General features: G+C 49.4%; 1 long non-coding RNA gene across 4 annotated transcripts; it reads left to right on the forward strand.

Moving 5' to 3' along the window:
- Positions 1–59,512: 59,512 nt before the first annotated feature.
- LOC140389314 (uncharacterized) lies at positions 59,513–203,650 on the forward strand. 4 transcript variants are annotated; one of them, XR_011934338.1, is made up of 5 exons: positions 59,513–59,629; positions 131,498–131,649; positions 166,970–167,063; positions 196,972–197,053; positions 203,574–203,650. It is a non-coding gene; the product is annotated as an uncharacterized lncRNA (long non-coding RNA). The 4 variants fall into 4 exon arrangements; XR_011934337.1 differs by lacking the exon at positions 196,972–197,053; XR_011934339.1 differs by lacking the exons at positions 166,970–167,063; positions 196,972–197,053; positions 203,574–203,650 and adding an exon at positions 145,405–145,564.
- The last annotated feature ends 84,708 nt before the right edge of the window (positions 203,651–288,358 follow it).

A 288,358-nucleotide genomic window follows, 5' to 3' on the forward strand; every position in this document is an offset into this window, starting at 1 on the left:
GTCAGCAACAATGGGCAGGTTTCCCCCAGGTCCAGAGAGACAGACTGCAAGGCACTGGGTCCAGGAAAATAGTGGGAGCTCATATAGGGATGACTGTCCCCCAATATGGAAGTTTCCCAGTGGCTGGACTGGTGTGCAATGGAATGCACCATATAGGGAGGTCACCAGCTTCACAGAGACAGTCTTTGTGCATCTTTCGGTGGGTGTAGGGGCGGGGGCAGTGTCAGTGGACTTGGAATCACTGCCACAGGCAGGGTTGCCATCCCCACAAACCCAGCGTGGGAAGTTCTGCTACTTGGCTCTTCTTATTTTGAATTGATACTTATCTAAATTGAGGCACCTTGTGTTCTCCAGCAGCTTCAGCAGTGGCCATTTTTCCTGTGACACTTGAGATTTCAGAGCTAATGACCTTCTGATTAGGCAGCAGCATCAGTAGCCCACCCACCATACTTAATTGGATGGTGAGTCCAGAGACAGGCCACCCCTGGGTAGATTGTTGGGCCCATCTCACTGCCGGCAAGTGCAGGCATGGGGTTTCCACTTGATCCCGATGTCGGAGTCTCAAAGCCCACAGTAAATGTCAGTCCAGCGTGTCAATTTGAAAAAGAGATATGTGTTATCCCACTGAGCTACCTCACACTGTGTTTGTTGTGTGATTGTATCAGGAGGGTTTAAAACGTCTCTTAAAAATGGCAAATTCACTGATCCTATGCAATGTTCCCTGTAGTTTGTGTTAAATGTGTACACCTGCTTGTGCCCTATGTGCTCCATTCTAGAATGCTGCGTGGCTACCTACACAGTTTGGAGGAAACATTGATCCGATGCTTTCAGTGACGAATCATGGGCGGGATTCTCCCTTCTGACGGTAGAGTGTTGACGCCGTAGTAAAAATTGGAGAGTTTAATGACGGCGTCATCGGACCGCTAAGTGTAGCAATCCTTTGCCCTCCAGGAGGCTGGCATGGCACTGGAGTGACTCACGCCACTCCAGCTGACAATACCGGTGGCAAATGGGCATTGCAGGTCTGCGCATGGGCCGCCACCAGGAAAGGCCAGCCTGCCGATTGGTAGGCCCCGATCGTGGGCCAGGCATCGTGGAGCTCCCCCCACCCCCCACCCCCACCCCCCCCGGACCCACCTTCCCACCCCCACCAGGCCGCCCCCGACAGGATGGACGCCAAGGTCCCATCGGGTAAGCCCAGATGTGAACGGCGCTGGCGGGACTCGGGTTTTCTTTGGCAGCCACTCGTCCCATCCCGGGCGGAGAATCGCCGAGGGGGCCGCGTAGAGCGGCCCCCGACTGGCACCGCACCGACCACACCGGCGCCAATGGCGCCGATTCTCCGGGGACTGGAGAATCGGCGGACCGGCTTCGGGACGGCATCACGCGAATTGGGCCCGGTCCAGCGATTCTCCAAACCGGCGTGGGCTGAGAGAATCCCGCCCCATGTTCGAGGAAGCACAGGTACGAGATAGCTACATTGTTATATCTCAGTCATTGATTCACTTTTCTTTGGGAACACTAGAAATATGGAATCAGTGAGATGTTTTCAACTTTTGAGAAGTTTAACTCTTTAGTGACACAATGCACATGCACCTGATGCGTTACTGTGTAGAATTATGAGTATTAAATGCATCACAACCATATTTGTTCCAATTCTCTACTATTTTGGGATGCAAAGAGATAAATGAAGACTATCCACCCTGTTGTGGTTCAACGTCTTTTTAAAAATAGCATGGAATCTTACTGTGCAGAATGAGTATTTTTAGTCCATTGTGCGCCACTGATGGGACGGGGACCATGTAAAGGTCTGTTAACCTGCGGCAGGAATGTCCAGTCGCCGGGCATGTGCAGCCGAAGAATCCCACCCTTAACATAGTTGGCAAATGAGTGAGTGGCAATAACTTTTTTAAAATTTGACTATTGTGATGATCTGGAACACACTCATTGTTTACTACATTTCTGAGAATTGCATTAACTATAGGTTTTGAAATGATGCCCTGCACATCCAAGTTCAAGTCATTAATATATATTCGAAAGGACAGCAATCCTTCAACCAAATCCAGGGGATATCTTTCCCTCTAGTCTGAATAACAACCATTCACTATTATTCTTTGCTTCCTGTTCTTTGGTACGATTATCTCTTTAATACTATGGGCTAGCAAGTCTACTATATGGCACGATGAAAGTTCGACACACAATATCCACCACACTACCTTCATTAACTCTCTCCATTACTTTATTTAATAACCTGATCAAGTTAGTCAAATAATAATTTGCTTTTAACAAATCCTGGATTTAATATATTCACCCATACTTTTCTAAATGTCATTTGATTTTAACTGAAATAATTGCCTTTTTCCCCACCACTGATGTGAACCTGTAGCTGCTGACTTCATGCCCAACCCTTTTTTAAACAAACATGCAATATTTTCAATCCTCCGGTCCCCTGGTACTATCTCCTTGACTAAGGAAGATTGAAAGATTGTGAGCAGCGCCTATCCAATTTCTAACCAAACTTCCCTCAGTAATGTTGGCTCTATCTGGTCCAGATCAGGTATTTTTTCTACTTTGAGGACTGGCAAACTTTTAGAAACCTCCTATTCAATGATTTCCTCCTGTACAAAATCAATACTGCTTTGGCCTTCATTGCTACATTGGCAGCACCTTCTTGAAGACAGATACAAATTGCTAATTTAATGCCTCGGCTGCCCTCTGCCCCCACAGGAAGATTTATTTTTAATATATCAACCGCACCCTCCTTTGACTACGTTTTTACTATTTGTGTACTTACAAAACTCTTTTATTGTGTACCATTTTATGTTAGCTGTGTTGTGTTATGTTTCTTCATGTAGCATAAGCTACTTCCTTGATGTATGTTCTGACAAAGAAAGGTTCAAATTTGGAGATAGGTTTAACACATTTATTGAACAGTGAACAATTCTCCTACTTGAGTTTGACTCTCCTGCTTGTTGCTCGTTTTAGCCTTAGTTTATTTGCTCTAATTCTGTCACCTTTGCTCTTGAGTTGCCAGGTGTCTTTCTGATACCGCCACATGGTTCAAGTCCGAGTAATGATGAATAATCCAACGCACCGCTTAGTAAGAGTTAAATCAACGCTCATTTATTATATACAGCAATTAATACTTATACAATAATTCTACTTCTAAACTACTTCCTGCCACTAACAGGCCAATACTTAACTTTGAAAATGGCCCACCAGGTCAGGGAAACGAATGGCCTTTCGAATGGGTTCTGAGCCTGCGGAATTCAAAAGCTGGTACAGGTCGATAGTCAGGAGTGTCTATCTGGTAGCGATTGTTGGAGTAAAACTTACGTTCTCTTGTAGAAGGGTTTCGAAGGGTGCGGAGAGGAGAAGAAGGGTCGATTTGAATCCCGCCCCTGCTGGCTGCCGAATTATCCGGCGCCGGGGTTTTGGCGGGGGCGGAAATCGCGCCGCGCCAGTCAGTGGCCGCTGGCAGCGCCCTCCCCCCGGTGATTCTCCGGCCTGCGATGGGCCGAGTGGCCGCCCGTTTTCGGCGGGTCCCACTGGCATAAATCACAACAGGTCCTTACCGGCGGGACCTGGCTCCATGGGCGGCCTGCAGAGTCTTCGGGGGGGGGCGCGCGGGGGGATCTGGCCCCGGTGGGTGCCCCCACGGTGGCCTGGCCCGCGATCTGGGCCCACCGATCCGCGGGCGGGCCTGTGCCGTGGGGGCAGTCTTTCCCTCTGCACCGGCCGCTGTCAATCTCCGCCATGGCCAGTGCGGAGAAGAACCCCCCTGCGCATGCGCTGGGATGGCGCCAGCACACGCTGGCACTCCCATGCATGCACCAACTCGCGCCGGCCGGCGGAGGCCCTTTGGTGCCGGTTGCCGTGGCGCCAAGCCCTTCTGCGCCGGCTGGCGCGGCGCCAAACACACCGGCATCGGCCTAGCCCCTGAAGGTGCGGAGGATTCTGCACCTTCGGGGCGGCCCGGCCGGAGTGGTTCGTGCCACTCCTCGGCGCCGGAGTGGCCCGCCGGTTCGCGGAGAATCCTGCCCTACGTGTTTGATAACGTCCATATTTTTCTGTCCCTCTTCAACCTTCAGCATTTCAGTTGTAAGCGCATGACATTTGTAATCGATATTTTATCTGAATTTTGAACTGGAGTTAAAATTGTTTTGCTTTACATGGACATTACTTACTCATTGTTGGGCTATTCCCAGTATTTGCTCAAATATCTATTCAATTCACCTTCCAAAATCAGGATATCGCCTAAGATCAATTCCATAGCTATAGAGGCACGGTGGCCCTGCAGTGCTGCCTCATAGCCAGGGACCCAGAAACAATTCTGGCCTTGGATGACTGTCTGTGTGGAGGTTGCGTGTTCTACTGTGTCTGTGTGGTTTTCCTTCGGGAGCTCCGGTTTCCTCCCACAATCCAAAGATGCGCAGGTTAGGCGGATTTGCCATCCTAAATTGCCCCTTAGTGACCAAAGATGTGCAGGCAAGGTGGAATTATGGGGATAAGGTGTGGAAGTGGGCCTTAGGCAGGGTGCACTTTCAGAAGATCGGTGCAGACTCGATGGGCTGAATGGCCTCCTTCTGCATTGTAGGAATTCTATGAATATCATTTATCATTTCTGAAATTATGCACTGGAAAATTACTGTAGAGCATGTAACCCCCAAAGGGCATTCTAGTTTATGTTTACCAAATTGACTGAAACACAGCTATCACAAATCTTTTACCAAATGTACTTGTCAGGCACCATAATTTGCATTAAGTAACAACAAACAGCTTACTCAATATCATTGCTTTTGAAGACTGATACTATTTTCTCCATAGTCTATATATTTTCTTTGCAAGGTTTCATTTCAATATTTTGGGACAAGTTCTATTTTCACGTGTTTGCGTGGGTTTCGCCCCCAAAACCCAAAGATGTGCAGGGTAGGTGGATTGGCCACGCTAAATTGCCCCTTAATTAGGAAAAATTAATTGGATACTCTAAATTTATTTTTTTTAAATTATATTTTCGTATATTTTGTCAAACAGTCACCATTGGGCAACTATGCAACGCATCTTGTTACCTCAACTTTCTTTAGTACACAAAGTTTCTCAGAACTTTATTTTAGAAAGAACATCGATTGATATAATGAGTATCAGATTTGTTTTCTTGGAAGTAATTGAACTTTTCAGTTGGAAGGTTGTGGATTCAAGCCCGAAATCAGAGTTTGATCACATAATCTCAGCTAGTCACTGTTATATTACTTGTTTGTAATATGTTGTTACTCTTTGCTTTACTTCCAGAATGGTTTTATGGTTAGATTTCAAAAAACTACCAATTTTCATTTCAAAGCAAAATAGGTTTAATGAATAATAAATTAAATACTAATGAGTTTGTTCACTTTTACCAGAACTATAACTGGTGATAAAGTAAATCAGAATAAATATTAACTATATTTAACTACAATTATTAACTGTGCTATAACTCTCACTCTAACTGCTGTCTAGTCACTCCTGGTTCGAAGAGGACCAAGATCCTTTGAGGTCCCATATTTATACATGAATCTAGTGCTGCCATCTAGTGGTTGTTTTACAGTGATGTAGTTGTTCACTCCTTATATACCAGCATATATACATATCACTACAGTCACACCTCCATCTCTGCATTATCTCCTAAATTAACTGTTACATTTAGGCTATGCTTGCCTCTTTAGATGAATATAAAAGATCCCCCACTGAAAAGGAGCTAGGAATTCTTTCAAGTTAATAGATAAACCTCTTCATTGAGCTGACACTTGCAAAAACAGATTAACTGGTTTTCATATAATTTACCATTTGTTGGCTGTTCCTTTACGGATTTTACTGTCATCTTTGCCGACATAAAAACAGACACAACTTCAAAAGTAGCCGATTAGGTGAGAAATGCTGTGGGACACAATAAGGCACCGTATAAACATTCTTTCTTTGAGTGTTTGTCTTCAATTATATGATCTGTTTTCACAACGACGGCTGCATCAGTTACTTTGTCATTTCTAACACTCTGATAGCTAGCTATATACTTGATGCTCCAGAATTGAAATTAATCATTTTGTTATAACATCTAATCACAGACACAGTACAGTATCACCATTGCATTAGAATGTATCAATGCTGTAAGCTCTTGTAAATTGACTGATGCATAACATTACATCGAATTCCCATGTCTAGTTTAAAATGAACAGTCCTGTTATTCATCTTGAGCTCATCACCTGCCCATCGCCTACTATTGGATTCGTAACCATTAAAAATAATCTCTCACCCTTGCCGAGATGGCTCAAACTTCCTTCTTTATTTACTGCTTGTCTGATTAGAATAGCTACGGCTTTGCAAATGCTGTCGTTGTTTCATGCAATATATATGGTTGGCCTTACACTGGACATTTATTCATTCAGGTAATGTATTGAAGTACCTAAAAAACTGTGATCTGTTGATCAGCTTGGTTTGAATTTCGATGTGTGAAGTGGCATTTGTGCTCCATTTGCATTACTTATAGCATGGTTAGTCTTGCAAAACTGTGCTTCACTGCCTTCTACTGCTCTACAAATATCAATGGCTTTCTGTAATCTATACTCTTCTCCTTTGCAATCTTTTCTTTGGATAAATTTAGAGTACCCAATTCATTTTTTTTTCCAATTAAGGGGCAATTTAGTGTGGTCAATCCACCTAGCTAGCACATCGTTGGGTTGTGGGGGCAAAACCCACACAAACACGGGGAGAATGTGCAAACTCCACATGTGATGTGTTGGGTACTCTGCTACACAGACGAACCAACACGGTTGCGAATGGTACAACTCAATTTTATTACTAACATTTATTTACAGTGGTAAACTGGTTACTGAGGTTTGATCATAACCCTAGGATCTGTGGACCTATTCCGAATGCTATCTTGGAGTGGCACTCAGCACATGGTGGATGTCTGAGTGGCTTGCTATGAGCTCTGTGCCCTGAGCTGTCTCCTGCTGGAATGCTCAGGAAGTGTCGTGTTCCCTGTTTTGTACTGTGTATGCTCTTGCCTGTGATTGGCTGTGGTGTTGTGTGTGTTGATTGGTCCGTTGATCTGTCCATCAGTATGTATGTGCTATGATGTTTACCTGAATATCATGACAACATGGACAGTGATCCAGAGCCGGGATCGAACCTGGGACCTCAGAGCCGTGAGGGAGCAGTGCTAACCATTGCTCCACCGTGCTACGCTCTCTTTTGTAATCTTTGTGTGACTTTATCATCTTTTTACACCAACTGCAATGCTGTCTTTAAAGTTACCATCTATTAAAGATAGATAATCTCAAACTCTTGTGAGATATACTGGCCGTGATCCAACCAAAGAGCAACATGTCCCGTGGTGAGTGGTTTAGCCAGACATTTCCCAGTGCGCCTAGCGCCAAGAAAGACCACACTATCAATCGGGACTTTGTTGTAATTCGGTGGCTCAGCAGGGAACCCCAAGGTTGTACTTAGTCCTGTTTCCTGCACTGAGGAGTTTGGTGAATGGCGCTCCTCAGTACACGAGCAGATCGGTGATGTGTTAGGCAGGTAGGTTCGATGTGGACTGCACTCGATGCAGGGAAGCTAGAAACAGACGTCTAACACTGGAGAAGATCCAACACTGTTTTATTCAATTATAGAACTGATATACATATTCAACTGTGGGTCGACACTATACTGAACTGACTGGAGTCCTTGTAGTAGCCTGACCAGACTTACTAGCTACCGCATGGTGTTTGCACTTGCTAGCTCGTGGACTCTGACTGTCTCAATTGCTGGGTCCCGAGAGAGCGGGAAACCTAGTACCCTCTGGCTTTATAGTGGTAGTGTCCTGTCTGGTGATTGGCTGCACTGTGTTGTGTGCTTACTGGTCATCCTGTGTGTCAATCACTGCCTGTCTGCATCTCATTATATACATGAGTGGATATTATGACATCTCACCCTTTTTTTTGTAGATAAATAAATACTAAGTGTGCGTGCGTATATATATATGCCTGACTATATACAAAAATGTCTAAATGAACGTATATACATAGGAAGGTACAAAAGTTCAGTCTACAGATTCAGTCTTTGTGGTGGGCGACAAATTCTTGTCGATCGCCGCAGAGGTGCATCAGGAGCCGCCTGCACGTGGAGACGAGGGATCGCTGCCATCGCGGTGGTTGCATGGGCCGGCAGGATTGCTGGTAGATCGGTGGCCTCGTGGCAGGGTACGTCCGGAGGAAGTATCGTAGGTGGCGTAGCGGGTGTGGAACTCTTTGCAGTGCCCGTCTGTTGCGCCGTAGCAAGGAGCCATCAGCCATGCGGACAAGGAACGATCTTGGGGCCACGTGTTTGATCACAACAGCTGTAGCTGACCAGCCGCCCTCAGGCAACTGGACACAAACATGATCAGTTGGGGCCAGCTCGGGTAGATCCGTGGCATGAGCATCGTATATGGCCTTCCGTTGGGCCCGTGACTGCTGCATTTTCTGTAAGACCGTGAAGTGGTCAAGGTCTGGAACATGGATGGCTGGAACTGTGGTCCTCACAGTGCGATTCATGAGCATCTGCGCTGGAGAAAACCCAGTGGACAGTGGGGTTGCCCTGTATGTCAGCATCGCCAGGTTGAAGTCGGAGCCTGAGTCTGCAGCTTTGCACAGCAACCCTTTACAATATGGTCCCTTTTCTCGGCCTTCCCATTTGACTGCGGGTAGTGGGGACTGGAGGTTATGTGACGGAAGTTGTAGGACTGTGCAAAATCAGACCATTCCTGGCTGTAAAAGCAAGGACCGTTGTCGCTCACTACCGTGAGAGGAATCCCATGCCTGGCGAACGTTTCTTTGCAGGCTTTGATTACCGCCTTCGACGTGAGGTCGGACAGTTTCACCACTTCTGGGTAACTGGAGAAGTAGTTGACAAGGAATACGTAGTCACGCCCCTTGGCGTGGAAAAGGTCTACACCTAATTTGGACCACGGAGAGGTCACGATCTCGTGCTGTTGCAGCGTTTCCTTGGGTTGAGCTGGTTGAAACTTCTGACAGGTAGGGCAGTTGAGGACTGTGTCCTGGCTGATGCCCCGCCAATAGACAGCCTCCCAAGCTCTGCGTCGGCATTTTTTGACTCCAAGGTGACCCTCATGGAGTTGGCCCAGCACCATAGCCCGCATGCTCTGAGGAATTACGATCCTGTCGAGTTTCAGAAGGATTCCCTCCACCACCGTCAGGTCGTCTTTTATGTTATAGAACTGGGGACATTGTCCCTTCTGCCATTGGTAAGGTGCTGCATCACATGCAGCAGCAGAGGATCCTTGGCCGTCTCCTCTCGAATTTGGACCACCCGTTCGTCTGAGGCCGGAAGGTTGGTGGCAGACAACTGCATTTGCGCTTCTATGTGGCAGATGAAATCACTTTGTTCACACGGTGTGGTAATGGACCTGGATAGGGCATCTGTAACGATCAGTTCTTTGCCTGGCGTGTAGGCAAGTTTGAAGTCGTAGTGGCATAGCTTAAGAAGAATTCGCTGTAACCGAGGTGTCCTGTCATTTAAATCCTTCTGGATTACATGGACTAGAGACCTGTGGTCCGTTTCTACCGTGAATTTTGGCAGGCGTAGTCGTGAAACTTGACTATCCCTGTCAGGAGGCCCTGACACTCCTTCTCAATCTGAGCGTACCGTTACTCAGTGAGCGTCATGGCCCTGAAGGCATACGCCACTGGAGCCCAGGACGAGGAGTCATCTCGCTGAAGGAGTACTGCCCCAATGCCGTCCTGGCTTGCATCAGTCGATATCTTGGTTTCCTTGGTTGGGCCGAAGAACGCTAGGACTGGGGCTGTGGTGAGCTTTGCTTTCAGCTCACGCCATTCCTCTTCATGCGTGGGCAATCACTGGAATCCCGTCGACTTCTTGATGAGATGGCGGAGGGCCGTGGTGTGGGATGCCATATTGGGAATGAATTTCCCGAGGAAGTTGACCGTCCCGAGGAAATGGGGGACCGCTTTCTTGTCCTCCGGGGTCTTCATGGTGTTGATCGCCGAGACCTTGTCGGCATCTGGCCGCACGCCATGCTGCGAGATGTGGTCACCCAGGAACTTAATATCCGATTAACCAAATGAGCACTTGGCCCTGTTGAGCTGGAGACCATGTTCATGAGTTCTCTGGAATATCTTCTTGAGGTGAGCGATGTGTTCCTGGGGCATTGTGGATGAGATAATACGTCGTCAATGTATACTCGCACCCCCTCGATGCCCTCCATATTCTGCTCCATGATGCGGTGAAATACTTCGGAGGCAGATATGATCCCAAACGGCTTCCGGTTGCAGCAGTAGCAACTGAACAGGGTGTTGAACGTGCACAGCTTCTGACTGGACGCGTCCAGCTGTATTTGCCAAAAACCCTTGGAGGCTTCCAGCTTAGTAAAGAATTTGGCATGAGCCATCTCACTGGTCAACCCTTCACGTTTTGGTATCGGGTAATCTCCTGCATGATGTTGCGGTTTAGATCCTTAGGGTCAATGCAAATACGAAGCTCCCCTGACGGCTTCTTTACGCAGACCATGGAGCTGACCCAGTCTGTTGGCTCTGTGACCTTCGATATGATGCCCTGGTCTTGGAGGTCCTGTAATTGCTTCTTCAGACGATCCTTGAGGGGTGCCGGCACCCGGCGTGGTGCATGAATTACAGGGGTGGCATTCGGCTTGAGCAAGATTTTATATCGGTATGGGAGTGTGCCCATTCCATCGAATACGCTGTGGCACTGCGTGAAAATGTCATCTATGTCGGCTTGCAAGTTTCCATCGGGCTAGGCCGTCGCCGGTGATGATGACATGGTGTGGACTCGCTGAACCAGGTTCAGGAGCTTGCAGGCTCGAGCACCGAACAGGGACGCTCTGTCAGGCCTGACGATTTCAAACCGCAGTGTTGCCTTGATCGCCTTGTTGGATACCCCTAGTTGACAGGAGCCACTGGCAGCTATGGCATTGCCATTGTAGTCAAGGAGCTGGCAGGCCGGTGGAAGAATGCTTGGTCTGGTGCAGGTGGTGTTGAGGTCAGATTTTGAGATGAGGTTTGCTGATGCGCCGGTGTCCAGTTTAAATTGGATGTGAGCCTTGTTAACTGTGAGGACAGCACACCACTCGTCGTCGGGATACACACTGAGGATCGAGGAGCGTTTCGCCGTTGTGGCGGAAGGCAGCGCATGTGTAGTTATGATGCCCACCCGGTATGGGGACCTGAGGCACTCAGCATCTGGGTCTGTTGGGCTGTCGGGATCGGAATCTGGCATGCTTTGTTGTATTGAGTGGACACTTCTGCGCCGCAGCTGGGATCGCTGGCTGCTGAACGGTGGAGCAGATCTGCAAAGGGCTGTGTCGTGGCCAAGCTTGTCACACTGTAGGCACCGGCGTCCTTTTGCTGGACATTGTCACTTTAAATAGGCGGAGCCACAATTCGGACACGTCATGACGTCAACGTCAGCGCGTTCCATGCGCCATCGCACATGCGCAGTGCGGTCGGTCGATGTACGCACCTGCGCAGTCGGAGTGTCGGGCTCGTCGTCCACTCGGTCATGGCACGCATGCGCAGGGACCCGGGAAAAGCGCGCGAAACGGCCACTCTCCTCGATTCTCAGGCCCTGCATTTGTGCAATGGCCTGCACCCGTTCCGCCTTGTGGGAGGCCAGCTTTGCAGTTTCTGCCGCCCTGATGAGGGAGTAACGATTCTTAGCATGCTCTTGGACAACGCACGTCTCAATAGTGACAGAGAGGGTCAACTGTTTGACTTTCAGGAGCTGCCGCCGAAGGGAGTCGGAGTGGACCCCGAAAACGATCTGATCCCGGATCATGGAATCAGCCATCGAGTCATAGTTACATGACTGCGCTAAGATGCGGAGATGGGTCACGAAGGACTGAAAAGGTTCATCCTTACTCTGAAGCCTCTGCTGGAAAACGTACCGTTCAAAGCTCTCATTCACCTCAATGTCGCAGTGGCTGTCAAACTTCAGCAGGACTGTTTTGAATTTTGTTTTGTCTTTGCCGTCAGCAAACGTAAGGGAGTTGTAGATGTGGGTGGCATGGTCCCCCGCGGTGGAGAGAAATAGCGCGATCTTCCTGGCATCTGATGCTGCTTCGAGGTCGGAGGCCTCGATGTACAAGAGGATCTTTTGCTTGAAGATTTTCCAATTGGCGCCGAGGTTTCCGGAGATGCGGAGCTGCGGAGGAGGCTGGATGTTTTCCATTTCACCTGACAGCTGCTCGCTGGTCAATGCTGATTCACTCAAGGTAGGTCCGTCAAGATCAGTATCACTCTGGTACAATGATGTGTTCGGCAGGTAGGTTCGATGTGGACTGCACTCGATGCAGGGAAGCTAGAAACAGACATCTAACACTGGAGAAGATCCAACACTGTTTTATTCAACGATAGAACTGATATACATATTCAGCTGTGGGTCAACACTATACTGAACTGACTGGAGACCTTGTAGTAGCCTGACCAGACTGACTAGCTACCGCATGGTGTTTGCACTTGCTAGCACGTGGACTTTGACTGTCTCAGTGGCTGGGTCCCGAGAGAGCGGGGAACCTAGTGCCCTCTGGCTTTATAGTGGTAGTGTCCTGTCTGATGATTGGCTGCACCGTGTTGTGTGCTTACATGGTCATCCATATGTGTCATTCACTGCCTGTCTGCATCTCATTATATACATGAGTGGATATTATGACAATCGGATCATCATTTAAAACTGACACTGTGATCTCCCAATGCCCCCCAAAGTCCCAACGCAGCTATAAGGGGGTCCTCGAGCCCCCCCCCCTCACCCCTCATAGATGCAGGACATCCCCAGGCCTGAACTCCGGCGTGGGAAAAATAACAGAAAAATAACACATTGGCACTGCCAGCCTGGCAATGTCACCTGGCCATCTTGGCAGTGCCAGGATGGTACCCAGATGGCACTACTAGGGCACCATCAATGTCAGGGCGCCATTCTGCTTGGAGGGAAACCGTCTGGGTCCTCCGATCCCGTGGGAGACCCCCCGAAGTGCTGTATCATCTGGCCCCCATTTGTGGGAACCAGCACTGAATAGCGCTCGCCTGGGTTCTCCAAGGTGAAGGGGTTAGATCCCAAATCATTCATAGATCCGGCGAGTACATATTAGAGTGAGACTAGCTGTCTCGCCTAATGTGCAGGTTTGCCAGATAGTGATCCTGCCCACAATGGGTGGAATTCAGATCGCGACGTCTTGTAATATCGCATTCGAACTCGTGAGGCATGGCGAGCCGGGTATTTCCCGGAAGACGAATCTCCCATCTACACGTCGCACCACCTTTTGGGCCTAATCCGACTGGTAGATCACGCCTGCTGTATTCCAAATTGCAATATCTAACTGCATAATGTTATGGGCCAGGGTTTAGAGAACCCCAAAGTGTATCATGAAGTTCACCTGACCCACAACTTTTAATAGATTGTGGTATGGTGAGCACACGGTCCACTCTACAGGAGTGGTGCAGCAGACATGGAAAAGTATTTTTTAAAGCAAAACAATGTTTATTCCATGAACTCAAGTTAACCATTTTAAAACATACAGTGAACATCTTAGCAACCATTAATTCAAATACAATCCCCAAAGACTACAACACAAAGTAATCCTTCAAGCTTCCCTTTTAACATCCATACGACTTAAAAACAAAACCTTTATCAGAAGCACATTAGGTTTACATTCTCTACTGAGAACATTTATAATTCTGAATTCACCAAATGATCAAGAGATAGTCTTTTCATGGCAGAGAGATCAACAGTACACCTGCTCTGTCTGGCTTCAGCTCCAACACTGAAAACGAAACTAAAACACTCCCTGCAGCAAAAAGCCTAAAACGAAAGTAAAAAGCTGACAGACAGCCCAGCTCCACCCACTCTCTGACATCACTGCAGTAGTAAACACCCATTTCTTAAAGGTACTCTCATTACAGATATTTATATACACACCCAATTATAAACACCCATTTCTTAAAGGTACACTCACATGACAATAAGTTGAAGGGTATCGGAAGAATATCCTTTACTAATTGAAGCACATGAGAATAGCATTGCTATCTCTAAGTAAACAAGAGGACTATCCCATAAACTCCAATCTGAACCATATTTAGAATTACCAGAGCTGGAACAATTGATAGAAAGGATCAAATGAAACTCATGGATGGAATTCTTCCTGCTGCTACGATCGGGAATCCCGATTGTGCAGGGAACCTCGTGTCAGGCTAAAAATGGGATGGGCCCAAGGTGACAGACCAGTCTCCCGTCCCACTCCACCGGCCGTAACGGGCTTCCCGCCCTGTGCCAGCAGGAACATACAAACTGCTCATATGCATTCAATCAAATAAAATAAACGGCTGGAAGCCCGAATCTCCTACCCACTGTTATGCTTCACATCTCCCAGCCGGGAGTCATATGGCGTGATTTGGTGCAAGTATTTACAATATGCTCTGGCGCCTTGGCCTTTAAGGGGGAATAGGGGGTACATACCTTTTGCAGAGTCTTTGGACTTGCTGGGGTCTGTGTGCTTGGATCTCTGGGACTAGTGGGAACTGACTTGGTGGCAAGAGTGAGGACTCGGGGTGTCCCCCTTGGGATCGGTGTGTAGTGAATGAACCATCCATTCCTGCTGTAACACCCCATGGTGCTATTTACAAGCACCAGACTGTTAAAACTGTTGACTTCGGCCAGTATCCTTGAAATGCTCTGAAATCTCCTGATGACATAATATCCATCTATCCCATCAATCTGGAAACACTAATGTATCAGCAGTGTAATCAAGGGGATGGGTGCGGCCATGATCAATCACTGGACCACCAAGTGTTGGGACTCCTCATTGCACTCCTTAGGTGCACAGCTCCACAGCAGAGGATGCAGGGGATTGACAGAGCTAACCCCACACAAAGGACACAAGCACCGGAGACCGCTGGAACCCTCCTTGACAGACAGCCCCTCTCAGAGTAACAGCCTCACCAGTGAGATTATAAATTAACGCATTCCTAAGGATCAGGCAATTTCTCCAGGTCCTGCAGGTCATCCGTGCCCTATTGGTATCACAGGTTATGAGTGGGAGTATGGATTTGGGACTAGCCCAGGAAATCTGGGCAGCTCGCAGTCCCAACCTTTGTGTTAAACCCAGACTCCACATCACACTGCAACCAAGCTCCCAGCAAAGGCACACATCCCTCATTGACCCACATCTGTAGGATATGGCCGCACACCAGTCTCTTAGCATAGTGCCGCGTAGAGCATAGTTCAGACTGCACGGTATGAACATCGTCACCACACAGCCAGCTGCCACCATTCTGGTGGGAAGGCACAAGGCTCACTCAATGCCAGAGGGTGGGGGGTGACTGGGGGGAGGGGGAGGGGGGAAGGCCTTAGGTGATGTCCTAAGGCCATCCCGACATCGTGCAGCGTACTCAAAGAATACATCATTTTCGCATTGCAAAAGGGGCGCCGTCCCCGATTTCTGTGCAAACGGGGATTCTCCGGCCGATCGACGAATGCGATTTCGCCGTCGGCAATCTGATAATCCCGCCCAGTGTATTTCTTATGTCATGGGCCGCGCAGTTGCCATATCAGGCTGTGATGCAGCCAGATGGGATGTTTTCTATGCTACGTATGTAAAAATTGGCAAGAATCAATGTGTACATGCCGCTGGTGTGCTTTCTTCCTCGTTGCATCGACGTGGGTTTACACCTAGGAATTAAAGCTGCCCACCAACACCACCTCGGCACCGTTGATGCAGACAGTATGACACTTTGTTTCCTGAAGTCAATGCCCATCTCCATAGCTTTGCTGACATTGAGGGAGAGATTGTTGCCATTGCACATGCCACTAAGTTCTCTATCTCCCTCCTGTACTCTTACTCATTGTTGTTTGAGATCCGACCCACAACCGTCGCGCCATCAGCAAACATATAGATGGAATTGGAGCCAAATTTTGCCACACAGTCGTGTGTATATATAGAGTATAGTAGGGGGCTCAGTACACAGACTTGCGGGATTCCAGTATTGAGGACTATCGTGGAGGAGGTGTCATTGATTAGCCTTACAGATTGTGTTCTGTGAGTCAGGAAGTAGAATTTCTATATGTCTGACCATGTTACCCAGGTAGAATGCTCCACACATACATGCTGGTACACTCAGAGGTTCCCGGCACATTTGAGGCGCTCCCTGACTTGAGGGGTTGGCAAGTGGGTGACAAGGCCTACCCGCTGAGGTGAAAGCTGATTATGCCTGTGTGGATACCCCAGACTAAGGCGGAAAGGAATTATAACAATGCTCACTCAGCGACCAGCAGCGTTATTGAGCGGTGTGTTGGGCTGCTAAAGGTGCGTTTCCACAGCCTGGCCCTCTCTGGTGGGGCTCTCCAATAGAGCTTCCAGAGGGTCACGCACACTGTGGTGGCCTGCTGTGTTCTGCACAACATTATGCAGCAGTGGGGAAAAGTGCTAGAGGAGGGAGGTGAATGGCAGAGCTCGTCAGACGAGAACGGTCTCCAGGTTGAGCCAGGTGCGGAACTGGAGCTGGCTAAACAGGCCACGGAATGAGTCCTTCAGGGCGTTAAAACTAGGGAGAACCTGATCAGCTCTGAACCACTGACTCTGAGGCTGAAAGACTGGCAGCTCCAGCGCCATCACCCCCATTTCCCCTGCCTTGCCTCAGTCCCATAGTGCTGCCCCCCCCCCACATTCTACCTAGCCTTTCACCCCTTCCCACAACCACAGCTCCCCCCTCCAAGGGTCATCTCAGCTTGGCACCAGGGTGTTGGGACTGGGCTGGCATTGGCTGTGGGGTCTTGTCTGCGATACAGAGGATGGTGACAAATCACTGTGAGATGAGCTCTGCTGCTCCTCATTGTCTGACAAAGTCTGACTTCTGTCTTTTAGATAATACCCCACTGTCCACCCGGATGATCCCTGGTTGTGTGATGGGGACTCCTTCTTAGGGGCCACATTATTTGGTGAGGTGGGAGCAGTGGGAGATGGAGCAAGCTTTGGGGTCATAGTCTGGTGATGCTGTGATACTGGGCTGTCACACACTGCAGCTCCCATGGCCTGTCACTTCTCCGTGAGGGAGGGTGCCTGTGGGATGTCCATGGGTCTTAAGCGTCTCCTCCCCCCACCATCACAGCCGAAGGCCCAGACCCAGACAAACCTTTTCACCTGCGGGACAACAATGAGAGGCAGATCGGACCGGTTGGAGAAAAGTGTTTAATGGTGCATTTTTGCAGGTTGTGTTCCCTTCCCCCTGACTAACTATATTCAACTACACACACTTGTGCCAACTTAAGTGTCATCTAACTTTCTGATTTTTCTTGGCCTTCCGCTCCTTCTAGGTGTTCCCTCAGATTGTACATCAGGAGTGGATGTGGCATGGATATGTCGTTTTTTTGCAGATTCTACTAATGTCTTGGGTGTTTGAAACCGTTGGCTTGTTTCAGCTGTGGGGAGCTCTGTGCAAAACCTTGTTTCTTCCACTGAATTAATTTCTTGTTCTATAGATCCTTCCAGCATTGCCTGGGTCGATCGGCCGGAGAATCCCCGTTTGCACAGAAATCGGGGACGGCGCTGCTTTTGCAATGCAAAAATGGCGTATTCTTCGAGTACGCCGCACGCTGTCTTGCCCTCTGGCCTGGAATGTCTTTAGCAGCCGTCCTCTGGAGTGTCTGGGCCTAGATGGGCCCAGCTGACTTTTGGGTGTCACCCTGTTCTGCCCATTGTCCAGCAGGTACATTAGTGTCAGGGTGGGGGGGGGGGGGGAGGTTCAGGGATTCAGAAGGGTTGCAGTATTCTAGTGCCCACATCCCTTCCTCCTCCCTTGGTTCTGCTCGCTGGCCCCTGGGTGACTCCATGGGGCAGAGAGACAGCTGGAGTGAGCTCCAGAGGCCTCAATGTCACCTGGCACTGTCGATGCCCTCAGCCATGGTGTCCTGTGACTGGGACATGTCCCTCAGTGAGTGAGCCATGTCCCTCATTCCTTCAATCATGTCCCTCTATGACTGTGTGATATTCCTTTGTGAATGGTGAATAAAGTTTGGAGGCAGCCACAGGGTCCACATTGTGCAGAAGTCAGCTGTTCAAAATGCCCACCTCGATGGTGTAGATTTTCGTCCGAGTTATATTTTTAAAAATTAAGGCGTCCTATCCCTCATCCCTTGCACCCCAGCAACTCATAAACTCTCCATGCTCCATTCATTCCACCTCCTTACCTCACATATCCCCTCATGTGTCCTCATGCCTCCATGCAATGCCATGACACCTCCGTGCCATTTTGTTTTCTTTATTCATTTTATAGCATCACTCGACAGACCAGCATTTATTGTCCATGTCTAGTTGTCTTTGGGAAGGTGGTGGTGAGATGCCTTCTTGAACCGCTAGAGTCCCTGTGGTGTAGGTACACCGAGGAGAGAGTTCCAGGATTTTGACCCAGCTACGGTGAAGGATATATTTCCAAGTCAGGATGGCGAGCGGCTTGGAGGGAAACTTTCAGATGGCGGTGTTCCCAAGTGTCTGCTTCTCTTGTTCTTTTAGATGGTAAAGGTTGCAGGTTTGGAAGATGCTGCCCAAAGAAACTTGGTGAGTTCCTGCAGTGCATCAGTACATTGATACACTGCAGAACCAACTAACTATCCAGTGGCAGTAATATGCATGAGGAAACTTTAAAGAAAGCAATTCATTCATAACCTTCTAATATGTTAAAAATATAATTTCACTGGAAGGCAAGGAAGTGCCAATCAGCCAGACTCCGTGAAGTATTAATAATAAAACCCACAAGCCCCGAAACCACTTAACCTTGTGTAAATAAACCGCAGAGATCAGAGAGCATAAGCTGCCAATCAGACAATGTTTTCGCTGTGGTTCAGGAGTTTCGACAAAAGTAATTAGTTGTCTGGTCTCTCAGACAAGACTCATTATATATGCTGCCCTTATTACCATGCTGCACACACCATAATGGAATTGGTGTGGGCAAGCGGCAGTAGTGGCTAGGCCATTTTTTAAAGTTTAAAAGAGCAGGAAGGAAGGGAGTGCTGTCTCTGGGAGTGGTGCCCTTTGCGCATCAGGAGAAGCTTCCCCCAATATAGTATTCCCCACTTCCTTCCTTTCTACCCACTTGCTCACCAAACCCAACATCCCGGATATGCCTCACTCTGGGATCTATTGAACCATCTGATTGGGACTGTTTAGAGTCCCGGCACTGCTCACTGTTACAGTTAATCAGATTAGCCAACAGGTCCTGAGGGCGGGGCTTCCTCCCAAGCGAGGGGTAGAAGTCCCACTGTGAGCCAATTTAGCCCATCCACAAACTGCTTTGGCTGTGAGGTGAGCTAGCACAGAGCACATTGGCTTTCAGCAAACTGTCCTTCTGTGGGGGCATTGCCATTTATTGCAGCATGCGCAGATCAATACTGCACCTGGGACAGGGGAGCACAGGGGTCTCCTTCCCCACAGTTCCATGTACCAGTATCTATCTGGACAGCCCTGTTCTGCAGCGGTCATGCAGCCACTGCATCATAGGTCCGAAGTTCGATCAGGGGTGGGTTGCGAGGTGAGGGCGAGGCGTTGGGGTGGGCAAATGCAGATAAGGGGGGAAATGTGGAAGAGATGCTGTGCAAGGAGTGAGGTAGGGTTAGTGTAAAAACTAGGGGGCAATGTTGGAGGAAGGCTGTTCAAGGACCAGGATGGAGGAAGAACAAGGGCTCACATTGGTCAGAGTGGCTGCACACCCTTGGGATGTCCTGACTGGAGGTTGCCTGGATGTCCAGCTGATGTTCATCCTCCCTGTAGGTGCTAGAGGGACCTGGGCATGACTCCTGGAGGAGATAGAGCACATGGAGAGAGGTCAAGGTACCTGGTCCCCATGTGGCCTACATCCTGATAGAGCCCATCAGAGTGTGTCGCCATGGAGTGCATGGCCAAGAGCATATCCGACAGGACCAAGGTCACCTTCCCAAGGTGACCTCGGGGCACTCACATATCAGAGCCACGGCATCAGACAGAACACAGAGGAATCCCTCCATCGTGCGCTGTACTCTGACGTGTGACTTTCAAAGTTCTGTTGATGTTCTGTTTCCTCCCTTTGCATCTCCACCAGTGATCGGACAGCCGCCTCTAGAGGCCAATCATCTCACTGGGACCGAGCGGGTGGCTGGTCTCCAACAACTCTCTGCATGCCAGAGACTTGGGCTGTCCCTAAGTCTGATTGCTGCGGGAACGTGTCAGTGAGATCTTCTCCAGAAATGTACGCTGAGTCCAATCTAGAGCCACGCCCCATCGAGCTGTGTCTCTGTAGTGGTGGAGGTGTGACTGGGTGCTGTGATGGTTCTTCCTGAGCCCCTTCATGTGCTCCAGGGACTCAGAGAGCCATTGTGCTGGCTGGCTGGCTGTGGTCTGCTGGTACATGCTAAAGGACAGTTTTAGTGGATGAGCTGAACCTAATTCAGAGTATATTGCACTCACTTTGAATTGCTGGGTGAAATGATGGAACTGAGATCCATCCTCGGTTGTTTCAAGAGGCCAAGCTCAACATTGCCACAAGATCGATACCAATCCTTACCGTAGAGCTTTGCCTCCTTGAACTCGTTAGGTTCATATTCCCTGCTCTCCGTTCCCCTGTCTGGTCTCATTGTGCTTGTTGTTCACAGGTTTGGCCTGTATTGGAACAAAATAAAGAGATGGAATGAGAGGGGATGGATCAGAGGTTGGGTGAAATGTGCAGTGTCCCCCACCCAACAAGACATATGGGATGTTGTGAAAGTCTTGATGAGAGAGTAGGTGTTGATATGCATTCCCTCCTAATGGACGTGTGAGATCCGTGAAGAGAGTAGCCGTTTGAATGCATGATGTCATACTGAGAGTTTGATAGTAGAGGGAGCTGAAAGAGTATTTATCCTGGCAGAGTGGACAAAATCATTCATCCACTTTCTGCACTGGATGGTGCTTCGTGGGTGGGTAACAATTGCACTGACCTCCAGGGCAATGGCCTCCGAGTCCAGAGACGGGAGAAGAGGTTGGTTAGCCATCCTTGGGATAGGGCACATACTGATGGGCCCACACTCCCCGCATAAGGGAGCACCTGGAGGATAACTGCAGAATTTGACACTCTAATGTGTCTCATTTTATTCTGTACATCTGTTCTACCTCTGTCATGAAATTCAGAGGGGTTATCTCTTATCTGCAAAAGTTCAAATGAGTCAGGTACCAGCATATTATCTATAAAATATTTCTGTAGTCTTGAGCAAGTTGCTACTGTATCATTTTACCGCATATCATATGACATTCACTTTCCTCCAGGTCCTTATTCAGTTGCACATAAGTGAATTTATGATGTTCCTTCCAAAGAGTGTCCCCATCTGCTTTTGTGTACAACAGCAGTGAAATATCCAGATTAACAACTAGATGAGTGATCAAATAAATTGGATACCTACAGGTTGTGGCCAAACACTGACAGCCCGAGTTCCACAGTTCAATCCTCCCCAAAGAAATGGGACTGTAAGCACTTCAGATCTAAATAACAGAATGAAGGTATAAAGTGCATACTGACCAACAAAGACATAGATCCCAGTAAACATTACTTACTATTCCCAAGAAAGGAATACAAAGTGGGAGTCCTTAAATCGGATTAAATTGAATTACTCCATTTGTACTGCAATGACTCCAGGCAGTTTATAGGCCATAATCGAGAATTTGCACTGCAGTGGTTTGAGTGAGAAGAAATAGTGAATTATATGTTTTAGGCCTTAATAGTATCAACTACCAACTACAGGAATATATAAATATTTAATCACCCTTATTCAATAGGCATCAGGAGGGAAGTTATTTCTAACTACAGCTGATAAACCTGCCAACTCACAGACTATATGCGGAGAGACACTCTAATTATATAGCTGATAAGGTCAATTAGAGCCTAATTATGTTCAGGAATGTTCATGTGCAATAAAACTCAGAAGGGGAATGATTGATTAATCTCCTGATGTTTATAGATTAACAGCTACTTGCAAATCAACTCCTCTCTCCTTTGGGGCCATGAAGTTCAGAATAAATAGAAAAAGAAAACTATTTTAATACATTTTGTGAAGGATTATTTACAGAAATGTTGCTTTGTTTCAAATCAAGGAGCAGGCTGAATTGGATCGAATACAAGTTTTAAAAAACCCAACTACATCTTAAGAATGACTTTGGAGTTCTGGATATGAATTAATGCTGATTTAGAGAAGCAAAATTTGTGCAATTTGAATATTTATTTGTAATATAGAACAGGACTGTTGCCTTACACTGTTTAGAGTTTGACATAAAGAGAAATAGATATTTTGTCCTCTTACTAATATTAGAATTATAGATCTGACTATTTGCTTGGATAGATCAGACCGGAAACTGAACCTTTTTTGCACATCTTCAGTGCCGCTATATCTTTTCTTGGAAGACCCAAATGGATCAGCAGTCGAAGAACGATCTAATCTTTTAATTCTTTAACAATACTAGTTTTTGTTCTACAGATGTACATTTTTGAATTCTACTTCTTTAGTTTGACCACACATGTCATAGCTAGCATTTGATGAGAAGTTTTGTACATCCACCTTTAACCACATTGGCAAGTTCAGAGAATAATTGTATCTCTTTGTAGCCAGCATATTGTTTCCTGGATCTGCGTCTGAACAATTTAATGGGCACCGCACACAAATATTGCACTTAGGCTTCTGAGACATTTTATTTATAGTGGGACTACGGTCCACAAGGTACAGCTAGGGTTGCAATAGGAAATTTCCATAATAGAAAATTGATCTTCCAGGCATTGCCGGGAGCAAGCTGGAGGACACATTCAAAAATCATTAAAAGTAGCAATGAAAGTTAACAAGGTCGTAAAAAATGCAAAGAGCACTTGGTTCTTTTCTAGGGATAGGGTCCAAAAGTTATGCCAATCTCACTTAGGTCATAGTTCACTTAGCTAGACAGCTAGTTTGTGATGCAGAGTGAGTCATAGATTATCATAGAATTTACAGTGCAGAGGGAGGCCATTCGGCCCATCGAGTCTGCACCAGCTCTTGGAAAGAGCACCCTACCCAAGGTCAACACTTCCACCCTATCCCCATAACCCAGTAAAGACCCAACACTAAGGGCAATTTTGGACACTAAGGGCAATTTATCATGGCCAATCCACCTAACCTGCACATCTTTGGACTGTGGGAGGAAACCGGAGCACCCGGAGGAAACCCACGCACACACGGGGAGGATGTGCAGACTCCACACAGACAGTGACCCAAGCCGGAATCGAACCTGGGACCCTGGAGCTGTGAAGCAATTGTGCTATCCACAATGCTACCAATAGTGTGGGTTCAATATTCATACTGGCTGAGTTATTCATGAAGGCCCTGCCTTCTCAACCTTGCCCCTCACCTGAGGTGTGGTGATCCTCAGGTTAAATCACCACCAGTCATCTTTCCCCCTCAAAAAGGAGAGCCACCTATAGTCATCTGGGACTATGGCAACCTTACCTTATTACTTGGGAGTACTATGTGTAATTTTGGTCTCCGTATCACAAAAAGAATATAGCAGCCCTGAAAATGTGCAAAAAAGAATCAGACAGATGACATCAAAGCCGAGAGGCTGTAGCTGTTATCTTCTTCCCTTCCACATAAACAAACCAATCACACACAAGGATCAATGGCTGTGACTGTACATCGGTAGAGTTAACTGGGAGCCGATATGCATCTCACTCCTACCACTTGCAGCTGGAATACAAGTCATGGGATTAATACATCACATCCTGTCGGGGTGACTGACAGCAGTTTAAGACTTGCCCCCATAAAATGCATGTACCTTGTATTCTAACACCCCCCCTTTTTTAAACAAAACCCTTAAAAAACAAACTATTCACAAAATAAAGTAACACTAATGTAAGGATATAAGAAATAGAAGGAGTAAGCCATTCAGTCTTTTGGGCCCATCCACCATTCAATTAGATTGTAACTGATATTTTACCTCTACACCATTTTCCTGCAATTCCCTCATATGACTTGATGTTTTTAATATGTGGAAATCTATCAATCACAATCTTGAACATATTCAACAAATGAATATGGGGTAGAGAATTTCAAATATTCACCACCCTCTGAGTGAAGAAGTTTCTCCTCATTTCAGTCCTAAGTCTAGACTCCCAAGCCAGGGGAAACATCCTTCCTGCATTTACAAAATTGGCTCGACAGGGTATGTTTGAATGAGATATCCTCTCATTCTTCTCAACTGCAGAGAATAAAGACCCAGGCCCAAATTTTCCACTCCTATTCAGGTCAAGCGGGTTTGGCGAGAGGAGTGGAAAATATCAGGAGAATTGCAAAGTCGTGTCTTATTTCGGTGTGGAGGGGACAATTGCATCCAGTGATCGTCCCCTCGCCTGTCAGTGGCAGGCCGCATTTCTCAACATTCAATGTCTCGAACATTATTACAATACATTTGCTTCTCAATTTACGGCCTATGCGAAAGAATTATCACCCCCATCAAAAATTCCATTCATGGTGGTGCGATATAAGAGCAGCGTGAATCACAAAGCTTAGAAATGTAGTAGTGAGGAGGATCATAACAGACCTCAGGAAGATATAGACAGACCAGTGAAATGGGCAGACACCTGGAAGAATAAAAAATAGGACAGGAGTAGAGCATTCGGTCCTCCAAGCATACTGTGCCATTCAATATGATATTGGCTAATCCTCTATCTCAAAGCCATACTCCTGCAACACTGTAACGGAGGCCCTGTATGCCTAGTCAGCCCAAGCATCCACTTCAATGTGGACTGAGCCACCAGGATGACCAGGCAGCGGAGTTTGCTGCCATCGCTGAATGCCCTGGGTCCTGGGGATGATCGCTGGGATCTACACAAACCGAATGGGGTTCCGCTTGATGAACATACCGCCTGTGTGTGACCATCAGATGCGCATCATGCACGTCTGCGCACGATATCCAGGCAGTGTGCAGGACGCCTTCATCGTGGAACACTTGACGATTTTGGACCTCTTCAAGGCGCACCCCCATCTGGAGGGTTGGCTCCTGGGTGACAAGGGTTATCCACTACAGTCTGGCTGATGGTAGCTTTCCAAAGACCACAGACTGATGCAGAGACCCGCTACAATAATGGCCATGCCGTGACCAGGAGCATGATCGAGCGGTGCTTCGGCCTCCTGAAGATGCAGTTCAGGTGCCTGGACCTCTCTGGAGGGGCCTTCCAGTATAGCACTGGGAGGGTTGCACGCATTGTGGCGGCCTGCTGCATCCTCCACAACGTCGCACAACAGAGGGGGCAATGTGCTGGAGGAGGACGAACGGTCCATGGGATGGAGGATGATGACAACCTGCTCTGCGATGACCTTTACTGCTCCCCACCATCTGATTCCTGCCCACGAAAGCACTTTCCACCATCCACCAGGGTGATCCCTGCATGTGAACTGGCCATTCCATCACATGGTCCCATCGAATCCTGCGGTGACGGTAGGGGTGTGCGGCGGGAGAGGGTGCGCCGGCTGAACTGGGGTCCCTGAGCCCAGCCCACACACAACGTCCACCAATTCCCCCCTCCCTCTGCAGCCAATCCAGACCAGCCCACCCTCACACCCTTCTGACAGAGCACCGAGGCAGGTTCTAACAATGTGCAATGTGAAAACATAAATACAGATATCTCCACAGATACGTGCCCGAGCCCCCGTATCACTAAACTGTGCCTGAAAATCATGCAAAAACCTTCAGGGTCTGTGCAACATCAGCCAGTGACTGCACCATTCCTACTGGGACTGGGTCACCTCCCTCTGTGTCTGCACCACGTCAGCCAGCGCCTGGGCAATGACGCCGATATTCTCTGCCATGGCCTGCTGTGACTGGGCCACGCTTAGTTGAGCCACTGCAAGTCCAAGTAGCTCTGGCACATGGCTTTAGCGATTCTATGTAAGTCTATGGAAAAGCCCAAGTCGACAACCCCGAAGGTTTCATGTAGCTCCTGCCAAACTACCATGGGTAACATGAAAGGTGAAAGGGCAAGATGATTAAGCACTGGATGAATGCTTGTAAACACCAGAAACTTGTGACATGAACTGAAATTCTACTCAGGCCTCCTGATTAACACTAGAAATGGCAGGCTGTGGGTTCGGACATCAGTAAATTCCAGTTCTAAGGGCACATAGCCTTTGAAAACCAGCAAAGATAACTGCTTGCTATAATTCAGGTCATTGGAGTCCATATGAGGCATGAGGCAACATGTGCCACATTTAGCATGAACAATTTGGGATGCAAATTGTTAGGCACTTGCTTAGCACTCGGTTGCCTCAGAAACAACCAAGGGTGGCCAAGTTCCTATGGTGTGTAAAATATCCGTTAATTATAGAGAATGTTGGAAATTCACTGCAGGTCTACCAGCATTTAGCAAAGAAAGATAGGTTAACATTACCATTGGAAGCCTGCTATTCCCGAACATAATATTACTAAATTATTTTTAATTTTTCAACGATTGGATGCATAAATTATAGATCTGGGCCAATCTAGTGCTTCCCAAATTAAGGGCCCTTAAGCTTTTTACTGATGCCTTCATTACTATCCTTCTTTGCCAACAAATGCAAGTGGTTGAAATGTCAGTTCTGCAGATGGCTTACATTAAAGCAGGATTAGTAATGAAAGAAAGAATAAAAAGCTTCAGGCTTGCTAATTGAGGAAGCACTTGGATCAGTTTGTATCTATAATTTATCAAATAGTAGAATGTGAAAAAATAATTGAGCAATCCCATGTCAGGAAATGGAGCAAGATAGGGCCAAAGAAGCAAATAGATGAAAACATAAAATAATGATGATTTGAGAAATAACGATCAAACAAAGACGCTTGACGAATGCTGGTTTGTAATCATTCCAGAATAACACAATTATCAATTGTGATACAGAAGATTGTCTCTTCAACTGCTGTAATATTTATCTTCCTCAATACATTATTTTTTGCAAACCTTTTCCAAAACGGGCAATATTCGATAAGTACACATCCTCTGCAATCTAATTTTTTTTCTTTGCTTCATACCTCCATCTAACTTTGACTTCAAATTATATTAATGTCAAACTGTAAAATTAATTAACAAAGAGAATGCACCCAAAACATTTTTTAGAAATATTTTCTAGACTAAAAGTAACAACATACTCTGAGCTAAGCAACCCTTCTAATACAAATTCAAGTATGTGTAGGTAATTTCTGAGGATTAGTGATAGCAGCCAGTCTTGTAAGCAGTCTGTTAACACACGCTGCCCGATGTCTACTTCCACTATATGGTAACCTGGGGGTGTAACAGTATACTCTGGTGACCTGAACTTTATACTGATATTTTTCACACAAGCCCTTCTTTTATCTCTCCGATGACTGACTGAGCAAATACTCAGTAAGAGAGGCTTGACAGAAATCATTAAGCTACGTTATTTCACAGCAAGTGAACATACAGACCAACTGTTATCAGACTTGCTTAGATCAATCAGTATTATCTACTTTCATATGATGCTGCAGATGCACCATGCACAGATCAGTGTGTCATATTACTTGACTAAAACAAAAGGTTTCCTAACGATCTTTGCAAGATCACAATATCCTCATGATGAGGAAGGTCATTCAGCCCACCTTTAATTCATCGAAACAGAACAAACCTGTTAATTCCCCATAGCTGAATCTAATTGCTTTTTAAATTATTTTGTCATTTTCTCCTCCAGAACTTAGGCCGGAAGATGATTCAAGTGTTAATTATCCCCAGTCTGATGAATATGGTCCCGATAGCATACAAGGCATGCCGACCAAGTGCTATAAAATGGGATTTGAATAGATAGGTGCTCGATGGCTTGCGCAGACACAATGGGCTGAAGGGCCTTTTTCTCTATAGGCATGAATTACCGGCCGTGCCCTGCCGGAATCGGGATGAGACACAGCCGGTAAGTCTTGCGAGAGTCTTCTTCCAGGATTTGCAATGGTCAACATGCCTCACGAGATCTAATGACCCAAACTTGCAGAGTTAAGTGATCTGTCAATGCCAGATCTATCGACCTCGCCGAGGAAAACCCGGCCGGGTGCCATTTAGCACTCGTCCCAATAAACGGGGTTCAGCGGAATGGCACTTGGGGTGGGGGGCCCAGGCGACCGGAGGCCCCAGGTGGGTGGTATCTGGGCAGGGTGGCACCCTGGCACTGCTGATACCAGCATGGTACCCTGGCAGTGCCCCTGAGTGCTAGGACTGTCAGGGTCCAGATGGCACTGCAAGGTTGGCAGGGGCACTGCCATGGTGCCAGACTGGCAGTGCCAAGCCGCACAGGGGGCATTTTGCCTGTTTTGGGAATTGGGCCTGGGGTGCCCTATCCATGTGAGGTTGGGTGTGTGTGGGTGTGTGTGTGGAGGGGGGGGGGGGGCGGGGGGATCGAGAGATCAGAGTGCAATTTAGAAATAGCACTGAATGTGGCCTGGGCGGGGCCTTCCCTGTGACACCCTCCAAAAAACAGAGTGTCGTCAGATAGCGGGGTCATTTCCGGCACTACACGCGCGACACTCCCTCTAATCCTGCCTAGAATGGACTATGTTTGTTTTGGTTAGATCATGCCCATTATACTCTAATACGAACACTTAGGCCTTGATTTCTCAATGATGGAAAGCCTTTTGTGGGGTCGGAATGGGGCTGGGTCAGAATTTGTGCACCCGCATTTCGTGGAGGCAAGTACCCATCTAAAACTTCAGCTTGCTCCAGTCCTGTTTGATTTTAACCACCCAGTAGTGGGAAACATGACGAGCAATTTGGACCTGGTCGGAGCAGGTCTAAACTTTGTGGAATCATTTACAGAGTTGGGATATCCTTTTGCAGAGTGTAGTAAAGAAAGAATTGGTGACCACCAGTCAGTCTGTATAATGAATTATAACAACTACAAATTATATTTATACAGAATCTTTCACAATGTTATCACTACTAATTCTCGGATCTAATCTGGCTGCAAAAGCCTGCGTTGGGCACAGGGATCCCAAGATCCCTGTGCCTTCCCAATGTACGTCCCTTAAAGGGTCATCTACTGCATCCCTCCCCATTTAAGTCCCTTATTATATAATACATGTTATACCATTAACAAAACGTCAGTACTGATAAACACCTCTGGTACACTGTCCATCAAAAACCTAGACTGTCAGAGATTCCTCTGTGAGTGACATAGCTCAACTGGCTACGGCATCACTGTCGAGGTAGATTCTTCTGCAATTATCTCACTGGGACTCTCCTCTGGAATCTTTGTCTCACTTTCTTCAGTTTCATTAGGAGCAGAACTTCATCTCTTGAGCAAACAATCACGCTATTTTTAGACACAACTGGATTAGGCAGCAGCGCTGGCTCTTGGGATGGTTCTCGCCTTCTCAAATGGTCCACGTGTTTCTTCACTAACTTGTCTTGTACTCGCACCTCATATGATAGTGGCCCACTTCTGGCCACTACAACGCCAGGAACGCAATTCAAACCACTTCCAAAATTTTTCATGAAAACTGGGTCTTCAATCTCAAATGCTCTTTTTATTTTTGAAGAAACATGGTTCCCCATTTTTGGGTTAACTTACAAGCTCCACAAATTCTGATTTTCCTGTGTGGTTTAACTACTGGTATGGTGGGTGCTGCCCACTTGGCAAATTATATGGGTTTCATTATGCCCAGATCTTCCAGTTGCCATAAATCTGTTTCAACTTTTTCCATTAACACAAAAGGCATGGGCCTTGCCCTAAAAATCTCCATGGAACTTTTGCCTCTACGTAGATCCTAGCTTGTAATCCTTTCATCTTTCCAAGTTCTTCTTGGAATACTTTGTGATACTTCATTAAGCCCTCATTCAGACCACTCTTAAAGATCTCCAGCCAATTTAGTTTTATCTCCCAGAGCCAAACATGTCCCATCAAACTTGGTCCCTGGCCTGACACCACCATCAGTGGAGGCTGTCTGTAACTCACAGCAGTTATAGTATATATGTTCCTACTGTCTGAGAGCCTCTCTGGTATACGTGATTAATTTTATTGCTGTGTTCAGCAACTTTCGGGGTCGAACTCCTTTCAGGTACCAGTCAGTATGTTAATTTCTAATAGTAGCTGGCATCCCTGTGTCTACTTCCATTTTTAGTGGCCAGCCATTTACTATCAGCATGAACGTGATAGAGCTACCTTGCTTTCTTCCACATTGCTAAAGGACATGACATTGCATTCTCCCACTGGACTATCCCCTGTGTTATTTACCAAAGTTTGACTACTTGCTGTTTGTGTTGGGCTGACCCTGCTTGCTTCTGAATTTGTGCCTTAGATGGCCTCTTTTCCTGTACTTGTAGCACTCGGCTCCTTTGAATTTACTTCTGAGGAGTGGTTCCCCACATTGAAGTCACTCTGTGTTAATCTTAGGCTGCTTAAATCTGCGGTATTAAGTGATGCTTCCCGTTTCTGTACTCAATTCACTGATCCTGCGCCCTTGCTTCTGGCATCATTGCTACTCATGATTTCCCTCCCTAACAGGTGAACTTCAAAACTTTTTTCACCAAGTAACTCTTGGACTCCCTTCTCAGTGCTCTCGATGGCAGTCACCATTTCTGACTCCTTCTTGAAAGTCAACTCAGCCCGAGCCAACAGCTTTATTTGTATGGTTGTACTATTCACACCACATAGTAGCTGATCTCTTTGCATGTCATTTAAAGCTGATATAAAGTCGCAGTACTCAGAAACCTGCTTTAGCCTGGCTACAAATGCTGTGATGCTCGCCCCTGGGGTCCTTCCCATCAGGTTAACATATATTTGCAGTGTCAGGCCTTTACAGTGCCCCTTCGCTAGTTCCATTTGTTCTGCAAATGACTGGGTATCAGGGGTCTCCAGAGATGCTAAACTATGAATCAGATTGGAAGTCTGGGCCTTGCACAAGGTAAATAAAATGACTTTCTTTCTATCCTCCCCCTCTATTCTGTTTGCCCTGAAATAATACTCCAGCAATTTAATATGCTGCATCAAATTCTCAATAGTTGGGTCGATGAGTTCTAGCTTCCTGAAGAGAGGCTTGCCTGTTCTCTCTTCCTCAGGCCTTGAATGGGTGGCACGGTAGCACAGTGGTTAGCACTGTTGCTTCACAGCACCAGGGACCCAGGTTCGATTCTCGGCTTGAGTCACTGTCTCTGCAGAGTCTGCGTGTTCTCCCCGTGTCTGTGTGGATTTCCTCCGGGTGCTCCGGTTTCATCCTATAAGTCCCAAAAGACGCGCTGTTAGGTGATTTGGACATTCTGAATTCTCCCTCCATGTACCCGAACAGGCTCTGGAATGTGGCGACCAGGGAATTTTCACAGTAAGTTGCAGTGTTAATGTAAGCCTACTTGTGACAATAAAGATTATTATTATCTGATTCACATTGCAATTTTTAACAATGCTCTTGTTGAATTCCCCGCTGCTGACAAAGTTGCTTCAATTTGTCTCACAGCCAATGTAGTAAAGGAAGAATTGACAACCACTAGCCAGTATGTATAATGAATTATAATGGTTTATTTGCAATAGCATTTACAGAGTCTTTTGTGGTGTCATCATGATTAGCTGTATAGAAACATAGAAACAAAAAATAGGAGAAGGGGAGGCCATTCGGCCCTTCGAACTGCTCCATCATTCATTAAGGTCATGGCTGATCATACAACTCAATAGCCTCTGCTTTGTCCTGGTTGCTATCAAGCTTCTGGTATTATTTGAGCTGCACTCATTTGGTAAGTGGAGAGCATTCCATTACTCTCCTGACTTGTGCCTTGTAGATGGTGGAGAGGCGTTTTGGGGTCAGGAGGTAAGTTATTCGCCGTAGGATTCCTAGTCTCTGACCCTGTTCTGGTGGCCACAGTATTTGTTTGGTTAGTCCAGTTGGTTCTCGTCAATGGTAACCCTCAGGATGTTGACAGTGGGAGATTCAGCGATGCCAATGCTATTGAATGTCAAGGGGAGATAGTTACATCCTCTCTTGTGGGAGATGGTCATTACCTGACATTTGCATGATGCAAATGTTCCTTGCAGCATACATGACTGTGAATTGTTGTATCTGATGCTGACACCTTTTACCTGACCTGTACTGATCATAGATAGACAAGAAAGAAATCTTAAATGGATTTGCTTTCTCCAACTGTGCTCAGCACTCCATCAAAGCCTAATGTTAATAATAGACTGAATCTGCTGTTAAGAGTCACCCTGAAGTGTGCAGCATCTTCTAATACATGATATGACCATGTAAGAGATAAGAATGATTATATCGACCATATTGGCTTTAAAATATACCAGCTCAAAAGAATTTGTAATTATAAAAGTGAAGATTAAAGCAGTCTTTATGATTAAAATCTCACAGTGGTGCAGAATGATTTGTAGATGCTGGAAGGCTATAACTGTTAAATCATATCATGTTTGTTGACACCGATAGTCATTCACTTCAATGGAAGATTTTTTATGAGGAGAGGACAGGCAATCAAATTCAAGTTTCCTCATTCTTTCCTACTTTGGGTTATTTTGTTCTAGTCTCCTACAGTTAACTGTGCAGCCATGGAACACAACACTTTGGAACAGCATGGATGCAATCAGGATGGATGAATATGTTTCACAGCGGATAGCCAATGTGGTACCATTATTCAAGAAGGAAGGAAGCGATAAACCAGGAGACTACAGGCCAGTCAGTCCAACCTCTGTGGTGAGGAAATTATTGGAAGCAATTCTGAGAGACAGAATTAATCTGCATTTGGGGAGGCAGGGATAATCAAGAACAGCTAGCATAGTTTTGTTAAGGGGAGGTCATGTCTGACCTACTTGACTTAATTTTCTGAAGAGGTGACCAGGTGCGTCGATGAGGGCAATGCATTTGATAAGACGATAAGACCATAAGCCATAGGAGCAGAATTTGGCCATTCAGACCATCGGGTCTGCTTCACCCTTCGATCGTAGCTCGTATGTTCCTCATCCCCATTCTCCCGCCTTCTTGGACAAATAGTCTACTTGGACTTCAGCAATGATTTTGATAAGGTCCCATTTGGGAGACTGATATTGGAGGTAAGAGCTCATGGGATCCCAGGAAATTTGGCAAATTGGATCCAGAATTGGCTGAGTAGCAAGAAGCAGAGGGTGATGGTTCATGGGGGGGGCGGGGTTACTAACTGGAACAATGTGTCCAGTGGGGTCCAGCAGGGATCAGTGTTGGGGCCCTTGCTGTTTGTGGTTTATATAAATGATTTAGACATGAATGTAGGATAATTGATCAGTAGGTTCAGGGATGATATGAAAATTGGTGGAGTGACAAATAGTGAGGAGGATAGCCTTAGAGTATAGGAGGATATTGATGGGCTGGTCAGATGGACTGATCAGTAGCAAATGGAATTCAATACGGATACGTGGGAGGTGATGCACGTGGACAAACAAGACAAAAGAATACATAATAAAAGGCAAGACCCTGGGAAACACCGAGGATCAGAGGGACTTTGGTGTGCATATCCACCAATTCCTTAAGGTAGCAGTGCAGATGGAAACAATGGTTAAGAAGGCATATGATATACTTGCCTTTATTAGTCGAAGTATAAAGTTTAAGCGCAGGGAGGTTATGCTGGAACTGTAAAAATCATTGAGTAGGCCACAGCTAGAGTTATTGTGCGCAGTTCCGGAATCCATATTATAGCAGGGATGTGATAACACTGGAAAGGGTGCAGAGGAGATTTACCAGGATGTTGCCTGGGTTGGAGAGTTTTAGTTATGAAGAGAGATTAGATAGACTGAGGTTGTATTCCTTAGAGCAGAGGAGACTGAAGGTGGCTATGATTGAGATGTATTAAATTATGAGGGGCATAGATAGAGCAAACAGGAAGATTTGTTTTCCCTTGTGGAGGAATCAATGACCGGGGCATAGATTTAAGGTAAGGGGCAGGAGGTTTATAGGAGATGTGAGGAAAAGCATTATCACCCAGAGGGTGGTGGGAGTCTGGAACTCTCTGCCCAAAAAGGTGGTGGAGGCAGAGACCCTCATAACATTTAAGAAGTATTTAGATGTGAACATGCGATGCCAAGGGGTACAAGACTATGGACCAAGTACCGGAAAATGGTATTTGAATACTGAGGTGGTTGTTTTTGACTGGCGCAGGTGCAATGGGCTGAAGGGCCTTTTCTGTGCTGTAGAGCTCTATGACGATGACTCATTTTCTCTTTCTTTTCACCATCTGGAAACACTTGGAAACAAAGAGACAGTGTATTAAAAAAACTAGTTAGAAAAGCAGCTTCTCCCCGATTTAATGAAACCCCCACAGGGCTATATAAATAAACATCTTTAATTGTCCTTTTGAAACTGCCTGGACCTGTCAATTAAATAGCTTGTTTAAGGCAATTGTCCATGCAATTGAATGTAAACAATGCAGTTCAAAGCATTTAGGCTTCTAAGAATACAAACAGGCTAGAAAAAGTTAAAGGGCAATGAAATAGACTGTGAAAAAAATACCTCAATGGTTTACACCATATTAAAGGAAATACGTTTACCTTCATCACATAGACTGTGAAATTTGGTGTACTGACATACAGTTTAAAGGGTTTAAGGCTGCAGGTGGGACCACTTTCAATTTATTATCGGAGAAGTGTATTTTTGAGATACTAGCAGAATGCTTATGGGAAGAGCAGCAAAACGACCCGCATCCCAGGAAAGGTCCCTGACCTGAGACCCTCCAGCACAGCACAAGCCCGCTCTGACCCCTACCTCATATGAAGGACCCGTTTTGGAAGCCTGGAACATTTGTAGGGAGGGTACTCAACCTCTTGCCACTTCTCAGACTGCAAATGCCAGGTCCCTGTTTCTCAGGATTTGTACCATTTCATGCCAGCAGGTCTGTCGATTGGAGGATCTGGAGCATCCCAGGAGACAGGAACCTCCTTTAAATAAGATTCAAAACAGCTCAAACGAGCTAGTTGCATGTTTCTGCCAGGTCTGGGCACGAACCTCATCGTGGGAGGTCATTGGAGCCAGTGGGTGTCAGTTGAGAAACTCGCAATGGGTATGTGGGAGACTCTGAATCAGTAACATATTCACATGCACCGTATCAGCTAAGTAAATTAGGGTGCGATTTAATCACCGCGTTGCACCTGGTTTGAATCACAGCGTGCTAGTTAAATAGCGGGAAAGGCCCAAATCCAGATTCATGCTGGGCAAGAATCAGTATCTAACCAGCCCCCTCCCGATGGCTAGTCCTGGATCACACCCAAACATGGGGAGAATATCATTAAGTCCAATTTAATTAATTTCCATCTCATTAGCGAGATTGAAGTTGAATGTAATGGCCTCTTGGGAATTAACCAACTCCCCAGTAAGAAATCACGTGGGCTTCATTCAGTACTCCTTTTTAAAAATGTGAAGCTGGCTGCTGAGAGGCGAGTGGCCATTTCCATTCCCCCAGGGGAATTGGGCTCCAGGTCGGAGGTCACCCCTGGCTGGGAGGGTGGTGAGTGGATTAGGGGTTTCTCGTCCGTGAGGCTTTAAATATTGTGGATACCTAGAACAAGGGCAACTACAGCTGATGTCTGTCTGTCCTATGCGAGGTGGCGTAATGGTGGGGAGGCTTGGAGGACCCGAGGTGGAAGCCCTAAGTGATCATCTATCCCCTTCTCCAATCCCTTACAGATACCAAAATGGATAGTGTTGTCGGTCCCACAGAGGATGCCCTCGCAGTGCTGGTGGCAGCCCAGATGCCAGAGAAGGAGGCAGCAACGTCAATGCAGGCTGGAGGAGGCAACCTATGTGCAGGCTGATGCTGTACACCCTGAAGAGCTGGCCTCCTAGCAGATCGGGGAGGAGCCCAGAGGGCAACAACAGTGAGGGCTCAAGGTGTATGTAGGCGTTATTTGTCTTTCGAGGAGGTGATGGACAACATGTGCCGCAGTAGACTCTGTCTCAACAAAAAGGGAGTGTGGCACCTGTGCCATGTCCTCACTGACCTCATGGAAGAGGGGGACACCCGCTGGTGGCCATGAAGGTCACTGCAGCCCTGAGCTTTTATGCAACCAGTTCAGTCCAGGGTTCAAGGGAACATGTGCAGCATTTCCCAAGCTACAGCCCACAAGTGCACCTGTGAGGTCCCTGTATGAGTGGGCAGCTGCTTATATTTACTTTGAGCTGGACCAAATCCACCAAGGAGACCAGGCAGCAGGATTCTCCACCATTGCCAGGATGCCCTAGGTCTGGGGATAATTAGAACAAGAACAACGAACAAAAAAAAATTACAGCACAGGAACAGGCCCTTCGGCCCTCCAAGCCTGCGCTGATCCAGATCCTCTATCTAAAACTGTCTCCTATTTTCTAAGGATCTGTATCCCTCTGCTTAATTAATGGCACACATGTCGCCTGACACACACCAGGGCATCAGGGAGTCCCCATCAGTAACAGGAATGGGTTCCACTCCCTGAATGTTCAACTCGTGTGCGACCACCACCTTCGAATCACGCAAGTGTGCATGACAGCTACATCCTGGGACACTCTGAGATCCCTGGCGTCTTTGAGGATCACTCCAGGATGACGGGTTGACTCTTGGAGGACAAGAGGTATCTGCTGAGGTCCTGGCTGATGATACAGTGCGGAGGCCTGAGACAGAGGCCGAGACCTGATATAACAAGGCCCATGTTGCCAGCCGTGCTGTCATTCAGTAGTAAATGCAGTTCCAATGCCTGGACTGCTCCAGTGATGCCCTGCAGTACACCCCCGCCAGATGGTCTCCTGCTTTTGTAGTGGTCTGCTGTGCCCTCTGCAATCTGGTGCAGCAGCAGGGCAACATATTGGAGGATGGACATGCGCTTCGTCTTAGCAGATGGAAGAGATGGTGCCAGACCAGAAGGGGATGGTGGACTAGTCAGGAGGAGCTGCAGGAGGAACTGGAGGGTGGAGGGCAGGCAGCAGCCAGGGTTCGGCATGCCCTCATCCTCGCCCATTTCTCATAGGACAGGGGTGGCCGAGAGTTCCCCTCTCCTCTCGCATGCCCCTCCTCCTCCTCCTCCTCCTCCTCCCTCCAGTCCCCTCCTGCCCCCCATTCCCCTTCTTCCCCCAACCTTTGCACCTATTCACCTCCTTCACCCTCAATTCCCCCTCCCCCCTTGTCTCCCCCATTCCCCTCCTTCCTCCTCCCTTCCTCCTCTCCCTCTCAACTAACCTGTTCCACCCTTCTAGGGTCTGTGAAGCATCACCCCAGGGTGATGGGCCTGTGTCAGCACTGTGAGCGGGTCAATGTACAAGGCAGGAGAGTGATGATCACTTGCTGTGAGGTGAGCTCAGGTGCTCCTCAGTTTATGCTAAAGTCCAGCTCCTGTCTTTCTACTTACATCGCGCTCACACAAATCCATTTGATCTTGGACCACTGTGCCCAGGGGGCGGGCAGTGGGGGCCAATAGGGAGTGGGGTGCAGGCCGTCCCGGTGTGAAGATAAAAAGACAGAGGTTTCACATGTAAGTGGTGTAACATGTTTAATAGTGAACATTGGACATTTCCGTTCTGCCTAGCTCCAGATTCTGAGCCCCCCCCCTCCCCCCTCCCCCCATCCTCCCGCTGCACCAATGCTCATTCAGTGATCCTCGTTTGGTCTTACGTGGTCTACTGCTACATCTATGTGTGTCCCCAAGGTGCACAGAGGTGAAGGCACCCTGTGGCTTTGATGCTTTCTCTGGAGGCTCTGCAGCCAAAAGGCCTCGGCTGACTTATTGGTGTCACTGGCATTGCCATGCAACCCTGTTCTGCCCATTTCCCTTGAGGTGTACCGGTGTCAGGAGGGAAGGTACAGAAGAACTGAAGACCAGCAGCGTCTCGTTTGTGGCGGCCCCAGCTTGGCCTCCGGTGCTTCCTCCTTCCTGATGGTGTCAGTAGGGTCCTGGGATCTCCATGGAAAGGAAGGGCAGCTGGAGTGAGCGCCAAGAGTCTTTGCGTCATTTGGCTCTGTCAGCCCTGGTAGCTTCCCATTGTCTGCACCATGATGTTGATGCCTTCAATGATGCACATCTGTGACTGTGCCATGCTCTGATTTCTCAGCAATGTCCACCTGTGTATGGGACATGTCCCTCAATGACTGGGACATGATGTCTAGGCCCTCAGCCATGGTCGTGACAGAATGAGCCATTCCTTGGACACAACTATTCAAGACACTGACCTCGTGTTCCACACTTTCCAATGCGGTCACCACCCTAGCAGTGTTAGCCTCAGTGCTACGCATCGTCGGCATTGTCTCCTGCGCCCATAGGATTTGGATCCCCTCCAAATTGGCTCTGCACCTACTAGAATGTCGCTGAAATCCCCAGCTGAATCTCATGACTGTGTCCCAGAATCAACACCAGCTCTGGGGTAACCTTGTTCAGAGGCTGGGCATCTGACTGGGACTCAGCTGAGTCCCGGGATCCAGCAGACCTCCGACTGCTGTCTCCCTTGGGCACTCCTGCCTCCACCTGATCCATCAAGCACGCTGCTCACCAAGCCCTCTCTTTTTTCCCCACAGGAGAGGCGAGAGTCTGGCGAATCAGATGGCGAGGAAGCCAGTAATGGCCAGATGCTCGGGGGGGAGGGTATCATTTCCCGCACTAAGTGCCGTTAAATACAAGCCGCGATCTCGCCATCGTCGCTTTCGAGAAATACCCACCAGTCGCGCCCAGAATTACACTTGGAAATGTTTTGGTTCAATCACACCCTAGAGTTTTGTTTAAACTGAGAAACACTAACAGAACCTTGGGAATGACAATTGTTGATATCAGAGGATTAATGCTTAATCCAGTAACATCTCAAGCCTCGGTCTTATATTTCAATATCAAAAGCAACCTATTTATTTTAAATTGATTAAGCCTGTATTAAAAACACATAGGAATGACATACGTGTGTTCTGTGTTTCCTCACTAATGTCAAAAGCAGTATTTTCTGGATTATATCTCAGTAAAATATTATTGTGAAAGGAAGCTGCAAACTTTACATTAGAGGTTGTTAATTGTCATAAGGGTGACAGAATAGCCTCATCAGGAAGGGGGTGTCACCCTTACTGTCACTTTCAAGCCATGTCTCGGATGCCCAGCTGAGGGAATGAAGAGTCAAGTCCAACCTGGTCTTCCAGCGTCTCAGAATGTTCCTCACTTCTGCATCCACCTCCTCACCCTGGGGCTCCTCCGGCTCTTCATCAAACCCATCACATGAGTTCTGCTCTGTGACCTGTGAAGCTACCTTGCTGATTTTATTCTCCAATGGGCCCCGCTTGACAGATTTGCAGCACACAACGATGTCATGTTCTACAGACTGGCCACTATGAATGATGCACGACAGAACATCCAGATTAAATAATTTATTATTGGTAAACATAACTAGAATAAATATATAACAAACTACTAACATTAATTAACTATTCTAGAGCTACTGCAAAATACGTCTATTCATCAACATGACTTACTCCCAACTGCCTTGAGGCATAGAGCCACATGGTAGACGTATACTGCCACCTGCTGGTCGGAGGTCATGTACAATATTATATACAGAATTGCTTTATGTGTATCATCACAAACAACAATAAGCAACGTGTTGCTCTGGACAATATTACAGCACACCTTCTTATTGCCCAGGCAATGGAATCTCACCCTGAGCAGACCGATGGTTCTCTTAATTACTGCCCTTGTAAAGACATGACTTCCATTGCACCTCTCCTCTGCTTCTGTCCTTGGATGTCTAAGTGGCATCATGATCAACCTTTTCAGGAGGTAGCCTTTGTCACCCAAGGGTCAACCATTCAAACAAGCTGGACCCACAAACAGCCTTAGCATCTGGGAGTGTCACAGGATTTGTGCATCATGGGAACTGCGAGGGTACCTGGCGTAGACTTGCAGGATCTGTGTTTTGAGATCGCAAGCAATCTGAAAGTTCATGGCGTGGAACCTTTTCTGCTCATGAAGGCAGCAAGCTCACCTGCTGCTGCCTTGCTGGCCACAAGCATACAATTTATGGCTCACCAGGTGCGGGGAAACCCAGCCATTTCAACAAACATAGAACAGTACAGCACAGGAACAGGCCCTTCAGCCCGCGCTGATCACGATACCTGTCTCAACTGAAACCTCTGCACTTCTGAGGTTGGTATCCCTCTATTCCCACCCTATTTATGTATTCATCAAGATGCCTCTTAAACGTCGCTATTGTATCAGCTTCCACCACCTCCCCTGGCAGCCTGTTCTAGGCACTCACTATCCTCTGTGTAAAGTCTTGCCTCACACATTTCCTCAAAACTTTCCCCCTTGCACTTTAAAGCTATGTCCCCTAATAATTGACTTTTCTACCCTGGGAAAAAGCATCTGGCTCGTTTAGCGTGCCTGGCTTCGTCAGTCCAGAAATGAATAAAGTTCATGATCCACCTGAACAGAGCAACAGTGACCAGTTTGACACAGTTGTGGGCAGAATATCTGGAACACCATATAGTTCTCTCACTGACGCTTGGAAAGAACTGGAGGTGAAAATGTTCAGGGCCACTGTAACCTATAGAGCCACTGGCAAGAGCTGGCGACCTTCATAGATTGCTGTGTTCTCCAGGCCTATTGTCTGGCATATGGAGGTAAGGGTGTCCCTAGAGAGGCAGAGGCCCCTTTAACACTGGACCTCAGACATGCTCAGGTGGCTGGAGCACTGCCTGTAGACTCTGGCTGCAAGGTAACGGCATCTTCTGTGGACCCTTATGCCTTCCACTTCCTGCTGGCCCTGCACCCAGTCTGGCCACACCTCTCTTCCCACCGGTCGCTCTCTGGGACACCGCCTGCAAGCGCCGGGCCCTCACACCTTTTTTGGCCTTCTCCTCCTCTTCAGAGGAGGTCCCTCCAGTAGAGTAGATGATCCCTATTTGCTGGATTACAGATGGCACAGGATATTGAACTGAATGATATACTTGGCAGAAGGTCTCCAAGGAAGTTTGTAATCCAAAGAGCGCTCCATAAAACACAGGAGATGCAATGAACTATCGGAACAAAGTCTACAACAAGCTCTCAGCTGACTTCCTACCTACTCACGTTGAACCGTCTCTGGTTGTCTTTTATCCTACCCTGGATTAAGGCACAATTAAAAACCAGATAGCCGCCTGGGTCTGTGGTCCGTGCACTGACTGTTAAATCGCACGATCCATGTAAAATGTAATTCAATTGTCTTTTAAATTGCCTTAATTGGAAGTTGAATTGTCAGCCCATCGAGTCTGCACCGACCACTTAAGCCCTCACTTCCACCCTATCCCCGTAACCCAATAACTCCTCCTAACCTTTTTGGACACTAATGGGAATTTAGCATGGCTAATCCACCAACTCCCACCCACCAGCTGACTAATATCACATGATGTCACAATGATGTCGGGACACTCGCCCAATGTTTTCTTGCGTTGGTTCCAAGAGTTTGGGTCGGCGTCATGTCCGCTCGGAGTTCGTAAAATTCTGGCCCATGTTCAGGATGGTGATTCTAAGCAAAAACAAAATCACTAAACAAACTTGTTTAGTATTTTCACGACTATGAGCAAATTAACAATATGTTTTCTTAACCCCATTTTATATCACTTTTATTCTCAAGCTATAGTCACCTTTTATGTTTCAGTTCAAGTTAAAATTTTATTTCAAAGGTTTAGTAATAGGATTTTCATAATTTAGCAGATTAACTGATAAATTAACTAAAGTTGCCACAGTCCCAGATGACCATAGGCTGCATTCCCCTTTGAGGGGGTGGGGGGATTAACTGGTGGTGATTTAACCTGAGGATCACCACACCTCAGGTGAGTAGTAAGGTTGAGAAGGTGGGGCCTTCATGAATAGTATCAGCTGGAACGAGAATTGAACCCACACTGTTGGCCTCCCTCTGCATCACAAATCAGTTGTCCAGTCAACTGTTGTCTGGATTAGGGGCTGTTAGGGGCTGGTTTAGCTCACTGGGCTAAATCGCTGGCTTTTAAAGCAGACCAAGGCAGACCAGCAGCATGGTTCAATTCCCGTACCAGCCTCCCCGAACAGGCGCCGGAATGTGGCGACTAGGGGCTTTTCACAGTAACTTCATTGAAGCCTACTTGTGACAATAAGCGATTTTCATTCCCTGTAAACCTGTTTTCCCAGTCAATTACTTAACATACGATTTGTCTTAATTATTGTTAGTAGACTATACATCTATGCAAGTCTCTTTTCTATTTTAGGATGATATTTTTGGATGGAGATTGTAATCACTATGACACATTTAAAGACTAGGACTATTCTTGTGAGTGCAGTCTCAGCGCTACTTATTCAGAAGTGCAAGCAGGAACTGCTGAGTTATACAGGCTGCTTGCTGTTCAATGGAGGAGGAGGAGGAAGGTGGCAGAGCACCACTCAGCTGGCTCAAAAATGAACATATAGAATATAATTTATGCAGGATCCTGCAAAGCCGCTAAAAGAGACCGTTCTTTTCAATCAAAATAAAATAACGTGGCATCACAGGAGTGTAATTTAAAAGAAAAACACAAGTTAAAAGACAAGGAATGTGCTAGCTGCCTTCGGCGAGCAAGAGAAAATGCAAAATCTCCCCTTCAGCATGGTTTCACTGAGGGTAGTTTGAATTGATTTTGATTTGATTTATTGTCACATGTACCGAAGTACAGTGAAAAGTATTTTTACGCGGCCAAGGGAATGTACACAGTACGTACATAGTAAACAAAAAAAGAATAATCTATAGACTACATTGAGTACATGTACCATAAGTAAATAGTACATCGACAAACTGTGATTGGTTACAGTGTGGAACAAGGGGCCAAACAAAGCAAATACATGAGCAAGAGCAGCATAGGGAGTTGTGAATGGTGTAAGAATGGTGTTCTTACAGAGAACAGATCAGTCCGAGAGGGAGTTGTTGAAGAGTCTGGTAACTATGGGGAAGAAGCTGTTCCTATGTCTGGATTTGCGGGTCTTCAGACTTCTGTATCTTCTGCCTGATGAAAGGGTCTGGAAGAAGGCAAAGCTTGGTTGGGAGAGGTCTCTGATAATGCTGTCTGCCTTCCTGAGGCAGCGAGAGGTATCAATAGAATCAATGTGCGGGTGGCAGGTTTGTCTGATGCGTTGGGCTGAGTTCACCACACTCTGCAGTTTCTTGCAATCTTGGGCCGAGCAGTTGCCTTAGATGGTGGAAGATGCAATGTCTAGTTAACGCAATTTCATTATGCTGTGCTTTTAAGGTTGACACAAGACAAAATACCTTAATATCAATCTGAAAAAGTAAAGTATAGCAGGGTATCTATTACAAATCTTTTGTGCTTATTAATGCGCCGAACGTGGATTTTTTTCATGTGTAAATTTTCAACCGAAATGGTTTCATAATGTGCAAATTCACGAAAACATTAAATATCCTACTTGGAGGGATAATCCACAAAGCAAAAATAATGTATAAACCTGCAATGTTTATTTCTTTAGAATTATCTATATTAAGTGCTCAACCAGGGGTTGGTTTAGCACAGTGGGCTAAACAGCTGGCTTGGAAAGCAGAACAAGGCCAGCAGCGCGAGTTCAATTCCGTACCGGCTTCCCCGAACAGGCGCCGGAATGTGGCGACTAGGGGCTTTTCACAGTAACTTCATTGAAACCTACCTGTGACAATAAGTGATTATTATTATTCATTCTTCAAAGCAGACTATTCGTAGGTAGTATCCCACTAACATGAATAGATTTGTGTAACCTCCTTTATTCACATTCACATTCCTTTATTTATAAAAAAATCCCTGTTAGAGATGATTTAATGACTAGTTTTATCAGTATTTACTGATCCCAGCATTGCCAACTGGTAATATATATATACTTATTTTAGATGTAGTTCGATTAAATGGCACCAGATTAGATATTTTTTGAAAATATGTTGTATTTCAGGTGAGTCGAATACAGTAACACCTGCAGTTCCATGCTGATTATTTGATAAAAACAATGGCTAATTTAAAAAATTTGCTGCTTCTGGCTAGTGTCAGCAGCAGGAGAACTAACAGCAGGAATGATTAAAGGAAGATTTCTGATTTGCTCATCACAGGGGCTTTCTCATTAATAGTTTTCTCTGAGAAATAGATTTTGGTGCCAAGTACTAAGGTAAACAGGATTCATGGGCAAAGCATTTCATCAACCTAAACAGATATGGTTCAGTTAGTAGAAATTCAGCCTTTGGTTTAAACATGCAATTGTAGCCATTTAAGATGGAATATCAGAAACACGTGTTCTTTTATTTTTTGAAGTGAAATCTTCTAACGCTTGAGTTCTTCAAACAGGATTACCTTAATATAATCCTGGCAGGCTCCTTTAATAGCTGTTAAATTGGAAAGAGAAGCATCATTGCATATCCATTCTGTATACACTGTATATTGCATGAGCCAGCAGCCAAAGTCAAAGCCTAGCATTAGTTTTGGGGAAACAGGGGACAATGCACAAGACCTAACATTTAGACTCAGCCCCTTGCCTGCACAAAATTTCTTGCAGTGCAAGAGGTGACTGATTCCACTTTGATAATACAGTTTACGCTTTGTGGAATTGTGAAATAAAACAATTGGCTATTCCAGCTAAATTGTTGCTGATGGCTGGTTCAGCTCCAAACGTGCGAACGGTAAGTCGATAAAATAGCATCTAAAATATCCTTTGATCCAAATATAAGTTATTCAACTTATATTATGTTGTACAGCTGCTGTATTGTAGCCACCTGAGTTGGCCAAATCCCGAATTAAAATGGCGAACGGCAAAGGCTGAAGGGAAATTCAGCCAACACAGGTAGAAACCAACAGGTGAGAATTTGCTGTGTATTTAACTCTGCAAAGGCCCAGACAGCATCAATACTAGCAGCCATCTGTATAATAATGTAGCAACCATCTACATACTAATAAGCAATCCCCGGGAACAATAGCAACAATTGGGACAAACAAAACTAAGCCAGACTCCCCGGTGCCAGCAGGAGCCAACACAAAAGAGGTTAACGGACACCTCAAGACCGCCCATCGATCATGGAACCGCTCCAGTATTGGAGAAATCGAACTAAGCGATTGGAACAAAGTCCAATCACCTAGAACCAGGTACAGGGTCCGTCCCGAAAGGCGGGAAGCCCCTGGGGACTATAAAGTTAAGCCCCCAAGTTCAAATTGTTCTTCTTGACCTGATCACCCAGCTACGCGAACCAACATTGACCGTGACCGGTTCAACTGCCGCCGAGAGATCGTAAGTCTTAAGTCAACGCTCGCTACGAGATAGGCACTCCTAGCTATCAATCCGTACCAACTTCGAATCCCGCAGACTCAGAACCCGAATGAAAGGCCATTTGTTCCCCTGACCTGGTGGGCCAGTCCGAAGTTAAATACAGGCCTGTTAGTCGTACAAGTAGCTTAGATGTAGAATTTGTGCATGAGTAGCGATGACTGTGTATAATAAATGTGCTTTGATTTAAATCTTACTATTCAGTGTATTGAGTTATTGGTCATTACTTGAACCTGAACCTCGTGGTGGTATCATAAAGATACCTGGCGACTCGAGAGCAAAGGTTATAAAACAGAGCCAAGTGAACCAACCAAAAGTTAGCAACAGTATCATCTCACAAAATTGTGTGGAAATAAATTGATCTAATTTTATTCTTTCATGGGATATGGACGTCCCTGGCAAGGCCAGCATTTGCTGCCCATCCCTTGGGCCATTTCAGAGGGCAGTTAAGCGTCAACCAAGATCCCATTGTCCTCCCTTAATTTGGGAATGAATTATACTTTAAATCAAATATTCAGCTTTTAAACAAAGTCAACTTTCAAATATCTTAAAATAGATAGAAATTGCAGGCATTACATATGTGTATTAAAATTACACAAGTCAGTTCATGCAATGTCATGGCTCACTGCCTACTTCAAGCAAAGACAATGAGGATCAAATAGAAAACTGAAATGCAGCTTGCATTTATTATCAGGAACTCCCAAAGTGTAGGCAGTGTTGCTATGCGAGTAAGCAATACAACTAATTTGTGTTCAGTGGGGGGTTCCACGAACAACAGTAGAAATGGCAAATTAATTTGGTTTTGGTAATGGATGAGGGATGAAGGCTGGCCAGGGGAAGAAGAACATTCAATTACTGCTTAAGAGCCACATTATGGAGAGAAAACCAACAACTTGGTCACAATTCTCAAAGAACATATAACAGTGCTGATTGTGGAAATAAAGCCCAAATTAAATTACTCCTATCAATTAAGAAAATAAGTTGAATGCCTTGATAAAGCCACATTTGGATCAGGAAGTAGAAGAAGACTAAATGTACTTTTGGAGAGGGAAGGGAGGTGGAATCATGTGGTTGCAATTATAAGTTTTATGCTGATTATTGAACAACAGTCCTTGAATAAACACTTATAGTTACAGCCGTCTTCAAGAAAAGAAAACTGTGGGTATTTTCTATTCAAAAATTTAAATTTACAACTGCATGAACAAGTTCTTAAAGCAGTATGAAAAATCTTCCAATATTTCTCAGAGCTGAGGAGCAACTATTGGAGCACCTCGGGCCAGGAATCAGGGGTGAAATTCTCCATTATCGGCGCAAAGTCCGCCGATCGGCGCAAAAAACGGCGCAAATCCGACTTGCGTCACGCCGCAAAAATCGTTGCGAAGTCTCCGGCCCGAAATGGGCTAGCAGCGACGTGACGGGATCCGCGCTTGCTCATGTGGTTCACGCCGTGCAGCGTCATACACGCCCCACGGCGTGACGGCTCATAACGACACGCTGCTCCCCCCCACCAGACCGGAACACCTGACCGGATGGCCGGCCGCCGCACAGCCCCGAGGTTCTAGTCACGGGATGTGGAGGCGCTCCTGGACGTAGTGGAGCAGAGGAGCGAGGCCCTGTATCCCGGGCACGGCCGCAGAGTTGCCCCACGCCACAGCCGGCGTCTGTGGAGGGAGGTGGCAGAGGCAGTCACCGCTGCGGCCCTGACACAACGGACAGGCACCCAGTGCCACAAGAAGGTGAACGACATCGTCAGAGAAGGCAGGGTGAGCCTCCCCCCTGCCCGATATCCATATCCCCCTCCCCCATAACCCCATATCCCCTCTCCCCCATATCCCCCATATCCCCCCTCCCCCATATCCCCCATATCCCCCCTCCCCCATATCCCCCCTCCCCCATATCCCCCTCCCCCATATCCCACATATCCCCCTCCCCATATCCCTCTCCCCCATATCCCCCATATCCCCCCTCCCCCAAATCCCCCCTCCCCATGTCCCCCATATCCCCCCTCCCCATATCCCCCATATCCCCCCTCCCCCATATCCCTCATATCCCCCTCCCCATATCCCCCCTCCCCCATATCCCCCATATACCCCCTCCCCCATATCCCCCTCCCCATATCCCCCATCCCCCATATCCCCCCTCCCCATATCCCCCCTCCCCATATCCCCCCTCCCCCATATCCCCCTCCCCATATCCCCCATATCCCCCATATCCCCCTCCCCATATCCCCCCTCCCCATATCCCCCATATCCCCCCTCCCCATATCCCCCCTCCCCCATATCCCCCATATCCCCCCTCCCCCATATCCCACATATCCCCCCTCCCCCATATCCCCCTCCTCATATCCCCCATATCCCCCCTCCCCCATATCCCCCCTCCCCCATAGCCCCCATATCCCCCTCCCCATACCCCCTCCCCCATATCCCCCACATCCCCCCTCCCCCATATCCCCCCTCCCCATATCCCCCTACCCCATATCCCCCTCCCCATATCCCCCCTTCCCCCATATCCCCCATATCCCCCTCCCCCATATCCCCCATATCCCCAAGTGAATCCAGCCCTAGCCTTAACCTCTGCAATACACGCGCAACCGATGGCGTGCATTCATATACCTGTCTAACACTGTTGCCTTTTATCCCTGCCACCACCTCCCCCCCCCCGCCCCCCGCCCCCGCCACAGGAAAAAACCGCACACAAGACCAGGGAGCATGTGGGGACTGGAGGAGGCCCTGCTGATGAGAGGGCACTGACCGAACACGAGGAAAGGGCCCTGGAACTGGCTGGCGGACCTGAGGACCGGGAGGTTGCTGATGCAGAGGTCGGGGGCATACTAGCAAGTGAGCCACCGACAGCCCGTCCCCATATCCCCCCTCTCCTACATCCCCCTCTCCCATATCACCTGATCACTGCCTGCGTGTCTAACCATGCATGCTTCATTGTGTATCGCAGGAGCAAACGTCGAGGTACCCATCCCTGCAGATGCAGACCGCCCGCAGGATGCCCCTCGGAGGCCATGGGAGACGGAGAGACCCGGACCCTCCGGCATGCGACGCCCGCAGGATGTCCCTTGGAGACCACGGGAGACGGAGAGACCTGGAGCAACAGGGAGACGACGCCCCCGTCACGTGCCGGTGCGACGACGCAGGCGTGTGCCACCCAGCGATGAGAGGGGCAGCCACAGGCCCCCGTCACAGCCGAGCCAGGACACCACTACCCAGGACACCACTACCCAGGACAACACTACCCAGGACACCCCTACCCCGGACACCCCTACCCGGGACAGCACGACCCAGGAAGACAAAATACTGGACAGTGACACAGAGTGGATGGGTGGAGACGAACCCCCACCCCAAAGTGCCATGGACTCAGAGTGGGACGAAGAGCACGACACAACGCCACTGCTGTCACCAACACCCTCCACCATCGCAGAAACACTCACCTCGGTTGGGCACTTTAGTGATGAGGCGTCTGCTACACTCACTGGTGCGCACAACACAGCCGTCCCGGTACAGCAGGTGGAGGTAGGAGCAGCAGAGGGACCGGGCGGTCGGAGGGCAGCCCAGCCCAAGCGAACATCTGCCACCCAGATGGATCCCGGGTTCCTGGAGTTACCACACCCACAGATAGATCCGATGCAACCACCGACCTGGAGACGAGCGAAGAGGGTGACGGCCGGCTTGCGGCGGCAGTCGCAGGTGGAGGAGTCCACCCGCGTCCAGGAGCTGGGAGTGGTGCCGGTCATGCGTCCACCCGCAACTGTGTGAGCCCGGCCATTGTGCCGCAGGTGGATCGGCAATGGGGGGGGGGGGTGTGCATGCGGGTGGGGTGGGTGGGGTTGGGGAGGGGGGTGAGGGTGCTGGGTGGGTGGATGGGTGGGGGGTGTTGGTGGTCGGCTGTTACCATGGTGTGCGGTCTGTGGCCGTACTACCCGATTCCCACGCCCATCTAGTCAGTGAAGCGGGCGTCTATCAGCCTGTCCCGTGCCCGCTGGGCCAGCCGGTAACGGTGGACAGCCACCCGCCTGTGCCTAGCCCGTCTGCCCTGACCATTGCCCCCATCCCCCTCATCTGGGGAGGACTGCGCCCCTTCCTGCTGCTCCTCCACTCCGCCCTCCTCTGCCTGCGGCACATCGCCCCTCTGCTGGGCTATGTTGTGCAGGACGCAGCACACCACAATGATGCGGCTGACCCTATCTGACTGATACTGGAGGGCACCCCCAGAGAGGTCCAGGCACCTGAAACGCATCTTCAGCACGCCAAAGCACCTCTCGATCACTCCCCTTGTCGCTACATGGGCATCATTGTAGCGGTTCACCGCCTCATTGCGTGGCCTCCGTATAGGCGTCATCAGCCACGATCGCAATGGGTAGCCCCTGTCGCCCAGCAACCAGCCCCTCAGCCGGGGATGGCGTCCCTCGTACATGCCGTGAATGGATGACCGTGACAACATGTATGAGTCATGTACACTGCCTGGGTAACGGGCGCAGACGTGCAGGATCATCATGCGGTGGTCGCAGACCACCTATATGTTCATCGAATAGGTCCCCTTCCTATTGGTGAACACGGCCCTGTTATCTGCAGGTGGCCGCACGGCGACGTGCATCCCATCGATCGCGCCCTGGACCATGGGGAACCCGGCCACGGCAGAGAAGCCCACGGCCCGGGCATCTTGGCTGGCCCGGTCCACAGGGAAGCGGATGTAGCGGTGCGCCATGGCATATAGGGCGTCTGTCACTGCCCGGATGCACCGATGCACCGATGTCTGCGATATGCCGGACAGGTCCCCACTCGGTGCCTGGAATGACCCCGTTGCATAAAAGTTCAGGGCCACCGTAACCTTGACGGACACGGGGAGAGGGTGCCCCCGCCAGTGCCACGCGGTGACAGGTGTGCCAGCAGGTGGCAGATGTGTGCCATGGTTTCCCGCCTCAGTTTTTTGCACTGAGTGCTGAATTTGGTGCTTTTTGAGTGCTATAGTAAGAGTTTGGTGACCGAGGGAGTATAAGGCTTCATTTTTATCTAAAGTTTAGTCTTTCTTGTATTTAGTTAATTAACTTAAAAGTTGCTGTTTGGTTTAGAAGAAGGTGAATTTTCAATCAGCTTTAAACAAGCTTCTACTTGTAGGCACTTGCAGCTGGAGCTTATTAATTAGTTAATTGGATTAGGCCAGTTTTCCGAGGCTAGATTCACAGTATAAAAGTGACCCCCTACAGTGCAGACTTTGTTTGCACTGAGTGCTGAATTTGGTGCTTTTTGAGTGCTATAGTAAGAGTTTGGTGACCGAGGGAGTATAAGGCTTCATTTTTATCTAAAGTTTAGTCTTTCTTTTATTTAGTTAATTAACTTAAAAGTTGCTGTTTGGTTTAGAAGAAGGTGAATTTTCAATCAGCTTTAAACAAGCTTCTACTTGTAGGCACTTGCAGCTGGAGCTTGTTAATTAGATAATTGGATTAGGCCAGTTTTCCGAGGCTAGATTCACAGTATAAAAGTGACCCCCTACAGTGCAGACTTTGTTTGCACTGAGTGCTGAATTTGGTGCTTTTTGAGTGCTATAGTAAGAGTTTGGTGACCGAGGGAGTATAAGGCTTCATTTTTATCTAAAGTTTAGTCTTTCTTTTATTTAGTTAATTAACTTAAAAGTTGCTGTTTGGTTTAGAAGAAGGTGAATTTTCAATCAGCTTTAAACAAGCTTCTACTTGTAGGCACTTGCAGCTGGAGCTTGTTAATTAGATAATTGGATTAGGCCAGTTTTCCGAGGCTAGATTCACAGTATAAAAGTGACCCCCTACAGTGCAGACTTTGTTTGCACTGAGTGCTGAATTTGGTGCTTTTTGAGTGCTATAGTAAGAGTTTGGTGACCAAGGGAGTTAGGTGAGGAGGGAGTAAGGTGCTCCTTTCATTTTGTTTCCGACATTTCCGCAAAGAGTGCGAAGAGAGCCAGGAGTTTACAGACAGGGGAGCTGACTGGGAGCAGAGTCGGAGGGCGGAGATCTAGTTAGTCCACACGGCAGCTATATTCTGTAAGGTAAGAGGGGATGGAGGCTAGGCCAGTTGCATGCTCCTCCTGTAGGATGTGGGTGGTGAGGGATACCAATGGTGTCCCCGCTGACTATACCTGCGGGAATTGCACCCAACTTCAGCTCCTCAAAGACCGTGTTAGGGAACTGGAGCTGAAGCTGGATGAACTTCGGATCATCCGGGAGGCAGAGGGGGTGATTGAGAAGAGTTACAGGGAGGTAACCACACCCAAGGTACAGGACAAGAATAGCTGGGTTACAGTCAGGGGGAAAAAAACAAACAGGCAGACAGTGCAGGGATCCCTCGTGGCCGTTCCCCTTCAAAACAAGTATACCGTTTTGGATGCTGTTGGGGGGGATGACCTACCGGGGGAAGGCCCTAGCGGCCAGGTCTCTGGCACTGAGTCTGGCTCTGGGGCTCAGAAGGGAAGGGGGGAGAATAGAAAAGCAATAGTTGTAGGAGATTCACTGGCTAGGGGAATAGATAGGAGATTCTGTGGTCGCGAGCGAGACTCCCGGAAGGTATGTTGCCTCCCGGGTGCCAGGGCCAGGGATGACTCGGATCGTGTCTTCAGGATCCTTAAGGGGGAGGGGGAGCAGCCAGAAGTCGTGGTGCACATTGGTACCAACGACATAGGTAGGAAAAGGGGTGTGGAGGTAATAAACAAGTTTAGGGAGTTAGGCTGGAAGTTAAAAGCCAGGACAGACAGAATTGTCATCTCTGGTTTGTTGCCGGTGCCACGTGATAGCGAGGCTCGGAATAGGGAGAGAGTGCAGTTGAACACGTGGCTGCAGGAATGGTGTAGGAGGGAGGGCTTCAGGTATTTGGATAATTGGAGCACATTCTGGGGAAGGTGGGACCTGTACAAGCAGGATGGGTTGCATCTGAACCAGAGGGGCACCAATATCCTGGGAGGGAGGTTTTCTAGTACTCTTCGGGAGGGTTTAAACTAATTTGGCAGGGGAATGGGAACCAGATTTGTAGTCCAGCAACTAAGGTAGCCGATATTCAGGACGCCAAAGCGTGTAATGAGGCAGTGGGGAAGGGAACACTGACAAAGGAGAGTACTTGCAGGCACGGAGATGGGTTGAAGTGTGTATACTTCAACGCAAGAAGCATCAGGAATAAGGTGGGTGAACTTAAGGCATGGATCGGTACTTGGGACTACGATGTGGTGGCCATCACGGAAACTTGGATAGAAGAGGGGCAGAAATGGTTGTTGGAGGTCCCTGGTTATAGATGTTTCAATAAGATTAGGGAGGGTGGTAAAAGAGGTGGGGGGGGGGGCCGGGGGTGGGGGGGGGGGGGCCGGGGTGGGGGTGGCATTATTAATTAGAGATAGTATAACAGCTGCAGAAAGGCAGTTCGAGGAGTATCACCCTATTGAGGTAGTATGGGTTGAAGTCAGAAATAGGAAAGGAGCAGTCACCTTGTTAGGAGTTTTCTATAGGCCCCCCAATAGTAGCAGAGATGTGGAGGAACAGATTGGGAAACAGATTTTGGAAAGGTGCAGAAGTCATAGGGTAGTAGTCATGGGCGACTTTAACTTCCCAAATATTGAGTGGAAACTCTTTAGATCAAATAGTTTGGATGGGGTGGTGTTTGTGCAGTGTGTCCAGGAAGCTTTTCTAACACAGTATGTAGATTGTCCGACCAGAGGAGGGGCAATATTGGATTTAGTACTTGGTAATGAACCAGGGCAAGTGATCGATTTGTTAGTGGGGGAGCATTTTGGAGATAGTGACCACAATTCTGTGACTTTCACTTTAGTAATGGAGAGGGATAGGTACGTGCAACAGGGTAAGGTTTACAATTGGGGGAAGAGTAAATACGATGTTGTCAGACAAGAATTGAAGTGCATAAGATGGGAACATAGGCTGGCAGGTAAGGACACAAGTGAAATGTGGAACTTGTTCAAGGAACAGGTGCTACGTGTCCTTGATATGTATGTCCCTGTCAGGCAGGGAAGAGATGGTCGAGTGAGGGAACCATGGTTGACAAGAGAGGTTGAATGTCTTGTTAAGAGGAAAAAGGAGACTTATGTAAGGCTGAGGAAACAAGGTCCAGACAGGGCATTGGAGGGATACAAGATAGCCAGGAGGGAACTGAAGAAAGGGATTAGGAGAGCTAAGAGAGGGCATGAACAATCTTTGGCGGGTAGGATCAAGGAAAACCCCAAGGCCTTTTACACATATGTGAGAAATATGAGAATGACTAGAGCGAGGGTAGGTAAGATCAAGGACAGTAGCGGGAGATTGTGTATTGAGTCTGAAGAGATAGGAGAGGTCTTGAACGAGTACTTTTCTTCTGTATTTACAAATGAGAGGGGCGATATTGTTGGAGAGGACAGTGTGAAACAGATTGGTAAGCTCGAGGAAATACTTATTAGGAAGGAAGATGTGTTGGGCATTTTGAAAAACATGAGGATAGACAAGTCCCCCGGGCCTGACGGGATATATCCAAGGATTCTATGGGAAGCAAGAGATGAAATTGCAGAGCCGTTGGCAATGATCATTTCATCCTCACTGTCAACAGGGGTGGTACCAGGGGATTGGAGAGTGGCGAATGTCGTGCCCCTGTTCAAAAAAGGGACTAGGGATAACCCTGGGAATTACAGGCCAGTTAGTCTTACTTCGGTGGTAGGCAAAGTAATGGAAAGGGTACTGAAGGATAGGATTTCTGAGCATCTGGAAAGACACTGCTTGATTAGGGATAGTCAGCACGGATTTGTGAGGGGTAGGTCTTGCCTTACAAGTCTTATTGAATTCTTTGAGGAGGTGACCAAGCATGTGGATGAAGGTAAAGCAGTGGATGTAGTGTACATGGATTTTACTAAGGCATTTGATAAGGTTCCCCATGGTAGGCTTATGCAGAAAGTAAGGAGGCATGGGATAGTGGGAAATTTGGCCAGTTGGATAACGAACTGGCTAACCAATAGAAGTCAGAGTGGTGGTGGATGGCAAATATTCAGCCTGGATCCCAGTTACCAGTGGCGTACCGCAGGGATCAGTTCTGGGTCCTCTGCTGTTTGTGATTTTCATTAATGACTTGGATGAAGGAGTTGAAGGGTGGGTCAGTAAATTTGCAGACGATACGAAGATTGGTGGAGTTGTGGATAGTAAGGAGGGCTGTTGTCGGCTGCAAAGAGATATAGATAGGATGCAGAGCTGGGCTGAGAAGTGGCAGATGGAGTTTAACCCTGAAAAGTGTAAGGTTGTCCATTTTGGAAGGACAAATATGAATGCGGAATACAGGGTTAACGGTAGAGTTCTTGGCAATGTGGAGGAGCAGAGAGATCTTGGGGACTATGTTCATACATCTTTGAAAGTTGCCACTCAAGTAGATAGAGCTGTGAAGAAGGCCTATGGTGTGCTCGCGTTCATTAACAGAGGGATTGGATTTAAGAACCGTGAGGTGATGATGCAGCTGTACAAAACTTTGGTAAGGCCACATTTGGAGTACTGTGTACAGTTCTGGTCACCTCATTTTAGGAATGATGTGGAAGCTTTGGAAAAGGTGCAAAGAAGATTTACCAGGATGTTGCCTGGAATGGAGAGTAGGTCTGAAGAGGAAAGGTTGAGGGTGCTAAGCCTTTTCTCATTAGAACGGAGAAGGATGAGGGGTGACTTGATAGAGGTTTATAAGATGATCAGGGGAATAGATAGGGTAGACAGTCAGAGACTTTTTCCCCAGGTAGAACAAACCATTACAAGGGGACATAAATTTAAGGTGAAAGGTGGAAGATATAGGAGGGCTATCAGAGGTAGGTTCTTTACCCAGAGAGTAGTGGGGGCATGGAATTCACTGCCTGTGGAAAGTAGTTGAGTTGGAAACATTAGGGACCTTCAAGCAGCTATTGGATAGGTACATGGATTACGGTAAATTATATAGTGTAGATTTATTTGTTCTTAAGGGCAGCACGGTAGCATTGTGGATAGCACAATTGCTTCACAGCTCCAGGGTCCCAGGTTTGATTCCGGCTTGGGTCACTGTCTGTGTGGAGTCTGCACGTCCTCCCCGTGTCTGCGTGGGTTTCCTCCGGGTGCTCCGGTTTCCTCCCACAGTCCAAAGATGTGCAGGTTAGGTGAATTGGCCAATGATAAATTGCCCTTAATGTCCAAAATTGCCCTTGGTGTTGGGTGGAGGTGTTGAGTTTGCGTAGGCTGCTCTTTCCAAGAGCCGGTGCAGACTCAGGGGTCCGAATGGCCTCCTTCTGCACTGTAAATTCAATGATAATCTATGATTAATCTCGGAACAAAGGTTCTGCACAACATCGTGGGCCGAAGGGCCTGTTCTGTGCTGTATTTTCTATGTTCTATGTTCATCCGGAGTCTCCTCCTGCATTCGCAGTCTGTGAGGTCCTGGTATGACTGCCGGGGCCGGTACACACGGGGCGCCCTCGGGTGCCTCCATTGCCATGGGGCCGCGACGTCCTCTTCCCCCTCCTCGTCCTGTCGGTCAGGTGTCCCTCCAGCCTGGGCGGCTGCCGCCTGCCCCTCTGCGGCAGCCTGCGCCGCCTCTCTGGCACGCTCCTCCTCCTCCTCCTCATCCAGGGCAACATAGACATTAGCGGCTGCCGCCACGGCGGCCAACATCGCTGGATGATCGGAAAACGTGCCGGCCTGGTGGGGGGGGGGTGGGTGGGAACGACGACATGTCATCATTGCCCATATCCCCATCTCCCCCCAGCCAGGTGGCATGGACCGCATGGGTCCAACTGTTGGATGCTGGCACCTGGCCAGGTGGACCAACTCACTTGCCCTCGCATCCCCCTCCCCGGCACGGACCCCAACCTCCTCCCCGGCACGGACCCCCCATCCTCCTCCCCGGTACGGACCCCCCCCATCCCCCTCCCCGGCACAGACTCCCCATCCTCCTCTCCGGCACGGGCCCCCCATCCCCCGCCCCGCCACGGACCCCCCATCCTCCTCCCCGGCACGGACCCCCCCCCATCCCCCTCCCTGGCACGGACCCCATCCTCCTCCGCGGCACGGACCCCCCCCACCCCCCCATCCCCCTCCCAGGCACGGACCCCCCATCCCCCTCCCCGGCACGGAGCCCATCCTCCTCCCCGGCACGGACCCCCCCCTCCCCGGCACGGACCCCCTATCCAACATCCACGGCACGAACCCACTATCCTCCTCCCCGGCATGGACAACCCCCCATCCCCCTCCCCGGCACAGACCCCCCATCCCCCTCCCCGGCACGGACCCCCCATCCTCCTCCCCGGCACGGACCCCCCCCATCCCCCTCCCCGGCACAGACTCCCCATCCTCCTCTCCGGCACGGGCCCCCCATCCCCCGCCCCGCCACGGACCCCCCATCCTCCTCCCCGGCACGGACCCCCCCCATCCCCCTCCCTGGCACGGACCCCATCCTCCTCCCTGGCACGGACCCCCCCCATCCCCCCATCCCCCTCCCAGGCACGGACCCCCCATCCCCCTCCCTGGCACGGAGCCCATCCTCCTCCCCGGCACGGACCCCCCCCTCCCCGGCACGGACCCCCTATCCAACATCCACGGCACGAACCCCCTATCCTCCTCCCCGGCACGGACCCCCCCCATCTCCCTCCCCGGCACGGGCCCCCCATCCTCCTCCCTGGCACGGGCCCCCCATCCCCCTCCCCGGCACGGGCCCACCATCCCCCTCCCCGGCACGGACCCCCCATCCTCCTCCCCGGCATGGACCCCATCCTCCTCCCTGGCACGGACCCCCCTCTCGGCACTCCCCCGGAGCCCAGCCCACTCTAACCACCCCCCCGCCGCACACACACACACACAACCCTAGACACACCTCTCCCCACACATTCAGACTGCGGCCACGCCATCGCCTGCCCAGCGGCCAACCCCCCAGGCCGTCACTCACCTCCACGCTGGTCGGCGTGAACCTGGAGCACAGGTTGACGCCGATTAAAAGGAGGTTTGATTTACGTCGACGTGACCCATCATCACGTCGACGGGACTTCGGCCCATCCGGACGGGAGAATATCGGCAGGCCCAAAATCGGCTGCCTTGCGCACACCCGTGCCATTCTCCGACGTCTGCGGCGCCATTAACGCCCGCTGGGGGGGTCGGAGAATGACGCCCCAGATTGTTTCCATTCGTCATTGTGATGATATGCAGAAGCAGTTATGGGAATGTTAACAGATATGACCTCCAAGCAGCAGGTGGCAGTATAGCTACCTCGGGGAGTGTGGAGATAGTTGTTGAAGTGGCTCGTCGCAGTTGCAGTAGCTCTTGGATATTTAGATAGTAATAATGTAATAGTCAGTAGTTTTTCATAGTTTGATGTTTGTTATCTGATCCATGTTATTGTTTAACAATAAAACTCAACTAGTCACAAAGTAGACGTTCTCTAGTGCATGATTCCTACCGGCCTAGCATCAGAATGTAACTGTCCTTCTCTGAGGAGAATGGGCAGATTGATTTTTTTTTTGCACCAAGTCATGATACTCATTTATAGAGACGTTACAGACTCGATGGGCTGAATACCCTTCTTCTGGACCATAACGATTCTGTGAAAAACAACTGTAGGTGATACTGGGTAGAGGAGAAGGACAGTAGTATTCCGCTGGTGTGCACCCAGTTCCAGAAGAGACAAAAAACTATTTTAGAACAAAGGAACCATGATTGTACTGTTTCAGCTGCACCCAAACATACACAATGGCCCGTAACTGTTATGGAGTGGCAATCGCCGGTGAACTGCCACGCCAGAGGGCTTACCTTTGTTGTGATTCCAAAGCCCCTGTCTCGCCAACCTTACTCGCTCAGGCCGGGAGAGAAAGGAGCTGAGAAGCACACCCCTGGCTGGATCAGCATGGTATAAATGGAGTGCAGCGAGGAAGGGCACGCCCCTCTTTTCCAGCACTAGCTGCCACAAAGCAGATGCTTAAAAGAATGGTTGAAAGGGAGCAGTTAGGTTTAAAAGATAAGTGGGGGTGGGGCTGGGGGAGGAGCAGTGGAGAGCCGGACCACAAGGTGGGTGTGGACCAGGAGGAGGGATGGGGTCGGATGGGGCGGGGTCGGTCAGTGTCGGATCTAGGCAGGAAGGGGCGTGAGTTGGCCTGGGAGCGGGGGATTTGCGGGGCGGTGGGGGAGGGGGCGTATCGAATGTTAGGCCATGGGATGGGCAGCGCATATCTAATGCTGAGTCAGGCTGGTGCTAGTACAGAGGTGGCATGGGGGGCCTTCTGAGGGGTTGCGGGGGTGTGGGGTGTCCTGTAGGGGTTCAGACTGAGTCCTTAAAATAGTTACTATGAAGTTAGAAGTGCTTTTCTCTCTTCAAACTCTTTTTCAGAGTGACTATGAGAGTAAAACTGGTGGAACCATCCAAAGGTAGCGAGTTAAAACGCTTTGCCGGATGTTTCCCAGCCCAGCACAATTGTCCAGCGGAAGTTAGCCCATAATAATAACCTTTTATTGTCACAAGTATGAAGTTACTGTGAAAAGCCCCATATCACCACATTCCAGCGCCTGCTCGGGTAAGCTGGTACGGGAATTGAACCCGCGCTGCTAGCCTTGTTCTGCATCACAAACCAGCTGCCTAGCCCACTGAGCTAAACCAGCCTCTGAACCATTGCCAGGCAAACCTTTATGTGACAACTGCCAAGAGGAAATCCCTAGATCATCATTGGGGTAGCCATCCAACACTGGGGGAACCAGGAAGTTATGTCCCAATTGTAAATTTTTCGGGCAACACCAACACCTATAAGGGCTGTAAAACACACATTGGCCATTTTAAATGGTAGAAGTGGCCACGTTTGGCTGCAGAAACTGGCTGTTTCTCCCAGCAGGCTCAGCCCCAGTCAAATTCACAAATGGTCAGAGCCCAGACGGGCTGCTGATTAGATTAACTGAAACACAAAGGGACCAGATGACATCACCAGACCAGACCCGCATCGAGATTGGAAGATCGATACCAACCACAATGGACCTGGATAAGAAACAATAGACACGATAATGGGGCTATCCAGCAGTAAGGAGAAACCCATCTCCACGATGGGAAAGCAATCTGTAAGTCCCGGTAAAGTGATTAGGAACATCGATGGGGCCCATTCATACTGGGCAGGGCAGTCTCAGCCGTTTGTAATTTCAATAGACTGTGCTATCACTGAGGCTGATAACAATCGAGGCCCATTGTTCTCGCAATTACCGATGGGGCGGAGCTCACGGGACTTTTTGAAATCTGAACTTTAAAAAGTGTGGCTTGGTAGCCTTTTCGCTCTCTTTTCTCTTCGGACCCGCATGGCAGCTCTCTTTCTCTTCGGACTCTCCTGGACCGAGTCACAGACAGCAGTTTTTTTCACAGCACACAGCCAGCCCAGAAGGTCAAGCTCGACTCAACTGAGTAATTTATAATCCAGGATTGTGAGTATTTCCTAGTAATGCGCGAAGTTCCCGAGGGTAACATAGCAGTTGAGGCTTTGTGGGAATGGTGGGGGCGTGAACTTTTCATAGTGGAATACATTGCTAATACTGTTTACAGTTCGAATTTACGTTGTGTCCGTTTAGTTCTTATTCCCATAGTCATAGTTTATAGAGTATAAGATACCTACATGTTGTTTTCTGGTGTTGATGAGGTTTAATCTTGGTGGCTAATAAAAGATATATGATTTGAACTCGATTGGAGTCCATCTTGCTCTTTCATTTTCTCATCAGTTATCCCTGGTCGGGTCACAATTTAAATATCTCTGACCATAATTCCGGAGTTGAGAACCGAGTGCACTCTGGGCGATACAAACCCGTCCACTCAGGAAAGGCTGCCAGGTAGTGGATAGGCAGCAGTTTTCCTTTTCTCTCTCTTGGGGGGGGGGGGGGGGGGGGCTACTCTAGTGAAGTAGGCGCAAGGTGTCCACCGGAGAGAGAGAGAGAGAGAGAGAGAGAATCACTCGGGCATTGGGGGGGTTTGGGCAACAGGGAACCAAACCCAGAACAAGCCAGCGAGTGGAGTTAAAAAGAGGGAGCCCGCTACACAATGTATAACAGAGCTGTTTACATTTCCAGCCAAGAGCTGAATTTCTTGATATGATTTTAACGTGACCCCAAATGTCAGATTACTAGACAAAGAAGTAGCTGGTGTCAAAGTAACAAAAAAAAGCATTCTTTGAATTAAGCAACCTCGGCACTGAATAAGCAATAGCAACCAAGCAGTGTTGTTATGGAGACCTTTGCTTATTCAGTTATTGTGACCTTTAACTTTTATAGCAATTCATCTTGCTATTACAGAAGCTGACAATTACACCTCACTCAGACATGTTGGTGCCCTTGAGCAGTACCTTCACAATAGTTAGGTAACAAAATTGACCTTTTATTGGACACCTGAAATGGAATTATTTTATGTCTCAGAAGTTGAAGGAGTTTAAGAGGGCTGAGGTAAGGTCAGGGGTCATTGGCAATCTGGTATAGAGTTGAGGCGGTTGGGAAGAGTCAAAGGTTGAGGCAGACAATGCAGAGAGTGGTCAGATGCTGGCCAGAGATGAAAGGGCTAAAAATGCTGGAAGCGGAGATGGGTTGGAAATGGAAGGTGTCAAAGAAGACTATGGAGTACTTACAGGTTTGTTTGTTGGGCTTGAAACGAACAGGGCTGCTCCTCCTAACCTACACGCAGTCCTGTAAAAATACTTAACTCATAGATCCAATGCTTCGACATAATATTAAACATATGAGTGAGAGGAAGGCTCCACATTCCTGCTTTATATCCCTGTTTCCTATGATTCAAATAGTGTCCAAAAAAGCAAAACTGTACATAGTACTTTTGTGTGGTCTCACCTGCACAAATGTAGGAAACCTTTTTCCAATACGCCCTCATCCTTTTGTAACCACCCTTGTGCAGCACAGCAGCACAGGGCAGCACGGTAGCACAAGTGGATAGCACTGTGGCTTCACAGCGCCAGGGATCACTGTCTGTGCGGAGTCTGCACGTTCTCCCCTGTATACATGGGTTTCCTCTGGGTGCTCCGGTTTTCTCCCACAGTCCAAAGACATACAGGTTAGGTGGATTGGCCATGATAAATTGCCCTTAGAGACCAAGAATGTTGGGGGCGATTCTCCAAAATTGAGCCCAGGTCTTCGCGCCGTCATGAACGCCGTCATGTTTCAGAACGGCATGAAACGGGCACGGCGACGACCGGTTCCAGGGGGCCAGCATGGTGCTGGAGCGGTTCACGCCGCTCCAGCCTCCTTTCCCGGTGCCAAATGGGCACCGCGCCAACCCGCGCATGTGCAGTTGGGCCAAGCCAACCTGCGCATGCGCGGGGGACTTCTTCAGTGCGCCGGCCCCGACTCAACAGGGCGTTGGTGTTCAGGGGCCGGCCACGCAAGAAAGTAGACCCGGGAAGGGAGAGGCCGGCCCACCGATCGCTGGGTCCCCATCACGGGCCAGACCCCATCGGAGACCCCCTCCTGTGAACGGAGCCCCCCTCCCCCCCTCCCACAGGACGCCGGTGGAATTCTGTCGTATCCGTGCGGCTGCTCAGCCCGTCCGGGCCGAAGAATCGGAGGCCCCGCCGATTCCAGCAGCCTGCGGGCAAACGCGCCGGCACAAATGGCGGCGATTCTCCGCACCTCGGAGACTCGCGTGCCGGTGTCGGGGCGTCGTGGAGTGGTTGCGGCGATTCTCCGGCCCAGCGCGGGGCTCGCCCCCGTTAGGTGGGGTTATTGGGTTACGGGGATAGGGTGGAAGTGAGGGCTTAACTGGGTCGGTGCAGACTCGATGGGCCGAATGGCCTCCTTCTGCACTGTATGTTCTATGTTCTATTCTCCTTCCTAATTGCTTACTGTACTCGCATGTTAACTTCTGTGATTTGTGTACAAGGATACCCAAGTCACTCTGTATGCCGCCAGTTTCCAATCTTTCACTATTTAAAAAATATTCTTGCCTCCTATTTTCTGCTGGAATTCCTGACTCACAGGAAACCCAGACAGCATGAATTACAGCATTAAATAGAAATTCAGTTTAAATGCAGCCTTGTTAAAAGATTTCAACAACTGACCCAATCCCTCAGTGTGGGCTGGTCGCTCGCTCCTGGTCCTGCCTCCATTGAGACCAGAAGTTGTGGGGTTTGTGGATACCACTGTTGCACCTCTATTAGGTGATATATGGTAGGACCTGTGCTACATGTACGTTGGTAGTCCCTGCCTGCTGACTCCGCCCAGTAGGCAGAGTATAAATATGTGTGTCCTCCATGCTGCAGCCATTTCACCAGCTGTTGCGGGAGGCCACGTATCTTAGAGCAATAAAGCCTCAGTTGTACCCAACTCAAGTCTTTGTGCAATTGATCGTGCTTCAATTTATTGCTCTAAGATTTTCAGAAGATGGACCTCCGTATCAAACCGGATCGCCTGCAGCTGGATCTGCATTCAAGCGACGCCAAAAAGGACTTTCAACACTGGCTAGCTTGCTTCGAGGCGTACATCAACTCGGCGTCCACCCCTGTCTCGGAAGCTCAGAAGATACAGATCTTGTACTCAAGGTTGAGCTCCAACGTCTTTCTGCTAATCCAGGATGCGCCGAACTACGCCGAAGCCATGACGCTTCTCAAGGAGAATTACGCTCAGCAGACGAACACGCTCTTCGCCAGGCACGTACTCGCCACTCGCTCTCAACTCCCTGGTGAGTCCAGAGAAGACTTCTGGCGGGCCCTAATCCCACTCGTCCGGGACTGTGACTGTCAGGCCGTTATGGCCACTGAACTTTCAAACGTCCTTATGCCGGATGTATTTGTTATGGGGATTGGGTCGGACCTCATACGCCAGCGCCTGTTAGAGGGGGCCACGCTCAACCTAGCAGAGACAAAGAAAACTAGCGGCTCTCCATGGCGGTCGCCTTGCGCAACGTTCAGGCCTACACCCCAGCCACGCAGCCCACCCCTCCTATGCATCGTGGACCCCACAGATGGCTGCCCAGCGGGTGCCTTACCCAGCCAATACGCTTGCGCCACACGCCAGCCAGCAAACCCCGGGGGTCCCCGTTGTTATTTCTGCGGCCAGCAGAAACACCCCGACCAATGCTGCCCAGCCCGCGCTGCCCTTTGTAAGGCTTGCGGCAAGAAGGGGCACTTTGCCGCAGTGTGCCAGGCCCATGCAGTCACCGCTATCGCCCCCAGCCCCCTCAGTTTATGGACAATGGGCGCTATCATCTTCACCTCCCTGGACCACGCGCGGCCAGTGGGTGCCGCCATCTTCTCTCCCTCAGCCCAAGCGCGGCCAGTGGGCGCCGCCATCTTCCCCCCCGAGCTACACCTGCGGCCCATGGGCGCCGCCATCTTGTTCAACCCCGCCACGTGCGGCCCATGGGCGCCGCCATTTTGTACTCCTCTAGATCTTCAGCCGCCATCTTGTCTCCCCCACGGCACACGGGCACCACCAGCGTTCCAGGACCAGGGCCCTCCGGGCTCCCCGTCATCCTACACCAGCGACGACCGACCACGACTCGCCTCAGTGACCATCGACCAGTCTCGTCCACACAACCTGGCTACCGCATCGACCAGCGTTAAAATCAACGGACACGTGACGTCTTGCCTGCTGGACTCCGGGAGCACCGAAAGCTTTACCCACCCAGATATGGTAAGGCACTACTCCCTCGCGGTACACCCTGCCAACCAAAGAATCTCCCTGGCCTCCGGATCCCATTCCGTGGCGATCCGGGGGTACGGTACGGTCACACTCACGGTCCAGGGCATAGAATTTAGCGGCTTCTGCCTCTACGTCCTCCCTAACCTCTGGGCTGCTCTACTACTTGGCCTGGACTTCCTGTGCAACCTCCAGAATCTAACCCTGAAATTCGGCGGGCCCCTACCACCCCTTACTGTGTGCGGTCTCGCAACCCTAAAGGTCGATCCGCCTTCCCTCTTCGCAAATCTAACCTTGGATTTCAAACCCGGCGCCACCAGGAGCAGACGGTACAGCACCCAGGACAGGACCTTCATCAGGTCCGAGGTCCAGCGGCTGCTTCAGGAAGGCATCATTGAGGCCAGCAACAGCCCCTGGAGAGCCCGAGTGGTATTAGTTAAAACTGGGGAGAAACACAGAATGGTTGTGGACTACAGCCAGACCATCAATAGGTGCACGCAGCTCGACGCGTACCCCCTCCCACGCATATCTGATATGGTCAATCAGATTGCACAGTACCGGGTCTTCTCAACGGTAGACCTCAAATCCGCCTACCACCAGCTCCCCATTCGTAAATCGGACCGTCCATACACTGCCTTCGAGGCAGACGGCCGCCTCTATCACTTCCTCAGGGTTACCTTCGGCGTCACCAACGGTGTCTTGGTCTTCCAAAGGGAGATGGACCGAATGGTCGATCAGTACGGTTTGCGGGCCACCTTTCCGTACCTAGACAATGTCACCATCTGCGGCCATGATCAACAGGACCACGACGCCAACCTTGCCAAATTTCTCCACACCGCCACTCTCCTAAACCTCACCGACAACAAGGAGAAGTGCGTGTTTAGCACAACCCGCTTAGCCATCCTCGGCTATGTGGTCCAGAACGGAGTTCTGGGGCCCGATCCCGACCGCATGCGCCCTCTCATAGAGCTCCCCATCCCCCACTGCCCCAAGGCCCTCAAACGCTGCCTGGGGTTCTTTTCGTATTACGCTCAGTGGGTCCCAAACTATGCGGACAAGGCCCGCCCACTCATACAGTGTAGCACCATCGATCACACACGAGGCGAGACGTAGAGAACTTCAATCGAGGCTTTATTGGGCAGACTTGTTCAGACTTGTTCCCCAGCAGTTCAGTCACAGAATGCAGCTGCGGGGAGTAAACCGGGTTCTTATACCCCGCCTATCTGGGTGGAGCCCAGTAGGCGGCAGATCCAATCGGGACCCAGCATCTGTCCTCCAATAGCTCCTCGGCATTCATGGTGTACCGTATTACCCCTAATACATACCACCACATTCTCCCCTTGTTACAAAAGAACCCGGCGGGGTGGTGGGTGGTATGGTGGTCGGGGTTTACAGGGTCGGTGCTTTAACCATTGAACTATATACAATCATGCCGCTTTACTGGGCCACTGAATTATATACATCTTAAGTTGATTCGATGAGTCGAGATGGTGCTCTGGTCGCCCTTTCCGATCGTCTCAGCCCGGGTGGTGGTGCTGGCTCGGGTCCGGTCGACTCTGGGAGCATCGGGCTGTCCCCCTCTGTTTCCTTACTCCTGGACGGGCCTGGGAGGAGAACCGATTGCCCCAGGAAGGGGGTGGCTGTGGGGTGCACCGGCGGGAGTGAGAGGGAGGTGATTGGTGTTGGGGGGGTGTGGGAAGCTCCGGCGGGCGCCAGGTCCCGCAGAGAGACCGTGTCCTGTCGGCCGTCTGGGTACGCCACGTAGGCGTACTGCGGGTTTGCGTGGAGTAGATGTACCTTGTCCACCAGTGGGTCTGATTTGTGCGCCCGCACATGTTTCCGGAGCAGGATGGGTCCCGGGGCTGCCAGCCAGGTCGGAAGTGACGTTCCAGAAGCGGACTTCCTAGGGAAGACAAGGAGGTGCTCGTGAGGCGTTTGGTTAGTGGTGGTACACAGCAGGGACCAGATAGGATGAAGCGTATCCGGGAGTACTTCCTGCCAGCGGGAAGTTGGGAGACTCCTAGACCGTAGGGCCAGTAGGACGGTCTTCCAGACCGTTCCATTCTCCCTCTCTATCTGCCCGTTCCCCCGGGGGTTGTATCTGGTCGTCCTGCTCGAGGCTATGCCCTTACTGAGCAGGAATTGACGCAGCTCGTCACTCATGAAGGAGGACCCCCTATCGCTATGGATATAGGCGGGGAAACTGAATAGGGTAAAGATGGTGCATAGGGCTTTAATGACCGTGGCCGCGGTCATGTCGGGGCAGGGGATGGCGAAGGGGAAACGGGAGTATTCGTCAACGACATTAAGAAAGTACGTGTTGCGATCGGTGGAGGGGAGGGGGCCTTTGAAGTCCAAACTGAGGTTTTCAAAGGGACGGGAAGCCTTTATCAGGTGCGCTCTATCTGGCCTGAAAAAGTGCAGTTTGCATTCTGCGCAGATTTGGCAGTTCCTGGTGACTGTTCGGACCTCCTTGACGGAGTACGGGAGGTTGCGGGTCTTTATGAAGTGGTAGAAATGAGTGACCCCCGGCTGGCAGAGGTCCTCGTGGAGGGCTTGGAGACGGTCCACTTGTGCGTTGGCACAAGTGTCGCGAGATAGGGCATCAGACGGCTCGTTCAGCTTTCTGGGACGATACAAGATCTCATAATTGAAGGTGGAGAGTTCGATCTTCCACCGCAGGATCTTGTCGTTTTTTATCTTGCCCCGCTGTGCATTATCGAACATGAAGGCTACCGACCGTTGGTCAGTGAGGAGAGTGAATATCTTACCGGCCAGGTAATGCCTTCAATGTTGCACAGCTTCCACTATGGCTTGGGCCTCCTTTTCTACTGAGGAGTGGCGAATTTCTGAAGCGTGGAGGGTCCGGGAGAAAAAAGCCACAGGTCTGCCCGTTTGGTTGAGCGTGGCCGCCAGAGCTACGTCAGTCGCGTCGCTCTCGACTTGGAAGGGGAGGGACTCGTCGATGGCGCGCATCGTGGCCTTTGCGATATCCGCTTTGATGCGGCTGAAGGCCTGGCGGGCCTCTGTCGACATGGTTTTTGATTGAATCACCCTGGATAAACAGAAGTACCCTGTTTTTCCTATTAATGAGTTGGAGTATGGATGAGACAATAGACCTCAGGACAGTTGTGGGTGTATACCTAGGACTCAATGCTAGCAGACCAGTATAAAGGAAGGAACATCGGAACAAATCTTCAGCAATAACCTGGAAGTCCCATAGGCACAACAATCACAAGAAGAAGGCACCCTGAGTTTCGAAGGCCAGAGCAGATATCCACATCTAGTAACTGTAGCCCAGCCAGCCTCCTTCACTCAGTGTGGGTAACACCTGGAGCTCAACTGTGATTCTCAGTCATACTTTGTTGAATTGTGAATAAAATTGCATTAAACCGTGAACCTGTTTTGTCCTTTGTGCATCTCGCAAATAAGGTCATCTGGGTAAAACTTTTGACGAATACATTAATTAAAGCATCTGAGATTTTACGGATACAAGATCAGTACCACAACTTTCAATGTTCTATCTAATTCTCATTTGTGTAAATATATTTGTGGAAGTTGTGAAAGGTTTATCTGACATTCTTGACCAAATTTTAGGATTTTCCAATAATTTGGCTCATTGGGTCCTCCCCAGTATTTAGCATTTGTCTGGGGTATTACATACCAAAATTGCTAAACAAGAACATTTTAAACAGACATGAATAAAGAAAGTAGAGATAATCCATCATGGAACTGTGGACAGAAATGAGTGAGCCCCTTATCAATTATTTCTCAGCATCCTGAAAAGACAAAAGGTTGTTATTGTACCATTTATGACCACTATAAACAGCAACACTGACTGGAAACTAAATACAAATCATGTCTGCATCCTCTAACAAAGCAAAGGTTCTTTCTTGAGGATTCAATGTTGCACCACTGCTTCCAGCTTGGCTTCTACTCTCCCATGCCCAGTGGCTATTTTTTGCCAGCGCCCTTATTGATTTCACCAAGCTCTCTATTATTCCAGCTATAAGAACATTCAGCTTGGTGATTACAGGAGGCTGAGTAGGCAGGACACTCTGTTGGCTGCCTGCCAACAGTTGGGTCCTTGCTCTGAAGCTTGGTTGTACCCGATCAGCAGTGGCTTTCTGACTGAAGCAGTGTTCGTCTTACTTACACTGTAATTCCCGCTTTCACATGCACCTTCAAGAAATATTAGCTTTTCTATTAGCTCACAGCACTGTAGAAATGCGTGGCATCTTTATTTTTTTAAAATTCAATCCATGTTCCTTGGTTATTGCAGCTTTTCTTTTAATATAGCTGACACATACAATAAAATATAAAACCAAAGAAAATGAAGATAATGGGAATCTGTGATCAGCAGCTCTGACCTCTTGAGAGATGAGTCATTGAGTGTCATGTGTCTAACAACTAACAATCATCAGAGGAATGAATGTGTTGTGCGAGCTGTAATATTCATGATTTATTCGACATAACCCCTTGCTTCCTAAGCACATCCGGATTAGAGAATACATGATTAAGAATATTTTCTGTACTATATAATATATTTTTTAATACTAATTTTTTTAACCAATTTTGGATAATTAACAATGCAGATATAACGAGATACTCAAAATGACCCACATTTCAACGTCATGCAACACAATTATTAATAGTTGTTGGTTAAGTTATATCATCAGTTGTCATCTGGACATTACCCAAATAAAGATACATGGGCAATATAATGAAATAAACTCAGCATTACAGTGCATTTTATTTTACTTTTTGGGGTGATGATTTTGGCAATATGAATTAAATAAAATTACTTTGATGGTTCACTAATTTCTGAAACATAAACATGTAGCAAACAAATTTTCAAATAGTTTTAGTGTCAGAATGTTTCTCCTGGTCATTGACGAAGAAACAAATTATTAATCAATGATAATCAAAAATGGCTCAGAATCCTGTGTTGAGTAACTCACTTTCCGACTCCCCAAAGCTTTTCCACCATATACAAGGTGTAAGTCAGGAGTGTGAGGCAATGCTTTCTACTTGCCTGGGTGTGTGAAGTTCCAAAAACAATCAAGAAGCTCAGCCATCCAGAACAAAGCAGTCTGTTTGATTGGCACCCCAATCACACAAACATTCACTCCCTCCACCACTGACAATCAGTGGCAGCAGTGACCGCAGGAACTCCCCAAAGCTCTATAAAACCTTCCAAATCCACAACAACTACCATCTGGAAGGTCAAGGGCAGCAGACGCAAGGGAATACCGCCAGCTGGAAGATCCCCTGAAAGCCACACACCATCCTGACTTGGAAATATATCACTGCTTCTTCACTTTGCTGGGCCGCAATTGTGAAGCTCCCTCCATATTATTGCACTGTGGCTGCACCTGCACCACATGGGTTGCACCAGTTCAAGAAGGCAGCTCACCACCTTCTCACAGGAATGGACAATAAATGCTCGCCTAGCTTGCGACACTCACTTTCCATGAATGAATATATTTAAAAATGAAAGAATCTGAAGGGCTTGAGTATTGGCAAGAACACAGACAAGATAGAATGCATCCAAGAATACATAAGGAAGTGAAGTTGCAAACTGGGACAAATACAGTTGAATCTTTTCCACTGTTTACTAGATGTCTTGTCAGAAGACTGGAAAACATGTAATGCATTCCAAATTTGAAAGTGTCAATAAGTTAAGCTTAATGTAAGGAACAGCTTATTTTGATTATACTTATCAGCTTATAGAATACAATACTACAAGCTGCAGTAACTCCCAACTTAGGGGAAGAATTGAATAGGTAATTACATTTATGCTGGACTCAAAATATGTGTATATATGGATACATATATATGTCATGATATTCAAGTGAACATCACAGCACATACACACATACATAATGATAGACAGAGCAATGGACCAATTAGCACACATAACACGACAGCCAGTCACAGACAAGAGCATACACAGTACAAAACAAGAAACACAACACTTACTGGGCAGTCCATCAGGAGATGGCACAGGGCAAGGACCTCAAAGCCAGACACTCACACAGTCACCACGTGCTGAGTACCAAGTTTGTTATATAAATAGTTTAAAGGAATAAAACTGCGTTGTATGAATCGCAACCGTGTTGGTTCGTCTGTATCTCAGAGCACCCAACACTTCAATATATATGAATTCTGAAGTAGGCGGAATGCATCCTTTAAATTTTATTTTGGTCTGGGTTTTGTGATGAGCAGTGAAAGAGTGGCATCACTGCTAACCTGGCAGAAAGCTGTCCACAAAGAATTAGTGGACTCTCTGGAGTGGATTTCCCCTATTACGATGTCAATTTAATTTTTGATGCCATCCCTAGGGGATGTCTGGCAACCAGTAATAGTGAGGTCATCAAGAATGTCATGCAGCCAATCAGATTGAAGAATTCTCAAAGACAGCAAATCAGGATGCAAAGAAAAAAATTGATTTGCATTTGTATCACACCTTTCACAACCAGCAGACATCTCAAAGTGTTTTCAGCCAATGAAGTGTAGTTATTACTCAGTATGTAAGAAATGCGACAGTCAATTTGTGCACAGCGAATTCCTACAAACAACAGAGTAATAACAACCAGATATTCTGTTTATGTCATGTTGATTGAGGGATTAATATTATCCTGGAAACTTGGGATAATTCCCCCACCCTTCATTAAAATAATGTCATGGGATCTTTTAAATTTACCCAAGAGTGTAGACAGCCGATTGAAAGATGGATAAAGCATTTATTACCATTCGCTTTGTAACCATGTTAAAGGGAGTGAAATAATGATTGGGGTATAGTCATGAAATTAAATTGGAGTTGAAATTTCAAAAAGAAACTTTGAAGAAAATATTATTTATTTATTGTCATGAAACTCCAAGCAGGGGCAGCACGGTGGTTGGCACTGCTGCCACTCCAGGCAAAAAGAGGGCAGAGAAGTTGTTCAAGCAATAATTAGTACACCGTTAAAAACTCAGTTACGTTTCATTTCATTCAACACAGATTAACCTTTTCAATTGTTTTTACAGCTGGAATGATGCATAAAACATTTGTAAATTCCTATGTCCAGCAACTGGTTTGCTGGGATTTCATAATGCACTGAATGATTTGTGATTTGTTCTTTTGGCTATTTTCAATCATTGCTTCAATAGATTGCTGAATTTATTCAATCCTGTAAATGTATTTACAGCTATTGACCATATTCAGGTCAAGAGAGAGTATAGCATTACCTGTTGGAATTGTTTCAAGGTAGATCTTATGGTGCAGTGAGCAACAACTCTACCTCCAAAATAGAGGTTCCAGGTTCAAGTCCCACTCACAGACTTGGTGATAAAGGAAAGTGCATTCATAATGTGGGCAAATTGGTTGGGTATCAATCTGAAAATCCTTCCACAATACACCAATGGCAGGTGGTAAGAGCAGGAGTGATTCTTGGTCAGCCATTATTTGTGGCTTTGGATGTAAAATGCAGATTGTCATAGCAACTTGGACTCTTTGGGGGCACGGGGGGCGGGGGTCAGTAGTGGAGGAATCTAGTTGGCTGGTGTGGATGATCAAATTATTGCTAGCAGAGATTCGATCCCCATTTGGGCTGGGCTGGATTTTAGACCTGCCTCCTAACCCTACCTGTGGTGGACATTGCAGTGTCGTGGGGTGGACCTGCCTCAGACAGACAACTGAAGATTGTTTCTGACATTTCTTTCTATAGTTGTGCATGGTTACCGAGTCTATTGTGCTTTCAATGATAGTTGTGTCTTGTGAGTTAACTGGGTTTAATTGTAGATATATCATTTGATTTCCTTATTTTTGGGTTGTTTACAATTTTTTAGTTACTGAGGACTAGACATAATTGCGAAGTGTGAGTTCTCGGTCATTTTTTGTAAAATTGAGCATGGTGTTTTGAGGCCTAGACTCATTTGAAGAAACTTTTCAATTGGGTACCCAACAGGCACAATATCAGTGATATACTGTTGGCAGTTTCAAAATAGTTTTATTGTGACTATCATTTTCTAGACTGGATTAATGTTATTTAGCATTTTGTACAAAAGCCACTTTAAAACAAACTAAACCATCCAGATTAGTGAAATAGACAGCCTTTTTTTTATTCGTTCATGGGACGTGGGCATTGCTGGCTGGTCCAGCATTTATTGCCCATCCCAAATTGTCCTTGAGGGGGCAGTTAAGAGTCAACCACGTTGCCGTGGATCTGGAATCACATGTAGGCCAGACCAGGTAAGGATGGCAGATTTCCTTCTCTGAAGGACATTAGTGAATCAGGTAGTTTTTACGACAATGGTTTCATGGTCATCATTGGACTTTTAATTCCAATTTCACCATCTGCTGTGCCAAGATTTGAACCTGGGTCCCCAGGGCATTACTCTGGGTCTCTGCTTTATTCGTCCAATACCTTAGGGACAATTTGAGAGATAATTAAAGAATAAATAATTCATTAATAGATGTGTTAGTAAGGCTGGTATGGTAATGGAATCTGGAACAAAGACATTTATAACTTTTATCGTTATAAACACATTATATAATTATGAAAACAAGTCCTTAAAATGTCCTGTGAATTGTAAGATGCTCCCTTCCCAGATAGGATAGAAAAAATAACATGGACTTGTTAACCCTGACTGAAAGAATTAATAGGCTCCTAGTCAAAATATCTCCATTATAAATTACTGACAATTAAGTTAACCAATTATTGGCCAACACTTAGGCTAACTCGAGATAAAAGATGTAGCTTAAGAGAAGCCATTGTCTTAAAGCTGAGACAATGGTCGGGATTGGCGTAAATGCGTTCCAGAATGCACGTACAGTAAACACAGTTTTCATGTAATTAGTGGGCCCAACCTGGTATTCTCTGGGGCCTCTGCGGTTCTCTGCCTCAGATGGGTTGAGTTCCCGGCCTGGTTCACTTGTGCTTTTAAAAATCGTGAAACCTTTCATCGTGGCTGATGAGGGAGAGAGAGAGGAGGTAGGACATAGAGAGGCGCAACCGTGGGATGACAGGCCAGACACTGACAGGCCTGGCTGAGGTGACAGGCCAGACACTGACAGGCCTGGCTGAGGTTGAGGGGGGGAGAGGGGGGGGGGGGGGGGTGGGGGGGGAGAGAGAGAGGCCGAGTGGCCAAAGTGACCGTCCAAGGGACTGGGGCATTGTCCAGTCATGGACCACCATTGCCGTGGCCTGCAAGGCAGCCACCTTGCTGCACACCCAACTGACCACCCACCTTGGCCCCTGGTTCTGCAGAGTGACATCGGCCATATGGGTGCTACCACGACCTCCCCAGCCTCACATCCTATCCTCCGCCATACACCCCGAATCTGGCCGCCACCCGTCAATGGTCTACCCAGGGCACCATCCACTGTAGCCCCAATGGGGACATTAGACGAGGGCCGCGGAGCAGTGTTAACCGGCAGTACCCCTGGCATCAGGGATGGACGCCAGGGCCAGAGGTCCCCACTGTGCCGGGCAATGGCAGGGAAGGGGTGCAAGCATGGGGGGGGGGGGGCAACGTGTAGGGGCAGAGCACGCAGTGCCAACCGGGGCCACCATGTAACCCGTTGGACCTGGTTGGGCATGGGGGGGGAGCTATGCACCATGCTAATATGTCAGTCATTCACCCCCTGCAGACAATGGATATTGGAATTCAACCAGCACTGGTGGCCTTCCTGCTTGTCGCTGCAGCCCTGGGGATGCTCTGCAGCTGTACGAGCTGCTCGAGGAGGAGGAAGCTGCAGCAGTGGAGTATGGAGCAGCGGAGCGGGCAACAGAGGGACAGGAGGAAGCCATCCAGGTTGGAGAGCCAGCTGCCCAACAGGCCGAGGAAGAGAGGTGCCAATGAGGCGCTCCATGAGACCTTGTGTGTACCAGCAGCGCCAGTCATTCGAGACCGGACTGCCAGACCGGGCATGACGAAGACTCCGGCTGAGCAGGGAGACAGACAGTGCAACATATCTGCCAGATTATGGCACACTTGGCACCGTGGTGTTATGGGGGAGGACACCTGCTTCTGGCGGCTGTCAGGGTGGCGGTCGCCCTGAACGTTTACGCGGTGGGGTCCTTCCAGGTGCCGAGTGGGGACCGGCCATGGATCTCACAGACCTCGGTGCACAGGTGCATCCACAATGTCATGGATGTCCTATATGCCCAGGCAGCTCACTAGATCCATTTCAACGTGGACCGAGCCCAACAGGATGCCCGGGCAGCGGGCTTCGCCGCCATCGACAGGATGCCCCGGGTCCAAGGGGTGATCGACAGGATGCATGTCCCCCACGAACACCTGCAGATGACAGGCCATTCTACACAAACTGAAAGGGGTACCACTTGATGAACGTGCAGCTGATAGGTGACCATCAGCAACGCATCATACACGTCTGCGCCCGATACCCATTCAGTGTGCACGATGTCTTCATCCTGACACACTCGATGATTCCTGACATGTTCGAGAGGCCTCCTCATTGGACGAGGCATGCCGTTGCCGTTCATCCTCTTCTTCCAGCACATTGCTCCTCTGCTGCGTGATGTGTGGAAGGCGCAGCAGGTGACCAGGATGTGGGAGACTCCCCAAGGGCTATGCTGGAGGGCTCCTGCAAAGCAATCCAGGCACCAGAACCGCATCTTCAGGATGCCAAAGCACGGTTCGATTATGCCCCTGGTCAGTGCCTGTGCATCGTTGTAACGGGTCTCAGTGTCCCTATGTGGCCTCTGGATAGGCATCACCAGCCACAGTCGCAAAGGTTAACTCCTATTGCCCAAGGGAAGAGGTCAGTAACTGCCGTGTGTGCCAGGATGAAGGCATCATGCACAGTGCTTATGTATCGGGCACAGATACGCATCTCATGTTCACACAGCAGCTGCAGGTACATCAAATGGAACCCGTTTTGATTTGTGAAGTCCAGCCTGTCATGAGCCAGTGCTCATAGGGGGACAGGCATTCCGTCAATCACCCCTTGGACTCGGGGCATCTTGGTGATGGTGGTGAATCCGCTGCCTGGGCATCCTGATGGTCGCGGTACACACTGGATTTGATATATTGTGCTGACCGGGCATGTAGGGCCTCTGTGACGATACAAATGCATCTGTGCACCGAGGACTGTGAGATCCCGGACAAGTCGCCACTCAGCGCCAGGAAGGACCCCGTGGTGTAAATGTTCAGGGCGACTATCACCTTGACGGCCACTGGGAGTGGGTGTCCTCCCCATACCCCGCGGTGCCAGGTGCGCCGATATGATCTGGCAGATATGTTGCACTGTCCTCCTGCTCAGCCAGCATACCCAGTCCGGCAGGTCCTCAAATGATAGGCGCTGCCAGTACACACAAGTCCTCATGCGGTGCCTCCTCGGCCTGATGGGTGGTCAGCTCTCCATCTTCACCGGCTGGGTCCTGTTGTTCTGGAGCAGGCGCCACTGCTGCAGGGTCCTCCCCGAGCAGCTCCTGCTCTTACAGCCTCAGTGCATCCCCCAGGGCTGCGGCGGCCAGGGTGAAGGTTACCATTCCTAGTTAGATTCCGAAGTCCATTGTCTGCAAGGGGTGAACATCAGACGTGTTAGCTTGGTGCATAATCCCATGCCAAACCAGGTGCAACAGGCTACATGGTTGCCCTGGTCTCCACTGCAGACCCCACCCACACATTCTCTCCACCCCCCCCCCCCAACTTCCCCCATCCACACACCCCATCCTGGCTGTTCCCCCGCTACTCTGCCCTCCGCACCACTGGCCCCGTTGGTACCCGGCACCATGGGGGTTTCTGGCCCTGGCAACTGTCTGTCCCTGCTGCCAGAGGTACTGTTGGCTGGCACTATCTTTGCCAGCGGTATATTCTGCGGCCCTTGTATGGCGCCTTCCTACAGGAGCTACTGTGGGTATTGCCGTTGGATGGGTTGTGTGCTGCCCCACCGGCAGATGGTGGCTGGTTGGAGGACGAACGGGAGTTGGTGGGGTGGAAGGTCATGGCTGAGGTGTAGGGGGTGGTAAGGTGGGTGCACCCATATGGGTGGTGTCACTCTGCACATCCATGGTGGGCTGTCAGGTGGCTGTTCAATTGGTAAAGTGCAGCAAGATAGCTGCCTTGCAGTCCGCGGCAATGGCAGACCACAAATGGGTGCCCCGGTCCGGTGGTGGGGGGTCACCCCGACCTCACTGCCCATTCCCTGGTCACCCACCGTCACGCCCTGCTGTCCCCTCCTGGCCTGCCAGATGTCCCCCCCCCCCCCCCCACCCCCAGCATCCCCGGCAGCCCACGGTCGCACCTTTGTATGCCCGACCTCCTCTCTCTCCCTCATCAGACACGGCGCCTGTTTCCCGATTTTTGAAACCACAACTGAATCTCGTCATCGGTAATTCCCCCTGTGGCGGAGGCAGAGCATTACAGTGGTCCGGACAATATCGGGTCAGGCCTGCTAATGATATGCGAACAGCTTTTACTGTACGTGCGGAGTAGAACATTGTCGCCACTGTCGAGGCACCGGAGCATGGCCTTCTGGTGGGCGCCTGGCCACGATTTTGGCCTCATGACCGTTTCTCCACCCAATTACCTTGACCGATTTCGGCATCGACCGATAGAGAATCCCGCCCAATCTGCGTAATTAGCTAAGAAGTAATGTGCTAGCTCTCATTTTATTAATGTTTTTTCTAAATTTGGAGTACCCAATTCATTTTTTTGCAATTAAGGGACAATTTAGCGTGGCCAATCCACCTAGCCTGCACATCTTTGGGTTGTGGGGGCAAAACCCACGCAAACACGGGGAGAATGTGCAAACTCCACACGGACAGTGACCCAGAGCCGGGATCGAACCTGGGACCTCGGTGCCGTGAGGCAGCAGGGCTAACCCACTGCGTCAACGTGCTACCCTCTCATTTTATTATTGACAAACTATTGGATATTATCCAACAATTCACCAAGTTGGACTTTCAACATCTTTAAGAAAGAAGCCATATTGAGAGGTGCTGAGGAAGAGAGTTGTTCTTTAAACATGTCTTCCAATTTGTTTGGGGCCTTCTCTTCACGTCCTGCTCTGTGAAGGGGAGTGGGAGGTTGGTTCAATTGGTAAAGTTCTTGGGCAGGATTCTCCGTTGCCCGACGCCAAAATCGTGTTCGGCGATCGGGCAGAGAATGGGTTCTGATGGCGAAATCAGGGTAAGTGCCGGTTTGACGTCAGTCTGCCACGCTTCACCCCCTCCGAATTTGCGTCATCTTGACGCACCCTGCGCGCAGTTAAAATGTTGTTGTACCTAACGGCACGGACCACGTGTGGCCACACAAATCATGTACCCGGCATGGCGGTTGTGGACTGTGTCCAGCGGCGCCACACTCGGCCGGGATCCATGCCGCCGTCCGGGGGCGCTTCTGCGAGGGCTGGGGGGACTGGTTGGGGGTGGCCAGGGGGTGGGCTGCGCGGCCGCGGATGACGGGTTGGATTTGCGCACGGCCGGCACCATGTTGTATGGCATGACCGCTGCAGGTCGTCAGCCGTGCGCATGCGCGGCCCGGGACACAGCCATTCTCCGGCCATTTTTGGTCTGGGAGGCGGGAGTTCCAGTCGGCGCCGATGCTAGCCCCTCACAGGTACTGGAATTGGTGAGGGGTTCACGCCGATTTATTTGACCTAAACCTCCCACGGATTCTCTGTTTGAGCGGCACTTGGCCGCAGGAACGGAGAATCCAGCCCTTTATCTTACTATTAATTCATGTTACTTACTGATAATTACTGTTCATTGACACTACTTTTTATCTATCTGACTGGTTATCTTTTTAATAGTTAATAAACTTTCTGAATTCACAATTTAAAGTATTCTTTCTTGCCATTTGGTAAGTCTAAAAAATCTTTTGTTGTTTGCAATTGGGGAGTTACTGCAAACTGAACCCCATAAATCTGAGTTCAAATAAATCATAGTATATGACAATACCCACCACTCATGACCAATGTGGCACTCAGGAAGACTGAACCACTATCAGTCAGATTTGGGCCTCACTAACATCTTGTTGTCAATCTGGGAGCACAAAAATTGGTGCCACACTACAGATTGCCAGTTTCCTCGATAGGTTGGAAATTGCAGATAAAGCCTGATGGTGGGATGGAATGGGAGGTGGGGGGGGGGGGGGGGGGGTGCGGTCATTCGTTTCCAGGGCAAAAAAACAAAAATGGAGGCTTCCTGAAATCCCTTTGAGTCGACAGGCGTCTGAATGCCTGCAAAAAAGTAAACAATGTGCGTCCTGAATGGCTTGGTCATTTATTGAGCTTCCTATTTAAACTCCTGCCTGACAGTGGTTTCAGGTAAGAAATGGTGCGCAAGGTTCACGAAAACAACAGCTAAATGCCTCCCTGTTGGTTTTTGATGGAATAAAGAGATTGATCAGAACTCTATTTATTGTGCCATGATTTTTTTTCAGGCCTTATTTCAATGCAATCTGCGAGAAGGGCCTTGTTATTTGGATGTTTTTATTTTGATTGTTGTTCTACAACTACTTTAGCTTTTGTTTGAAATGTCATCATTTTATTTTTATTTTTGTGCTGACATTCTCCATTCTAGTGACTGTGCTGCAGTTTGTTACAGTATTGTTTGCAACTCATTTACACACTGTTAGCACTGTTGCCAGGGCCCGAGGTTTGATTCCCGGCTTGGTTCACTGTCTGTGCAGAGTCTGCATGTTCTCCCCGTGTCTGCGTGGGTTTCTTCCGGGTGCTCCAGTTTCCTCCCACAAGTCCCAAAAGACATGCTGTTAGGTGAATAGGACATTCTGCATTCTCCCTCTGTGTACCCGAACAGGAGCCGGAATGTGGCAACTAGGGGCTTTTCACGGTAACTTCATTTCACTGTTCATGTAAGTTTCTCGGTCCCGGTGCGGCACGCCGTCGGGATTCTCCGTTACGCCGGCATGGGGCTACCCCACAATGGAAAACCCCATTGACCAGTCGGTGCAACGGAGAATCCCGACGGCGTGCCGCACCAGATTTCTCAGATTTCTGGTGCGGCGGGACGGAGAGACCCGCCCTAAATGTTGACTCTGGAGCAGGAGTCGTGGATTTCTACGCCAGCAAAACTGGCGCCGCATCTAGACCGATTCAACGACCATTGAGGGGCGAGCACCAGCGCCACGTGGAACACAATGGATTCCAATGAGAAACATTGGGGGTTTTGCCTGGTCTGTGATTGGCACTCAGGAGGCTGACAAGCTGCAGCTGCCACTATACACTTCACTCCCCACACACACTCATCCCAGTCAAGAAGGCACTGGAATGCACCCATCCCGTTGATGGGTCCAGGGGGCAACTAGGGGGCGGGACTGGAGGGGATACCCAGAGGACCCGAGGCCCTAAGTTTACAGTGGGCAGTCAGCGATGTGCACAGCTGCATGACTGCCTTGCAGGCTGCAGCAATGGTGTTCTATGCCCGTCCACCTTGACCCCACTGCTCACCTCCTGGCCACCCCCGCTACCCCCCCACCCCCCCAGACCCTGACAGAAGTCCCCCCCCCCCACCACCCCCCGGCCAGCGGCACAACTGTCAGAAAACTATTGTGATGTTGGAACTTTCCATACTCCGTCTCTCTCCCTCAGCACCCACGACGCCGGTTTCATGATTTGTAAAAGCACAAGTGAACCGCGCCATCATGAACTCTGCCCATTGGAGTCAGAGCATCGCAGAGGCCCCGGGGAATACTGGGTCAGGCCCACTAATGACATGCAAACGATGTTTACTGCACATGCGTTCCGGACCGCATTGACGCTGCTATCGAGGTGACGGAGAATTGCGATTTGGCGTCAAATTGGCACCCGCCGCGATTTTGATGTCGGAACCTAATTTCCACCAATTGCGTTTCCCGATTTTGACATCAGCCAACGGAGAATCCTGCGCCTTGTCGTTTGGTTGAAGAGGCTGCCTAAGCTGGAGGAACTGCTGCAGGTTCCAAAGCAGAGCAGACAGAAGCCTGTACTGCTCACTACTTTCATGCCAGGGTCCTGAAGCAGGTGTTCGGTTCGTCATTTACATATATATGAGAGATTATACCTGTTTGCAGTGGGCATCACAGGCACCTGCCTTAACCAATGTCAGTGCCCACATTCCTGGCACGAATCGAATGGGAAATGTTGCTCCTCGAATTGGGGACCAGAGGGGCTATTTTACACAATGTGGTCCCCAAGCTGTTGGGAAATTTCCAACCAATTCTATTTGCCTGGGTTACATCGTCCTGTTGTTGTGTGGGTGCAATTAATTACCTTAAAGTTTAGCTTAAGTTAATACAAGGAACAATGCAATATCACAATGTGCTTTCTTAAACAAGAACAAAAGATACAGAAGCACAAGATGACAAAATGCCTCCTTCAGCCTGCTCCACCATTCAATATGGTGATCTTCTACCTTCATCTGACCCCTCACCGTTTCTCTTAGGTTAAAGCTCTAGTTATACAATTCATCAGGATACTGATCCTAGCCTGGTTTAAGTGGAGTCAATCCTAATGGAATAGCATCCTCTTTCCCCAGGACCGATATTGATGCCCCAGGAACAAAACCCTCTTCTTCCCCACCCTTCTTTGAGCCATGTGTTTAATTCTCTTATTCACTTAACCCTGTGGCAATCAGTACATGGCTCAGATAACAATCTAGAAATGATTACCTTGGATGTTCTGCATTTTAATTTGGACCCTAATTCCTCAATATCTCAACAGGGCATAATTCATCTGTCCACCTGTGTCAATGTTCCCTACAAAGACTGGATCCTCCCCCATCCATCCCAAGTCCATCTCCAGCCATGAAATGTCTTTACCTGCGCACCAGGGGGGGAACGCACCATTCAGAGTTCCCAGTCCCACTGCAGGGAACTGTATTTACCCTATTGACTCTATTGTCCCCTATCAATACCACATTCCTTTTCACTCTGCCGACTTGAAGTGCTTCCTGCACCGTGATGTTGTGGCCAGTTTGCCCATCCACCCTGCTGTCCTTTTTCTGAATCACTGTTAATAAGTACCTCATTCCTGTTAGTCAAAGTCAAGGTATAAAGTTCCTCCATAACACAACTGCCTGACTCATAGTCAAACGCTCCTGTCCCTGACCATTGACCAACTCTGAGGCTCTAATTAATCAGGGGTGTGACTGCTTCCTGGAACAAAGTGTCCGGGTAATTCTCCCCCTCCCTGATGTTGCACAATGACTGCAATTCCAGTTCCAAACTCTGAGCCAAAGTTGCTCAAACTGCAGACACTGACTGCAGCTTCTGGGATTGTAATGCTCTCCATGAACTCCTACATACTGAAGATACAGCACTCCACATCTGTCTAACTTTATTTACTTATTTGATTTCTGTAATCATAGAATCATCAAATTTAGAGTGCAGAAGGAGGCCATTCAGCCCATCAAGTCTGCACTGGCCCTTACAAAGAGCACCCCACGTCTCTACCCTATCCCCGTAACCCCCACTTAACCTTTTTGGACACTAAGGGCAATTTAGCATGGCCAATCCACCTAAACTGCACATCTTTGGACTGTCGGAGGAAACCGGAGAACCCGGAGGAAACCCACGCAGACACGGGGAGAACATGCAGACTCCACACAGACAGTGACCCAAGCCAGGAATCGAACCTGGTACCCTGGAGCTGTGAAGCAACTTGTGCTAACCACTATGCTACCGTGCTGCCCTAAATTACTTTACAAAATTAGTAACTTCTTCGCTAAAGTAATAGAAAGTTACAGTCTCCTAGCTTGGAGCCAAAAGAAGGAAACTCATCAGCTACTGAAGTTAAAAAAAGAGTGAACCTGCTTCTCCCTCTGTACAAAATTCACATGTATAGCAATTCCTGACTCCAGCATTCAGTTTGTGAATCGTTCTGTTTCCCAATCACTCTGTAATTTACAATCTGTACAATAGCTGACATTGTCTACTTATATGGACCGAAGTTGCAATTACTAAGTCAGCTTCCTGCTACAGCAATTAACAATGATTTAGGCAACCACTTTCAACTCATTGTTGATTAACCACTACTACCTGCACCAATAGTTTCTGATACCTTAGCTAGCTTGCAGTTTCTTTTGAAGTTTTAAAGTTCCAAGTTAAATTTAACATGTTAATCTAAATTACAGCTGGTGAGAGATCCAACTTGCACTCAAAATTCCACTCAGTTTATAATGCATTTGGTTCCCCAAAAACATGTGCTACTCACTCCTAAAGCTAAACTGATATTGATGTGATGAATAAACATTCGCTACTGTAATCATTGCTACAAGTTAGCTATACAACCTTAGTGTTGAAAATATCTCCACTAGTGACTTACTGGAGGTGTAAACTGAAATTTAAACCAATCACATCATTAGAAATTATAAAATATATATTAGGATCGCCAGTATTTTATTTAATTTTTGTCTAGCAGCAATATCAAAAAGGAATTAATATTGCCCTGCCAATTGCTACATATTTGCATCTCCAAAATTCTGAAGTAAACTGGCGATAAACAATAAATACTTGATAAGTAAACCTTAGTCGCCACCTTGTAACCTCTGGCAATCCAACTTTAAATCCAGCTCAATGGACGACTGAAAAGATAATAAATAACTTGAAGTGTGGTAGTTTACATCATGAAATGGAAATCAGGATACTGCTCACTTTATTCCCATTACAGTTTTTGTGCACTCACATCTGAATTGAAAAGGTTAGGAATTGAGCATCTGGTGTAGATCAAGATGCTTCTTTTTGATTGATTCTGAGGTTGCATATCCAGTCATTAGCAAGAACCACCTGGCCTGGATCAAACCTGACTGAAAAAAACTAGAATTTTCTATTTCGCTGTCCCCTTTTTTTTTTGGAACAGTTTCAGTCTTCATCCGATGAGTAGGAGACAAAACATGGACATGAGAATCCTGCAGGATTCAGCAATAAAACCAACATTGTGAAACATGGGAAGGGCGCAAAATTCAGTTGTGCAGCATCACTGGTGTGGTAAATTGAAGGCTGGAGACCTGAGAATGGTGATTCACCACTTCCGGTATGGTTCCTATGAAGATGTATGGTTGTAATGCCGTTGGTCCAGGCATGTCGGCATCATTCAGTGTTTAACACTGGTTTGGCAACTGATTTGCCATTTTGTTCGTCAAAGCTTGTTAACAACCTTTCTTGAAACCTTTCAGCTGAACGTGCTGAATGCGCCCAAACCCGAAAGGAGAGTAATTACCGAACTTTCAGGAGAGAGAACTTTCAGCAACTTGCTGCGGCAGAGTGTCATGATCCAGGACTGGATCATTAACATTTACAAAAATATATGAATATCTCATTTTAAACAATAGATGTATGCCACAAGTTTCATTTTTTTCAACAAGACAAACATTATTGTATATAAAAGATTTTTAAAACGAGCACAATTAACTTAACAATATGGTTTATGAATATATATGTTATGCAAGTTGCTTCCTACTTCCCTCAAGAACTCTATCATAAGGCACAGCCACTTTGGAATGATTTATTTCTGTCGTGAACACCCACAAGTATGCCACAGTTCCCCAAACAACTGGAGTGGGGGTGGGGAGGGACTGGGGGCATCCACAGATCACCAGGCCTTAAGAGAAGGGCGACTCCAATCCAAAGGGGTTTTCTGATGGAGGTGCTCCCCCATCCCTCCTTCCTGACCAGATCTAACTCCCTTTAATTCTGGCCTTACCCCGCCCCGTGAACTGAGCCTGTCTAAAAATTGAGACTGGGCAGGAAAACACTTAGTGGCCTTAAATGGGCAAGGGTGGGCTTCCCATCTGAGGCCCTGCCTGTCCCAGTGTAAAATCACTTGGAGGTCTGGCGGGCAGTAACCCGGAGAAATCCCATCTATTGTCGTAGGGAAAGTGCATAAAATCCTGTCGATGTCTCCAACTCAGTAAATCCATGTGCTGTTTTATGATTGTATCTTTCTAGCAGTTAATCCCTTAAATCAATATGACCCCAACATTTTCAGTGTAATTTGCTTTAATTGCATTTATCCCATTTTGTTTGCACTGAAACTGTAATTGCTAAAGCTAAAAATTATACACTCAAACACATGGGGCTGGATTCTCCGATTCTGGGGCTATGTCCCCATGCTGGCGTGGGAACAGTCGAGTTTTACGCCAGGAAAACTGGCACAAATGGCCGCCAATTCCCTGTTTAGCTGGGGGCTAGCAGGACGGCAGCGTAGATTACCCAGCTCTAGTTGCCGACTGAGGCACGATCAATTGGACAAAGACGACAGTTGAATCCAACTGAGGCTTTATTGCTATCAGATGTGTGGCCTCCCACAGCAGCTGGCATTAAAAATTGAGTCCGGCGGGGGTGGTGGATAACTCCATACAACAATGAGTTAATATTTACAAGATTTGAGCAAACAAATGTCCTTTGATGTCCGGTGGACCGGTCAGAGGTTTAGCCGGTCCGGGGCCTTGATGTTCCTCTGGGAGCGACGCAGTGGTGTCAGCGATGTTGGTGCTGATCTGGTCGATGGTGACTCTGGGAGCGTGCCAAAATCCTCTTCATTGTCGGGCGTGGGCATGGGGGGGGGGGGGGCGGGGGGGGGGGGGGGGTGGATGGTCCTGGGGGGGGTGGTTACTGTTGGGAGCAACGGGAGCGGGGAGGGTGGTGCCAGAGGCGTATGGGGTGTGGGGGTGGAACCTGCTGTGGTGCCAGGTCCCTGAGGGAGACAGTATCCTGGCGGCCGTCGGGGAACGCCACGTAGGCATACTAGGGGTTTGCGTGGAGCAAGAGCACCCTCTCCACCAACGGGTCCGCCTTGTGGAGTCGGACGTGCTTACGGAGAAGCACAGTTCCTGGAGCTGCGAACCAAGTCGGGAGCGACACACCGGATGTGGACTACCTGGGGAAGGCAAAAAGACGTTCATGGGGCGTATTGTTCATGGCAGTGCAGAGTAATGAGCGAATGGAGTGGAGTGCATCAGGGAGGACCACCTGCCAGCGGGAGGCCGGGAGGTTTCTGAACCGTAGGGCCAGCTGGACGGCCCTCCATACCGTACCATTCTCCCTTTCTACCTGTCCGTTTCCCCGGTGGTTATAGCTTGTCGTTCTGCTGGAGGCGATACCCCTGCTGAGCAGGAACTGACGCAGCTCATCACTCAGGAATGAGGATCCCCTGCCACTGTGGATGTAGGCGGGGAAACCGAACAGAGTGAAGATTGGGTTGAGGGCTTTAATGACGGTGGCATACGTCATGTCGGGGCATGGGTTGGCAAAGGGGAATCTGGAGTATTTGTTGATCACACAGAAAATATGTGCGACGGTTGGTGGAGGGGAGGGCCTTTGAGGTCTACGCTGAGGCGTTCAAAGGGGTGGGAGGCCTTCACCAGGCACGCGCGGTCCAGCCGGTAGAAGTGCGGCTTGCACTCCGCACAGACCTGGCAGTCCCTGGTGATTGTCCTTACTTCCTCGACGGAGTAGGGTAGATTTCGTGCCATAATGAAGTGATACAACCGTGTGACTCCTGAGTGACAAAGGCTGTCGTGCAAGGCCCGGAGTCGGTCTACCTGTGCGCTGGCACATGTACCTCGTTGAGATACCCTCAATTATAACTTGAGAGAGATGATTGGTAATACAAAGACTTTAATTAGCAAAGAACCAGACAACTGCCGAGAAGTATGCTCACTGCACGCTGCCCACTGAACATGACCTTATATACGGCCCCCTGGGGGGGCGGAGCCAGAGGCGGAGTCCCCCAGGGTTCCAAACCCGGTCTTAAGGGTTCATTACATTAAGAGTACAGTTATCATTCATCACATTCACCCCCTGTTTTTAAAAAAACACATAGTCCGTTGGGGGTGAAGTGGAATTACATGTCCAGTCTTTTGGGTGGTCTGGTTGTCCGTGTTGACCTTCTTAGCTCCGGCGGTGGTACGGCGGATACGGTCGGCCTTGGTGGGGGTATATCCGGGAGCACGGCTGTCTTAGCCTTTGCCCGTGTTGGAGCAGGGGGGGTATCCAGGGTGACTCGGATGATTGGTGCCGGCGCCGGTGGGGGGGGGAAGGGGGTGCTAGGGGGGGGCGCTGTCGGGGTCGGCAGCCGGTGTGCGAAGGGGAGTAGCGGTAAAAGGGGGAGAGTTTCGGGACTTGATGCAGTGAGCAAGCCGGGTGACCCCCGGGTGACAGAGGTTATCGTGGATGGCCCGCAGACGGTCTTCCTGCGCGTCGGCGCATGTGCCGCGGGACAGGGCATCTAGGGACTCATTGAGCTTCCCCGGACGATATGTAATATCGTAGGCATAGGTGGAAAGTTCGATCCTCCACCTCAGAATTTTATCATTCTTTATTTTGCCCATTTGTGCCTTATCGATGATGAGAGCGAACGTCCTACGGGCTAGGTAGTGCCTCCAGTGCCGCACAACCTCCACAATGGCTTGTGCCTTCTTCTCGACTACAGAGTGCCGAATTTCCGAGGCGGTGAGGGTTCGGGAGAAAAAGGCTCCTGGCCTACTCGCCTGGTTGAGGGTAGCAGCCAGGGCGACGTCTGATTCATCGCTTTCTACCTGGAAGGGGGTGGTTTCGTCCACCGCGTGCATGGCGGCCTTGATGATATCGGCCTTGATACGACTGAAGGCCGACCGGGCCTCAGCCGTCAGGGGAAAAACCGAGGTCTTAATGAGTGGTCGGGCTTTGTCCGCATATCTGGGGACCCACTGGGAGTAATAGGAAAAGAGCCCCAAGCACCGTTTGAGTGCCTTGAGGCTACGGGGGAGGGGAAGTTCCTTAAGTTCCATGCGGTCCGAGGATGGCTACTCGGGTTGTGTGCAACACGCATTTCTCTTTGTTGTATGTCAGATTAAGGGCCCGGGCGGTCTTTTTCTTTTTGTTCTGCTAGGGCTATTCTTTATTTTCTCCTTTCTTCTCTCTCCTTTTCTTTTTCCTCTCACTCTCGTATGCCAGCCTCTTTAATTCTTTCTTATGATCCATTTGTTTAATTTGCAACTGAATTTTTGCCATTTCCAATGAGTCAAACTCTATCTCAGGCAACTTTAAATGCTTAACCACCACCATAATTACCTCATCTTTTCTCATTTTGTCAGGTAATGTTAACTGCAATGTTTGTGCCAAATCTAACAGTCTGCTTTTCGTCTTTGTCAGTAAGGTATCACATGTTATTGTGCCCACCCCAAAAACTTCTGAGCCTCTGAAAGAGCCATTGTTCACAACACTCTCCCCACTTAAACTAAACTACCACACCGGAAAACAACAATCCTTCACTGTCTTTAAGTTCACAAAGGCCAAACCAATAGACTTTTATCCCCCTCGAGCCCCCAATTGTTATGGACGAGGCGTTTTCAGAACCCCAAAATGTACCATGGAGTTCAACCAACCTCTCCCTTTAATGTATTTGTTGCTTTTCCTAGCACATGGCTTGCTCCCTAGGTGTGATAATTCAATTACAGACACGTGGGTTTTTAAACACAAAACACTGTTTATTCCATGGACTCAACTTAACATCTTAAATAAACATTGGATCTCTTAACACCCCTTACTTCAAAGATAACTCAGAAAATATTGCAACAGTAAATACTTCCTTAAAATGTTCGTTCAAACTTCCAAGAGATTGAACACCTTTAAACAGTATCACATCAGGTTAAAGGATATATATATTTTCTGTAGAATGGCAGAGATATATTAGCTTGGGTGACTTCAGCTCCAGCACCTTGCTTTCTTCATGCAGCTCTCTGGAAACCCACAGACACACCCACGCTGCTTTCTCAAACCTGACTTTCTCCTTTCTAAGCAGATCACAATAAACCAAAACTTCTCAAGCTGCTGTCTCAAACTGGCTTTCTACTTTTAAACTGCTCTCAGCAAAACCAGCCAGGCATTTTTTAAACTGCAAAAATGGCTGAACTGAGCTGAGCTCCACCCACTCTATGAAATCACTGTTTTCTTAAAGGTACTTTGCTTAAACATCCATGCCTTAAAGGTACCCTCACATGACAATAGAAACAGGGACCGTTGTCGCTCATAACCGTGAGCGGGATTCCATGCCTGGCAAATGCCTCCTTGCAGGCCTTTATGACAGTCCTGGATGTTAGGTCAGATAGTTTCACTACCTCGGGGTAACTGGAGAAGTAATCAATTAACAGGAAGTAGTCACGCCCGTTGGCGTGAAAAAGGTCAACTCCGACCTTAGACCATGGAGAGGCCACGATCTCGTGCTGCTGGAGCATTTCTTTGGGCTGAGCAGGCTGGAAGCGCTGGCAGGTCACGCAATTGTGGACTATGTGTGATATATCCTCATTGATGCCGGGCCAATAGACAGCCTGCCGGGTCCTGCACCTGCACTTCTCAATACCGAGGTGTCCCTCGTGTATCTGCGTGAGCACCAAGCTCTGGGTGCGCGGAATGACGATGCGATCCGATTTCAGGAGGGTCCCCTCGACAACAGTTAGGTCATCCTTTACATTATAGTATTGCGGGCATTGCACTTTCTGCCAGCCATTCGTGAGGTGATGTATGACCCGCTGCAGAAGAGGCTCCTTGGTGGTCTCTTCTCGTATGATGACGAGTCGTTCGTCAGATGTCGGGAGGGTGCTGGCACACAGTTGCACCTGTGCCTCAATGTCGTGTATGAAGCCTACCTGCTCACATGGCGAGGTGATGGCACGTGACAGGGCATCCGCGATGATTAGCTCCTTTCCAGGTGTGTAAACCAGTTCATAATCATACCTGCGGAGTCAAAGAAGAATGTGCTGGAGCCTGGGTGTCATGTCATTTAAGTCCTTGTGTATAATGTGCACTCGGGGTCTGTGGTCCGTCTCTACTGTAAAGGTCGGGAGACCACAGACATAATTGTGGAATTTCACGATGCCAGTGAGAAGGCCCTGACATTCTTTCTCTATTTGAGCATATCGTTGCTCAGTGGGGGTCATGGCCCTTGACGCGTAGGCCACAAGGGCCCAGGACGAGGTGTCGTCCTTCTGGAGGAGCACCGCCCCAATGCTGTCCTGGCTGGCGTCTGTGGAGATTTTAGTCTCCCTCGCTGGGTCAAAAAAAGCTTGAACAGGAGCGGTGGTTAGCTTCGCTTTCAACTCAAGCCACTCTGCTTGATGTGCGGGTAGCCACTGGAAAACTTCTTCACCAGGTGCCTGAGGTGCCTGAGGGCCGTGGTGTGTGACGCGAGGTTGGGAATGAACTTCCCCAAAAAATTTACCATCCCCAGGAAGCGGAGGACCCCCTTCTTGTCCTCTGGGGTCTTCATTGTGTTGATGGCCTTGACTTTGTCCGAGTCTGGTTGCACGCCCTGCTGGGAGATGTGGGGCGGGAAGGGCGGGAATCATCCCACCCCTGCCGTCCTCCGAATTCTCCGGCCCCCCAAAATTCGCCCCGGTATGAATCACGCCGCCCACCTCAGAGAATGGCGGGGACTCAATGTGCCCCGGGGCCGCCCGAATTCTCCGGGCCGCGATGGGCCGAAGTCCCGCCCGTTTAACGAGGGTCCTGCCGGCGTAAATCAAGGTTGGTCCCTACCGGCGGGACCCAGCTCCGTGGGCGGCCTCCAGAGTCCTCGGGGGGGGGGGGGGGGGGCGCTGGGCGATCAGGACCCAGGGGGTGCCCCACGGTGGCCTGGCCCGCGATTGGGGTCCACCAATCAGCGGGCGGGCCTATGCTGTGGGGGCACTCTATTCCTCCGTGTCAGCATTGTACAAATCCGCGATTGCCGAAGCGGAGATGAAAGCCCCCTGCGCATGCACGGGGATGACGCCAGCAGACGCTTGCGCTCCCGTGCATGCACCAACTCGCCCCGGCCGGCGAAGGACCTTCGGCGCCGGTTGGCGTGGCGCCAAGCCCCTCCCCGCCAGCCGGCGCGGCGCAAACCACTCCGGCGCCGTCTAGCCCCTGAAGGTGCGGAGGATTCCGCACCTTTGGGCCGGCTCAACGCCGGAGTGGTTCCCGCCAGGGTTTGCGCCGTTTTTCCCCGCCCCGACAATTTGCGCAGAATTCCACTCGTGATCACCCAGAAACTTAATTGACGACATGCCAAAGGAACATTTGGTTTTATTTAATTTCAGGCCGTTGGCATGTATGCGCCTGAAGACTTGTTGCAGGCGAGAAATATGTTCCTCCGGGGTCGTGGACCATATGATGACTGATGACGTCATCAACATAAACCCGCACACCCTCAATGCCCTCTAGCATTTGCTCCATTATTCGATGAAAGATTTTGGGAGGCCGAAACAATACCAAATGGCATGCGGTTGTAGCAATATCTGCCAAAGGGTGTATTAAACGTGCAGAGCTTCCTGCTGGACTCGTCCAGTTATATCTGCCAGAAGCCACGCGATGCATCCAGCTTTGTAAAGAATTTGGCGTGTGCCATCTCACTCATCAGCTCCTCCCGCTTCGGGATCGGGTAGTGTTCCCTCATAATGTTGCGGTTCAGATCCTTGGGATCGATACAAATGCGCAGTTCTCCAGAGGGCTTCTTGACACAGACCATCGAGCTGACCCAGTCAGTTGGTTCCGTCACCTTGGATATTATTCCCTGATCTTGAAGCTCCTGCAGCTGCGCCTTTAGACAGTCTTTTAGGGGCGCCGGCACCCGGCGTGGCGCATGGATTACAGGCGTGGCATCATGCCTGAGCAGAATTTTATAGTGGTAGGGCAGCGTACCCATCCCACTGAATACATCCGGGTATTGCAATAGTAGTTCCTCAATGTCTGCCTGAAGAGTGCTGTTGGCAGAGGACGTGGCATGTACACGCTGGACGAGATGGAGTAGCTTGCATGCATGGGCACCAAGCAGAGAAGCCTTGCCGGGCTTGATGATCTCAAACCGCAAAGTGGCCTTGATGGCCTTGTTGGATACATGCAGGTGACAGGACCCTAACGCAGTGATGGCATTGCTACTGTAGTCGAGCAACTGGCAGGCCTGCGGAAGAATTGTTGGCTGCCTTTGGATACGAGCAAGATCTGCTTGGGATATTAGATTGACCGAAGCACTGGTGTCCAGCTTGAACCGGATGCTACAATCATTGACTTGTACTGTGGCACGCCACTCGCCCGCATAATCCACATTGAGGATGGGTGTGTGTGTTGCTGAATGCGAGGAGGCCTTGTCATGCATGGTGATGGTGCCCACTCGATATGGGGACTCCGGGCAGTCGTCCTGTGGATCCGTGACGGGATCAGGTTCCAAATCCAGCAGCCCTTGCTGCACACTTCGAACGCGTCTGCGTTGGAACTGGGGTCGCTGGCCCCCTATCGGAGGTGCAGACCTGCACATAGCCGCATAACGGCCAAGCTTCTTGCAGTTGAGACATCGCCTGCCTCTTGCAGGGCATTGCCGCTTTAAATGGGTGGTGCCGCAGTTGGGGAACGTCATCACGTCGACATTGTGATGCTCTGTGCGTCGTCGCATATGCGCAGTGCGGTCAGCCGCCGCTCGCACCTGCGCAGTGTAGTCTTTGGCCGTTTTGTTCTCCCAACCGTGGTGCACATGCGCGGGACCCCTGGAAAAGCACGTGAAATGGCCGCCTACGTCGATGCTCAGGCACCGCATTCGGGCGATGGCCTGTACACTCTCAGCTTTGTGTTGGGCAAGTTGGTCCTGCTCTGTCGACTTCAGACGGGAATAGCGACTTTTCGCACTGGCAGGGTCATATTTTTTATTTTTAGGAGCTGCTCCTGCAGGGCGCTGGAGTGGACGCCAAACACGATCTGATCCCTGATGAGGGTGTCAGAGGTGTCACCGTAGTTGCAGGATTGCGCTAAAATGTGAAGATGAGTGAGAAAAGACTGGAAAGGCTCATCCTTAACCTGAAGGCACTGCTGGAAGACATAACGCTCGAAGCTTTCATTCATCCCGACCTCACAGTGACTGTCGAATTTGGCTAAGACGGTCTGGAACTTGGTTTTGTCCTCACCGTCGGCAAAAGTGAGCGAATTGAAGATTTGGATGGCCTGGTCCCCCGCAGTCGACTGTAGCAGCGTGATTTTTCAGGCATCGGACGCACTTTCGAGGCCCGAGGCCTCAAGGTATAGACTGAATTTCTGACCCGCTTGAAGACCCGCCAGTTGGCGCCAAGGTTCTCGGAGATCCGGAGCTGTGGAGGTGCCTGGATCTTTTCCATGTCGCTGGAAGGCAGTTGCTGGTCGTCAGTGAATTTTCGAAGGTAAATTACTTAGAAGCAGTAGCCACTCCTGGTATCATGTTGTGTTATTCACCCTGGGGTAACAAGGACTGCAACACGATGCAGTTCAATGATCAAGCATACACCAAACGTAGGCGTTGGTTCAATAAGATTTATTGAACTTCAGTTACGAAGCACACAGCTGCCTGTGGGTTGACTCTCTGCTACTCTAAGTAAACTAACATTAACTATCTAGACCAGGCTAGCTTTGATCCACGTGTAGAAGATGTTGAATGATTTGTACACCCTGACTGTCACTACAGCTGTCACCAGTGGAAAGAGGCGGAGTGCTGATGCCCTGTGGGTTTTATAGTTGGAAGCCCCCCTCTGGTGTTCTGTCTGGTGATTGGTCGTGTTCTGTTCTGTATGTTGATTGGCTCACCTGGGTGTCTGTCACTGCCTGCTTTTACCTCATGATGTGCATGGGTGCATATTATGACATTATGGACCTGATGGGTTTTGCCAGCTCTGACCATTGATTGATGGCCAGCTAAACATTGTCATACTTCCCCAAGCTATTGACTGGGAATTTCCAGAGTTCCATAAGAGGATGAGGGGAGATTCAGTAAGGGACGCAAGGGCCTCCACTGGCTCACAGGTGATAGACTCCAAATCATCCCGGTTCCACCATTGAGCTACCATCCTCCTCCAGGTTGTCACCTTTAGCTACTGCCTCCCTCACCACACAGGATGCAGCAGGCAGCCCGCCCGCACCAGTCAGCCCTGCCTCTGACACCATCTCACCTCCTGGATAATAGCAACTCTGGGAAAATCTCCATCTTAACACCAGTACCTCCAGCACCAAAGTCAGAGACAGAGGGAGAAGTCAGTTCATGGTGAAGAGTACCTGTACCGGCTGAAGTTATTCATGACGGCTCCGTCATCTCAACCTTGTTCGTCGCCTAAGGTGAGGTGATCCTCAGGTTAAAGCACCATCAGTCAGCTCTCAAAGGGGACAGCAGCTGGTGGTCCTCTCTGGGACTGTGGTGAGATTTACATTTACATGATTCAGGCTCAGAAAACATTGGATGATAATGGCACCCCAACAATTTATATTGCTTTCTGTCATTCCCAGCAACGAATTCTAGCTAATTTTAGTTTTCTGTTTGATTTGTTTTTTCTTAGTTTCCAACCTTTCCCTTTAATCAACCATTCCCTTTTGGCGAGGGATATAATCGGGGCAAATCTTTATACATTTCTATAAGCATTCATTTACACAGCTGCAGAATGAAAGTATGCATCTCTCAACCCAACAAACTTAATTTCAGTGTCTGCCTATTTATAGGAGCACAAGTGAAACCCCGTTTAATGCCATCACCTTCATGTAATTCAACAAAATTAATATGCAACCAACAATTGAGAACTTGCAATTGTAGGATGCATTCACTGATCTTGGCCACACCTGTGAGATCGTTAATTATTTTCCTGCACTGTGGCCCAATCCTTGGGGACAGACTCCTTGAATTGGCTAGTGTGGCTACATGCGGTCATTCTCAAGGGTTCATCTGGAGGGCCTCTTGGCCCCATGTGATAACATGGACCAGAATTTTACATTGCTTGGCGAGAGTGTGTCTGAGCCAGAGCAGCGTAAATGCAGGAGAGAAGACTTCAGGTCTGCGTCCCGACGTCAGCGCACCCTCGGTGGGAGAGCACATGTGCAAGTCAGAAGCATGTCTGCCAACAATCAAGAAGTGAATTTAAATTAATCGAACAGCAATTGACTGGGATTTTATATAGTCTGTTTGACTTTAGAATTGACGGAGGGATCATCTGTTAATTGGTCATCCAAAGCAATATCACCTTAACAACCTTATCTCGGACAGGAGCAGGTTTCAAATCCACTCCTGACCACGTTGACTTCGGTTGTGCCCCAGACATAAAATTCTGGCCATACGTTCTCTCCACCTTTGCAGCCCGTGGATTAAGGCCTCCAGTGCCTCGTCCAAGAATCTGAGAGGCTTCTTGATGGTCTGGTGCTCCATGGATAGTCTTCTTCCTTGTCTGATTGACTTTCATAAATAGCTGTGCCAGCTGCGACAGCATGAATGCAGCTACCCTTTAAGAGCGCAGACTGCCGACGGCACATATGCGCAGTGGTTAGCACTGTTGCCTGCGGCGCTGAGACCCGGGTTCGATCCCGACCCTGTCTGCGTAGAGTTTGCACATTCTCCCCATGACTGCGTGGGTTTCACCCCCACAACCCAAAGATGTGCAGGTTAGGTGGATTGGCCACGCTAAATTGCCCCCTAATTGGAAGAAATATTATTGGGTACTCTCAATTTATTTAGAAAAAGAGTGCAGACTCTTTAAGAACTGCTACCCAGGCACACGCCTGTGCCTTCTACTAACTCTCAGCCAGTCTGAAGTGCTTTTAGTATCTGGCTGTACACCACAATCATGGGTGATGGTCAGGCAGTGAGAAGTTAGTGTGCTGCATGCATCACCCGGACGAGGTGCACTGGGCCTTATCCAAGCATTAAAAGTGGTTGTTTTGGATTATAGGCTTGCAAGCTGACGTGCATCCTGGGTTTAATGAAACAAAATAAATGAGGCAAATCTTTATTCTAGTAATATTGATAAATCAAGACAAAAAAAATCATTACACTAGCTTTCTATTAGAATTTGCCATGGCCTTTTTTCCATATTCTGTACCTCCGACTATATCACAGAACAGTTCTCTGTTGCATTATTTTAGCACATGTTGATGATTAAGGTAACAGAGTGTGAAATTGTTTTATCGATAGTTCAATCCACTCACTGAAGGTAATTATAAAAGAGGTGAGTCTGAACTATTGTTAAGGTGCTTCTCTGAGATCAATTCGAGGGCTATTATACACCTGCCAATTCTTTTCATTGAAAAATTAAATGCATTAGATGTTAAACATAAAAGTCATTTGATCAGTTAAAATTCCACCTTTGAATGCCAGTAATGCAGTTGCAGGAATTATTGGATTATTATTAAAATAATCCGAACATTTTAGTAAGAGAAGCAGAGGAAATAAATTGTGCGGGTGACTTCCACAACATTTAGCCACATTATGCCAACCTAGTTGCTTAATTCAGCTACCTCTGTTCATTCTTCAGCAGCTTCAGTGAGGAACAACGGGTTGGATTCCCCGCTTTAGCGACTAAGTATTGATGCCAACAACCAAACATTCTGCGTGAAACCCTCACCGATTCCGGGACCGGCTCCCGCGCCGTAAACAGCAGGAGAATGGCATGGTCCCTGGCCGCGCATGCGCGTGGCTGTCGACCTGCAGAGGTCGCGCCGTACAACATGGCACCAGCCGTGCGCGGACCCGACCCATCATCAGCGACCCCACAAGCCCATCCCCTGGCTACCCCCTGGCCACCACCCTCCAGCCCTCGCGGAAGCCCCCCTCAGCCAGCGGCACGGATTCCGACCGAGTGTGGCGGTGCTGGACACAGTCCGCAGCCGCCACACCGGGTTCCGGCATGGCTGAGAGCACACGTGTCCCACGCCGTTGGGAACTTGGCCCTTCGGGGCCCGTTACAACGCCGCAGGCTGTGCGACACGTTGACAAAATTTTTGAGGGGGCAGCGTATGGCTAACTGCCGTCAAACCAGCGCTAGCCCCGATTTGGGTGTCGGAGTCGATTCTCCGCCCGATCGCTGATTACGATATCGGCGTCGGGCAATGGAGAACCCCGCCCAACATTTCATTTCAAGGGCAGTTTTACAATCTTTTTAACTCAAAGGAAAGTAGTCAACATATTTGTGCAAAGTCTCTTATTCTCATTGCCCCAAAGCTTCCTGGCTCCCCGGTGTCTGATTTGAGGACGACCCCAAAGATGTGCTGAGGAATCCCTCTTAGAAGTTCCCAGATAAGCATGTGCACCCCAACTGTCCTGAAAGATGAACTTTCCCTGGCCAATTGTGCTGCATTGGGAACCAGCTGGCAAAATCTGAATTAAATTGTTCTCTTCGGACCGGTACGCTAATAGTTACTCTGGAAAAGGTAGAAGAAATAAAACTCTTTCTAACGTCAACATAACTATTTTATATACCCAGATCAATCCCCATACCGGATGCCCCCACACTCCCGACCTCACAAGTGGATCCCCTGTCACCATTCTAAGGCCCTGCCACCCACCCCAGTCCCCATGGTATCGACCCCCACCTGTACAGGATTCCCTATCGCCAACCCCCCAACCCGCAACTTGACCCCTACACCTGAATGGCCTAGGTACCAATAGCTCCCCCGCACCAAGCCCCCCCTCCCCCGCAGCCCCTCCCTCCACATACTGATGTATGGGGATTGATCTGGGTATATAAAATAGTGCAGGTCAAAGAGACACAGCCTGAGTGAGTGAGACACAGACAGAGTGAGAATTTGGTAATTTGGTGCAGTGAGGTAATTCGGTGAAGAGTGGGAGAAGGTGCTTTTTCCCGACTGTTTTATTCTCTCTCTTTCTTCGGGCTTAATTTTGGGAGCCGTTCGGAGGAGGAGGAGCAGTCTCTGTGAGTATAAAAACCTAACGGTAACTTCCTGTTTTCCAGTTTGTTTTTTCCAAAAGTGACGTCCGAGGGAAGCTGTGATCTGATTGGTTGATAGCAAATCTGCCCCAAATTTTTTAAAAAACACAGCTAAACTCGTAAACTTAAATTAAACTAATTAATTAATTAGTGATGGCTGGTCAGGTGATGTGCTTGAGCTGCTTGATGTGGGAGCTGGCAGATCCCATTGCGAGCTGCAGCAACCACATCTGCAGTGAGTGTTAGCTGCTCGGAGAGCTCCGGCTCAGAGTTGGTGAGCTGGAGTCTGAGCTTCAAACACTGAGGCACATCCGGGAGGGGGAGACTTACCTGGACACTGTGTTTCAGGAGGCAGTCACACCTGTCAGAGTAAGTAGTTTAAATCCTGCCAGTGGCCAGGGAAAGCAGGGTGTGACTGCAAGTCAGGCAGATAAAGGGAACCAGCAGTCAGGAACTCAGGAGCCTCAGCCCTTGACCCTGTCCAACAGGTATGAGGCACTTGCTCCCTGTGTGGATGGCGAACAGGGCTGCAGGAAGGATGACTCAGCTGACCAAGGCACCATGGTTCAGCAGGCCATTCAAGGGGAGGGAGTAAATAGGCAAGTTTTAGTTGTAGAGGATTCTATTATCAGGGGGATAGATAGTATCCTTTGTGAGCAGGATAAAGAGTCCCGCATGGTATGTTTTCTGCCCGGTGCTAGGGTGCGGGACAACTCTGACCGGCTTGAAAGGATACTGGAGAGGGAGGGGGAGGATCCAGTTGTTGTGGTCCATGTCGGTACCAACAACATAGGCAAGTCTAGAAAAGAGGACCTGTTTAGATATTATAAAGAGCTCGGATTCAAATTAAAAAACAGGTCCTCAAGGGTCATAATCTCCGGATTACTGCCCGAGCCACATGGAAATTGGCATAGGGAGGCAAGAATAAGGGAAGTTAACACGTGGCTGAAAATGTGGTGTGGAAAGAAGGGTTCCTTTTCATGGGACACTGGCATCAGTTTTGGGACAGGGGGGACCTATACCGTTGGGATGGTCTCCACCTGAACCGAGCTGGGACCAGTGTTCTGGCGAAAAGCGTAAATAGGGTGGTCAATAGGACTTTAAACTAGAGATTGGGAGGGAAGGGAAAGTCAGGGAACCAAGAGGTGAAGTAATTAGTGGGAAGCGTAGCTGCCTAGGAATACAAAAAAGCACGAAAAGACAGAACTCAGGAGAGATTACGATAGTCCCCATCCCACAAAATATGACACGGTGTGTGGAAAGGCTCAGTAAACCAAGGTCCACCACACTAAGAAAACAAAAAGGGACGGTCAATAGAGAATTAAAGGTGCTATATTTAAATGCGCGCAGTGTGCGGAACAAGGTAGGTGAGCTTGTGGCCCAGATTGTGACTGGCAGGTATGATGTGGTAGGCATCACAGAGACGTGGTTGCAGGGGGTTCAGGACTGGCACTTAAACATCCAGGGATTCACAACCTATCGAAAAGACAGAGAGGTGGGCAGAGGGGGCGGGGTTGCCTTGTTAATTAGAAATGAAATTAAATCAATAGCACTAAACGACATTGGGTCAGATGATGTGGAGTCTGTGTGGGTAGAGTTGAGGAACGACAAAGGCAAAAAAACCATAATGGGAGTTATGTACAGGCCTCCTTACTGTGGTCAGGACCGGGGGCACAAAATGCACCACGAAATAGAAAGTGCATGTCAGAAAGGCAAGGTCGCAGTGATCATGGGGGACTTCAATATGCAGGTGGACTGGGTAAATAATGCTGCCAGTGGACCCAAGGAAAGGAAATTCATTGAATGTTTACAGGAGGGCTTTTTGGAACAGCTTGTGATGGAGCCCACGAGGGGACAGGCCATTCTGGACTTAGTGTTATGTAATGAGCCAGACTTGATTAAAGATCTTAAAGTAAGGGAACACTTAGGAGGCAGTGATCATGATATGGTAGAGTTCAATCTCCAATTTGAAAGAAAGAAGGTAGAATCAGATGTAAAGGTGTGACAGTTAAATAAAGGTAACTACAGGGGCATGAGGGAGGAACTGACGAAAATCGACTGGGAGCAGAGCCTAGTGGGAAAGACAGTAGAACAGCAATGGCAGGAGTTTCTGGGAGTAATTGAGGACACAGTACAGAGGTTCACTCCAAAGAAAAGAAAGGTTATCAGAGGGGGGATTAGGCAGCCATGGCTGACAAAGGAAGTTAGGGGATGCATTAAAGCAAAAGAGAAAGCCTATAATGTGGCAAAGAGTAGTGGGAAGTCAGTAGATTGGAAAGGCTACAAAAACAGACAGAGGATAACAAAGAGAGAAATAAGGAAAGAGAGGATCAATTATGAAGGTAGGCTAGCCAGTAACATTAGGAATGATAGTAAAAGTTTCTTTAAATACATTAAAAACAAACGGGAGACAAAAGTAGACATTGGGCCGCTCCAAAATGACGCAGGTAACCTAGTGATGGGAGACAAGGAAATAGCTGAGGAACTAAATAAGTACTTTGCGTCAGTCTTCACAGTAGAAGACATGAGTAATATCCCAACAATTCAGGAGAGTCAGAGGGCAGAGTTGAATATGGTAGCCATCACAAAGGAGAAAGTACTAGAGAAACTAAGAGGTCTAAAAATTGATAAATCTCCGGGTACAGATGGGCTACATCCTAGAGTTCTAAAGGAGATAGCTGAAGAAATAGTGGAGGCGTTAGTTATGATCTTTCAAAAGTCACTGGAGTCAGGGAAAGTCCCAGAGGATTGGAAAATCGCTGTTGTAACCCCCCTGTTCAAGAAGGGAACAAGGAAAAGGATGGAAAATTATAGGCCAATTAGCCTAACCTTGGTTGTTGGCAAGATTCTAGAATCCATTGTTAAGGATGAGATTTCTAAATTCTTGGAAGTGCAGGGTCGGATTAGGGCAAGTCAGCATGGATTTAGTAAGGGGAGGTCGTGCCTGACAAACCTGTTAGAGTTCTTTGAAGAGATAACAAATAGGTTAGACCAAGGAGAGCCAATGGATGTTATCTATCTTGACTTCCAAAAGGCCTTTGATAAGGTGCCTCACGGGAGACTGCTGAGTAAAATAAGGGCCCATGGTATTCGAGGCAAGGTACTAACATGGATTGACGATTGGCTGTCAGGCAGAAGGCAGAGAGTTGGGATAAAAGGTTCTTTTTCGGAATGGCAACCGGTGACGAGTGGTGTCCCGCAGGGTTCAGTGTTGGGGCCACAGCTGTTCTCTTTATACATTAACGATCTAGATGACGGGACTGGGGGCATTCTGGCTAAGTTTGCCGATGATACAAAGATAGGTGGAGGGGCAGGTAGTATGGAGGAGGTGGGGAGGCTGCAGAAAGATTTAGACAGTTTAGGAGAGTGGTCCAAGAAATGGCTGATGAAATTCAACGTGGGCAAGTGCGAGGTCTTGCACTTTGGAAAAAAGAATAGAGGCATGGACTATTTTCTAAACGGTGACAAAATTCATAATGCTGAAGTGCAAAGGGACTTGGGAGTCCTAGTCCAGGATTCTCTAAAGGTAAACTTGCAGGTTGAGTCCGTAATTAAGAAAGCAAATGCAATGTTGTCATTTATCTCAAGAGGCTTGGAATATAAAAGCAGGGATGTACTTCTGAAGCTTTATAAAGCATTAGTTAGGCCCCATTTAGAATACTGTGAGCAATTTTGGGCCCCACACCTCAGGAAGGACGTACTGGCACTGGAGCGGGTCCAGCGGAGATTCACACGGATGATCCCAGGAATGGTAGGCCTAACATACGATGAACGTCTGTGGATCCTGGGATTATATTCATTGGAGTTTAGGAGGTTGAGGGGAGATCTAATAGAAACTTACAAGATAATAAATGGCTTAGATAGGGTGGACGTAGAGAAGTTGTTTCCATTAGCAGGGGAGACTAGGACCCGGGGCACAGCCTTAGAATAAAAGGGAGTCACTTTAGAACAGAGATGAGGAGAAATTTCTTCAGCCAGAGAGTGGTGGGTCTGTGGAATTCATTGCCACAGAGGGCGGTGGAGGCCGGGACGTTGAGTGTCTTTAAGACGGAAGTTGATAAATTCTTGATTTCTCGAGGAATTAAGGGCTATGGAGAGAGAGCGGGTAAATGGAGTTGAAATCAGCCATGATTGAATGGTGGAGTGGACTCGATGGGCCGAATGGCCTTACTTCCTCTCCTATGTCTTATGATGTAAACTCCCACCCCGACCTGATTGGAACCCCTCTGATCTATCAAGATCCCCCCTCCTCACACCGACTGGACACAACACCCCCAGCCGAACACTCCAAAATCCCCCATCCCTCTGATGTCCAGCCTTCCCCATGTCCGACCTCCCCGATCCACCCATGTCAAATCCTCCCCACCCATGTCTAACTCCCCCATTCTCCACATATTCAATCACCCCATCCCCCAAGACTCATCCATGTACCTTAGACAATTACTTTCTTCCTTTCATTCCCAATGGGACGTTCTAACTCCCTGTTTTCAGCAAATAGTGCGCGAGGCAATCAAACCGGTAATAGGAGAGGACAGGGTATGGTACTGAATTGTGAACCATCCCATTTCAAAGGTTTTTGCTGCACTCCAGCTAACTGACAGCATGGACCAATTTGCATTGATGCCAGACAATAGTTGACAATGTATATGAAGAGTGCTTCTTGTCATGTGTTTGAAATGCTGCAAAAAATATACAGTTACAGAAAATAAGCACAAAAAACCTTACTCTTTTTTATCTCCTATTCTCTGCATTCAAATGAACAGTGCAACATTAGAAATTATAAACCAGGGACTTTCGGTGACGGGGATGTGCTGACCGGACACGGAAAGGTGGCTCTCCTCATGGAAGTTTGAATTTGGCACTTTTAGCCCCAAAATAGGCTTCTAAATTTACGGGGGGTAAAAATCCACTTTCAAGGCCATTACTGAAAAATGCCCGTAAATAATTCTAAGAGCCGATAAGACAGCAGAATTAGTAAGAACCTGGAAACGAAGGACGGGATGATGATGAGCACGCGGACTGGGACTGAGCTGGCTGTACCCGAACAGGCCCCGATGCCAAGGCACATGCCGGACTAGCCCTTGATAAAAGAGTGGATGGACCTCCTAATGCAGTAGTTCCGAAAGCACAGAGACGCCATCAAATTAGAGATGATGGCAATCGTGAAGGTGGTGATCGTGGATGTCCTGGCCCCACTACAAGGTGGCACTGGAAAATCATAGAATCGTAGAATTTACAGTGCTGTAGGAGGGCATTCAGCCCATCGTGTCTGCACCGGCCCTTGGAAAGAGCACCCAACTCAAGCCCACGCCTTCACCCTATCCCCGTAACCCAGTAATCCCACTTAACCTTTTTGGACACTAAGGGCAATTTAGCATGGCCAATCCACCTAACCGGCACATCTTTGGACTGTGGGAGGAAACCGGAGCACCCGGAGGAAACCCACGCAGACACGGAGAGAACGCGCAGACTCCACACAGACAGTGACCCAAGCCAGGAATCGAACCTGGGACCCTGGAGCTGTGAAGCAACTGTGCTAACCACTGTTGGTGCCCTTAAAAAGGTGGAGCAATGACTGAAGGCGCAGTAGGTAACCATCAGGCAGCCGGTGAAGACAGCATTTAATCAAAGCGACCGGATTGCCTCATTGGAGACGGAGGTGGCAACGTTGGTGGTGACCCAGGGGACATTGAAAGGGAAGGTTGAGGACCAGGAGAACCAGTCGCTATAATGTCCTTGTCTGATGGCCTGATTTATACTACAAGACACGTGTAGCTAAAGCTACAAATGGTTTAATAACATTTACTGTGGGTCAAATGTGTACAAAACAATAGATGAAAAACAGTATGGACATGCACAAACCACTGTCTCTCTCCCAGCTCCCCAGTCAGTCTGAGGTCACCTGACTCTAACATTCACTTATATACTAATGAGATTCCTAGTGGTCAGTCGGTGAATTACATCACAACCACGATATCACTACAGTCACGATGCCACAATCTCCGCATTGGGGGCCTACCAGAGAATATCGAGGGAAGGAGCCCATGAAGGATGTGGCCTAGACGCTGGGGAACCGGTCAGGGGGGACAACTTCCACAAACCCCCACAGGTAGACAAAGCCCACAGGTCCCTCCGGCCAAGGCCCAAAACAGGAGCAAACCAAAGCTACACCAGTACCAAGACAGGGAAAAGATCATGAACTAAGCAAGGCACACACGGTCCTGTAAGTGGGAAGGACACTCGATCCGTGTGTATTAGGACATTGGGGCAGAGGGGGGCCAAGCACCGGGCTGAATTTAACACAGTCAAGGCAGCCCTATACAAGAGCACGGTGCAGTTTGGGATGTCGCATTGGAAGGGGCTGAAAAGGGGGATTAGACAAGCCTATGAGGGGAAAGTGGAGGTATGGAGGGGGGTTGGGTAGAATGCTGGCTATATCAAGACACACATGGCAACAACAGAAAAATGTACACCAAGAACGACCATCTTGGATGACGACCCAAAGAAAGGAAAGCCCAGAGTGCAGGGGCCCATCCCCATGGCCAAAATGGCGACAACCGCATCTTGGATGGCCCCAAGAAAGCCGGGAATAGGATGGAAGGGGAGAGAATGCATGAACCCAAAGAAACACGGGAGACAGGCAGAAGGGAGGGAAAATATAAGAGGCCAGTTTGTTGGCAAAGCAGTGCCTTAACACAATGTACATAAGCCACTGTGAATACGTGTTTTAGCCAAGTCTGGCAACATAAAGTCTGCAAGAGAAGTATTTTTGTTAAGGGGAAGTTATTATTACAGTTGTCAATTGGAACTTCCTGCTGTTGATATATGTGCTAGTCTTGTTTGGCCCTGCGATTGTGTGATATAAAAAGTTAAAAGTTCAATAAAAATACTTTTAAAAATTCTAAACCAATATGAGAAGACCATAAGACATAGAAGCAGAATTAGGGAACACAGCCCATCAAATCTGCTCCGCCATTTAATCGTGGCTGATATTTTTCTCATCCCCGTTCTCCTGCCTTCTCCACATAATCCCTGATCCCCTTATTAATCAAGAACCTATCTATTTCTGTCTTAAAGACATTAAGTGACCTGGCATCCACAGCCTTCTGGGGCAATGAGCTCCACAGATTCATCACCCTCTGGCTGAAGACATTCTTCCTCACCTTTGTTTTAAAGGATTGTCCCTTCAGTCTGAGGCTGTGCCTTGGGTTCTAGTGTTTTCTAATAGTGGAAACATCCTCTCCACGTTCACTCTATCTAGGCCTGTCAGTATTCTGTAAGTTTCAATGAGATCTTCCCTCATCCTTCTGAACTCCATCAAGTACAGCCCCAGAGTCCTCAACCGTTCCTCATACGACAAGTCCTTCATTCCCAGGATCATTCTTGTGAACCAGCTCTGGAACCTCTCCAAGGCCAGCACACCCTTCCTTGGATGTGGGGCTTAAAACTGCTTACAATACTCCAAATGGGGTCTGACCAGAGCCGATACAGCCTCAGCAGTACATCCCTGCTCTTGTACTCCAGCCCTCTCGACATGAATGCTAACATTGCATTTGTCTTCCTAACTGCCAATAAAGATCATGAGATACATGAGAAAATGAACTCTATTGTAAAAGGGACTAGAATTATAAAATGGAGGAGCAATTAGGAAGGTTAATGGGATGATCGTGAGGTTTGCATGGGTGGGGAAGGCTCCACTGGATAGGTGGGTGTTTTTGGAGAGGGATCGATGGAGGGAGGGGGGGTTAGTGTTGCTGAGCTTGTCGAACTGCTACTGGGCAGCTAATATTGAACTGTGGTGGAGGGGATCAGCCTGAGGGCACTGTTGTTGGTGCCCCTTCTGTTCTCACTGGTAAGATACTCCATGAGCCCAGTGGTGGTGTCAACACTGAGGTTTGCAAACAGTGTTGGTAGCACTTTGAATTGATAGGCATGTCTTTGTGGGCGCCGATTTACGATAATCATAGGTTTGCTCCAGCGGGGTTGGATGTGGCGTTCCGGGAGTGGCGACCGGTCAGGATACAATATTTCAGGTATTTATTTGTGGGAGAGAGGTTTACAGGCCTGGAGGAGCAGGAGGGGACATATTAGTTGCAGAAGGGGAATATATTCAGATATCAAATATCTGCAGGTGAGGGGCTATATCAGAAAGGAGGTGGCATTAGGATAAGTTTCTGTCCGAGGATAAAGGATGAAGGAGCAATGCACCGAAAGCTAGTGATTCAAAACAAACCTGTTGGACTTTAACTTGGTGTTGTAAGACTTCTTTCTGTGCCCACCCCAGTAATATATATCTATATACATAAATGGGAACTGTTGAAGAGGAAGTGTGCTCCTGTAGAGGAGGTTAGGCGTATGTGGGAGGAGGAGCTGGGTAGGGCATTGGGGGCCGGTGTATGGAGTGAAGCTCTGCAGAGGGTGAATGCATCAATTTGGCAGAGTTCTTGCATTTGGAAAAGATCAGATTTAGCCATTCGAGGTTCAGAGGATGGGATCACCTCGAGGTGGAAGCTGTTCATCGACTTCTTTAAGGAATATTGAGTCGTCAGCGGTTGGGGGGGCGAATGGTTGCCTGGGTGAATGAAATATTGGAAAAGGGGTGTGGGTGCCGAGGTGAGCGGGGTGAGTGGGTATATTTATTGTGGGGGGGGATTCAGGGAGGGAGGGGTTTATTTCCTGTTGCCATGGTTGGCTTTTGTACATTTTGGTTATGTATATATTGAAAATGCCTTCAATAAAATGGAGGTGCAATAGGGTACGTTGCGATATGCCTTTAAGGGGGTTCAGCATGACATCACATGACATCCATCAGAGTCTTCATGGTTTTAAAAAGACTAAATTATGTTTGACTAATTTCCTAGAGTTCTTTGCAGATGTAATAAGCCAAGTGGATAATGGGGATCCTGTCGACTTAGTCGCCGGGATTCTCCTTTCCGGGGACTAAGTCCCCACGCCGGCGGGAAAACCGGCGCCAATGACTCTGGCATCAACTGGCCCCCCAAGGTGAGGAATTCTTGGGGGCTAGGTGGACGCCGGATGGGTTGGTGCCGCTCCAGCCGGCGCCGAAGGGACTGCGCGAGTTCACGCATGCGCCAAAGGGCCGGCGTAATTTCACGCATGAGCGAAACTGCCAGCATGTTTTGGTGCATGCGAATGTTGTCTTCTCTGCGCCGGCCATGGAGGAGCCCTACAGAGCCGGCGCGGAAGGAAGCAGATCCCCCTCGGCACACGCCCGCCCGCAGATCGGTGGGCCCCAATCGCGGACCAGGCCACAGTGGGGGTCTTCCCCGGGGTTGGATCCTCCCGCGCCCCCCCAAGGACTGCCCCAGCCGACTTACTTGTCAGGTCCCGCCGTGTGGGACCATACGTGCCCACACTGGCGGGACTGGCCAAAAATTGGTGGCCGCTCAGCCCAACGGGGCCCGGAGAATTGCCTGGGGGGGGCTGCTGCCAACGACCCCCGACCGGCGTGGCATGAACCCTGCTCCCGCCCGAAAAACGGCACCGGAGAATTTGGCAGCCAGCGTCGGGTTGGAGAATCCTGCCAAGTGTATCTGGACTTCTAGAAGACGTTTGATAAGGTGTTGGTCAGAAGGCTAATACACATGGGGTTAGATCACATGGGGTTAGGAGTAATTTTCACCAGGTGGAAGGGCCATGCCGTGAGGCACTTTTTGGTCTACACTCATTAATGGAGAGTGTTAGTGCCAAGTGCGATATTCTCATGCTGTGGGGTGGCAATTGGAGGCCACCATACCAGACAAAGAAGGTCTGGTCAGAGATGACAGCCCAGGTCAGCAGATATGACGTAGTATGTCGCACCTGGATCCAGCACTGCAAAAGGTTTAATTATCTTCTGTGCTCAGCAAGGGTGAATAACAAGTTGACATGTGTTATCAATGGCAGTTTGTAATTACCGGGCTGCCCAAATCCTGAAGGGAAATGTGGACAAGCTACCACAGCGACTTGAAAGTTGCATTTTATTATGAGAAGGTATCTGCATGGAAATTAGGAACAAAATGTTAAAACTACTTTTGGAGATTTTAAATATTCAATTTAACCATTTATTTAAAAAAGAAAATGTAAACACACAACATTACATTTCCACAGTTAACTGTAGTTCTACAAACATTTCCCAAAATATTTATGTTTTGTTAAACTTCCTCATGGTCCAATTTAATTCAAGGAAAGTCAATTTCAGAATTCACAATTTCTACTTCCTTTTCCTTATATACCACTAATATTTATTTTTGACTATCTTGCCTGTCAGCATACTTTTAAGCATATTTACATGAAACACTCTCTGGTTCTTTCTTTCATCCAGAGTGCCTATTGAATAACTTACTTCACTCAGTTTCTTTCTCAATCCGGTAAGGCCCACAACACTTTGCCTTTAATGATTTAGCTGACACTTTCAACAGCTGTGATATGGAATTCGAACTTTGGTCTGTCTGTATTTCCTTTGGTAAACCATATTTTGTAAAGAATTTGGTCAACTCTTTTGCAATCCTTTTTGCTATTATTTTTCTTTAAGGTATCGCTTCCAGGAGTCTAATAGCCACACCCATGATTGTCAACAAGTACTGATTTCCACATTTAGCTTTAGGCAGGGGCCCTACACAAGCAGTTAGGACTCTAATAAAAGATTATCACAAACATCCACTGCTGCTACAGGGGAGTTATTGCAAAAGCATCTCCCTCTCTCATTCGATATGGAAAACCATAGCTTGTATCAAAACCTTGCAGACACAAGACTTGTCTTCTCTGAGCAGGTTGCTATCTTCACAGGTCTGTTTCAGCACACATGCTCCTCAGGATCTCATGATCACACCTACCTATACAGCCTTCAGTCTCTCTTTAAATGTTGCTCCCTCTTTCATCTTAAAATTTATTGCTTTTATATTGCTTTGGAAGTTCACTTTCCCAGGATATACCGACCTTTTATGTTATTTCTATGGCTACTACTTTTGGGTAGAAATGAACTTATTACTTTGATTTATTAATTCCCTTATGATGTTTTAACCTTACAGTCTAACTGTCTTCAGTTTAATTATATTAGTCACACCCAGACACACACATAAGCCTGCTCAAAGCATACCACAGTGATATTGAAAAATATAATATTTTTGTCATACATGGTACTGTGTGGAAATGTCTTGAAGGGTAGTCATCCTCCATGGTGCACATGGTGTAAGATTCAGAGTTAGAAAATGCACACATACCTCTGCTGGCCAAGGCTTGGCGATCTGACTGCTAGCTTTGGTGAGTAGATAGGTATGGTGTGCAAATCTGATGGGCACCTCAGCCTGGTTATTCACAGGGAAGGGTTGAGGGGAGAGGTGAGATGAACTGTAGAAGGTTTGTATGGTGTTGTAATTAGATGGGGGACTAATGTATGAACTTCTATCCATACAAGAGAAGAAGAGTCAAAATGCTACAGAATGCACACAAATGGGTGGTAGGGTGACCAACCTGCTCATACTGAGCAAAGTTGAGATGGATGCCCTTGAGTCAGAGTGTGAGAATGTAGCAAGGTCATCAGATCATGGAGAGACAGGTAAGAGTTCAGTGGACAAATGCGTGATTGGTGCAGGCAATGTAGAGTCATCTCATCTCAAGTGAAAAGTTCTAAGCAAGAGTCGCCAGTGATCCAGCAATCATGGTGCCACCATGACGCAGTTGTCCACAGTCACACCAGCCTCCCTAGCATGCACACTGACTATATATGATGATTGATACCACTGACATATTGGCATTCTCCCACAGATACATCAGTGGGCATTAGTTCAACAGTTCAAATGGTGGTGCACAGTAGTGAGGGCGCAGCACACTTGCATGAGGAAATGATGGAGGCATTGAATGCTTGCTCAACCTGGCTGGAATTGTCCATCAGGTAATGAAAGAATTGGCGGAACCATCTTAACAGAACATCAGTTACGAGTTGATGTCGCTATGTACAGCTGATTGGAACACTGATCCCCCATTGACCCCTGGAATGATCCTGATGCATAGAAATGAAAGGCTACTGTGACCCTCAAAGCCACTGGCATTGGGTGCTCACCCACATTTTTGGAAGTGATCTCCAGTCCAGTCATGCAGCATAATGGTGTCACAGCATTCTGAGAGAGACGGAGCCTTCTGCAGCACTGGACCTCAGACATGTTGAGGGAGCTGAATCTCTGCCTGTATACTCATGCAGTAGGATGGTGGCATCTCCTTCAGTGCCATCTACCTTGCTCAATCTGCTGGTCCTGCACCCCCTGTACATGTGTGCCCCCTCCATAAAACCATAAGGTGCAGGAGAGAAGTAGGCCATTTGGCCCATCAAAACTGTTCCACCATTCAGCGAGATCATGAATGATCTGGTATAATAATCCTCAACTCGACTTTCCTGCCTCATCTCCGTAAATATTTATTGAAAATCTGTCTGTCTCAGTCTTAAACATACTTAATGACCCAATGTCTAGAGCTCGCTGTTGTAAACAATTCCCCAGACACACTACCCTTCAAAGAAGAGATTTCTCCTCATGTCTGTCTTAAATGTGCAACTCCTTAATCTGAGATTATACCCTCTGGCCCTCGACTCTTTGTGAAGGGGAAACAAGCCCTCAGTATCTCCCCTGTCAAGCACCCTAAGAATCCTATATGTCTCAATTAAGTTTGCCTCTCATTCATCTAAATTCCAATAAAAAATCCCTCCATACCCAGGACCAACCTTCCCTGGACTGCCTCCAATGCCAGTATATCTTCCCTTAGATAAGGAAACCAAATCTATTCATAGTATTCCAGGTGCGGTCTACCCAGTGGCTTGTATAGTTTTAGCATGTCTTCACAATTTTTGTAATCCACTCCCTTTGAAATAAAGGCCAACATTCCAATTGCCTTCCCGATTACCTGCAGAACTTGCGTACTACCTTTTTCTGATTTATGCCCGAGAAACCCCAAATCCCTCAGTTTCTGCAGTCTTTCTCCATTTAAATAATATTCAGTTCCTTTATTCTTCTGACCAAAGTGCATAACTTCACATTTTATTATATTCCATCAGCCAAGTTTGTTCCTTCTCACTTAACCTGTCTATATCCCACTGTAGACCTTTTGTGTCATTCCCACCTCTTGCCTTCCCACTTATTTTTATGTTATCCCCAAATTGGTAAAAGTGCACACCCTCCCCTTGTCCAAGTCATTAATATATATTGGGCTGCATTCTCCGAACCTGCGGCTATGTCCGCAGGATCCATCTGGTCTTACGACCAGAAAGTCAGCGCTGCCCCCGCACAGATCGTTCGTCCAGTGGTGGGACTAGCAGCTGCGCAGGGTAAAGCCCCCAGCTTCACCTGCGGATACTAGCGGAGAATGGCCGGGTCCGTGGCCGTCCATGCGCATGGCCACGCTGTGCAACATTGCGCCGGACGTGCACAGACCTGGCCTGCCAAAGATTGCCCCCCTGTAATCCGCCTCCTCGCCACCCCCAGACCACCCCCCACCAATTCCCGCAGCCCCCTCCGAAGCCCCCCCCGCCAGCAGAACGGCTTCCCCCCACCCCGACTTTGGCAGCACTGGACTCAGTCTGCAGCCGCCATGTGATGTCCCCGAACGGTGTGAGCGTTGCCGTCGGGGACTCGGCCCATCAGGAGCGGAGCATCAGGGGAGGGCCTCAGGTGACGTCCTGAGGCCATTCATACGGCCTGCGGTGTATTCGGGAGTACGCCATTTTTGAGGGGGCGGAGCATCTGAAAAACAGCGTGTCCCCCCGATTCCGGCGGAAACGGGGATTCTCCGGCTGATTACCGAACGCGATTTCGGCGTCAGCGTTCGGAGAATCCAGCCCATTGTAAATAATTATGGCCCCAGCACTGATCCATGTGGTGCTCCACTTGTTACATGTTGCCATCCTGAAAGTGCCTCGCTTATCCTGACCCGCTGTCTCCTATTGGAAATCAATCCTCTACCGATGCTAATATCGTATCCCCAACACCATCGGCTTTTATTAAGTAGCCTTTTGTGTTGTACCTTATTGAATGCAGGTCCCACAGGTCTCCTCGGTGATGTTGCCTGCAAACCCCTGCCCTCCACTCCCTTCAGTCTCTCTCCTCCTCAGAGGAGGGGATGCACCCAGCAGAGTACACAGACCCCATCTGCTGAAATGTAATTGCACTGTCCAGTGCACTGAAGGATGCAATGGACACAAGTCTCCACAGACTTGACAAGAGAGTCAAAAACAAAGAACAAAGAACAATACAGCACAGGAACAAGCCCTTTGGCCCTCCAAGCCTGCGCCGACCATGGCATCTGCCTAAACTAAAACCATATGCACTGACAGGGTGGCAACCCTGTCCTGGGCCTCAGCCAGTGTCTGCACAGAATGCCCCAGGCCTTGGACATGCTGATCCGTAGCTGCAACTCTCGCCTCCAATTCCTGCACCGCGGCCGCCACCCATTCGGTGTTGGCCTGGGTGGCACGCATTGTCTGCATCACCTCCTGCTCCTGCACGCGGTTGGACTCCTCCACCTGCACCTGCAGGTGCTGGATGCTTGCCGACAACCCCTTATGTAGTCCCTGGTTATATCCTTCCATTCCCACTCTATTCAGATATTTGTCAAATGATCAGAACAAGGCTGACCTCCCCTGTGAACGTCACCGCATGGGCCCCATCACCTCCTCCACCCTCGGGGGGGGGGGGGGGGGGGGGGGGGGGGGGGGCGATAGCCCTGGGCTATTTCATGGGGATGGGGTGCAAGCGGAGCTATCCCCTGAGGTTCTCCTGCCACCTGGAGTTGCCAGTCTTGGAGGCCCGCTCTGATCTCACCAGGATCTGCACGCTCGCAGCCATGGAGCACAGGGAGCGGACCATCGCCGTTTGGGACTATGCCACATCTCCCATTGATTGTGCCACCACCTTCTAAGTCTGTGTCACATCAGCCAGTGACTGCGCCATCTCCCTCTGGAACTGAGCCATCTCCCTCTGTGTCTGAACCATGTCGCCCAGCCCCTGGCCAATGCCGCTGATGTTCTCACCCACGGACTGCTTGACTGGGCCACTGTACTCATCACTGCTCGGCGCCTGGGACTCTGGCTGTGGCAGTGGCTGGGGACGGGGGAACACCAGATGGATCTGCCCCATCACCAGCAGGTCCTGCAAGACACAAGACAAGAGACATGATTAGACCACTGGCTGGGGGAAATGGGGTGAGGGTGATGGTGAGGGTGGTGTGGTAATGAGGGTGGTTTTCAGGGGATGTTGACACATGTGTCACGGGGAACCACACCTCAGCAGGGTCTCACTTACTTGCCTGCGGCAGATCTCCACCCCAGGGGCTTCTCTTACGGTCGCCAACTGCATCCAGCGCCCTCTGCTCAGCCACGGTGAGGGGCTGCAGGTCCGGCAGCCCTCTCCAGTTTTCGCCTGCTCTCGGTGGTATTAGGCGACATTCTACTGGGGGGGGGAAACAGAAAATGACAGTGTTAGACAGTCTGAGGTATACAGCCGAGGACTGGATAGCTGATGGCCCTAGTGCCAGGGCACCCAGCCATGACTGCCGGCATGGGTACCAGCATGTGATGTAGAGTGGTTGTTCGGCCGCCCTCTGGATGGGGGGGATGGTAGGGTTGCGGGGGTTAGTGCCAGGGGCACAGTGTTGCCTATTCACCCTGGCCACCCTGAGGAGGTTGTGCAGTTTTTTAACGGCACTGCAGGCCAACCCGGATGGTGTTGCAGATGGCTCTCACTGTCTCTGCCACCTGCACCCAGGCACGGGGAATGTTGGCGGACGGCAGTCTCCTTCCCGGGCTGGAGTACAGGGTGGTCCACCTCTCCTCCACCATGCCCAACAGGGTCTCCAGCTCGGCTCCGTAAATTATGGGGACAAGTATCTTGCTGCCATATTGTTGGCTGGGGTGGCATGTGGGGAGTGAAGTGTGTCTATGCAGCTGCAGCTTGTGTGCCTCCAGAGTGTCAATCGTGATTCCGCTGAATCCCGCACCATTTCTTATTGGAATCTATTGTGTTCCTCGTGGCACCAGTGCTAGCCTCTAAACAGTTGCTGAATCTGTCCAGGAGTGGCCCCAGTTGCTGTCGTGGAACTCCACAAATCCTGCGCCGGCGGCAACACTTAGTATAAGGAATGGAAAATCCAGCCCTTGATGTCTTCTCACGTGATTTTGGGTCGCGCATGCACCCTCTTAAACAATGTAAAATTCTGGCCATGGATACAGTGTGGGGAAGCAGGTAAAAGACCTTGCTCAAAGCTGAATTTTCACCCTCTCATGGTGACAAGAGTGGAGGAGGGTAAGCATGAAAATTTACAAGCAGCAGGTAGCCAATTCCTGGGAATTTGAGGACAATTAAGCCCTATTGTCAGAGACCACCTGGAATTTCCCAAAATATTGAAACCAGGCCAACTACCCGGAGGTGGTCTCCCAGCAACAGATCAGGGGGCCAGCACTCCAGACAGGCTTCAGAACCCTCGTTCGTCTTCTTGGGTTTAGCTGTGGCTGTAGGTTACCCTGTGGAGACGTTCCACCTTCATATTGGTGGCCTGGCTGTTAAGGGCATTTTTAAAGTAAAAGTGCTGGTGAGAGGGTGCCTCAACACGGAGGCACTCTCTCTCTCTGACCTGAACAGCAGTCTGCTGCTTTTTCTGTGCTGGAGGGTCTCTGAGTGGCCTTCCAGCTTCAAAGGCCCACCAAGCCTCCCTCCTGAATTGCTTATGAAGCTGTCCTTTGATGATTCATTGGCCTTTGAAACTGTCCAGGAGTCAGAGATGATCATTGGAAGTGACTGTTTCCCAATTCATACGAGGCTTTGGTTGCAACTAGACCCCACCGTCAGGATCCCGACCTCAAAATTCTGCTCTGAGCAATGTGCTTTCAGTCTCAGTCGAATCCTTAGGAAATCATCAAGTCTTATGGATCTGATACCACAATGGTCAATCAACCCTGGGCCATTTTTAGGCCAATGCTTCAACTGTTTATTTCCTTAGTCACGAAAAAACTGTACCCCAAAGATTTCTCAGTGAATTGTTATTTACAAGATTGCTCTGGTGAAATTTTAAGCTGAGCATTTACATAACATAAAGGTGAGCTTGTCATTGTTGCAACTTAAACTATATTTATTCTAAAAGTATGGTTCAGCTGGTCCATGAATAATCATTTAATTTCCTGACACTGCTTTCATGAGCTCAAAAAAAATGATTAAAGGCAAAAGTTTCAATTACCAACAAGTATGGTCAGCTTTTATGCTTTCATTAATATTTAGGTTACATAAGAAACATGGCCCCAGAATTAACAATCTGAGATGAAAACTAACATGTCAAGGCAGAGGACAATAACAATTAGCAAGATGGAATGTCTTTGGTGTTTCTCCTTTGATACTGGAGTCAGGAATAATAATCTATTCTGCTTGAGTAAACAAAGGGTAGATTCTCATTGAATTGTAATATTCTGTGATGAATTTTCTGCATATTAATTAATGTCAAACATTTAATGTACTGTTTTTGTGCACCAGTATTCTTTTAATATCAGTTACCATTTTTGTTCAGTGTATTTAAATTAAATCAAATTAATTGTCTATGAATTATTAATGCATAAATAATTTGATAACTGTATTAAACTTGTGTTAATTCTATTCATTTCAGTTATGTATCAGCTGTCAATCTTACAACATTGGTAACATCTTCTCCATGATAATGAATTTCTCTTTCTATTCCTGCTGCGATGTGATAAATGGAAATTTATCTGGATGTTTAAATGAAACATTAAAATCAGATTGCTAATAAATATTTTCATTGCATTAGTATTTTCATGTTTCCACATATAAACTTAGCATTGAATTAAAATTCATGGCAATTTATTTTCTTTTCAACCTCAATGGGAAACTTGAATAGTCTTTTTTCAAAACTTGCCTTTCTCCTTTAAACATTTGAACCTTTGCATCCAAAGTTGTAAATCCTTTGTTTTGTAAATTCAGAACATGTTGGAAAAATATGAGACAATGTTATGGTTCAATAGAGCGCTGATTCTCAATTATTTACTTGGAAGGAATTACAATTATTCATTTTTTTTAAATCAGTAATTCTGATACAGTCAGAAGTTTCCACCAATATGTACTTTCCAAAATGTTGAAATTCTCTTGGACTCTTCCAATTTCCTTGGGCCACTCATGGGCACCCTAGCATAAAAAGGTTCAGAGAAAGTTGTATATAGCCATCTGACAATGTAACATGTATTGAATAATTTATTTCTTCATAGTTCATTGCGGCAAAAGATGGATAATCCTGTAACAGTGATCATGAGATATCACATCCTTGACGTTCCTATGTAATCTTTGCGTCTCACCATGTAACATAATCTCTATCAAGCTCCGTGCACTTGCTAAAAATACTACAAAAGCAATTTATTCCTCAATAACTTATCTGATAAAATTATAAAATAAAATCAATAAACATACGGCTTGGGAAAGTAATTGAATCTTATCATTCTACTAATTTTCTATAATTGTGTAACGGGAAAGTTCCACACTCTCTTGGAGTCGCACCTGTCATGATATGCAGACACGCAACCAATGGGTCATCAGAACAGGACACAACCAATGGGTAATCAGGACACCCAGAGGTGGCATTACCCCAAGGGGGCACTACACGACCACTATAAAAAGGACAAGGCACACAGGCTCTGCCTATGATGCACATGCCACTGATCTGGACGTGCTATCCCCAGCAGACACTGTCAGGATCAAGCCGCCTGATGGTGGGTGGTCTGCCCCGGCTGTCACCGTTCGGCAAGCCGCGCCCAGATCCTATGTGCTAAAAATGCTTGACGGTACCATTGTTCGCAGAAATCGAAGGGCGCTGCGGAAAATCATACGCCCACAACCAATTTCCCCTCCACTTCCACCTGTTGAAGTGCCACCTCCAGACACCACAAACCACGAGTCCACCAGTCGCGCCTCCCACACACCTATCAAGACACCGGCATCCCCTCCGCCACCTCTCTGGCAGTCATCGAGGATCAGATGGAAACCCCAGAGACTGGACTTATGAATAGTTTTTTTTTAACTGTAATTCTGTCCACTGTATATACCAGTCATTCTTAACACTGTAAGAAGTATTACAACCCCAGGTTAAAGAGGCATACCTCTTCATTCACCTGAGGAAGGAACAGTGCTCCGAAACTAGTGTTTGAAACAAACCTGTTGGACTTTATCCTGGTGTTGTAAGACTTCTTACTGTGCTCACCCCAGTCCAACGCCGGCATCTCCACACCATTCTTAACACTGTCAGCTGTAGCTCCCTTTGCCACATGAGACAGGCACATACACATGTATATATTAAAAAAAGGGGGGAAGATGTCATGACATGCAGACACGCAACCAATGGGTCATCCGAACAGGACACAACCAATGGGTAATCAGGACACCCAGAGGTGGCATTACCACAAGGGGGCACTAGACGATCACAAAAAAAGGACAAGGCACACAAGCTCTGCATCTACCACTGGCAGAAACCGAGAGAGCAAGACAGGGTTGATTAACAGCAACATCACACCCTAGCACGTGGTCTAGAGCAAGCTTGTATAGTTAGCAGAGTAGACTGAGTTACTCGAGTCAAATTAGCAGAGTGTCGAACTCATCAAGGAGCATTGTTAATCGCTCAATAAATACGTTGAACTTAACTCAGAGTCTGGAGCATCCTTCAGCAAAGCCTACATCAAGTAGCAGCTTATGTTACTCGAAGTAACATAACACAACAGCACCGAGCACTGGAGTTGCCATGGCAGCTTTTTCCTGGGTCCCCGCCAGCAATGGAGAGCAATTGGCAGGTGAGGCAGAACCACAGGCCATAAGGAGCTGGCTAAAGCAGTGGCAGAAGGAGCAGGAGCCGGAAAGAGCGGCATGTAAGGCCTATGTTAGTGTCTGGAGAACCAATGAGGGAACTGGAGAGGGCATCTAGCTGCTGTGGACAAAGAAGGACAGTCTGGGGCAGCACAGGATTCCCTCTGAGTCTGGGAGATCATGAGATGTTGGAGGTACAGCTCATAGTCCGAATTACAAGGGAATCTAGCTCAGATGTACAAGGAAAACTAGGAAAAGGAACCCACCGGCTCTGAACTTTATATCTTTGCTGTACTTTGAGGTCAATTTTGAGGTTGATGCGTTGGGTGCTCTGGATCCGTGGAACACATACAGGCCACCAACACTTCAAATAGTACAACACTATTTTATTAAGTTAGAAACTGTTGAGCATACTTTCACTGTGGATTAACACGATGTTCGATTAAACTAAAGACCTATGCCTGTCCTAACCAGTCTATGCACTCAGCACATGGTGAAGATCTGTGCTGTAAGCTGTAAGCTCTGTCCTTCTAAGAGGCTACATCCCGAATGAGCAGGAACTCTGATGCCCTCTGTCTATATAGTGAGTGTGCTTGAACTGGTGATTGGCTGCGGTGTTGTGTGTGTTGATTGATCTTGCTGTGTGTCCATCAGTGTGTGTCTGCACCATGATATACTGGTGTATATTATGACATCCCCCCTTTTATAAAAAAATGTATGTGTGTGGCAATAAGTAATGTGTGGTGAGAATGTTCCTAACTACGTGTGGGGTGCGAAGACATATTTACAGGACTACGTACATGAGAACTAAGCTATTTCCATGGGAAGGTGCCTGTGCAGAGAAACAGTATGCAACAAGAGTAACAAGATCAACACTATATACAAACCGGGGAAATGATCAAACAAAGCAACGAAACAATTCAGAGAGTCCATAAATTCGAAAAGTTCATAAATTTAGTCTCTGAGGTGGGCGATGAATTCTGGTTGACCGCCTCAAGGGTGGGTCAAGAGCCGCCAGTTCAGGAGCAGGCTGGACTGCGTCAAAGTCAGGGGGAGGCAGAGTGACAGGGAGCTCTGCATAGTCTGTGGCAGGGTCAGCAGGAAGATGAGGTGACACTGGAGGATCACGAGACGAAGGGCGCGTCGATTGCAGCGCAGAATAGAGCCATCCGGTAGATGAACCAGGAACGAGCGGGGGCCACCTGCCGAAGGACAACAGCGGTTGCAGACCAGCCACCATCCGGAAGATGGACGCGGACGTTGTCATATGGAGCCAGAGCAGGGAGATCAGCTGCACAGGAGTCGTGAGCCGCCTTCTGCTGTGCACGAGATAGCTGCATCCGGCGAAGGACCAGAACATGGTTGAGGTCTGGGACATGGATGGGCGGCACCGTCGTCCTCAGGGTGTGACTCATGAGTAATTGGGCTGGCGACAGGCCAGTGGACAGTGGGGCGGAGTGATAGGCCAGCAAGGCAAGGTAGAAATCAGACCCAGCATCGGCAGCCTTGCACAGGAGCCGTTTGACGATATGTGCTCCCTTCTCTGCTTTGCCGTTGGATTGGGGGTACAGGGGACTGGACGTCACATGGGCAAAATTGTACCGCCTGGCAAAGTTGGACCATTCTTGGCTGGTGAAGCAGGGGCCATTGTCCGACATAACCGTGAGCGGGATGCCGTGTCGATCAAAGGTTTCTTTACATGCATGAATGACTGCAGACGAGGTGAGGTCGTGTAACCGTATCACCTCAGGGTAATTCGAAAAGTAGTCCACGGTCAGGACATAGTCTCTGCCCAGCGCGTGGAACAGGTCGATGCCCACCTTGGTCCATAGTGACGTGACCAACTTATGGGGCTGCAGGGTCTCACGTGGTTGGGCCGGCTGGAAGCGCTGACAAGTGGATCAGTTGAGCACTGTGTTGGTTTTGTGAGGGCCACGAAGAATCCAGCTGAGTTTTGAGGATACAAAGTAATAACATTTATTTACAATAACATATATATATAACAGTAGCAGCAACTTCCCTTGATGCACACACCTTCCTGCTGGATCCTAAACTGGCCAGCTTTATTTATACTTGGAGTTTACTAATGGTTTCTCCACCCCCGCCCCCCCCCCCCCATTGGGGAAGCTCATACTCCCACAGGATTGTGGGATTGTCATTAGTCCCCAGCCAATGGTAAGCAGGCAGGTTATAACATCCCTCCCCCCCAAAGTCCAAGGAATCCACCGAAGACCCTGGCGAAGGAGGGCGTCGGACTCGTTTTGCTGCAGGCCGGACACCATTTGCACGTCGGACACCATTTGCACATGGCGCTGGATCAGGCGGCATGTAATGAGACGGAGACCGGAGCGTCCGTGATGAACGGCGCAACGGTTGTACATCCACGGCCTGTGGACCAGAGGATTCACCCTATGATGCATCCTGTGTCTCCATCTTGGAGTCAGAGTCTGCTGCCTCCGTCATGCCAGCGTCTCTATCTCCATTTGGTTCTGTAACGACCTGCGCAGGCTTCGAGTGAGGCACCAGTGGACCGAATGTGGTGTACATGTTTGCGCTGGAGACGACCCTGGGCTTGCACCTGGTAAGATATAGGGCACGTTTGGTGAAAGATTACGCCAGGAACCCACTGGGCGCCAGCAGCAAAATTCCGAATGAACACTGGGTCACCGGGCGCAAACTGCCGAATCGGCCGATGCCGAGAAAATCCCTGTCCCTGCCGTTCTTGTGTGCGGCGTACTTTTGCGCCAATGTCCGGGAAAACCATACTAAGGCAGGTGCGAAGTCTCCGGCCCATTAGGTGTTCTGCGGGAGCTAGCCAGTCACCGCATGGGGGGTGGTCCTATACATAAACAAAAAGCGAGCCAGTCTCGTGTCCATTGATCCGGAAGACTGCTTCTTTAGGCCTCTTTTGAATGTCTGCACTGCGCGCTCTGCCAGCCCATTTGAAGCCGGATGGTAAGGGGCAGTGCGGATATGGCGTATGCCGTTCATCTTCGTGAACCTCGCAAACTCCTCACTCGTGAATGGAGTGCCGTTATCCGTGACCAGCACCTCGGGGAGGCCATGCGTACTAAAAGTCAAAAGCATCTTTTCAATTGTTGCGCAGGACGTTGTCCCCTGCATCTTATGCACCTCTAGCCATTTAGGCTGGGCGTCAATTAATAGAATAGAAGGAACATGGATCCTTGAAAAGGGCCTGCGAAATCTGCATGCAAGCGTGCCCAAGACCGCTCTGGCCATTCCCAGTGATGTAGGGGCGCGGCCGGCGGAAGCTTCTGTTGCTCCTGGCAAATGGAGCAGTTTTGGGCCACTTTCTCAATGTCGGTGTCGAGGCCTGGCCACCAGACATAACTCCGGGCCAACGTTTTCATTTTGGTCACACCTGGGTGCCCATTGTGCAAGTCTGTTAGTATCAGCTCCTGGCCTTTTTCCGGGACAATCACACGCGTCCCCCACAAGAGGATGCCGTCTTCCACGCTGAATTCTGACAGCTTGGAGGAAAATGCCCGCAACTCGCCTGGGAGCTGTATATGCTGCCCACCACACAGGACTATGTGCCGAACCTTTGACAGGACTGACTCCTTCTAGGTCCACTCACGGATCTGTGATGCCGTGACAGGCAAGGTGTCCATAAAATTTAGGGTTGCAACCACCTCACCGGTTGTGGGGGTCGACATGGGGCCGGTCGATAAAGGCAATCGGCTCAGTGCGTCGGCATTTGCTATCTGCGTACCTGGTTTGTGCTCCAGAGAATACTCGTATGCAGCAAGCAACAAATCCCAGCGCTGGATCCGTGCGGAAGCAATGGGCGGTAATGGCTTATCCTCTCTGAAAAGTCCCAGCAGAGGCTTATGATCAGTCACGATAGTGAAATGGCGGCCATACACATACTGGTGGAAGCGTTTCACCGCAAAAACCACTGCCAGGCCCTCCTTTTCGATCTGTGCGTACTTTTTCTCCGCTGCAGTCAATGTGCGGGAGGCGAAAGCTATCGGTCACTCGGCCCCGTTCTCCATCTTGTGGGACAGGACGGCCCCAATACCATACGGGGATGCATCACATGTGACGAGCAAAGGCTTTCCAGGATCATAGTGGGTTAGTAACCCAGATGACGACAATTGTTGCTTTACCCGCCGGAAAGCGATTTCTTGCGGCTGACCCCAAACCCAGGTGTGATTTTTCTTTAGCAGAAGGTGCAAAGGGGCCAGCGTAGTTGCCAGATTGGGGCGGAACTTCCCGTAATAGTTTACGAGACCGAGAAAAGAACGAAGATGCGAAGTGTCAGTCGGGGCGGGGGCCTGTTGAATTGCACGCACCTTCTCTGCGACGGGGTGCAAACCTTCGCGGTCCACCCGATAACCTAGGTAGACTACTTCCTTTGCCTGAAATACGCACTTTGTGCGACGTAAACGGACTCCAGCCTCCGAAAGGCGTCTAAGGACAGCCTCCAGATTTTCCAAATGTTCCTGCTCCGACGTCCCTGTAATCAAAACGTCATCTAAGTAGACAGCAACACGTGGTAAACCTCTCAAAATGCCCTCCATAACACGTTGAAAAATTGCGCAGGCAGAGGATACTCCAAAGGGCAACCGTGTATATTCAGACAGGCCTCGGTGTGTATTAATCGTTACACATGGTCGGGAGGCAGGGTCCAGCTCCATCTGCAGGTAGGTGTGACTCATATCTAATTTTGTGAACGAGAGTCCACCTGCAAGCTTCGCGTAGAGATCCTCGATGCGAGGCATTGGATATCGGTCGAGTCGGGAAGCCGTATTCACTGTAAGTTTATAGTCGCCACACAAGCGAACTGTGGCATCTGGCTTCATTACAGGTACAATTGGTGCTGCCCAGTCAGCAAAACGGACGGGCCTGATAATACCCAAACTCTCCAAACGAGTGAGCTCCCCTTCTACCTTCTCGAGCAAGGCGTAAGGCACCGGGCGCGCCCGGAAATAGCGCGGCGTGGCTCCTGGTTCAACTTGGATACGGGCTACGGCCCCTTTTATTTTCCCCAAACCAGGCTGGAATACATCTGGGTATCGTCCTAGCACCTCAGTCAACCCTTCAGAAACTGTTTGGAGGATGTGCTGCCATTGCAACCGCAAATGGCGCAACAAGTCCCGACCCAACAGGCTGGGCCCATGGCCGCGCACCACGATAAGTGGGAAACGCACCTCCTGGCGTCCATAAACAACAGGGGTCATTGTAGTTCCTGCAATGTCCAGTGGTTCCCCCGTGTAGGTGGCCAACCTGGCCTGTGAGTCGGTTAATGTAAGGGTCTGTATACCCTGCTTGATGCGGTCGAATGTCCTCTGGGCGATCACGGAGACCGCTGCGCCAGTGTCCAACTCCATCTCAAGCGGGTGGCCATTGACCCGTACTGTCACTTTAATGGGGGCCACACGGGGAGCTGCCACACAATGCAACTGCAGGCAGTCGTCCTCCGTCTCCACGTCCTCAGGAGTAGTCGCCGCAGGTTCATCCACATGGAAGGTACGGCCCCTGGGCTGGTCCCAGTTACGGCCCCTGGGCTGGTCCCAGTTTCAGGCGGAACGACGGCGCCTCTGGCGCCCCCAGGACCACCATCCGCGACGGGGTCGGCGCCTACAAATCTGACACGGACATGGCTCCTCATCCATTGGTTCTGGAGAAGGCTCCCTTCGGGGAGGAATGTCTGACGGCCACTGGCGTTGATCCGGACATTGCCTCGCCCAAGGTACCGCAGGAATGCGAGGGGACATTTTCGGACGGAAGGGGTTGCGCCCCAAGGCATGCACTTCCATTCCCTGTAGCTCCTGTACTCCTCGTTCTGCGCTCTCTCGGGACAATACTATTTGAATGGCCTGTTGAAAAGTCAATGTTGGCTCAGCTAACAACTTTCTCTGGGTGGCCGCATTGATAATACCGCAAACCAAACGGTCGCGTAACATTTCTGACAAAGTCTCACCATAGTCACAGTACTCCGCAATCCTGCGTAGCCTGGATAGAAAATCGGCAAGGGATTCTCCAGGGGTCCTCTCAGCGGTATTAAACCGGTAACGCTGGACTATCGTGGACGGGGTTGGGTTAAAATGTTGCCCCACTATATTCACAAGTTCATCAAACGTTTTGGTGTCCGGCGCAGCTGGCAGTAAGGCTCCTTATCACCCCAAACGTATGCGGGCCGCAGGCGGTGAGCAATATGACCACCTGGCGCTCGTTTTCGGTGATATTGTTTGCCCGGAAATAGTAACGCATCCGTTGTGTGTACTGGTTCCAGCTTTCCAGCGCAGCATCAAAAACATCCAAACGTCCGTACAGAGGCATGGTATAATAGAAAACAACTTCCAACCTGTATCCAACAAAAATCCAGGGAGGTGGCTTCAGCAGTGTCGACAGCTATTCACTTTAATCCTCGTTGCCAGTTTTGTGACGGCCACGAAGAATCCAGCATGAGTTTTAAGGATACAAAGTAATAACATTTATTTACAATAACATATATATATTACAGCAGCAGCAACTTCCCTTGCTGCGCACTCCTTCCTGCTGGTTCCTAAACTGGCCAGCTTTATTTATACTTGGAGTTTACTAATGGTTACTCCGCCCCCCTCATTGGGGAAGCTCATACTCCCACAGGATTGTGGGATTGTCATTAGTCCCCAGCCAATGGTAAGCAGGCAGGTTATAACAGCTGGCTATGTCCTCATTAATGCCGGGCCAGTACACTGCCTCTCGGGCCCGTCGGCGGCACTTTTCCACGCCCAGGTGGCCCTCGTGTAGTTGTTCCAGGACAAGCTGGCGCATGCTATGCGGGTTGACAATGTGGTCCAGTTTTAGAAGAACCCCATCTACTACCACCAGATCATCTCTGACATTATAGAATTGAGGCATTGGCCCTTGAGCCACCCGTCCGTTAGGTGGCGCATGACACACTGTAGCAAGGGGTCAGTCGCCGACTCGCGGAAAATTTGGACGAGGCGTTCATCCGAGGCAGGTAAATTGAAGGCCGCGAATGCCACATGGGCGTCAACCTGGCAGACAAATCCCGCTGGGTCACATGGAGTGTTGACTGCCCTGGAGAGAGCGTCAGCAATGATGAGGTCCTTACCAGCTGGAAGTCGTATCGCCGGAGCTTGAGAAAAATACGCTGGAGGCGAGGCGACATGTCGTTCAAGTCTTTCTGTATTATATTTACCAGCGGGCGATGGTCGGTCTCAACGGTGAATTGTGGAAGTCCGTAGACATAATCGTGAAACTTAACAACACCAGTCAGAAGGCCCAGGCACTCTTTTTCTATCTGCGCATAGTGCAACTCCGTGGGGGTCATCGCACGTGATGCATATGCAACAGCGGCCCATGATGAGGCCTCATCATGTTGAAGGAGCACTGTCCCAATGGCAGATTGACTGGCATCGGTCGAAATTTTGGTCTCCTTTGCCGGATCAAAGAAAGCTAAGACCGGGGCCGTGGTCAGTTTTGCCTTGAGTTCTCTCCATTCGCGCTCGTGGGCAGGGAGCCATTGGAAGTCTGTCATCTTCCTGACCAGGTTCCTGAGAGCCGTGGGATGAGAGGCGAGGTTAGGGATGACTTTCCCTAATAAATTGACCATGCCCAGAAATCGGAGGACCGCCTTCTTGTCCTCTGGTGTTTTCATAGCTGTGCTAGCAGCTACCTTGTCCGCATCCGGTTGCACACCCAATTGGGAGATGTGGTCCCAGAGGAACTTAAGTTCTGTCTGACCAAAAGAGCATTTGGCCCTGTTGAGGCGGAGGCCATGTTCATGTATACGTCTGAATACATGCTGGAGGCGACTAACATGCTCCTGCGGGGTGGTGGACCAAATGATTATGTCATCGACATAGACGCGAACACCTTCAATACCTTCCATCATTTGTTCCATAATCCTATGGAACACTTCTGATGCAGAGATGATCCCAAAAGGCATCCTGTTGTAACAATATCTTCCAAAGGGGATGTTAAATGTGCAGTTTCCTGCTGGATTTATCGAGCTGGATTTGCCAGAATCCCTTTGAGGCATCGAGTTTGGTAAAGAGCTTGGCACGAGCCATCTCACATGTGAGCTCTTCGCGCTTGGGAATTGGATAGTGCTCCCTCATAATATTGCGATTTAGATCCTTGGGATCAATGCAAATTCCCAATTCGCCGGAAGGCTTTTTTACACATACCATGGAACTGACCCAGTCAGTCGGTTCCGTGACTTTGGAAATCACTCCTTGGTTCTGGAGGTCCTGCAGCTGCTGCTTGAGGCAGTCCTTAAGAGGTGCTGGGACCCTGCGAGGTGCGTGCACCACAGGCGTGGCATTCGGTTTGAATAAAATCTTGTAGGTCTACGGGAGCGTGCCCATGCCCTCGAAGACGTCATGGTACTGGTTGATAATGGCGTCGAGCTGAGCCCTGAAGTCAGTGTCCTGAAAGGCAGACGTGTCAGCAGGAGAGAGAGAGTGAACTCTCTGAACTAGGTTCAACAGCTTACATGCCTGCGTGCCAAGCAGGGAGGCTTTCGAGGAACCCATGATTTCAAAGGGAAGGATGGCTTTGCGTGACCTGTGCATCACTTCAAGTTGGCATTAGCCGCTGGCAGCAATGTCATTGCCATTATAATCTAATACCTGGCAGGCTGATGGCAGGATGGCTGGTTTGACATGAAGGCTTTGGAGGTCAGACCACGCAATGAGATTGGCGGAGGCACCAGTGTCCAGGCGGAATCGTATTTTGGACCGGTTGACCGTAAGGGTGGCACACCACTCATCGTCCGGATCGATGCTGTATACCGACAGCGGCTGGTGTCTTTGCTTCGGGGACACCCTGTTTTTTGTAATGATACCGACTTGAAAGGCGCCTTCTGGTCCTCGGTGTCAATATCGGGTAGCAGGTCCGAATCGGGCTCGGTGACCGTGGGTTGAAGGGCCCGGACATTCCTGCGAGGCTGGCTGGAGCAACGAGAGTTGGCAGGCTGAGCTGATCTGCATAAAGCAGCATCGTGGTCAAGTTTGCCATATAGCAGGCATTGTCGGGATTTGGCAGGACATTGCCACTTTAAGTGGGCGGAGCCACAGTTGCTGTAACTTGGATACGTTCGCTGCGTCACCGCGCATGCACGGTGCGGTCATACGTGGTGCGCACCTGCGCAGTACGTTCGTTGACGTCACCATCCCCTCGTTCGGTGCGCACAAACGCGGGAGTCTGCGAAATGGCCGCCCTCATCCAGGCTGAGGCCCTGGAGTTGCTCGATTGCTTGGACCCGTTCTGCCTCGTGGGGACCTTGCCGCACCGTTTCAGCCGCTTGGATGTGGGAATATCGACTAGTGGCGTGTTCATGTAGCACGCAGGTCTCGATGGCAGTCGCGAGTGTGAGCTGCTTTACCTTGAGGAGCTGCTGGCGTAGGGGATCCGACTGAACGCTGAAAACGATCTGGTCGCGTATCATGGAGTCGGAGGTGGACCTGTAATTATAGGACTGCGCAAGGATGCGGAGATGGGTGAGAAAGGACTGGAAAGGTTCATCCTTACCCTGCAAACGCTGTTGGAATACATTGCGCTCGAAACTTTCATTCATCTCGATGTCGCAGTGACTGTCAAACTTAAGGAGGACCGTCTTGAATTTTGATTTCTCTTCACCATCAGCAAAGTTGAGAGAATTGAAAATGTGGATGGCATGTTCCCCGGCCGTGGATAGGAAGAGAGCGATCTTCCTGGTGTCTGAGGCAGCTTCCTGTTCTGTGGCTTCAAGGTAGAGCTGGATGCGTTGTTTGAATATTTTCCAGTTGGCTCCTAGGTTACCGGTGATGCGGAGAGGCGGCGGGCGGACACTGTCATTTTTGCAGGATGGCTGTATGCTGGTGGAAGGCAGATCACTTGCAGGTAGGTCTAAGAAGTTCTAACATCCCTCAACTACTGGTACCATGATTGTTGGGTGCTCTGGATCCATGGAACACATACAGGCCACCAACACTTAAAATAGGACAACACTATTTTATTAAGTTCGAAACTGTCGAGCATACTTTCACTGTGGGTTAACACGATGTTAGATTAAACTAAAGACCTATGCCTGTCCTAACCAGTCTATGCACTCAGCACATGGTGAAGATCTGTGCTGTAGGCTTTAAGCTCTGTCCTTCTGAGAGGCTGCATCCCGAATGAGCGGGAACTCTGATGCCCTCTGTCTATATAGTGAGTGTGCTCTAACTGGTGATTGGCTGCGGTGTTGTGTGTGTTGATTGGTCTTGCTGTGTGCCCATTAGTGTGTGTGTCTGCACCATGATATACTGGTGTATATTATGACAGAGGTCAAACCAATTTTATGAAGAATGGGGAAAAGAGATGAAAGAGCAATCTTGGGGATCACTCCCCGTCATTCCTGCTGAATGCGAGGGATTTCTCCTCCCAGTATTTGATAATAAACAAGTCTATCACACTGCTGATTTGAGACAGTGGTTGTTATGCGTTTTAGATGTCCAGCAATGGTCACCCACTGTAATGGACTTGTCCCTTTAAGATAAGTATTTTCATGAATGTACTCATATACATTTGGTGTCAGTGGAATAGAACTGGAACATCTGTGTTCCATGTGCTTTTTTTCCTTTGTTACAATTGCTTAATGTTTACCTTTCATTTTATAACATTTCTAGAATTCGTTCATTAGCTGTTGTGGTAGCATGGCCTTTAAGAGGCAATACTTCGCAGGCCACATGACAGGCCTTCAGACCATGGGGTCGGAGAGCGCAAACATTAGCCTATTGAGTGTTTAGGCGTGAACCTGGCTGTTGGGATTTGGTCAGAGTTATCCTGGAAGTCATTGAAATAAGACCTGTGTAGTAGCTATACTGTTCTGTGTATATAGTTCTTCGTTAAATAAATCCCTTGCGAGGAAACACAGCCTCGTCCCTTGCCTCACAATATAACATGGTCTATTAGATTTTGTATAATGTTTTAAACTGTATTTCTAAGCTACATTATCCTAGCTCAAGCAGCACCATCATACTGATCTTTTGCACCATTAATAACTTTTGAAGGCCTGCAGATCAGAAATGTGTTTTCGTAGTGGACGTGTAACAGTGAAACAAAGATAGCTTTATTTTAATACTGCAACCATATATAATGTAGAAGAATATTCTATTAATTCTCATGATGTGTTTATGAAATATATTAACCCATGAGAGCTTGCTGCAATTAAAGTCGATCAGATTATTTGAACTTCACACACATAACATTGTCCTAACTCTCCCTCAAAGGAGATGTTCAGGTGAATAAGACCCTTTGGTTCATTTCAAGATGTCTTTCCAGGATACCAGCTTCACATACTAGCTTCCATGTTCAGCTACACTGGCAAACACAAATTATGTTTAATCCACATCTGGAAGATACAATTAATTGTACTGTGTAGCACCATCAATATGACGCGAGGCAGGTTGAGGTAATGTCAATTGAAGGCTTTATTAAGCAGAACTTTATCCCCAGCAGCGTAGTTACAGAATGCAACTGCTGAGGGAAATGGAGGGAAAACTGGGTTCTTATACCGGCATTTCTGGGTGGAGTCCAGTAGGTGGCAGATCCTATCAGGACCTGGCATCCTTCCACCAATAGCCTGTCGACACATGGTGTACCGTATTACCCCTAATACATACCACCACATACTGTGAAGTCAGTCTGGATTGTAAGCCTTCGCAAGGAGGGTTTGAACAAACTAGCGAGCTGTGGATGCTCAGTCATAGGGCATATTCAAGACAGAGATCAATAGATCTTTTGGTCTTAAGGGATATAAAGGACATGGGGTACAGCGAGAAGGTGGGATGTTGAGGCAGAAGATTAGACATGATTTTATTAATGATAGAACAGGCGTGAGTGGACAAATGGCCTATACCTGTTCCTAATTCTTATGGTCTCATGCTCTTATAATAATAAAGCCAACACAATGTTTGACCAAAAATTGAGACCATTAAAACAAAACAAGAATGCAATGCATGATTTTAGTTTGTTTATATGTCAAGGTCTTCATGTGATATTGGTATTGTTTAACTGCTTGCTTTGAAATAGTTCAGTCAAAGAAGGTTCGAGCAAGGTGACCTTGTTATTGTGCTGCAAGGAATCACTAAAATATTGGACCCAAAATGAAATTAAATTTCCAGCTAAAGTAGATGGTGCAAAGGTAAAGAATGCTTGTTTTCTGGTAGACTCCTGTGTTTGTGTTCAAGGCTGTTCAACAAGGTAACATCGACGGCCTCCAGGATAGCGTTTAATGCAATCGAGGGGCAGAGTCAGCATTTGTCTGACCTTCATTCGGCTGAACTGCTGATTATTGTAAAGTCCTTCCCGTTCTCCTCCTGACACTTAGTGCCATTTGAGAGTTGTGCCACCTGGAAACCCAATATGAACTCTGAAAATAGAGACAGATACAATTACCTTAGAGTGCCCTGGATTGTTTGTTTGGTATTTTAATCAATGACACAGAGCTAAATATTAAATGTTTAGCCCAGGCTGACACAACTACATTGGCTTTTATCTTTCCATTAGTCAGAATAACTTGAAAAAGAAAAACTCTCATTAAAATATTAATGATACTGGATTTCAATCCCAGGAAAGTCAACATCTGATGGACAACCTTGTAAAAAAATTCTTTGTGTAACTTTCAGCTTAAAGAAAAGCATTCCAGTGCATTACCAGAAATACAATACTAGTGGGGTGAACAGTTTGTCTCTGTAGTCGGTGTAGTGAAATTATAAACTCGATTAGAAAGAACTATGTTTGGCTAATTTTAACTCAGCAGAATTAGTATGAACAAAGCAACATCTGCTTCAGAAGTAGGTTGGTCGACTTGGTAGCCTGTTAATGTTGATGGTCAACGGCCTTGACTTTTAAAGGGGATTACCTCTGGGCACCTGATGATCCCCCTGATCTTCAGAGTTGCTTTATTTGCACATCGCGGTCCTATGACTTGGTGAGCGCCCTCACCACGCACTCTCCAACATTGGATGTCGGAGGCCTGGGTGGGGTGAAAGTTTTGAAGGGAAATGGTGGTGGGGGGGAGGTGGCCGGGGGGAGTGTGGATGGGGGTAGGATGTAGAATAGGAAATCGATGGAAGGGTACTGGAGGGCTAGGATGAGGCCTGAGGTCTTGAGCAATTAAGGCCTTTTTGGCCAGGTCAGTCGGGGCCCATAGTTGGTGTCTTGTCGCAGGACTTGCTCAAGTAACCTCATTAGGTTCAGGATAAGTGTAAAGATGCTCACCTCATGGCCTCATGTAGGAGGAAGTCCTGCCTAGATGTAGGATGGTTTCCCAAGGTGCGGGAAACCCGGCTATCCCCAATTAAAGTTGAAAAGCTGAATGATAATAAGGTTTACAACTTCATTATCACGTTTGAACTGTTAACCCCCCCTCTCTGGAGCAGTTTGCCTACCACCCACCTCCCTGCCTCAATTGAAGCTAGAAATAGGTAGATCACCACTAAAGCCTGAGTGGAGGGATTGGAGTGCATGCACAACATATAAAACACTGGGGCCCATGCTCTGGGGGAACAGGGCTGCTCTGGGGGTGTGGGCTCAAACCAATGTCATGTGGTAGCAGAAGTGAGAGACAGTCACATGATCGAGTCAATCAGAGTTAAGCTGGTTGGTTTAAATTTCAAACAATGCTTGGTAGTTAACTGGCAATCATTAGAAACTGGTACATTCTCCATGGTAATGCCTCTACCAGTTAGAATATACTTACTAGGGCAGCATGGTAGCACAGTGGTTAGCATTATGGCTTCACAGCGCCTGGTCCCAAGTTTAATTCCTGGCTGGGTCACTGCCTGTGCAGAGACTGCACGTTCTCCCTGTGTCTGTGTGGGTTTCCTCCGGGCACTCCGGTTTCCTCCCACAAGTCCCGAAAGACAAGGTATTAGGTAATTTGGACATTCTGAATTCACCCTCTGTGCATCCGAACAGGCGCCGGAATGTGGCGACTAGGGGCTTTTCACAGTAAATTCATTGCAGTGTTAATGTATGCCTACTTGTGACAATAAAGTGTATTATTATTACTAACCAATCATCATTCTATTTTCATACAGTGTACATTTGTTGTTTTTCCATACATTGGTATTCTTGCATCTTGTCCTGATGAGTGCAAGACAAGAAGCTTCAATAACATGTCTCTTTTTTTTAACAATTATCATCCTGTCTTTTCTGCACCGCATTGAGCACTAATTCAGTGAGGCAACTGGTATTCAATTAATGGATTTCCCATACACAAGACATCGATCCCTGCTCATGTACTTGGTTTAGCAAAGTGGAGTGTCCCAGACCTCATACACATCTCTCAGGAGTATTGCTGACTTTTTATTCCCATGGAGCCTCTTCATGTAAGGGTCCACATTTCCTTTTTTTCCTCAATTGCAGAGGCGGGTGTGTAAGTTTTGGGAAGAAAAAGGAACAAAGGGAACCAAATCAGATGTTTGGTATTCGATACCCTGACATGAATCCAAGTAAAAAACTACCCGCGGAATTCTCCATGCCTGAAACTAAGCTGACGTTGAGACTGAATCAGTGGTTTTCGATGATAGCAAAATTGGCGTTGTTCCTAGATCAATCCACCGACCATTAAGGGGCTAGCACCGTGGCCATGTGGGCACAACTGATTCCATTGAAAAATGGTGTCTGATTTGCTAGATTTGGGATTGGCACTCGAGAGGCTGGCAGGCTGCAGCCTCATAGAAGCACTTTGCTCCCCGCACACACTCATCCCAGCCAACAAAATGACAGCAAGAAGTGCGGCACCCTGATTCACTTCTGCTGAACTGGAAATCCTACTAGATGCAGTGGAGGAGAAGCGGGCCACCCTGTCCTCTGGGGTGGGGAGACGTTTGCTACCTGCTGCCGTGCACCAGGCCTGGGCACAGGTAGGAGAGGTCGTGAGCGCTGTGGGCCGGCCAGCAGTGCAGGAAGAAATGGCACCATCTCCTCAGGGCAGCTAGTGTGAGTAGGCAGCACTGTGCTCTGGCACTAACCCCGTCCTACGCACCCATGACCCCACCACCACCTCCCTTCCCACCACCCCCCCACCCCCTCATCCCCGGAAGGCGACCAAACTCCCAACCTACATCACCTCCCAGCAGCAATACTGTCTGCCATGGCCAGGTTCCCTCGCTACAAAGACCACCAGCTACCTGCTCACTGTGTTGCATGCGTCCGACTGTCTAACACTGTGCGTTTTCTGTCTCCCCCGCCCCCTCCAGGAGAAGACAACACACAACCGCACAGGAGAAAACCGGAAGGGGACCGCCGGACCTGCAGCCCTTCACCGCAGTAGGGCAGTGGGCCCTGGACTTGATCGGTGGGCGCAGTGAGCGGGCAATCGCCAAAGCGGAGATCGGCATTGAGTGAGCAAGTAAGAACCCGCTGAGTTCCCCATGGCACGTGTGTCACCACCCCCACCCCCCCACTTCCCCCTCCACCCCCTCCACCCCCAGCACCCGACACTGCCCCCTACCCCTTAACCACCTCCACACCACTCCCATACTGTCTCATCCACCCTCACCACTACACTGACCCGTTCACCCCTAACATCGCCCTCCCCACACTACCCCATCCACTAACACCCGCAATCCAATCATGCGTCATGCTTTGTCTTGCGGGATCACCTGCCAATGATGTGGGCCCTTCTGCTTGTGGTGTTCTTTGTGTTGCTTAATTCAGGATGGTTGGCATAGTGTTCACAAAGACCACAAAATAGCTTGAACTTGAACAAAGTTATAAATTTAGTAACACTACCAATTTGGATTCAACACGTACTCCTAAATAATAAACAGCTAATTATTAACATATAAACTACACTCATCTACAACTAATCTTTATACTCTTATAAATAATCATCTGCTTTTATTCACTCTATCTTTACTTCAGTCTGTCGCTAGATAACTCCTGCAGTACCGTCTCCCACAAGGCTTAGCATCAATACCTTATATACTTGTAACCGTAGCTCCCTCTGGTGGCAATTCTAGACATTTCATTAACATTAGACGGTTCTTACATTTTTGATAATAGCACATTGATGCCACCCCCCCCCCCCCCCCCCACGACCCCAACCACAACCTCAACCCCAGGAGGCCAACTGCGAGGAGGAGGAGGACACGGACGGGATCCCACGACCCGCTGTCTCGGGACGACACTGACTTTCCAGCACAGCTGTCTCCAACACCCTCCACAATCCCAGAGACACTCACCTCAGTTGGGCAATTTAGCGAAGATACTCCTGGAGCACTATATAGTGCACACCACACACTTGTGCTGCAGTACAGCATGTGGAGGTAGGAACCCCAAAGGGGGTGGACGGTCGGAGGGCAACTCCAGGGACTAGATGCCGTCTGAACGGGGTTTCTGGCTTCTGGAAAGGGCAGTCCCATCTCTTGTGGAGATGCAGTCTCAGAGCCATCCCATTGGCCAGACCCGCTGTTGCTGCCAACCCAGGGCCCTCACCCCTTAGGGAGGCAGGTAGATATCATAGAGGAGGTTGCAAGGGGGCCGGGGGCGTTGCGCAGTGAGGGTGTTCATGGGAGGAGGTGGCTGGCCCTAGGGAGGGTGTGGGATGGTATGGGATATCCAAATGCTGGCCAGACCTCCTAGTTGGTGAATCTGGAGGAGAATAGAATGTCTCGTCCGTGTCGGCCCTGGCCCACATGTTGTGCGGCATCCTGTGCCTGCCCGGGCCCCATGTCCTGGCCACCCTGGGCACCCCCCACATCCTCCTCGTCGACGAGGCCTGCATCCATGTCCCTACTCCAGCACATCGCCCCTTTGCTACACGATGATGTGCAGGACGCAGCAGGCCACCACAATGTGTGAGACCCTCCTAGCACTATACTGGAGGGCCACTCCAGAGTGGTCCAGGCATTTGAACCGTATCGTCAGGATGCCGATGCACCACTCGATCATGCCCCTGGTTGCTGCATGGCGTCATAGTTGGTCTCCGTGTCTGTCTTTGGCCTCCGGATAGGTGTCCTCTGCCACAATCGCAGTGGATAACCCCTGTCGGCCAGGAACTAACCTCTCAGCTGGGAGTGCATGGTGAAGAGGTCTGGAACCGTCGCGTGTGCCAGAATGAAGGCGTTGTGCACACTGCTCGGGTATCTGGCGTAGACGTGCATAATGTGCAGCTTATGGTCATACACCAGCTGCATGTTCATCGAGTGGATCCACTTTCGGTTTGTGAAGACGGGCCTGTCATGGGCCACTGCTCGTAGGGCGACGTGCATCACTTCGATCACCCCCTGGACACGGGGCATCTCAGTGATGGTGGCGAACCCTGCTGCCCGGACATTCTGGTGTTATTGTATTGTGGCGACCGGGCATATGAGGCGCGGATCCACCTCAGCACCAAGCTCTGAGAGATTCCGGACAGGTCCCCACTCAGCATCTGTAAGAACCCCTCGCATAAATATTCAGGGCGAATGATTAATAAACTCAGTGTGGTGGTATGTATTAGGGGTATTACGGTACCCTGTGATGCCGAGAGGCTATTGGTGGACAGACACTGGGTCCTGATTGGATCTGCCGCCTACTGGCTCCACCCAGTAAGGCGGAGTATAAGAACCCGGGTTCTCCCAGCAGCCGCATTCTGTAACCGAGCTGCTGGGGAACAAGTCTGCGTAATAAAGCCATCGATTGACTTCATCTTATCTCGCCTCGTGAGTGATTGATTGTGCTACAATTTATTACGCAGACTTGTTCCCCAGCAGCTTGGTTACAGAGCACGGAAATTTTTATCCATTCGGATACGGTAAGACGCTGTTTTCTTTCGATCCACCCGAGTACCCAAAAGATTTTTCTGGCAGCGGGATACCATTCCGTAGAAATAAAAGGGTTCTGCATCGCGAACTTCACGGTGCAGGGGAGGGAGTTTAAGAATTACCGACTTTATGTCCTCCCCCACCTCTGCGCTTCCACACTCCTGTGGTTAGATTTTCAGTGTAACCTCCAGAGTTTAACGTTCCAATTCGGCGGCCCTATACCCCCACTCACTATCTGCAGCCTCGCGACCCTCAAGGTTGAACCGCCTTCCCTGTTTGCGAACCTCACCCCGGATTGCAAACCCGTCGCCACTAGGAGCAGACGGTACAGCGCCCAGGACGGAACATTTATCCAGTCAGAAGTCCAGCGGTTGCTGAGGGAAGGCATAATCCAGGCCAGCAATAGTCCCTGGCCAGCTCAGGTGATAGTTGTAAAGACCGGGGAGAAGCAGAGGATGGTCATAGACTATAGTCAAACCATCAATAGGTACACGCAGCTGGATGCGTACCCTCTCCCCCGCATATCCGACATGGTCAATCGGATTGCACAGTACAAGGTCTTTTCCACCGTGGACCTTAAGTCCGCATTTCACCAGCTCCCCATCCGCCCGAGCGACCGCAAGTACACTGCCTTCGAAGCAAACGGCGGCTCTACCACTTTTTAAGGGTTCCATTCGGCGTCATTAACGGAGTCTCGGTCTTCCAACGGGAGATGGACCGAATGGTTGACCAGCACGGTTTACGGGCCACGTTCCCGTACCTCGATAACGTCACCATCTGCGGCCACGACCAGCAGGACCACGACGCCAACCTCCGCAAATTCCCCCAGACCGCTAACGCCTGAACCTCACCTACAACAGGGAAAAATGCGTGTTTAGCACCGACCGTCTAGCCATCCTCGGCTACGTAGTGCGTAATGGAGTCATAGGCCCCGACCCTGAACGCATGCGCCACCTTATGGAGTTCCCCCTCCCTCACTGTTCCAAAACCCTGAAACGCTGCCTGGGCTTTTTCTCTTATTACGCCCAGTGGGTCCCCAACTACGCGGACAAAGCCCGCCCGCTAATTCAGTCCACTACCTTCCCCCTGTCGACAGAGACCGGCCAGGCCTTCAGCCGCATCAAAGTGGATATTGCAAAGGCCACGATGCACTCGATCGACGAGTCCCTCCCCTTCCAAGTTGAGAGCGACGCATCCGACGTAGCTCTGGCTAAACCAAGCGGGCAGACCCGTGGCCTTTTTCTCCCGTACCCTCCACGCTTCAGAAATCCGCCAGTCCTCAGTGGAAAAGGAAGCCCAGGCAATAGTAGAAGCTGTGCGGCATTGGAGGCATTACCTGGCCGGTAGGAGATTCACTCTCCTCACTGACCAACGGTCGGTAGCCTTCATGTTCGATAATGCACAGCGGGGCAAGATCAAGAACGACAAGATCTTGCGGTGGAGGATCGAACTCTCCACATATAACTATGAGATCTTGTATCGTCCCGGAAAGCTGAACGAGCTGTCCGATGCCCTATCCCGCGGCACATTTGCCAACGCACAAGTGGACCGTCTCCGAACCCTCCACGAGGACCTCTGCCACCCGGGGGTCACTCGGTTCTACCACTTCATAAAGACCCGCAACCTGCCCTACTCCGTCGAGGAGGTCTGAACAGCCACCAGGAACTGTCAAATCTGCGCAGAGTGCAAGCCGCACTTTTTCAGACCGGATAGAGCGCACCTGATAAAGGCTTCCCGTCCCTTTGAGCGCCTCAGTCTGGACTTCAAAGGCCCCCTCCCCTCCACCGACCGCAACACGTACTTCCTGAATGTGGTTGACGAATACTCCCGTTTTCCTTTCGCCATCCCCTGCCCCGACATGACCACAGTCATTAAAGCCCTCTGCACCATCTTTACACTGTTCGGTTTCCCCGCCTACATCCATAGCGATAGGGGGTCCTCCTTCATGAGCGACGAACTGCGTCAATTCCTGCTCAGCAAGGGAATCGCCTCGAGCAGGACGACCTGTTACAACCCCAGGGGTAAGGACAGGTAGAGAGGGAGAACGGAACGGTCTGGAAGACCGTCCTACTGGCCTACGGTCCAGAAGTCTCCCAGTTTCCCGTTGGCAGGAAGTTCTCCCGGATGCCCTTCACTCCATCCGGTCACTGCTGTGTACCACAACTAATCAAACACCTCACGAGCGCCTCCTTGTCTTCCCTAGGAAGTCCTCCTCCGGAACGTCACTCCCGACCTGGCTGGCAGCCCCGGGACCCATCTTGCTCCGAAAGCATGTGCGGGTGCACAAATCGGACCCGTTGGTCAAGAGGGTTCATCTCCTCCATGCAAACCCTCAATACGCCTACGTGGCATCCCCGGCGGCCGACAGGACACGGTCTCCCTGCGGGACCTAGCGCCCGCCGGAGCTCCCCACACACCCCCAACACCAATCACCCCCCCCCTCCTGCCGGCGCACACTACAGCCGCTCCCTTCCCGGGTGGATCGGTCCTTCTCCCGTGCCCGCCCAGGAGTAGTGAAACAGGAACAAACATCGCGACACTCCCAGAGACGACAGTGCCCGAGCCAGCGCCTGCACCACCACCGGGGTTGAGACGATCGGCAAGGATGACCAGGGCACCTATTCGACTCATCGAATCTGCGTGACAAAGCAAGATCTGTAAATAATTCAGTGGCCCAGTAAAAGCGGCATTGTAAATAGTTAACAGTTGATATCGATGCATAGCCACTGTATTAAGGGAATCCCTGTACCGAACTTGTAAACCCCTACCACCATACGACCCACCACCCTGCCGGGTTCTTTTTTAACAAGGGGTGAATGTGGTGGTATGTATTAGGGGTATTACGGTACCCTGTGATGCCAAGAGGCTATTGGTGGACAGACACTGGGTCCTGATTGGATCTGCCGTCTGCTGGCTCCACCCAGTAAGGCGGAATATAAGAACCCGGGTTCTCCCAGCAGCTGCATTCTGTAACCGAGCTGCTGGGGAACAAGTCTGCATAATAAAGCCATCGATTGACTTTATCTCATCTCGCCTCGTGAGTGATTGATTGTGCTACACTCAGGAACTGGGAAAAGGGCTGTTGTAATTCGACATCGGAAGTGCAAGCCTTCAGCTGTAGGCAGACATGGGCTAGCTGGAAGAAGGGAATTCAACAGTGTATCTGAACATCTGGACAGAGGCTTGGAGACGTGTTTAAGAAACCAGGAGCTGTGAAAGGAAATTAAGAGAACGAATGAGGGGTGAGATAATAACAGCAAGAAATGGAGAGACTGGGAATTCAGAGAGAGGTGTCCTTCTGAACAATGCCCAATTTGGACATTAAAATGAGAGACACTCCTGTGGTAACAGAACGAACACCTCTGATGGGCAAATTAAGATGTTAATCAGATCAATAGGCAAACAATTGAAGAACGCTGCTCAAACATAAAAAAAATTGCCACAACATTTAAACAATTGCCAGGAAATCAAGTGTGGAAACTCATATCAAGTGCTTGGATTGCCTTTACTTTTGGAAGGTCGGCAGCCAATCAGCCAGCCACTTGTATTTTCTAGACATGGGTAGCATAGTCCTTGAGGTTCTTACGTTTGATAAGGGCTAAGGTTAATTTAATTATGTAAGAAAACAATACATGACAGAAGCTTGTTTTGAATTCATCTTTTAGAATATACCACGGTGGGTGCGCCCTTCAGCCATCTTTGGACCCAGGGGTCGAGTTCTTTTTATAATTCTCCTTGGTTTGAGTCAAAAACACTTCCAATTAACAAGAATTTATATCTTGACTCAAAGGTTGCTTGTGTATCCAAACTGTTTATTACGATGGATGCCAGTTGTGTACATTAACTTAAACATTATTGGCATGTTATAGTTTTCGCTACCATCTATGCTTTCACATAATCCTTATTTATAAAGTGTAATCTATAATTGGTCTTAACAGTAAACATTTATTAAACAAGTATAAAAGAGTTGTAGTCTCACATTTATATCCTCATGCCCAGATATAAAAACAATATTCTAGAATTCTAAGTCATTTTTAAAATTCTTAAGAGCTGAAATTGGAAAATGTAATAATAGTTTATTCTGCTATAATATACTCTATGTATATTTTATCTTAAAAGACCTTTGTTAAGTTGCAAATTCCAGGGAGAGAGGACATTTTATTTCAGGACTCAATCTATGGTTGATCAAGTGGACGATCTTCATTTAGTGACTTGAAATTTCTTTCAGTTGAGGTTCTCAGCTAACAATAAGTTCAAAGCAAAAGATTTACCTTGCTGGGGATAGGGGTTGGGGGGGACGTGGAGGGGGGGTATAATGACAGTAGAACCATACAACCCCTGAAACAGCCTTTGTAGAAAGATAATAGCTCTGAGGTATTGCAATCCATGTCACCTATCTATCCTGTACTTATCCATTTGGGCGGCATGGTGGCACAGTGGCTAGCACTGCTGCCTCACAACACCAGGGACCCGGGTTCAATTCCAGAATCGGGTGACTGTCTGTGTGGAGTCTGCACTTTCTCCCCATGTCTGCGTGGGTTTCCTCCGGGTGGTCCCGTTTCCTCTCACAGTCCAAAGTTGTACAGGTTGGTGGATTGGCCATGGTAAAATTGCCCTTAGTGTCCAAAGGTTAGGTCGGTTACGGGGATCGGGTGGGGTACTGGTGGGTCAGTGCTGATTCGATGGGCCGAATGGCCTCCTTTGCACTGGAGGGATTCTATGATTAATTCCATCAACACATTAATTCTTTCATTGTTCATTGCTTTCTTTTATTTTGCAAGATAATATTTTAAAATATATTTCAGTCATATCTTGATCCACTGCAATTCGCAAAGCGCGACAACCGGTCCAAAGCAGATGCTATCTTCCTGGCCCTACACTCATCCCTGGAGCATCTCAACAACAAGGATACCTACCTCAGACTCCTATTCATTGATTATAGCTCTGCCTTCAACACCATAATGCTAGCTAAGCTCATATCAAAACTCCAAAACCTAGGACTTGGCTCCTCCCTCGGCAACAGGATCCTCAACTTCCTGACCCATAGAACACAACTTACGGATAAACAACAACACATCCCCTGCAAGATTGCATACTTAGCCCCCTACTATACATCTTGTACACACACAACTGTGTGGCAAAATTTGGCTCCAACTCCATCTAGAAGTTTGCCGACGACACAAGAGTAGTGGATTGGATCTCAAACAACGATGAGTCAGAGTACAGAAGGGAGATAGAGAACCTCATGGCATAGGGTCATGACAACAATCTCTCCCTCAATGTCAGTAAAACTAAGGAGCTGATCATTGACTTCAGGAAACAAAGTACCGTACACACTCCTGTCTGCCTGCCGAGGTGGAGATGGTTGACAGCTTCAAATTCCTGGGTGCGCAATCACCAACAATCTGTCCTGATCCACCCACATCGATGCTAAGGCCAAAAAAGCACAATAGCGCCTATACTTCCTCAGGGAACAAAGGAAATTCGGCATGTGCACATTGACTTTTACCAATATTTACAGATTCACCATAGAAAACATCCTATCTGGCTGCATCACAGCTTGGAATGCCAACTGCTCCACCCAAGAAACTACAAAGAGCCATGAACACAGCCCAGTTCATCACATGAACCCGCCTCCGATCCATTGACTCTGTCTACACCTTCCGCTGTCTTGGGCATGCAGCATAATCAAAGACTCCTCCCACCCGAGTTATTCACTCTTCCATCGGGCAGGAGATACAAAAGTCTGAGGTCACGCACTAACAGATTCAAAAACAGTTTCTTTCCCGTTGTTGACAGACTCCTGAATGACCCTCTTTTGGACTGAACTGATCTCTTTACCCATCTTCTCTACTGTTGTAGCACTATACTCCGTATGCTTCACCCGATGTCTATTATATGTACTTACATTGTGTATTTATCGTATGTCCTATGTTTTTCATGAATGGAACGATCTGTCTGGACTGTATGCAGAATAATAATTTTCACTGCACCTCGGTACATGCGACAATAAATCAAAATCCAAAATCTCTTTCACCTAAAGTTCTAATCTTCAATTGTAGAGCATGAGTTTAGTAAATGGGAATTTTACCTTAATTTTAACTAAATGTAATCGTACTGTTGGAATCTATGGCCACCAATTTCTTAGATTGTGAACTTGCAATTGTCTTGCCCCTTTTAAGGAAGGGCTTGCGGCATTTATCAACATGGCAGTGCCAGCAATATTCATCTAGGGCTGGTTCAGCACAGGGCTAAATAGTTGGCTTTTAAAGCAGACCATGGCAGGCCAGCAGCACGGTTCAATTCCCGTACCTGCCTCCCCGAAGAGGTGCCAGAATGTGGCGACGAGGGGCTTTTCACAGTAACTTCATTTGAAGCCTACTTGGGACAATAAGCGATTTTTATTTAATTTTTCATTTAAAAAGTGTGAAGTCTTGATCTATCTCGGTAGCATTGTGGATAGCACAATTGCTTCACAGCTCCAGGGTCCCAGGTTCGATTCCGGCTTGGGTCACAGTCTGTGCGGAGTCTGCACGTCCTCCCCGTGTGTGCGTGGGTTTCCTCCGGGTGCTCCGGTTTCCTCCCACAGTCCAAAGATGTGCAGGTTAGGTGGATTGGCCGTGATAAATTGCCCTTAGTGTCCAAAATTGCCCTTAGTGTTGGGTGGGGTTGCTGGGTTGTGGGGCTAGGGTGGAGGTGTGGACCTTGGGTAGGGTGCTCTTTCCAAGAGCCGGTGCAGACTCGATGGGCCTGGTGGCCTCCTTCTGCACTGCAAATTCTATGATAATCGATGATAATCTCCTGGACTAAATGACTAAAACGAGAAGATGACTCCTGCAGCAGATCATCACAGATCAGGTTGAGTTTGCATCCGGTTTCACAATCTAATTTTCAAGTTTAACAAATGGCAATGAAATGTGGAACAGCAAAAAACTACAGAAATGTTCATCAATATGAAACTTCAGAGTCTTAGAGAACACAATATATTAAGTTCCAAGCATCATTCCTATTTTTCATTTGGGATGGGAGTCTTGTTGGAAAACTGTTTTTACCCTGTTGTGGCATTGAGAGAGATTGTCCACTTGAAAAAAATGATGTCGAAGCATTTTCTTTTAATGAAATGACCTGAATGTGCCCAGAAACAAGAGAAGCTACAGTGCTAATGAGTTCTTTCTCCACCCCGCACCCCCCACACCAACCATCTGAACCATACCCTCCAGGGCAAGATTCACTGAAAAGCATTAAAAATAAACTCACCAGAACGGCAGAGAGATTAGAGCAGTCCATCTCAGGCATGATGGGTTGGATATCCTTTCCAGGGACAGAGCACCAGGTTATGTGTACCATCCAATGCTACACTCATATCAGCCCCTGTACACAGGGGAGACCACCACACAGAGTCTGAATGCACACTTGTCTGCACATGCAGTACATCTATTAGGCTTGACCTTACAGGTTCACACTGATCTGCTCCAAAGTGCTCTCCTGCTGAATGGTAAATTTGAAGAGCATTTGGTCATAGTCATACAGAACAGGACCTTCGATCATCCAGTCTGCACCAACAAAACTACATTAAATCTATACTAATCCCCGTTTCCAGTACTGGGCCCATAGCCTTTCATGTAATGACATTAGGAATATTGGAACATAGGGCAATTCGGCCCTTCGAGCCTGCTCCTCCATTCAATTAGATAGTGTCTGATCTCTTCCTGGTCTCAAATCCACCTCCCTAACTGTTTCTCATATCCCTTGAGCCATTTCTATCAGAAATATATCTATCTCCTTCTTGAAACCATTTAATGACTCTGATTCCACCGCACTATGGGGCAACGAGTTCCACAAATTCACCACTCTCTGTGAGAAGTAGTTCCTCCTCATCTCAATCCTAAATCCATCGCCTCTCAAACTATATCTGTGACCTCTCATTCTAGATTGCCCCACAAGGGGAAACATTTGGACTACATTTATTTTATCGGTCATTTCAGTATTTTATATACCCCGATCAGATCCCCTCATTCTTCTAAACTCCAACGAGTCTAAGCCCAAATCATTTCATCTCTCCTCATATGTCAACCTCTTCATACCCGGTATCAATCTGATGAAACTCCTCTGAACTGCCACCAATGCCACCACATCCTTCCTCAAATAAGGAGACCAAACCTGACACAGTGCTCCAGATGTGGTCTCACTAACACCCTTGAAAAATCACTTCTCTACTTTTTTTTCCAGTTGTTTTGCAATAAATTCTAACATTCCATTTGCCTTTTTTATTACATGCTGTACTTGCATACCTGCCATCCATGAACAAAGACACCCAGATACCTCTGCCCAGTTGAATTTTGAATCTGCTTTCCATTTAGGTAATAACTTGGCTTTCCATTTTTTCAGCCCAAATGGATAACCTCACACTTATCGACATTAAACTCCATCTGCCAAAGTTTGGCCCAAACTCCTAGACTATCGATATCCATCTGTAAAGTTTTCATCTCCTCTTCACTGCCTACTTTCTCACCTATTTTAGTATCATACGCAAGTTTTGCTATGTTACACTCTGTCCCTGCTTGCAGATCATTTATATAAATTGTAAACAGTTGAAGTCCGAGGACTGACGCCTGCGGCACCCCGTTAGTTACAGTTCGCCATCCAGAGAAGGACCCGTTTATCCCAACCCTCTGTTTTCTGTCAGTCAGCCAATCCTCAATCTAATCTAGTGTCCTACCCCCAATTCCCTGCAATCTCACCTTCTGGATCTATCTTTTATGCGGCACCTTGTCAAATGCCTTCTGGAGGTCTGGATATACCCCATCCACAGGTTCTCCATTATCCACCTTGCTGGTTCTGTCCTCAAAGAACTCAAGCAAATTTGTCATGCATGACTTACCCTTTATAAAACCATGCTGACAATGGTGGATTGAGTTTTGTCTTTCCAAATGTTCAGTCATCTCCTCCTTAATAATGGATTCCAGCAACTTCTCCACCACCAAGGTCAAGCTAATCGGTCTATAGTCTCCTAATTTTTTCCTCTCTCTCCCTTTTTGGATAGGAGCATCACATTAGCATGTTTCCAATCCACCGAGACCCTTCTACAATTCAGTGAATGCTGAAATATCATAACCGATGCATCCACTATCACTGCTCTCACCTCCCTTAATACCCTAGGGTGAAGGCCATCAAGTCCCAGAGACTATCTGCCTTTAATCACATCAATTTATTCAATACCGTCTCCCTAGTGATGTTTATTGCACCAAGCCCCTCTGCATTAAGTGTAGTTTTTGGAAAGTTTTTATTATCTTCTACCATGAAGACAGAGGCAAAATATTGGTTCAATGCCTCCGCCGTCTCTGTGTTCCCATTATTACCTCACCAGTATCATCCTCTAAAGTGCCAACATTTACTTAAGCTATTCTCTTCCTCTTTATATACTTGTAGAAGCTTTTGGTATCAGTGTTTCTGTTTTCTGCTAGTTTCCTTTTGTAGTTCATCATAGCTCTTTTGATTTTATTTTGATAGCCTTTTGCTGAACCTTCAAGTTCTCCCAATCCTCCAGTTTACCACTAGCTGTTACAGTATGGTACGCCTTAGGTTTGCCGTTATATCTTCCTTGACTTCCTTGTTTAGCCATAGAACATTTTTATCCCTTTTACAACCCCTCTTCCTTAATTGAGTGGCAGTTAATATATACCTGAATATCCGCTATAGTTCCTCAACTGTCCTACCCTCAATTATCTATGCCCAGTCTACTTGGACCAACTCTTTCCTCAGGCCTGTATAATTACCTCTGCCCAATGTTAAAACTCTAGTATGGCAGTCTGTCTTCTCTTGCTCAGTCTGAATTTGAAATTCTACCATGCTGTGATCACTCCTTCCAAGAGGATCCTTAACAACAAGATTATTTACCAACCTTTACAAAGAATACAAAGAGCAATACAGCACAGGAACAGGCCCTTCCGCTCTCCAAGCCTGTACCGGTCATGATACCAATCTTTGCCATACCCTCAACACTTCCTTGTGCCGTATCCCTCTATACCCATCCTATCCATGTTTGTCAAGATGCCTTTTGAACGCCGTTAATGTATCTGCTTCCACAACCTCCCCTGGCAACGTGTTCCAGGCACTCACCACTCTACGCGTAAAAAACCTGCCTCGCACATCTCCTCTAAACCTTTCCCCACAGACCTTAAACCTATGCCCGCTGGTGACTGACCCCTCCACCCTGGGAAAGAGTGCCTGCCCATCCACTCTATCCATGCCCCTCATAATCTTGTAGACCTCTAGCAGATCACCCCTCAACCTCCATCTTTTTAATGAAAACAGTCCGAGTCTATTCAGCCTCTCCACATAGCTAACACCCTCCAGAACAGGCAACATCCTGGTCAACTTCCTCTGCACCCTCTCCAAAGCCTCCACATCATTCTGGTAGTGTGGCGAGCAAAATTGTGCGCAATATTCCAAGTGCGGCGTTACCAAGGTTCTATACAACTGTAGTATGACTTGCCAGTTTTTATACTCGATGCCCCGTCCAATGAAGGTAAGCATCGTATGCTTTCTTGACTACCTTGTCCACCTGCGTTGCCACATTCAAAGATCTGTGGACCTGCTCGCCCAGATCCCTCTGACTTTCTATATTCCTAAGAGTTTTACCATTTACGGTATAATCCTTCTTCGCTACTTAATACTTAATCTAGAATAGCCTGCTCCCTGGTTGGCTCCATAACATATTGTTCTAAGAAATAATCCCTCATGCACTCTATGAAATCTCCCTCAAGGCTACATTTCCAATTTGATTAATCCAGTCAATGTGCATATTAAAATCACCCATGATTACCGTTGTTGCCTTCTCACAAGTCCTCATTATTTCTTGGCTTACAACATTAATGACATGGTTTTACTGCCTGAATCAGTGGTAGAGGGGGTGTGGGGGTACTCTTCCATTATTACCAGAATGGGTGTCCAAAGTCAAGGTGGTTTGCTGCGTCTTCCACAACCTTGCTGCCATGAAACATCTGCAGGCCTCCATGGGTATGAGATGGAGGGAGGAGGAGGTGGAGCTGAAAGCAGAGAGGAGGCATCCAGTCCCCTTTTCTCTGGACAGGCTATCCCTGGGAGGCTGCATGCTCAGATATTTTCTCATCATCACAGTTGATTCATATATTCTCCACTTTAAATCTATCTGTTGCATACCATCATTGTGTCCTCTTGACCAAATTTCAGAAATTAAAGTCACCAAATTAAAAAAATCCACATCTTTTTCCAACAATACATTCAATAATTGATACAAAACTGAATTGTTTACACTTAAGCATCTCCTTAATGCCTGTCTCGTGGCTCGCTGTACCTGATCTTGTGTTCTTTTTTAGTGCTACCCTGTGGCCACAGCATGGCTGGTGGATGGCTCCTGAATTTCACAGAACAGACTGCAGATGGAGGAACATGAACAAAAATAACTAAATTTACCACAAGACCATCAAATGAAGAGATTTGTATTTTTTCTATCACATAAATCAGACTTAAGCATAAATTAACAGTCAAATTTTATTTCAAATAAAAGGTACATTTCACTTTAAATACTCGAGGTAACAAAGATACATCTTACAAAACCACAAGCACTCGCATTATTCCTTACAGACGAGTGGCAGAGCTCCAAAGTTCTCTTCAACTCGACCTCTGGCACATCTCTCACTTTCCCTGTCAATCGATCGAGTCACATTCACCAGTAGCTGTCTTCCATCTAAGGTCACCAGGGATGATCATCACCCGAAAAGTGCATGCCTGGAGATTGGATTGGATTTGTTTATTGTCACGTGTACTGAGGTACAGTGAAAAGTATTGTTCTGCGTACAGTTAAGACAGATCATTTCATACATGAAAAGAAAGTACATAGGGCAAACATAAAATACACAATGTAAATACATAGACACAGGCATCAAATGAAGCCTACAGGAGTGTTATACTACTCAGTAGAGAAGATATGTGAGGAGATCAGATCAGTCCATAAGAAGGTGGTTTAGGAGTCTGGTAACAGTGGGGAAGAAGCAGTTTTTGAATAAGTTAGTGCGTGTTCTCAGACTTTTATATCTCCTGCCTGATGGAAGAACTTGGAAGAGCGAATAAGCCGGTTGGGAGGGGTCTTTGATTATGCTGCCTGCTTTCCCCAGGCAGCGGGAGGTGAAATCAGAATCAATGGATGGGAGGTGGGTTGGTGTGATGGACTGGGCGGTGTTCATGGCTCTCTGTAGTTTCTTACTGCCTTGGGCTGAGCAGTTGCCATACCAGGCTGTGATGCAGCCTGATGGGATGCTTTCTATGGTGCATCTGTAAAAGTTGGCAAGTGTCAATGTGGACATGCCGAATTTCCTTAGTTTCCTGAGAAAGTATAGGCGCTGTTGTGCTTTCTTGGTAGTAGCGTCGATGTGGGTGACCAGGATTGTTGGTGATGTGCACACCTCGGAATTTGAAGCTGTCAACCATTTCCACCTCAGCCCATTGATGCAGACAGGGGTGCGTATGATACTTTGCTTCCTGAAGTCAATGACCAGCTCTTTAGTTTTGCTGACATTGAGGGAGAGATTGTTGTCATTGCACCACTCCACTAGGTTCTCTACCTCCCTCCTGTATTCTGAATCATCGTTGTTTGTGATCCGACCCACTACAGTATGTCATCAGCAAACCTGTAGATGGAGTTGGAGCCAACTTTTGCCACACAGTCGTGTGTGTACAGGGAGTAGAGTAGGGGGCAAAGTACGCAGCCTTGCGGAGCCCCGGTATTGAGGACTATTGTGGAGGAGGTGTTGTTGTTTATTCTTACTGATTGTGGTCTATGGGTCAGAAAGTCAAGGATCCAGTTGCAGAGTGAGGAGCCAAGTGCTCGGTTTTGGAGCTTTGATATGAGCTTGTCTGGAATTATGGTGTTGAAGGCGGAGCTCCAGTCAATAAATAGGAGTCGGATGTAGGAGTCCTTGCTGTCGAGATGCTCCAGGTATGAGTGTAAGGCCAGGGAGATGGGGGCTGCTGTGGACTGATTGTGGTGGTATGCAAATTGCAGTGGATCAAGGCATTCTGGGAGTATGGAGGTGATGTGCCTCATGACCAACCTCTCGAAGCACTTCATTACAATCGATGTCAAGGGCACCGGACGATAGTCTTTGAGGCATGTTGCCTTGTTTTTCTTTGGCACCGTTATGATGGCGGTCCTTTTGAAGCAGGTGGGAACCTTGGAAAGGAGTAGGAAGAGGTTGAAGATGTCCACAAACACTTCTGCCAGCTGGTCCGCGCAGGATCTGAGTGCACAACCAGGATCCCGTCCGGACCCGTCACCTTCCGAGGGTTCACTTTCAAGAAGGCCGATCTGACTTTGGAAGCTGTGACTGTGGCTTTGGGTGTGTCCGGGGCTGCTGGGGCAGTTGACAGCAGTTTGGTGGTTTCCTGCTCGAACCGAGCTTAGAATGCATTGAGTTTATCGGGGCGGGTGCGCTGATGCCAGAGATTCTGCTCAGCTTCGCTTCGTAACCCGTTATGTTGTTTAAGCCTTGCCACAACCAACAAGAGTCCATGACGTTAGTCTGTGACTCCAGCTTGGCCTGATATTATCTCTTGGCATCCCTGATGACATTGCGGTGGTTGTACCTGGATTTCCTGGATAGGTTGGGATCGCCTGGTTTGAACGCCTCAGACCTGTCCTTCATTAGGGAGTCAATCACCCAATTAAACCATGGTTTCCGGTTGGGGATCGTACATTGAGGCACGATCAATTGGACAAGGACGATAATTGAATCCAACTGAGGCTTTATTGCTATCAGATGTGTGGCCTCCCACAGCAGCTGGCGAAATGGCTGCTGGCTGGAGGACATGCATATTTATACCCCGCCTCCTGGGTGGAGCTAGCATGCAGGGACTCCCGGCGAACCTGTAGTGCAGGTCCTACCGTACATCACCTAATACAGGTGCAACAGTGGTTTACCACATTCACCCCCTGTTAAAAATTGAGTCCGGCGGGGGTGGTAGGTAACTATATACAACAATGAGTTAATATTTACAAGATTTGAGCAAACAAATGTCCTTTGATGTCCGGTGGACCGGTCAGAAGTTTAGATGTTCCTCTGGGAGCGACGCAGTGGTGTCGGCGATGTTGGTGCTGATCTGGTCGATGGTGACTCCGGGAGCGTGCCGAAATCCTCTTCATCGTCGGGCGTGGGCAGGGGGGGACGGATCGTCCTGAGGGGGTGCTGTTGGGAGCGATGGGAGAGGGGAGGGAGGCGCCGGGGGCGGAGGGGGTGTGGGGGTGGAACCTGCTGGTGCCAGGTCCCTGAGGGAGACAGTATCCTGGCTGCCGTCGGGGAACGCCATGTAGGAGTACTGGGGTTTGCGTGGAGCAAGTGCACCCTCTCCACCAACGGGTCCGCCTTGTGGAGTTGGACATGCTTACAGAGAAGCACGGTTCCCGGATCTGCGAGCCAAGTAGGGAGCGACACCCCGGATATGGACTTCCTGGGGAAGGCAAAAAGACGTTCATGGGCTGTCACTGTGGATGAAGGCGGGGAAACCGAACAGAGTGAAGATTGTGTTGAGGGTTTTAATGACAGTGGCAGACGTCATGTCGGGGCATGGGATGGCAAAGGGGAATCTGGAGTATTCGTAGATCACACTGAGACAATGTGTGTGATGGTCGATGGAGGGGAGGGGGTCTTTGAAATCCACGCTGAGGCGTTCAAAGGGGTGGGAGGCCTTCACCAGGCGCGCGTGGTCCGGCCGGTAGAAGTGCGGCTTGCACTCCGCACAGACCTGGCAGTCCCTGGTGACTGTCCTTACTTCCTCAACATAGTAGGGCAGAATTTGGGCCTTAATGAAGTGGTACAACCGTGTGACTCCTGGGTGACAAAGGCTGTCGTGCAGGGCCCTGAGTCGGTCTACCTGTGCGGTGGCACATGTACCTCATGATAGGGCGTCTGGAGGTTCGTGAGTTTGCTGGGGCGATACATAATCTCGTAATTATAGGTGGAGAGCTCGATTCTCCACCGCAAGATTTTATCATTTTTGATCTTGCCCTGCTGTGTGTTGTTGAACATGAAGGCTACCGAACATTGGTCAGTGAGGAGAGTGAATCTCCTGCTGGCCTGGTAATGCCTCCAATGCTGAACAGCTTCAACGATAGCTTGGGACTCCTTTTTGATGGATGAGTGCCGAATGTCTGAGGCATGAAGGGTGCGGGAAAAGAATGCCACGCGCCTGCCTGCCTGATTGAGGGTGGCGGCAAGGGCGACATCTGATGCGTCGCTTTCTACTTGGAAGGGCAGTGTCTCATCTACAGCGTGCACTTTGGCCTTGGCAATATCAGCTCTGATCCGGGCGAAGGTCTGTTGGGCCTCGGCCGTCAGGGGAAACTGGGTGGACTCTATGAGTGGGCGGGCCTTGTCCGCATAGTTTGGACCCACTGAGCGTAGTACGAAAAGAACCCCAGGCAGGTTTGTGCTGAACACGCACTTCTCCTTGTTGTAAGTGAGGTTTAGGAGAGTAGCGGTGTGGAGAAATTTAGCAAGGTTGGCGTCGTGGTGCTGCTGATCATGGCCGCAGATGGTGACATTGTCTAGGTACGGAAAGGTGGCCCGCAACACGTACCGGTCGACCATTCGGTCCATCTCCCTTTGGAAGACCGAGACTCCGTTTGTGACGCCGAAGGGGACCCTAAGGAAGTGGTATAGGCGGCCGTCTGCCTCGAAGGCGGTGTATGGACGGTCCGATTTACGGATGGGCTGCTGGTGGTAGGCGGATATTAGGTCTACCGTTGAGAAGACCCGGGACTGCGCAATCTGGTTAACCATGTCAGATATGCGTGGGAGGGGGTACGCGTCGGGCTGCGGGTACCAGTTGATGGTCTGGCTGTAGTCCACAACCATTCGGTGTTTCTCCCCAGTTTTAACTACTACCATTTGAGCTCTCCAAGGGCTGTTGCTGGCCTCGATGATGCCTTCCGGAAGCAGCCGCTGGACTTCGGACCTGATGGAGGTCTTGTCCTGGATGCTGTACCGTCTGCTCCTGGTGGCGACGGGTTTGCAATCTGGAGTTAGATTGGCAAAGAGGGCAGGTGGGTCGACCTTTAGGGTCGCGAGGCCGCGCACAGTAAGGGGTGGTAAGGGCCCGCCGAATTTCAGAGTTAGGCTCTGGAGGTTGCACTGGAAGTCCAGGCCGAGGATTATGTCATGATATTCAAGTGAACATCACAGCACATGCATACATACATAATGATGGACAGATCAACGGATCAATTAGCACACACAACACGACAGCCAATCACAGACAAGAGCATACACAGTACAAAACAAGGAACATGACACTTCCTGGGCAGTCCAGCAGGAGACAGCTCAGGGCACAGACCTCATTGCCAGCCATTCAGACAGTCACCATGTGCTGAGTACCAGAGTTAACTATGTCAATAGTTAAATGAAATAAAACTGCGTTGTACCATTCGCAACCGTGTTGGTTCGTCTGTGTCTCAGAGTACCCAACACATCATGGTACCAGAAGTGAATTAATACCGACCCACAAATCTGCCATCCTGCGCCATGGACACCGTCAACACACCGCAGCCGTTGCAAGTCGCTGGGAACCTTGCTGTAAATTTGACTTTGTTCAAACGGCGTTTCGAACTCTTTCTGGAAGCCAATGAAAAAGAGAGCGCCTCGGACAAAAGAAAGATCGCCATCCTCCTCACCACCGCAGGGCAGCACGCCATCCATGTCTACAACTCCCTGGTGTTCGCGGAAGGCGAGGACAAATCTAAATACAAGACGGTCCTCCTCAAGCTCGACCAACACTTCAACGTTGAGGTCAACGAGAGCTTTGAGAGGTATGTCTTCCAGCAGCGCCTGCAAGGTAAGGATGAGCTCTTTCAATTATTCCTGACGCATCTCCGCATACTCGCGCAGTCCTGCGGTTACGACACCACCTCAGAGTCCATGATCCGGGACCAGATCGTTTTTGGGGTCGCCTCGGCCACCCTACGCCAGCAGCTTTTAAAAATAAAAGGCCTAAACTTATCCTCTGCAATCGAAGCCTGTGTCCTGCACGAGAACGCGACTAGCCGCTATGCTCAATTTCAGGCGACCGAATCGGAGCGGAGGGGGTCCTACGCGACCGGACCAGCGAGCCAGGTGCCCCACGAGGCCGAACGGGTCCAGGCGATCGAGTTCCTCCCGGCCCGGACAAGGGCGGCCGTTTCGCGCGCTTTTCGAGGCCTCCCGCGCTTGTGCACGCCAAAACCTACGGCAACACTGAAGGACGTGATGCGCAGGCGCGCTCGACGCAAGACCGAACTGCGCATGTGCAGTGGCGCAACGAATGACATGACGTCACGACGTGCGGCAACTGTGGAGCTGCACATTTAAAGCGGCAATGTCCCGCAAGAACCCGACATTGCCTACGCTGTGGCAAGGTGGGCCACTACGCTGCTTACTGTCGAGCAGCTCAACCTGTCGATCTTCCACATCTCCAACAACCTCACAGGGACGTGCGCACCATTCAGCCTCCCCATTACGAATCGGGCCCAGACGACATCCAGACCGGTGACACAGATGACCGAGGCGCCTTCCGGGTTGCGGTCATTGATGGGAACTGAGCCAACACGATCAATTCGGGTGATGAATGGTGTGCCACCCTGACGGTCAACCGATCGCCGATCACTTTCCGCCTGGACACTGGCGCCTCCGCCAACCTCATAGCATGGTCAGCCTTCTACGCCATGAAGGTCAGACCACCAGTCCGGCCGTCCCGGCGCAAGATGGTCGACTACAACGGGAACGTTATCCCGGCTATGGGATCCTGCCAGCTCCAGGTGACACACAACACACACACGGCCACACTCTCGTTCGAGATAGTCGGCTCATCGAAGGACTCCCTGCTGGGTGCACAGGCATGCAAGGCTCCCCACCTCGTGCAGCGAATCCACTCTTTCTCTCCAGACGGCACATCTGACTTCCCGGATGCAGAGTTCAACGCACAGCTCCAATCGCTCCTCGCCCACAACCAGGAGGCATTCGAGGGCATGGGAACACTGCCATACACCTACCGAATTCGCCTCAAACCGGACGCCATCCCGGTCATTCACGCACCTCGCAGAGTCCCTGCGCCACTCAAAGACTGCCTCAAGCAGCAGCTGCAGGATCTCCAGGACCAAGGGGTCCTATCCAGTGTCACGGAGCCCACGCCGTGGGTCAGCTCCATGGTGTGTGTCAAGAAGCCCTCCCGCGAGCTCTGGTTATGTATTGACCCAAAAGACCTCAATAATAATATCATGAGGGAACATTATCCCATACCCAAACCGGAGGAGATCACGCGCGAAATGGCCCAGGCGAAAATATTTACGCAACTGGATGCCTCTAAGTCCTTTTGGCAGATCCAACTGGATCAGTCCAGCCGAAAGCTGTGCACCTTCAATACCCCTTTCGGCAGGTTCTGCTACAATCGGATGCCATTTGGCATCATCCGGCATCCGAGGTCTTTCAGAGGATCATGGAGCAGATGATGGAAGGCATCAAAGGGGTGCGCGTATATGTGGACGACGTCATCATCTGGTCCACCACACCACAGGAGCACATATATCGTCTCCAATGCGTTTTTGCCCGCATACGGGAAAATGGCCTGCGCCTCAACCGAGCCAAGTGTTCCTTTGGCCAAACCGAGCTGAAGTTCCTGGGGGACCATATTTCCAGGTCAGGGGTCTGTCCGGATGCAGACAAGGTGAGCGCCATCACAGCCATGTCGCAGCCGGCAGACAAGAAAGCAGTGCTACACTTCCTTGGCATGGTCAACTTCCTGGGGAAGTTCATTCCCAACCTTGCCTCCCACACGACAGCTCTGCGCCACCTCGTCAAAAAGTCCACAGAGTTCCAGTGGCAACACACACGCCAGCAGGAATGGGAGGAGCTCAAACTCAAACTCACCACTGCACCGGTATTGGCGGTCCAGCATTGGGGCAGTGCTCCTGCATCGGGATGACACGGCGTCATGGGCCCCGGTCGCCTATGCCTCGCGGGCCATGACCCCCACAGAACAGCGCTACGCGCAGATCGAAAAGGAGTGCCTGGGCTTGCTAACCGGTTTGGACAAGTTCCATGATTATGTATCTGGTCTTCCCCGGTTCACTGTTGAAACTGACCACCGCCCCCTGGTCAGCATCATAAGCAAGGACCTGAACGAGATGACCCCTCGCCTCCAGCGCATCCTACTTAAACTCAGGAGGTACGACTTCCAATTGGTCTACACCCCAGGGAAGGAACTCATCATTGCGGATGCCCTATCCAGAGCAGTGAGCACGCCGCCAGATGCGAAGGGGTTCGTATGTCAGGTCGAGGCACAGGTGGCCTTCACATTGGCAAATCTGCCAGCTGACGACTCCAGTCTGGCCTGTATTCGCCGAGAGACTGCGGCCGACCCCCTTCTACAACGTGTGATGCGCCACATGACGGGAGGGTGGCTCAAAGGGCAGTGCCCGCAGTTCTACAATGTCCGAGACGACCTAGCCATCATTGATGGTGTCCTTCTGAAGCTTGTGATTCCGCACAGCATGCACAAGCTGGTTCTTGACCAACTACACGAAGGCCACCTGGGGGTCGAGAAGTGCAGACGGAGGGCCCGAGAGGCGGTATACTGGCCGGGCATCAGTGACGATATTGCCAACATGGTGCTCAACTGTCCCACCTGCCTAAGGTTTCAGCCGGCGCAACCTCCTGAAACGCTTCTGCCCCATGAGCTGGTGACGTCCCCCTGGGCGAAGGTGGGTGTGGACCTATTTCACGCGCTCGGCAGGGACTATGTCATCGTCGTTGACTACTTCTCAAACTACCCAGAAGTCATACGCCTGCACGATTTGACATCGTCTGCTGTCATAAGGGCTTGCAAAGAAACCTTCACTCGCCATGGCATTCTGATGACTGTCATGTCGGACAATGGGCCCTGTTTCGCCAGCCAGGAATGGTCATTGTTTGCTGCCTCGTATGGCTTTACACACGTGACGTCTAGCCCTCTGCACCCCCAGTCCAATGGAAAGGCGGAGAAGGGCGTTCACATTGTCAAGCGGCTCCTCTGCAAGGCTGCTGCTGCCGGATCGGATTTCTGCCTCGCCCTGCTGGCCTATCGCTCGGCCCCACTAGCCACTGGTCTCTCACCAGCCCAGCTGCTGATGGGTCGTGCCCTCAGGACCACTGTGCCTTCCATCCTGGCACCCACAATAGACCATGCTCCGGTACTGCACAGGATGCAACTGCAGCGCGGTCGCCAGAAGAGGTCATATGACACACGGGCAACTGATCTTCCCGCCCTGGCCCTTGGAGACAAAGTTCGCATCCACCTACCAGAAGGTGGCTGGTCAGCACCTGCCGAAGTTCTCCGACGCGTGGCTCCCTGCTCGTTCCTGGTTCGCATGCCTGATGGATCCGTGAGTAGGCGCAATCGCCGGGCTCTTCGCCTACTTCCACGCTTGCTACGAGACCTTACACTGACACCGTGCCCTCCTGTGGTTCCTGATAGCGACTTTGTGGAGCTGCCTGCTACCATGCCCCCTCCGTCGTCACCCGTGGCCAGGCCAGCACCTCAGCCGGTGGTTCCAGACCTACCCTTGAGGCGGTCAACCCGAATTCATCGCCCACCTACTAGACTGGACGTATGAGACTGTTTACATGTTGAACTCATGCAACCACTGTGTTAACATGTTTACGTTCTTATCATTACAGGAATTTGTTTTATCGTTCCACATTTCCCCGTTCTTTGTTATGGTACAACCTCGTTATTATGTCACACCCGACATCACCCCTTGTATATAGTTAAGCCCCATGTACATGCTGTAAATATTACACACACACACATTTAGCTGCACTCAGTACACATCTCTATTTATAACCACGTAGGCACATCATCTTGTAAAAAAAGGGGGATGTCATGATATGCAAGTGAACATCACAGCACATACATACATACGTAATGATGGACAGATCAACGGACCAATTAGCACACACAACACGACAGCCAATCACAGACAAGAGCATACACAGTACAAAACAAGGAACACGACACTTCCTGGGCAGTCCAGCAGGAGACGGCTCAGGGCACAGACCTCATTGCCAGCCACTCAGACAGTCACCATGTGCTGAGTACCAGAGTTTACTATGTCAATAGTTAAATGAAATAAAACTACGTTGTACCATTCGCAACCGTGTTGGTTCGTCTGTGTCTCAGAGTACCCAACACATCAGATTAGTGCAGCGCAGAGGTAGGGAGGACGTAGAGGCGGAAGCCGCTGAATTCTACGCCCTGGACCGTGAGCGTGACCGTACAGTGCCCACGGATCGCTACTCAATGGGATCCGGAGGCCAGGGAGATTTTTTGGTTGGCGGGGTGTATCGTGAGGGAGCAGCACCTTACCATATCCGTGTGTATGAAGCTATTGGTGCTCCCGGAGTCCAGCAGGCAGGAGGTTACATGTCCGTCGACTTTCACGCTGGTGGATGCGTTGGTCAGGTTATGCGGATGAGACTGGTCGATTGACATGGAGGCGAGTCTTGGTTGGTCGTCCGGTAATGGGGCGGCTGGTGAGCCTGGGTCCTGGAACGCTGGTGGTGCCAATGTGCTGAGGGGTGGACAAGATGGCAGCGCCCGAAGATCTTGAGGGTTACAAAATGGCGGCGCCCATGGAACGCACGTTGCGGGAGTGGAACAAGATGGCGGCACGCATGAAACACACGTGTTGTGCGGAGGGGAAGATGGCGGCGCCCCCTGGCCGCACGCGGTCTGAGGGGGGATGGCGGCACCCATTGTCCGTGACCGAGGGATGTGGGGGCGATAGCGGGTACTGAGCGGTCCTAGCACACCGCGGCGAAGTGGCCCTTCTTCCCGTAGGCTTCACAAAGTGCAGTGCGGGCTGGGCAGCGTTGGCGGGGGTGCTTCTGTGGGCTGCAAAAATAGCATCAGGTGCCCCCGGGGTTCGCTGGCTGGCGTGCAGCGCAGGCGTATTGGTAGGGCAGCGCCCCGGCTGGGGCGGCTGTCTGTGGCGTCCACGAAGCGTAGGAGGGGTGGGCCGCGTGGCTGGGAGTGCAGGACTGGACGTTGCGCAGGGCGACCGAGGTCGCGCGTGGCCCCTTCTAGGAGCCGATGGCGTATGAGATCTGACCCAATTCCAGTCACAAAAGCGTCCCGCATAAGTAGGCCTGAGTATTCCGTGGCCGTAGCGGCCTTACAGCCACAGTCCCGGACTAGTGGGATTAGGGCCCGCCAGAAGTCTTCTATGGACTCACCAGGGAGTTGAGAGCGAGTGGCGAAGAGCGTGTTCGTTTTCTGTGGGTAGTTGTCCTTGAGTAGAGTTATGGCTTCGCCGTAATTTGGTGCGTCCTGGATTAACGGAAAGACATTGGAGCTCAACCTGGAATATAAAATCTGAATCTTCTGAGCCTCCGGGACAGGGGTTGGTGCCGCGTTGATATACGCTTCGAAGCAAGCTAGCCAGTGTTGGAAGTCCTTTCTGGCATCGCTTGAGTGAGGATCCAGCTGCAGGCGATCCGGTTTGATACGGAGGTCCATCCTTAGAAACTGATAGCAATAAATTGAGGCACGATCAATTGGGCAAAGACGATAGTTGAATCCAACTGAAGCTTTATTGCTATCAGATGTGTGGCCTCCCACAGCAGCTGGGAAAATGGCTGCTGGCTGGAGGACATGCATATTTATACAGGCAGGGACTACCGGCGAACCTGTAGTACAGGTCCGACCGTACATCACCTAATACAGGTGCAACAGTGGTTTACCACATACGTACTACTTTCTTTGGCACGCAGTCGTCTACACATTTGCTGATAAAGTCTGTGACGGTGGTGGCATACTTGTTTAGGTTGGTCACTGAGTTCTTAAATATGGACCAGTCCACTGACTCCAAGCAGTCATGTAGGAGCTCTTCCGTTGCCTCGGACCAGCACTGCATGACCTTCTTAACCAGATTCTCCCACTTAAGTTTCTGCTTGGATGCCGGGAGAAAGATGTCCGATTTTCCGAAGCACGGTAGGGGATGGATTGGTAGGCCTTGATTTTTGTGTAGCAGTGGTCAAGAGTGTTGGCGCCCCTGGTCAGGCAGTAGATCTGTTGGTGGAATTTTGGTAGTACACTCATGAGGCTGGCCTGATTGAAGGCCCCAGCCACGATGAACAAGGCCTCCTGGTGTTCTGTTTCATTGTTATTTATTGCTGTGTACAGTTCATCCAGCACTTTCTTCACTTCTGTCTGGGTGGGATGTAGACCACTGTGATAATGACAGAAGTGAACTGTGATAATGACTGAAGGTAGTACGGACGGCACTTCACAGTCAGGTATCCCAGGTCCGGGGAGCAGGAGGTCGCGAGGGTCACCACATCCGAGCACCTGGAGTAGTTGATGAGGTGGCAAACCCCTCCACCCTTTCCTTTACCTGGTGATGCCGTGCAGTCCATCCGGTGTATTAAGAAGCCTTCAGGTTGTATGACACAGTCTAGTGAGGCAGGTGTGAGCCATGTCTGTGTGAAATGCACCAGTCTGTTATTTCGCTCTGAGAAGTAAGTCCAGCGTTAAGTTCGTCCAGCTTGTTTTCGATCGGTAGGACATTTGCCAGGAGGATGCTGAGGAGAGGAGACTTTAAACCACGTTGATTTAGTCTTACCTGCAGATCGCCGTGATTACCTCGCTTCCTCGGTTGGCAGGTGCTTCTGGATGCTCCCGGGATCCGATGTGAGAAGTCTGACATTGTGGAAGGGTGATGGTTATGTCTGGCGGGATCACATCTGGCAGGACCCCGGGCATTGGTTGCGATTTACGGGTTGCTGGGGGGGGGGATGTTTGCAATCCGGTTTGGCCCCAGTATTCTGCAAGGATGGATCTTACCTGCGGCGCGTTCGGGATCCTTGCGTGGGGTCTCCGCCATTTAGGCAGTCTTTAATTTGGGTTTGGGTCACAGGCAGGGGCTTCCTGGGTCAGGTTGGGTTAGGTCACATGTTATGTTCCAGCATTGGTGGTCTGGTCAGGTGCTCCTGAAATCGGGTCTTGGAGTAGGCCTGGTCGAGCCTCCACGTGGCTTCTTCCTTCCATCCTCTGAATAGGCCGGGTCGGGCGCTCCGGCAGCTTGAATGGGTGGTCCGGGAGCTGCCATCAGTTCTCAGGCTGGGTAAGACTCTCCAAGGTCTGGGTCGGGTCCCTATCGAGGCCGGGTGGGACTTCCAGTTTGAGCCTCTTCAACTTCCAGGTCGGGTCGTTGGAGGAGTCCTGCCGGGTCAGGTAGGTCGGGTCATCTGATCCCGTCCACAGGCCTCTGAGGATTTTCAAACCTGCAAGAGAACATATAAGAGAAAGGTTAGTGTTAGTGTTAGAATTAAGAGATTAGTATGGTTATAGGAGATGTAAAAAGAGGATCCGTGTGATAGAGCTCGCAGAGAGACGCCACGCTCCGATGCCATCTTGTAATGAACTCCCTTAGCAAAGTTTTCAATCGTCTTGCTGGCACAGATTCCTCAGAGACTGATTGATCCCACTCTTTAATAAACCCTATTAAACAATCTGGTCACCTCTGGCAAAACTAAAGCAGCAGTAGTAAATTTCTTCAATTCACAGTCCCTGCTCTAACCCTGTCTTCTGATTTCTATCCTGTTTAACCATATTACATACACAAGGCTCCTTGTAAATATGATTTCTCTGTTTTCCCCTGTCGGTTAAGAATCCTGCTGCTGTTAGATGCAAGGGTATTCCAAAACACAGAAGGTAACTTGGAACGCTGGCTCTTGGTGTGTATTTTCAATTTGAAAAGGAATGAAATGCAAACCAGTACAGTCTTGTTGTCATCACTTAATAAGGAATAATAAAAATAATCTTTCATTGTCACAAGTATTACAGGCCAGTTAGTCTTACTTCGGTGGTAGGCAAAGTAATGGAAAGGGTACTGAAGGATAGGATTTCTGAGCATCTGGAAAGACACTGCTTGATTAGGGATAGTCAGCACGGATTTGTGAGGGGTAGGTCTTGCCTTACAAATCTTATTGAATTCTTTGAGGAGGTGACCAAGCATGTGGATGAAGGTAAAGCAGTGGATGTAGTGTACATGGATTTTAGTAAGGCATTTGATAAAGTTCCCCATGGTAGGCTTATGCAGAAAGTAAGGAGGCATGGGATAGTGGGAAATTTGGCCAGTTGGATAACGAACTGGCTAACCGATAGAAGTCAGAGAGTGGTGGTGGATGGCAAATATTCAGCCTGGATCCCAGTTACCAGTGGCGTACCGCAGGGATCAGTTCTGGGTCCTCTGCTGTTTGTGATTTTCATTAATGACTTGGATGAGGGAGTTGAAGGGTGGGTCAGTAAATTTGCAGACGATACGAAGATTGGTGGAGTTGTGGATAGTAAGGAGGGCTGTTGTCGGCTGCAAAGAGACATAGATAGGATGCAGAGCTGGGCTGAGAAGTGGCAGATGGAGTTTAACCCTGAAAAGTGTGAGGTTGTCCATTTTGGAAGGACAAATATGAATGCGGAATATAGGGTTAACGGTAGAGTTCTTGGCAATGTGGAGGAGCAGAGAGATCTTGGGGTCGATGTTCATACATCTTTGAAAGTTGCCACTCAAGTGGATAGAGCTGTGAAGAAGGCCTATGGTGTGCTCGCGTTCATTAACAGAGGGATTGAATTTAAGAGCCGTGAGGTGATGATGCAGCTGTACAAAACTTTGGTAAGGCCACATTTGGAGTACTGTGTACAGTTCTGGTCGCCTCATTTTAGGAAGGATGTGGAAACTCTGGAAAAGGTGCAAAGAAGATTTACCAGGATGTTGCCTGGAATGGAGAGTAGGTCTTACGAGGAAAGGTTGAGGGTGCTAGGCCTTTTCTCATTAGAGCGGAGAAGGATGAGGGGCGACTTGATAGAGGTTTATAAGATGATCAGGGGAATAGATAGAGTAGACAGTCAGAGACTTTTTCCCCGGGTGGAACACACCATTACAAGGGGACATAAATTTAAGGTGAAAGGTGGAAGATATAGGAGGGATATCAGAGGTAGGTTCTTTACCCAGAGAGTAGTGGGGGCATGGAATGCACTGCCTGTGGAAGTAGTTGAGTCGGAAACATTAGGGACCTTCAAGCAGCTATTGGATAGGCACATGGATGACGGTAAAATGATATAGTGTAGATTTATTTGTTCTTAAGGGCAGCACGGTAGCATTGTGGATAGCGCAATTGCTTCACAGCTCCATGGTCCCAAGTTCGATTCCGGCTTGGGTCATTGTCTGTGCGGAGTCTGCACGTCCTCCCCGTGTCTGCGTGGGTTTCCTCCGGGTGCTCCGGTTTCCTCCCACAGTCCAAAGATGTGCGGGTTAGGTGAATTGGCCAATGATAAATTGCCCTTAATGTCCAAATTGCCCTTGGTGTTGGGTGGAGGTGTTGAGTTTGGGTATGGTGCTCTTTCCAAGAGCCGGTGCAGACTCAAAGGGCCGAATGGCCTCCTTCTGCACTGTAAATTCAATGATAATCTATGATTAATCTAGGACAAAGGTTCGGCACAACATCGTGGGCCGAAGGGCCTGTTCTGTGCTGTATTTTTCTATGTTCTATGAAGTTACTGTGAAAAGCCCCTAATAACCAAATTCCGACTCCTGATCGGGTAAGCTGGTACGGGAATTGAACTCGCGCTGCTGGCCTTGTTCTGCATTACAAACCAGCTGTCTAGCCCACTGAGCTAAAAGGTTTTTAGCATATAGGTACAAATTTTATTCTTCTCTCTCCACTTTGAACTCACCTTTTTTCTATGTTCTATGTTCACCTCTTCTACAGTTCTAATACCTATTTCAATGCAGTAAGAAGTCTTACAACATGAGGTTAAAGTCCAACAGGTTTGTTTCAAAGCTTTCGGAGCACTGCTCGTTCCTCAGGTGAATGAAGAGGTATGTTCCAGAAACATATATATAGACAAAGTAAATGCATTATTGTTCATCCCCTAATCACTTAGGTAAACACTTATTTTCCTGCTGCTACACTAATTCACATATCAAAGAACCCTTTCAAAAAGATGAATTCTTATCAATCCCATTCTTCACTTCATTTATCCAAATTCAATTTTAAATCTTTATTTTACTCAATTCTTGAATTTTCCTTTTACTCCATGTGGTAACACCAGGTATTGCAGTACCTGAGAAGTGAATGACCATTGGCTAGACCGCGGGGTCTACCATTGGATAATGTACATAGATAATGTACATACCCCTGAGAGGCGGGGTATAAGAACCGATGCCATCCCAGCAGCCTTCACTTTCTGTATCATCGCTGCTGGGTACAGTTCTATCTGATTAAAGCCGAATCGATATGACTCCTCGTGGTCTCGAGAGTATTGATTGTGCATCAATTTAATCAGATAAGTACTTTTGAAGGATGGATCTCCGCATCAAGCCGGCGTGCCTACAGCTCAGCCCCCACGCAGAAAACTCCACTGCTATTTTTAAGCATTGGCTGGCGTGTTTAGAGAGCTACCTCGAAACGGCTGCCGACAAAGAAAAGCAGAAGATACACCTCCTACGCTCGCGGGTCAGCCCGGCGATCTACCCCCTGATCGAAGGGGCGGCGAACTATGATAAAACCATGGAACTGCTGGAAGGACATTACATTCGTCCACTGAACCAGGTCTACGCCCGTCACCTGCTGGCAACGCGATGGCAGAGCCCAGATGAGACACTCGAAGACTTCTACCGGGCATAGAACTACTGCTAGTGCTGGGCCAAAACTGCGGCTGCCCAGCGGTGACGGGGAACGAGCACACGGAACTTTTAATTTGAGATGCTTTCGTGGCAGGTATGGTTTCCCCCGACATCCGCCGAAGGCTCCTCGAAATTGGCACACTGGGCCCGGGCCCTGGCAGGGTCATCCATGGATGTGGCGTACAAGAACGCTCTCGCGTACGCCCCCACGCGCACCGCGCCCCCCTGGGCTGCGTGGCACCCCGCCGCGGCAGCCCCCCAGACTTACCCGCTAAACCCGCAGACTTACCAGCTAACTCCGCAGGCCTGCGCGGCAAGGCGCCCCGATACCACCGCCGGCCAACGCTGCTTCTTCTGCGGCCAGGCGAATCACCCACGCGCGCTGCCCAGCCCGCACCGTCACCTGCAAAGGGTGCGGCAAGAAAGGCCACTATGCCGCGGTCTGCGTAGCCTGCGCTGTGGCCGCGGTATCCGGCGACCACCAACAGCCATTCTTCCAGGTCCCGGCTGTCCAAGGGCCATTCCTTCAGGTCCCGGCTGTCCAAAGCCCACCGCAGTCCTTCTCCCAAGCCCCGCGAGCCCAACGCGCACCGCAGCCTTTGTCCCCCCAGGCAGCATGCGACCCGCAGCCATGGCCATTTTGCCCCCCGGCAACCACACTGGAGGAGTGGGCACCGCCATTTTGTCCCTCGCCGCCGCCATCTTCCGAGTCCCCGTCCCCGGACTCCATGTGCGACCCATGGCCGGCGCCATCTTGGATGGGGCCTCAAGCCCCCAGCGCGGCTGACTATGCGCTGCCCGACCACAACGCCTTGCTGCAGCTGGCCTCCGTTACCCTGGATCAGAGTCGGCCCCGGACGCTAGCGAAGGCCACCACAACGATCGCCATCAACGGCCAAGTGACGTCGTGACTGATCGACTCCGGGAGCACGGAAAGTTTCATCCACCCCGACATGGTAAGGCGCTGTTCTCTGGTCACCTATCCCGTCAAACAAAGGATCTCCCTGGTCTCCGGGTCACACGCGGTGCAGATAAAAGGGTTCTGCCTCCTGAACCTCACCGTCCAAGGCAGGGAATTCTGCAATTTCCGCCTATACATGCTGCCGCATCTCTGTGCAACCACCCTTCTGGGACTGGATTTCCAGTGCCGCTTACAAAGCCTGACCTTTAAATTTGGCGGCCCTATACCCCCCCATACGACTTGCGGACTTGCGAAGGTCGACCCGCCTTCCCTGTTTGCGAACCTCACCCAGGATTGCAAACCCGTCGCCACCAGGAGCAGACGGTACAGCGCCCAGGACCGGACCTTCATCAAGTCCAAGGTCCAAAGGCTGCTGAAGGAAGGGGTCATCGAAGCAAGCAACAGCCCCTGGAGGGCTCAAGTAGGGGTGGTAAAGACCGGGGAGAACCATAGGATGGTTATCAACTGTAGCCAGACCATCAATCGGTTTACGCAACTGGACGCGTACCCTCTTCCCCGTATTGCCGACCTGGTAAACAGGATTGCGCAATACAAGGTCTTCTCCGCGGTGGATCTCAAGTCTGCCTACCACCAGCTACACCTCCGCAATAGTGACCGCCAGTACACTGCCTTTGAAGCAGATGGGCAGCTCTACCATTTTTTAAGGGTTCCCTTCGGTGTCACGAACGGGGTCTCGGTCTTCCAGCGTGAGATGGACCGAATGGTTGACCGGTATGGCTTACACGCAATGTTCCCGTATCGTGACAACGTCACCATCTGCGGCCATGGCCAGCAGGACCACGACACCAACCTCCGTAAATTTCTCCAGACCGCGCACCTCCTTAATCTGACCTACAATAAGGAGAAGTGCGTGTTTAGCACCGACGGTCGAGCCATCCTAGGCTACGCAGTGCGAAATGGAGTCATAGGCCCCGACCCGGAACGCATGCGCCCCCTCATGGAGTTCCCCCTCCCTCATTGCCCCAAGGCCCTAAAGCGCTGCCTCGGCTTCTTTAGCTACTATGCACAATGGGTCCCTAACTACGCCGACAAGGCTCGACCCCTGATCCAATCCACAACCTTCACTCTGTCGATGGAGGCCCGCCAGGCCTTCTGCCGCATCAAAGCGGACATCGCAAAAGCCACGATGCCCGCCATCGACGAGTCCCTCCCCTTCCAGGTCGAGAGCGACGCGTCTGACGTAGCTCTGGCCGCCACCCTCAACCAAGCGGGCAGGCCCGTGGCTTTCTTCTCCCACACTCTCCATGCTTCCGAAATTCGCCACTCCTCAGTCGAAAAGGAGGCCCAGGCCATAGTAGAAGCTGTGCGACACTGGAGGCATTACCTGGCCGGCAGGAGATTCACTCTCCTCACAGACCAACGGTCGGTAGCCTTCATATTCGATAATGTGCAGCGGGGCAAGATCAAAAACGAGAAGATCTTGCGGTGGAGGATAGAACTCTCCACTTACAATTACGAGATCTTGTACCATCCCGGGAAGCTGAACGAGCCTCCTGATGCCCTGTCCCGCGGCACTTGTGCCACTGCACAAGTAGACCGCCTCCGAGCCCTCCACGAGGACCTCTGCCACCCTGGAGTCACTCGGTTCTTCCATTTTGTTAAGACCCGAAACTTGCCTTACTCCATCGAGGAGGTCAGGACAGTCACCAGGGACTGCCGAATCTGCGTGGAGTGCAAACCGCACTTCTACCGACCAGAGAGGGCGCATCTGATAAAGGCTTCCCGTCCCTTTGAACGCCTCAGCATGGATTTCAAAGGCCCCCTCCACTCCACCGACCGCAACGCGTACTTTCTGAACGTGATTGACGAGTACTCCCGGTTCCCATTCGCCATCCCCTGCCCAGACATGACCACAACCACCGTCATCAAGGCCCTCCGAAGTATTTTTACACTGTTCGGTTTCCCCGCATACATCCACAGTGATAGGGGGTCCTCCTTTATGAGCGACGAGCTGCGTCAGTTCCTGCTTAGCAAAGGCATCGCCTCGAGCAGGACAACCAGTTACAACCCCCGGGGAAACGGGCAGGTAGAAAGGGAGAACGGAACGGTCTGGAAGACCGTCCTGCTGGCCCTTCGGTCCAGGAATCTCCCAGTCTCCAGCTGGCAAGATGTCCTTCACTCCATTCGGTCGCTGCTATGTACTACCGCAAACCAAACACCTCACGAACGTCTCCTTGTTTTCCCCAGGATGTCCTCCTCCGGGACCTCGCTCCCCACCTGGCTAGCGACACCCGGACCCGTCCTGCTGCGGAAACATGCGAGGGTGCACAAGTCGGACCCGTTGGTCGAGAGGGTCCACCTGCTGCATGCTCACCCCCAGTACGCCTACGTCGCGTTCCCCGACAGACGCCAAGATACGGTTTCCCTTCGGGACCTGGCGCCCGCCGGAGCCCCACGCGTGCCCGCGCCACTGCCCCCCCCCCCGCAGCACCTGACTGGAGGGTCAGTATTGCCGCCGGAACCCCTACCCAGTGCCAAACAGGCACCGATGCCCCCTACAGGCGCCCCTCCCCCCTGCCCATTTTTCGCCCCTACAGCGCTGCCTAGGGGTGACGAAACTGCCTGGGAGGAAAACACCACGTTCCCGGAGTCACAACCGCCGGGGCCCTCACCAGGATTGCCGCCGAAACTCAGACGCTCCAGAAGGCCACCCGATCGTCTGATTGCAGCACCATGAAAAAAAAACACAAGAACTTTCTCCATTACCCTCGACAGCATGGTACCTGCAATACCTGGTCCTACCATGCAAAGGCGACAGTAACACTGGCCATCACCCCGCTGGGTCCTTTTTTAACAGGGGGTGAATGTGGTAATACCAGGTGGTGAATGTGGTAATACCAGGAATTGCAGTACCTGAGAGGTGAATGACCATTGGCTAGACCACGGGGTCTACCATTGGATAATGTACATAGCCCCGCCCTGAGAGGCGGGGTATAAGAACCGATGACATCCCAGCAGCCTTCACTTTCTGTATCATCGCTGCTGGGTACAGTTCTATCTGATTAAAGCTGAATCGATATGACTCCTCGTGGTCTCGAGAGTATTGATTGTGCATCAGTCCAGTATCTTGATATATGCTGCAGCTCTCCTTTGTCTGTAGCTCTCATTTGTGATTGCCGACACAACATTCCAAATGTTAACTTCCTTCCTGTTCGTATTGCTTTCCGGTCAAAGGTCGCCAAGTCATATGAAGCAGTAATCTTATTATTCAAGAAAATTCCAACTGATCTTTTTACAATTGATGCAAACAGGTAATTCCTTTTCAAACATTCCGAGAGATTCCACAGATATTTTAAAGACATTACAAATGTTACTTACTATACTACTTCTGGGTCAAAAGTCATTGTAGAAGAACTATATGTTCATTATAAATGTTTTCATTCTTTGATTATTTTTGAAACTTGTTGTACGATAGTCTCATTCTATTATCTACATGTGTTTTGTTGTAATAATCGTTCCGTTTTATGCCAAAAAAAGTTAGCTTTTTTAATGATGCTCAAAATTTTGAATTTATTTAGTGTAGAGTCAGCGATATCAATTAACTGCACTGATTTCAATTTAATAGTTTTTGCTTAAATGTGATATATATAGGGGCTGGTTTAGCACAGTGGGCTAAACAGCTGGCTTGTAATGCAGAACAAGTCAGCAGTGCAGGTTCAATTACCATATCGGCCTCCCCGAACAGGCGCTAGTATGTGGCGACAAGGAGCTTTTCACAGTAACTTCATTGCTTCATTGTGACAATAAGCAATTATTATTATTTTATATTCTACAAACATCAGAATGAGTAAAAGAACATTATACCATGATTGCTTATTCAAGGAGGCTTTTATGCTTGTGAAAATGACCATGATAAGTAACATTTGCAATGAATGTTTCTTTTCTGTCACTGGTGCCATAGCTCACTTATCCATATCTGTTATATATAATTTGGATCAATGCTTCTTTAAAATGTCTAATTTCAGCTGCTGTCTTTGTCGCCCATCAACAGTTCTGACTTGGAATTGTTATGTAAATGTACTGATTTATAAAGCTGTAGTGAAATGACACAAGAGCTGAAATTCCTGTTGCATGAGCAACACATAACCTGGTTAAAGCAAAGAACCTGTACGAGAGATCAAAAAAATCAGGCGCAAGTGTGTCATGCACGTAATTACACCACATGCAAATTTCCTCATTTTTGTTGAGTCGATTGATCCTTGCTTCCAAATAGGTCTTGGCTCATTATAATGACTTCACCTCCGGACTGAAGAATGATATACCTGGATTTCCTGAAAGTTCACTGGTTCAACTCAGGAGGTGGAAAAGTAAGACCAGAATTTTAATTGCAGTAGATTAGAAAGTCATTTTTCTGTTTTGTTGTTATTTGTTGAGCATTTGTTTAAATGTATTCCCACTGAGCCACGTTTGCTTATTCTTTGAATGTTATTTCAGAGCTTCACTACAAGTCACATTAAAAACTGAAAAGCTTTCATGATTGTGTGTCCTGAAACATGCTGTGCTTAAAGTGCATGAATGATGGTCAAATAGGTTGAAACTTTCAGTGGCATGTGTAAAAGCAATGCATGTGTGAGCTTGGTGCTTGATTTTCACTGAGTTTATCTTGTTTCGCCCATTTTAAAATTGCAGCATTTGTTAAAGAGATGAGATTAAAATTGCCTGTCATTATGACATTCAGGGAATGGGAATTATTTTGGGTGCCAATTGTATCCTCGCAGGTAATTTCTAGGCTCAAATATCAATCTGCATTACTCGACTGAGGAAAGGGTCTATCCTTTCCTGAAACTTCGTACATTCCTATTTTGATCCTAAACATGTACATCTTTACTTTGTTTTTGCCTTCAAAAACAGTGTTTATCTTAAGTTAGGCCAGGGGTGTAAAATGGCCGATAGCGCATCAGCCACTAACATTATACCCTACCTGATAGCCCCTTCCATTGACTCTAATTGAAAACAATATTGGCCTGGTGCATATTGGGCCGCTAATTCAATAGTGTCCAATTTACACATCACTCAATGTTAAAATTACCCTCACTGTTTCTTCAGTAAGTCTGTGCAATGACTGTAAATAAACTCTATTCAAAAAACACAAGAAACAAGAAACTAAATGGTAGATAAATGTTGAACATTATTAACTTATCCCTTCATGCACATTCTGAAGTATAATGCTTTCTTCAGTCTAATTAATATTGTCTGTTCGCTAATTACCTCCTCAGCTGCACCTAAATTATCCTTATCTCCAAGAAAGCAGCCAAAGTCAAATGCTCTCCTTACAATTTAAGGCCCTCAGACTTTGAATTCGGCAAATAAACACTAACAGTATAAGCAGAAAAAAAGCACATTGTGCATTATTTTCATTTTTTCAGCAAAGGTTAAGAGCAGGCTGAGTTTTTGGTCCTGTGATTGACATTACGTCTGAGAGCTAAATCAATCTCATTCAATGATCTCAAAGCATTGATTTAAGGATATTTTATACATTGCCAACTTAAAGTGGTTTAAGTCAAGGTGCTAAGCTATGCAATTTGAAAACAAGAAAATCTCCTACAAAGCTGAAACATCAATCCTGTTCATTTACTTTTTTTAAATTCTGGGCCTATGACCATTTACTGCCCATCCTTAATTGTTCTTGACTTCCTGGTGGTGAGTTGCTTCCTTGAATTCCATGTATTTCCAATGTTCTATGAGGTTAGGTGTTCAAGGATTTTGACCCAGATATAATTAAAGATTATAGTTCCAAGTCAGGATGGTGTGTAGCTTGGAGGGAATCTTGGAGAGATGGCATTCCGTGCACTTGCCCATGTACTTTTAAGTGGTAGAGTTTTTGGTTTGGAAGGTGCTCCCTAAAAAGCCTTGCCTACAGCATCTAATGCTTGCCCAATATTGTGCTGCTAGATCTGTTCTGAATCTAGTCCATTTAGCACAGTGGTAGTGCTGTACAGCAGAGGATGCACTCAGTGTGAAGTGCATCATCTTCACAAGGACTGTGTGGTGGTCACTCCTGCTAATTCTGTCATGGACAGAATTTGTGACAGGTAGATTGGTAAAGACAAGTAGATTCTTGCATTGTTGGTTCTCACAACACCTGACACAAACCAGGTCTGGTAGATATGTACTTCAAGACTCATCTGGCTAAGCCAATAGTGGTACTAACCAAGCCACACTTGACCTTTGAAGTCCCCCATCAGGAGTACATTCTGCTCCCATTGCTACTCTCAATGCTTCTTTCAAGTGACGTCCAACATGGAGGGGTTACGATTTCTCAGTTGAGGGAGGGCAGTAGGCAGTTGGCTGCAGGAGCTTTGGAACCAGGAGGCTTCCCTTGCCCATATCTGACCCGATGCCATGAATCCTCTTGACGTGTAGAACCAATGATGAGGACTGTGAATTTTGGCGAAAGTCCGCAGATGTCAGTGAGGAGAACTTAGCAGGGTTGACTGGCAGGATGCTCCTTTGCTGTTTCCTTTCCTAGGTCCATTCAGCAACATGCTTATTTGGCTGTTCTGTGGTGGTTTGACACAACTGAATTGTTTGTTAGGCCATTTCAGAGGGCAATTATGGGTCAACCACATTGCTGTGGGTCTTGAGTCACATGTGGTCCAAACCCATTAGGATGGCAGATTTCCATTTCTGAAGGGCATTAGTAAACCAAATGAATTTTTCTAACAACCTATTAGTTTCATGAGCATTATTACTGAGACTAACATATTAGTTCCAGGCGTGTTAATTAATTGAATTTAGCTTCAACCAACTGGGTGGGATTTGGCAACAAATTTACATCTTCTTAAGTATACCCTCGGACCAATGGATGACTTGGTTCCACGCTAAAAATGAGTTCTCAGGTGATAGAGGAATCCAATGCGCAACTGACAGTCTCTATCATAGGTGGGGTAGGTGGTGCTGGGAGGAGAGGGTGGAGGGGTGGCCATGTTGCTACGCGCTCCTTTCGCTGTCAATACTTGGCTTCTGCTTAGTCTCAGCGATGAAAAAAATTAAATGAAATGAAAAAAATTAAATGAAATGAAAATTGCTTATGGTCACAAGTGGGCTTCAAATGAAGTTACTGTGAAAAGCCCCTAGTCGCCACATTCCAGCACCTGTTCGGGGAGGCTGGTACGGGAATTGAACCGTGCTGCTGGCCTGCCTTGGTCTGCTTTCAAAGCCAGCGATTTAGCCCTGTACTAAACCAGCCCCTCAAGCTGTTCAGCTCCTTCCCGAATGCTTTTCCTCCATTTAGGGGGGGTCTTGGGCCATAGATTCCCAGGTGTAAGTGGGATGATGCACTTTTTCAAGGAGGTTTTGAGGATGTCTTTGAAGCAAGCTTCCTGCTGGAGTGAGTGACCCCACTGCTCCTCTCTCACTGTGAGTGAGATGCACGCCAGATGCAAGGTCGTCCCATCCGCTTTCAGTGAAGTACAGTATGCAGATGATGCAGATGATGCTTGCGTCTGCATACACTCATGGGCTGTGCGCCACCCCATGTTCATGATGAAGCGTACAAGCGCGTGGGCCTTACACTAAACAGCCAGAAGACAAAGATCCTCCACCAATCTGCTTCTACCACACAGCACTACCACCGGTTTTCAAAATCCATGATGAGGCCTTGGACAATATAGACCACTTCCCATACCTTGGGAGTCTACTGTCATGCAAACATTTGTGCTCCTAATTGTCCTCCTTATTCCTTCCCACAGGACCTATCACCCTGGGACTCAGAGAGTGCTGTGGTGGCCATATGAGGCTGGCACTGATTCTCACTGTTAATGGCCATCATGCTCCTCTCTCAATGTGAAGGACCTCACTGCTCCTCTGTCACTGTGAATGATCTCACTGCTCCTCTCACTGTGAATGGCCCCACTGCTCCTCTGTCACTGGGAATGACCTCACTGCTCCTCTCTCACTGTGAGTGACATCACTGCTCCTCTCTCACTGTTAATGACACCACTGCTCCTGGCTCACTGTGAATGACCTCACTGTTCCTCTCTCAAGTTGAGTGACCTCACTGCTCCTCTCTCACTGTGAATGACCTCACTGTTCCTCTCTCAGGTTGAGTGACCTCACTGCTCCTCTCTTACTGTGAATGACCTCACTGCTCCTCTCTCACTGTGAGTGACATCAATGCTCCTCTCTCACTGTGAATGACATCACTGCTCCTCTCTTACTGTGAATGACCTCACTGCTCCTCTCTCACTGTGAGTGACATCACTGCTCCTCTCTCACTGTGAATGATCTCACTGCTCCTCTCTCACTGTGAATGACCTCACTGCTCCTCTCATACTGTGAATGACCTCACTGCTCCTCTCTCACTGTGAGTGACATCACTGCTCCTCTCTCACTGTGAATGATATCACTGCTCCTCTCTCACTGTGAATGACCCCATTGCTCCTCTCTCACTGTGAATGACCCCATTGCTCCTCTCTCACTGTGAGTGACCTCACTGTTCCTCTCTTACTGTGAATGACCTCACTGCTCCTCTCTCACTGTGAATGATATCACTGCTCCTCTCTCACTGTGAATGACCCCACTGCTCCTCTCTCACTGTGAATGACCCCATTGCTCCTCTCTCACTGTGAATGACCTCACTGCTCCTCTCTTACTGTGAATGACCTCACTGCTCCTCTCTCACTGTGAGTGACATCACTGCTCCTCTCTCACTGTGAATGATATCACTGCTCCTCTCTCACTGTGAATGATATCACTGCTCCTCTCTCACTGTGAATGACCCCACTGCTCCTCTCTCACTGTGAATGACCCCATTGCTCCTCTCTCACTGTGAATGACCTCACTGCTCCTCTCTTACTGTGAATGACCTCACTGCTCCTCTCTCACTGTGAGTGACATCACTGCTCCTCTGTCACTGCGAATGATATCACTGCACCTCTCTCACTGTGAGTGACCCCACTGCTCCTCTGTCACTGCGAATGATCTCACTGCACCTCTCTCACTGTGAGTGACCCCACTGCTCCTCTGTCACTGCAAATGATCTCACTGCTCCTCTCACTGTGAGTGACATCAATGCTCCTCTGTCACTGTGAATGATCTCACTGCTCCTCTCTCACTGCGACTGATCTCACTGCTCCTCTCTCACTGTGAGTGACCCCACTGCTCCTCTCGCAGTGAGAGTGACCCCACTGCTCCTCTCTCACTGTGAATGACCCCACTGCTCCTCTCTCACTGTGAGTGACCCCACTGCTCCTCTCTCACTGTGAGTGACCCCACTGCTCCTCTGTCAATGTGAATGATCTCACTGCACCTCTCACTGTGAATGAGCTCACTGCTCCTCTCTTATTGTGAGTGACCTCACTGCTCCTCTGTCACTGTGAGTGAGCTCATTGCTCCGCTCTCACTGTGAGTGACCCCACTGCTCCTATCTCACTGTGAGTGACCTCACTGCTCCTCTCTCACTGTGAATGACCTCATTGCTCCGCTCTCACTTTGAATGACCTCATTGCTCCTCTCTCACTGTGAGTGACCCCACTGCTCCTCTGTCACTGCAAATGATCTCACTGCTCCTCTCTCACTGTGAGTGACCTCACTGCTCCTCTCTCACTGTGAGTGACATCACTGCTCCTCTCTCACTGTGAGTTACATCACTGCTCCTCTCTCACTGTGAGTGACATCACTGCTCCTCTCTCACTGTGAGTGACCTCACTGCTCCTCTCTCACTGTGAGTGACCTCATTGCTCCGCTCTCACTGTGAGTGACCTCACTGCTCCTCTCTCACTGTGAGTGACCCCACTGCTCCTCTCTCACTGTGAATGACCCCCTGCTCCTCTCTCACTGTGAGTGACCCCACTGCTCCGCTCTCACTGTGAGTGACCTCACTGCTCCGCTCTCACTGTGAGTGACCTCACTGCTCCGCTCTCACTGTGAGTGACCTCACTGCTCCTCTCACACTGTGAATGACCCCACTGCTCCTCTCACACTGTGAATGACCTCACTGCTCCTCTCTCACTGTGAGTGACCTCACTGCTCCTCTCTCACTGTGAGTGACCCCACTGCACCTCTGTCACTGTGAGTGACCCCACTACTCCTCTTTCACTGTGAGTGACCCCACTGCTCCTCTCTCACTGCGAATGACCTCAATGCACCTCTCTCATTGTGAGTGACCCCACTACTCCTCTGTCACTGTGAGTGACCCCACTACTCCTCTCTCACTGTGAGTGACATCACTGCTCCTCTCTCACTGTGAGTGACCTCATTGCTCCTCTGTCACTGTGAGTGACCTCACTGCTCCTCTCTCACTGTGAGTGACCTCATTGCTCCTCTCTCACTGTGAGTGACCGCACTGCTCCTCTCTCACTGTGAGTGACCTCATTGCTCCGCTCTCACTGTGAGTGACCTCATTGCTCCTCTCACACTGTGAGTGACCTCACTGCTCCTCTCACACTGTGAGTGACCTCATTGCTCCGCTCTCACTGTGAGTGATCTCATTGCTCCTCTCACACTGTGAGTGACCCCACTGCTCCTCTCTCACTGTGAGTGACCTCATTGCTCCGCTCTCACTGTGAGTGACCTCATTGCTCCGCTCTCACTGTGAGTGACCTCACTGCTCCTCTCTCACTGTGAGTGACCCCATAGCTCCTCTCTCACTGCGAATGATCTCACTACTCCACTCTCACTGTGAGTGACCCCACTGCACCTCTCTCACTGTGAATGACCGCACTGCACCTCTCTCATTGTGAGTGACCCCACTACTCCTCTGTCACTGTGAGTGACCCCACTGCTCCTCTGTCATTGTGAATTGTCCCACTGCACCTCTCACATTGTGAGTGACCCCACTGCTCCTCTCACACTGTGAGTGACCCCACTGCTCCTCTCTCACTGTGAATGACCCCACTGCTCCTCTCTCACTGTGAGTGACCCCACTGCTCCTCTCTCACTGTGAGTGACCCCACTGCTCCTCTCTCACTGTGAATGACCCCACTGCTCCTCTCTCACTGTGAGTGACCCCACTGCTCCTCTCTCACTGTGAGTGACCCCACTGCTCCTCTCTCACTGTGAGTGACCTCACTGCTCCTCTCTCACTGTGAGTGACCCCACTGCTCCTCTCTCACTGTGAGTGACCTCATTGCTCCTCTCTCACTGTGAGTGACCCCACTGCTCCTCTCTCACTGTGAGTGACCCCACTGCACCTCTCTCACTGTGAGTGACCCCACTGCTCCTCTCTCACTGTGAGTGACCCCACTGCTCCTCTGTCACTGTGAATTGTCCCACTGCTCCTCTCTCACTGTGAGTGACCTCACTGCTCCTCTCTCACTGTGAGTGACCTCATTGCTCCTCTGTCACTGTGAGTGACCCCACTGCTCCTCTCTCACTGTGAGTGACCCCACTGCACCTCTCTCACTGTGAGTGACCCCACTGCTCCTCTCTCACTGTGAGTGACCCCACTGCTCCTCTGTCACTGTGAATTGTCCCACTGCTCCTCTCTCACTGTGAGTGACCTCACTGCTCCTCTCTCACTGTGAGTGACCTCATTGCTCCTCTGTCACTGTGAGTGACCCCACTGCTCCTCTCTCACTGTGAGTGACCCCACTGCTCCTCTCTCACTGTGAGTGACCTCACTGCTCCTCTCTCACTGTGAGTGACCCCACTGCTCCTCTCTCACTGTGAGTGACCTCACTGCTCCTCTCTCACTGTGAGTGACCTCATTGCTCCTCTCTCACTGTGAGTGACCTCATTGCTCCTCTCACACTGTGAGTGACCTCACTGCTCCTCTCTCATTGTGAGTGACCTCACTGCTCCTCTCTCACTGTGAGTGACCTCACTGTTCCTCTCTCATTGTGAGTGACCTCATTGCTCCTCTCTCACTGTGAGTGACCTCATTGCTCCTCTCTCACTGTGAGTGACCTCATTGCTCCTCTCACACTGTGAGTGACCTCACTGCTCCTCTCTCATTGTGAGTGACCTCACTGCTCCTCTCTCACTGTGAGTGACCTCACTGTTCCTCTCTCATTGTGAGTGACCTCATTGCTCCTCTGTCACTGTGAGTGACCTCATTGCTCCTCTCTCACTGTGAGTGACCTCAGTGCTCCTCTCACACTGTGAGTGACCTCACTGCTCCGCTCTCATTGTGAGTGACCTCACTGCTCCTCTCTCACTGTGAGTGACCTCACTGTTCCTCTCTCATTGTGAGTGACCTCATTGCTCCTCTGTCACTGTGAGTGACCTCATTGCTCCTCTCTCACTGTGAGTGACCTCATTGCTCCTCTCACATTGTGAGTGACCTCATTGCTCCTCTGTCACTGTGAGTGACCTCACTGCTCCTCTCTCACTGTGAGTGACCTCATTGCTCCTCTCTCACTGTGAGTGACCGCACTGCTCCTCTCTCACTGTGAGTGACCTCATTGCTCCGCTCTCACTGTGAGTGACCTCATTGCTCCTCTCACACTGTGAGTGACCTCACTGCTCCTCTCACACTGTGAGTGACCTCATTGCTCCGCTCTCACTGTGAGTGATCTCATTGCTCCTCTCACACTGTGAGTGACCCCACTGCTCCTCTCTCACTGTGAGTGACCTCATTGATCCGCTCTCACTGTGAGTGACCTCATTGCTCCGCTCTCACTGTGAGTGACCTCACTGCTCCTCTCTCACTGTGAGTGACCCCACAGCTCCTCTCTCACTGCGAATGATCTCACTGCTCCACTCTCACTGTGAGTGACCCCACTGCACCTCTCTCACTGTGAATGACCGCACTGCACCTCTCTCATTGTGAGTGACCCCACTACTCCTCTGTCACTGTGAGTGACCCCACTGCTCCTCTGTCACTGTGAATTGTCCCACTGCACCTCTCACATTGTGAGTGACCCCACTGCTCCTCTCACACTGTGAGTGACCCCACTGCTCCTCTCTCACTGTGAATGACCCCACTGCTCCTCTCTCACTGTGAGTGACCCCACTGCTCCTCTCTCACTGTGAGTGACCCCACTGCTCCTCTCTCACTGTGAATGACCCCACTGCTCCTCTCTCACTGTGAGTGACCCCACTGCTCCTCTCTCACTGTGAGTGACCCCACTGCTCCTCTCTCACTGTGAGTGACCTCACTGCTCCTCTCTCACTGTGAGTGACCCCACTGCTCCTCTCTCACTGTGAGTGACCCCACTGCTCCTCTCTCACTGTGAATGACCCCACTGCTCCTCTCTCACTGTGAGTGACCCCACTGCTCCTCTCTCACTGTGAATGACCCCACTGCTCCTCTCTCATTGTGAGTGACCTCATTGCTCCTCTCTCACTGTGAGTGAACCCACTGCACCTCTCTCACTGTGAATGACCTCACTGCACCTCTGTCACTGTGAGTGACCCCACTGCTCCTCTCTCACTGTGAGTGACCCCACTGCACCTCTCTCACTGTGAATGACCGCACTGCACCTCTCTCATTGTGAGTGACCCCACTACTCCTCTGTCACTGTGAGTGACCTCACTGCTCCTCTCTCACTGTGAGTGACCCCACTGCTCCTCTGTCACTGTGAATTGTCCCACTGCACCTCTCACATTGTGAGTGACCCCACTACTCCTCTGTCACTGTGAATGACCTCACTGCACCTCTGTCACTGTGAGTGACCCCACTGCTCCTCTCTCACTGTGAGTGACCCCACTGCACCTCTCTCACTGTGAATGACCGCACTGCACCTCTCTCATTGTGAGTGACCCCACTACTCCTCTGTCACTGTGAGTGACCCCACTACTCCTCTCTCACTGTGAGTGACCTCACTGCTCCTCTCTTACTGTGAATGACCTCATTGCTCCGCTCTCACTGTGAGTGACCTCACTGCTCCTCTCTCACTGTGAGTGACCCCACTGCACCTCTCTCACTGTGAATGACCGCACTGCACCTCTCTCATTGTGAGTGACCCCACTACTCCTCTGTCACTGTGAGTGACCTCACTGCTCCTCTCTCACTGTGAGTGACCCCACTGCTCCTCTGTCACTGTGAATTGTCCCACTGCACCTCTCACTTTGTGAGTGACCCCACTACGCCTCTGTCACTGTGAGTTACCCCACTGCTCCTCTCTCACTGTGAATGACCCAACTGCTCCTCTGTCACTGTGAAATGTCCCATTGCTCCTCTCTCACTGTGAATGACCCCACTGCTCCTCTCTCACTGTGAATGACCTCACTGCTCCTCTCGCACTGTGAATGGCCGCACTGCTCCTCTCTCACTGTGAGTGACCTCACTGCTCCTCTGTCACTGTGAGTGACCCCACTGCTCCTCTGTCACTGTGAGTGACCTCATTGCTCCTCTCTCACTTTGAGTGACCCCACTGCTCCTCTCTCACTGTGAGTGACCTCACTGCTCCTCTCTCACTGTGAGTGACCCCACTGCTCCTCTGTCACTGTGAGTGACCCCACTGCTCCTCTGTCACTGTGAAATGTCCCATTGCTCCTCTCTCACTGTGAGTGACCCCACTGCTCCTCTCTCACTTTGAGTGACCCCACTGCTCCTCTCTCACTGTGAGTGACCTCACTGCTCCTCTGTCACTGTGAGTGACCCCACTGCTCCTCTCTCACTGTGAATGACCCCACTGCTCCTCTCTCACTGTGAGTGACCCCACTGCTCCTCTCTCACTGTGAGTGACCTCACTGCTCCTCTGTCACTGTGAGTGACCCCACTGCTCCTCTCTTACTGTGAATGAACCCACTGCTCCTCTCTCACTGTGAGTGACCCCACTGCTCCTCTCTTACTGTGAATGACCTCACTGCTCCTCTCCCTCTGTGAATGACCCCACTGCTCCTCTCACACTGTGAATGACCCCACTGCTCCTCTCGCACTGTGAATGACCCCACTGCTCCTCCCTCACTGTGAGTGACCCCACTGCTCCTCTCTCACTGTGAGTGACCCCACTGCTCCTCTCACACTGTGAGTGACCTCATTGCTCCTCTCTCCCTGTGAGTGACCTCACTGCTCCTCTCACACTGTGAATGACCCCACTGCTCCTTTATCACTGTGAGTGACATCACTGCTCCTCTCTCACTGTGAATGACCCCACTGCCCCTCTCTCACTGTGAGTGACCCCACTGCTCCTCTCTCATTGTGAAAGAACCCACTGCTTCTCTCTCACTGTGAATGACCCCACTGCCCCTCTCTCACTGTGAGTGACCCCACTGCTCCTCTCTCATTGTGAATGAACCCACTGCTCCTCTGTCACTGTGAGTGACCCCACTGCTCCTCTCTTACTGTGAATGAACCCACTGCTCCTCTCTCACTGTGAGTGACCCCACTGCTCCTCTCTTACTGTGAATGACCCCACTGCTCCTCTCGCACTGTGAATGACCCCACTGCTCCTCTCACACTGTGAATGACCTCACTGCACCTCTCTCCCTGTGAGTGACCCCACTGCTCCTCTCACACTGTGAATGACCCCACTGCTCCTCTCTCACTGTGAGTGACCCCACTGCTCCTCTCACACTGTGAATGACCTCACTGCTCCTCTCTCACTGTGAATGACCCCACTGCTCCTCTCACACTGTGAGTGACCTCATTGCTCCTCTCTCCCTGTGAGTGACCTCACTGCTCCTCTCACACTGTGAATGACCCCACTGCTCCTTTATCACTGTGAGTGACATCACTGCTCCTCTCTCACTGTGAATGACCTCACTGCTCCTCTGTCAATGTGAGTGACCTCATTGCTCCTCTGTCACTGTGAGTGACCTCACTGCTCTTCTCACACTGTGAATGACCCCACTGCTCCTCTCACGCTGTGAAGAACCCCACTGCTCCTCTGTCACTGTGAGTGATCTCACTGCTCCTCTCACACTGTGAATGAACTCACTACTCCTCTGTCACTGTGAGTGACCCCACTGCTCCTCTCTCACTGTGAGTGACCCCACTGCTCCTCTGTCAATGTGAATGATCTCACTGCACCTCTCACTGTGAATGAGCTCACTGCTCCTCTCTTATTGTGAGTGACCTCACTGCTCCTCTGTCACTGTGAGTGAGCTCATTGCTCCGCTCTCACTGTGAGTGACCCCACTGCTCCTATCTCACTGTGAGTGACCTCACTGCTCCTCTCTCACTGTGAATGACCTCATTGCTCCGCTCTCACTTTGAATGACCTCATTGCTCCTCTCTCACTGTGAGTGACCCCACTGCTCCTCTGTCACTGCAAATGATCTCACTGCTCCTCTCTCACTGTGAGTGACCTCACTGCTCCTCTCTCACTGTGAGTGACATCACTGCTCCTCTCTCACTGTGAGTGACATCACTGCTCCTCTCTCACTGTGAGTGACATCACTGCTCCTCTCTCACTGTGAGTGACCTCACTGCTCCTCTCTCACTGTGAGTGACCTCATTGCTCCGCTCTCACTGTGAGTGACCTCACTGCTCCTCTCTCACTGTGAGTGACCCCACTGCTCCTCTCTCACTGTGAATGACCCCCTGCACCTCTCTCACTGTGAGTGACCCCACTGCTCCGCTCTCACTGTGAGTGACCTCACTGCTCCGCTCTCACTGTGAGTGACCTCACTGCTCCGCTCTCACTGTGAGTGACCTCACTGCTCCTCTCACACTGTGAATGACCCCACTGCTCCTCTCACACTGTGAATGACCTCACTGCTCCTCTCTCACTGTGAGTGACCTCACTGCTCCTCTCTCACTGTGAGTGACCCCACTGCACCTCTGTCACTGTGAGTGACCCCACTACTCCTCTTTCACTGTGAGTGACCCCACTGCTCCTCTCTCACTGCGAATGACCTCAATGCACCTCTCTCATTGTGAGTGACCCCACTACTCCTCTGTCACTGTGAGTGACCCCACTACTCCTCTCTCACTGTGAGTGACATCACTGCTCCTCTCTCACTGTGAGTGACCTCATTGCTCCTCTGTCACTGTGAGTGACCTCACTGCTCCTCTCTCACTGTGAGTGACCTCATTGCTCCTCTCTCACTGTGAGTGACCGCACTGCTCCTCTCTCACTGTGAGTGACCTCATTGCTCCGCTCTCACTGTGAGTGACCTCATTGCTCCTCTCACACTGTGAGTGACCTCACTGCTCCTCTCACACTGTGAGTGACCTCATTGCTCCGCTCTCACTGTGAGTGATCTCATTGCTCCTCTCACACTGTGAGTGACCCCACTGCTCCTCTCTCACTGTGAGTGACCTCATTGCTCCGCTCTCACTGTGAGTGACCTCATTGCTCCGCTCTCACTGTGAGTGACCTCACTGCTCCTCTCTCACTGTGAGTGACCCCATAGCTCCTCTCTCACTGCGAATGATCTCACTACTCCACTCTCACTGTGAGTGACCCCACTGCACCTCTCTCACTGTGAATGACCGCACTGCACCTCTCTCATTGTGAGTGACCCCACTACTCCTCTGTCACTGTGAGTGACCCCACTGCTCCTCTGTCACTGTGAATTGTCCCACTGCACCTCTCACATTGTGAGTGACCCCACTGCTCCTCTCACACTGTGAGTGACCCCACTGCTCCTCTCTCACTGTGAATGACCCCACTGCTCCTCTCTCACTGTGAGTGACCCCACTGCTCCTCTCTCACTGTGAGTGACCCCACTGCTCCTCTCTCACTGTGAATGACCCCACTGCTCCTCTCTCACTGTGAGTGACCCCACTGCTCCTCTCTCACTGTGAGTGACCCCACTGCTCCTCTCTCACTGTGAGTGACCTCACTGCTCCTCTCTCCCTGTGAGTGACCCCACTGCTCCTCTCTCACTGTGAGTGACCTCATTGCTCCTCTCTCACTGTGAGTGACCCCACTGCTCCTCTCTCACTGTGAGTGACCCCACTGCACCTCTCTCACTGTGAGTGACCCCACTGCTCCTCTCTCACTGTGAGTGACCCCACTGCTCCTCTGTCACTGTGAATTGTCCCACTGCTCCTCTCTCACTGTGAGTGACCTCACTGCTCCTCTCTCACTGTGAGTGACCTCATTGCTCCTCTGTCACTGTGAGTGACCCCACTGCTCCTCTCTCACTGTGAGTGACCCCACTGCACCTCTCTCACTGTGAGTGACCCCACTGCTCCTCTCTCACTGTGAGTGACCCCACTGCTCCTCTGTCACTGTGAATTGTCCCACTGCTCCTCTCTCACTGTGAGTGACCTCACTGCTCCTCTCTCACTGTGAGTGACCTCATTGCTCCTCTGTCACTGTGAGTGACCCCACTGCTCCTCTCTCACTGTGAGTGACCCCACTGCTCCTCTCTCACTGTGAGTGACCTCACTGCTCCTCTCTCACTGTGAGTGACCCCACTGCTCCTCTCTCACTGTGAGTGACCTCACTGCTCCTCTCTCACTGTGAGTGACCTCATTGCTCCTCTCTCACTGTGAGTGACCTCATTGCTCCTCTCACACTGTGAGTGACCTCACTGCTCCTCTCTCATTGTGAGTGACCTCACTGCTCCTCTCTCACTGTGAGTGACCTCACTGTTCCTCTCTCATTGTGAGTGACCTCATTGCTCCTCTCTCACTGTGAGTGACCTCATTGCTCCTCTCTCACTGTGAGTGACCTCATTGCTCCTCTCACACTGTGAGTGACCTCACTGCTCCTCTCTCATTGTGAGTGACCTCACTGCTCCTCTCTCACTGTGAGTGACCTCACTGTTCCTCTCTCATTGTGAGTGACCTCATTGCTCCTCTGTCACTGTGAGTGACCTCATTGCTCCTCTCTCACTGTGAGTGACCTCATTGCTCCTCTCACACTGTGAGTGACCTCACTGCTCCGCTCTCATTGTGAGTGACCTCACTGCTCCTCTCTCACTGTGAGTGACCTCACTGTTCCTCTCTCATTGTGAGTGACCTCATTGCTCCTCTGTCACTGTGAGTGACCTCATTGCTCCTCTCTCACTGTGAGTGACCTCATTGCTCCTCTCACATTGTGAGTGACCTCATTGCTCCTCTGTCACTGTGAGTGACCTCACTGCTCCTCTCTCACTGTGAGTGACCTCATTGCTCCTCTCTCACTGTGAGTGACCGCACTGCTCCTCTCTCACTGTGAGTGACCTCATTGCTCCGCTCTCACTGTGAGTGACCTCATTGCTCCTCTCACACTGTGAGTGACCTCACTGCTCCTCTCACACTGTGAGTGACCTCATTGCTCCGCTCTCACTGTGAGTGATCTCATTGCTCCTCTCACACTGTGAGTGACCCCACTGCTCCTCTCTCACTGTGAGTGACCTCATTGATCCGCTCTCACTGTGAGTGACCTCATTGCTCCGCTCTCACTGTGAGTGACCTCACTGCTCCTCTCTCACTGTGAGTGACCCCACAGCTCCTCTCTCACTGCGAATGATCTCACTGCTCCACTCTCACTGTGAGTGACCCCACTGCACCTCTCTCACTGTGAATGACCGCACTGCACCTCTCTCATTGTGAGTGACCCCACTACTCCTCTGTCACTGTGAGTGACCCCACTGCTCCTCTGTCACTGTGAATTGTCCCACTGCACCTCTCACATTGTGAGTGACCCCACTGCTCCTCTCACACTGTGAGTGACCCCACTGCTCCTCTCTCACTGTGAATGACCCCACTGCTCCTCTCTCACTGTGAGTGACCCCACTGCTCCTCTCTCACTGTGAGTGACCCCACTGCTCCTCTCTCACTGTGAATGACCCCACTGCTCCTCTCTCACTGTGAGTGACCCCACTGCTCCTCTCTCACTGTGAGTGACCCCACTGCTCCTCTCTCACTGTGAGTGACCTCACTGCTCCTCTCTCACTGTGAGTGACCCCACTGCTCCTCTCTCACTGTGAGTGACCCCACTGCTCCTCTCTCACTGTGAATGACCCCACTGCTCCTCTCTCACTGTGAGTGACCCCACTGCTCCTCTCTCACTGTGAATGACCCCACTGCTCCTCTCTCATTGTGAGTGACCTCATTGCTCCTCTCTCACTGTGAGTGAACCCACTGCACCTCTCTCACTGTGAATGACCTCACTGCACCTCTGTCACTGTGAGTGACCCCACTGCTCCTCTCTCACTGTGAGTGACCCCACTGCACCTCTCTCACTGTGAATGACCGCACTGCACCTCTCTCATTGTGAGTGACCCCACTACTCCTCTGTCACTGTGAGTGACCTCACTGCTCCTCTCTCACTGTGAGTGACCCCACTGCTCCTCTGTCACTGTGAATTGTCCCACTGCACCTCTCACATTGTGAGTGACCCCACTACTCCTCTGTCACTGTGAATGACCTCACTGCACCTCTGTCACTGTGAGTGACCCCACTGCTCCTCTCTCACTGTGAGTGACCCCACTGCACCTCTCTCACTGTGAATGACCGCACTGCACCTCTCTCATTGTGAGTGACCCCACTACTCCTCTGTCACTGTGAGTGACCCCACTACTCCTCTCTCACTGTGAGTGACCTCACTGCTCCTCTCTTACTGTGAATGACCTCATTGCTCCGCTCTCACTGTGAGTGACCTCACTGCTCCTCTCTCACTGTGAGTGACCCCACTGCACCTCTCTCACTGTGAATGACCGCACTGCACCTCTCTCATTGTGAGTGACCCCACTACTCTGTCACTGTGAGTGACCTCACTGCTCCTCTCTCACTGTGAGTGACCCCACTGCTCCTCTGTCACTGTGAATTGTCCCACTGCACCTCTCACTTTGTGAGTGACCCCACTACGCCTCTGTCACTGTGAGTTACCCCACTGCTCCTCTCTCACTGTGAATGACCCAACTGCTCCTCTGTCACTGTGAAATGTCCCATTGCTCCTCTCTCACTGTGAATGACCCCACTGCTCCTCTCTCACTGTGAATGACCTCACTGCTCCTCTCGCACTGTGAATGGCCGCACTGCTCCTCTCTCACTGTGAGTGACCTCACTGCTCCTCTGTCACTGTGAGTGACCCCACTGCTCCTCTGTCACTGTGAGTGACCTCATTGCTCCTCTCTCACTTTGAGTGACCCCACTGCTCCTCTCTCACTGTGAGTGACCTCACTGCTCCTCTCTCACTGTGAGTGACCCCACTGCTCCTCTGTCACTGTGAGTGACCCCACTGCTCCTCTGTCACTGTGAAATGTCCCATTGCTCCTCTCTCACTGTGAGTGACCCCACTGCTCCTCTCTCACTTTGAGTGACCCCACTGCTCCTCTCTCACTGTGAGTGACCTCACTGCTCCTCTGTCACTGTGAGTGACCCCACTGCTCCTCTCTCACTGTGAATGACCCCACTGCTCCTCTCTCACTGTGAGTGACCCCACTGCTCCTCTCTCACTGTGAGTGACCTCACTGCTCCTCTGTCACTGTGAGTGACCCCACTGCTCCTCTCTTACTGTGAATGAACCCACTGCTCCTCTCTCACTGTGAGTGACCCCACTGCTCCTCTCTTACTGTGAATGACCTCACTGCTCCTCTCCCACTGTGAATGACCCCACTGCTCCTCTCACACTGTGAATGACCCCACTGCTCCTCTCGCACTGTGAATGACCCCACTGCTCCTCTCTCACTGTGAGTGACCCCACTGCTCCTCTCTCACTGTGAGTGACCCCACTGCTCCTCTCACACTGTGAGTGACCTCATTGCTCCTCTCTCCCTGTGAGTGACCTCACTGCTCCTCTCACACTGTGAATGACCCCACTGCTCCTTTATCACTGTGAGTGACATCACTGCTCCTCTCTCACTGTGAATGACCCCACTGCCCCTCTCTCACTGTGAGTGACCCCACTGCTCCTCTCTCATTGTGAAAGAACCCACTGCTTCTCTCTCACTGTGAATGACCCCACTGCCCCTCTCTCACTGTGAGTGACCCCACTGCTCCTCTCTCATTGTGAATGAACCCACTGCTCCTCTGTCACTGTGAGTGACCCCACTGCTCCTCTCTTACTGTGAATGAACCCACTGCTCCTCTCTCACTGTGAGTGACCCCACTGCTCCTCTCTTACTGTGAATGACCCCACTGCTCCTCTCGCACTGTGAATGACCCCACTGCTCCTCTCACACTGTGAATGACCTCACTGCACCTCTCTCCCTGTGAGTGACCCCACTGCTCCTCTCACACTGTGAATGACCCCACTGCTCCTCTCTCACTGTGAGTGACCCCACTGCTCCTCTCACACTGTGAATGACCTCACTGCTCCTCTCTCACTGTGAATGACCCCACTGCTCCTCTCACACTGTGAGTGACCTCATTGCTCCTCTCTCCCTGTGAGTGACCTCACTGCTCCTCTCACACTGTGAATGACCCCACTGCTCCTTTATCACTGTGAGTGACATCACTGCTCCTCTCTCACTGTGAATGACCTCACTGCTCCTCTGTCAATGTGAGTGACCTCATTGCTCCTCTGTCACTGTGAGTGACCTCACTGCTCTTCTCACACTGTGAATGACCCCACTGCTCCTCTCACGCTGTGAAGAACCCCACTGCTCCTCTGTCACTGTGAGTGATCTCACTGCTCCTCTCACACTGTGAATGAACTCACTACTCCTCTGTCACTGTGAATGACCCCACTGCTCCTCTCACACTGTGAATGACCCCACTGCTCCTCTCACACTGTGAAGGACCCCACTGCTCCTCTGTCACTGTGAATGACCCCACTGCTCCTCTCTCACTGTGAGTGATCTCACTGCTCCTCTCACACTGTGAATGAACTCACTACTCCTCTGTCACTGTGAATGACCCCACTGCTCCTCTCACACTGTGAGTGACCCCACTGCTCCTCTCACACTGTGAGTGACCCCACTGCTCCTCTCACACTGTGCATGACCCCACTGCTCCTCTGTCACTGTGAATGACCCCACTGCTCCTCTCTCACTGTGAATGACCCCACTGCTCCTTTCTCAATGTGAATGACGGCACTGCTCCTCTCGCACTGTGAGTGACCCCACTGCACCTCTCTCATTGTGAGTGACCCCACTGCTCCTCTCACACTGTGAGTGACCCCACTGCTCCTCTCTCATTCTGGGTGGTGATAACTGCCTCCAGGCGCTCTTTTTACCCAACCACAGAGATCAGTAACTCATATTTCAACCTGGTAATGGCAAGTGACCCAAATAGTATTTAAAAGACAAGTTGCATCTTTCTCAAAAACAATTCACATGATCTGGACAAGATTGCACAATTCATTTCAGTGGGGAAAGATTGGAACAATCCAGTAAAGAATAGTTCTCATAAAACCTCAATGAGAATGTTTGGGGCACCATCTTGCTGAATTGCAACAGAGTCCCATGTCGAGCATGTTTAGCCGGGTGTTCACTGGCACAGGCAATGGCAAGAAAAAACATGCTATCTAACGGGACTTTGTTGCAATCAGGGGCCCCAGTATGGAATGCCCCGCCGAGGCCGCACTTAGCTTCCATTTCCTGAACTGAGGAGCTCTGCATCCCGGTCTCTTGCCCCCTCACTCCGATTCCCCCCAAAGCCCCAACTCACCTATAAGGGGGTCCTAGAGCCCACCCGCACATGACCTCACATGGGCAGGGCAACCTAGACTCAATCCCTGGCATGTAAAAAATGCCAGCGCTCCTCCATCTTGCAGTGCCACCTGGGCAGATTGGCAGTGCCAGGCTGGCACCCAGGTGACATTGCCAGGGTACCAGGCTGGCAGTCACAATGTTCCCAGGTGGTACCAGCAGTGCCAGGGTGCCACCTGGCAAAGAGGGCAACCACCTGGAGGCATCGGATCTCCTGGGAGAACCCCCCCCCCCCTCAAGTGCCATTCCATCTGGTCCTGTTTGTGGGGACCAGCACTGAACAGCACTCACGTGAGGTCTCCAAGCCGAAGGCGTTAGATCCCATGGCTTTGTTACATTAGGCAAACGCACATTAAATTGAGACGAGCTGTCTCACTCTATTATGCGGATTTTTCACATAATGATCCCATCCACAATGGGCGGGATTCAGATCGCGCCGTTTCGTGAGGTCCCGTCAGATCTCGCAAGGCTTGGCAAGCCGAGTACATCCCGGAAGAGGGAATTCCCGGTGTCTACCAGCCGTGCCACGCCCCCCCAGTCACCCAAAGGTGGGCACGATGTGGCCCCCAGGCATGCCCATGGGATATTTTTTTAGAAGTAGACATAGCTGAGCATATAGAGTAAATTACTAACAAGTTATCACAAACCAAATGAGTGTGATGTAAATAAACTTACAAGACAGCAAAAAGTGAATTCAGTTAAAAAAAACTTTCCATTTTAATTGAACAAAGCAGGGACCAAAAGATCATGCTAACACCTCCACTACTTCTAATATATATAAATGGCTCGTGCTTGAAAGGCAATGCAAGTTGATGACATTTTCAGTGGAAATGAAATGCTGGGTGGAAGGCAGTGAGGCTGGTGGAGGGGGGCGGGGGGTGGGGGGGGGGGGGGGGGTGCGTGGGCATGAGAATTACAAAAAGCTCTGGACATAATTCACAAGTGCACCGAATTATTGCTGATGAAATTCAGTGTAGATAGCGAAAAATGTATTATACATGAAAAAGAAAATGGAGTAAAAGACATGGCTATGAATCAATTCTTGTTGACTTGTCTAGGGGACAGACTGGGAGAGATTGAGTAGGGATATAAGGCTCAATATTGATCATATTTAGTAACTGCAGACCACGAATCAACAAAAGCAAACAGATGCTAAGTTCTATTGCCAAACAGCAGGTGAAAGCTCTGAGGTGCACATGCGGAATTATTATGGCATTCTGATCTGATCTGATCATCTTTCGTGTTTTGGTCAATTGTGATCCCAAATCACAAGGATATTTTTCAAAGAGTCTTACAGAGCTGATCCTTGAGGAAAAGGATTTAAACACTTGGGTTCAGGACTCAGGTTCAGCGCCGGAATCTGGGAAAACGATTGGGCGGAGAATCGCGCATGAGACTAAAATCGTGGCTGGCGTCAGGCGCCCCACAGAATGCCATGCTCCGGTGCTTTAGCAGTGCCATCAATGCGTTCTACTCCACATGAACAATAAACGCTGTCTGCATCTCACTAACTGCCTGACCTGATATTGTCCAGTCCTCTACAATGCTCCACCTCCGCCAGGAGGAACTACCGATGGTGAGTTTCACTTGGGATTTTAAAAATCAGGAAACAGGCGGCGTGGCTGCCGAGGGAGAGGGAGGAGGTAGGAACTGCAGATGTGTGACCGTAGGCTGCCGGTCCTGCTGCTGGCAGGACTGGCTGGGCGGAGTGATGGTGCGACTGCCAGGCTCGGGTAGGGCGAGGGGGTTGACGGGGGGTGAGCAAGGGATGGGCATTGGGGTGTCCAGGCACGGACCGCTATTGCTGCGGTCTGCAGGGCAGCTATCTTGCTGTTTACCCCATTGACCGGCCTCCATGGCCTGTGGTTGCGCAGAGTGACACCAGCCATATGACTGCCCCCACCCCACCCACCAGTCCCCACTGTCCAAACCACCACCACCGCACTCCACATCTCCCCTCACCCCTCGTTGGTAACGATATATAGAGGCAGGTGTTGCAATGCAGACTGGGGATACCGTGTAGCCTAGTGGGCTTGGTTGGGCACGGGGCTGCACACCATGCTAACATATTGGTCTTTCATCCCCTGCAGACAATTGCTATCGGAATTCAATTAGGAATGGTGGCATTCATCCTGGTTGCCGCAGCCCTGGGGGATGCACTGAGGCAGTACGAGCAAGAGCTGCTCGAGGATCGACCATTCAGGACCGGAGCCTTCCTCAGACGAGCAGGAGCCAGCCGGTAAGGATAGAAAGCTGGCCGCCCAACAGGCCGAGGAGGAGGTGGAAAGGAGTCACCGCATCAGGCCTCGTGTGTACTGGCAGCGTGTGTCATTCAAGGACCTGGTGGACCGGGCATGCCATCGAAGACTCCGGCTCAGTAGGGGGACAGTGTGATATATCTGCCGGATTATGGTACATCTGGCACCGCGGGGGTATGGGGGAGGACACCAGCTTCCGGTGGCCGTCAAAGTGATAGTCGCCCAGACCTTTTACCTGAGGTCGTTCTAGGTGCTGAATGGGGGCCTGTCTGGGATCTCACAGTCCTTGGTGCACAGGTGCATCCGCACTGTCACGGAGGCCCTATAGGCCCAGTCGGCACAATATATCAAATTCAATGTGGACCAAGCCTGCCAAGATGCCCAGGCAGCGGGGTTCGCTGCCATCGCCGAGATGCCCCACGTCCAGGGAGTGATCGACCGGATGCATGTCGCCCCGCGTGCACTGGCCTATGACGGGCCGGTCTTTACAAAACGAAAGTGGTTCCATTCATAACGTGCACGACCATATGCTGCACATCATACTCTGTACCCAGGCAGAGTGCACAACTTTTTCATCCTGGCACACTCGATGATTCCTGACATCTTCGAGGTGCACTCTCGGGTGAGGGGCTGGCTTCTGGGTGACAGGGGTTATCCATTGCGGTCGCGGCTGATGACGCCTATCTGAAGGCCACAGACCAACGCTACAATAACACCAATCCTGCGACCAGGAGAGTGATTGAGTGGTGCATCGGCATCCTGATGATGCGGTTCAGGTGCCTGGACCGCTCTGGAGGGGCCCTCCAGTTTAGCGCTAGGAGAATCTCCCACATCGTGGCGGCGTGCTGTGTCATCCACAACATCTCATGGCAGAGGGGCGATGTGCTTGAGAAGGAGGATGAATGCCAGGCCTTGTCTCACAAAGATGATGTGAGGGAGGGTAAGACTGGGTAGGACATGGGGCCCGAGCAGGCACAGGAGGCTACAAAACATGTACACCTGGGCCGGCGTGCACGGGACACTCTAATCGTCTCCAGGTTCATCAACTAGGGGGCCGAGCCGACTGCACGGACATCCCGTCCCACCCCTCCCCAGCTGACTACCCCCTCCCATGCCCATCCATCCTACACTAACCTTGGCCCCCCTGCAACCCGCATCGTGATTCATACCTGATGCACTGCAGGGTGCAGGTCCTGGGTTGACAGTCACCGCGGTCTGGTGCATGGGATGGAGGATGACGACAACCCACTCTGCAATGAGCTCTGGTGCTCCACATCGTTTGACAAGTCTGACTCCTGCCCACTGTAGCACTTTCCACCGTCCAACTGGATGATCCCTGTATGCAGGCTGGCCATTCCAGCACACGGTCCCATCAAACCCCTGGGGTCGAGGAAGTGGAGTTTGGTGGGAAGGCGGGGTGTATGGGGTGGAGAGGAATGGAGTGGGGCATCAAGGCAGTGGCTGCCCTTTGGAGCGACCAAGCCTGGATGGTCCCGGCTGCTCCTCAGGTTCCCCCAGGAGGTGTGGTGCCACCCTGTTCTGCCTGATGACCATCAATTATGCCAGGGACAGGAGGGGGCGATGGGGGGGAGAGGGGAATCTGAGTGCTGTGGTGTTCCCGCACCACTCCTGCAGGAGTCTCCGGCATGGGCCGCATCACCTCCTCCTCCCTCAGAGTTCCCAGGCTACCCCAGGGGACCACCCCCTCAGGGTTCCTAACTCCATCTGATGTACTGCAGCACGTGTGTGGTGCACACCAGGTCATGCCCAAGGAGCCTCTTCACTAAAGTGCTCAATCGAGGTGAGTGTCCCTGTGAGGGATGGTGGAGGAGACAGTGGTGACAGGAAGTCAGTGTCATCCCTGACCTGGTGCTCCGGGGTGTCTCGGGCTGCGATTTGAGGGCTCTTGTCTGTTGCCTCTTCCTCGATGCTATCCGCTTGGAGTTGGGGTCGGGGCGGGGGATACCTCATCGCCAGCTGATGCTGCAAGACACAAAGCATGACACGTTCTGGTGGTGGGTGGTAGTGTTGGTACGGGTGTGGGAGTGGTGTGGGGGTGATGGGGGTGGTGGATGGTAGTGGGGGTGGTGAAGTTGTGGGGGTGGGTGGTGTGGGGATGGTGGGTGATGGTGTGAGGGTGGAGAGGGAATGGTGGGGGTTGTGGTGTGAGGGTCGTGCAACATGTGCCATGGGGTACCACAACTCAGCGGGCTCTCTCTTGCTCGCCCGATGCCGAGGGCGGCACGGTGGAACAGTGGTGCCTCACAATGTTAGGGACCCGGGTTTAATTCCGGCCTCGGGCGACTGTCTGTGTGAAGTTTGCACATTCCCCCCATATCTGTGTGGGTTTCCTCCGGGTACTCTGATTTCCTCCCACAGTCCAAAGATGTGTAGGTTAGGTGGATTGGCAATGCTAAAATACCCCTTAGTGTCCAAAAGGTTAGGTGGGGCTAGTGTGGAGGTGTGGGCTTAAGTAGGGTGTTCTTTCCAAGGACCAGTGCAGACCCGATGGGCTGAATGGTCTCTTTCAGCACTGTAAGTTCTTTGATCCTATGACCTCTGCCTCGGTGACTATCCACTGGCCAGATCCAGTGCCTGCTGCTCCGCTGCGGTGAGGTGCCGCAGATCCGACAGTCCCCTCCCGTCTTTTCTCTCTCCCGGCAGCTATGCGCATCCTTCTCCTGGGACAAGGGATGGGGGCTGGGGGAGGTGGTGGGGAGACAGAAAGCGCACAGTGTTAGGCAGTCAAGCAAGTGCAGCACAGGGGGTGGGTAGCTGGTTGACTCCATGGCCAGGGCAGCCGGCTGTGGGGACCAGTATGGGTGCTGGCAATGTGATGCACTGCCGGAGGGTGGGGTCCAGTCACCCTCCGGGTGTGGGGGGGGGGGGGGGGGGGGGGTGTTTGCTGATGGGTGTGCGGGATGGGTGTTAGTGCCAGGGGCACAGTGCTGCCTACTCACCCTGGCCGCCCTGAGGAGGTTGTTCATCTTCTGATGGCACTGCTGTCCGGCCCTGGCAGAGGGGCCAACGGCACTCATGACCTCTTTCACCTGCACCCAGGCCCGGTGTACGGCGATGGGGGACAGCTTCATTCCAACTCCATGGTACAGGGTAGCTCGCCTCCAGCAAGCTCTCCAGCTTCGCGTCCGCAAAGCAGCGTTCTGCTCTCCGTGCTGCCGTCCTGTTGGCTGGGATGAGTGTGTGTAGGGAGTGTGTGTTCGTCAGCCTCTCGACTGTCAATCCCGACTCCCGCAAATCGGAAAGTGTTTTTCTTTGGAATCACTCGTGTTCCACGTCACACCGGTGCTAGCCCGTTGATGAATTGCTCCGGGACCGGCGCCAAGCTTGCTGTCTTAGAAGTCCACCAATTCTGTCCTGGCACTTCGTGTCTGAAATGGAGAATCTCGCCCTTGATGGGGGGTAAATATAATGACGCCCCCACCAAGTCTTGTTCTACCAACACTCAAATACCAACATTCCAGGAGAGAACAAAGGAAACACTTCAAAGACTCTATGAAGTTCTCCTTGAAATAAGATAAGTAATGTCGCTGTAGCCTTGGTCACAATAGACCGCTTTGTGCTCAGAGAGACAGAGAGAGGGCTCTGACTGGTGGCGATTTAACCTGTGGATCATCACATCTCAGGCGGGGGGCAAGGTTGAGAAGATGGAACCTTCATGAATAACCTCAGCCAGTACAGGGATTGAATCAGCCAACTGAGCTAAACTGGCCCCCTTTTCTCCTGGAAGTGTAGTGGCCTTGACCTTACTCACTGAGAGGAGCTTACAGCCGATTGTTAAAAATGGCAGCAACTTGTCCACTGAGCTACGATATGCTTCCAGTCTCAACGTCTGAATGATGAAACAGAGAAATAGAAGAGTAGGAAAATAAAGGAAGCAAATCCTGGACTCCAGGTCTTACAACCTCGCAGGATGTCCTGTCACATGTGCTCAAAGATTTATGTATTGAGAACAGACCTGCTGAGTCACATGAAGGCCCATTGCAAGGATTCTCGACCCTGAGTTCATATCATCTTCGAACTTGGGGACAGACAACAGAGGGACCTTTTAGAAGTATACATTTTCCACATTGAAGGGGATAGAAACGTTGATTCAAATAACACTTTTGAGGTGAACCACGATAATAGGATAAAGGGACAGTTAAAGTTAAGAGTCAGATTGAATGTCACCTCACATTTCACCTTGGTTCCATTGACAACATTTCAATAAAATGTTCAGATGAATCTGCGGCCCTACCAGTAAGTGCAGTAGAGTTGGTTGTTTAAGTGATTTGGAGCACTATTTCAAAGGGGCTTTCACCTGAAAATCTTTGGACCAGTGCATCTGTGCCGTTACATTTTTTTCTTGATTCAGTGTCAAGGTTTCATGTGGAAAAGGCATTTTCATTGCTTTATCATTCAGGAGGCTCAGGCCCGCATAATATTCTGAAGAACAGGAGTAGTTATTATTATTATTATAGTTTTGGCAACTCTCTTCTGACTGGGGGGAGACAGCCCTGCTCCAGCAGAATCCACACTCATAAGGCATGCAAATATTTGGGTGCCCCCGTATGTATCATTTCTCACTCAATGTTCATTAGCAATGAGTACAGAAACTGACATCCCCCCCCCCCCCCCCCCACACCCGAGCAAAAAAAACCTCACCTTTGTTTAAGAACGGCACCAGGTCCATCCATCTTCCTTATAGATAAATTACCTATCAGTACTCGAGAACATGTGACAGCTCATCAATGAAGTTCAATTGCTTTATATTCCTTTATGGGATGTGGGCGTCACTGGCAAGACCAGCATTTATTGCCCATTCTTAATGGCCCTATTGGCTCACCACCACCTTCTTGAACTGCTGGAGTCCCTTTTGTGTAGCTACACCCATAGCGCTCCTCAGGAGGGAGTTCCAGGTTTTTGACCCAGAGGCAGTGAAGGAATGGCGATAGGTTTCCAAATCAGGATGGTGAATGACTTGTGGGGGAACTTCAAGGTCTGGTGCCTGATCCTTGTAGACGGTAGGTCGTGGTCATGAGTTTGCAAGGTTCTGCAGAAGAAGCCTTGGTGAGTTTCCGTAGTGCATCTTATAGATGACACACACTGCTGTGGTGGCAGAGGAAGTGAATGTTTGTGGATGGAGCACCAATCAAGCAGACTGCTTTGTATCGGAGGGCCTTGAGATTCCGGAGTGTTGTTGGAGCTAGCTGCATTCATCCAGGCATGTGGAGCTCGTTCCGTCGCAACCCTGATTTCTGCCTTGTAGATGGTGGACAGTTAGGTAATAAGTTACTTGATGCAGGGGGCGCGATTCTCCGCTCCCGCGCCGGTTGGGAGAATCGCCTGGCCCCCCCATTTTTCCACGCAACGCCGGTCCGACGCCCTCCCTGCGATTCACCCAAGCGGCAAGAACGGCCCCGTTGTGTTCTGCACTGCGCAGGCCGGGGAATCGCCCGAGTCACCCAAAATGGCTATTCTCCGCTATCCCCGCTATTCTCCGGCCCGGATGGGCCGTGCAGCCTGCCCAATACGACGGGTTCCCACTGGCGCCATCCACACCTGGTCGCTGCTGGCGGGAACAGCACGGAAACACTGGGGGGATGGCCTGTGGGGGGAGGGGGGGGGGGTTCCTGCACTGGGGGGGGGGCTTCAAATGGGGTCTCTGAAGGAGGACCTCTTTTCCTCCGCGCCCGGCAAGATCCATCCGACATCTTCTTGCAGGGCAGCCTCGGGAGGACAGCAACCACACATGCGTGGGTGATGCCAGTTACGCGGCGCCGGTACCCGGCGCGCGCTGACAACGCTGCTTTCGCAACATGCCCCCCGAGTTCCTCGCAGCCCCGTGAAACTCGACGGCGTTCACGACGGCGTGGGCACTCAGCCGCGGGAACAGAGAATCGTGCCCAGGGGTCTTAGCATCTGACTTTGTAGCCATAGTATTTATATGGCTAGTCTAGTTCAGTTTCTGGTCAATGAGAACGCTTAGGATGTTGAGGCCAGAGAATCAAAATGAAGAATCATTCAGCTTATCCTTCCATTGAGATGTATGCTATCATCATTTGTATTATTTTTTAAAAAAATTTAGATTTTTTTAAATGAATTCATTTTTTCCAATTAAGGGGCAATTTAGTGTGGCCAATCCACCTAGCCTGCACATTTTTGGGTTGTGGGGGCGAAACCCACGCAAACACGGGGAGAATGTGCAAACTCCACACAGACAGTGACCCAGAGCCAGGATCGAACCTGGGACCTCGGCGCCGTGAGGCTGTAGGGCTAACCCACTGCGCCTCCATGCTGCCCTGCATGCTATCATCATAACAGTGACTCTGTAGCATCAACTGACTGGGGTGGCTGGTTAGGAAGAGGGGAACCATTTAGACTTGATGAAGCAGCCGTCAAGTAGATGACCATCCCGGCTTACTCACTCTTCCAATTCCTCCATCGGGCAGGAGATATAAAAGTCTGAGAACACGCACAGACTCAAAAACACTGTTCCCAGACTCCGAAATGACCCTCTTATGGACTGACCTCATTAACACTACAGCCCTGTTTGCTTCACCCGATGCCGGTGTTATGTAGTTACATTGTATAGCTTGTGTTGCCCTATTATGTATTTTTTAAAATTTTCTTTGCTTTTCATGCGCTTAATGATCTGTTGAGCTGCTCGCAGAAAAATACTTTTCATTGTACCTCGGTATACGTGACAATAACCAAAATCCAAAAGTGCAATCCAAAATCCATCTGTCCTGCCTATTGAATGCCAATGTTAGCGCCACGAGTGAACATCAACACCAAGGAGTGATTCATATTGTAATCGTCTTCAAGAGGAAAAATTATGAGGGAGTTGGGTTTCATGGTGGTATGAGTGTACTTTTCTGTGGAAGGTTGCTACTTGGGCTAAACTGACTTTCTCACATGCTCTGAGCTTTGTGATTATCTCTTTTGAGCCTTGATATTAAGTGCTTGCTAGAAATTGCCCAGGAGAGTTTATTATTTGCCATTATGGTGGCCCACCAATGACACAAAGTGGGATCAGCTGCCAGGGCCAAATTGCAGGGTCTTGCAATTGGTAAGTTGGGTTCAGTCCATGACAGAGGAAACCTAAACCTTCCTTATGGGGCTCAGAGAAGAGCTGCTCTTCATGTTTTCCAGTTTAGGCATTTACAGATTGTGGTAGTACCAGGTATTGCGGTACCTAAGAGGCTGATGACCATTGGTTAGACCCAGGAGTCTACCATTGGCTGTTGTTACGTAGCTCCGCCCTGACAGGCGGAGTATAAGAAATTGTGCTGTCCCAGCAGCCTTCACTTTCTGTCCTGAAACTGCTGGGGAACAAGTTCTAGTCGATTAAAGCCTTCAGTTATGAAATCACTTCGTCTTGAGTGTAATTGATCGCGTATCACTGATAGCAACTTTTTTCCACATCGTCTTCACTCAGTAGGAATGCCATTGTAATTTCATCCAAGTATGTCTAACTAAAATCCCAGATTGTATGTGTAAAAAACAATGACAGCAACTTTAGACAGATGTTCTTCCACCTACTCTGTCGAAGAGGTTAAAACATTGTGTAGAATTAACTCTCTCTGCTCCAGAACATTTAAGTCAACTAAGTAATATTAACCCCACCCATTTCTGCTAGGATGTTAGGGTTATAACACATCCTTATGGTCTGAATGTATAATATAGTGGGACTTGCATTTTTATAAAGGCAGTGGGCTGGATTCTTCGATTGCCGAAGGCAAAATTGCATTCGACGATTTTCCGGAGAATCGGCTTTGACGCCAAAATCGGGGGCGGCGCCATTTTTTGGATGCTCAGCCCTCTCAAAAATGGCATCGTCACTGAGTACACTGCAAGCCATTGGAGCGTCACCAGTGGCCCTGCCTCGATGCTCCGCCCCTGATGGATAACTTCCTGACGGTGTAGGGCGCATGTCCTCTCAGTTTTCGGGGACCTCGCGTTCCGACTCCAGACTGTGTCCAGCGTCTCCACAGTCGGGGGGGGGGGGGGGGGGGGGGGGCAGAGGGAGCCGTTATGCTAGCTAGGGATGCTTCGGCGGGGGGGGGGGGGGTTGGAAGGACTGGTGGGGGGTGATTCGGGGGTAGCGAGGGAGGTTACAGGGGGGCACTATCTGACAGGCCGGATCCGCGTGTGCCCGGCGCCATATTGTACAGCACACCCACTGCAGGTCACCGCTGTACGTATGTGCGGCCACGGACCTGCCAATTCTCCGTCCGTATCTGCAGCTAAAGCTGGGGGCTTTACGTGGCGCGGCTGCTAGCCACACACTGGGAGGAGCATCAGTGTGGGGGTGGTGCCACTTTTTTGGTCGCAAGACGAGACATATGCTCCGGGCATAGCCTCAAAATCGGAGAATCCAGCCCTCTGTCTACATTCACATTTAGGCTTTATTGGTCTTATAAAACATTGTATATATTTGCCTGCATTATGCATTAAATCAATGCAACATAGGTCAGAATAATGTTCTGTTTCATAAATAAAAAGCAATTGATGTTAATTACTATTATGGTGCACAAATTATTTTATGAAAATTTCACCTTGTTTTTCTTTTCTTTTGTGGCATCAAAAATAGAAACCATACAAGCAAGACAAATGATTGAGATCACGTCTCAAACATGATGAAATATATAGGCCTTAGAAACTGCAATTCAATGGTTTGTATATTTAGTTTTGATATACAACCAATGTCAATTCATTTATCCCGATTTGCTGTTCAATTCTTATGTTTCTGGGTTAAATTATACCATGTATTTCTCAATAATACGCTGTCAAAAATCTGTGGCTAACGTATTGCGAAACAAGATCATGTGATACCATCGAACTTCAAATCAGATGTCGCTGTCATCTTCATTAACCTTTCATTCATGCTAATGCCATGTCCACAGTACAATAGCCACAACAAATAGTAAAAAGTAATTAGAATGTACAATTGAAAAATAAACTACAGATGTAATAAACAAATGTTCAGTAATGTGCTTAAAACGTTAATAGAGCCTGGCAGTTGTGTTGATTCTTATAAACCAATTGAGCATTCTCTCCTGATTCATGATGAAACCAGAACCACTCAACTGAATTATTGGCTAAGAAGGCATTTTCTGCCATCCATTATTTCACCTGGACATAACTGAGTAATTGTACAGTTTACTTTGCCTTCAATATTCATATATCAACTGTTGAGCCATAAACTCTGAGAAACGTGCAAAGTTATTGGGATATCACCTGGCAGTCTTATCATAACAAGCAAACATTTTTTTAATAGAATATTTTTCCCTAATTAAGTGGCAATTTAGCGTGGCCAATCTACCTACCCTGCACATCTTTGGGTTGTGGGGGCGAAACCCATGGAGACACGGGGAGAATGTGCAAACTCCATACGGACAGTGACCCAGAGCCGGGATCGAACCTGGGACCTCGGCGCCTTGAGACAGCAGTTCTTACCACTGCGCCAACGTGCTGCCCAACCGATACCCAGTCTTGAGCTGCTGGATCTTTTCCAGTTATTTATCCGCACTTGGTGACTCTCTCTTCCCTTTTTATACATTTTTCCCAACCTAATCAAAAATGTTGTCATCTTTTAGTCTTCCGTTTTTTAAAATATGTAAATACTGAAATGACATTACCTGTCCTGTTCACGAGGTTTTATGACTTGTCTGTTTTCTGTTTTAATGGGGGCATTTAATTACAAAGTAAGCTTTGTTATGTATATAATAAATAAATAAATAATCTTTTTTAAAAAAATATATTTTATTCAAGATTTTTTGGCCAAACATAACAGTACACAGTTTTTCTTTTTAACAACAATAAAGCAATATAAATAACAGTGGCCAGTTTTAAACAAATAAATAAATAATATATAAACAAAAACTAAATGGCAACTGCCTTATCAAAAATAGTTACTCTACAAAAGTACAATCTAACAGCCCAATATACATTACCTAAAACAAATGCCTATACACATACAATGACATCCCTGAGAGCCCTCCCGGGTCCTCCCCTCCCCCCCCCCCCCCCCCCTCCCACCTGGGTTGCTGCTGTTGCCTTCTTTCTTTTCCATTCCCTCTATCGTTCTGTGAGGTAGTTGACGAACGGTTGCCACCACCTGGTGAACCCCTGAGCCGAACCCCTTAATACGAACTTTATCCATTCTAGCTTTATAAACCTGCCATGTCATTTATCCAGGTCTCCACGCCCGGGGGTTTGGCTTCCTTCCACATAAGCAATATCCTGCGCCGGGCTACTAGGGACGCAAAGGCCAAAACATCAGCCTCTCTCGCCTCCTGTACTCCCGGCTCTTCTGCGACCCCGAATATAGCCAACCCCCAGCTTGGCTCAACCCGGACCTCCACCACCTTCGAAAGCACCTTCGCCACCCCCACCCAGAACCCCTGTAATGCCGGACATGACCAGAACATGTGGGTGTGATTCGCTGGGCTTCTCGAGCATCTCCCACACCTATCCTCTACCCCTAAAAATTTACTGAGCCGTGCTCCAGTCATATGCGCCCTGTGTAAAACCTTAAATTGTATCAAGCTTAGCCTGGCACACGAGGACGATGAGTTTACCCTACGTAGGGCATCAGCCCATAGCCCCTCTTCGATCTCTTCCCCCAACTCTTCCTCCCATTTCCCTTTCAGCTCATCTATCATGATCTCCCCCTCGTCCCTCATTTCCCTATATATATATCCGACACCCTACCATCCCCCACCCACGTCTCTGAGATCACTCTATCTTGCACCTCCTGCATCGGAAGCTGCGGGAATTCCCTCACCTGTTGCCTCGCAAACGCCCTCAGTTGCATATACCTAAACGCATTCCCTTGGGGCAACCCATACTTTTCCGTCAGCGCTCCCATACTTGCAAACGTCTCATCCAGGAACAGATCTCTCAGTTGTACTACCCCAGCTCTTTGCCATACTCCAAATCCCCCATCCATTCTCCCCGGAACAAACCTATGGTTATTTCTTATCGGGGACCGCACCGAGGCTCCCGTCCTTCCCTATGCCATCTCCACTGCCCCCAAATTTTTAGTGTTGCCCCCACCACTGGGCTTGTGGTGTATTTCTTCGGTGAGAACGGCAATGGTGCCGTCACCATTGCTTGTAGGCTGGTCCCCTTGCAGGACGCCCTCTCCAATCTCTTCCACGCCGCTCCCTCCCCTTCTCCCATCCACTTACACACCATTGAGATATTGGCGGCCCAGTAATAATCGTTTAGGCTCGGTAGTGCCAGCCCCCCCCCATCTCTACTACGCTGCAAGTCTTCCCGGCCCACACAAATAAATAATCTTTTTATTGTCACAAGTAGGCTTACATTAACACCGCGATGAGGTTACTGTGAAAAGCCCCACGTCGCCACATTCCGGCGCCTGTTCGGATACACGGAGGGAGAATTCAGAATTCTCAGCTGGTACGGGAATTGAACCCACGCTGCTGGCCTTGTTCTGCATCACAAACCAGCTGAATTAAGTCACCTTTGTTCCTCTTTTTGATTAGTTGTCAGGGTTATTACTCTCCTTGTTCCAAAATCCAAAAATATTCTTCGAACCTTTTCACTGAAGCTTTGCTGAAGATATTTTCCTTTTGCCGATTGGTGTTTATTCCCAAATACCTTAGCTACCATAGCTGAACATCATTTCAGAAAACCACATCCAATAAATTCGTCATCATCAATCATTGTAAGAGAGATAATTCTGCCAGAAAAAATAAAATGCTAAGTGTTATTATCGTAGCATATGATAATAACATAGCTATTTGCTTTGTTTCATGAATTTTGCGACACTATATCAACAAATCATTACTTTCTATCTGAAAGGACTATTCAAGTGAAGCGATGGAAGAATAATATCCAGGAGTGAAATCAACTGCATAACGGCTGGGCAAACTTTAATCTCTATAATGCAGCTTGAATTTAAAAGAAGGATTTCGTTTTAATCAACCTATAAACAATAATAGTACCTCAATCGATATTTAGAATTGCACTTCTCAAAAATGACATTGCAGATGAAATTGAAGATATTTCCTTTTTATTTCTCCCAGCTGAAACCACAAAAGCTTGGGCCAGGAATTTACTGCTCCTGTCATAAATATTATAGATCAGTGCCAGATGTTTGTGACACCAAGCTTCGTGAGGCTTCTTTCCCTTGTTTTTCCCTTGTGTGAATTGGCCAACCCGCTTTGTAGCCCCAACTTTCAGGCAGTATATGGCCACTGCTGGACTGCAGCCAATCCCTGAAGAAAAGGTTATGGAGGCTGGACTGAAGCTAAGTCCAGTGTGTTGGCATACCCTGGCTGGCAGCAAAAAGAGTGATGAGAGTGGGGTTGGGGGGGTGGCGAGGGGGAGGGGTTTCTGGTTTGAGAGGCCAGGGTGGGAAGGGGGGGGAGGCGGTGAGAGATAGAGTTGAAGGGGGAGATGATGTCCTGGTGGAGGGAGGCTGCCCCTGACAGGCACAGGTAATCCCCCAAAGGAAGTCTTGCCCAACACCAGCCGGCCACGACCTTGCCGAGTAAACGCTGCGAATGTACCCATTTCCCTTGTGTCTCCCCCTGCCAGAAGTAAAATAGTGGAGAAGGTGGAATGATGCATTTAAGTGGCCATTAATTGCTTACCTAAGGGCCTCGATAGGCTGAAGGGAGGCAGAAAACCCGGCACCCTCACTGTCCCCTGTAAAATAGGAGACAGACCCTAGACAAGCAGGTAGGCAGGGAGAAGGTCATGTGCTGAATTTTACAAGCCTCCTTCATTCAAACACGCAGACATTTAGGGGGATCGGGGTGGGGGGGGGGGGGGGGAGTGGAGGGGCAGAATGGCATTAAATCCAGCCCAATCTTTCAGCTCTGCAAGCTTACATCAGATTGGACTAAGACTGTAATGATGTCTGGAGGTGAATGATCCTGGCGGAACTCAAAGGCACAATTAGCAGGCTGTTGGTTAGTACCTGTTGTTTGAAAGCACAGTCCAAAACATCTTCCATCACTTTTCTGATGATTAAAAATAGGTTAATGGGTCAGTAATTGGCCAGTTTCCATTTCTCCTGCCTTTTTTAGATAGTTCATGCCTGGAAAAATTTCTAATTTTGCTGTGTACATGCCAGTATTATAGCTGTACTGGAACAGTTTGGCTAAAGACATGGCTAATTCTGGAGTTTAATTCCTCAGTATGGCAACTAGGATGTTGCTGGAGCCCATTGCCTTTGCTACATCCCATGCATTCAGTTATCTTTTGAGAGTATGTGGAGTAAATCAAATTAGATGAAGACTAACTTGTGATGATGGAATCCTATGGAGAAGGCCAAGGTGGATCATCTACGAGGCACAACATCGTGGGCCGAAGGGCCTGTTCTGTGCTGTATTTTCTATGTTCTTTGTACTTCTGGCTGAAGATAGTTGTACACGCTTCAGCCTTGTCATTTGCACTGATTGGCTGGGATTGGAATGTTCGTGGTGACTCCGCCTCTCATTAGCTGTTTAATCGGCAACCACCATCCACAAGTAGATGTGTCGGGCCTAAAGAGATTTGGCATGATCTGTTTGTTATGGAATCTCTTAGCCCAATGAAATGCTGCTTCTGCTGGTTAGAATGCATACAGTCCTCTTTCCTATCTTCCCCAGGTTAAGTGGCATCTCATTTTTAGGTATCCCTGGTACTGTTTTGACATGTTGTCCTGCACTCCTCATTAAACCAGAATTGATCCCTTGGCTTGATGATAATAGTACAGTGATGGATATGTCAGACCATGAGGTTAAAGATTGTGGTGGAATACAATTCTGCCATTGCTGATGACCCATAACACCTCATGGTTGCCTACTTGTGTTGAGGATGTGGTCAAGTAGGTTTTTTCCCTCGTGTTGGTACTCTCACCATCTGCAGCAAACTCAGCCTGGAAGCTGTGTTTGTGTACATCTGATTAACTACACGAACAGCTTTGCAATTATCCGGTGTTCAAAATAAGGCCAACTAATCTCATTGCACAGCTAGCTGGGTGCATCTTTTGTGGTTTTCCTCACACTCTAATTTCGAATAACATTGGAATTAATGAATGGCCTCGCAAATTATTATCAAAGAATATGGATGTTATTTTGGTTTCAATTGTCACCAACCCCTAGTGGTTACATGCATGTGCATCACTGCCAATTTAAAAAAAGACATTCATGAGATGTGTGTTGCTGGCAAGGCCAGCATTTGCTGTCCATCCCTAATTGCCCTTGAGCTCAACCATTTCAAAGGGCAATTAAAAGTTAACCGCATGATTGTAGACTCTGGACAAATGCAGGCCAGACCAACTTAACAATGGCAGATTTCCTTCTGCAATGTTTTTTGTTACAACAATCAACAATGGTTTCATGGTCATTATTAGACTTCTAATTCCAGGTTGTTATTGAATTCAAATTATGTCATCTGCTTTTGTGGGATTGGAACTTGGGTCCCCAGAGCATTACCCTGGATCTCTGGAATTATTAGTAAAAATACCTCTGTGCCACCATGCCCTTTATACAACCAATGCAGAGAATAGGTTGCTTTTATATTCCTTGCTGCTAGTAATACTGAAATGTAAATGCAATTCGGTGGATGCGTGGTTCGAAAACTGTGGGAGTCTCCCAGCAGGAAACTGACAGGACCAGGTCAACAACCCATTTTACACCTCACCCATTGTACTTTCCACTGATATCAATGAGAAGCACAATGAAGCACAGTGTGATAAAGTGACCAGACCCAATTTTAATTCCAGGTTTACTCTGGGCAGGTTAGGTTCATAGAATCATAGAATTTATAGTGTAGAAGGAGGCCATTTAGCCCATCGAGTCTGCACCGGCCCTCAGAAAGAGCACCCTACCCAAGCCAGCACCTCCACCCTAGCCCCGTAACCCAATAACCCCACCCAACCTTTTTGGACACTAAGGGCAATTTAGCATAGCCAATCCACCTAACCTGCACATCTTTGGACTGTGGGAGGAAACCGGAGCACCTGGAGGAAACCCACGCCGACACCGGGAGAAAGTGCAAACTCAACTCCACACAGACAGTAACAGGTTGAAATAATCCTGTGTTGCTTTGTTTGATTAAATGTTTAATTGTTGCACATGATTTGTTTAATGGCCTGCAGCAGAGTGGAAATGAATTGAACAATAAAATCTGCATTCTTACTATCGCTAATTCTTATTCTTTTTTTAATTCCAGGGATAAAATGTGGAGAGATAGCAGAGTGAACATCTGGGGCGAAATTCTCCTACCCGCCCCGCCACATTTCTGCGCCGACCGGCCGGCGGGAGTCTCCGTAACACCGGCCGGTCAATGGGGTTTCCCATTGTGGGGCAGCCCCACGCCGTCGGGAAACCCCCCGGTGCCGGCAAAATGGAGACTCCCGCCGGCGGAGAATGACGCCCCAGATCCCAAATTACTGCTTTATTCAGTCTGGATAAAACTGAAATTACTTTATTTTTAAGCTAATCCAATCTATTACAACACAATCTTGAAATGGAGCAATGTCAATCAGTTTCCAGTTGATAAGATCTTATTTTAAGTGGTCTAATTTATTCTGCCACATTCAGCATCCTCCAGCACAATCAGTACAAAATTCTTTAGCAAGAAAGCAAGACAGACACAAAAAGCCCATGTCCAAATCTCCTGACATGCCAAATAAATCAAGTAAAGCTTCTTCCTCATAAGTTTCTGGAAATTTCCTAAGTTTGCCAGTTTTGGAATATTTGCCATCTTGCTGTAAAGTTTTTTAAAGAAGATTGTTCCATTAATCTGACACCTTTGACACTTATTCCATGCTTGAGCCAGCGAATGATTTTATGAGCAGGCTCTCCCTCCTCCCAGGGATCCCAGCATTCATCAAACCCATGTACTGTTACTTTTACTCTTGTTTTGCAGAACCAGCAGCTAACCCTCCTGACATCTGGTTGAATGGTAAAGGAGCTTGACAATTGTCCCACTGAGAGATGGGTAGAAGAATGAGCATCTTGATGATTAATTCCACCCCCTTGCCATTCCCGTGATAAGAATTCATGAAAGGAAAAAGTACCATACTCACCACCACAATTTACCATTTTTCTTCTCCAATTAACATTGGTCCTTTACATTTGCTCCCCTCTCTCGCTCCCCTTTATTTACCTTTGCCTCACTCCTCTTTCCTTGTTTTTTTTCCTTTTCCCTTTCTTCTCTCTTTCTCACCTCCCTCTCACTCTTCCATTCCCTCTCATTCTACTTTTTTCTCTTCCCTCTTTCCCTTCCTCTTTCTTAGTTGCATCCTTGTTATAATTATCCATTTGCCCTGGAACCCTGCTGGACCTGACTTAATCATTGCATCGGCATACCTTAAGAGATCAATTGAGCGTTACTTAAAAAATGGCAAGGGTTACAAATTTCCAAGTAAATTTCAAATGAAGAAAAACAATAAAAATAGTTTTAAGCTTCTAGGATTGTAAAACAGTAAAGCTGCTACTTGAAACAAAACTGCTTGGAATACTGCCTCAGAATGTTTTGAAACTATTCACAGTCCATTGCAATATGTAGCCAACCACTGGAGATTGTAATTGCATGCTGGTATGAGGTTAGAATGCAAAATTTGGAAAATTTACAAGGTGAACTTAATACTAGAGCAATGCATTCATTTTGATATGAGCTTGTCAGCAACAGCAGAGAGCAGCTTCAAGTGTCAATCAACCTTGGAAGGCAAACGAAAAATCACCAGACTGGAAATTGAATATTCAGATTCAATTTTATTGAAACTATTTAGAGTGAAGAGTTGTATTCTTGGTTTCATGTGACATCTGTTCTATAATGAAATGTGAATGTATAAAAAGGGTCAAATTAATGTTGTTACCTAAAGAAATTGCTTGACTTTAGCCCTGGGTACGATTCAATTCAAGTCATTTGGTTTATTTTAAATTATATTTAGAAATGACTGACAGGCAAAAAACACATTGGCCAAGATATCTCGGTTTTCCTTTCCGCCATCGAAAAATCAGGGGTGGGGGAAGGGGGCAGGAAGGAAGTCCCGCATTAAATAGCTGCTATCCAATCTGAGTAGCCAGCACTCTCTCCGCTCCCTGCAGCGACAAGAGCCGCAGTGGACAGAAGAGGAAGTGCATAAAGATGACAGAGCCTAAGTCCTGGGTTTTCAGGGTCCCATGGTGGGGAGGGAAGGGACGTACTGGCAGTGTGGAAGGTGGGGTGATTGGGGTGCTCAGGGAAAGGTGTCCCCGCTCCCCTTATCGCAATTCCCACCTGAGGCCTAAGCCCAATCATTTTTAGGTTTCTACCAGGCTCAGGAAATCCACTCACCAGCCGAAGAATTGAGGCTACATGGGAAACAACCCTTAAGCAGCCAATAATTGGCCACTTAAGAGCCTCAATTGGGGCACGGTAGGCAGCCCTCCTGAAGCCTTGCCACTCCAGCGTAAAATAGCTGCGAGGTCAGGGTGGATGGGAACCCAGGGAGAAACCCATTCCTTCTAAGGGCACTCTCAAGCTGCCTGAAAACCCACCAGGTTTATTTTTGCAACAAAAGATACCCTGATCTTCAGGCAGTCACACCGCTCAAAATCTATTGAATAGCTGACAATGTCTCATCTGTGCCTCCTTTAGGGTTGCTAACTGTGAGTAAATGTGTTTCTAGAGGTTTCATCACATGACTGGCCTCCACATTCCAGACACCAGTTGACCCCCCCCCAACACCTTCCATCCACCATCTTCAGTATTTCTGTATTGAGAGAAATGTTCAAATAAAATTGTAAAAAGAATGTTTAATGTCCCTATAATTTTTCTGTGTCATTGCACACAGTAGCCTGGAGATTGATCTTCAATTCCTGGAGACTCCAGGCCAATTCTGGAGGTTTGGCAACTCTAACTGTTGTAGCACATCAGCAGGCGCTATCTAACAACAAAAAAGTGGCCATTCAAGGTGGGATAAAAGTGGTTATTCTTGACACTTGTAGCGCTGGGAATGACTCCCCTGTCTAATGGCAGTCTGGTTTTTTGGGGGGCCTCGACGGGGGTTGCTCCACCGAGGCTGTACTCCACCGCATTTCCAAGCACTGAGCACTGACGAGCTCCGACGAGCGGAACTCCTCACTGAAGATAGAGATTGTGATGCCATTTTTAAAGGCACCCTGATCTCTTCCCCCCCCCCTCCTCCACACGACCCACAGACACCCCAAATGGCCTAACTCATCTGTTAGGCTGACACCTAGGTGGCACTATCAGGGTGCCCAGCTGGCACTGCCAAGATGTCTGGTTGGCATCAGCGGTGTAAGGGTGCCTCCCTGTCCAGATAGATACCAGCCACCTAGGGGCCTCCGATCGCCTGGGAGAATCCCCAAGTGCCGCTAAGACTGGTTCCTAGTTGTGGGGACCAGTGCTAAACGGCACCCAGCTGGGGCCTTCTCGGAGAGGTGGATAGATCCCAGGAGCCAGATCAATCTGATGAAGGAAGAGTCAAGTGAATTCTGGGCAGGACCCAGATCGCAACCTCTTGTGAAATCTCGTTAGATATTTTGAGGCGTAGCAACTGTCAGGAATCCCGGATGAGGCCTCTCTCGGATCTTGTGTCATTCCGTCCCAATTCGGGTGGACCGTGTCATGATATGCAAACATGCAACCAATGAACACTCAGAATAGGACACAACCAATGGGCAGTCAGGACACTCAGAGGTGGCACCGCCACAAGGGGGCATGACATAAACACTATAAAAGGGATGAGGCACTCTCACCCTGCCTCTTTCCACAGACAGACATCTAGAGAGTTAGACAGGGTTGATCAGCAGCATCACACCCCAGCATGTGGCTTAGAGCAAGCTGGTACAGTTCGACTGAGTTACTGCAGTTAGATTAGCAGAGAGTCAAACTCATTTGAGAACTGTGTTAATAGTTCAATAAACACGTTGAACTCATTTCAGAGTCTGGAGCATCCTTTAGTTAAGACTGCATCAAGTAGCAGCCTGTGTTATCCGAAGCAGCATAACACAACAGACCGCAGCCAGTAAATTGAGCCAGTGTCTTCACTGAAAATGTAAATCAGATAATATCCCATTAAACTTCTGATCCTTCAACTTTCTTTCCCTGTAACTGCTCACTAACATCACAAAGACTTTCTCTCCCATTCACATCCCACCCATTCTCCCAAGAATTTGTTGCACCAGTTCACCTCTTCGATACGTTCATACTGATGACATTCAAGCTTCGGCCTCCAACATGGACTGACTGGGAAACTGAATGAAAGAGTCATGGATTGGATTGGTTTATTTCCCACAGTATGTTTTAAATGCCGAGCCACAGCCTGGCAGAAGGGGCAACAGTAGGGATGGAAGTGAACATGCTGCTTTCTTTCAACGTGATACAATGTCTGCATCAATTACACCTCCACAACCAATGCCAACCCTGCTTCCAGAAAGCCAACCGTCCTAAATGTATTTTGCAGCTGTGCTCCCTTGCTCCTGAACTCCTCGAGGTCACTGACAAAAAAATTATCAAACTTCCTCATCTGAGGCACAGAAGTCTCCCAACGTCCACAGTGTATTCCAGTAGCAGCTGACACTCTGCTCAAAGACGTGAATTTCAATGTCAGTCTTTACCCAGATTTTTAGAGTGTGGAACGGCTGGGAGAGATGCTATACATATTTTCAGTGGATCAGCTGAGACACTCTTTAACAATCTGCTACTCAAGATTTCTGGCTGAAGGCAGGTGCTGGAGTCCATGTAATGTAAAGAAAGCTAAAAGCTGCACATTGAAATGGACAGGCTGCACACAAAACAAAAGAAGGGAACACTGATCACTATTCCCATCAGCCCAGCCAGCTGATATGGGGCTGGATTCCTCATTTGGAGATTGAATTCCAACATCGCCCAGCAAACAAGGTGCTTGGACCTGTGAGATGGGCCCTGCACGAATGTTATTAAAGGGTCAGGCGCCCCAATTGCAAGCCATGTAGTTTTTTGCAACTTTGTTTATTTCAAAGTGCCTGAAAGTATGCTGCAGTGATTTTGAAGGTGTGGTGAGTTCCTGGATTTTCCAAAGTGTTGCTGCACTGTTGGAGGGGGTGAAGGGGGATGGTGGTGGTGGATGCGTGGTGTGGGTTGTGGTGGGGTGGCCAGAGGAGCCGGAAGCCTGTCCACATTAAGTGCTGAACACTCTTGGCCCATTAATTGGGAGGCGATACTTTTGCTTCCTTTCCTCCTCCTGGGGTGACTGTGGCTAGGTAGGTGGCAGTTCTCAGATATCTGAAAGCAGGAAATCAGAACAGGAAGTTTGGTGTGAGGGAAGGCCGGTGGGGTGGGGCGAGCTAGTGTGGTTGGGGGTGGGCTGGTAGCAGGTCTGTGAAGATGAGGTGGAGTACCTGGATGTTAGTCTTGAGTTTTCAGTGCCAGAGAGTGCATTCTGGGTGGGTGATGGGTATTGTAGTGCACATAAAAGTTTGTGTGGTTATGTTTGCTATACACATTACTAGAGAGGAAATGATGGAATGTACCATGTGATCCAGTCTCAGTTTGTTCTGAGGAATTTAACCACTCAAACATGTGTACAATTTCTTCAACTGCTACCAGCTTCTTGAATCCTTAATAAACGAACCTGCATGTTTTTGTGTTAACTAATCCTTTATGCGTGGTTGGCACCTTGATATTTATCTAATAAGTAGGCACAAGAGACAAGCATACACAATGTAGGGGAGTGGTGCATTGAGCAGCGTGGGAAACCGGCGTCGTGATGGGCAGGCAATGGCATGTGATGATGCATTCACTGACCTTGGCCACCTGCTTCAGGTCATTAGACTTCCTGTGGCACAGCTGACTGGCCGTCAGCTCCAGAATCTGAGAATTGATCTTCATCGACCATCTATTTCTCCTTCCATAGAAAGGGGGCCTTGAGGGTCTCCTGCATCCTGCTGGAGCAAAGCATCTCCAGCACTGCATGCATCACTCTGGAACCTTCTGTTTCCCTGGTGTTCACATTACAAATAATTTACATTGCAGCAATATTTTTGTGCAGCTTCCCTTTAAGGAAAATGGGCTGCCTGTGCCACTTGTTCAATAAACATCTCCACTATCCCCCACCCTGCCCGTTTCACAACTGCAGTGCACAGAGGTCTGTTCAGGCAGATTACAATGAATAGCTATCCTTGTGTGATGATGTGTAAATTGTTCTATGTACCATTATCCTGCAGTTCAATGCTGATTAACAGCAAAACATGCATTTAACAGCATTAACAGCGACGTAAATGTGTTCCACTCTGCACGTACAGTAAACACTGTTAGCATTCATGTCGAGAGGGCTGGAATACAAGACCAGGGATGTGCTACTGAGGCTATATAAGGCTCTGGTCAGGATTATAGTGAGCAGTTTTGGCCCTGTATCTAAGGAAGGATGTGCTGGCCTTGGAAAGGGTCCAGAGGAGGTTCACAAGAATGGTCCCTAGAATGAAGAGCTTGTCGTATGAGGAACGGTTGAGGACTCTGGGTCTGTACTCATTGGAGTTTAGAAGGATGAGGGCAGATCTTATTAAAACTTACAGGATACTGCGTGGCCTGGATAGAGTGGACGTGGAGAGGATGTTTCCACTAGAAGCAGAGGATACAATCTCAGACTAAAGGGACGATATTTTAAAATAGAGATGAGGAGGAATTTCTTCAGCCAGAGGATGGTGAATCTGTGGAATTCTTTGCCGCAGAAGGCTGCGGAGGCCAGATCACCGAGTGTCTTTAAGACAGAGATAGATAGGTTTTTGATCAATAAGGAGATCAGGGGTTATGTGGAGAAGGTGGGAGAATGGGGATGAGAAAAATATACGCCATGATTGAATGGCGGAGGAGACTCAATTGGCCGACTGGCCTAATTCTGATCCTGTGTCTTATGGTCTAAAAACATAATATCTTGAGAACAGAGAAAAAATATTGAAGTAACATTACAAGAGACTGTGCTGTCCAGAGGGCCAGTACTTAATGATATTTTCTTCTTGAATTAGGCCTTGGAAAATATCAAGTGGTGATTGGTGGTTGAAGTTGTGTGTTAGGATTACATGCAAGTAGTTCACTTCATTGGTGTGAAATGGTCCACCACAACCTGATCATCAACTACTTAATTATAAAGATCACAAAGTGTTAATACTATCATTTCAGATGTTCAGAATAGCAATTGACAAAATTCATCATGAAAACATGTGTCACCCCTATTATTTATTTTGATTTCCTCTCACGGTGAGTTTAGGATAATCCATACAATTTATGTTTTCAAAGGTCAGCAACTTAATGGAATACTTAATTTGACAGCATTCAGATTCGGAGTGGAACCTGTCATTATAAAGTGGACTTTATAAGCAAAGCATTCATCAAGATCAGATTGGCTAGCATGGTTACCATGTGGGCTGAATTTTATGTCAGACCTAAGTATACTGCGACTGTACGCAGTCCCCAGAATGAAGAGGAAGTCAGGTTAGTCTGGGCTTTTGCATGAGGAAGGATTGAGGAGTCAAGGGAGGAAGATGAGGGAGGTAGCAGGAGTAGGCTTTGAAGGCCAGTCAGGATGGTACAGTGCGGTTGGGTGGGGGAAGGTATAAAGTGAGTAAGAGCATAGAATTTACATCAATCCTTCACAACGCATAAGATTGCAGGAAATTGAGCAAACATCAATTAACATGTTGCACTGACACCGGTCGATACTGAAATCGGGAAAGGCGATTGGGCAGAGAATCGGTGTTGATGCTGAAATTCTGGTGGGCACTGGGTTCACGCCAAATCGCAATTCTCCGGTGCCTCGACAGTGGGTCATGTGTTCCACTCCGTACGTACAGTAAACACTGTTTGCATATCATTAGTGGGCTTGACCCGGTATTCTCCGGAGCTTCCGTGATTCTCCACATCCAACAGGGGGAATTCCTGACGACGAGGTTCACTTATGCTTCCAAAAACCATGAAACAGGTGCCCTGGCTGCTGAGGGAGAGAGAGGGGATACGGAAAGTGTCCAACATCGCCACAGTGTGCTGACAATTGTGCTGCTGGATGGGCATGGAACACCATTGCCGCAGCCGCAAGGCAGCCATGCAACTGCGCTTGCAACTGACTGCCCACTGTGTTTCCCCTGGATGTATGGTGACCCCAAGGCCTCCATCGTAGGTACCCTCTGGTCCCAGCCGACCCATCAATGGGATGGGTGCACTCCAGAGCAACCAGTGTCATCTTGTTGGCTGGGATGGTGTGTGTGGGGAGTGAAGTGTATATATGCAGCTGCAGCTTGTCAGCCTCCTGAGTGTCAATCGCGAATCCGGCACCATTTCGCATTGGAATTGATTGTGTCCCATGTGGCGCCAGTATTAGCCCCTCGATGGTCGCTGTATCGGTCAAGGTGCAACAACAGTTTTGCTGCCATAGAAGTCCACAAATCCTGCCCTGGCGTCAACACTTAGCTTCAAAATCAGAGAATCCAGCCCTATGTCTGGAGCATGTGTCTAGTCTTAGGACTAAAAAGTCGGCGCCGCCCCCGCACTGATGCAGCTGCGCCATGTAAAGCCCCCGGCTTTACCTACAGATATGGACGGAGAATTGCTGGGTCCCTGGCTGCGCATGAGCACGGCGATGACTTGCGGCGGTCACGCCGTACAACGTGACGCCAGCTGCGTGCGGATCCGGCCTGCCAGATAGTGCCCCCCCTGTAACCCCCATCGCCACCCCCGGACCACCCCCCCACCAGTCCTCCCCGGTCCTCACCGAAGCCCCCTCGGCCAGCGGAATGGCTCCCCCAATGACTGTGGTGGCTCTGGACATAGTCCGCAGCCGCCATGCGAGGTCCCCGAAAACTGTGAGCACACGCGCCCCACACCGTCAGGAAGTCGGCTCATCGGGGGGCGGAGCATCGGGGGAGGGGCACAGGTTACATCCTGAGGCTGTCCCAACAGCTTGCGGCATACACAGCGAGAATATCATTTTTGAGGGGTGGAGCATTCGAAAAACAGCACCGCCCCCGATTTTGCCATAAAAATGGATTCTCTGGCAAATCGTTGAATGCGATTTCGGAGTCGGCAATCGGAGAATACAGCCCTGAGTCTCTGGCTGGAAATATTTAATCTTAAACACAGCTTCAGTGTATCTCATATCATTTGAAAGCAAATCTGTCATCTTTATCTGTTCTGGCCTATATGTTACTCCATACCGACAGCAATGTGGTGACTTTCAACGGCCCTCTGAAATGACCCAGCACCCAGTTATATCTGTTGCCTATAAATAAAATCTAAATAAAGTCGGGAGTACCAGCCAGCACCAACCTAGGCACTGGAAATGACAATGGCACAACTATCTCCAGTTGATCCAACAAAGTCTTCCTAACGAAAATCTGTTGACTTTTGCCAAAATTGGGATTGCTCTCCTACAGAATTCTCGTACGTATTTCATCTTACGTACTTTCCAAGGTCTATTTAATATAAACATGGCTGTTTACTTCAAGCTGTTATTTCAGACTATAAAGATATGCTTTCTTCGGTCGAATCTCAGAGTGCTGTGGAATGGCTATGCAGCCAGACCACTCCTCTCTCTGCAAATATATTTGTGCCAAATAAATTTCCTTCAATCGAACCTCGAAGAATTTGTCTTTGTTATAATTTCCACGACACACCAACATGCTGTTTCAATACAGCTAAAGTGATTGAATCCCCCTGAAAATGTGGAAATTGCCCAATTTTGTCCTGTTCACAAAACGAAGATCAAACCAATTGGCCAGGTACCACCCTATCAAACTACGATCAATCATCAGCAAAATGATGGAAGAAATCATTTACAGAGCTATCAAACAACACTTACTAATGATTTGCTGACAGACACGCAGTTTGGATTCTGACAGGACCACTTGGCTCCTGATCTTATTACAACCTTGGTCCAAAGATCTGAATTCCAGTTGCAGAATTCTCCGTCGGTGGGGTCCTCCGCTTCGTCGGCAGTGCACCCATGCCCCCGGGTTTCCCGATGGCATGGGGTGGCCACTATGGGAAACCCCATTGGCCGGCTGAGGGAACGGAGTATCCCACTGCCGGCGGGGGTGCGTTGCGCCGGAGAATGGGGCTGACGGGATGGAGAATACGCCCCAGAGGCCAGGTGAGAGTGACTGCCCTTGTCATCAAAACAGAATTTGACTGCGTGTGGCATCAAGGAGCTCAAATAAAATTGAGATAAATGGGATTCAGAGATGGATAGTGTACGGTATAGTGGTGGAATTTTACCACTATTTTGGCAAAGTGGCCTGGACGGGAAAAGCGGAGGGTTGCCCACCAGTGGGGTTGGCGAGTTTTACCACCGTATTTTTAAACTAATTACCCAAAAAAATGAAAAGGCGGGTCTCACAACATCATGCTGTGGGGACGGGCTCTGATTTAGCCTGCCCCACCAGCAACGTAGCTCTTTAAAAGACTCAGGGGGCAGTGCCAGTGGACAGTGTCTGGGGACAGTGCTCAGGCAGTGCCCAGGTACTGCCAGGGCATGACTCAGGACATCCCTCTTCCAGGGGTTGTACTCAACCATGCATTTCTGTCAGGTTCTACTCACCAGGTCCATATCATGAGGAACCTGTCATGATTGGCACGCCAACGCGAATGGACAATTTAACGTGGGGGGTCTACTTGGCGTATGGCCAAATAATTATATTTAAATTGATGCAAATTGGGATCCGAACTTTTAAAGTTGGTTTTCCTGTTAAGTCATTGGCAGGCGGCAGGGACAGTGGATCAAGGAAATCCCGTCATCTTAAAAGCTGTTTTCGGAATCCTGTGCAATTCTCTACTTCCACCGCCATTTTTGTCCCCCCCCCCCCGCACCCCCCCCCCCCCCCCCCCACCCCCCACAGAAAACAGGAGTGGAAAATCTCCCCATTGGCTGGTGTCATACCTAGCACAATGGGTAATGGTGGTTGTATGTGGCCAAACATCTCAGTTGCAAAACGACGCAGCAGGAGTTTTTCAGATTAGTGACCAAGACACAATCACCTTTGACAGCTTCATCAATTACCTACTCTTCATTGTAAGTTCAGTTGTGGAGATCTTCACTGATGAGTACAATGTTCCATTCACAACCCATCAGACAATGAAGCTGTCCACTATCACCATGTGCATCAAGATCTGGGCAACACCTAGGTTTATGATAATATGTGGCAAGTAATATTTGTGTCACTCAAGTGCCAAGCAATGACCATCGCCAACAAGAGAAAACTAACCACCATTGTATTCTAACAGTAAAACAGTATTAACACCATTAAATCCTCCACCATCACCACCCTTGGCATCATCATTGTCAGTCAGATACATTTGTGGATACAAAATCAAGGGTATAAGGCAGGTTATTCTGTGATGAGTAACTCCTTACAATCTGTCCGCCACCTACAAGATGCACGCAGGAGTTCAATGGAGTACTGTCCACTTGCATGGATGGGTGCAGTGCCAACAACACTCAAGAAGCTTGGAGCCATTTATTACAAAGCAGGCCACTTGATTGGCACCATTCACCTGAAGCACTGATTCCCTCCACCACTGCTGAACAGTCACAGCAGTGTGCACAATTTACAAGATGCACTGCAGCAATTCACCGAAACCACTTTGAAATCACGTTCCAAACTTGCAACCTCTACCAGCAACAAGTTGAAGGAGAACAGGCTCGTGGGAACACCATCATCTGAAAGCTCCCCTCCAATTCAGACATGGCTACAACGATTGGAGGGTTTTAGGAACATTGGCTTCTAAATGTTGGGACAAGTTAAGAGTTAAAGCCTGGGGTTATAGTGTGTTTGGCTACTGTAGTTATGATTTTAAAAATAATTTTAAATCAAAGTCGTGAAACTCCCTAGCTAACATCACTGTGGGTGTACCTACACTATCTGGACTTCAATAGTTCAGGTTGATAGCTCTCGCCTTGTGCACAGGGGCAATTAGGGATGGGTCATAAATGTCAGCTTTGCCAGTGATGCCCATTTTTCCCAAATGAATTAAAAAACTTCTCTTGATAGTCCTTTAGAGTAAACAAATGCATCATTATTTGAAAAAAGGTAATTATTCTGACTGCCCTATGAGACTTTAATCACCAATTAAAATATGAAGTTTAAGCCATTAGGTTGTTTTGCTTTCAATACAAAAATGAGTAAAATGGTTTAAAACCCAATTTCCTTCTGGAATAAGATACTATTTCAATGGAAGTCTCAGCTTTGCTCAGTAGTACTCCACACAAATGAGTTGTTTGAGAACCTTTGATCTAAGTCCCACTCCAAGATGTGAACCCATCATCTGCGTTGCTGCTGTGCATTACTGAGAGCAATGTTTTGTTGTTAGAGGCCTTGTCTGTTTGATCAAACATTAAGCTCACGCCACATTTATCAAATCAATTGATTCAGGTGGATAACAAATAATTCCATGGCCTGATTCAAAAGAAGGGAGGAGCTCGTCTGCTGCCCGGCCAACAATTTTCCTTCAGTAAACACCAACACAGAGTTTAATTGGTCATTCATCTTATTGCCATGGAGATGCTCTAAGTATGTAGGAACTCCTCAATTTACCTAAATAACAACAATGATAGCACTTCAAATTAATCCATTCCACATGAAGAACTTTAGGATGGATCTGAGTATATCCCAATATAAATGCAGGCTCTTTTTTTTTTATTATGTTCACAGAATTATAGTAGAAGTACAGATGGTATTCTTAGTTTAAAATCTAATTAGCCTTACAAACATAATGGAAAAGAAAATCAGACCTGCTGTGAAATGGGCTGATGATTTGCTATTACCCATTTTGTACCAGTGATTACTTTTACCTCAAATTTAGCTACAAGAAAAAACGAGTCCATTGCCACTAAAGATTGCAAGCAAAGGAATGCTGGAAGAATATTACACTGTGTGTTATATATTTTTGTGAACAAAAAATTGAAAATGCTGGAATTATGTAGTGGGTCAGGTGCTGCCTGTGAAGTGATAAACAATTTCACAGCCTCTTGGGATCAGGCTGGAAGAGGGGAGGGCTGGAAATATGGCAGGGAAATCCAACATCTTCCCACTGCCATGGCATATTGCCAGTGGTGAGCACCCCAGTGGCTCAACCGCTTACTGGGTGGCTGATTGAGCCATTTAATGATCCAATTTAGGGTTACTTTCCACCTTCTGCATTTTGCCATATCAGAAGGGCCTGTTGCCAGATGACAAGAGAGCCAAAGACTAGCGGTTTCCCAGCGGGTTCCTGGGGAGGGTGGGGGGTGGGGGGTGGGGGGTGCTCCATGACCCAAGGAATGGAACCCCAGCAAGAATGCCCATCGGCCCAACAGCACTGCTGATGCACCATGACCACACTCACCACAATTGCCAGGGCCTGCTTAGCTGTCTGGACCAGTCTTCCTTCCTAAAACCTATCTGCTCTGCTGGAGCACCTAGCCTTTGTAGTGCTTCTCCCTAGAGCTGCAAGCTCAAGCATTGAGGCCGACTGCTTCGAGACCTGATGTGTTGGGTACTCTGGATCTGTGGAGACTGCGTTTACCTTAGCAGTAACATAGACAGGCTACCAACACTTGTAATAGTACAACTCTATTTTATTTAACTAAGAGCTGTTAAACATACTGGCACTGTGGGTCGACAATATGTTAGATTGACTGAAGACCTATGCCTAACCTGACCAGCCTATACTGCTCGCACATGATGGATGTTTGTGCTACTGATTGCGGGCTCTGTCTGTCTCAGAGGCTGCTTCCCGAATGAGCGGGAAAACTAGTGCCCTCTGTTTTTATAGTGACCGTGCCCTAACTGGTGATTGGCTGCTGTGTTGTGTGTGTTGATTGGTCTTGCAGTGTGTCAGTCAGTGTGTGTCTGCACCATCATATACTGATGTGTATATTATGACACCCCCCTTTTCTAAAAAAAAATGTGTGTTCGTGGCAATAAATAATGTAGTATGCAAATGTTCCTGACTATGTGTGGCACATGCGAGCATATTTACAGGGCTATGTACAGAAACTCTAAGATATTTACATTGGCAGGTGTCTAGTGCAGATGGACAGTATGTAACACAAAATATAACTAGAACAACAGTATGTACAAACAAGTGAGTTAATCAAACAGGGTAACGAAACAATCAGTTCATGAGTTCAAAGAATCCATGAATTCAGGCAGTTTATAAATTCAGTCTCTGAGGTAGGCGACGAATTCTGGTTGACCACCTCAAGGGTGGGTCAGGGGCCGCCTGTTCTGGAATGGGCAGGACTGTGTCAGACTCAGAGGGTGGCAGAGCGAAAGGGAGATCTGCAAAGTCCGTGACGGGTTTGTTGTGACATGAAGCGAGGCAGGACATGATGATCTGGTGGTGAGCAAGGAAGGAGTCGTAGTGCCTGCCTATTTCGACGAAGAAGAGAGCCGTCTTGTAGATGAACCAAAAATGACCTGGGGGCCATGTGTCTGAGCACCACTCCGAGGTGGCCCTCATGGAGCTGCTCAAGGACGAGGTTCCGCATGCTGTGCGGAATGACGATCCTGTCCAGCTTTAGTAGAATTCCATCTACCACCGCCAGGTCATCTTTAATGTTCTAGAATTGAGCCACCCTTCTGTCAGGTGGCGGGTGCCACGTTGGAGCAGGGGATCGTTGGCCGACTCATGACGAATCTGGATGAGTCGTTCGTCCGTGGCGGGCAGATTGGATGTCACCTGAGCATCAATTTGGCACACAAAGCATGCTGGGTCGCAGGGTGTGACAGATCGGGAGAGTGCATCGGCGACGTTGAGCTCCTTACCCAGGGTGTAGACGCGTTCAAAGTCGTACCGCTTGAGTTTAAGGAGAATGCAGGCGCGGCGTCATGTCGTTAAGGTCTTTTTGAATGATATTGACCAGCGAGTGGCCTGTGGTCTGTCTCGACTGTGAATTTTGGGAATCCATTGACATAGTCATGGAATTTGACGATTCCGGTAAGAAGGTCCAGGCACTCTTTTTCAATTTGCGCATAGCGCTGTTCGGTGGGTGTCATTGTGCGTGACGCGTATGTGACAGGAGCCCATGAGGAGGCGTTGTCACGTTGAAGGAGCACTGCTCCAATGCCGGACTGACTGGCATCCGTGGAGATCTTTGTTTCTTTGGCCGGATCGAAAAATGCCAACACCGGGGCCTTGGTCAGCTTCGCCCGGAGTTCCCGCCATTCTTGTTCGTGGGCGGGGGAGCCATTGGAACTCGGTCGTCTTGGTAACCAGGTTGCTCAGAGCCGTGGTGTGGGAGGCAAGGTTCGGGATCAATTTCCCCACTTCTGGTTGCGGCGATGCACTGCTAAGCCGCACGTTTCAGCAGCCCCCGCTCTAACGGACCTTTGGGCTCTTTTTGGGAGCGCCAACGGAAATTTTTTCGGACAAAATCCAGTGTGGGGTGACGAAGTAAGGAGTCCCCCCTAGTGTGTATGGAAAAGATCGGTGGTAGTGGCCAAATTGCGAAGGATCCTCTGGAGCAGCGGCAGAGAAGAGAAGAAAGAAGCAAGATGGCGACGGATGGAGACCAGACGACATGGGGGCCGGATTAGCAGGAATTCCTTAGACGGTGTGTGGAGGAATTAAAGAAGGAGGTGCTGGCGCCGATGTTGTTGGCAATCGAAGGGCTAAAAGAAACGCAAAAGGCCCAGGCGATAGAGCTCCGTGGGGTGAAGCAGAAGGCAGCTGAGAACGAGGATGAGATTCTGGGCCTAGCGGTAAATATGGAGACGCACGAGGCGTTACAAAAGAGGTGTATCGAAAGACTCAAAGTCCCGGAGAACAGATCGAGGAGAAAGAACCTCCGGATTCTGGGTCTCCCCAAGGGAGTGGAGGGAGCTTATGTTGGGGCTTATGTGAGCACGATGCTCCATTCGCTAATGGGAGCTGAGGCCCCCTCGGTCCCCCTGGAGGTGGAAGGGGCTCACCGGGTCCTTGCGAGGAGACCCAAGGCTGGAGAACCACCAAGGGTGATAGTGGTGAGATTTCACCGCTTCACCGACAGAGAGGCTGTATTGAGCTGGGCCAAGAAGGTACGGAGTAGCAGGTGGGAGAATGCGGTGATACGAGTGTATCAGGACTGGAGCACGGAGGTGGCGAGGAGAGCGAGTTTTAATCGGGCCAAGGCGGCGTTTCACAAGAAGAAAGTAAAGTTTGGGACGCTGCAGCCGGCGCGATTGTGGGTCACATACCAAGATAGACACTACTATTTTGAAACATCGGAAGAGGCATGGACCTTCATCCAAGAAGAGAAATTGGACCAGAACTGAGGGACTGATGCTGTGGGGGAGATGACGATGTTGATGTACAGAAATGTAAATTGGGGAATGGGAGGTTCACCGTATCGGGACGATAGATGGGGAGGGGAAAGGGAAGAGAAGAATCCCTGTTTTCTTTGATGGGGGGACAATGAGAAATGTGGGCGCCGGTGGAAAAAGGGACATAGGTGGGGGATGGGGAATGGGAACGGGGCTGTAGGGGGAGCTGCGCCATATGGGGCGGGGCTGATCTAGGAAAGCGCGGGTTTTTCCCCGCGCTAGGGAGACGATGGCGGGAAGATAGGCGCAAGGAGGACGAGAGCTGCACACACGGGGGGGGGGGTGTCAAGGAGAGAGCGGGGGAAGCCGGGGTCAGTTGGAGTCAGCTGACTTTCGGAACCATTATGGGGGGAGTAACCATGCTAGATGGGGATCTAGCGGAGGGGGGTTGGGGGAGGAGGGGGGGATAACTGGGTTGCTGCTTCTGGGATCAAGGGGGAGCTGGCAAGGGAAGAGGTGGTCGGGACGGGAATGCGCCGCCTGGGGGACAGGTGGGACATGGACGTGGGACAGGCCTAGAGTAGGTGATGGTAGTCAGCGGAGGGGCGGGGGGGGGGGCGGGGGGGAGCGCGGGCAGCCCCCCAATCCAGCTGATCACGTGGAATGTGAGAGGCCTAAATGGGCCGATTAAGAAGGCCCGAGTGTTCGCGCACTTAAAAGGACTGAAGGCAGACGTGGTCATGCTTCAGGAGACGCATCTGAAGTTGGCGGATCAGGTTAGGTTAAGGAAAGGATGGGTGGGACAGGTGTTCCACTCAGGGCCGGACGCGAAAAATAGAGGGGTGGCTATATTGATGGGGAAACGGGTGTCGTTCGAGGCTAGGAATATAGTAGTGGACAACGGTGGCAGATATGTGATGGTGAGTGATAGATTGCAGGGAATGGAGGGCATGCTGGTAAATGTATATGCCCCAAAGTGGGATGATGCGGGATTTATGAAGCTGGGACGTATCCCGGACCTGGAGGTAGGAAGCCTGGTAATGGGGGGGATATCAATACTGTGCTGGATCCAGGGTTAGATCGGTCTAGATCCAGGACCGGAAGAAGGCCGGCAGCGGCCAAGGTGCTCAGGGGGTTTATGGAGCAAATGGGGGGAGTGGATCCGTGGAGATTTGCTAGGCCGTTGGCCAAAGAGTTTTCCTTTTTCTCCCATGTTCATAAGGCTTACTCCCGGATAGTTTTCTTTGTTTTGAGTAGGGCACTGATTTCGAGGGTGGAAGGAACGGAGTACTCGGCCATAGCCGTTTCAGAACATGCCCCGCACTGGGTGGATCTGGAACTAGGAGAGGAGAGGGAACAGCGCCCACTGTGGTGACTGGATGTGGGACTATTGGCGGATGAGGGAGTCTGTGGAAGGGTGCGGGGATGTATTGAAAGGTACCTGGAGGCCAACGATGATGGTGAGGTCCAGGTGGGGGTAGTACGGGAAGCGCTGAAAGCGGTGGTTAGGGGAGAGTTGATCTCCATTAGGGCTTACAAGGAGAAAAAAGAGGGCAAAGAAAGGGAGAGATTAGTGGGGGAGATTTTGAGTGTGGACAAAAGATATGCGGAGGCCCCGGACGAAGGACTATATAGGGAGAGGTGAAGACTTCAGACGGAGTTTGAGCTGCTGACCACAGGGAAGGCAGAGGCACAGTGGAGGAAGGCACAGGGGATGAGATACGAATATGGGGAAAAGGCGAGTCGGCTGCTGGCCCACCAGCTTCGTAAGAGGATAGCGGCGAGGGAAATAGGGGGAGTTAGGGATGAAACGGGAACTACGGTACAGAGTGCAGGGAAGGTAAATGAGGTGTTTAAGACCTTTTATGAGAGGCTATATAGGTCCCATCCCCCAGAGGGAAAAGAGGGGATGCAACAGTTTTTGGACCAACTAAGATTCCCGAAGGTGGAGGAGCAGGAGGTGGCAGGTCTGGGGGCGCCAATCGGGGTGGACGAGGTGACTAAAGGGCTGGGGAACATGCAAGCAGGGAAGGCCCCGGGACCAGACGGGTTCCCGGTGGAATTTTATAGGAAGTACGTGGACTTGTTGGCCCCGCTGTTGGCAAGAACCTTTAACGAGGCCAGAGAAGGGGGGACTCTACCCCCGACAATGTCGGAGGCGACGATATAATTAATCCTGAAGCGAGATAAAGATCCGCTGCAATGCGGGTCATATAGGCCTATCTCGCTCCTGTATGTAGATGCCAAGTTGCTGGCAAAAGTGCTGGCGATGAGGATCGAGGATTGTGTCCCGGGGGTGGTGCATGAAGACGAGACAGGGTTTGTAAAGGGGAGACAACTGAATGTTAACGTGCAACGGCTGTTGGGGGTGATAATGATGCCCCCAGTGGAGGGGGAGGCAGAGATACTGGCAGCGATGGATGCAGAGAAGGCATTTGATAGGGTAGAGTGGGAGTATTTATGGGAGGTGCTGAGGAGGTTTGGGTTCGGGGAGGTGTTTGTCAGTTGGGTTAAATTCCTCTATGGGGCCCCAGTGGCAAGTGTCGTCACAAATCGGCAGAGATCGGAGTATTTTCGGTTACACAGGGGAACAAGGCAGGGGTGCCCTCCATCCCCATTACTGTTCGCGCTGGCAATTGAACCACTGGCCATAGACTCTAGGAAATGGAGGGGGGTGGTTAGAGGGGGAGAGGAACACCGAGTGTCACTCTATGCAGATGACCTACTGCTGTATGTGGCGGATCCGGTGGAGGGGATGACAGAGGTTATGCAGATATTGAGGGAGTTTGGAGATTTTTCGGGTATAGGGTTAATATGGGGAAGAGTGAGCTTTTCGTAGTACAACCCGGGGATCAGGGAAGAGGGATAGACGGCCTGCCGCTAAGGAGAGTGGAAAGGAGCTTCCGGTATTTGGGGATTCAGGTAGCCAGGAGCTGGGGAACTTTACACAAACTCAATCTGACGCGGCTGGTGGAGCAGATGGAGGAGGATTTCAAGAGGTGGGATATGCTGCCGCTCTCACTGGCGGGCAGAGTGCAGGCGGTCAAGATGATGGTCCTCCCAAGGTTTCTTTTTGTGTTTCAATGTCTCCCCATTTTGATCACGAAGGCTTTTTTTAAGAAAATAGATCGGAGTGTTATGAGTTTTGTGTGGGCAGGGAAGACCCCGAGGGTAAGGATGGGGTTCCTGCAGCGCAGCAGGGACAGAGGGGGACTGGCGTTGCCGAATCTGGATGATTATTACTGGGCCGCCAATGTGGCGATGCTTCGCAAGTGGATGTGGGAGGGAGAGGGGGCGGCGTGGAAGAGGCTGGAGATGGCGTCCTGTAAAGGAACGAGCCTAAAGGCGCTGGCGACGGCGCCGCTTCCGCTCTCCCCGAAAAGGTATACCACGAGCCCAGTGGTGGCGGCAACCTTAAGGATCTGGGGGCAATGAAGGCGACATAGGGGTGGGACGGGTGCCTCGGTGTAGTCCCCGATCAGGAACAACCATAGGTTTGTCCCAGGAAGGATGGACGGAGGGTTCCAGAGCTGGCATCGGGCAGGAATTAGGAGACTGAGAGATTTGTTTATTGACGGGACGTTTGCGAGCCTGGGAGCACTGGAGGAAAAGTATGAGCTGCCCCCGGGGAATATCTTTAGATACATGCAAGTGAGGGAGTTTCCGAGGCAACAGGTGAGGGAATTTCCACTGCTCCCGACACAGGGGATCCAGGATAGAGTGATTTCGGGGGTATGGGTCGGGGAGGGCAAAGTGTCCAAAATATATCAGGAGATGAGAGACGAGGGGGAGGCGCTGGTAGGGGAGCTGAAAGGAAAATGGGAAGAAGAGCTGGGGGAGGAGATTGAGGAGGGTCTGTGGGCTGATGCCCTAAGTGGGGTAAAATCCTCTTCCTCGTGTGCCAGGCTTAGCCTGATACAATTCAAGGTTCTACACAGAGCACACATGACGGGAGCGAGGCTGAGCAGGTTCTTCAGGGTGGAGGACAGGTGCGGGAGGTGCTTGGGAAGCCCGGCGAACCACACACATATGTTTTGGTCGTGCCCGGCACTGGATGAGAGGGGAGTGGCAAGAGTGATTTCAAAGGTGGTGAAGGTCCGGGTCAAGCCAGGTTGGGGGTTAGCTATATTTGGGGTAGCGGATGAGCCGGGAGTGCAGGAGGCGAAAGAGGCCGATATTGTGGCCTTTGCATCCCTGTTAGCCCGGTGAAGGATCTTATTCATGTGGAAGGAAGCAAAACCCCCCCGGCGTGGAGGCCTGGACAAACAATATGGCAGGGTTCATAAAACTGGACCGAATGAAGTTTGCGTTGAGAGGATCGGTCAGGGATTCTCCAGGCGGTGGCAACCGTTCCTTGACTATCTCGCGGAACGTTAAGGGAAAATAGATTGTCAGCAGCAGCAGCCCAGAGGGCGGGGGGGGGGGGGGGGGGGGGGGACACAACCTGTTTTGTTCTGGTTGGGGTGGAGGGGGGGGGGAGCACTATTTTTTGTTACTTTGTTAGTTCACTATTTTATTTAATTAATGTTATCTATTAGTTATTGTGTTATCTTTTTTTTTGATTGATTTGTAAGGTGGAAAAATTGTGTTTGAAAACTTTAATAAAATATATATATATTTTTAAAAGGGATGAATTTCCCCAGGAAATTGACCATGCCCAGGAAGCGGAGGACCGCCTTCTTGTCCTCCGGTGTCTTCATGGCCATAATGGCAGATACCTTGTCAACATCCGGTTGCACGCCAAACTGTGAAATATGGTCTCCGAGGAATTTAAGTTCTGTTTGACCAAAGGAGCATTTGGCCCTGTTGAGGTGGAGGCCATGCTCATGGATTCGTTGGAAGACGCGTTGGAGACGATCAATGTGCTCCTGCGGGGTGGTAGACCAGACGATGATGCCGTCCACATATACGCGAACCCCTTTGATACCTTCCATCATCTGCTCCATTATTCTGTGGAACACTTCCGATGCAGAGATGATGCCAAACGGCATCCGGTTGTAGCAATACCGGCCAAATGGGGTGTTAAAGGTGCAGAGCTTCCGACTGGATGCGTCGAGTTGGATCTGCCAGAACCCCTTGGATGCGTCGAGCTTGGTGAAAAATTTGGCGCGAGCCATTTCGCAGGTGAGTTCTTCGCGCTTTGGAATGGGATAGTGTTCTCTCATAATATTGCGGTTGAGGTCCTTGGGATCAATACATATGCGTAATTCGCCGGATGGTTTTTTTCATGCACACCATAGAGCTGACCCAGTCAGTCGGTTCTGTAACTTTCAAAAATACGCCCTGGTCCTGGAGGTCCTGCAGCTGCTGCTTGAGGAGGTCCTTGAGGGGTGCTGGTACCCTGCGAGGTGCGTGCACCACAGGCGTGGCATTTGGTTATAACAAGATTTTATAAGTGTATGGGAGTGTGCCCATGCCCTCGAATACACCGTGGTATCGGGTGATGATGGCATTCAGCTGTGTCCGAAAATCAGCGTCCTGAGGTACGGAAGCGTCAGCGGGTGACAGGGAGTGAACTCTTTGGACAAGGTTTAGAAGTTTGCACGCCTGAGCACCAAGCAGGGAGGCTTTAGTGGATCCCACTATTTTGAATGGCAGATTAGCCTTTAATGACCGGTGCGGCACTTCAAGCCGGCAAGAGCCACTGGCAGCAACGGCATTACCATTATAGTCCAGAAGCTGGCAGGCGGATGGCAGGATGGTAGGCCTGACATGGAGGCTTTTGCGGTCAGACCGCGCAATGAGGTTGGCTGAAGCGCCGGTGTGAAGGCGGAATCGGATGCGGGATCAGTTGACCGTGAGGGTGGCACACCATTCATCGTCCGGATCAATGCTGAATATTGGGAGAGACTTGGCTTTTGTCTTCTGGAGCATCTTGTGTTTGGTGATGATGCCCACCCGAAATGGTGCTTTAGGGTCCTCGATGTCAAGGTCCGGAATCAAGTCGGAGTCGGAATCGGTGACTGGTGGCTGGATGGTTCGGACATCTCTGCGTGGCTGGTTGGAACGACGAGAGGCAGTAGGTTGAGCAGACCTGCGTAGGGCTGCATAGTGGCTGTGGTAGTCTGTGTGGAGGTATTACGGTACCTGGTAATGCTGGAACACCATTGGTAGATATTGTATGCTTCCTATTGGTCAAGCTGTATGGTGGCTCCGCCCTGCTAGGCAGGATATAAGTGCCCGTGCCGCCCCAGCAGCTTTCATTCTGTACCTGAGCTGCTGGGGGAAACATCTAGCTTATTAAAGCCTTCAGTTGAACGACAACCTCGCTTTAGTGGTCATTGATCGTGCATCAATTTAATAAGCTAGATTTCAAAGGATGGAGCTCTGAATCAAGCCGGAGTGTCTGCAACTCAGCCCCCACGCGGCGAACTCAGCGGCAATCTTCAAGCACTGGCTGGCGTGTTTTAAAGGAGATCTCAGAACGGCCGAAAACACACCCACAGGAGAACAGAAATTGCAAGTCCTGCACTCGAGGGTGAGCCCGGAAATTTACATCCTCATCGAGGACGCGGAAGACTTTGATGCGGCAATAGAGCTGCTAGAAGGACATTATATCCACCCAGTAAACAAGGTCTAAGCCCGACATCTGATAGCAACACAGCGACAAATCCCTGGGGAAATCGCTGGAAGAATTCGACCGTGCACTCCTGGTGTTGGGGAGAAGCTGCAGCTGCCCGCAAGTTTCGGCGAGCGACCACACTGAACTCTTGATCCTGGACGCTTTCATGGCAGGTATGCTGTCCTCCCAGATCCACCAGCAATTGTTGGAAAAAGACACCCTAGGCCTCAAGGAGGCACGGGCCCTTGCCGGCTCCCTGGACGTGGCCTCCAGAAACGCCCGCGCTTACGTTCCCGACCACGCGGTAGCCCCCTGGGCAGCGTGGAACCCCAACGCAGCCGACCCCGTGAGGTTCCCCCATCCCCCCACAAGCGTGTGTGCAAGGCTGCCTGGCAACCCCGGGGGGCCCCGCTGCTACTTTTGCGGGCAGGTCAAGCACCCCCGCCAGCGCTGCCTGGCCCGCGCATCCACCTGCAAGGGATGTGGTAAAAAGGGCCATTTCATAGTGGTATGCCAGGCCCGTGGGTTGGCCGCGGTCTCCGGCGACGAATGCGGACCACCACCACAAACCTCTCCACGGTCCCTGTGCGGCCAGCGGGCGCCGCCATCTTCCTACTCCAGGGCCATGTGCGGCCCCCGGGCGCTGCCATCTTGTCCCGCGGACGCCACGTTAGATGGATGGGCGCCGCCATTTTGTGCACCCCCAGCCATGTGTGACCAATTGGAGCCGCCATCTTGGATGGGCTCCCAGGACACCAGCTCGGCTGACCACACACCGCCCGAAGAGAACACTCAACTGCTGCGATTAGCCTCGGTGACTCTGGGTCAGTCCCGGCCTCGAACACTCTCAACTGCTACAACAACAGTACTAATCAACGGGCACGAGATGTCCTGCTTAATCGACTCTGGGAGCACGGAGAGCTTCATACACCCTGACACGGCAAGGCGCTGTTCTCTCATTGTCCACCCCGTTAATCAAAAAATCTCCCTGGCCTCCGGTTCTCACTCAGTAGAGATAAAGGGGTTTTGTGTAGCAAACCTCACAGTCCAGGGAAAGGAGTTTAAAAATTACCGGCTCTACGTCCTTCCCCACCTCTGAGCGGCCACACTCCTAGGTTTAGACTTCCAGTGTAATCTCGAAAGTCTAACTTTCAAATTCGGTGTCCCTATACCCACCCACACTGTCTGCGGCCTCGCGACCCTCGATCCGCCGTCCCTGTTTGCGAACCTCACCCCGGATTGCAAACCCGTCGCCACCAGGAGCAGACGGTACAGTGCCCAGGATCGGATCTTTATTAGGTCAGAGGTCCAAAGGCTACTGAGGGAAGGAGTCATTGAAGCTAGCAACAGTCCCTGGAGAGCTCAAGTAGTGGTGGTAAAGACTGGGGAGAAGCATAGAATGGTCATCGACTACAGTCAGACCATCAACAGGTGTACGCAGCTGGACGCGTACCCTCTCCCCCGCATATCTGACCTGGTAAACAGGATCGCGCATTACACGGTCTTCTCCACGGTGGATCGTAAATCCACCTACCAACAGCTCCCCATCCGCACTAGTGACCACAAATACACTGCCTTTGAGGCAGATGGGCGGCTCTATCACTTCTTAAGGGTTCCCTTTGGCGTCACCAACGGGGTCTCGGTCTTCCAGCACGACATGGACCGAATGGTTGACCGGTACAGTTTACGGGCAACATTCCCGTCTCTCGATAATGTCACCATCTGCGGCCACGACCAGCAGGACCACGACACCAACCTCCGAAAATTCCTGCAGACCTCCAAGATCCTTAACCTTACATACAACAAGGATAAGCGCGTGTTTAGCACCGACCGCCTAGCCATCCTCGGCTACGTAGCGCGAAATGGATTTATCGCCCCCTTCCCTGAGAGCATGCGCCCCCTTATGGAGTTCCCCTTCCCTCACTGCTCCAAGGCCCTGAAGCGCTGCCTAGGGTTTTTCAGTTACTACGCCCAGTGGGTCCCCAACTATGCGGACAAGGCCCGTCCCCTGATTCAATCCACAGCTTTTCCCCTGTCGATAGAGGCCCGCCAGTCCTTCAGCCGCATCAAAACGGACATTGCAAAGACCACGATGCACGCTATCGACGAGTCCCTCCTCTTCCAGGTCGTGAACAACGCATCTGACGTAGCTCTGGCGGCCACCCTCAACCAAGCGGGCAGACCCGTGGCCTTCTTCACACGTACCCTCCATGCTTCCGAAATCCGCCACTCCTCAGTCGAAAAGGAGGCCCAAGCCATAGTAGAAGCTGTGCGAAATTGGAGGCATTACCTGGCCGGCAGGAGATTCACTCTCCTCACTGACCAACGGTCGGTTGCTTTCATGTTCGATAATGCACAGCGGGGCAAGATAAAAAACGATAAGATCTTGCGGTGGAGGATCGAACTCTCCACCTACAACTACGAGATCTTGTATCGTCCCGGGAAGCTAAACGAGCCTCCTGATGCCCTGTCCCGCAGCACATGTGCCAACGCACAAGTGGACCGCCTCCGAGCCCTCCACAAGGACCTCTGCCACCCTGGGGTCACTTGCTTTTTCCACTTTATCAGGACACGCAACCTGCCCTACTCCATCGAGGAGGTCAGGACAGCCACCAGAGACTGCCAAATCTGCGCGGAGTACAAACCGCAATTCTACCGGCCAGAGAAAGTGCACCTGATAAAGGCTTCCTGTCTGAACACCTAAGCATGGACTTCAAAGGCCCCCTCCCCTCCACCGACCGCAACACGTACTTCCTGAACGTGACTGACGAGTACTCCCGGTTCCCATTCGCCATCCCCTGCCCCGACATGACCGTAACCACCGTCACCAAGGCTCTCCAGGGTATCTTTACACTGTTCGGGTTCCCCGCTTACATACATAGTGATAGGGGGTCCTCCTTTATGAGCGACGAACTGCGTCAATTCCTGCTCAGCAAGGGCATCGCCTCGAGCAGGACGACCAGTTACAACCCCAGGGGAAACGGAGAGGTCGAGAGGGAGAACGGAACGGTCTGGAAAACCGTCCTACTGGCCCTACGGTCCAGGAATCTCCTGGTCTCCCGCTGGCAGGAAGTCCTCCCAGATGCCCTCCACTCCATCCGGTTACTGCTTTGTACCACAACCAAGCCGACACCTCAGGAACGTCTCCTTGTCTTCCCCAGGAAGTCCTCCTCTGGACCTCGCTCCCGACCTGGCTGGCAGCTCCCGGACCCATCCTGCTCCGAAATCACGTGCGGGCGCACAAGTCAGACCCGTTGGTCGAGATGGTCCATCTTCTCCACGCTAACCCCCAGTACGCCTACATGGCGTACCCCGACGGCCGACAAGATACGGTCTCCCTACGAGACCTGGCGCCCGCAGGAGCCCCACGCACACCCCAGCCACTTTTCCCACCCTCCCTTCCACCAGGGCACCTTACAGGAGGATCGCTCCTTCTGCCAGCCTCGTCTAGGCCCCCCCCACCCACCGACGCAGCCCGCAGACACTCCCTTCCCAGGTCAACCCTTTCCCCACCAGCGCCGTCTAGGGATGTCGAAGCTGCCACAGAGATCGAGTCCACGCTCCCGGAGTCACAGGCACCCGAGCCTCCACCGGAGACACACCGAAGCTTCGACGATCACAGAGGACGACCAGGGCCCCCGATCGATTGATTGCTTCATTTTAAATTGTAAATTTAAATCATAAATTGTAAATAGGTAAGAGAATTATAAATACTTACAAAACGCTGTACGGAGGTATTACAGTACCTCCATAACTATAATTCTACCACATTACCATGTTTGTAGTATCAGGCCACCACCCCCGCCGGACTCTTTTTTAACAGGGGGTGATGTGGTAGTCTGTGTAGAAGTATTACGGTACCTGGTAATGCTGGAACACCATTGGTAGATATTGTATGCTTCCTATTGGTCAGGTTGTATGGTAGCTCCGCCCTGCTAGGCGGGATATAAGTGCCCATGCCGCCCCAGCAGCCTTCATTCTGTACCTGAGCTGCTGGGGGAAACATCAAGCTTATTAAAGCCTTCAGTTGGACTACAACCTCACTTTTGTGGTCATTGATCGTGCATCAGTGGCCAAGCTTGCCACATTGGAGACAGTGTCGGGATTTTGCAGGACAGTACCAATTTAAGTGGGTGGAGCCACAGTTGCCGCACGTCGTGACATCAGAACGTTCAGTACGCCATCGCGCATGCGCGGTGCGGTCGTACGTAGTGCACACCTGCGCAGTGCGGTCTTCAGCCTCGCCGTCCTCTCGGTCAGTGCGCGCATGCGCGGGAGCCTGCGAAAAGCACGCGAAATGGCCGCCTTCATCCAGGCTTAGGCCCTGGAGTTGTTTAATGGCTTGCACCCGCTCTGCCTCATGGGGACCTTGCCGCGCCGTTTCAGCCGCTTGAATGTGCGAGTATCGGTTAGTGGTGTGTTCATGCAGAACGCAGGTCTCGATGGCTATCGCAAGGGTGAGCTGTTTAACCTTGAGGAGCTGCTGGCGGAGGGGGCCCGATTGCACACTGAAAATGATCTGGTCACGGATCATCGAGTCGGGGGTGGAGCCGTAATTGCAGGACTGTGCGAGGATGTAAAGGTGGGTGAGGAAAGATTGAAAAGGTTCATCCTTACCCTGCAGACGCTGTTGAAAGACAGCGCTCAAAACTTTCATTTACCTCGATGTCACAGTGACTGTCGAATTTGAGCAGGACTGTCTTGAACTTGGACTTGTCTTCACCTTCAGTGAAAGTGAGAGTTGAAGATATGGATGGCATGGTCCCCGGCCGTGGAATGGAAGAGAGCAATCTTCCTGGCACCTGAAGCAGCTTCCAGGTCTGTAGCTTCGAGGTATAGCTGGAATCGTTGTTTAAAGATTTCCCAGTTCGCACCGAGGTTGTCGGTGATGCGGAGCGGCGGAGGAGGGCGGACGCTGTCTATACTACCAGATGGCTGATTGCTGGTTGAAGGCAGATCACTTGAAGGTAGGTCTATTAAACTCTGACATCACATACTGGTACCATGATGTGTTGGGTACTCTGGATCTGTGGAGACTGCGTTGACCTTAGCAGTAACATAGACAGGCTACCAACACTTGTAATAGTACAACTCTATTTTATTTAACTAAGAGCTGTTAAACATACTTGCACTGTGGGTTGACACTATGTTAGATTGACTGAAGACCTATGCCTAACCTGACCAGCCTATACTGCTAGCACATGGTGGATGTTTGTGCTACTGACTGCGGGCTCTGTCTGTCTCAGAGGCTGCATCCCGAATGAGCGGGAATACTAGTGCCCTCTGCCTTTATAGTGACTGTGCCCTAACTGATAATTGGCTGCTGTGTTGTGTGTGTTGATTGGTCTTGCAGTGTGTCATCAGTGTGTGTCTCTGCACCATCATATACTGATGTATATATTATGACAAGGCCTATCTCGCATTTTTCAACAAAGACTTCACGGACCTCCAAAAGAAGCAGGTCCTCCATGCACGGGTGAGCCCAAGAGTCTTTAACCTCATCAGGGACGCCCCCTCAGTGTTGCTGAGCTGCTAACCCTCTGCCTGGATGGCAGCACCGCGGCTGCATGTTAACTGGCTGCTGCTGACAAATTCCACCTGAGAGTCCTGATAGCCACCGAAGGGCTGGCTGCCCCTTATGGCCCCAGAGCAGAACTTCAGGAAAATTTCAGCCCAATGTATCAAGTCTGTGACATTTTGTCAGAACTGGAAAAAGTTGGCGAACTACCCAGTTTTGAGGAACTGAAACAGCGTGGGGGTTGGTGGGGGAAAAAAAGGGAAGATATTTGTGACCTCTCTAGCCCTGGAAACGTATTTGTACATTTATATAATGTCAAATAATGACATATAATAATGACATCCATCATCATGAAGTGCTTCGGAAGGTTAGTCATGGCAGGAATCAACTCCAACCTCCTAGATTTCCTTGATCCACTACAGTTCGCCTACTGCTCCAACAGGTCCACAGCAGACACCATCGCCATGGCCCTGCACTCTACCCTGGAACACCTAGATAACAAAGACACCTTTGTCAGACTCCTATTTATCGACTACAGCTCAGCCTTCAACACCATCATTCCTACGAAACTCATCTCCAAACTCCTTGGCCTCGGCTCCTCCCTCTGCGACTGGATCCTGAACTTTCTAACCCACAGGCCACAATCAGTAAGTATAGGCAACAACACCCTCTCCACGAGCAACCTCAACACCAGTGCCCCATAAGGCTGTGTCCTCAGCCCCCTTACACTCTTTGTACACCTATGACTGTGTGGCCAAATTCCCCACCAACTTTCAATTTTCAAATTTGCTGATTACACCACCATAGTGGGTCGGGTTTCAAACAATGACGAGACAGAGTGCAGGCATCAGATAGAGAATCTGGTGAACTGTTGCGACAACAATAATCTCTCCCTCAATGTCAACAAAACAAAGGAGATTGTCATTGACTTCAGGAAGCGTAGTGGAGAACATGCCCCAGTCTACATTGTTGTAGGGAAAAATCCCTTGTACCAGTGCATTCAAGAGGCCAAGTCTCAAGGTAAGGTTCAAAGCGTTGTTCTTTATTGTACAATTACTGAAGCCTTCAGGGAGACCCACGCAGCCAGCTCAGAAACAGTGGCTTGGCCACGTTGATCTCGACAATTACACATTCGCTCTGGATTTTTAGAGGAATCCAAATTCGAGCGGGAACATTTGCTCATACATCATAGTTAAAAAGTGGCGGGTAGTTTTGATTTAGATCTCTCAGACAGGTTTAAACTGAGAATATGCATCCTATTTGGCCAGGAAGCTCCCTGGTAGACTTTGTCGATTTGCATCTGTATGGTGTGTGTCCGTGTTGATGAGATTGTCTGTGCTCACTCCGGTGTCCCTCCCTTGTCTAATGTGTTTTCCATTATCTCCCTGATGTGTCTCCTTAACTAAATCGACCTCCGATATCTGTGGCTGTGCTATGCTTTTGTTTCTGTGTTTGCTAGATGAGGTGTTAATGTCATCTTTGTCCTGCTGTGTGTAGGGGACGCTAATCTAATCTATACATTTATTTTATTCCTTCTATTCTGGTTTCTTTGCCTGCCTTGGCCATTTTATTAATATCCTATTTCATTCTTTCATAAGTCTTTGCAATACAGTTGTGCCATATATCCCACTGCCATAGTCTTGACTCACAGATATCCCGATCTCCTGGCCATGGGGCCGTTTTAAGATGCAGCTTTGTGCTGTTGCTGGGCAGAACAAGGGTCTTCCATCAATTTTGAATTAAAGGTCTCTCAGCTGTGCAGAAGGTGATTTAAATGAATGTCCATCCGGGTGTCCCCTTCTGCATTGTGGGCACATTATAAACGGTGCCAATCAGTCCAATAAAACAGTCCAATAAATGTTAAACGGTGCCAATCAGTCCAATAAAACAGTCCAATAAATGAAGAATGTTTGATGAGATGAGATAAAAATATGGTCTTGGAAAATGGCCTACTTCAACATCAATGGGAACGAAGTAGAAAGCGTCGAGAGCTTCAAGTTTTTAGGTGTCCAGATCACCAACAGCCTGTCCTGGCCCCCCCGCCATGCCGACACTATAGTTAAGAAAGCCCACCAACGACTCTACTTTCTCAGAAGACTAAGGAAATATGGCATGTTAGCTACGACCCTCACCAACTTCTACAGATACACCATAGAATGCATTCTTTCTGGTTGTATCACAGCTTGTATGGATCCTGCTCTGCCCAAGACCGCCAGAAATTACAAAAGATCGTGAATGTATCCCAATCCATCACGCAAACCAGCCTCTCATCCATTGACTCTGTCTACAATTCCCGCTGCCTCGGTGTGGTAAACCATGTTATTGTGTACACCTATGACTGTGTGGCCAAATTCCTCACCAACTCGACTTTCAAATTTGCTGATGACACCACCGTAGTGGGTCGGATTTCAAACATCGACGAGACAGAGTACAGGATTGAGATAGAGAATCTAGTGAACAGGTGCGACGACAATAATCTCTCCCTCAATGTCAACAAACCAAAGGAGATTGTCATCGATTTCAGGAAGCGTAGTGGAGAACATGCCCCTGTCTACATCAATGGGACCGAAGTAGAAAGGGTCGAGAGCTTCACGTTTTTAGGTGTCCAGATCACCAACAATCTAGTCCCCCCGTGCCAACATTATAGTTAAGAAAGCCCACCGATGACTCTACTTCCTCAGAAGACAAAGGAAATTTGGCATGTCACCTACGACACTCACCAACTTCTACAGATGCACCATAGAAAGCATTTTTTCTGGTTGTATCACAGCTTGGTATGGAGCCTGCTTTGCCCAAGACCGCAAGAAATTACAAAAGGCCGTGAATGTAGCCCAATGTAACACGCAAACCAGCCTCCCATCCATTGACTCTGTCAACGATTCCCACTGCCTCAGTGTGGTAAACCACATTATTGTGTTCATTGTATTATATTCACTGTACTGTGTTGTACATGCCTGGGCTTGTCCAGGCTGGCTCCGCCTGTGGCTCCTCCCCTCGGGGCTTCTGTATAAAAGTGGCAAGTCTCCGCCTCTGGACCCAGTTCAGGTCCAGAGGCAGGAGGCTTGCTGCTTAGTGTATTAAAGCCTCAGTTACATTTATCACTCGTCGTCTATTATTGATGGTGTATCAATTTAATACACTAAACTTCTAAAGATGGACTCTTCACTCAAGATGAACTCCTCACTCAAGCCTGATCGCTTGCACCTGGACCCACAAGCAGCTGACGCAACAGAGACTTTTGAACACTGGCTAAGCTGCTTCGAGGCCTACCTCGATTCTTTCAACGAAGACTTCACGGATCTCCAGAAGAAGCAGTCCTCCATGCACGGGTGAGCCCAAGAGTCTTTAAATTCATCAGGGACACCCCCTCGTACGCGGAGACGATAACGCTGCTAAAAGGGCATTATCTGAAATCCGTCGACAAGGTCTATGCTAGGCACCTCCTCGCCATGAGACGCCAAAGCCCTGGGGAATCACTCGCGGAATTCCTGTGTGCCTTGCGCATCCTCTGTCGAAACTGTGACTGCCGGGTGATATCGGCTACCCAGCACGCGGAGCTGCTGATCAGGGACGCCTACGTCATGGGCATGCACTTGAACTATATCTGCCAACGGTTATTAGAAGGGGGGGACACTCGGCCTCCCAGAGACAGTACAACTTTCCAACTCACAGGAGGTGGCCTCCCAGAACATGGGGGCCTACACCTCCGATCGCACGGCACCCTCGTGGGCGCAGCCATCAACCGACCCGGGCGCGAGAAGCAAGCCTGCGCCGCACAGCGGCCCGCCAACGTCGGTGGCCCGAAGTGCTACTTCTGCTGCCAGGGTACTCACCCTGACAACGCTGCCCAGCACGGAGTGCTACCACGGAAGGCTATGGGAAGAAGGGTCACTGCACGAATGCCTGCAAGGTCTGACCCCCCCCCCACTAAATCTTCTAGGCGCAGCAGCGCTGCCTGCTGCCGGTCGGAACCACCCCCAGCTGCCGCGCCCCCCGCCATGTGCGACCCGTTGGCGCCACCATCTTTAATCTCAGCCGACATGTGCGACCCACGGGGGCCGCCATCTTGGACGCCATCTTGCACCTCGCCCACCATGTGCGACCCACGGGGGACGCCATCTTGGACACCATCTTGCATCTCGCCCGCCACGTGCGACTCATGGGGACCGCCATCTTGGGACCCCTCCGCTGCCTCCCGGAACCAAGCTCGCCCAACCGTATGCTGGCCGCCGCTACCGCCGACCGGTCCGCCGACCGTCTTCCGACACTTGCCTCCGTCACACTGGACCAGTCCCGGCCGCACCACCTCGCGAAGTCTACAATGACTGTCCGGATCAACGGGCTTGAGACGGCCTGCCTTTTCGACTCCGGGAGCACGGACAGCTTCATACACCCAGATACGGTAAGGCGCTGCTCCCTCCCCATCCTACCTGTGACCCAGGAAATCTCCCTGTCTTCCGGATCCCATGCAGTGGAGATCCGGGGGTACTGTATAGCGACCCTCACTGTGCAAGGTGTAGAGTACACTACCTTTAGGCTCTACGTCATCCCCCATCTCTGCGCTTCCCTATTACTGGGGCTCGACTTCCAGTGCCACTTCCAGAGCCTTACTCTAAAGTTCAACAGACCCCTGCCCCCCCTCACCGTCTGTAGCCTCTCGACCCTTAAGGTCGCAGCACCCTCCTTCTTCGCAAACCTCACCACGGACTGTAAGCCCGTCGCTACCAGAAACAGACGCTGCAGTGCCCAGGACAGGGCCTTCACCAGGTCAGAGGTCCAGAGACTCCTGCGAGAGGGGATCATTGAGGCTAGCAACAGCCCCTGGAGAGCCCAAGTGGTGGTCGTCAAGACTGGGAAGAAACACCGGATGGTCATCGATTATAGCCAGACAATTAACCGGTACACGCAGCTCGATGCGTACCCCCTCCCCCGCATATCTGACATGGTCAATCAGATTGCGCGGTATCGAGTCTTCTCTACAGCCGACTTTAAGCCTGAGTACCATCAGCTCCCTATCCGCCCATACACTGCCTTTGAGGCAGAGAACCGCCTCTATCACTCCCTCAGGGTTCACTTCGGCGTCACCAACGGGGTCTCGGTCTTCCAAAGGGAAATGGATCGAATGGTTGACAAGGACGGGCTGCGGGCCACGTTCCCGTACCTAGACAACGTCACCATCTGCGGCCGTGACCAGCAAGACCATGATGAGTACCTCCAGCGCTTCCTCCACACCGCAAAACTCCTGAACCTAACTTATAATAGAGAGAAATACGTCTTTCGCACAACCTGCCTGGCCATCCTCGGCTACGTCGTGGAACACGGAGTCCTCGGCCCCGACCCCGACCGCATGCGCCCCCTCCTGGAGCTCCCCCTTCCCCACTGCCCCAAGGCCCTGAAGAGATGACTGGGGTTCTTCTCTTGCTATGCCCAGTGGGTCCCCAACTACGTGGACAAGGCCCGCCCACTGATCAAGTCCACCACGTTTCCCCTGGCGACTGTGGCCTGAATTGGCCTTCGATCGCATCAAAGCAGACATCGCCAAAGCCACGATGCTCGCTGTGGACGAGTCCATCCCTTTCCAAGTGAAGAGCGATGCATTGGACTTTGCGCTGGCCGTTACACTTAACCAGGCGGGCAGGCCCATGGCTTTCCTCTCCCGTCCCCGCCATGCCTCCGAAATTCGACACTCCTCCGTCGAAAAAGAGGCCCAAGCCATAGTAGAAGCTGTGAGACATTGGAGGCATTACCTGGCCAGCAGGAGATTCACTCTCCTCACTGACCAATGGTCGGCTGCCTTCATGTTTAACAATACACAGCGGGGCAAAATCAAGAATGACAAGATCCTGAGGTGGAGGATCGAGCTCTCCACCTACAGATATGCCATCTGGTATCGTCCCAGGAAGCTCAATGAGCCCCCAGATGCCCTCTCCCGCGGGTACATGTGCCAGCGCACAAGTAGACCGACTCAGGGCCCTCCACAACGACCTCTGTCACCCGGGGGTCACCCGCTTTTTCCACTTTATCAAGGCTCGCAACCTTCCCTACTCCATCGAGGAGGTCAGGTCCGTGACCAGGGACTGCCAGGTCTGCGCGGAGTGCAAACCGCACTTCTATCGGCCAGACAGAGCACATCTGGTAAAGGCCTCTCGCCCCTTTGAGAGCCTCAGCATCGACTTCAAAGGGCCCCTCCCCTCCACTGACCGTAACGTGTACTTCCTCAACATCGTTGAGGAGTACTCTAGATTCCCCTTCGCCATCCCATGCTCTGACATGACCTCTGCCTCCGTTATCAAGGCCCTGCACAGCCTTTTCACCCTGTTCGGGTTCCCCGCCTATATCCACAGTGATCGGGGCACCTCCTTTATGAGCGACGAGTTGCATCAGTTCCTGCTCAGCAAAGGCATCGCTTCCAGCAGGACAACCAGCTATAACCCCCGGGGAAACGGACAGGTGGAGAGGGAGAACGCGACGGTCTGGAAGGCCGTCCTCCTGGCCCTACGGTCGAAAAGTCTCCCAGTCTCCCGCTGGCAGGAGGTCCTCCCCGATGCGCTCCACTCCATCCGTTCGCTTCTATGTATGGTCACTAACGAGACACCTCATGATCGTATGTTTGCCTTCCCCAGGAAGTCCACCTCCGGGGTCTCGCTTCCGTCCTGGCTGACAGTCCCGGGGCCCGTCCTTCTCCGCAAGCATGTGAGGAGCCATAAAACCGACCCCCTCGTCAAGAAGGTCCTGCTGCTCCATGCAAACCCCCAATATGCCTACGTGACACACCAGCACGGTCTCCCTTCGGGATTTGGCTCCTGCACGCTCCCCGGCGACAATCCCCACCACACTCCACCCTACACGGTCTCCCCCCACCACCGCCCACCTCCCCCATGAACTGACTCCTGCAATTCCACAGAGGACAAGCACCACCAACCCCGCACATACACCGACCCCCCCTTCGCCGACTCAACATCTGGGCGAAGAAGATGACAACACGCTCCCGGACGCGCAGGTCTTGACGCCGGCACCAACACCACAGCTGGGACTGAGGTGGTCACAGCATAAGGTCAAGGCCCGCGACAGACTTGACCTTTAACACCACTTCACCCCTGCCGGACTTTTTTTAAACAGGGGTGAATGTGGTAAACTACGTTATTGTGTTCATTGTATTATATTCACTGTACTGTGTTGTACATGCCTGGGGTTGTCCAGGCTGGCTCCGCCTGTGGCTCCTCCCCTCGGGGCTTCTGTATAAAAGTGGCAAGTCTCCGCCTCCGGACCCAGTTCGGGTCCTGAGGCAGGAGGCTTGCTGTTTAATGTATTAAAGCCTCAGTTACGTTTATCACTCATCATCTATTATTGATGGTGTATCACTCGGAAAGGCAGCCAGCATAATTAAGGACCTCACGCACCCTGGACATACTCTCTTCCACCTTCTTCCGGCAGGAAAAAGATACCAAAGTTTGAGGTCACATACCAACCAACTCAAGAACAGCTTCTTCCATTTTTCCATTTAGCCATTTCCATTTTTCGGCATGCAGCTCAAGGGACCGGAGCTACTGGCCCAGTGCCTGAGGAGAGGGTATGAGTGGGGGTCCCCTCAGCAAGGTTGGGCTTGTTCGGAGGGCTGAAGCATAGGTCGGGGTCTTCCCTGGGGCTGGGGTGGGGGGGTTGGGAGAGGGATGGTGTGAAGGGCTTTGCATTTGTGAGGCCTTCAAGCCATCTTTAAAAAAAAAAAAGTTTGGTGAGAGGGGCAAGGTTTAGAGTAGATGTACGAGGCAAGTTTTTTACGCAGAGGGTAGTGGGTGCCTGGAACTCACTACCGGAGGAGGTAGTGGAAGCAGGGACAATAGGGACATTTAAGGGGCATCTTGACAAATATATGAATAGGATGGGAATAGAAGGATACGGACCCAGGAAGTGTAGAAGATTGTAGTTTAGTCGGGCAGTATAGTCGGCACGGGCTTGGAGGGCCGAAGGGCCTGTTCCTGTGCTGTACATTTCTTTGTTCTTTGTTCTTCCCTGCTGCCATCAGACTTTTGAATGGACCTACCTCGTATTAAGTTGATCTTTTCTCTACACCTTGCTGTTACTGTAACATGATATTCTGCAGTCTCTACTTCCTTCCCTATGTATAGTATACATTGTTTGTACAACATGCAAGAAACAATACTTTTCACTGTATACCAATACATATGACAATAATAAATCAAATCAAATCAAAATGTTTCTATTACCCTAATTTTTAATATCATACAATGTATTCATTTGCAAGTTTAGTACCATATTTCAGTTTCTGATGTGTATGTCCAAATCTTTGTTTCACTTGGTGCTATATCTATAAAACGTGAAGGGTACATTTTATTTACTGGTTTAAAATCTGTGAGAACTCTTCAATGTGATTGTCTGGTTAGCCCTCTTGATGTCATTATTGTTGCTGGATGCCAGGAGATCACATTGACTTGCCAAATTAATTTTGAAAGGGATGGTTAAATCCATGCTTCAGAGGTCACTAGATCTTTGTGGGCTTCCCTCATTGTCAGTAACAGACACCAACACTTCACCACTGACCACAGAAATCGAGGCCATTACCAAGAGCTACTGTCTCAGAAAATGGAGGCAGATTTTATGTTGACATTTTACTTATTTCTGAGCTCCCAGCTCCCTCCCCCAATCCCTGAAATCCTTTGCCCAGCAAATTCGCTCACAGAGTGGTTAAGCCATACGGATCCCAGGAAGGATCTTGTGACTCGGGGCGACATGGTGGCACAGTGGTTAGCACTGCTGCCTTGCAGCGCCAGGGTCCCGGGTTCAATTCCTGCCTTGGGTGACTGTCCATGTGGAGTTTGTACGTTCTCCCCGTTTCTGCGTGTGTTTCCTCCGGGTGAACCGGTTTCCTCCCACAGTCCAAAGCTGTGCAGGTTAGGTGGATTGGCCATGCTAAATTGCCCCTTAGCATCCAATGGTTAGATGGGGTTCAAGGATAACTGGGATAGGACAGGTGAAGTGGGCCTAGGTACGGTGCTTTTGCACAGGGTTGAGACTCATTTGATGGGCCGAATGACTTCCTTCAGCACTGCAGGGATTCTATGCTTCAGAATCAGAGATTTGACTCTTGGGAGGTTTAATATTAACTTTGGTAGGTTTTGGGTGGTGAATAGTGTTCGTGGGATGATAAATGATTAGGATTTATTAACAACGATCTATTAGAAAAATTAGCACTTATTCTAAGGGATTATGAATCTATATAGTGTAGCACAGGATATTAAAGCAGTTTCATGAAGATGTCAAGATGGCATGGCACCATCTACAGCAATTAGCACAGGGGTCAAGAAACATGTTCCAGTCAACTCAGATTTCAATGACCTTAAACAGTTGTTCTATGTTCTAGCAGTCAGCATATAGGTTAACAAACATGTTTTCCTAACTCGACCTGAGGATCAGACCCACCTATATAGTCTGGCACCAAGTCGGGAGGTTAGGGAGGGATCCATGGAAAAATGTAAGGTAGATAAGGGTAGATAACACTCACTCTGCCTGGGTGCCAGTACGTAACCTGTTTAATGTAAAAATTTTAAATGGACATAATCCAATGTAAACAATATTCTTACCTACACAACTATACTTTGAGAAATGTCACCTGATTTTTACGTTGGCAGAGTCAGCTCCAGAGGTCTGTCTCTGAAACTCAATCACCGCATTGGTCAATAAACGATCATTCTGTACCTGAGGCTTCACTGTATATTTTGTGGAAAAGGGAAAAACCACCATACAGGTAGAAATATCAGTTAGATATAAAACCAGCTGCTCCTCAACCACATTTAAATCCCACACCGGATGGGAAGTCAGCAGGAATCAAGGGCGGGAAACTGGAGTTTATGTAAGAGTTTAGTCATGCTCTTACTGAGTGACAGGAAAGGACAGAGGGCTATATGGCCTACCTGTACTCCTATTTATAATATTCTTATTGTCAAGACCAGGTAAGTGGCAGATTTGGCTATCAGGGTCATTCCATGTGAATTTCATGATTGGGAAAGGTGTGGAAAATGACAGCAAGGAATGCCTAAACTTCCCTTACAGCAGGGGTTTTCAATGTGTGGGTTGCAGGCAGGTGTAGGGTCAAGGAGCGATCGGTCGCGGCATTCCCATGGTGGTCCCGATCACAGGAAAAGCACCCAATGGCCACTACCACCATTTTTATTGACAATGGTGGCCGCTGATGCCTTTTAAATAAGAAGGATATTAGGCTGTGTGCAGTCTTCCGGCCAGAAGCGGCAGCAGTGAGCAGGTCAAGCGCACTGCACGTACATTTGATGTCAAATGCCCTGTATGTAACTGCTTTTGGTGTCAAAATCACAGAGGAGAGCTTCTTCCATTTTCTAGCTACTAACAAGCAAGGTAAGAGGACTGTGAAGATGAATGATTTTCTTACTAGTGTGAGACTGCCAGTGACACCAATAGGCAGTGTACCTATTGGACAAGATCTAACAACTGAATCTGTTGGAGAGAGCTGCTCAGAAGAACTTAGGGCAGGACAGAGCAGTGCTAGTGTTAGCTCTATACAGAGTTCCAGAGCCTCTGGTTAACAGCTACAAAGAATAAATTTAAGTCAGGAACAAAGCAGTATAAAGATGATGTCTTGAGGTATGGTTTTGTCAATTGTGCCAGTGTAAATAAGGATGCAAAACCCATGTGTGCTATATGCAGAGAAGTACTGGCAAATGAGAGGAGAAGTTTCAGGTTTTGAAAGAGAAGCAGTGGGTGAGAAATTCCTTTTGAGATTGAGACCCCAAAGTCAGTTATTAATTTTTAGCTAACTCCAACTGATGAGACTACACTGCTACATCTGATCTATGATCACACCTTAACAACATGCCAAAGGTCCATGAGGTCATCAGAATTTTGATGCAGCATCTCGCAGGAGTATATATTGCTGAGTAAAACAAGCATGTTGTTGCTATTGCCCTTCACGATGACCTACATGTGCAGGATTGGATTTTCTCTTCTCACAAAGTTGAAGTGGTGATGCCGCCGTTGGACTGGGGTGAGCACAGTACGAAGTCTTACAACACCAGGTTAAAGTCCAACAGGTGTGTTTCAAATCACTAGCTTTCAGAGCACTGCTCCTTCCTCAGGTGAATGGTTGTCACCTGAGGAAGGTACGAAGTCTTACAACACCAGGTTAAAGTCCAACAGGTTTGTTTCGATGTCACTAGCTTTCGGAGCGCTGCTCCTTCCTCAGGTGAATGAAGAGGTATGTTCCAGAAACACATATGTAGACAAATTCAAAGATGCCAAACAATGCTTGGAATGCGACCATTCGCAGGTGATTAAATCTTCACAGATCCAGAGATGGGGTAACCCCAGGTTAAAGAGGTGTGAATTGTATCAAGCCAGGACAGTTGGTAGGATTTCGCAGGCCAGATGGTGGGGGATGAATGTAATGCGACATGAATCCCAGGTCCCGGTTGAGGCCGCACTCATGTGTGCGGAACTTGGCTATAAGTTTCTGCTCGGCGATTCTGCGTTGTCGCGCGTCCTGAAGGCCGCCTTGGAGAACGCTTACCTGGAGATCAGAGGCTGAATGCCCTTGACTGCTGAAGTGTTCCCCGACTGGAAGGGAACTGCATCTGAGGAAGGAGCAGTGCTCCGAAAGCTAGTGATTTGAAACAAACCTGTTAGACTTTAACCTGGTGTTGTAAGACTTTTTACTGTGCACAAAGATGAAGGAAACACAAAGGAACTGGTTGAAGTCTGCACCTGATATGTGCATTGCCCTCTCCTCCTGTGCACCTGATTGGAGTAAGATCACGAGGACCAAGCAGGCCCCCCTTTCACATAAAAGATAAGTGAACATGGTATGTGTTGCAAAGGTTGACCAGTTGACACAAGTGGCACCCGGGAAAAAAAGTTTGAAAAACACTGCCTTACAGTATTGCTGAAATGACCAACAGCTTGTACACATCAGGACAAATACAAGAATGCCAAAGTTCAAGCAATCACAACAATTTATATGACGGGGGGAAAGGGTGCTGATTGGTTGTGAAAGCAATGGGAAATTATAGGCTCCCCATGCTTCTGGGTAATTTAAAAAACATCCTTATACAGTCTGGAGAGGTACTCATGGTCCCACCAGGAAGGTGGAGAATGTCCCTTTCTTGGGATCCTCCTGCTTCATTACTGGGATCCTCATGCTTCATTGCTCAATCTGGCTGGTGAGAAAATCACTGCAGCTTCCAACTCTGGTCAGCAAGTTGACAGTGCAGCCAGGTCTTGATAACAACATTGCCTGACAGTTTTGGGCTGTTGCCATCCGTGCCTGCTCAGGAAAGCAGGACAATATTCCAACTAACTCTTGATGGCTCCAGGGTGCAAAAGCTACCTTGATAATTGTAACTTCCCACCCTCACATATCCTATCTAGGCAGGTAAGATTAAAATCACCCATTGGTCTATGCTGAATTAGTTGGCCTTAGCCAGGACGGTGACGGTATAAGAATGTAACAAACTGCACCAGTTCTCTTAAATCGAGGAGACTAAAATTGTCCAGGGTTTCCATCCTTGGTCCCAAACCAATGGCCCTTGCTAGGACTAGCATTCATAGGTATTGGGTGCAATTCAATAAAAATGTCTCATTTTGGGTGTGTTTAGCGGTGTGTTTCTTGGTAGTTGCTATTCAATGGCACTTTGCCATTTTTCTTGGCCTCGGGGAGTTTCTCTGGCAACCCCAGCAGTAAAGCCTCCTCGCAGATCGAGGCACCATTTTGTTTTGCTGCCCCGATTGGTCCTCCACATTCCTTTCAGCCCTCCGGTTTTTGTTCCCCCCTCCCTGCCAACCTCAGGGAGGCCCCCAGGAACACCCCCTCCACCTGGTCAGGCCCGCCAGGCCCAATCCCTGGCAGTGCCAACCAGGCACCTTGGCACTGCCATCCGGGCACCCTGGAAATGCTGAGGCTGGTGGTGCCAGGATGGCAGTGCCAAGGTGCTTGGGTGCCAGAGAGAGTGCCAGGGTGGCACCTTATCCTGTCCCCAACCACCCAGGGGTCTATAATGGCGTGGGAGACACCCCCCCCCCTAGGTGCCATTATGACTGGTCCACGTTTGTGGAAACCAGTACTAAATGGCACCTTGGTCAAGTCTCCCAGGCGCATCCGCTAGGTTCCAGTTGCTGGAAGAATCCCAGGAACACATTTAAATATTTATTATGCAGATCTGGATCATGCCCATTAATCATGACTGACAGAGCTAGGCTGTAATCTCCTCAATGATCTATTAGCTAGCTGACATTCAACATTGGGGTTTATATGAACACTGGAATGAGGTACTAAAAAAGAACTGACAGCAATGGAAAAATATCAAGGAATCAAAAGGAATGCCTGCCAGAGGGAAAATTTAGCAAAACCAAATCGTTAGATTCATTTTCTGAAGATCCATACTTACATTCCAAAGCAAAACTACCTTGTCTCAAAACATTGACTGATCATAAGAATGATAGCGCCATAGAACTCAAAGAATACCATCGCAACTTAGGCTATAAACAGTGGCCAGTCATTTTTGCACAACAATTTGCTTTTTGCTGCTTGCTGTTATATTTGTCACATCAAATAACAGCAAAAACGATCAGCAGGAAATAATGAAAGCTGATAAAACCTACTCAGCTGGATTTATTGCACAAATCATTTTTTAAAAATACCATCAAGTATAAAATACTAATGATGGGCAGATTTTCCAATGTATTTAGAGCAATGATGCTTCATAGATCGTCGTTAATGTTTTTATGGTCGTAATTGTGTATTTAGGTAATCCAATCTAACATATAGGTAGGTAAATTCACAGCTGTATCTGTTCTTGATTTTTAAGGGTGCACAATACAGTATAGATGAAATACTAATTTTACAATGCAGGATAATGTGTTCAAATCTTATTCCCAGTGCATCAAAATGTGGTTAAAAAAAATAACTTCCCGTATTTTAGGAATTTATTATGCAAATGTTCCTAACACTGTTATTCCCTGGGTGATGTTACATTACAACACATGAAAATTAAAAATGGATTAATTGGGATTACATGCATGATTATATCCTATCTCATTAAGTTGTGACTGCAGATCCGTTTCAAAATGAACTGTTTCTACTCTTGTTTGAACAAAAGCTGTTGTCAATCAAACTGCTCGAATACAGTCATAACATCCTCTTAATTTAATCCTGTTTGAAGAGGTTCACACTAGTTGAGTACTTGGTTGATATGATGCGTTAAACATGTAAAGGTTGCATACCATTAGATCACAGAATCACAGAATTGTTACAGCACAGCAGGAGGCCAATCACCCATCGTGTCTGCCCCGGCTTTACGAATGGTGTCATTCGTCCATCACCTCACCGTAATCCTGCACATTTTTCCTTTTCAGTCACAGCCTGGTTCCCTTTTGAATGCTTCGATTGAACTTGCCTCCACCACACTCTCAGGCAGTGCATCCCAGACCTTAACCACTCACTGCTTGATTTTTTTTTCATATCGATTTTGCTTTTTTTTCCAGTTCCTTTAAATCTGTAACCTCTCATTCTCAATCCTTTCACAAGTGAGAACAATTTCTCCCTATCTGTACGAGTCCAGAATCCTCTTGATTTTGAATACGTCTGTCAAATCTCCTATCAACCTTCTTTTCTCCAAGGAGAACAGACATGAATTCTCCAATCTATCTTCATAACTGGAATTCCTCATCCCTGGAACCGTTCTTCTGAATCTTTTCTGCACCTTCACTAATACCTTCACATCTTTCCTGAAGTGCAGTGCCGAGAGCTGGAGGCAATACTCCATCTGAGGCCAAACTAGTGTTAATACATACAAGTTTTCAGATTAACACAGATTACAAAATACATCTAAATCTACAATGGTCTCACTAACACAAAGTCCCTTTTCAGTTTCACACAATGACTATAGGCAGATACATGCTACACTCTGCACCCAGAGTGAATGTTTGTGGATGTCTCCTCAAAATCCCCTCAGATGATTGTCATGTGACATTTTCCAAACTCCACTCCCAAAACTACACTTTAAAATCTTATCTCACAATTATGCTTTCCCTTAACAGTCTTCATTCCAAAATCCATTTCAGGTTTTCCAACCGGACTGTCAAACAAGGCTTCCACTTCATTTTTAACAAGGAACCCAGCAGCAGGTTTTCCATCTCGCCTTTCAAGTTTCCTTAATCTTAAATGCTTTTACACAAACTCCGAGATCCAGACACCGATTTCGATAGTTATTTCAACTAACGTTCCACTGGCTGTAGTAAAATCTCACAAACTGGAAAATCACTTAAGATACCTTTCCAGAACCTCAGCTTTCCTCTCAGCTATCTCTGTCTTTACTGAACAGTTCTATGTTCCAGTACCTTTAACATCAGACTTCATGATAACTTCTCTTCATTTCTCTGGTTTCCTTAACTAGCTGTTCTTCAGATCTCTGTACCAGGTTTCTTAACTATTATTCCATAGTTTGGCTTTACTTCCAGCAAAGCTGAGAGCTACTTTCTCTCTCTTTCTCACCTTCTAAACCAATTACTTCCAGCAGAGCTGTAAGAACTGGGGCAGCACGGTAGCATTGTGGATAGCACAATTACTTCACAGCTCCAGGGTCCCAGGTTCGATTCCGGCTTGGGTCACTGTCTGTGCGGAGTCTGCACATGCTCCCCGTGTGTGCGTGGGTTTCCTCAGGGTGCTCCGGTTTCCTCCCACAGTCCAAAGATGTGCAGGTTAGGTGGATTGGCCATGATAAATTGCCCTTAGTGTCCAAAATTGCCCTTAGTGTTGGGTGGGGTTACTGGGTTATGGGGATCGGGTGGAGGTGTTGACCTTGAGTAGGGTGCTCCTTCCAAGAGCCGGTGCAGTCTCGATGGGCCAAATGGCCTCCTTCTGCACTGTAAATTCTATGTATGTTAATGTTAACTGCATTCTCTGTCACTATTTATCTCCAACTGTAATCAAATTAGCTAAACAAAAACTTAATTTTTTAAAAATCCTTACAAGGGCCTCCAGTTGCTAAGCAACATCCACATAACTCTTCTGTCCTATTTATAATCCTCTCTAAGCATAATAAAGTTGAAACTTATACAACCCCCACACATTATAACACCTTTGTCCAGCATGAATCTAACTGTAGATTTTATCCAGACACAGAAACATTAAATTAAACCCACTTTAAACTATACCTTATTTCTAATGTTTACCAATAGAAATACGAATCCTCGAAAACTATCTTTGCTTCCGTAACAGTTGGGAGATTCTGTTTTCCTGATTAACCATGTCCAATATGATGGATGTGATGCCAAGAATGATAGAGAGTTGTACACAATCAAGTAATATTTTAAACACCAAGATCACTTACAATTCAAAAATACTTCAGGATTATTGAATTTGATGTTAGTGCACTGATGTAACATGTCATGCTTTCTGTCTTATTGGCTTGTTATTTGCATTTTTACACAAGACCTTCTCTTGTGTTATTTATGCTAAGTAAAAGGCTATACTCTTTATAACAATACAGGTGTTCATATCATGGAGTGGATAATCTCAGGATAAATCAAATGCCATTTTTATTACCTGGAACCATGGCATTTTTACTGGTGCTTTGGAAACTGCATTCCATGTCTCTGTGCATTATCTTGTGTGAACCATAAATCAGTGACATCTATTTTGTATATGTCATTTTATCCATACATTTAACTTTATTCCCTTACAATATAATAAAAAAAATAGGATTCACAGTAAGATGGGATGTAAGATGTGGCTGTTGGAAGTAAATATTTGGTATTAAGTAGAATTAGGGTGAGAGGATGTGGCTTTAACACCATTGATACCATTTATGTGGTTTTGATTTCTCTGGGTAATTGCTTGGTGGTGGTTGGGGTATGACGAGGGGTATGGCGAGGGGTGGGGGCTCCAGGGAGATGCAGGGGTAGTTAATGCTGCAGTTTGGTAGAACTGCAGTAAGGATATCCTGGGGGTAAGTTGCACTGCAGTGGGGTGAATTGGATCCTTTCATGTTACCACTGTGGAGGCAGACATGAGGTTTTATAAAAGTATGAAGAGAGGAGGAGAGGCAGACTTGATATGTAGAAGAATCAGGGTGTAGAATGGGGAGTTCTGGCTCACTAACATTCCCTGGCGTTTATGAGTAGTCTGGAACCACGGGCTGGATTCTCCCAAAATGGAGCTATGTCCCCACGCCGGCGTAAAAACGCTGGCGTTTCACTCCCCAGTTTCCTGCAAATAATAAAGAGCTATTCACTTACCTGCAGGGGGCTAGCAGAGAACCAGGGAGTTTCACGCAGCTTTGGCTGCAGATACGGGACCCCGCACTTCGGTTCCGAGTCCGCGCATGCGCACGGCGGCGGCCTCCAGCGGCCGCACCAAGCGCCATGGCGGACTCCGACCGCAGACCATCACCACGATTCCCCCGATTGGCCCCACGTCCCTCCATTAGATCAGTCCGATCGCTGCCCCGGCTGCCCATAAGGCCCCCCCCCACCCCGGTGCTGGATCCCCCCGCCCCCCCCACCAGGGTGGCCGCGGACTGAGTCCCGATGGGTCATACGTGGCTGGAACCACACCGTTGGGAAATCGGCCAGTTGGGATCGGAGTATCACTGGGAGGGCCTCTGCCAATGGCCCCCCAGCTGCGCGGCGTGATTGACGGGCGAGTGATTCTCTGGGGCCCAGAGAATCGCCGGAGCGGCGCCAGTCGCAATCCGGTCGGGAACGGCGATTCTCCGCCCCCGCGCCAAATGCGATTTTGGCGTGGGGCTGCGGAGAATCCAGCCCCACAAGTTTGTACATTGCTTTGTGCTTGTCCATCTCCATCTTACATGAAACTTTAAACACTTAATAATAATAATCTTTATTATTGTCAAAAGTAGGCTTACATTAACACTGCAATGATGTTACTATGAAAATACCCTGGTCACCACATTATGGTGCCTGTTCAGGTAGACTGAGGGAGAATTCAGAATGTCCAATTCACCTAACAGCACGTCTTCCGATCCGGAGCACCCGGAGGAAACCCACGCAGATACGAGGAGAACGTGCAGACTCCGCACAGACAGTGATCAAGCTGGGAATCGAACCCGGGTCCCTGGCGCTGTGAAGCAACAGTGCTAACCACTGGGCTACTGTGCCACCCACTTACAGGCTATTTGCTGTCAATGTTCAATTATTTCTGCGTTGAAGAATAGAATCATAGAAACTTACAGCACAGAGCACCATTTGGCCGATTCTGCTTTACTGGCTCTCAGAAAGAGCAATCGTGCTTAGTCCACATCCCTGCATTCTGTCTAGAAGCCTGTAATTTCCTCATTATTAAGTATCTGTCCAACCCCCTTTTTAAAATGATTTGTGGAATCACATTACACAACCTTTATAGGCACAGCATTCCAAATCCCAACATCTCCCAGTGAAAACATTTCTCCTCATATCTCTTCTATATTTTTTGGCAATGGTTTAGGTTCTTGATTATTTGCTTATTGACCCACTCACCAGAGGAAGGAATTTCTCTCCACCTACTCTGTCAAACCCTCTCATCATCTTAAAAAAATGTCTGCGAGGCAACCTTTTAACCTTTGTTCCATATGGAACAGACATAACTCTTCAAACCTCTCCTCATAAATATCCTTCTCAGACTCCTCTGTTGCCATTTTAGGGCCTTAGACCCCACTGACATGTGGCGCCCTGAAGTATATACAGCCCTTCAGCTGAGACTTAACGTGTTTTAATGAGCCCTTAATAATGAGAATAAATCTTCTCTAAGTTTAACAAACTTTCTGAAGTTTATCAACAGGTGTGAAATCAGAGGCCTGATGTTCAAGCATTTGGAGTATTGTGTGCAGTTCTGGTCACCTCATTATAGGAAGGATGTGTAAGCATTGGAAAGGGTGCAAAGGAGATTTACCAGGATGCTGCCTGGTTTGCAGGATAGGTCTTATGAGGAAAGGTTGAGGGAGCCAGTGCTTTTCTCTTTGGAGCGGAGGAGGATGAGAGGCGACTTAATAGAAGTTTATAAGATAATGAGGGGAATAGATAGAGTGGACTTTCAGAGACTATTTCCTCGGGTGGATGTAGCTGTTACAAGGGGGCATAACAATAAGATTCAGGGTGGGAGATATAGGAGGGATGTCCGAGGTAGGTTCTTTACTCAGAGAGTGGTTAGGGTGTGGAATGGACTGCCTGCTGTAATAGTGGAGTCGGACACTTTCGGAACTTTCAAGTGGTCATTGGATAGGCACATGGAGCACACCAGAATGACAGGGAGTGGGATAGCTTGATCTTGGTTTTGGACAATGCTCGGCACAACATCGAGGGCCGAACGGCCTGTTCTGTGCTGTACTGTTCTGTGTTCCCTTCGGGGTTGGATAACAGGTCTTGAGACTTTTTCAGGGTTTCAATACTGCCCCAGAGCAGAGGGAGCGTTGAGAACCATTACAGGCCTGCATTTTCTCGAATGTTGGTTGCTAATTGGCTGCATGGAAGGGCAGGCCCAATTTAAACAGATCACAGCAGCCATTACTGACACTGCCATTTACTGAAGGAATAAATGCAGTAGTGATGGGAGAGCAAAAGCACGGGGCTGCCACGTTGCTTTGACAATGCCAACTTGGAGGTTCTCCTTGAGGCCATGAGAGAGGGGGGGAGGCCCACTTTCTCGACAATGGCAGGATATATCACACCCTCCCAAACTAAGAAGGCATGGATTGAAGGTATTGAGGACGAAAGCAGATGGAATGTAATCTGGAAGAACTGGATCCTGTGCCAGAAAAGATTCAATGATCCTATTTGTTTTGACAAGGGCCTCTGGGATATTCAACATCCAAAAGACACTTCAGCATGTTGCTCCTAAACATGGGATAAATGTGTGCCAAAGATAATTACGAGCCCTTCAGCAAGGCTCAGAGCCTTAACACTGTTGAGGACTTGCCAGCACATGCAACTTCCTATGTCAATGAGCCAATGGCATCGGCCATAAAGGTCAATGGTGCCGTATCTCTCTCTCTCTCTCTCTTGTCCTTGCAGCAGAAGAGACTAATTTTGCTTGAGAATGAACACTGACAGAAGGAGGAGTGCCCATGCTGCACATTGCCACTGCCATGGAGGAGACAGACATGGAGCTCAGAGTTGCCCCCCCCCCCCCTTGCCCCCCCCCCCCCCCCCCCCCCCCCTCCGCCCACCCCCCAGCAGCTAGTCGGGGAAGACAAGGAGCACATTCTTGGTGGAGAAGATGAAAAGATATTACAACCTGTAGGTGAAGGGGTCAAGTGCACTCCTCCCCATCTGACAACACGCCACAACCTCTGATGCACAGGGAAGCTTCAGTACTAGAGACTTCTGCTCTCAATGGTTAGTACTCAAGCTCTCAGCTTGTCCCTCCGACAGAAGGGTGTAACATGGAACGGTCCGGTGATGGCACTCAGTCCAATGTCAGAAGCAGAGACATCACGGAAATCTCAATTGCACCTTGCAAGGGGAGGTAGTCAAGTAGTGGTATTGCACTGGAGTACTTGTCGAAAGACCTAGCTCAATGCTCTGGAGACCCGGGCTAGAGTCCCACCATGCAGATACTTAATCATACTTCTACATGCTTATGGACATTCTGGGGCTTTTACACTGGAACTGCAGTTATTAGAGAGTCAAAACAGCACAAACGCTCAACAGAGTATTTGGGACCTTTGGAATGGGGCAAACCAATCAGCTTGAAGGACCCTTACTGAGATATGCAGGCCCTGAGTTTTGGTCGGCTAAGATTTACAAGTGGGGAGGGGCAGCTCTAGATAAGCATCCTGAAGCTCCCCGAATATCATAACCTGAGGTTTTGAGATTCGAGGGAACGCATCCCTACTGACTGCGACAGGCTTGCTTCCTGTGGTAAACCACTTGTATTGTATTGTGTTGTATTGTACTGTTGTATTGTTACATGCCTAGGCTTGTCCCTGCTGGCACCACCTGTGACTCCTCCCCTCGGGCTCATGTATAAAGGTGGCCAACCTCCAGCCCTGCGCTCATTCTGGGACCGGCAGCCAGCAGGTGTCTTTAAGCTGATTAAAGCCACAATTTTTCTCCCGACTCCTCGTCTGTCGTCAATTGATGGTACATCAATTTAATCAGCTTAAAATTTTCAGATGGATCCATCGCTAAAACCTGATCACCTGGAGCTGGCCCCCCAAGCAGCCGATGCCACTATTACATTTGAACACTGGCTACGCTGCTTCGAATCATATGTCGAGTCCTCCGCGATCGCTATTGCCGAGACCCACAAGCTGCGAATCCTCAACTCCCGGGTGAGCCTGCAAGTATTCCTTATCATCAGGGACGCTGACTCGTACGAGGATGCGATAGCGCTGTTGAAAGGGCAGTATGTTAAGGGAGTCAACGAGGTGTATGCTAGGCATCTCATTGCCACGAGGCGATAGCGCCCTGGAGAATCACAAGCCGAATTTCTGCGCACATTGCGGGTACCCGGCCGGAACTGCAGTTGTAAGGCAGTATCGGCTGCCGAGCACACGGAGTTGCTGATCCGGGACGCATATGCCGCAGGCATAAAATCGAATTACATCCACCAGCGCCTACTAGAAGGAGTACACTCGACCTCCAAGAAACAGTACGGATTTCGGGCTCATTAGAAGTGGCCTTCCGCAACTTGGATGCCTACACCTCCGAACACGCGGCACCCTTGTAGACGTCGTGGGCACCGCTATCACCCGACCCGGGGGCGCCGCAAGGCTGTGCCTCGCAGCAATCTGCCAATTCCGGAGGCCCAAAATGCTACTTCTCGAAAGTCTGCCAGGCCCGACCTGTTTGTAAGCCCAGCAGCGCTGCGTGTATCTTGTGGGAGCCGCCATCTTGGCCGCCGTCTTCGACGCCACGCGCGACCCGTAGGGGCCACCATCTAGGCCGTCATCTTCGATGCCACCCACCACGTGCGACCCGCAGGGGCCGCCATCTTTGATTCGCCCCACCGCTTCCCGGAACCCCTGCTCATCCGATCGGCCTGCCCAGCTTCCGAAGATTGCCTCCATCTCCCTCGACCAGTCTCGATCTCATCACCTCGCCAAATCCATGATGCCAGTCTGGATCAACGGTCACGAGACGACCTGCCTGTTCGACTCCGGGAGCACAGAGAGTTATTCACCCAGATACGGTACGGCGCTGCTCCCTCCCAATCTTACCCGTGACCCAGAAAATCTCCCTGGCTTCTGAATCTCATTCCGTGGAAGTCCATGGGTACTGTGTTGCAACGCTCACAGTATGGGGCATTGATTTCAAAGGGTTCAAACTCTATGTCCTCCCACAACTCTGTGCTGCCGTGCTACTAGGTCTTGACTTCCAGTGCCACCACAAAAGTCTTACCCTGCAGTTCGATGGACCACTGCCCCCCCTCACCATATGTAGCCTCTCGACCCTTAAAGTCGCCCCACCCCCACTCTTCGCCAACCTCACCCTGGACTGTAAGCCCATCGCCCCTAGGAGCAGACGATACAATGCGTGGGACAAGGCCTTTAACAGAGGTCCTGCGAGTCCTGCGGGAAGGGATCATAGAGGCCAGTCCTTGCCCCTGGAGAGCCCAAGTGGTGGTCGTCAAAACTGGGGAGAAGCACCGGATGATCATCGACTATAGTCAGACCATCAACCGGTACATGCAGCTCGATGCATACCCTCTTCCCCGCATATCTGACATGGTCAATCAGATTGCGCAGTACCGGGTCTTCTCCACCATCGACTTGAAGTCCGCGTACCACCAGCTCCCTATCCGCCCGGAGGACCGCCAATGCACTGCCTTCGAGGCAGATGGCTGCCTCTACCACTTCCTCACCACGGCGTCACCATTGGGGTCTCGGTCTATCACCAGGAGATGGACTGAATGGTTGACCAGTACGGGCTGCGGGCCACATTCCCGTCTCTGGATAATGTCACCATCTGCGGCCATGACCAGCAGGACCATGACGCCAACCTCCAAAAATTCCTCCACATCGCCAGCTCCTTAACCTCACATACAATAAGGAGAAATGCGTTTTCTGCACAACCCGCCGAGCCATCCTTGGCTACGTTGTGGAAAATGGAGTGCTAGGGCCCGACCCCGACCACATGTGCCCCCTCCTGGAACTTACCCTCTCCCACTGCCTCAAGGCCCTGAAGAGATGCCTGGGGTTCTTCTCCTACTATGCCCAGTGGGTCCCCAATTATGCGGACAAGGCCCGCCCACTCATTAAATCCATCCTTTTTCCCCTGACGGCTAAGGCCCGCCTGGCCTTCAACCGCATCAAAGCAGATACTGCTAAAGCCGCGATGCACGCAGTAGACGAGTCCATCCCGTTCCAGGTGGAGAGCGATGAGTCAGACTTTGCTCTGGCCGCTACCCTCAACCAGGCGGGCAAGCCCGTGACTTTCTTCTCCCGTACCCTCCAGGGCTCCGAAATTCGACACTCCTCCGTGGAAAAGGAAGCCCAGGCCATTGTGGAAGCTGTGCGACATTGGAGGCATTACCTGGCCTGTAGGCGATTCACTCTCCTCACTGACCAATGGTCGGTTGCCTTCATGTTCAATAACACACAGCGGGGCAAGATCAAGAATGACAAGATCCCAAGGTGGAGGATCGAACTCTCCACCTATAATTATGATATCTTGTATAGACCGGGGAAGCTCAATGAGCCCCCAGATGCCCTATCCCGCGGTACATGTGCCAGTGCACAAGTAGACCGACTTCGGGCCCTCCACAATGACCTCTCTCACCCAGGTTCTTCCACTTCATCAAGGCCCGTAACCTGCCTTACTCCATCGAGGAGGTCAGGACCATGACCAGGGACTGCCAGGTCTGCGCGGAGTGCAAACCGCATTTCTATCGGCCAGACACAGTACACCTGGTAAAGGCCTCCCACCCCTTCAAGTGCCTCAGCGTCGATTTCAAAGGGCCCCTCCCTCCACTGACCGTAACGTGTACTTCCTCAACGTCATTGATGAGTACTCACATTTCCCTTTCGCCATACATGCCCTGGCATGACCTCTGCCACAGTCATCAAGGCCCTGCATGGCCTCTTCACCTAGTTCCCCCACCTATATCCATAGTGATCGGGGTTCCTCTTTCATGAGTGAAGAGCTGTGTCATTTCCTGCTTAGCAAGGGCATCGCCTCAAGCAGGACTACCAGCTACAACCCCCGGGGAAACGGACAAGTGGAGTGGGAGAAGGCAACGGTCTGGAAGGCCGTCCTTCTTGCCCTACGGTCTGGAAGCCTCCCTGTCTCCCGCTGGCAGGAGGTCCTTCCCGATGCGCTCCACTCCATCCGGTCGCTCCTCTGTACCGCCACCAATGTGACCCCTCATGAGAGGATGATTGTTTTCCCCAGGAAGTCCACCTCAGGGATCTCGCTCCCGTCCTGGCTGACAGTCACAGGGCCCGTCCTCCTCCGGAAGCATGCGAGGGGCCACAAGTCGGATCCACTGGTCGAAAGGTCCTTCTCCTCCATGCTAACCCCCAATATGCCTACGTGGCACATCAAGACGGGCGGAAGGATAAAGTCTCCCTTTGGGATTTGGTACCCGCAGGTTCCCCAGTGACCATCACCATTACTCCCGACCCTACACCGTCTCCCCCCATTGCTACTCATCTACTAAGAGACGCAGAAGACGACACGCTCCTGGATACGCAGGCCTCAACATCTCACCCGACACCAATATCCACACCACAGCCGGGACTGAGGCGGTCACAGCGGAAAGTGAAAGCCCCCGACAGACTTGATCTATAACCCAACCCGTCCACTTCCGGACTCTTTTTTTTAACAGGGGGCGAATGTGGCAATCACGAAAACGGCCATCGGTAAAGGAACAGCGATCTGCGCATGCACAGTCGCTTCCTACGCGCTACGTCACATGCGCCATGACGTCAGAGGCCCAGAATTATGCCCATTTAAAGGGGAAATGTTTCAAATCAAATAAAAAATATTTTAAAGCCGTAAAACAACCTTCCTTCACCTGGAATGACAGCACAATGCCTCAAATTGAACCAGGAAATGAAATTAACCTCCGAAGAAACCTGCAACAAGCAGTTACCTACGCCCAAACCGATGATTCCGACCTTGAGTACTTCGATACCGACCTTTACATTTTCTCTGGACCTCGCGAGCCCAATGCCAGCTCCGACGCAAACAGTGATGATATGGTCCTAGAAGACAACGACATTACAAACCTTTCACCTTGGGAGGCTACCCCAGTACCAAATCCGAACCGCAACTAGACATGTTGCACATTGAAGACCCCCGTATTGAATCCGATGCAGACTCGCATTCGTTCTTCGGATTTGAGGATCTTCAGCCCAGCAGAGATGACATCCCAACTCGTGAGTGCGCTTCTCGCGCAACTGTGCAAGTGCAGACCCTTTAGAAAGATGGCCGTCGATCAAAACTGCTCCGGGATCTCGGCATCGTGGTGAGTACTGGCACTTCTCTTACATTTTCTTGCTGGTTGGAGTGTGTTTTCCTCACAGTATTTGACGAATTTGTCCAGGACTGCCTGGAAGTCGCTCCTGTTTTGCCCTTTGGAGAACTTGAATGTTTTAAAGATTTCTTCTGCTCTGGCACCGGCTATGGTGAGGAGAAGCTCTGTCCTTTCAGCATCGGCCAGGACTTCTAGTTCGGCTGCCACCAGGAAGATTTCAAACTTTTGCCAGAATGCCCGCCAGTTGTCGCGGAGATCGCCGTGGCACTGGAGCCGCTGCGGAACTCGGATCTCGAACATCTTGCCTGGTTATTGTTGCTGGTTGTCACTGTACGCTGAGGTATGGTGATGTGAATTGAAACAGTTCACGCCTGGTATAATGATTTGTTATATTGTAGGTGTAACATAAGCGGCTTCCTTATGGAGCACTTGACAAAGGAAGGTTCTGACGTGGAGATAACATCAACACGTTTATTAAACTATTTACACTTCTATTACTCTGTTCGACACGACTGCTAATCCTACTATAGCTACCCAGACTGACTAACCAGTTGCTGCAATCCACATGGTGGGTGTAATATTGAATCAACCCTGTCTCTGTACTGACTGACTGTCTCCACTGGAAAGAGGCTGATCATGTGTGTGGTGTCCTTTAGATATGGGTTGGTGCAATGCCCCCCTGTGGTCGTGTCACCTCTTTGTGTATCGTGAATGTCTATTGGTCATGTCCTATCTACTTGATCTATTGGTTGAGTGTGTGTGTGTGTGATGTCACTGGTGCTCCCTCTGGTGTCTAGCTAGCCTACATGCATTTACATTGATGCACATCACCACAACCGCTTTGGATACTGTTGAGGGGAATGACATCTCAGGGGAAAGCAGCAGCAGCCAAATTCATTTCACCACTGTTGGTTCTGCTGCAGAGAGGGGGAATAAAAAGTGTGGGAATGTAATAGTTACAGGGAATTCAGATGTAAGGGGAATAGATAGGCATTTTCATAGAATTTTCATAGAATTTACAGTGCAGAAGGAGGCCATTCGGCCCATCGAGTCTGCACCGGCTCTTGGAAAGAGCACCCTACCCAAGCCCACACCACCCTATCCCCATAACCCAGTAACCCCACTCAACCAACACTAAGGGCAATTTTGGACACTAAGGGCAATTTAGCATGGCCAATCCACCTAACCTGCACATCTTTGGACTGTGGGAGGAAACCGGAGCACCCGGAGGAAACCCACGCACACACGGGGAGAACGTGCAGACTCCGCACAGACTTGTCTGTGGTCGCAAACAAGACTCCAGGATGGTATGTTTCCTCCCTGGTGCTAGGCTCAAGGATATCTAGGAGTGGTTGCAGGCCATTCTGGAGGGGGGAGGGTGAACAGCCTGTGGTCATGGTGCACATTGGTACCAACGACATAGGTAAAAAAAAGATGAGGCCCTGAAAGCAGAATATAGGGAGTTAGGAAGAAAGGTGAGAAGTCGGAAATCTAAGGTATATATCTCAGGATTACTACAGGTGCCACATGCCAGTCAGAGTATAAATAGCATGGATAAATACATTGCTGAAGAGATGGTGTGAGGGGGAGTGTTTCCGATTCCTGGGCCATTGGGACCGGTTCTGGGGCAGGTGGGACCAGTACAAACTGGACGGGTTATACCTGGGCAGGACCTGGACTGATGTCCTCGGGGGAGTATTTGCTAGAGTGGTTGGGGTGGGTTTATACTAATATGGCAGAGGATGGGAGCCTATGCAAGGAATTAGAGGAGGAGGAAATAAGGATAAAAACAAAAGACAGAAAGGGGAACAAGAAAAGTGATAGACAGATAAACCAAGGGCCAGATTCAAACAGGGCCACAGTGAAAAATATTGGGAGCGAGACTAGTCATATTAAAAAGATAAGAGCAGAGAATTGGCAATACAGTGAATGAATTAATTGCGCAAATAGTCTTGATCTATTCGGGATTACAGAGATATCGCTGCAGGCTGATCAGGGCTAGGAACTGAACGTCGAGGGGTATTCAGTATTTTGGAAAGACAGACAAAAAGGAAAAGGCGGTGGGTTGCATTGCTGGTCAAGGAGAAAGTTAACACAATAGTGAGGGAGGCTATTAGCTCCGACAATGCGGAATTTGTATGGGTAGAGCTGAGAAACAGCAAGGGCAAAAAACGTTAGTGGGCGTCATATATAGATCCCCAAACTGCAGTGATATTGTTGAAAATGGCAGTAAACAGGAAATTAGAGGCATATCTGAGAAAGGAACAACTGTAATTATGGGTGATTTATATAGATTGGGAAAATCAAATTAGCCACAATACCATGGAGGAGGAATTCCTGGAGTGTATGTCGTAGTTAGCACTGTTGCTTCACAACACCAGGAACCCAGTTCGATTCCCGCACTGTCTGTGCGGAGTCTGCGCCTTCTTCCCATGTCTGTGTGCGTTTCCACCCGGTGCTCCAGTTTCCTCCCACAAGTCCCGAAAGACGTGCTAGTCAGCTGAATTCTCCCTCTGTGTACCCGAAAAGGCACCGGAGTGTGGCGACTGTGGGATTTTCACAATGACTTCATTGCAGTGTTAATGTAAGCCTACTTGTGACATTAATAAAGATTATTCTTATGGTTTACTGGGTCTATACTTTGAAAAGCCAAGAAGAGAACAGGCCATCCTAGACTGGGTACTGTGTAATGAGAATTGAATAATTGGCAACCTAGTTGTGTGAGACCCCTTGGGGATGAGCGACCATAATATGGTAGAATTTTTCATCAAGGTGGAGAGTGAAGTAATTGATTCTGAGACTAGGGTCCTGAATCTTAACAAAGCAAACTACGATGAAATGAGGCGTGAGTTGGCTATCATGAATTGGGGAATGTTACTTAAAGGGATAGGCAATGGCAAACATTCAAAGAGCGCATGGAGGAACTGCAACAATTGTTTATTCCTGTCTGGCACAAAAGTAAAATGGGAAAGGTGGCCAATCATGGCTTACAAAGGAAATTAGGGGTAGTATTTGATCCAAGGAAGTAGCATACAAATTGGTCAAGAAAAACAACAGGTCTGAGGATTGGGAGCTGTTTAGAATTCAGCAAAGAAACACCAAGGGATTGAATAAGAAGGGGAAAATAGAGTACGAAAGTAAGCTTGCAGGGACATAAAAACTGACTGTAAAGATTCCTGTAGTTACATAAGGAGAAAAAGATTAGTGAAGACAAATGTAGGTCGCTTACAGACAAAAACAGGGGAATGCATAATAGGGGACAAAGAAATGGCTGAGCAACTAAATATGGTTCTGTCTTCACAAATGAGGACACAAATAAGATACCAGAAATGTTGGGGATTGCTGGATTTAGTGAGAGCGAGGAACTGAATGTGATCAATATCAGTAGAGAAATGGTGTTGGGGAAATTGATGGGATTGAAGGCTGATAAATTCCCAGGGTGTGATAACCTACATCCCAGGGTACTGAAGTAGGTATCTTTAGAAACAGCAGATGAATTGGTGGTCATCTTCCAGGATTCTATAGACTGCGGAACAGTTCCTGCAGATTGGAGGGTGGCTAATGTAACTTCCTTAAAAAGAGTCTTGAAGGCAGAGATAGGTTCTTGATCAATAAGGGGATCAGGGGTTATGGGGAGAATGGAGATGAGAAACATAAGGGAAGAACATACGGGAAGAAGGAGGCTTATGTAAAGATGAGACATGAAGGTTCAGTTAGGGCGCTCGAGAGTTGCAAATTAGCTAGGAAGGAGCTAAAGAGAGAGCTAAGAAGAGCCAGGAGGGGACATGAGAAGTCTTTGGCAGATAGGATCAAGGATAACTCTAAAGCTTTCTATAGATATGTCAGGAATAAAAGAATGACTAGAGTTAGAGTAGGGACAGTCAAGGACAGTAGCGGGAGGTTGTGCATGGAGTCCGAGGAGATAGGAGAGGTGCTAAATGAATATTTTTCGTCAGTTTTCACACAGGAAAAAGATAATGTTGTCGAGGAGAATACTGAGATTCAGGCTACTAGACTAGAAGGGCTTGAGGTTCATAAGGAAGAAGTGTTAGCAATTCTGGAAAGTGTGAAAATAGAAAAGTCCCCTGGGCCGGATGGGATTTATCCTAGGATTCACTGGGAAGCTAGGGAGGAGATTGCTGAGCCTTTGGCTTTGATCTTTAAGTCATCTTTGTCTACAGGAATAGTGCCAGAAGAAAAAATTATGAGGGGCATAGACAGAGTGGATAGTCAGAGGCTTTTCCCCAGGGTAGAGGGGTCAATTACTAGGGGGCATAGGTTTAAGGTGAGAGGGGCAAAGTTTAGAGTAGATGTACGAGGCAAGTTTTTTACGCAGAGGGTAGTGGGTGCCTGGAACTCACTACCGGAGGAGGTAGTGGAGGCAGGGACGATAGGGACATTTAAGGGGCATCTTGACAAATATATGAATAGGATGGGAATAGAAGGATACGGACCCAGGAAGTGTAGAAGATTGTAGTTTAGTCGGGCAGTATGGTCGGCACGGGCTTGGAGGGCCGAAGGGCCTGTTCCTGTGCTGTACATTTCTTTGTTTTGTAGTTCGATCGTGGCATCATAGTCCTCCGCCTCCTCGATAAGGGTGGAGATTCCAGGGCTGACCCTTGAGCGCAGGAGATGCATTTTCTGTCCTTCTGAGGGGGTGCCTCTGGCCGTCTCCAGGTAGCCTTTAAAGCACGCCAGCCAGTGTTTAAATATTGCAGCCGAGTTCTCCGCATGGTGGCTGAGTTGTAGGCACTCTGGTTTGATTCGGAGATCCATCCTTCCAGCTTAAGTCTCGTCGATTAAATTGATGCACGATCAATTACACTCAAGACGAAGTGATTTCATTTCATAACTGGAGGATAGCAAATGTTGTCCCGTTGTTCAAGAAGGGAAGTAGAGACAACCCCGGTAACTATTGACCAGTGAGCCTTACTTCTGTTGTGGGCAAAATCTTGGAAAGGTTTATAAGAGATAAGATGTATAATCATCTGGAAAGGAATAATTTGATTAGAGATAGTCAACACGGTTTTGTGAAGGGTAGGTCATGCCTCACAAACCTTATTGAGTTCTTTGAGAAGGTGACCAAACAGGTGGATGAGGGTAAAGGAGTTGATGTGCTGTATATGGATTTCAGTAAAGCATTTGATAAGGTTCCCCACGGTAGGCTACTGCAGAAAATACGGAGGCATGGGATTCAGGGTGATTTAGCAGTTTGGATCAGAAATTGGCTAGCTAGAAGAAGACAAAGGGTGGTGGCTTATGGGAAATGTTCAGACTGGTGTCCAGTTACTAGTGGCGTACCAGAAGGATTTGTTTTGGGGCCACTGCTGTTTGTAATTCTTATAAATGACCTGGAGGAGGGCGTAGAAGGATGGGTGAGTAAATTTGCAGATGACACTAAAGTCAGTGGAGTTGTGGACAGTGCGGAAGGATGTTACAAGTTACAGAGGGGCAGAGATAAGCTGTAGCGCTGGGCTGAGAGGTGGCAAATGGAGTTTAATGCAGAAAAGTGTGAGGTGATTCATTTTGGAAGGAATAACAGGAAGACAGAGTACTGGGCTAATGGTAAGATTCTTGGCAGTGTGGATGAGCAGAGAGATCTCAGTGTCCATGTACATAGATCCCTGAAAGTTGCCACTCAGGTTGAGAGGGTTGTTAAGAAGGTGTACGGCGTGTTAGCTTTTATTGGCAGAGGGATTGAGTTTCGGAGCCATGAGGTCATGTTGCAGCTGTACAAAACTCTGGTGCGGCCGCATTTGGAGTATTGCGTGCAATTCTGGTCGCCGCATTATAGGAAGGATGTGGAAGCATTGGAAACGGTGCAGAGGAGATTTACCAGAATGTTGCCTGGTATGGAGGGAAGATCTTATGAGGAAAGGCTGAGGGACTTGAGGCTGTTTTCATTAGAGAGAAGAAGGTTAAGAGGTGACTTAATTGAGGCATACAAGATGATCAGACGATTGGATAGGGTGGACAGTGGGAGCCTTTTTCCTCGGATGGTGATGTCTAGCATGAGGGGACATAGCTTTAAATTGAGGGGAGATAGATATAGGACAGATGTCAGAGGTATGTTCTTTACTCAGAGGTGTGGAATGCCCTGCCTGCAACAGTAGTGGACTCGCCAACACTAAGGGCATTCAAATGGTCATTGGATAGACATATGGACGATAAGGGAATAGTGCAGATGGGCTTTAGAGTGGTTTCACAGGTAGGCGCAACATCGAGGGCCGAAGGGCCTGTACTGTGCTGTAATGTTCTATGTTCTATATCAGCCATATTAAATGCCGGGGCATACTCAATGGGCCAAATGGCCTAATTCTGCTCCTGTATAATCTTAGGGTCTTTTTAACAGTGGAAACAAAACTATTCCCTGAGTGATCCCCTCATGCCTCAGTATCAATCAATGTCTTAAATTTAGGTTTTAAATAAATCTGTTTTTGCTTTTGATCATGAAAAGTTATTGTACTTAGAAAATTCCCCATATTTAGCCTGATGAAGTATAACCCATCGAAACCAATTATAGGTTGTTTCAGAAATCAGTTGCCAAACATAAGCTAAAATGGTGGTTATCCAAACCCATTGGGCCAAATTTCGCTGGTGGCAGAATCTGGAGCCCTGCTGCTGAAAATGTAGTACTGAAGCCTTGGCTCTGGCAGGATGTCCCTCAGCCAATTAGGGAATTAAGTATATCGGGGCAAAACTTCTGCCCTCAAGTGGGGAGGGAGTCCGGTCCCTGAGTGCTGCTGGCCACTCAAATGATTGGCAGCTCTCTAATCCAGCAGCGCAATCAGGAACTGTGGCCACTGCTAAGACTGCATGCAGTACTAGCAAAAAAGAGCCAGGTGCAGGATAACAAGTAAGTTGGGTGGGGTGCTTCTATGTGGAGCCAGGAGAGGGGGTAATGGTACACAAATTTGTTGGGGGATGAAGGTGAGGGTTGAAGGGGTGGGCTATGAAGGGGGCATTTGGGGCAACTTTGTGGGAGGGGGCCTCTGGTCAGCAAAGGGGGCTCATGAAGGAAACATCTCCTCCCCTCTCCCCCCCCCCCCCCTTCACTCTGGAGGACCAAGCAGCGTTACCTGCTGAGTTTCACACTTGTTGCTGACCTCCGCAGGCGGGAGATTTCCCTTATGTGGCCATGAATTGTCTATGTAAAGACCTCAATTGGTGCAAGGGTGGATGGGCTGCCTGAGGCCTCGCCCACCACCTGTTAAATTACAACCAGGCTGGAGGCAAGTACGTAGACAGTGGGAAAGCTACTTCAGGAATTTTGCTGGCTCCTTCACCTGCAGGTAGGGGACTGTAAAACTCTATAAATTGGAAAGCATCACAAAATTAATGAGGAGTACAACATTGAAATATTGAATTTTAGGATTCATACTTATGTATTCATATCTCCTTGAGAGAAATAATTGTCCTTACAATGTTCATAAGTCAGAAGATTTTGTTTTTGGAGTGAATTTCCAACTGACCAATTTGCCTGATTATTTGAAGAAATGTGATTTTAAAAGAAAATTATCGAATATTTTATTGCTCCCTTGATGAAATGTTCTCCCTAAATCTCAAACAGGATTAGATAAAATTTTCGTCTCAGAAACATTCTGCGGGTAACATCATAAGACCATAAGACATAGGAGCAGAATTAGGCCACTCGGCCCAGCGAGTCTCCTCCGCCGTTTAATCATGGCTGATATTTTTCTCATCCCCATTCTCCTGCCTTCTCCCCATAACCCTTGATTCCCTTATTAATCAAGAACCTACCTATCTCTGTCTCAAAGACACCCAGTGATTTGGCCTCCACAGCCTTCTGCAGCAAACAGTTCCACAGATTCACCACCCTCTGGCTGAAGAAATCCCTCCTTATCTCTGTTTTACAGAATCGTCCCTTTAGTCTGAGATTGTGCCCTCTGGTTCTAGTTTTTCCTACCAGTGGAAACATCCTCTCCAAATCCACTCTATCCAGTCCTCGCAGTATCCTGTAAGTTTCAATAAGATCCCCCCTCATCCTTCGAAACTCCAAAGAGTACAGAGCCAGCGTCCTCAACCGTTCCTCATACAACAAGTTCTTTATTCCAGGGATCAATCTTGTAAACCTCCTCTGAACCCTTTCCAAGGCCAGCACATCCTTCCTTAGATACAGGGTCCAAAACTGCTCACAATACTCTGTAATAAGTCCACGGAGGCAGAAGTCCCTTCACCAGAATTCCTGTTATTTAGAAAACCAACAGCAGCACAACCAGGTGCATTCAGCTTGCTGGCTACACTGGGAGTGCAGAGGATCTGACACTCCCTGTTATATACAGAGAAAGGGCTTCCCTGATTGGCCCATTAATCAGGGAACTTGTATTCTAATTGGCCAATCTCAAACGCTTGGTCTAAGTCATTACATACTCCAAATGGGGTCTGACCAGAGCCTTCGGAAGCCTCAAAAGTACATCCCTGCTCTTGTATCCTAGCCCTCTCGACATGAATGCTAACATTGCATTTGCATTCTTAATTGTCGACTGAACCTGCACGTTAACCCTGAGAGAACCTTAAGAAGGAATTCCAAGTCCCTTTGTACTTCTGATTTTCGAAGCATTTCCTCATTTAGAAAATAGTCTATGCCTCCATTCCTCCTTCCAAAGTGCATAACCTCACACTTCTCCGCATTGTATTCCATCTGCCACTTCTTTGCCCACTCTCCTAGTCTGCCCAAGTCCTTCTGCAGCCCCCCTGAGCTTCCTCAATACTACCTGTCCCTCTACATACCTTTGTATCAACTGCAAACATTGCAACAGTGCCTCCAGTATCTTCTTCCAGATCGTTAATGTACATTAAAGTGTGGTCCCAGCACCGACCCCTGAGGCACGCCACTAGTCATTGGCTATCATCCTGAAAATTACCCCTTTATCCCCTCTCTGCCTTCTGCCAGTCAGCCAATCCTCTATCCATGCCAGGATCTTACCCTTGATTGTTGATTGAAGAACCTGTGGGAATATATTTTTGATCTTCTCTTGATGGCAAGAAGCATTGTGAGCAAGTAGATTTTTTTATCAGAAAGTATACAATGAAATTAGATTGCTTCAAACAAGAACAGAGAATTTCAGAACTGATATATAAAAATAATGCACCCATTCAGGTGAAATATCAGGTGAGAGCTGTGCCAATTCTTCCAAGTTCAGCTCTTCAGACAGGCAAAATATATTTTCCATTATGTTTCACTCATATTCACTTGGGGATGTGTGTACAGCTCCACCAAATGTTTTCTCTTTATTTGGTGCCTTTCTGGAGATGATACATGTATTATTGTTTTGAAATATACATTTTAATATTTATGAAATATTTCATCATGATAATGTTCTGAACAATCATATCTCATAATTGCTTTTTGAAATAACAAATAGATTTACCTGTTAATGAAATCAAATGAAAATAGTCAATGGAGGGAGTATATGCAATTGTGTTGGAAGTTCTGGGCTATTTCACACTGAATCACCATCATCATGAATTTGTAGAGCTGGGGTTTGTGGAGGAGAAGACGGGAATATCTCTTGGAAGAGATATCCAGGTGGACTTGGATAATCTGCATGATAATTGTCTATGAAAAACTTGTTTGATTAAATTCTACTTTGAAAGCCTCTTCCTATTAATTTCCATTCTCTGACCTGCTCTTCTAGCTTTCTCTTTTAACTTTTCGCTCTTTTAGCATATCACTCAGTTGTGAAACGAATGTGATGATTTGAAGACTGAGATAACATCTATGCCAAAAATATGTATTCCCATTGAGCTCAGCAACCTGTGCCTTCTGCAAAAAATACTGTGCTGGTATCTTTGGAATCACGTTGCCATTGGCTAACTTATCTATATGTGTGAGAGCCTCGAATTGTCTTTCCATCAACCAGGGACAAAGGCATTATGCGATGTTGCTAAAGAAAAATAGTGGATAGTTAACAATATGTTATTGAACTATTCAGTCCTAAGGCAGAAATCTCTTTTATTGAGTTGTTAAAAACCAAATGAACTACTTCGAGAGCTTCACTTCAGGAAACGTTTTACTATCACGTTTTAAGTAAATACGGAGTAATCTAAATACTGAGAATACTTCCTGAATCCAAATTTAGTAATAGCATTTTCCATCATCAAAAAGATTTTTCAAGCAATTTGATACATTTTGTCATAAGGTGCTTTATGAATCCTATTATTATTGCATTTGTGAGGATAAACTGGCAAGGATTGCAACAATTTTGACTAATGTACAACATTGTCTTTGAGAAAACCAGATACAATTAACAATCACCCATAACTTCCGAGTGGTGAAGGCCATGGCCAGCCGATGCTAGAAGACAATTGTGTGCACTTACCTGCGCTCAGAAAGCGCCGCGAACCTTTCTGTTCCAGCAGTAACCTTGGGCCTTCAGCGGGACAGCCTGTGCAGAATCCAGCGCAGCCCAGCTTCGATGATGCCAAGCCCCCAGTGTGACGCAGCAGCTATGAGAATGTCCATTGAAGTCAGGCATTTAAACAGCAGAGTTATATTGAAGACAACAAGCAACAAGTTTTACAACTGTTTTAAAGATGAGTAGAAATATTTTTAACAGTTTTTTTTAACTTTTTCATTTATACAGACATTTCTGTTGTTGGTTCCTTTAAAATAATTTTAATTTCTTTTTATGATTAAAGGTGATTATTATTTTGAAGTGAACGTAGGTTTTGTTATTTCTGTCAAACTTTTTAAATTTGCACCATATAATTATATAACTTTACGTGTGGCATTCATAAAGATGTTTGTACGTTTTAATTTAGATTATGGTCATGAGATTTTAAAAGTGCCTCAAGGGCTTTTTGCTGTCACTGTACTTGTAACTTTTGGGGTGTGGTTCTCCGACCTCGTTGCGCTCTCGCTCAACCATAACGAGGCCAGTGAATAGCGGGAGAGGCCAAAACCAAGATCCGCGCCAGGCGCCAAACAGTTTGCAATGCAACCGGACCAGTCCCAGAGGCAAAATCAGGTTCTCACTAAAATACACTTTTCCACATAAACACAACAATTCTGCCTGTTTGTAATGGGGAGGGAGGGAAGAGGAGGGAAGGGGGGGGGAAGGAAGCACGGGCAAGGAGAGGGAGGGGAGGGGATGGAAGGGGGGGAAAGTGGAAGGAAGCATAGGCAAGGGGAGGGAGGGGAGGGGATGGAAGGGGGGAGGGAGGGTATTGAGATATCAATTGTTAATTTTACAAGCTCAATGTCTGAACACAGATGCTGCCAGGCGATCTTGAATGGCTCTTGCATTACCTGGAGCCTGGGCTTGCACACCTGCACCAGGAGATATGCCTGCATCAGGCTCCATATTGGCTTCTTCCAACTCGTCCATTTCTGGTGGCAAGACACCTTCTGGGTGAATGCTCTGTCCACGCTGAATGGCAAAGTTATACGATCTTTGCGACTATCTCCGGTGTATACTGTAACGTGCTCCCTGACCTATCCAGACAACTAAAACATGATTTCAAAACACCTATTGTCCTCTCCACTACTTGGCATGTTGCTACATGCACTCGGTTGTGTTGTTCCTGTGTTTTATTGTTGGTCCTCCGGAAATGTCTCATAAGCCATGTTCTCAATGGGTATCCCTTATCGCCCAGTAACCATCCTTTAATTCCTAGTGGTGTTATCATGGACCATGGTGTAACATTGAACTTTCAAGGAAAATGAGTCACGGGCACTTCACCGGTTGTTTGCATTCATGGTGAGGATCCTCATTTGTACATCATAAACTATCATCACAGGTAAAGAATGTTGATGAATGAAACAGTGTCATTTCTTGGTGCCTTCAGTGCAGTGTCTTCCATCGACAGCCCCAATTACTTTTGGGAAGCATGTAATCCTGTAGAATGCGAGGGACCTCTCCTTCATCTTCACAGGGGATATGTCAAAGATAATAAGCTCTGAAGCCTTGCGATAAATTACATTCATTATCTGGTGAATGTAGGTCCTTGTAGCTCTTGTGAAATGTTACAGATGTCACCAGATGCAAAAATATTCAGCGCTGTTGTGAGTTTCATTTCCACTGTTCAGCTTCAGGTCTTCCTTCAGCATTTCACTAAGACTTCCATTGCTTCCTTGCTGAAGCGCAATCTCCTGGCACACATCACCTCTGACATAATTTCATCGGATGCCCATTGCCTGCTGAATTGATTTGTTTCCTCGCCAGGCATGGATGATGCCTGACTCTTCTCTCATGAGTTTTGTTTCAATCTTTTGATTGTTATATTTTATGTCAACGGTACATCGGGTCATTCTGGAAGAAAGGACAAAGAAGACCAACGTATTACCAATCATGGTAACAGGGCTTACACCGGGGAAAGGATACAGCAGCATGAATATCAGCATGATATCACTAGAAGGGAAACATTTCATCTGATCCAGTCTTAGTTTTACTTTTGCTTTGAGCAGAGCACACACAGAGTTCTAATGCCTTCAACCCACAATCTTCTCCCCAAATCCCTGTCAGAGCGATTGGTACCTTGTATCTTGTACAGTGAATAAGCCCAAGGTATTAAATGATTATAATAACATGCCAATTTACTTCAATAGATGCCTGGCGGTTGTCAACTCTAACTTCGTTCAAGTCACATTCTGCCATGTCCATGAACAAAGCTGTAAGGCAAACTATTTAAAAATGAACTTTGGAAATGTCATCACCTCTCTGCAAATGTGCTGACTTTTTAAACTGCAAACAAATCTGACCTGCAAAGATCTGGAAATTCTCCAAAATAACAATGACTGCACAGCTTTGTCCACTGCCATGATAAACCCTCCAATGTCCTCTATGTCCATCTATAGAGAAAACCTAAATATTTATGCACTTTGCGTGAAGCCATTTTGACATGTTTGTAATGCTTTTTCAGATATTTTACAAATAAAATATATTTTTGCAACAATAAAACTACAGGACTATAGAGCCAAATTGTTAAGCCATATAACTTTTGTTTGACCGATGCAGATTGTATGTTGCTCACACTTGGCTAATGAAATTTAATTTAGACAAATGCAATGTTATCCATGTGGGCAAGAACAAAATTTAGGACACACCTTACTGGGAGCAGAATCAGGGGCGTGATTCTCCGACACCCCACCGGGTCGGAGAATCGGCGGGGGCTGGCGTGAATCCCGCCCCCGCTGTGTCCCGAATTCTCCGCCACCAGAGATTCGGCGGGGGCGGGAATCGCGCCGCGCCGGTCGGCGGGGGTTGGAAGCGCGCCGCGCCGGTCGGCGGGCCCACTTCCGCCGATTCTCCAGCCCGCGATGGGCCGAAGTCCCACCGCTGTCAACCCTCTCCCGCCGGCGTGAATTAAACCACCTTTTGAACGGCGGGACAAGGCGGCGCGGGCGGGCGGGCGAGGCGATCTGGCCCCGGGGGGGTGCCCCCACAATGGTCTGGCCCGCGATCGGGGCCCACCGATCAGCGGGCAGGCCTGTGCCGTGATGGCACTCTTTTTCTTCCGCCTTCGCCATGCTCTTCACTATGGCGGAGACGGAAGAGACCCCTTCCCCTGCGCATGCGCAGGGACAACGTCAGCGCCGCTGACGCTCCCGCGCATGCATCGCCCGGCAAAGACCTTTCGGCGCCGGCTGGCATGGCGCCAAAGGCCTTTCCTGCCAGCCGGCGGAACGGAAACCACTCCGGCGCGGGCCTAGCCCCTCAAGGTGAGGGCTTGGCCCTGAAAGGTGTGGAGACTTCCGCACCTTTTGGGGCGGCCCGACGCCAGAGTGGTTCCCGCCACTCCATTACGCCGGAACCCCCCGCCCCGCCGGGTAGGGGAGAATCCTGCAAATGGAGCCTGCAGAGACAGAAAGAGATCAGTGTATTAGTTCATAATTCTCTAATGGTACACGAACAATGCTGGGGAGACTAAATTGAAGATATAAGATATTGGGCTGCAGGAGTATTTACTAAACCAAATCTTCCAGTCTCCGGATCATCAGAGATGCATATATTGAGGTCCACGTCGGGATCCTGTGGAAGTCCTGAAGCATTAACTTCAATGGGAATTGCTCGGGATGTTTTAACGTCCGATGGAGAGCTCCTCTGCTCTGCCCCAAGACTGTACTTAAACTCCAACTTCGAGTTCAAATCGGTAATTTGGGACAGATCTATACTTGTCTGAGTGGTTACCAAGAAATAGTGAATAAATTAAAACCTAGTCTATTTCCGAGGTCACTCAAAAGCTCACCCCTTCCTCCCACTCTATCACTCACATTAACCCTCCAACTTCCCCTTCTGAACCCCCCACTGCCCATCTGACTACCACTATCATCCCACTTTCCTCCAGACCCCTCGACTATCCCTGCCCTCATGACTACCCCTAATGACCATTCGACTACCACCCCGATCATCACACAACCCCCAGACTAACCGCGGCACTGTAGCACAGTGGTTAGCACTGTTGTTGCTTCACAGCGCCAGGGACTCAGGTTCGATTCCTGGCTTGGGTCACTGTCTGTGCGGAGTTTGCATGTTCTCCCCATGTCTGCTTGGATTTCCTCCGGGTGCTCCGGTTTCCTCCCACAAGTCCCGAAAGAAGTGCTTGTTAGGTGAATTGGACAGTCTGAATTCTCCCTCAGTGTACCCAAACAGGCGCCGGAGTGTGGCGACTAGGGCATTTTCACAGTAACGTCATTGCAGTGTTAATGTAAGCCTACTAGTGATACCAATAAAGACTAACTCCCTCAACCACCCAACTATCCTCCCAACTCCTGACCCCTCCACCTGTCCCCAGATCATCTTCCCTTCCAGTCTATTATGCTCCTGACCCGCGCTGACTAACACCTGACCTGATGACCCACTTACCTACCTACCCCCGACCTACCTACCTAGCCCTCACCCAGACACCCACCTGACCCATCTGCACAATCAACAATCCGATTCAAGAGTGAAATCAGACAATTATTCGAATGGAGAGGAGTGACAATGTGGAATTCTCTTCACTAAAAGACAGTGGATGCTGGGTCAATTAAAACTTTCAATACCGAGATCGATAGTTTCTGTAGAATCAAAGGACTATAAATGAAGTTGAGGTACAGATCAAACATGATCTAATTGAATAGCAAAACAAACTAAAGAGCTGCCTGACTTATGTTGAACCGTGCAGAACCCAGTGGTTTTTCTGTTAATACAGCCAGTGCCTCACAAACTCCCCCTGATAAATCTCAAAATCCTCGGAGAGATACAATCTGGGCTCAGAGATCTTTTAGTCTTAAATCCCTTTAACTTGTCAAGTATCTCTGTATCACTTACCACTGATCAAGATTTTTGTCTTTACAAGGACATAATTTAATTTAGTGCTTTTCTGATGTTGTGTTACAAAGTCATTTTTGTTAAGCTCTGAACTACAGATTGCTGATTCCATTTATATATGTGATGCCGTATCCTCATATTGTCATGTTGCCAAATCATGCACCAGCTGTAAATGCTTTGGTGTCACAGTTATAGATAATAGCTGAGAACAGGAGTGAAAGTCAGGCAGAATAAGATCTGTTCAGAATACATGGGCGGGGGGTCGGAGAATGGCCGTTGGCCGCCGTGAATCCCGCCCCCGCCCCCACCCCCGCCGAAGTCTCCGAAGGGAGAAAAGTCGGCGGGGCGTTAATGGCGCCGCTGCCGCGGAGAATGTCACGGGTCTGCGCAAGGCAGCCGATATTCGGCCTGCCGATATTCTCCCTTCCGGATGGGCCGAAGTCCCGTCGACGTGATGACCGTTCACGTCGACGTGAATCAAACCTCCTTTTCATCGGCGTGACCCGGTGCTCCAGGCTCACGCCGACCAGCGAGGAGGTGAGTGACGGCCTGGGGGGTTGGCTCTGGGCAGGAAATGGCGTGGCCGTAGACTGATTGCGTGAGGAGAGGTGTGTCTCGGCTTGTGTGTGTGTGTGTGCGGCGGGGGGGGGGGGGGCTGGTTAGAGTAGGCTGGGCTCCCGGGGAGTGCCGGGAGGGGGTCTGTGCCGGGGTGGAGGTTGGGGGTTGGGGGGGGTCCGTGCCGGGGTGGAGGTTGGGGGTTGGGGAGGGTCTGTGCTGGGGTGGAGGTTGGGGAAGGGGTCCGTGCTGGGGTGGAGGTTGGGGGGGGTCCGTGCTGGGGTGGAGGTTGGGGGTTGGGGGGGGGTCCGTGCTGGGGTGGAGGTTGGGGAGGGGGTCCGTGCCGGGGTGGAGGTTGGGGGGGGGGTCCGTGCTGTGGTGGAGGTTGGTGGTTGGGGGGGGTCCGTGCTGGGGTGGAGGTTGGGGGTTGGGGGGGGTCCGTGCTGGGGTGGAGGTTGGGGAGGGGGTCCGTGCTGGGGTGGAGGTTGGGGGTGGGGTCCGTGCCGGGGTGGAGGTTGGGGAGGGGGTCCGTGCTGGGGTGGAGGTTGGTGGTTGGGGGGGAGTCCGTGCTGGGGTGGAGGTTGGGGGTTGGGGGGGGTCCGTGCTGGGGTGGAGGTTGGGGAGGGGGTCCGTGCCGGGGTGGAGGTTGGGGGGGGGGTCCGTGCCGGGGTGGAGGTTGGGGAGGGGGTCCGTGCTGGGGTGGAGGTTGGGGGTTGGGGGGGTCCGTGCTGGGGTGGAGGTTGGGGAGGGGGTCCGTGCCGGGGTGGAGGTTGGGGGGGGGTCCGTGCCGGGGTGGAGGTTGGGGAGGGGGTCCGTGCTGGGGTGGAGGTTGGGGGTTGGGGAGGGGGTCCGTGCCGGGGTGGAGGTTGGGGGGGGGGTCCGTGCTGGAGTGGAGATTGGGGGTTGGGGGGGGTCCGTGCTGGGGTGGAGGTTGGGGAGGGGGTCCGTGCTGGGGTGGAGGTTCGGGGGGGGGGGTCCGTGCCGGGGTGGAGGTTGGGGGTTGGGGAGGGGGTCCGTGCCGGGGTGGAGGTTGGGGCGGGGGTCCGTGCCGGGGTGGAGGTTGGGGGTTGGGGAGGGGGTCCGTGCCGGGGTGGAGGTTGGGGGGGGGGGTCCGTGCCGGGGTGGAGGTTGGGGGTTGGGGAGAGGGTCCGTGCCGGGGTGGAGGTTGGGGGGGGGATCCGTGCCGAGGAGGGTGATGGGAGGGCAAATGAGTTGGTCCACCTGGCCAGGTGCCAGCCTCCAACAGTTGGACCCATGCGGTCGATGCCACCTGGCTGGGGGGAGGAGGGGATATGGGCAATGATGACATGTCGTCTTTCCCTCCCCCCCCACCAGGCCGTCATGTTTTCAGACCATCCAGCGATGTTGGCCGCCGTGGTGGCAGCCGCTCATGTCTATGTTGCCCTGGATGAGGAGGAGGAGGAGGAGGAGGAGGAGGAGCGTGCCAGAGAGGCGGCGCAGGCTGCCGCAGAGGGGCAGGCGGCAGCCGCCCAGGCTGGAGGGACACCTGACCGACAGGACGAGGAGGGGGAGGAGGACATCACGGCCCCAAGGCAACGGAGGCACCCGAGGGCGCCCCGTGTGTACCGGCCCCGGCAGTCATACCAGGACCGCACGGACCGGGAATGCAGGAGGAGACTCCGGATGAGCCGGAAACCGTGGCACTCATCTGCCACCTGCTGGCACACCTGTCACCGCGTGGCACTGGCGGGGGACACCCTCTCCCCGTGTCCGTCAAGGTTACGGTGCCCCTGAACTTTTATGCAACGGTGTCATTCCAGGCACCGAGTGGGGACCTGTCCGGCATATCGCAGACATCGGTGCACCGGTGCATCCGGGCAGTGACAGATGCCCTTTATGCCATGGCGCACCGCTACATCCGCTTCCCCGTGGACCGGGCCAGCCAAGATGCCCGGGCCGTGGGCTTCTCTGCCGTTGCCGGGTTCCCCATGGTCCAGGGCGCGATCGATGGGATGCACGTCGCCGTGTGGCCACCTGCAGATAACAGGGCCGTGTTCATTAATAGGAAGGGGACCTATTCGACGAACGTACAGGTGGTCTGCGACCACCGCATGATGATCCTGCACGTCTGCGCCCGTCACCCAGGCAGTGTACACGACTCATTCGTGTTGTCGCGGTCATCCATCCCCGGCATGTACGAGGGACGCCATCCCCGGCTGAGGGGCTGGTTGCTGGGCGACAGGGGCTACCCATTGCGATCGTGGCTGATGACGCTTATACGGAGGCCACGCAATGAGGCGGAGAACCGCTACAATGATGCCCATGTAGCGACAAGGGGAGTGATCGAGAGGTGCTTTGGCGTGCTGAAGATGCGTTTCAGGTGCCTGGACCTCTCTGGGGGCGCCCTCCAGTATCGGTCAGATAGGGTCGGCCGCATCATTGTGGTGTGCTGCGTCCTGCACAACATAGCCCAGCAGAGGGGCGATGTGCCGCAGGCAGAGGAGGGCGGAGTGGAGGAGCAGCAGGAAGAGGCGCAGTCCTCCCCAGATGAGGGGGATGGGGGCAATGGTCAGGGCAGATGGGATAGACACAGGCGGGTGGCTGTCCACCGTTACCGGCTGGCCCAGCGGGCACGGGACAGACTGATAGCCGCCCGCTTCACTGACTAGATGGGCGTGGGAATTGGGTAGTATGGCCACAGACCATGGCCATGGCCGCACACCATGGCAACAGCCGACCAATCACACCCCCCACCCATCCACCCACCCAGCACCCTCACCCCCCTCCCCAACCCCACACACCCCACCCGCATGCACACCACCCCCCCCCCCCAATTGCCGATCCACCGGCGGCACAACGGGCCGGGCTCACCCAGTTGCGGGTGGACGCGTGTCTATCGCAGGCCATCGAGGATGATGACAACCCGCCCTGCGATGAGCTCCTGGCTCTACATCGTTGGACTATGTCTGACCCATGGCCACAGTACCACCATCCACCCGGACCATCCCTGCATGTGGCTGTGACACTGCAGCGCACGGTCCCGTCCTCTGCCCGGGGGATGTTGATGGCGGCCCAGGGGGAAGGGGGCAGACTCACCTGGGGCTGAGGTAAGACCACCCGTCACACACACACTTGCGCTCAATGTACATGACACGCCCGCACACTTTGGACAGAGCACAAAGGCAGCTTCGGTAGGTGTAACATTGACTTTAATAACCAAAGGAGTTCATGCACGTGCCCTAGCCCCTAAAACTCATCTGTGCCCTGCACCCGTGCCAACTTACTCAGTGTCTAATTGTTTGGCCTTACAGGCCCTTTGACTACGTCTACGTGGTTCCCCAGACGGTACAGCAGAACTGGAGGTGGACTCCTGTGATTCCTGCCCTCTGACACTGGATCCCTTTGGCAGCCGTTTCCTGGGGCGTCCTGGCCTAGATGGGCCAGGCTGCGGCCCGGGCGACTGGGATGGCGAGCTGCCAGCCTGTCCTGCCCGTTGCCCACCCGATGCACCTGGGACGGAAGGGGGGGGGAGTCCGAGGTGTCGCGGTGTACCGGGACCTCCCCTACAGAGGGAGCCGGGACGGACCACACCACCTCCTCCTCCCTCGGGGTGCCCGATGGCCCCCAGGCCTCTACATGGGTGGGGGATGCGAACGGACTGGCCATCCGACGCGCCCCCGACATCTGGCGCTGCCAGTCCTGGAGGCCCGTGCTGGTATCGACAGGGGTCTGCAGGTTTGCAGCCATGGAGCCCAGGGGGTTGTCAAACCCTGTCTGTGACAGTGCGACGCCGGCTCGCACATGGCCACTGGCGCCGATGCCCTCAGCGATGGCCTGCTGAGACTGGGCCATGGCCTGCTGAGACTGGGCCATGGCCTGTTGAAACTGGGCCGTGGCCTGCAGAGACTGGGCCATGGCCTGCAGAGACTGGGCTATGGCCTGCTGAGACTGGGCCATGGCCTGCTGAGACTGGGCTATGGCGTTGAGCGCCTCTGCCATCTGGCGCTGGCACTGGCTCATGGCCTCCTGTGAGAGGGCAGCCATTTCCTGGGCCACAGACGCCGCCTGCACGGAAGGCCCCAGGCCTCGCAAACCGTTCCCCATGTCTGACACCGTCGCACCCATTGCCTCCACCGCGGACGCCACCCGTGCGGTGTCAGCCTGGGTGGCATGCATGACCGGGACCACTCCCAGCTCCTGGACGCGGGTGGACTCCTCCACCTGCGACCGCAGCCGCCGCATGCCACCCGTCACCCTATTCGCTCGTCTCCGTGTCGGTGGTTGCATCGGATCTATGTGTGGGTGTGGTAACTGCAGGAACCCGGGATCCATCTGGGCGGCAGATGTTCGCTTGGCCTGGGCTGCCCTCCAACCGCCCGGTCCCTCTGCTGCTCCTACCTCCACCTGCTGTACCGGGACGGCTGTGTTGTGCGCACCAGTGAGTGTACCAGACGCCTCATCACTAAAGTGCCCAACCGTGGTGAGTGTTTCTGCGATGGTGGAGGGTGTTGGTGACAGCAGTGGCATTGTGTCGTGCTCTTCGTCCCACTCTGACTCCATGGCACTTTGGGGTGGGGGTTCGTCTCCACCCATCCACTCTGAGTCACTGTCCGGTATTTCGTCTTCCTGGGTAGGGGTGTCCTGGGTAGTGCTGTCCCGGGTAGTACTGTCCCGGGTAGTGCTGTCCTGGGTAGTGCTGTCCCGGGTAGTGCTGTCCTGGGTAGTGCTGTCCCAGGGTAGTGCTGTCCCGGGTAGGGGTGTCCTGGGTAGTGGTGTCCCGGGTAGGGGTGTCCTGGATAGTGGTGTCCTGGGTAGTGGTGTCCTGGCTCGGATGTGACGGGGGCCTATGGCTGCCCCCCTCATCGCTGGGTGGACGCTCCCACACGTGACGGGGGTGTCGTCTCCCTGTTGCTCCAGGTCTCTCCGTCTCCTGTGGTGTGCGAGGGGCATCCTGCGGGCGTCACATGCTGGAGGGTTCGGGTCTCTCCGTCTCCTGTGGTTTCCGAGGGGCATCCTGCGGGCGATGTGCATCTGCGGGGATGGGTGCCTGGACGTTTGGTCCTGCGATACACAATGAAGCATGCATGGTTAGACATCAGGCAGTGATCAGGTGATACGGGGGAGGGGGATATAGGGGAGGGGGATATGGGGACGGGCTGTTGGTGGCTCACTTGCTCGTGGGCCCCCGACCTCTGCATCAGCAACCTCCCGGTCCTCAGGTCCGCCAGCCAGTTCCAGGGCCCTTTCCTCGTGTACGGTCAGTGGCCTCTCATCCGCGGGCCCTCCTCCAGTCCTCACATGCTCCCTATTGGTGTGTGCGCGCTTCTCCTGTGGGGGGGGGGGGGGTGGGGTGGTGGCAGGGGTAAAAGGCAACAGTGTTAGGCAGGTATATGAATGCACGCCATCGGTTGCGCGTGCATTGCAGAGGTTAAGGTTAGGGCTGGATTCACTTGGGGATATGGGGGATATGGGGGAGGGGGGATATGGGGGATATGGGGGAGGGGGGATATGGGGGATATGGGGGAGGGGGGATATGGGGGATATGGGGGAGGGGGGTATGGGGGATATGGGGGAGGGGAATATGGGTGATATGGGAGGGGGGATATGGGGGAGGGGGGATATGGGGGAGGGGGGATATGGGGGATATGGGGAGGGGGGATATGGGGGAGGGGGATATGGGGGATATGGGGGAGGGGGGATATGGGGAGGGGGGATATGGGGAGGGGGGATATGGGGGAGGCTCACCCTGCCTGCTCTGACGAGGTCGTTCACCTTCTTGTGGCACTGGGTGCCTGTCCGTGGTGTCAGGGCCACAGCGGTGACGGCCTCTGCCACTTCCCTCCACAGACGCCGGCTGTGGCGTGGGGCAACTCTGCGGCCGTGCCCGGGATACAGGGCGTCCCTCCTCTGCTCCACCGCGTCCAGGAACGCCTCCACATCGCGTGACTCGAACCTCGGGGCTGAGCGACGGCCAGCCATCCAGTCGGGTGTTCTGGTCGGGTGGGGGGGGAGCTGCGCGGCCTTATGAGCCGTCACGCCGTGCAGCGCGTATGACGCTGCACGGCGTGAACCACTGCGCAAGCGCGGATCCCGTTACGGGATCCGTTGCTAGCCCATTTCGGGCCGGAGACTATCGTCCCATTTTTATGACGTGACGCAAGTGGGATTTGCGCCGTTTTTTGCGCCGATCGGCGGACTTTCCACCGATAATGGAGAATTTCGCCCCATATGTCTAAATGCTCATAGTGTGGTTTAAAAAAAGATTGGCGAGATATAGGCACAAGGCGCCACATTGGATTATGATATAATGGAGACCTGAATCAAACAATGGGAGAGGCATTCAGCCCATGAAATTAGGCTGCGCTATGCCATTTTGTCAATGCTACAAAAGCCCCGAATTCATAAAAATGGCAGCCAGGAGGCTTCCAGCAACTTCCAGCAGGGGGCACATGCATACCCTAACTGAGAGGGTGCTAATGCAAGTATGCTGTAAGTGTGCCTGAAGCAGAGTGAGCTGATTGTGATTCAAACAACTTCTAACATTGATTTGGCATTCGATCTACCATTGACCCCCACAGGTCAATACCATCTCTTAGTCACTCGCAGCTGAGCATGCAGTCAGCTGCAAGAGGGTTTTCGCTCCGGCAACGTTACTTTAAGGTAGTCCTTTCAATTTCCAGCCGAGGTGCTTTTAACTTACTTTTGCTGCTTCAGCGTTATGGGAAGTTCTATAGCCTGTGTTACTGGAGGAGTTTTGCATACTTTCTCGATTTTCATGGGAGTGGTGCTCGATCTTGACAGACAGCTCCCTGAAAGGGTGTTGGAAGCAGATTCAATAATAACTTGCACAAGTGAATTGGATAAATACTCAAAGGAGAAAATCTCATGGTCAAGAGCAAAGGGCAGTGAAGTGGGACTGATTGGAATTCAAAGATCTGGCGCAGGCAAAATGGGACAACTGGACTCCATTTGTGCTGTGTCATTCTATAATGCCAGACATCTTGTCTGCTGATTATCGTTTTTTCAGCAACTTCTCATTGATCAGGAAAGTAATGGAAGAATTAAACAACTGTGCCTTTAAACATATTATACTGGCCAATAAAACATTCATCAACGTTTTGGGTTCTGCCAGAACCACTGGACTCTGGACGTCATCACAGCATTGATCCAGGTATGGGCACAAAAGCTGATTCCGGTGCTGAGATGCTCTTGACCTGGAGGTGGCATTTGATTGAGTTCAATTCCAAGGAGCTAAACTAAATTTAAGGTTAGAGGGGCTGAAGGGGGAAATATTCCAATGCCATGAGTCATACATATCACATGAGTTAACCATAGTTTTGAAGGCCAATCACAGCAGCTTCTGGGACATGACTGCAGGAGATGTTCTAGGCAGCATCCTCAGGCCAATCATCGTCAAAACCTTTGTCAGTGACTTTTCCTCCATTGCAAGGTTGGGAGTATGGTAATTTTATTGATAATTGTGCTGCATTCACAGCTACTCTGACATCGAGGCAGCCCACAACAGCCTGCAAAAGAACCTGCACAACATCCATCTTGGGATGACCAGTGACAAGTAAAATTGGTGTCACATAAATATCAGCCAATGATGATCTCAAACCACCTCCCCTGACCTTCAATGTTATTACTATTGCTAAGCCGCCATTACTAACATCTTGAAGATCACCACTGACCAAAAGACATATAAGCACTGTGACTATTGTCAAGAACCCCGCTGCTGTTAGATATGAGGGGATCCCAAAATCCAGAAGAGTAACTTGGAACACCAATTCTCCAGTGTTTTTTTTTTAGTTTGGTAGAATGTGAGGAAAGATATGCAAATCAATGAGGAAAGGTCGAGTTTTGTTGTGGTTATTCAAATAAAGGAATGTTTATTAACTTGTTAAAACACACAAGAAAGGCCACAATACTAAACAAAGGTACACTTAACAATAATGATGGCTGCACACACGTATCCTTGAATTCAACCTTTTCCATATCTATCTGCATTCCTAAACTCTGAGAAATGTCCCTTATCCCAAAGAAACATCCCATCTCTGAGCTAAATCCAGCAAAATAGTTATCACACACACAAACACATACGCGCACGCACACATACACACACACACATACATGTGTTCTAAATCAGAAAAGACTTTGAGGTTTTCAAATAGCAGTTTCTAGCATAGAATCCTGCTTTTGGAAGAACTTCTCTTTCCAGCTGGGTGTGGATTTAAACTGACCACCAGTCACTTCTCTGACAGTACTGAACTAACCCTGCTACTGATATACCGTATTTCCCTGTTGATCTCATTATATCATAACAACTGGCCTTAGAAATCAGTATTTTAGCACGCAAGTATGACAGGCATTCTTATGTCTCCACTTTTAATCAATCTCTTGTAGTTTTAACGCTTACAATCCTATACTCTATTGTTCTCCACTTCACAGCACCAGGGTCCCAGGTTCGATTCCCCGCCTGGTCACTGTCTGTGCGGAGTCTGCACGTTCTCCCCATGTCTGGGTGGGTTTTCTCCGGATGCTCCGATTTCCTCCCACAGTCCAAAGATGTACAGGTTAGGTGGATTGGCCAAGCCAAATTGCCCTGAGTGTCCAAAATGGTTCAGAGGGATTATTGGGTTACGGGGATAGAGTGGAAGTGAGGGTTTAAGTAGGTCTGTGCAGACCCGATGGACTGAAAGGCCTCCTTCTGCACTGTATGTTCTATGTTCTACTTCACTTCAATAAATATCAGAGTTTATCCTGCTGTTAAGGTAATTCACATGTCAAAATCCCTTCCGGCAGCTGCACTCTTATCAATTCCATTTTATCCAATTCTTTAAACTCTATTTTATCCAACTTCTTTCATCTTTATGCACAGCAGCAGTCACAATGGTAACTTTGACATCTGGTGGGGCTGAAAATTCCTTCTGTTAGTAGCTAAGCAGTAACGTTGTTCACGTAAATTGGCTGCTAGACCATCAACTTGTCTTTATCTCAATAACTCCTAGGTGCTCCGATGCTGCACCATGTACTGAAGATATAGCATAAATCAAGCTAGTTATTGTGATATTTTAACACTGTGGCTACTGTAATTATTTAACTCTATATTGGTAACGTTGAAACATCTTTACATTAAGATTTTAATAAGTTTATTCCTCATTTCTGCAAGAAAAAGATGAGAATTTAAATGTCGACACTAAGAATATAGTGGAGGCAATTATGAACTTTACCACTGGCAGACTACATTATCCAGCCTCTGCTAAACCAGCAAATTTTCATTTCTATTGATTCCATTGAATTTCAAAGAGAAGGATCTTTCCACTTTTATAACTCAGCATTATTTCACCATTCACCACTTTTGAATTATATTGGTGACCTTGCTGAGGCAATGAATTCATGAAGTGAAGCTTTTCATCTGCTACAGCCTTTTTTGTTGTTTTGCTATTTTTTTCTCTGTCTCAAGAGTGGAGCACACTGTGCACACATTGCGCCAAATGGTCTCTTTCTGTGCCATTAATCTTTCTATGTACAGCCTAAGCTGTTTATTTTACAAGGTGAATACATGATCACATGCACACAGAATTTTCCTTTGTACACTAGAACTGAAAACTAAAATCTGAACTTGCATTAAGCACAATTCAAATATAAATTAGATTATATTTGTGCCATCTACTTCATGAAATCTTGTGACTGCTATGCATTTATAATGCTTGGAAAAGCATATATTAAACATTAATGACTTAACACATGCCTTGCGTTACTAATAGACATGTTTGATCTAACCAGAATCCACCTGCTAAATGCTCCCCTGTCCCTCTCCGTCAAGAAAAACACTTAAATCCTCCAGCCATTCTCCAAGTAACACCTCTGAGAAACCAACTGACATTCTCCATAAGCTTGCCCTTCCGCCCCAGGCAATCCTCCAAACATAGCAGCACAAACTCTGCATTCAATCGGATCACCTGGGCTGCAGGTTACAAGATATTTCGCTGTCATGCTGGAAAGGCTAACTAGGCACATCGGAGAACTCCGAGATGCCAACAAAAATAAAAATTAAGTTTGTTTCTTCCCGAAGGCAAGAATTTCTTCTCAACCGCTTCAGTGTGATAAACAATGTTAAAGATTAGACAGTGAGAAAGATCTGCATGTGTGCGTCCATGCTTCACAAATCTTAATGGTGCAACCTGCTGTGACCTGGTAAGCGCTTGACAGTATTAAAATAAAACATTCTCCACACAACTTATATTCCTCTATCCATCAACAAGAATTTATCATAGTAGGCGCATTGTTTTCGACTGAAGAATTATAGGGGAAAAAATGTTTTTTGACACAAATAAAATACTTTTGATGCCGTTGATCCTTTCAGTCAACTGAAAGGAATAGTAGATCTTAAAAAGGAATTGTGAAACATTTAATGTAAGAGATGGGAGTTAATGTGTCTGAGTCAAAAGGGAACAATTGGGTTCCCATTTTGGAGAGCTGAAACAAAGCAGGAGGAACTCTGTTATTAGTTATCAGTAAATTGTTAACAGACTATTTTTCTTGTTCTTGTATGAAGAAATGAGATACAAGGAAGACCAACTAAGGTTTCAGAGCAGACAATACATGAATTTAAAATCACTTTTACTCTGCTCATGGTTGATTAGAAACTTGTGATTCTAACAGTCTCAGTTCTATTTTGGATAGGTCAATAAGATTCAACATTATATGCACTAGTTCAAAGAGATGAGGTGGCGAGTGTTAGATTAACCAATTCAAGCACCACTCCAGGATAATGGGTTGGCTCTTGGGGTATAAGGGCTGCATGCTGGCTGATGATGACAGTGCGGAGGCCGGAGGCCGAGGCAGAGACCCAATATAACGAGGCCCCTGTTTCCACCTGAGCTGTCATTGTGCACCACTAGAGCAGTCAAGGCATCGGACTGCTCAAAATGTGGTTCCAATGCCTTGACCGCTCTGGTGGTGCCTTGCTGTACACCCCTCCAGTGGGTCTCCCGCTTTGTGGTGGTCTGCTGTACCCTCCACAACCTGGCTAAGCAGCGGGGCGGCATGCTGGAGGAAGAATGACATGCGGCTTTGTCTGAGAAGGAGGTGGAGGAGACGGACCAAGAGGGAATGGTGGACAAGCCCATGGAGGATCTGCAGGTGTAGCTGGAGGATAAAGGACTGGAGGTGGGCAGCAAGGGGTCCGGCATGCCCGGAGGACCAGAGAGGCCCTCATCCTTGCCAGATTCTCATAGGACAAAGCTTTGTCCATCAGCTCACTACCCACCCACCACCACCCCCTGCCCCCAGTCTCTTCTTCACCCCCGCCTTCACCCCACCATTCCTCTCCTCTTTGACTAATCCCCCCCAACCCCCTCCTTCCTGACTACCCTGTTCCACCCTCCCAGGGGCAGATCGGCCTGTGTCAGCGGGTCAGTATACAAGGCAGGAGAGTGATGATCGCAAAGTCTGACTCCTGTCTTTCTGCTGACACCATGCTCACATACACCCTCTGAATGGGGTCTCCATCGAGAGCATTTGATCTTAGGCTTAAGGTCCAGGATGCACGGATTGGGGGGAGGGGGCTGATGTGTTGGGTGTTCTGGATCACATACAGGTCACCAACACTTGAAATAGTGCAACACTATTTTATTGAATCATTAACTGTTTAAACATACTCAGACTGTGGGTTAATACGATACTAGCTTTAACTGAAGACCTTTGCCTTGTCCTAACCAGTTGATGCACTCAGCACATGGTGAAGATCTGTGCTGCAGGCTGTGAGCTCTGTCCTACTAGGAGGCTGCAACTCGAATGAGCGGGAACTCTGATGCCCCCTGTCTTTATAGTGCGTGTGCTCTCACTGGTGATTGGCTGCGGTGTTGTGTGTGTTGCTTGGTCCCACTGTGTGTCCATCAGTGTGTGTCTGCACCATGATATACTGGTGCATATTATGACGGGGGAAGCAGAGGCAACAGAGGGTGAGGCTGCAGGCAGGCCCACTGTCACAATTCACATGACAGAGGTTGTACATGTATCAGGTTTAGCATGTTTTAATAGTGAACATTGGACAACATAGTGAACCCCAAGTGCTCATCCATTGATCCTCACTCTTCCTGATCTTACATGGTCTAGTCCTATATCTAAGTATGTCCCCAGAATGCACATCAAGGATAGAGGTAGCCTGCTGCTTTCTGCACCATGGGGCCAATTAATGCCATTGGCGGACATCGTCTGAAGGCCCTGGAAGCCCCTGCGCATCCTATCGCTGTCACTGGCATTGCCATGCAACCATGTTCTGCCTGCTGCCCTTGAGGTATGATGGTGTCAGGAGGGGGCAATTGGGAAGAACTGGAGGGCGCTGTTGTCTCCTTGGTGGCAGGTGCTGGGTTCGCCTCTAGCACTTCCTCCTCCCTGACAGTGCTTGTAACGCCATGGGGGTCTCCATGGGATGGAGGGGCAGCTGGAGTGAGCTCCAGAGGCCTCTGAGTCATCTGGCTTTGCCAACCCTTGCGGTCTCCATTGTCTGCAACATGGTGTCGACACCCTCAGCGAAGCTCCTCAGTTACTAAGCCACACTCTGCAGTGCCTCGGCATTATCCAGCTGCATCTGGGACACATCCCTGAGCGACTGGGACATGCTCTGTAGAGCCTCGGCAATGTGTACCTGAGTATGGGACATGTCCCTCAGCGACTGGGACATGTGTCGAGACTCTCAGCCATGGTCGTCACAGACAAGTCTTGGACACCACCACTCAAGACTCTGACCTTACATTGAGAATGGCGGGCAAGTTTGAAAATGTCATGGCTCCGGCGGAGAGGACGATTCTGAAATGGGAAGAGGCTAGCGGGGTGGAGAGAGAAAGATAAATATCCGTAGTTTGGGGCTCACCCCCCGGTTTGTGCGCAAATGGCCGAATGTATCGGCAGGTGTCCAGGAGATTTTGTGCTGTGCGCTCGGGGTGAGTGATACCCGGTGATTAAGCGGACGGTGAGGATGCTCCATCTCCACGGTTGAGAGGAACATCCCCCCCACCTTTGCAGATCGGAATCTGATTCCTGGTGCACCTGCGCCCAAGGCTCCGTATGCTGCTCCACTCCCCCTCCCCACTCCTCTCGGTGATTTATCCGGGGAAATTAGGCTTGTGAGGGCCCGAGAGTTCATCTGCTGAGATAGACCCTGGTTACTGAGCCCCTCTCCAACCCGTCCCAGACTCTCTGCTTGGGGAGGGGTTTGTGGTTTAGTTTTGGGGGTTACTGGGCACCGGGTATAAATTTATTCGGGGGCTGGGCCGGGGGCTGTATGTGGTAAAGCCCCGGAGGGCACTGAGTGCCGGGCTAGGAAATGACAGTGAATGTGGTTATTCTCAAGAGCTGTTCCACAGCTTTTTACATTTTATTTTAGTTTCTGAAGTCACATTTTGAAAATCAGTGCCTGTCTCTGCTGAGAAGGACTCTTCTCTTGTGACATAAACCGAACTTTGGTGTAAAACGACATGAACCCTGAAAAGTCTACTGCTTACTTTGGTATTCGCGCAAGAGGGCATAATGTTTGGAGAATGCAGTTAGTTTTGTACCTTCTCGAGTATTAAACTTCTATGCCGCCACTCAAAATTGCTATCTTGAAGAAATTTAGGCCTTTTTGCATTTTGACGTGAATTGCAATTAAATTGCATTCTGGAAAAATAATGGATTTTTAATGCGAGATTGTGACGCCAGCTGAAATAATGTTCTTTGCTATTGGTTATGTTGCAAATATTTAATGCAAACAAACAAAATAGAATGGCGGACCCTGCTGTTTTTTTAAATGAAAATAAATTAGGAGTCTTCCAGCCAGAAGTGGCAGCAGAGAGCATGCCATGCACCCTGCATGCACACTTGATATTAAGCACCTTCCAGGTACGTGCTTTTGGTGCCAAATCACAGAGCAGTTTTGCTACCATTTTTCAGCTGCTGCCAAGCAAGGCAAGTGAAGACAAATGATTCTCTTAAAAGTAAGAGGCGCCCAGAGACTCAAATAGGCAGTTCACCTATTGGACAGGATCTCACAACACAATCTGCTGTTCAGAGAGTTCAGGGCAGGACAGAGCAGTGCTAGTGTTCACTCTGCACACAGCACTAGGTCCTCTGGTTAATAGCCTACAAAGAAGAAACTTAACTCGGGAACAATGCCGTATAAAGATGATTTCTCGAGGTATGGTTTTGTCAATAATGCCAGTGCAAATAAGGTTGCGAAGCCCATATGCATTATATGCAGGGAAGTACCAACAAATGAAAGGAGAAGTTTCAGATTTTGAAAGAAAAGTGGTGGGTGAAAAATTATTTTTAAAGGTTGAGATCCCAGAGTCAGTTATTAACTTAGAGTTGACTCAAAATTGAAAGAATATGCTGCTGCAGCTAACCTGTAGTTCCACACAAAAACACAGCAAAAGCCCATGAGACTATCAGCATTCTGGTGCAGCATCTCCCATGAATATCCAGTGCTGAGTAAAACATGCATTTGTTGCTATTACCCTTCATGATGACATACATGTGCGAGGATTTTCGCAAAGATGAAGCTGGCACAAAGGAACTGGCTGAAGTCTGAACCTGATATATGCATTGCCCTCTCTTCCTTTGAACCTGATTCAAGTGAGATCATGAGGACCCTTTCTCATTAAAGGTAAGCAAAAGTGGCGTTTGTCGTGAAGGTCGGTCGCCGAAGGTTGGCCAGTTGGCAAAAGTGGGTCCTGGAGAAAATAGTTTGAAAAACACTACCTTAAGGGGCAATATTCTGCACTGTAAATTCTATGATTCTATGAATATTGTTACTTTGCAACATGGTTATTGCATGTTACAGAACAAGGTTTTTCAAACTGCGGGTCGTGGGCGGGTGTCGGGAGGGTCGCAGAGCGATTGGTCATGCTGTTCCTGATCACAGGAGAAATACGCAACAGCTGTGAACTTTTAAATTAAGAATGCTGGCCACGAGCTGCTTTTAAGTAGAGAGTGCCTGGCATGTTCACTGATGTCGCGGTCTGTGATTTTACGTGAAATCACGGAGGAGAGATTCCTCCAATTTCTAGCTAAGAGCAAGCAAGGCAACAGGACTGTGAAGAACTGAAGATGGATTATTTTAAACAAAGAAAAGACTGAAATTGGGACAAAGCAGTGTAAACTTGATTTCTTGAGGTATGGCTTTGTTAATTGTGCCAAGGAAAATCAGGATGCAAAGCCCATGTGTGTTATATGAAGGAAAGAACTGGCATGTGTCACGAAGTTCGGCCGTTTGGTAAAAATGGGTCCCGGGGAAAAAAGTTTGAAAAACACTGCCTTAAGGGGCAGTGTTGTTATTTTGTAACTTGGTTATTGCATGCTGTGGAACACGGTTTTGCAAATTGCGGGTTGTGACCCACGGGTGGGTCACGGAGCAATTGGTCATGGCATTCCCGATCATGGGAGA

Source organism: Scyliorhinus torazame, chromosome 14, assembly GCF_047496885.1.
Source record: "Scyliorhinus torazame isolate Kashiwa2021f chromosome 14, sScyTor2.1, whole genome shotgun sequence".
Classification (NCBI taxonomy): Eukaryota; Metazoa; Chordata; class Chondrichthyes; order Carcharhiniformes; family Scyliorhinidae; genus Scyliorhinus; species Scyliorhinus torazame.